At 53.9% G+C, this 281,957-nt stretch overlaps 7 protein-coding genes and 1 long non-coding RNA gene across 13 annotated transcripts; 5 read left to right on the plus strand and 3 right to left on the minus strand.

The window, feature by feature from the left end:
- Positions 1–13,021: 13,021 nt before the first annotated feature.
- Positions 13,022–16,641, minus strand: LOC103295572 (myotubularin-related protein 4-like). The gene is given in 5 exon segments (XM_054722249.1): positions 13,022–15,057; positions 15,059–15,304; positions 15,307–15,926; positions 15,929–16,623; positions 16,625–16,641. Coding segments are annotated over 5 exon segments (3,612 nt in total). The 3' UTR covers positions 13,022–13,023.
- Positions 16,642–20,748: 4,107 nt separating this feature from the next.
- CDKN1A (cyclin dependent kinase inhibitor 1A) lies at positions 20,749–28,550 on the plus strand. Its single transcript, XM_054721804.1, has 3 exons — positions 20,749–20,856; positions 25,462–25,911; positions 27,151–28,550. The coding sequence occupies exons 2-3, from the start codon at positions 25,467–25,469 to the stop codon at positions 27,198–27,200; spliced, it is 495 nt and encodes a 164-aa protein (XP_054577779.1). The 5' UTR covers positions 20,749–20,856; positions 25,462–25,466; the 3' UTR covers positions 27,201–28,550.
- A 16,938-nt stretch (positions 28,551–45,488) lies between these two features.
- RAB44 (RAB44, member RAS oncogene family) lies at positions 45,489–75,012 on the plus strand. Its single transcript, XM_054722248.1, has 14 exons — positions 45,489–45,689; positions 52,913–53,024; positions 54,732–54,906; positions 56,380–56,523; positions 58,326–58,416; positions 58,778–58,873; positions 61,052–61,236; positions 62,292–63,006; positions 66,010–66,787; positions 68,839–68,920; positions 69,917–70,031; positions 71,058–71,159; positions 73,015–73,091; positions 74,532–75,012. Exons 1-14 carry the CDS (start codon positions 45,489–45,491, stop codon positions 74,620–74,622), a joined length of 2,964 nt encoding a protein of 987 aa, XP_054578223.1. The 3' UTR covers positions 74,623–75,012.
- Positions 75,013–81,433: 6,421 nt separating this feature from the next.
- On the plus strand, positions 81,434–90,623 carry LOC129150576 (uncharacterized). 2 transcript variants are annotated; one of them, XR_008557286.1, is made up of 4 exons: positions 81,434–81,486; positions 89,504–89,729; positions 89,825–89,869; positions 90,329–90,623. It is a non-coding gene; the product is annotated as an uncharacterized LOC129150576 (long non-coding RNA). The 2 variants fall into 2 exon arrangements; XR_008557285.1 differs by lacking the exon at positions 81,434–81,486 and adding an exon at positions 86,832–86,876.
- CPNE5 (copine 5) lies at positions 81,473–164,030 on the minus strand. 3 transcript variants are annotated; one of them, XM_054722408.1, is made up of 22 exons: positions 163,936–164,030; positions 151,814–151,854; positions 151,057–151,103; positions 131,780–131,883; positions 131,255–131,294; positions 130,947–131,023; positions 129,185–129,244; positions 127,132–127,182; positions 126,792–126,855; positions 115,625–115,728; positions 111,278–111,382; positions 102,303–102,344; positions 100,469–100,544; positions 95,326–95,379; positions 91,786–91,847; positions 87,727–87,773; positions 85,936–86,117; positions 85,022–85,149; positions 84,726–84,828; positions 84,100–84,157; positions 83,629–83,702; positions 81,473–82,648 (listed from the first exon to the last, which is right to left on the minus strand). In XM_054722408.1, the coding sequence occupies exons 1-22, from the start codon at positions 164,028–164,030 to the stop codon at positions 82,430–82,432; spliced, it is 1,833 nt and encodes a 610-aa protein (XP_054578383.1). In that variant the 3' UTR covers positions 81,473–82,429. The 3 variants fall into 3 exon arrangements, with proteins under 3 accessions (XP_054578383.1, XP_054578384.1, XP_054578385.1); XM_054722409.1 differs by lacking the exons at positions 100,469–100,544; positions 102,303–102,344; positions 111,278–111,382; ... (8 more) ...; positions 151,814–151,854; positions 163,936–164,030 and adding an exon at positions 96,320–96,393; XM_054722410.1 differs by lacking the exons at positions 100,469–100,544; positions 102,303–102,344; positions 111,278–111,382; ... (8 more) ...; positions 151,814–151,854; positions 163,936–164,030 and adding an exon at positions 95,638–95,729.
- Positions 164,031–175,059: 11,029 nt separating this feature from the next.
- PPIL1 (peptidylprolyl isomerase like 1) lies at positions 175,060–198,299 on the minus strand. Its single transcript, XM_008151963.3, has 4 exons — positions 197,782–198,299; positions 194,459–194,613; positions 176,777–176,845; positions 175,060–176,230 (listed from the first exon to the last, which is right to left on the minus strand). Exons 1-4 carry the CDS (start codon positions 197,835–197,837, stop codon positions 176,010–176,012), a joined length of 501 nt encoding a protein of 166 aa, XP_008150185.1. The 5' UTR covers positions 197,838–198,299; the 3' UTR covers positions 175,060–176,009.
- Positions 198,300–205,344: 7,045 nt separating this feature from the next.
- C10H6orf89 (chromosome 10 C6orf89 homolog) lies at positions 205,345–238,171 on the plus strand. 2 transcript variants are annotated; one of them, XM_008151962.3, is made up of 8 exons: positions 205,345–205,492; positions 217,149–217,356; positions 217,786–217,999; positions 229,898–230,052; positions 230,177–230,316; positions 231,501–231,630; positions 234,297–234,420; positions 237,013–238,171. In XM_008151962.3, coding segments are annotated over exons 1-8 (1,068 nt in total). In that variant the 5' UTR covers positions 205,345–205,490; the 3' UTR covers positions 237,108–238,171. The 2 variants fall into 2 exon arrangements, with proteins under 2 accessions (XP_008150184.2, XP_054578070.1); XM_054722095.1 differs by lacking the exon at positions 205,345–205,492 and adding an exon at positions 210,475–210,493.
- A 27,788-nt stretch (positions 238,172–265,959) lies between these two features.
- PI16 (peptidase inhibitor 16) lies at positions 265,960–275,570 on the plus strand. 2 transcript variants are annotated; one of them, XM_008151961.3, is made up of 6 exons: positions 265,960–266,228; positions 271,364–271,585; positions 273,401–273,510; positions 273,788–273,876; positions 274,338–275,012; positions 275,180–275,570. In XM_008151961.3, the coding sequence occupies exons 1-6, from the start codon at positions 266,058–266,060 to the stop codon at positions 275,299–275,301; spliced, it is 1,389 nt and encodes a 462-aa protein (XP_008150183.1). In that variant the 5' UTR covers positions 265,960–266,057; the 3' UTR covers positions 275,302–275,570. The 2 variants fall into 2 exon arrangements, with proteins under 2 accessions (XP_008150183.1, XP_028017011.1); XM_028161210.2 differs by having other exon boundaries at positions 265,961–266,228; positions 274,335–275,012.
- Positions 275,571–281,957: the final 6,387 nt, after the last annotated feature.

The following is a 281,957-nucleotide window of genomic DNA, read 5'->3' on the forward strand; positions in this document are numbered from 1 at the left end:
AAAAATCAATAAAGTATATTTAAAAAAAAAGACATTAATCCTTCACTTCACAATGGGTGTTAAATGTAATGTTGGACAATTAGCTTCTTTATTATTCAACTACATACTCCCTGGAAAGTTTCCTATTATACGTACAAGCTTACCTAACGTCTTTATTCTCCCAGCCTTGTTTTCATGGCCCTTTCCTTCAGCGGCGAGGGAGTCAGAAAGGTCTTAGCGGAGATTTGGGCGAGCGCTTCGCACAGGTTTTGGGGAAACGCAGGGTCGGGCTATCCAGCGAGGTGGGTTTTCCTGTGGTTTTCCTCGCCGCGCGATCACTGGGGCACGGAGGGGCGTCAGGGACCCGCGCGGGCGGGCTTCCCCTCTCGGACGGCTCCCCGGAGGCGGGCTGTGGGGTCAGACGGGGAAACGCGCCGGGCGAGGCGCCCGGTCCACAGGCGCCCGGTCCACAGGCGCCGTTATTAAGGCAACTGAAGCGCCCGGCGCTCGCACAGAGCCCAGCCCCCCGCGGGCGAGGAGCGACGCCGCGGCCCCTCTCCCACCGCCGCAGCCCGCGCCGCTTCCCAGCGGCCCCTGCGGGGGGCGTGGCCCCGCTCCCCAGAATGCCCCGCGGCTCGGTCCGGGGCGGCGGCCGCGGCGGCCAGGGGTTCAGCCCGGGCATGTCCTGGCGGCCGGGACCGGCCCCACGGCGGATGGTGCCACCGCCCTCCTGCCACCCACCCCCTCCCCGGCGTATCCCACCCGAGTGTCATGCACGTGTGGGTCCGCACACCCGGCGCAGGTACATCAGCTCACACGACAGCACCCCGGGCTTTCGGCCCCGGATGACAGGCAGCTCCCCGCGCGGAACAAAGCCCACGCTCCCGGCACACGGAGCATGCGCAAAGCACAGCGCGCGTGCACCTACACGTGGCACATCTCGGCGCCACGCGGAACACAACACACACACACACACACACACACACACACACACACACACACACAGCCTTCGTGCTGCTCGCCGAAGACATGCGTACATCCCACAACACACCAAACAGCGCACACAGCGCACCGCTTACACATGCACGCACCACAAACGCCATGGATTTTGCCAAGAGACCACGAGTCACCCACACACGGAGTTAGACGTCACGCACACGGAGTTAGACGTCACACACGGAGTTAGACGTCACACACGGAGTTAGACGTCACGCACACGGAATCAGATGTCACACACACGGAGTTAGACGTCACACACGGAGTTAGAAGTCACACACGGAGTTAGACGTCACACACGGAATCAGACGTCACACACGGAGTTAGACGTCACGCACACGGAGTTAGACGTCACACACGGAGTTAGACGTCACACACGGAGTTAGACGTCACGCACGCACCACAACACACGGTCCCCTCCTTACATGATTGACGTGTACATTCCACAGCACACCAGACACAAAATATACACTTAGCTCCCCGCTGAAGAAAACACGTTCATTGCACACACACACGTCATGCATACATTACCACATCAAGCACGACATACCACACAAGCCCTAGCGCAGGGACGCAGCTTACAAACACAAACACATGCAGACATCACATCTTCACACACTCAGCGACATACACCCAGCACTCAAAAGCCATGAACCTGCGTATCCACACAGCACCACTGCTCGCAGACCTGAATCACACAATACTCACAGCACCCTGGACACAGACACCGCAGCAGACAAAGCCACCCGCAGCTCACCCGCACAGCCTCGGCCCAGCCCGGCGACCAGCCGTCTCCTGCGCCCAGGACTGGCCTGGGTTTAGCACTGACAGTCCTAGTCCTGGGGAGCCCCTCGGCCTCAGGCAGCCCAGGCCAGTAGTCACCCCACACATTATTCAGATGCATCTGGCCCGGACCCCTAATTAATTCCAGGAATGAAGCCTGAGCAGGTCTGGGGGCTGGGAGAGGGGGCCGCAGTGGCCCAGAACCTGGGAGCCCCAGGAGCATCACGTCCCCTCCCCCACTCCCCGCCGTCTGCAGGGGCAGAGGCAGGCAGGGAGGAAATGCCTTTAAAATGAAGTGCCATGGGGGACTTACCCATCCGATCCTCAGGAAACCGGCAAGGTAGGTGCGAGGTGCTGGTGTGACACTGATGCCAGAGAAGCACCGCACCTGCCCACGGTCACACAGCACAGGCCGCAGGCAGGGGAGTGTGGAAGAAATCCGGCTCTCTGTTCACCCCACCCAGGCTTTCCCCCTCCTGCCGGCTGTCTGCACAGACCCCTCCAGCCCCATCCTGGCTGAGACACCTTGGCTGGAGTCAAGAAGCCACCTGTCTTGAGCCACCACCTTCAAAAGCCTTTCATTCCACCCTAATGGGGCCAGGCGCCCGGGCTGCCCCACCCTCGGCGAGGATTAGGCCTCCACCTCCCTGTTGGGGTTTAAAGTACATCAAAAGAGTTCCCTTCACCGAAGCAGCTCTCACAGGTCCTGTCTGGTCGCTGGAAATCACACCAGGAGAGACAGACCCTTTCTGGTAAAGGCTTTGTGCCTTGGAGGCCCCTGCTCACAATTCACCTGTCTCCCCGGGAGGGACTCCCACACGGAAGCCGCCAGTGCCCTAGCTGGCATCGTCTCTCTGTGACTCTGCCCATTGCAACAGGCATTGCCTAATGCCCCTCCTGATGGAATCGGATGGTTGCAAGTCCCGTGAGAATGGGGAACCGGAGGGGGGTGGTGTGACTGAGCGAGGGTGTGAGAAGGGTGCAGGGTGATTTGGACAGGGGGAGACAGGATGGTAGAAGGATGGGGACACACCATTGGCAAGACTGGAGGAGACCCTTATCTCTAAGGAGGAAGGCCGAGGGAATGCCATGAACTTTCCAGAGATGCCAGGGAGCAGAGGGTCCAGTTATAGGGTGGGCATATGTGGGGGGTGGAGCGGCCAGTGGGAGGGGGCTGTTTGTGGGGGGCACTCTGGTTCATTGCTGGCAGCACCCTGGGCAGGACACGAGCAATCACAGATTATTCCTCTGTGAAAGTTGCCGAAGAAAATGTAAGAACATGGGAAAATGTTTGCGATGTGATGATAAGTGAGAAAAAGGTTACAAAACAGGACATAGAGTTCGATCCCTGTTTTGTAACACTGGCTGGAAAGACACCAACCGGCCGCTGTTGTTACCCCTGCCGCCTGAGGGTGCCTTGCATTTCTTCTTGGAGTTTGCCTGTATAGTCCAGATTTTCTGTAATGAACTTGGAATATGACTTTTGTACATATCAGAAAGCATTATTTTAGAAGAAAATTAATTGACTATTTAGAAGAAAATTTATTGAGCGCTTCTTTTTTCCCCAAATTTCATCTTTTTAAAAAAATATATATTTTATTGATTTTGTTTACAGAGTGGAAGGGAGAGGGATAGAGAGCTAGAAACATCAATGAGAGAGAAACATCGATCAGCTGCCTCTTGCACACCTCCTACTGAGTATGTGCCCGCAACCAAGGTACATGCCCTTGACCGGAATCGAACCTGGGACCTTTCAGTCCGCAGGCCAACGCTCTATCCACTGAGCCAAACCAGCCAGGGCTATTGAGCGCTTCTTAAGTTCTACAGTTTTGGCACCACACAAGGTGCAGAGAAATGTAAGCCATGGCCACTGCTCTCAGATATCCTTGAACCCCGCCCCGGCATTCTGTGCACAAGAATGGGCCTCTGCCTGGGTCAAGTCCCTGCTCGGCAGCTTCCTGGCTGTGTGACCTGGGCAAGTGCCTTGACATGTCTGTGTCTTGGTTGCCTCGTCTGTAAAAGGGGAAAAATACCAATAGCATCTGTAAGGGTTAGTGGAGCTGATACACGTGAACACTTAGAAGAGCACCTGGCACTGGATAATCATGACCACAGTGTTAGCTGTTACTTATTAGTGGTTAAGAGCTTTGCCTCTGGAGTCACCCTGTCTCGGTTCAAATCCATGTTCTGCCTCAGTCTGGCTTAGGCAAGGGATTTCATCTCTGTCTCTACCTCAGTCTCTTAATCTTTAAAATGGGGATGAGGCCCTGGCTGGGTAGCTCAGCTGGTTAGAGTGTCGTCCTGATATGCCAGGGGTTAGGGCACATACAAGAGGCTGGAAATGAATAGGCAGGCAATGAACGCATAAATAAGTAGAACAACAAATTGATGTCTCTCGCTTGCTCTCTCTTTCTCTCTATCCCTGTCTCTCAAATCAATCAATAAAAATAAATAAAATGGGGATGAAAGTAATGGTGCTTCATTCATAGAGTTGTTATAAAAATTAACCGAGATAAAGTATGTTACTTAGAAGAATGCCTGGCACATAAAAGTGCTCAATAAGTGAGAGCTGCTATAACACTAATTATTATTAATTATTACTATTAGTATTAATACATAATATATATGTATGTATATATACTGTTTCTCTGGAGAACCCTAATACAGTAGGTCTGAATGTAAATTGTTTTTTTTAAATATATTTTATTGATTTTTTACAGAGAGAAAGGGGGAGGGATAGAGAGTTAGAAACATCAATGAGAGAGAAACATTGATCAGCTGCCTCCTGCACCCCCCCCCCCCCCCACTGGGGATGTGCCTGCAACCAAGGTACATGCCTTGACCGGAATCGAACCTGGGACCTTTCAGTCCGCAGGCCGACGCTCTATCCACTGAGCCAAACTGGTTAGGGCTGTAAATTGTTTTCTTGCTTGGAAAAAATGTTCTTAATGTGAATGACTTTTCATGATGTTAAGTGGATGGACAGGTGTAGGCGATCCAGGGACCTCAGCAGCTCTTCTTAGGTCTTCTTGTCTCTCCCCACAACTTCTGAGCAGGCTGGGACTGCAACATTCCATCACAAATAAGCTTTAGAAATGCGCACCCATCCCTCCTGCGTGACCTCCCCTCTGTGGAGTCAGCTGGTCTACCACTACATGCGTGTGTAAAGCGAAGGGCTGGAGACAGCCTAGATGCGCATGCGCACGATGGAGGCCTGTGCCCCAGGGGGAAGGAACTGGGGCTTTCTCGGGGCTGGTGAGGAATGGCTTCAGCAGAATGCGAGGGGAAAAAGCTCGGTGCCTGACGCCGTGTTCCCATTGGGGCGGGTGGGAAGAATATGTGCATCTTTGCTTACAGTCCACGACCCCTCACCCACAATTCCCAAGGCCGAAATCTCTGAACGCCGTAAGGTTTCTCTTTGGCGTGTGGCAAATTTATGTGGTAGCAAAACGAGCTGAAAGGTTGTGCAGCCATTTGCAGTTCTTATGTATCCCCGTTAGTGTGAACACTCGCACCCCAGACCTAGGGTGACCAGTCGTCCTGTCCCCTGGGACCGGGGAGTCCTTGGATGAGGGGCTAACAGTGCTCAACCCCGGACGACGGGTCACTCTACACAGAGCCGCCTGGGGTTACACACTCGGGACATGCACCTTACTGCTGTCTGGAAGCTGACAGGTCGGGGTTCCGGAAGCCCTCTGCCCCAGGGCTTCGGTGAAGGAGTGTGGGCTCTCTGCGAGGAGCCAGCAGCCAGCCGTCTCTGGGAAGGAAGTGCATCTTTTGACGGTGAACCATGGGAATGTATTATCTCTTCAAAAAATAAATACAGGAAATAAAGGAAAAGCAGAACTCTGCACTTTTGACTGGACTACAAGTAGAATTTTAAAGATTTTTGGAAAAAGAAATCACTGTGCTGCTGTTATTGATGCTGTCAAAACAATATTGTCTTTGGGACTCTGCTGACTCTGGCGCATCCTGTCCTGGGGCCACTCCAGGCCCTGACTTGGGAGTCAGAGACTTGCTCTTGTTTTCTAAGCTCTTGTTTTCTAAGCTCTGAATGCGAGCAGGTCCTCCCCTCCCCGCCCCTACCCCCCCCAGCAGCAGGTGGATGGGCCCTGCCCCTGCTGCAGCCGCTGCCCCACGGCCTGGTGACTTTTTCCTGGTTGGTATTTTGAAAAGTCAAGAACAATCGTGCAAGACAGGCAGAGACAGGCTGGGTCAGCTGGCTCCCCGGCGATATAATTAGCTGGTTCTAGCCAGCGGTGAGTGGGAGGCTTGCTCCTCTGACACCCAGCACGGCCAGAGGCTGATGCAACCAGAGGCAAGCCCGGGCAAGGCCGCTGAGCTGGGCGGCCGAGCTGTGGCCGGAGATGCTGATGCAGGGCTTGTGGGGAGGGAGAGAGGGAGGGAGGGGCTGCTTCAGGATGCGGGGGTGAGGGGGTGGCGCAAAGCTGGCCTCCTGCTCACTCGGCCTTGAGCTCCCACCCCACCTATTCCCAAGGGTCTGCTGAGAGCTTCCAAAGGTGAGGAGGGCCCGAGCACAGATGGACTAAATCAGGGTTCCCATGGCTGAGAGGGTGGAGGGGGAGGAGGTTTCCATCACGGGGCCGATTTTTCAGTGTGGTACCCGTGCCCTTGTGTAGCCGGCCCTCACCCAGTTTTCCTTCAGGAGGTTCAGACAGAACCAGAACTTGGGGTATGTTTTTAAATTGTGTTAATTATTATTTAAAGTGATTTGACTATTTAAACAATATATATTATGAGAAATAAGCCTACCTTGTACCCCGAGACAGTCGGGTTTTGCACCACACAACTCAAGGGGGCACTGTCCACACCGGCTCAGCGGCGCTAACGGTCCCTGCCGGTGGCCCCACGGTGGCCCCGCTCCTCTCTTGGGAAGCAGCCCCTCACTGTTTGCTGTACCCCCTTCCAGAGGGGCCAGGTGCATGGAGGGCCAGAGCACTTTGCACAAGGTCCCTCTCCCCCGCCCCCCCCAACTCTTTAGGTTGAGAATCACTGCACGAGGGGAGGAGGGTCCAGTGGAGGGGGTTCAGGTATCTGTAAGGTGGCCCCGAAGGCCTGGCCTTCCCTGCAGTCTCCCACTCCTACCCCCCACAGGTCTAGGCTGGGTCCCCCCTCCCCCCGCCCCTTCCCTCCATCAAGAACCTGTCAGGGTCTGTGCACCTGCACTTGGGGCAGGACAGGCCCTCCCTTCGCAGTCCTCCTGGGCCCGGCAGGCGTGCTGGTGGGTGTGCGGAGGAAGGGGTTTCCTGCATTCAGCGCAGGGACTCCTCGGCGGGCTCTCGTGTTGACCTGTGCAAACAGAACCAGCCTGTACAGCCTGCAGTACCAGAGGGAGACGGGCCCTGCCGTGTGGCGTTAGAAGTCACACCGTCTCTCTGTGTCCCGGTTTCCTCCCTTGGAGCTGGGGGAGCTTCATTTTCTCCACCCTCTCAGGGAGGCTGTAAGGTCACGGATATGGAAGTGCCCATTTTATAGATAAGATACTGCGGTCGCGACACTAAAGAAACTGCATTTTCAGAGAGACACATCCGGCAGGCTTAAAAGTGGGCGCCACGGGATCCAGGAGAGTCCTGCCGAGGCAGCCCTCCGGGCCCAATGGGCAGAGGGGCCCCGGGACCCCCTGGCCTCCTCTTTGTCAACATGAGTGGTTACAGCATCGAGGAGTTACAAGACAAAGCTGATCACGGCGTTTCATCCCAGGTGTCAGTACCTCTGGTGAACGGAATGGCCCAGAGAATCCCCTTTTAACCACGTGGACGATTCCAGCACGAACAGAACCCAGCTGGTCCCACCACACGGAAGAAGCACCAAAAATGCACCTCATTCGCCTGGCCGGAATGGCCCAGTGGTTGAGCATTGACCTATGAAACAGGTGGTCACAGTTCGAGTCATGGTTCGATTCCTGGTTCGATTCCCGGTCAGGGCACATGCCTGGGTTGCCGGCTCGATCCCCAGTGTGGCGCGTACAGAGGGCAGCCAATCAATGATTCTCTCTCATCCTTGATGTTTCTCTCTCTCTCTCTCTCTCTCTCTCTCTCTCCCTCTCTCTCTCTCCCTCTCTGAAATCAATAAAATATACATTAAACACACACACACAACAACACACACACACACACACAAGACGCACCTATTCATGCATACTCAGCATGGCCCGCTGCGGGATCTATGCAGCTACACCACGTTTCCAAATAAAACTCTCCAGAAGGAACTTGCTGTGAAACTCAAGCCACTGGACTTAACAATCAAAACTCGGCTCAGGAACCCACGAGCCAAACTGAGGAAGCAGCAGCAGCAGCCACCACTGAGGCAACCAAGTCAGATTCCTCCAGCCCCGACTGTGCCCCTTGCCCCCGGCGGCAGCCAGTCCTTATTCTTTCCCCTGTAGTTTCAGATTCCGATAGCTGCCTTCCCCCGCAGCCCCAGGCCCTTCCAGGTGAGAGTCCCACCGAGCAAGCTCCTCACTTGGAGAGGCGCGGCCTCCGTCCCAGTCTGCACGTGGCTGCTCACGGCAGAGCGCATAGAACTGTGCCGTGTCCCTGAAGAGGGCGAACCTCCCGGCTCTGCGCCCCACTGTCTATCCGTATCGATCTCCACAGGCCGGGCCGGAGCAGGGCTCTTCTCTTCGCACCTTGGGGTGCAGCTTCAGGCCTGTCGCTTGGGCACACCTCATCCGGTCGATAAGCGGAGGCCATTCAGCCTACAGTTAGAAACGGCCTGAAACCCCAGGACCCCTCCAGGATGGTGGCCTTTGGGTTTCTCTGATCCAAGTCCTACTAAATACCAGATTGTACAGGAAAAAAGGACTTTGCCGCCCAAGAACGCCCAGCTTATGGTGGCACTGTTCCTGTGGGGGCCGTGTCCAGACACTCGGCGGGAAACGACTCACGCGGAAGGAGGAGGAGGACAGGGTCCTCCTCTGCCTCGCTGCCCTCTGAGGCACAGATGGCGGGCAAACCTGTGCCCATCACAAGCCTGTGCCCCACCCAGGGACTCCAGGGACCCTTGCCTCTGGGTGGGGCCACGTGACAAGTTCCTGGAGGGAAGGTGGGTGGGAGTTGGCCCAGCCCCTCTGCAGCTCCTGCACTTCCCCCTCCCTCCAGCTGGAGGCAGACGTCCTGGGACCCTCAGGACGTGGAGCCTCAGGATAGAAAGCCCCTCAGCGCACGGAGGTCAGCCCCTCGGCCGGCCGCCAGAGCAGCTCAACTGTCTTCACATGTGAGTAAGAAATAAACTCCTCGGGGTTATCGCTGACATTGGAGAGTTTACAGTGTTACCATAGCCAGTGTCATCCTAACACACAGCCCTGCTCTCTTCCCGAGTCTGGCCCTGAGCTGTGGGCTGGCGTTTACCCAAGAGGAGACTTTGGCAATTATTCCTCCCAGCAGGGGGCAAGGTTGTTGGAAACCACTGAGGGGTGCGGTGGGGGAGGGAATGTCATCTCTCCCCTGGCTCGGCTCCAGTGGGGCCACCAGCATTTGGGGCCTGGGGTTGCAGCTGTTGCATTTCACAGTGGCTCTGGTGGCATGATGACCACGTGTGTCACTCAGAGCTATCCTAGGGAAGCAAAGACAAGGGCAAGCAGCTGATGGGGGGCGGGGGAGCAGAGCGGGTGGGGCCACGGCCGAGCCCTGGGTCTGCGCTGACTCTGCCTGTGTCACCAGGGGGCCTCCATTTCCCCTGTAGCAGGAGTCTAACACACCTGTCCTGGATGGGGGCAGAGAGGGTGAGAGGTGAGGGGTGAGACCATGGATCTGAAATCCTGAAAGCACTTTGTAAGACCCCCCACACTGCCATGCGATCAGAAGATCCAAACCCAAGAGCCTCAGAACTTTGATGTATGTGGGGCTTTTTCTCAGGAGGGGCTTAAAAATCGTTAGGTAGGGAAGAAGACAAAAAGGAAGAATGCATAATTCCTACTCTGCTGGGATCATCCAGAAAGCTGTTCTGGCTCCTCGCCTGGGGAGGGGTGTCTTGGGGGCTCAGAAGACTGGGCAGTGTCTGTGGGCAGTTGCCCTTGCCAGCAAATGTCTGCTCCCAGGTGTCACCGTGTCTGAAATTCCACCATTAGTGCTTCATTCCTTTCTGTCCCTCCACAAAAATGCAAGCAATGATAATCCCTAACATGTGTTCATGCTTTAGACTTATCCCAACACCCCGAGAGAGACAGATAGACAGTGAGGCCCGAACACTGGGTGCCAGACTTCTCCAATCACTTTTCTCCGAACAGAAAGCTGGTGGGGCAGTTCTACTCCTAGGTGTACGTCCAAGAGGAACTCTTGCACATGTGCCCGAGACACATGGGTAAGAATAATCATGGCAGCCCTTTGTATAATAACGCAAAATTGGAAATAACCTAAGTGCCCACTGACAGGAGAAGGGATCACCGGATGCTAAATAACAGTGAAAATGATTGAACCTGTTTTCATAACATATGGCTGCATGACAAACCAAACTATAGTGGCAGACACAACCACTGGTTTGCTCACAGCTCTACAATCAGGCAGGGCTCATTGGGGACGGTTTGTCCCCACTTCATGTGGCTTCAACAGGGGCTGAAAGATCAACTTTCAAGACGGTCCCACTCACCAGCTGGCATGTTGATGCCAGCTGCCAGCTAGGAGATCAGCTGGGCCTCTTCCGGGGGAGGCCCGCCGGTGTCTGGCATGTGGCCTCTGCATGTGACTTCTCCCAGCATGGTGGGCTCAGAGCAGTCACACTTCTCACATGTAGCTCCAGGTCCTCAGGAATGCAGAAGCAGCAGTTGCTAGACCTTCTCGAGGCTTAGGCCTGGGATGGCCACAGGGTTACTTTTGTCCCATTCTGTTGGCTAAAAGAGGTACAAGCCAGACATATTCGGTGGAGGCGGGGGGGGGGGGGGGAAATTGGGGGGGAGTAAAGGCGGGGCACACAACTACAAAAGAGTGTGAATACCCAGAGATACACTGCATTGGGCGCCACAGACTTCCACAAACCACAACCACCCACAGCCACATGGCTAAATCTTAGGAAGGTTATGCCGCAGTAACAAACAACCTCCACATTTCAGTACCTTTCACACAACAGAGGGTTACTTCTTTCTCACACACATATCCCCAATTGAGCTGGTGGGGTGCTCTGTTCCACACAGTCACTCAGGACCCCAGGCTGATGGAGGCACCACCATGTTGAGATGAGACCTCACTTTTGCCATAGCCATGGAGGACAGGACTGGAGAATTTCACTGGTCTCAGCCCCAAAGAGACAATGTCACTTATGCTCACATTTCATTGTCTAGAATGAGTCACATGGCCCTGTCTAACCTGCAAGGGAGTGCTGGGAAATGTAGAAGATGAGCACGTAGACAAATGGGCGAGGATTACTGTGTTGGCCACATGTGATAAAACTACTGAAAACAAAGGGAAGTTCAACATAAAATTCAAGAGTGTTTACTTCGAGGCAGGGGAGGAAGGGGTCAGGAGAGGAGAGAAATTCACAGGGAGGTGTCAGTGATTTTTAAAGAGACGGAAGTCTAATCTCAGAGTGTAGGCTAAAAATGGCACTTCTGTTTATTCAGCTGAGGCTGCTAGGCATCAAAGGTACGGAGATGAATAAAATACGGGCTCATCCCCTGCAGGTTCCCAGCTCAGGTGATGCAGGGGGCACGTATACCAAGCAGGCAGCAAAGCACATTGGAGCGGATGGCTCGCGGGGAGCTCTAGGAGCCACGGGGCACTCTGAGAAGGCCTCCCGCCGAAGGGTCATGTAAGTTGGGCCCTGAAGGATCAATAGGAGTTCAGTCAGTGGAGAAAGGAGTGAAGGTGGCGTAGGCTGGTCAGGAACAGTCATTGGGGAAGAGGGAACAATATGTGCAGGCCCTTCACTCCTCGGGTGGCCCGTCTCCACTGCATTTCCGCACCACCTTCTAGTCCCTCAGTGATCTGATCAACTCATTCACACTGTGCTGTGCCCCCCAGAACCCTCCACAGGACCCCAACTCATTCTCTCCACGGGGAGTGTCGGCTGCTAATGCTTACAGTTGAGTCCTTTCTTAGGAATCGGACATAGATAAGGGTCATGTGCTCCCCTACTCCAGGGCTAGCCACATCCAAATGACGGGTGGGAGCAGGGGTATAAAGGCCCTGCCCCTCGCTTCAGGGAACTCTGCAGGACCAGCCTGGCTCCAGAGCTCCCTACGGGATCAACCTCCAGCCTCCATCACAACCCAATTCCTCTCTCTCAGCTCAATCCTGCTTTCTTTCTTTCTTCTTCTTCTTCTTCTTCTTCTTCTTCTTCTTCTTCTTCTTCTTCTTCTTCTTCTTCTTAAAAAAAAAAAACCAAACACCATGGTTTTATTTTCATGCCAGGAGAGGATCAAAGTGTAGCTCCTGTGTTAGCACCAGGACAACTAGGAAAAGTCAGGCGCGAAGGGTAGGGCACAATCAGCAAATATTTCACAAGGATAATTTCTGCGTTTCCCTTCTCATTCTTCACAGTGCATACCTCAAGAGCCATCACTGAATGACACAGATGACTTCCTTCAGAGCTCAAAATAACTGACTTTTGCCAGGACTGAACATCAGCAGAGTTTTCCTCTGCTCCCAAAAATGTCTCACTCCCTAGAACTGTCCCGCTAAACTGAATATTCACTGATGCTGGCCGATGAGCCAAGTGAAAAATACAGCAAAACCTCCGCTTGCTGAACCAGTCTTAAAACCAAACTCCACAGAAAGACAGAACTAATGCAACTAGAGGAAGTGCCTCTAAAGACTGAGCCTTCATGCACAGACACAGAGCACAGAGGTGCAGGGTATAGTTCGTTTCAAATAGGATAGGAATTCCTATGTTATCTACTATAATCTGCTTTATTTCAAGGTGGAGGAGAGATGGATCTGGTTATCACTTGGAGCTTGGTTATACATATGCCTTTCTATTGCTGTTTGGGGCACACATTACCAGGCAGTGTCAATGAAATCATTATCTTGTGACTCCCAGGAGAAAGAAGCTGGAGTCACCAACTCAACGTTAAGATTCCAGACTCTGGGTCTGGATCAGGACCATTACCCCACGGTGAGGGTCTCACCCGTAGTAGAGGACCTCCTGTCAAATTGGAATTCCTCTGCTCCAGTCTCATGACACCAAGGATTTCTCAAGATGGTATCTTTGAACTCTGTGATGTCATGAGCCACACCAAGGAACCTTCCAAACTACACCAGAAGCAGACCCTCCCTTCCAACCTGCTATAACTGGATAGGTCATCTCTGGCATTCAACTGGAAGCTGTAGCAATGGGTTTCCTCAGATGTTGGCTCATAAGTTCCCTGGCACGAGATACTTGGATATGTTCGTAACATGAGTTACAGACGAGAACTGGGTCATAAAGTTGCTAATCAGGACTGGGCAACTTCAGGCGGCAGCAGCCGGCACAAAACACATTCCCACAATTTCTGCCATGGTGTCTTCGTTTGGCCAACCAGAATTCACAGTCACAGTTACAGCAATGTGATGCCATATGGTCTGGAACCCAGCGAGTCACCTCCGTCTCTTTCTTCTCAACAGGTTCCCAGCTTGCTTCTGAAAGGCAGTCATCACTGTGATCAGAGCCGAAATCTTCTGTATCACTTCCATCCGACTCCTTCAAACATGTAAAATCATCTTCATAGTCCATGGGAGGTTCTGCTGGAGGGGCACAGCAGTGACGGATATCCAGTCTCAGTTGCAGTTCCCGCACCTGTCGACGACGTAGCCGCTCCACCTCTTGCTTGTACCCTGCTTCAATTTGCCGTAGTCTATGCTGGATCACCTCCGTGGGGAAGGGGAGTCCATCACCATCCCGGTAGAGAGGAGGCACTGGAGAAGGGCAGCTCAGTGGAACAGGCTTTGTGCTGGAGACCTGCTTTGGGTGACCCGACAACCATATCCGGTTTTTTCCTCCTGGACCAGTACAGTGTCCATTGGAATGACTAGAACAGGGAGGTGACTTCACCCCTTCTCTCTGAACCCATTGGCCCCCAAAGCAGGGCCCCATTGGCCGCATCTGCTTACTGCTCGACCTCTTGCTACAACAACCATAGGAAAGCAGCCGCCGAGGAGTGGTCTCCCCACTTGGGAAAGAAGTCACCATCCCTTGGAAACTGTCCCAGTTGGACCCTAAAAAGGAGAACTCACTGATCTGGCTCTGAGAAATTGGCTTTCGGGCCAAATCCAATGACATTTTCCCAAAGCGAGGATTTTCCAATAACTGCCCATTCCTATTATTCCCTCTTTTGTCAGCGTCTTCCTCCCCATCAATCAGATCTGGCCCAGAACTGGGCTGTTCCTGGTGGGAGATACTTGCCACAGACTCTGGGGGATCTTGGTTGACAAAGTCAGTGCTTGGGTCCGGAGGAGTTTGGCAGGTAGCACTCGGTGGGTTGCAAAGGGTGCCCAGGCTGTGCTCTGGAGCAGATCTGGAGGGTACACCTAGCACAGAGCCTAGCTGGGCTTGTTGGGGGGCACCTGTAAGGGAGTCCTGGGAAGACTCAGGAAAATCACAAATTCTGTCACACTTGTTGGAAATTACTTTAGAGAGTGCACTAACAGCTTCTTTCTCAGGGAAATGTTCAGGAGGCTCCTCTGTGCCATCTAAAGTCCTACACAGCTCCTCCTGGGCAGGGGGGTCTGGAGCTGATGCCTTGGTCTCTGCCAGGACTCTAATCTCAGGACCAGAGGAGTTGCTCTTCATTTCCTGGGGCACTGTGGCACCAAGCAGTTTGTAACTTGGAGAACAGCTTTTGTGACTCTTGAAAGGTTTATTGCTCAAGTAGTCTTTCTGGCTGCTGGGCAGAGGGGAGGGAAGACCCATTTCTCCTACAGTCTGCTGAGGACCTCCTACCCCAGATTCCACGAAGGCTGTCTCTGATCCCTCAGGATTGCTATGCCAGGGCTCCAGGCCTGCTCTGGTCTCCTGACAATGGTTATTCAGGTTAGGGTCACTGGATGTGCGTGTCAGAGGGCTGCTTGTGGCCCAGGCAGAAAGAAGATCATCCATAGATCTGGTTTTAGGTAATCTGTCCAGAGAGCGACCAGAGAACTCCTGGCTCTGAGCCACTGGAGAAAGGTAAAGATCCATGTTCTCCTCCTCGAAGGTGCGTGGAGATGATGCTGGCAAGTAAACAGCTGTCCAGAGGTGCAGGGCCCGGACGTGACACACGGGATGCAGGACCATGTCTGAGCCAGGTGTGTAGAGAAAGTTATGAAAGTTCTTATTGCCAGCTCGCAGGAGGGCCCACACAGAGCAGGTCCGCTTGTAGATGTTACGCTTTTTCTCGTTCACAGGGGTTGTTGGCCAGGAACGTGCCGTAGAGGCAGGAGTATGTGTGCTGCGCCAGTTTGGCCAGGAATGCTTCATTAAACTCACACAGGCAGGGGAACGGCTTGAGCAGCTGATGAACAGAATCAAGCCTCTGGAGGAACACAGGACACTGCTCGTTTTGGTCCTCTGCATTCTCCTGGTGGCCGCAGCCATCTCCAAACTTGTGTCCAAAATCCAGCCAGTCAGACTCTACTAAAATACTTGGAAGGCCTCCAATGTCCTGTAATGCGGGTCCAGTAGTATTTTAGCCGGGGCTACGATCTGTGGCGTCCGATCCCAGCCATCTGAGCAGTGCAGCAGCACAGGCCGGCCTTCCCGGTCTACTGTATTAGCCACAGGCACAGCTGCCTTTAGCATCATCGACAAGTGTTGCAGCCATTTGGTGCTCTCCAGTGCTGACAACCAGTTGCTGGGGTCTGGCACCTGGCTACACGCAGCGCGGAGGTACTGGAAGCTCTTCCGGATGGCATGGATGTTGGCCATTCCCACGAACACGACCTCACAGTTGGGGTAGTACTCTTCGCATCCGCAACCTCCACCCTTAGCCCGGTTAGCCACTGCCGCAGTGTAGGACCGAGCACCCAGGATCAGCAGCTTCTGGGGGGCCGCTGTGCTCTCCACTCCAGAGCATACAGTCAAGGAGGAATCGAAGTCAGTGTCACATGCCTCGCCGGCATCACTGTTCCCAGTGCCGAGGGAGCCCCCAGTGGCCCTTGTCCCTGGGTCGAGGGCACAGGCTTTAGCGATGGGTGTGACCAGGTACTCATCGTCAGCATTGCGCCAGCCCCACCAGCTGATCTCCGGCTGGCTGCAGCGGCGATGGCAGCCCCATTGCGTAGATGTCTATACACAACCACGGGGACCCGCTTCCTCGAGCGGAAGGAAGCCACCTTCTCCAGCTCTTTATCTGTGATCCACACAGGAACCAGCAGCTGCGGGGGATAACTTGGGCACAACTTGTAGTTGCTGTTGATGCGAGAGACTCTCCAGACATCCTGCAGGTCAAAGCCCATCCTCCCAAGCTCAGCCTCCTGCCGACATCGTCTGTGTTCTCCGGGCCGACACAAGTGGGTGTGCTGATCCTCCTCGGTCAGCCCCAGGCACCAGGCGTGGTAGGCAAAGGCAAAGAGGTCCTCAGGCTTGGCAGGTCTCGCTGTGGCCCGGCTCAGGCATGACAGCCACTCTTGGCACTGCTTGAAAGTGGAGAAGTGGCACCTCACCACTTCGGAGTCCTTGCAGGCAATGTGCAACTGGCTCTCCACACTGTCAATCATCCGGAGGGGGACATTGATGACAGAATCCTTGAACTTGATATGCAGCCGGTAGTTGGAGATGGCAATGAGGGCATCGGCTGCCCGGCCCAGAAACTCCACTCCCTCACCCTGCAGCACTGTGAAGGGCACCTGCAGATTCTCCTCCTCTTTCACTAGTTCCTTGGGGGGGAACAGATCCTTGGCTTGGATGTACTCCAGGCTGGGGGGCCCCTCCTCACCAAAGCAGCTAAGCATAGAGCAGGCGGGTGGTCAGGCTCATGGTCGCGGGAGGTCTGGGCAGCGTACATGTCCCCAGAGCCACTGCGCTGCCAGCCAGTCCAGGGCGCTCGCCGCATCCCAGCTGTGGGACCTGCCAGGTGCAGCCTTGGAGGCCAGGAGGCAAGCATGCTGGCGGCGGGGCTTCTTCCCTCATCTCCACCTCAATCCTGCTTTCTTTACACAGGTGTTGACTGCGCATGTAACTCCCCGAGAAATATCCTTCAAGCAAATCTCCACTTTAGAGTGTGTATTCTGGGAAACCTACCAAAGATACCACTAAAGTGCAAATGATTACTCAGTTTCAATGGATGCCTTCCTTGGAGGTGTTTGTATAGTAATAATAATAACTAATATTCATGTGCTAAGCACTTTGCCTATATGATCTTATATAATAACTAGATGCCCAATGCACGGATTTCATGCAAGGGGCTCCCCCGCCGTCACTGCCGCAGATGCCTCTGCTGCTTTTGCCTCGGCCCCCACAGCCGCAGCTTTGTCCCGAAGGTCGCCTGGAAGGATGTCTGGTCTAATTAGCATATTATGCTCTTATTATCTATACTAGAGGCCCGGTGCATGAAATTCATGCACAGGGGAGGGGAGGTCCCTCAGCCCAGCCTGCACACTCTCCAATCCGGGACCCCTCAGGGGATCAGGCCTAAACCGGCAGTTGGACATCCCTCTCGCAATCCAGGACCACTGGCTCCTAACCGCTCACCTGCCTGCCTGATCACCCCTAACCGCCTCTGCCTGCCGGGCTGATCGCCCCCTAACTGCTCCCCTGCTGGCCTGATGGTCCCTAACTGTCCTCCCTTGCCGGCCTGATCACCCCTAACTGCCTCTGCCTCAGCCCCAACCCCGTGGCTTTGTCCAGAAGGATGTCCAGAAGATGTCTGGTCTAATTAGCATATTATCCTTTTATTAGTATAGATATATAAACAGCCAGCGACCGTAACGACCTAATGACTGGTCACTATGACGCCCACTGTGGCCAGCAAACCCAGCCCGATCGGGGGGTGGGGCCAGTGGCCAACCTCCTGCGGCCCCTCCCCCAGACTGGCCCCACCCCCGATAGACCCGCCCCACCCCGATTGGCCTGCAGCCCCTCCCCTACACTGACCTTGCCCCTGATTGCCCCTCCACCCCAATAGGGGGCAGGGCCAGCTGGCCAACCACCCACAGTGCCTTCCCCCAGCTAGCTCTGCCTCTGATCACCCCCCCCCCCCCACACACACACACACCAATCTAGAGTGGGGCTGGCTGGCCCGCCACCCACAACTCCTCCCCATGGCCAGCCCTACCCCCAATCAGCCCCCCCCACCCCAATTGGGGGTGGGGCCCGCCAGCCAATCGCCCACAGCCACTTCCCCTAGCTGGCCCGGCCCCGATCCACCTCCATTGGGGCCGGGCCAGCAGGACCCATTCCCCCTGCTCATGCACGAATTTGTTATAGATAAACAGGATTCATGCCAAAGGAATGACTTTCTTATGGTGAAATTTCAGGCTTAGGCAAGGTGAAATCTCCAGCTTAGTGATGCCAGCTGGAAGTATTTGTGTAGCACAAATTCTGTCACAAAATTCTCTGCCTCACTGCATGGTCAGTCCTGATCTGTATACTGTCTGGGTAAGTCCCTCGTGGGGCGGGGGGTGGGGAGGGCGTGTCTCAATTTCATTCTTCCTTAACAACAGCAACAAAGCAGGGCTCTGCTTAGTAATGTAATATCTCTGTTCTGTCTCTTCTCTGGGGTCTCACTTCTTGGGAGCCAGTGTGGAGGTAAATTCCTCTGAAAGCAGACCGCCCGCCTTGGGGCTCCCCGGGCCTTTCTGAGAAATGGTGACATTGTTCCCAGCACTTCCTCTCCCTTCTTGGGAAGTTCCTGCACCACCACTGAGTCCTCCTCACATCCTCCTTTTTCGGGCTTGGGCTTTCCACTTTTCCTTTCCATCCTCACCTCCCTGCCAGGGGGTGGGGGGGTGGGGGCTGATCTGGGCCTTTTTGTTCCCCAGGTTGAGCCTTGCTCCATCACTAAGCCGTGGCTTTCTGAGAGCCTGCCCCCCGCCCTGCCTGCCCCCTGGCCCTCAGGAGCATGTCCCAGCAGGCTGAGACCTGGCATAGAAGAGGCTGATGGCTGTTTGTCCACGGGGCTGCCTGGTTTGGGTGGAAAGCGGGGAGGGGGGGGTAATAGGAGACACGAGAACCCCAGACCCCAGGGAGACCTTGGTCTGAGCTTTTCTGAACAGAATATGCAGTTTTCAGCATACTCCTTGGGGTTGGCCCGAGATCTGTTGTGTACACACACCTGTGTGTGTGGACGTGTGTGTGTGTGTGTGTGTGTGTGTGTGTGTGTGTGTGTGTGTGTTTTGGGAATCAGATCTCCTGTGTGACTTCTAACAACTTGCTCCTTTGCCCTCTCCAGGGAAGAAGTCCTCCTTTAAGAACATGCCTGGCTTGGAAGCAGTAGGGGCTTTGTAAATATTGGTTGAATTCTATTGTGGTGGTGGTGGTAGTGAGCTAGAAGTAAAACAACAACAACAACAAAAAAACCCACAAAAAAACTCCACCACCACAGCAAAAAAGACCTCATTTCCCAACAACAACAAAAAGAATTATTTCAATGTGAAGCTCCATGCCACAAAACTGTAAGTAGTGCAATACAAGCCTTCATTAAAATGTTTTTCCCCAAAGTAAACAGTCAGACAATGTCCAGTCTATTTGCAATGCCTGAAAGCCCAGGGGATTCAAGGCAGCAGGAGGATGTGCCGTCTTCTGTTGGGCTTCTGGCAACCAGCCTTCGGGGGGTGGGAGAGGGTGGGCGTGTGTGTGTGTGTGTGTGTGTGTGTGTGTGTGTGTGTTGGGGGAGCAAAGCGAGAAGAAGGAGTGTTGTTCTCCGTGAGGTCAGCTGTGTTAGAGGAAGAAGACTGGGCATGTCTGGGCAGAGATTTCCAGACACTGAACAGCCCTCGATGTCAATAATTGTAGCTGCTCTAAGCCTGGATTTAACTTTCCAGTGGGATTTCTGTTCAGATCTACACTGTTCCCTGCAATTTTTTTTTTAAAAAGCAGAAACTGCAAATGTCTTAGGTGAAGGAAGGGGCAAAGATGGGGCCCAAAGGGGGGCAGGGTGTGGAGGTTGGTGGGAACATAGGGGCACCTCACTTGCTCTGTATCTGTCAGAAGCACCAGGGACACTGGCAGAATTGCTCTTCATCCCCTGTAAGCTGTCTGGAAATGGGGGGGGGGGGGTCCCTGGGTGTTTCCCTTATTCTAGAGCCTCTGAAATAGGGCAACAAGCAGAGAACTCTGACGGGAGGCAAAGCGCCCGTGATCCACCTATGGCCATTTATTAGCTGCGTGATGTAAGATCACGGACCTTCTCTGCCTCAGTTTCCCCAGCAGTGTGTGGGCTGTGTGTGGAACATCCAGGAGATAACTCATTCACCAAGCCTTCTCCCCTGCCCGGCGTCAAGCCTGTGGCAATCACAGAGGTTTCTTCTGTTGAGGGGAGAGAGGTGGGTGTGGGGAGTGAGGATCCGGTTCAGGGAGGCTGTGCAATGCAGGACTTGCCCCGGAGACAGGATGCCCCTTTCTGAGAAGCGTCCCCAATTCCCTCCTGTTCTGAGGCATCGCCAAGCACCCCTCTGCATCCCTTTAGTTCTGTGGGCCTCATCTGTGGAATCAAGGGGACTGAACGTGCTTCAGGCCCTCAGGGGCCTTGTTGGGGTGTCTGGGTCCCCCTGGTGCTTGGGGAGAGGTGGTCTAGTGAGGGATGGTGGGAATAGTGGTGGTACCATGTGGGGCTTTTCTGGGAATTGCAAAGTGAGGTGCATTATTGTTATTATTTATGGATTTTTATTTATTATCAGGGTCAGAAAGGGGGCTTATCTTAACAGTGCCATCCCTCCTGGGGAGTGCCAACTCACTTCCCAACCAAAAAAACCCACATTGGTGGCTCAGTTCGTGGGGGAGTGGGGGAAATGGGCAAGGAGGGAACCTCCGTCCCAGGACACAAGGGAGGCATTAGTGCTCAGCCGGGTGCAGGGGGGCGGGTGTCCCGGGGGAGGGCGGTGCCGGCGCTGTGGCCCGAGCAGCCGGTCCCGCCCCGACAGCTTATAAGCCGGCTGAGCGCCGGGCGGCGGCAGCTGAGAGGTGAGCAGCTGCTCGGGTGGCAGCTCGGGATCCGGAGCCGGTTCCATTCGCGAGACGCAGACACCGTCGGAGGTGAGGGAGCCGCGGCCACTGGGACGGACCCGGGCTGGGCTGGGCGCGGAGCTGGGAGCCCGCGCGTGTGTCCACGGGTGTGTGCGGGCTGTGTCCACAGGTGAAGGACGTGCGTGGATCTTGGATTTGCGCGTGGGACGGGAATCGGGATGTGCCGGAGACCCCGGGCGGGGAGAGCGACGCGAGTACGAGGGACCCGTTGCCACGGCCCTTTCCCTGGAAAGTCGGGGCGCGGAGGGCGTGGACGGGCGCGGCGGGCTCGCGGAGTGGGGTGAAGCCGCTGTCCGCGCCGGGCCGCCGGGCGGGAGCGCCCAGCGCAGCAGGTTCTTCTGGGACCCGCTCCCGGGCGGCTCTCGGACCCATCCCCGCCCCGCCCCGCCCCGCCCCGCGCCGCCGCTGAGGTCGGGGTCCCGGACGCCGTGGGGTCCGCCGCCCGGCTGGGCAGTGAGGTCGCGCGGGCTGTGTCCCCAGCTCGTGGATATAAGTCGGGGCGTGTCCCTTAGGGATCCGCGAGGAGGTGACTCGCGGGGACCAGGAGGCTCCGGGATGGGCCGGCTGAGTACAGAACACCCCCAGGCTGCGGGGCAGGGCCGCCCCAGAAGTCCCCGGCCTCGCCCCTCGCAGGCCCGTCCCCCGTCAGCACAGTGACCCATTTGGCTGGCACTGTGTTCCCGGGGAGGCCGGGACGCCGGAGGTCCGGGACCGGGCGTCCGGTCCCCGCCCCGCGCCCCAGAGCCACGGCCCCGCGCGGGTGGGCTCGCTGCCGCCAGTCAATCGGGAAGCGCTGGGGCCCACGCACCTCTCCCACCGCCGCGCCGCCCCGCCCCGGCCCCGGGGGGCCGGGGACCCCGGCCCAGCCTGCCCTCCGGGGGCGACGGGGACCCCGGCCCAGCCTGCCCTCCGGGGGCGACGGGGACCCCGGCCCAGCCTGCCCTCCGGGGGCGACGGGGACCCCGGCCCAGCCTGCCCTCCGGGGGCGACGGGGACCCCGGCCCAGCCTGCCCTCCGGGGGGGGGGGCGGCGGGCTGCGGGGCGGAGTGGGTTCTGCACAGCGGAGCCCTGGGTGTGCGGTGTCGCCCGGTGGGACGCGGGGTGGGGTCGAAACTCGGAGGGCGAGGCTTTGCGGGGCGCTGAGTCAGGGGCTTGGGGGGGCCCCGGGCCAGCCCAGAACCCCCCTCCGAAGGCCACGGGCTGAGCCCAGCGGGAGGGACCTTCGGGTGCCGCCGCTCGCCCCGCGACCCGGCGGGGGGCACTCCGCCTCCTCCCGGGACAGAGTCTTGGAACGGGGTTTGGCCCTTCAGGGCTCCAGGCAGCGCCCGCCTCCCCGCCCTCCGTGTCGCGTTTCGCGTTTCGGGGAGGACTTTCGGGCTGTTTTGTTTTCTTTGCTCCCGTCTATTTTTATTTTCCAGGGATCTGACTCAGCCGGGCTTTGGGCGTGGAGATAAGGTGGAGGGACCAGATCCCTGCGTGCCTGTGCGCGCGCGCGAGTGTGTGTGTGAGTGCGTGCGTGGTGTGTGTGTGTGTGTGTGTGTATGTGAGTGCGTGTGTGGTGTGTGTGTGAGTGTGTGTGTATGTGAGTGCGTGTGTGGTGTGTGTGTGAATGTGTGTGTATGTGAGTGCGTGTGTGGTGTGTGTGTGAGTGTGTGTGTATGTGAGTGCGTGTGTGGTGTGTGTGTGTGTATGTGCGTGCGTGGTGTGTGTGTGAGTGTGTATGTGAGTGTGTGTGTGGTGTGTGTGTGTGTGAGTGCGTGCGTGGTGTGTGTGTGAGTGTGTGTGTATGTGAGTGCGTGTGTGTGTGCGCGCGGTGTGTGTGAGTGACAGATGGCGCCAGAGCGCGCGGTTTCCCCACAGCCGGCGGTTTCGGAAGCCCGGCTGGGTCAGCGTGACGTGTTCGCGCCCCCCCCCCCCCCCCCCCCCCCCCCCCCCCCCCCCCCCGGGCTGGGAGTGACGCGCAGCCGGAGTGGAAGCGGAGTTTTGGCGGGCAGGGAGCGCCGTGCAGGAAACTGACTCATCACAACTCCCTCCGCCGTCCAAGTCCAAGGCTCGGCCCACGCACCCCCCCCCCGCGTGATTTCCTGGAGGCGAGCGCCCCCTTCCGGCCCCGCCGCGAACAGCACACGCTTTCCCGCGGAAGGCGGCTTCGCCCGCCTTTCCTCCCGCGGCCCCTCCAGGGCTCATCACAGGGGGCCCCCCTCCGCGCCCTCCAACGGCCCCTAAAGAGAGCACCCCACTGGCTCCGCAGAGCTTACTGAGTGCTTCCTGTTTACTCGGGAGTTAAAATTGGTTGAAGTCTAAAGCACGAAGGCCAACGAAGAAGGCCATCTATTACCCGTTTCTGGTTTGTGAAACCAGGGTTTGTGTTTGTGAGTTTCTCCGAGCTGGGAGTTAGGATAATGGGGCCCCTAGCTGAGCCACAAGGGCAGGGGTGGCAGAAGGAGAGAGGGCGCTGCCTGGATTAGGTCCCGGCCTCGCTCCTAGAAGCCGAGTGTCCAGCTTCCTGACAGAGCCGGGCTCGTGCCCCGAGGCGCTGAGGCCGAGGATGTCCATTTCAGCGTCCCCGTGTGTCCCCTCCGTGTGCCCCTCTGGGACTGGCTAAGACTTGCTTAAATCCCCTTCACTTTGAATTAAGTTGGTCTGGGGAGGGAGGGGCATGGATCTACATGTTGATAAAGCTCCCCAAGTGATTCCAACCAGCCTTTCTGGTTAAGAAACTTTGAAATTAGTGAGGGAGTAGAGTTCAACACCAGAGCGCTGCACTCAGGGTAAACAGGCATGGGTTCAAATCCTGGCTGTGCTACCGGTGAGCTGTGTGACCTTGGGAAAGTTACTGAACTTCTCTGAGCCTTGGTTACCTCTTCTGTAAAAAAGAACTAATATACCCACATTTTAGGAAAGTTAATATTTGGAAACTTCTTAGAACAGCCCTGGCATGTAAAAATATACAAATAAATTTCAATCCTTGCCCTGAAGACAGCGGGCAAAGGTTATTGGAAGGCTCCGCACTGTGTGACTCCTCTTTGGGGCAGTGGCCTTTGACCATTTTTAGTTGTATGGTTTGGGGGCAAGTATCCTGTCTCTTCTGCCCTTTAAGCTTGGTCTGAGGTCGCCAAGTGCGCCCCTCCCCTATCAGCTGAGATGTGGGCTGCACTCATGAGAGGGGTGGAATGGGGAGCAGTAGGTGTGTCACGGGTCCAGGCTCCTGCCCCAGGAGATCCCTCAGCAAAGCGTTTGCCTTCAGAGCCTGCAAATCAGGACTTGTCCCCAGGAAAACCCGGTCCCTGCCAATTTCGTGCAGCCCTCAGCCCTGAAGTCAGGCCAGAGCAGGGCAGGCTGGGAGTGCCAGTGCTCCCTGAAGTGGGAGGAGCGGAACCGGGGAGACCGGCCGCCTCTAATTTTCTTTGCCTGCAGAACGGGTTCCTTGGATGCAGACAACATGGGGCAGGGGCTTCAAGGCAGTCTAGACTTCAGTCACCACGGGCCTGGCAGGATGTGGCTCAGCCTGGGAGAAATCGGCTCTGCCCTGCCCAGCCCAGCTCCTCCTCAGCCCCAGGCCACTCGCTGATGACATCCCTGTGACAGGCCCAGCCGACAGCACCTGTCAGCTGCTGTCTGGGTGGAGGCTCAGCCAGGACTGAAGGCAGGGAGAAACAATAATACTTTTGTTTTCCAAGCACTTCCATATCCCAGGTGCTGCTCTAAGCACATGCTCTCCTCAGTTCATCCTCACACCTGTCCTCGGAGATGGTTACTGTTATTGTCTCCATTTTACAGATGAGGAAAATAGAGCCCAGAGGAGTTAAGCCACTTGTCCAGGGTCAACCAGCAGAGCCTGGGTTCTCACCCAGGCAGTCCTGCGCCATAGCCCTCGCTCTTAACCACGAGCTACAGCCTGCCAACTCTGCCACCCGCCTTGCCTAGAAAGACTCCCTGGACATTTGCTTGGTCATGCTTCAACGGCCATCCTCTTTAAACTCCCATCGAGCCCATGTCACAGTTGAGGAAACTGAGGCCCAGAAACATTAAGTGGCTTTTTTTTAAAGCTTAGGTAGTAAGCAGCAAAGGTAGGCCTAGATCCCAGGCGTTTTTCTCCAAAAGTCCAGGGTCCCTTTAAGTGTTAGAGCAGGGTTATCCCACATGGGCCCCTGGGAAGGGATTCAGGAGGCCGGAGGGGCTGCGTCAGCCTGTCCATTCACTGGGGAACTGACCTCCTGGCCAAGGCTGGGAAACTGGACTCGAAATTCACACGTACATGGGGCATTCACACCCGCGAGGGACACCTCAGGGGGGAAAGTAAATTGATTTTAGCTGATAATACCGGGTGGCAAACAGGCCCTTGATCCCTGCCATTGCAATAGACTTTGTTGACATAAGCTTGCCCTTTAGCTGCCCGCTCTCCCAGCCCCCCTGGGGTGCCATGCTGGCTGAGCTCTGCCCCCACCCAGTGTCTGTTGGTAGGAGGTCGGGGTCCTGTGGGAAGGAGGTGGTGGGAAAGCAGACACCCTCCACCTCCTGTTCTGGTAGGAAGGCCTCCCCTGAGCACAGCACGGCCGGTACGGGAGGGCCCGTTTCCCGAGTGACCAGGGCGTTCCTTTGTCTCGGCTGCAGGCGCCATGTCAGAGCCGTCCCGGGATGCCCGCCCGGTCCCCCGAGGCAGCAGGGCCTGCCGCCGCCTGTTCGGCCCAGTGGACAGCGAGCAGCTTCAGCGAGACTGCGATGCTCTAATGGCCAGCTGCGTGCAGGAGGCCTGTGACCGATGGAACTTCGACTTTGTCACCGAGACACCGCTGGACGGCGACTTCGCCTGGGAGCGGGTGTGGAGCCTGGACCTGCCCAAGCTCTACCTGTCCTCGGCCCCGAGGAGGGCCCAGGACAGCCTGGGGAGAAGCAAGCGGTCCAGCAGCTCGCCGGCCCTGCTGCAGGGGACAGCTCAGGGGGACCACGTGGACCTGTCCCTGTCCTGCACCCTCGTGCCTCGCTCCCCTGAGCAGCCCGAGGGGTCCCCAGGTGGGCCCAGCACGTCTCAGGGTCGCAAACGCCGGCAGACCAGCATGACAGGTGAGGACAGATGCAGGGGATGACACTGCGAGGGACCACGACTTAGCATTCGTGGTGCCAGGGCTGACCTGTCTGGCCCAGCGTGCTCATTATGAGGGGAAACGGGCTCAGAGAGGGGAAGTACCTTGCCTGAGGTCACACAGCCAGGACCAGCTAGCTATCCCTTATTTATTGAATGCTAGCCCTTCACTGCATTTCTAAGGTGGATCTCATTTCGTCCTTGTGGCGATCCGTGTGACATTCTTGCCACCCTTCACAGGCGGGGAGACGGGTTCAGAGAGGTAGGTTTTCCTAAGGACCCACAGTGAATTTGCAATGAAGAGGAAGCTAATGATAGTAATTTCCTGGCTGCTCTGTCCAGACTAAACTCCCCTTCCCCCCATCACACACAGGCACTTCCTGTCCCGCTGCCCAGCCTTTTTTGTTCTTTTGGTACTTTTTACTGTCAACAGCCATTTCTTTATCTCGATATTGCCCGTCTCCCCGACTGGGATATTTTCTCCACGAGAAACGGATCTGTGTCTCTCTGGTTCATGGCTGGATCCCTAGCACCTAGAATGGTATCTGACACATAGTAGGTGCTTGGTAAAGAATGAATGAGCCATGTTGACATGAAGCACTTACTAGGCCAGGCGTGGACCAACGCCTTTATAGAGAGCATTTCATTTAGTCCTTAGAGCAGCATACCAGCGTTACCCACATTTACAGTGAGGACACTGAGGCTCAGTGGGATGCAGCCAAGAATCCCACAGCCAGTCTGCAGCTGGGTCGGAACTAACAGTAAGGACACTAGCAATAGCTAACGTTCCATGGCCAGGCGCTGGGCAGAGCCCCTCCTGGGTGACCTGAAGGTATATACGCGTAGAGCAGGCTGTCCCAGAGCTCGGATGCACCTGCAGCGCACCAGCCACCTAGCGCTGCGTGTGACTGAGGAAGGGAACTTTTCATTTTATTTTCTTTTAGTTCATTTAAATAACCACATAGGACCGGTGGCCACGGTTTTGGGCAGCTTGGGTTAGAGCAGGCCCAGGGATGCTGGCTCCATTGTCAGTCACGTCTGTGAAGCGGGCTGCTGGGTAAATGCCCTGGGTGGCGGGGGGGTGGGGGTGGGGGGAGTAGGAGTTCTTCCCTGTACTTGGCAGCGTGGGAGGGGTCGTGGCCCCCCTGCAGTTGGCCTGGTTGGTGGCTCTCGGTGGCCTCTCCCTCCTGGCCTGGCTGACCTCTGCTCTCTCCCCTTAGATTTTTATCACTCCAAACGCCGGCTGATCTTCTCCAAGAGGACGCCCTAACCCGCCCACGGGAAACCTCTCGCTCCTGGAACACGGCCTCCCGCAGGCCCGCTCTACACCTTGCGCCTTAGTCCTTCAGTGTGTGTGTCTTAATTATTATGTCTGTTTTAATTTAAACTCCTCCTCATGTACATAACCTGATCGCCACCACCCTCCCACCCCGCCCGCTGCTGGCATTAGAATTATTTAAAGAAAACAGACAGCGGAATGATAGGCCTATTCCATTGCCAGGTGTTTTTATTATGCAAACTATTATTTAAAACCTCCTCCTCCTACACTCACTATTTCTTCTCTCCCAGAGGTAAGGTGGGGCCGGCCTGACCCTCATCTGCTGGGTGGTGCTCGGGAGGGGCCTGGCTCTCTCCCTCTGTTCCCTGCATCTCGGATGGTATGAAATTCTCCTTCACTCTCAGACCCAGTTCCTGACCCGGGAGGAGTAGAGAGATCGCACTTTGAAGGGGCCCAGCAGCGTGGGGGCGTCATCCAAACTTTGGAGTCCCCTCGCCTCCTCTAAGGGTGGGCAGGGTGACCTTGAAGTGGGCACCGCTGGAACAGGGGTGGGGACTGGCACCCTCCTGGCCCTTGATACCCACTCTGTCCTGTGAGGGGGAGGCAGGATCCTGTAGCAAAGCACCAGCCTCCCTCATGCCCCTTCCTGCCCAGGTGCCCCTATTTTCCAGCCCAAGTCCCTCTCTACTTCTCTCCCCTCCCCCTCTAATCCTCTCCCAACCCTGGGCAGCTGCTCTGGGGTGCCTGTCCCCCCAACTCAATGGACTGAAGGGCAGGATCTACCTCAGGTAGCTGGAGCAGTGGGCGCCCCTCCTCTCAGCCCTGGGGGTAGGGTCCGGGGTGGTCAGCGGGCCTCTGCGGGTGGTGATCTCTCTCTGAGAGGGATGTGTGGGTGGGGGAAGCAGATATTTCTAGGAGGGAGTGCCACCAGCCCCTGGAACTCATCCAAGGGTCTTCCCCTCTGCCCCACCCGCTCCCATTCCCTGCACTTTGAATAGCAGCTGAGCAAGGAGCCAGGTGTTTGACATGGTGAGAGCGAGGCTGTGGACCGGGCTCACAGTGGGCTGACAACGGGCCTGGGAGTTGTGTTATCTTTCCTGGTGCTGAACACTGAGCCCCCAGCGGCACCGAAGCACTTAGTGGGTCTGCCCCGCCCCCTCCCAGCTCCTGTAACAGCTGTCCTGGACTGTGTTCTCCTGGTCCCCCTGTCTTTACCCGACTGTACACCTCTCCCGGGCCGGGGCCACATCCTATGTTGCTCTGTGTCCCTCACAGCCCCTCCCCCACCCCCCAGTGCTGGATATACAGCAGGTGCTCAATAAATATTTCTTGGAAACTTTACTTGTAAATATACCTTGTTATTTTTAAGAATAAGTAGGCGGAGGTGGTGTGGTGTTGTTGTTTTTTTTAATCTTTTGGTTGTTTTTATCATTTAAAAAATTAAGCACTTAAATTTTAAAAATGCGAAAAGCTTAGCAAAAGAAGGACTATCAGGCAGAAAACAGACAAACAAGAGCAAAATATAAAAAATAAATCCTCACACCTCTGCAAAGATCACCATTGTCAATATTTTGGTTTGCTGTGTGGTCTTTTTTAGTAAAGAACACATTGTAGCTTAGCATCATTACTCGTTGGGGAAATGCAAATAAAACCACAACAAGATACCGCTAGACGCCCACCGGAATGACTAAGATGAAAAAGGCTGACAATGCAACGTGCTGACAAGTGGCCTGGCCAGTGTGGCTCAGTGGTTGAGGGTCGACCATGAACCAGGAGGTTTGATTCCCAGTCAGGGTACATGCCTGGGTCATGGGCTTGATCCCCAGTAGGCGGAATGCAGGAGGCAGCCGATCAATGATTCTCATTATTTATGTCTCTCTCTCGCCCTCTCCCTCTCTGAAATCAATAAAACACATTTTTTTACAAGTACAATGTGTTGTTCGTATACCTTGCTGGTGGAAATATATTTCAACTACGTTGGGAAACTGGCAATATCTTCTACAGATGCCTTCCCTCCTGCCTGACCTCATGACCCAGGAATTGTAATCCTGTTTGTTCTCCAGAGAAATGAGTACAGATTTCCACCAAAAGGTATGGTCGTGGCAACATTATTCTTAACAGACCCCAACTGGAAACAACCTAAATGCTCATAACAGGAGAGTAGCTGTGTATCTTTGTGTATCTTTCTATAGTGGAATACTATACAACATTAAAAAAAAACAAAGTATTTTTACACATGTGCTCTGATTATCTATATACTAGTGACCTGGTGCATGGATTTGTGCACATTGAAAGGATATTAATTAGAAGGTGGCCTGCAGGGTGGGTCTGTGCAAGATGGGCTGGACACGCCCTGGATCCAACCTCCTGCAGTCCCTCCCTGGTGTCTTCGGAGTGAGCGGGGTCCCTCCGGCAGGTGGGGTCCCTTGGCCTGGCCTGTGGGGATCGGGCCAAAACCAGCTCTCCGACATCCCCCGAGGAGTCCCGGAATGAAGAGGGCACTCTGCAAAGTTGCTGTCGTACAGGGTGTGGAATGCAAAAGCAAGTGTGCAGTAAACCAGATTTGGGGCTGACAGTGCCCCAGCAACAACATAACACACGGCCGAAGGTGGAATCGTGCGGCCCCATGAGGAATCAGGCTCTCTCCTCTCTGGTTCCGGGGTGCGTCACCCGAGAACTGCCGCTGCCAAGTCACTGCAGCTCGGCAGCTCCTGCATCGAGCGTCTGCCTCCTGGTGGTCAGTGCGTGTCATAGAGACCGGTCGGATGGTAGGAGGGACACTTAGCATATATATAAAAGGCTAATATGCAAAATGTCTCCTCGGGAGTTCAACCAGGAGACCAGTTTGGTCGCTTGCTATGACGTGCGCTTACCACCAGGGGGTGGCGCGGAACGCAGGAAAGGCCTTGGCCGGCAGCCGAAAGGCCCTGATCGCTGGCCAGGCTTAGCGACCCTACCTGTGCAAGATTTCATGCACCGGGCCTCTAGTCTGTTCATAATTAACCACCCCAGGACTTAGTGGCTTAAAACAATAATCATTTATTTGCTCTTGAATTTGCAGTTTGGCCAAGAACTGCTCTTCAAATGTTGGGTCATTCTCTGCACGGCTTTGCTCTTGACCCCAGGGTCCGAGGTGAGGCTCTCCACTGGGCTTCCCAGAGACCCGGCACTGCTTACTTGTCTCCCATGGATATGCTGGGCCATACTTCCAAAGTGCTTGTCCCAGAACATGGACCCATCACAGAGTCCTCTTTCGCTCTGGGCTCCACTCAAACATGGCAGCTTCCCAAGCCACCCAATACACAGGCTGCAGCATTAATGCACGCCTCCCAATCCAAAATGGCCTCTTTGTAGTGGTAGGACGTCCCCAGTATAATAAGGTGTCCTTTCCCAAAGGAGGAACACCCCAGCATGCCCCAGTTTACTGACCACTTAAACCTTAACTAACATTAGATAGTCTTTCCTGATGTGGATTGAAAAGAATGCAATGGCCATATTATCAGCTTCTTATCATCAGGGGCTGGGTAGACTGTTCCAGTAAAGATATGGTATGTGACATATTGGCTGCAATTAGAGCTACCACGTGGTAGCCATCAATCACCACGTTTCATTTGGTTGTTACGGGAGCAGCACAGGGTGAGCTGAGTGGGGATATGCTGGGGCCACCCTGCACCTTTGAGAGTAGGACTGATGGCCGCAGCTCCACCTGGGATGTGTGGTGTTGCTTCTGATGTACTATCTTGACTAGTGGGATAATTTTAGAGACTCCTACTTGGTTCTTCTTTCCATAATGGCTCTTATTTTATAGACTAGAGGCCCGTTGCATGAAGATTTGTGCAATAGGTCTTTCTTCCCTGGCTGCTGGCACCAGTTTTCCTCTGTCACCTGGGACCCAGGCCTTCGCTCTGGCCGCTGCCTTCAGTCTTTGCTCTGGCTGGAGCGCCACTCCTATAGCTCCCTCCACCCCCCGCCCTCCCCCTCATAATAGGTGTCCCGCCCCAGCCGGCCACTCCACGCCTGCATGCATACTGCCCAGAGGCTCGGAGTGGCTGGGGGCAGGGCCACCGCCATTTTTCCTGGGTTAATTTGCACACTCACTCCTGATTGGCTGGTGGGTGTCACAAAGTGACAGTCAATTTGCATATTGCTCTTTTATTAGTGTAGATTAGGGAAGCAGTGTGAGGTTCTCCCAGCTGCTAACTCTATCCATCCCATTTTGCACTTAGGGGCTAGCAAGTAACCAAGACCCAGTGGGCTCTGAGGTGAACCCGGCAGGACCGTGTATGTCCCCTACTCTAAAAAGAGGGCCAAATGGTATTTTGGGCCAACCGGAACCAGTGTCAGCTCAGACTCTATCCCATAGACTCAAAAAATCTGGTCTCTCCCTTCCCACACTGTACAGCTATTCTGGTAAGTAGCCAGAGGGCACCTTGGGGGGAGAGCTGAGGAGATATTTATTTTATACACTTTCCGTGGCATCGTGGGTTTTTCTCTTTAAGCAGTGGGTCTGGTGAAAACCGGGTGAAAGGCGGCCACTTTCCATCGTAGCGGCTGGCGTCCGCCTCTGCTCCCCACCCCCTTGATCCGGTGTGGCTGAGTCAAGCAACATCCTCATTGAATGCTCATCTCCCTTACCCTGGGGACACCACCGCCACAGGGCCCTGCGTGCCATTCAGGCCTGTGCCCACCTTGCCTCTGGTGAGCCAGTGGCCCACGTGGCCTCTGCTCCTGCAGGATCATGGCGTCTCCGCCGACAGCATCTCCCCAGCCAGCACTGAGTCCTTCTCACCAGTGCAGCCTCTGCTGCTTCGGGAAGAGAGGGTCTTCTGGGCGGTAAGTGGGGGAGACAGTGAGCTGGTGGGTTCTCATGCAGGGAGTCCATTCTCTCTCCTTTCCTCTCTGAGCCTCCTAACCCCCCCGCCCCTGGTGTCTTCAAGGCAGTTTTGGCATTCCCCCCTCATTGGCTGTTGGCTGGTACTGCGCCTAAGCTTTAAGAACCAACTCAGCAGTGTGTTAGGACCAGCTCCAGGGGGGCTTGGCTGGGTGTTCAATCCTGAGTCAAGAGAGAGAGGCCTCCATAAAAACGGTCTCTATCCAGCCCTGTGTTCCTCCTCTCTCCTGCCCCGGTCCCACAACCCTAACATCACCTCCCATTTCTGCTTCCCCGTTCTTACCAATACACACCAGTTATTTTCTCCACACCAGGGACTGTACTTTCCTGCTTGGGCAATGCTGAGACCCGACCCTAATTATTGGCCTAGAGAAACGGCGGGCAAACCGGAGTTCGGAAGCTGGAGGCCTGTTTTTGTATCGAGTTTTACTGGAATGCAGACAGGCCCACCTGCTTATCTACTGCCGATGGCTGTCTTTGCACTATTATTTTACTTTAAATCTTATTGTTGGGGGTATTACAGATGTCCCCCTTTTTGCACTATTATTTTAAGTACAAAGCAGATGTGAGTAGTGGCCACAGAGGTCACATGGCCCCAAAGCCTAAAATGTTTACTCTATATTCAATAGACTCTGGTCTATAGGTAGTGAGGGGAGGTGGGATGGGTCTGATCTCTCATCAGAAACTCCACAGGTCAGAAGGGAATGGCATGAAGTACTCAAGGTGTTGGAAAGCAAGGATCTGAGACCAAGATTACTATGTCCAGCAAGGCTATCATTCAAAATAGACGGTCAAATAAAGAGCTTCCCGGACAAAAAAAGGCTTAAAGGAGTACATTACCACCAAGCCAGCATTACAAGAAATGCTAAAGGGACCACTGTAATGAGAAAAAGAAATAGAGAGAGAAACCTAGGCATACAGAATTAAAGTGGATCGGGGGCTACGGGGTTAGAGCTCAGATGGCAGACATCCCGGTTTCCTGTGCTGAGTCATTCCCTCCTGCTGCAGAGGTCATCTTTCTCACTCAGATATTTGCTGTACAGGTGACCTTGCCTGGGGGAAGACAGCTGATCCACCCAATTGGAAAACACCTTGCCCCAGGGTGCAGAGTTGCTCAGGCCCATTAAGAGAACTGAGAGTAACAATTAGCCTAAAAAAAAAAAAAGCCTCTAGGAAGAAGCAATTGCCCCACCCTGTAGAAAAAAAACTTTTGCCACATCTGTGGATGATTGCCTGAGGGCAATTCAAGACAATATCCTATCAGTCTAAAGACAGAGGTTGTCTCTGGAGGCTTTGAGTCTTTTGCCTGATCTGATTAGTCAGAAACAGTGTTTGACACTGTCCTGCACTAGAGATTGAGAGGCATAGCAGATCAACCTGATACATAGTCACAAACCCAAACAGGCAGTCAAAACGAGGAGACAAAGAAACAACCCCCAAATGAAAGAACAAGAGAATTCTCCAGAAGAAGAGATAAGTGAAATGGAGATAAGAAATTTATTTGATACAGAGTTCAGAATAATGATGGTAAAGATGCTCAACAGCATGAGAAAAGATATAGTAACTATGAAAACAGAAACAAAGAATGACATGGCACAAATAATGAACACATTGGAAGGAATACACTGCAGATTAGGGGAAGCTGAGGATCAAATCAGTGAGTTAGAAGACAGGGTTGAAAAAAAATCACTGAGAGAACCAAAAAGAAAAAACAATTAAAAAACAGGAGGGCAGCTTAAGGGAGCTGTGGGACAACATGTAATAATATTAGAATAGTAGGTGTGCCAGAAGAGGCAGAAAGGGAGACAGGGAAAGAGAACGTGGTTGAAGAAATAATGACAGAAAACTTCCCTAACCTGGTAAAGGAAAAAGTCACACAAGTCCAGGAGGCACAGAGAACCCCAAGCAAGAAGAACCCAAACAGGCCCAGACACGTCATAATTAAAATGCCAAAAATCAAAGACAATGAGAGAATCTTAAAGTCAGCAAGAGAAAAGCAAACTGTTACCTACAAGGAGTTCCTATAAGGCTAATAAATAAGTACCTATCTATATATATAAAAGCCAAGCGACCGGAAAGAAAGAACGACCAAAATGATTGGTTGCTATGATGCACACTGCAGCAACCAACCGGCCTGATCAGGGCCCTGATTGGCACTCCCCCACCAACCTCCCATGGCCCCTTCCCCCCGCTGGCCCCACCCCAGATCAGCTCCCCCACCCCAATTGGGGGCAGGGCTGGCCGGCCAATCACCCTCGGCCTCTGCCCCCTGCCAGCCTGGCTCCCAATCGGCCCCCCCCCACCCCGATCGGGGGCAGGGCCGGCCGGCCCCCACCCATGCATAAATTCGTGCACCAGGCCTCTAGTCAATAATAACCCTAAATGTAAATGGATTAAATGTTCTAGTCCAGCGGTCGCCAACCTTTCTGACCTCATGGACCACCAGTGTTCCGCAGACCACCGGTTGGTGACCACTGCTCTAGTCCAAAGGTAGCTGAATGGATATAGAAGCCCATCTGCCATTTCTGGTACCAACCATCCTAGATCTGCCCCCTCAAAAGCAACCTGAGACAAGGACTTGGGTGCAAGGTGTTTACCTGGGAGGGTCCTCGAAGCACCAGCTCACGCGTGGAGACTGTGAAGAAGGAAAGGAAAAGCCACCGCAGGGGCTGCTGAGGCTCTGTGTGTGCACCCAGGCCTGACCCTGCTTGGGGGCCTAACAGGACCAGGTGTGCAGGCCCTAGAATTGTCCATCATGGCTGAGGGCTGCGGCCAGGGTCAGGTTCAGGTTACTTCTCACAGGTGAAGCTAGTTCCCACTGTTATCCGTGGAAGTAGAGTTCTTGGGGTACGGAGAGGGCATGCATTTCCTGAGGCCCCCACGGGAGGATAGGGTTTTGTGGAAAGCTTTATTGATGATGTAAAATTGAGGGGGTTCCCTTCCAAGGTCCCATCTCCCTCCCTCTCTTGGTGGAAGAAGTCCAACCGTGTCGTCAGCAGGGCCAGGATCAAGGCCACTGCCAGAGTTTCTCTCCATATGCACGCAGAGCGCAGCATCCCGCGTGTGCAGTCTGCATGGCCGTGGGCCCTGCGGCTGCTGAGGCCACGTGACTATGGACAGAGAACATGCAAACGTTCGCACAGGCGAGTGTGGCTCCCAGAGCAAGAGAGAGCAGAGTGAGGGAACTCTGTCTGGGGATTTTAACCAGCAGCTTCTTCAGACTCACCAATCAACCTGCCAAGATTTCGTGAGCTTCTGATGGGGTCCACCTCCTAGCCAACCCACTGTTCCCCAGGCTAGACTGACAGGCAACACCTCCCCTGCGCCACCCTGACTTCTGTGCATGGCCTATGGCCCCCCCGCCCCCCCCCCCCCGCCCAGAAGCTTCCAGTACCGGAGGGGGGAAGGGAGGGTGTTGATCTCCTTGGAGGGATAAGCTGTGTGAAGCTGTAGCTTCCTGGTGGAGCTTCCCAGGTGACATCCCACCGTGCCTGACTCCCCTTTGCTTTCTTTCCTTTATCAATATTGACTAGCTAGGTACAGTAACACGGCGAAGGCGGAAGGAAACAGAAGGATGCAAGCATTGGAGGCGCGACGCTCTGTCCCTGCCGGGAACCATCTGCCAAAGCTTCAGGTGGACACAGATGTGGGCCTGGGGCCGAGCGGCTGCTGCAGCCGCCCTTCAGCTGGCCCAGTGCCCAGGCCGGCATGCGGGCAAACATCACGGTGGCTTTACCTCCCACCAGCCCACAGCAACAGAGCTCCCTGAGGGTGGGCCTTTGCCTGCTTTGTTTCCCAGCAGCTAGAAGGTGCCCAGCACGTAGTAGGTGCTCAATAAATATGTGTCCAGTGATTCACCATGGCTTGAATCTTCTTCCTGAGCTGAGCACTCATCTCCCAAACCCCACCCCAGCCCCTGTCCTCAGCCCCACCGCACCCACCCCAGCCCCCAGCCACTGGGCCCTGCTCCTCGCCGCTGGGCAATCAGGCTGGCACATGAACAAGGCCACCTGCAACGGCAGGGTCACAAAACAACAGCAGCCAACAGTGGTCATCATCTGCCTCACATGGTTGCCAATGTTCCATATGCATATGGTTTATAGCATTGAGTTCTTACCACATACCTACTAGGTGGGCGCTGCTATTGTCTCTGACCTACAGATGAGAAACTTCAGTCACTCGCCTGAGGTCACGCACCTAGGGAGTGGTGGGAGCAGGACATCCACCCTGACGACCTGGGTCATACTACCTGCTCCAGCCCCCAGGAAGGGGGAGTGCTCGCCCGGGGCCACACGCCGTGACAGTTCTAAGAGGAGGCTTTCGGGGACCTGTCTTCCCCTGCGGCCCTCCGTGGTTTTGGATGTAACTCAGGTTTTCTCGGTCTCATGTAAAGCGTGCTATATAAACGCAACTTCAAAATGGACTCCCCGGCCCGGGTTCCGCTGCATGGCCAGCCCTCCCAGCCTCCTCCTGTGTCTCAGAGCCAGCAGCTGGAGGCAGGGGACCCAGGTCTCCAGGTTTGCACCCAGCTTTTGCCACCAAACCCCAGAACAAGGAGTATCTTGATTCAGGCTTCACGAGAGTATGAAGTGAGTTCAAGCATCTTTAGGGACTTGAAAATTTGTGAGTGGGAAAACTTTTCCATTTATAAAACGGTCTCATTATTCGTTAATTCCGTTTTTGTAAAATGTAGTTTCTCAGCTCAGAGTTTTAGGTCCAGCGACACTGTATTTTAAAATTAGCTCCACGGTTTCCAAAAAGGCCTGGATCTTACTTTTTCTTGGTGCTTCCTTAGGTCCACCGGCCAGCTGGCTGAGGGGGTGGGGTGGGGTTCCCCTGGGGCTGGTGGAGCGGGTGAGGCCAGGCTGTGACATCAAAGAACGCTGGGACCCCCACCTTCTGCGAGCTGGCAGGGGTATGGGCAAGTACACTGGGGGCTGGGTCTTAAAAATCTGACCTCACTCTGTTCAGAGAGAAGCGAAGAGTCCCTCCCTGGAGAGAAAAAGTTCCGGCATTTGTTGCATTTGTCCAAATCCAGCGGCAAACTCTGTTGGCCCTACTTTCAGAACACGTCCAGAGTTCAGCCACCTCTCCTCACACACACCGCCCTCCCCACCCGCTGCCCGCCTGGTCCCGGCCATCACTTCCTGTCTGGGTCATTTGAACAGCCTCCTCGCTGGTCCCCCTCCTTCCGTCTCTGCCTGGGACAGTCTGTTCTCCACAGCGAAAGCAGCCAGAGGGCGTCTTTCAAAACATACATTGGACCATGTCATCCTCCAATGGCTTCCATCTCATTTAAAGTAAAACCAAGTCCTCACATGACCTACGTATAGGTCCTACTGTCTGCTCCCTGTGACCTGTCTCCACTCTTCCCTCTGCGACCTGCTCCAGCCACACTGGTGTCCTCACCGTTCCTCATCGGCACGAAGCAAGCTCCTGCCTCAGGGCCTTTGCACGCCCTGTTCCCTCTCCCTGAACACTCTGCTTCCAGGTGTTCTTCCTCACACACTCGATTCCAGGATCACCTCCTCAGACAGGCCCCCGGGCCCCCTCTAAAGCTCACCTCCCACCATTCCTTCCTCTACTCTGCGTTACTTTTCCTCATACACTTATTGCCACCAGGCAGTATATTACACGTGGGTATTTCTTTTCTGCTTTCTTTTCACTTTTGTATCCGCAGTGCCTAGCACTGGGTCTGGCACATATTAACTACTCAAAAATATTTACTTATTTTTAAAAAATTCCTTATTTACTTCAATAAAGCCACAGAAACTCTGAGTATCAATTTCCTCAATGGTAAAAAAGGGATAAAAGGATGGTTTTGAGAATACATATTTATTTAGAAGTTAAATCTATTAATTTTGAAAGCCTTTTGTTTTGAAATGATCTCAGACATACGGAAAAGCTTCAAAATAGAAAAACAATTCCCATATACTCTTCAATATTAACATTTACCACCGTTCGTTCATCACTCTCTCTGTTATCTGTAAAATTATTCTTAAATATGTTTTTGAATGTGTAATGTACAAAGATGATTCAAAGTAAACAATGAAACATAAATCTCCCTCCTTCATTCCAACACTTCTCTTCAGCCCAACTGCTACCAGTATATTCTTGTATATTCTGTCCGAAATATTCTTTTTTTTTAATTGAATTTTTTAGGGTGACATTGGTTAATAAAATTAGATGTTTCAGGTGTACAATTTTACAACACATCAGCTGTATGTTGCATTCTGTGTTCACCACCTCAAGTCAGGTCTCTTACCATCACCATTTATCTCTCCTTTTCCCTCTCCTACCACTCCCTGCCCCCGAGCCCCCTCGTAATCACCATACTGCTGTCTGTCCATGAGTCTGTTAGAAAGATTCGATGCATTTACAAACATATATGAATGCGTATGCATTTACACAGCATAAATTCTATCCCCACTCATGCACGTTTTTCATGCAAAGCATACTGTACTCACTGTTTCGCACCTTACTGTTTTCATTCGACAATATATTTTGAAGGTCATTCCATATGGGTCCACCTGGATCTTTCGCATTTTCTTCACAGCCAGACGGCGGACCGTTGTCTGGACGTATCCGAGCTTATCGAACCAGTTCCCAGTTCCCTGTTGGTGAACACGTAGGTGGTTTCCAGCCCTCTGCTACCACAGGCACGGAGGTAATGACTACCTTTCGTGGCGTCACGCGGACGGCACCTGTAGGACCAGTGACTAGGAGGGAAATTGCTGAGTAAAACGTTTTCTGCATTTTAAGTGTTGGCAGAGTTCACCACATTTCTTCTCATGAAAGACATACTAGTGTATGTTCTTCTTCTTTTTCTTTTTTTTTGAATGTTTAAAATACTCCCCTGAGGACATGCTTTTTATTGATTTTAGAGAGAGGAAGGGAGAGAGAAACCTCACGCGGTTGCCTTCCCCATGTGCCCTGACTGGGAAGTGACCTGCAACCTTCTGGTGTGTGAGACAGACGACGCTCCGATGGAGCCACCCAGCGGGGTTTATGTTCTCACCAAGGATGGGCAAGTGTTTCTCTTTACGCAGCATGTTATTTTTTTTAAGTTTACCAATTGGACAACTTAAACTATCTCATTGTAGTTTTATTTTTTAAAACATTTAAAAATTTTTTATTTTTACTGATGAGAGAGAGAGAGAGAGAGAGAGAGAGAGAGAGAGAGAGAGAGAGAGAGAGAGAGAGAGACTTCGGTGGGTTGCCTCCCATACGTGCCCTAACCGGGGATCAAACCCGAAACCTAGGTCTGTGCCCTGACCCGGAATTGAACCAGCAACCGTTTGGTGTATGGAACAACCCTCCAACCACCTGAGCCACCCGGCCAGGGCTGTAGATTTATTTTTATTTCTTTTATTACGAGTCAAGATAAACATTTTTTTCATGTGTTTAGAAAGCCAATTGATATCCCCCCCCATGAATTGCCTCTTCATACATGGTGCCAATTTCTCTAACGCATTACTCGTTTTTCACTGATCTGTAGGGACTCGTGCTCTAAGGAGGAAATCAGTTTATTTTCTGTGATGTGAGTTTTTATTTTACAGTTTGTTTGCCTTTTGAGTTGTCAGCGGTGACTTTTTTTGCTATCCAGTCACTTATTTTTAAAGTGTTTTCTTTCTTCAGGAGAGAACACTGTACCTCCTCGTGGTTGCAGGTGCTGGGACGTCCAGAGAAACTTCTGGATTGAGCATCAAAATGGTCGCTGAAAGTATGGTCTCAGTTGTGTTATTTTAAAATTTCTTTAGAGCTGAGTGTCTCAGTCTTTTCTTTTATGGCTTCTAATGCTTTGTGATGTGCCTGGAGAGGCTTTGCCTGCTCCCAGGTTATTGGAAAATCACCCCAGGGTTCCTGATGGCATTTGTTCAAAGGCGGAGAGAAGCACAGAGTGAGCCTGTGTTTCCACCAGCTTCAACGGTCACAGAGCAGGTCAGGGCCAGGGCCAGGGCCAGTGTTAGTTCATCTGTGCCCCACCATCCCCCCACCCCTTCATTATTTTGAGATAAATCCCAAACAACAGAATTGTATGATTTTTTAATGCTTAAACTTTTGACCCATATAAAATTATTTTGTTTAATGTATATATATTTTTAATTGATTTCAGAGAGGAAGGGAGAGGGAAAGGGAGAGGGAGAGGGAGAGAGAACCATCAATGATGAAAGAGAATCATTGATCAGCTGCCTCCTGCACGCCCCACACTGGGGGATTGAACCTGCAACCCGGGCATGGGAATCGAACTGTGACCCTCAACCACTGAGCCATGCTGGCCAAGCAACCCATATAAAATTATTTTAGAATTAGAGCTCCAACTTTGTCTTTTGCAAATACCTAAGCCAATCTTCCAATGGTTTATTGAATAAACCGTCTTCCTCACTGATTTGAAACATGCTCCTTTATTATACACTAAATTCCCATGTATATATTTGAGTTTATTCCTGTCTATTTTTTATTCTGTACCATTGATTCACCCTTTTATATTCATGCTCTGATACCACACTGTTCTGATAGTTGTAGCTCTACAATATATTTTGGCATTAGGTTAGACTATGATTTAAAACAGGAGAGGGGAACCTTTTATTTTTTGCCAAGGACCATTTGGATATTTATAGCATCATGCAGGCCATTTAAAATTATCAATTTAAAAATTAGCCTGCTGCCCGGGCGGCATGGCTTAGTGGTTGAGCATCGACCTATGAACCAGGGGGTCACGGTTCGATTCCTAGTCAGGGCACATGCCAGGTTGTGGGCTTGATTCCCAGTGTGGGGAGTGCAGGAGGCAGCTGATCAATGATTCTCTTTCATCATTGATGCTGCTCTCTTTCTCTCCCTCTCCCTTAAAAAAATAAAATAAAATAAATAGCCTGCTATATTTGGTCAAACATTTAATTAACTCACCCCTAATGCCTTGGTAGGGCCAGACCAAATGATTTCGCAGGCCTTATATGGCCCTCGGGCCGGACGCTGCCCACCCCTGCTCTAACAGGTGACTTAGCTGTAAGCTCCCCTGGGATTCCATGACACTGCCCGACAGTGAGGACCTGAGGTAAGGCACCGTGTGCAGCTTCACAGCCAGATGGCCATCACTGTGCCCATTCACACTCTGGCCGGGATAAGGCATGGCATCACCGTGGCAACCAGAGATAGGGTCCAATCTCTGGCTTTGCCATCTAGGGCTGGGTGACCGCGGGCCGTTCGGAGCCCCCACTTAGATGGACTTCCCTCCGGCGTTACCTGCTCCAAGTCCCGGGCTCTGGAGCACGGGGCCTCGGGAGAAGCAGCAGGATTGTGAAAGGACAGCAGCGGCCACTTCCACAGGAAGCCTCAGAGATCAGCACAGGAGATTCGCTCGCGGGGAGCGGAAGAGAGATGAAGCAAGAGGCAAGACTGTTAACAGTCCCGCGCTCGCTCACGGGCTCCTGGAGCAGGCCCAGGAGGCGCAGGAGGCACAGGTGGTGCGACAGGAGCCCAAGGTGGGAGCCGCCCCCGTGGCGATGCTTTTCTTTGGAGGGAGGAGGATGGCGGGGGGGGGGGGGGGGCAGCAGGGCCCCCAGCCAGCTCGATGACAAGGATGCAAAGGGCTGAGTCCTCTTTTCTTGTGAATTTGGGGCTCTCTCCCTGGTCTTATGGAGGGCACCTGGACAGGAGACTGGGGTACATTACCTGCCTTTAAATGTCATGTGACCTGGGGCAACTCACCTGGCTTCTCAGAGCCTCGGTTTCTCTATCAAGTTGGAGGGAGGAGGGGTGAGTGGACTAGAACAGGAGCGAGGTGGGCTCTCAGACCCATCAGCTGGACAGTGTGGGTCTGTGACTCACTGTCATTTGTAGTTACTGCGGTAAGTGGGGTGAGCGCGGGCCCAGCCCCTCACCCCTTTGCTGAGAGAGTGATGGGAACGGGGAGGCCCCGGGCACCTGCAGACACTGTATTGTGATTCCACGGCCGACTCCAAACTTCGCAAGATTTCTTGGGCGAGGAGTGTGGGGAGAGGGGTCGTGCTGCAGGGTCGCGCACGTGTGTTCCTGGTCACGAGGGGCTTCTGGCTGGTGAGGGCGTGAGGTAGCGATGATCCAGGAGGGGGAGGGGGTGCTTGGAGGGTGCCCCTGCTGCTGACGCCAGGGCCTGTCGTCCTGAGTGACCGAGTGGGCAGGGACCTTCGCCCGGGGCTGAGGGCTGGGGGGCTGAGGTGCCCACGAGGCTGGCTGGTGGGAGCGGCCGAGGAGGGAGTGGAGCGTGCGGTGGGATGGACTGAGGGTGACCCCCGCCTCCGGATGGCCATGCCTGGCCCTGAGGGGCACAGACTGCTCCTCGCGGGCCGGAGACCACCGGGAAGACACTGCTCTGCCGGCCACCGGTGCTCGGGGCAGTGCGGCTGCAGGGCACCTGCCGTGCTTCGGCCCAGGCTCCTGGCGGCCGGGAGCGGCGTGGCCTCGGGGAGGGAGGCGGCCGGCTCCCAGGGCGGGTGCTGAGGCGGCGAGCGGGCTGGCGCTGCTTTCACACCCCACGCTGCCGGGGGCGGCCGGCGCAGCTGGGGACCCCCCCCCCCCAAGGACGTTGAGAGCGTCCTGTGTCCTGCAATGTGGCCGCAGGGAAGGACTTCAGGGCCCTAACTTCCCTGACGTGTGGCCCCTCATCACAGGAGACTCTGCCCCCAACACTGCGGTTCTAGAAGCTTCCGCAATGGGAATGTTATCATCTGCCTGTTATCTCCTTCAGCGGAAGTGCGTGTGAAACTTGAGTTTCCAAATCCCACAACCGAGTAAAGCCGGCCCTCTGCCCGCCCCCGGGCTGTCCCACCCGCGGCTGCTCTGCCAGCGTCTGCGACTCACAGACGGGCCTCCTGCCACCAAGAAGGCATCCCCCAGGCAGCGGTCGGTCGTGGGGGAAGGCCGTCCATGGCCACCCAGGGGAGCGGGCCTGGCGCTGGTTCTGCTACTGACGGCATGGCTTGGGCCCGGCTCTGAGGCTTGGAGCCTCCCTCCCTCCCCCCCTCCCTCCCTCAGTTTCCTCATCTGTCAAGTGGGTATAAATTGCATCTGCACAGCACCCGGCTTTGTGAGGCTCAAATGGAAAGTCACCCTCCTCCGCGTGGTCAGCACCATGGCGTTGCCGCGCGGCCAGCCGTCTCTGTGGGCCGGGCCGCTTGGGCTCCGCCCGGGCACAGAGTCAGCAGCGTCACCGTCACCGAGGCTCGGCTCCAGGCGGCCGGGACAGCGGAGAACAGCAGGGTAGGCTTCCGGCTCACAGGAGGCCTGTATTTCCCCGAGAGGAGATGGAAGCGCCACAAAGTCGAATAAAAGACAATTCTGGGAAGGGGACAAGTGCTCAGAGAAAGTGAAGCCGGGGCGGGTGGCGCCTCGCCTTTAGGGATCTCATCTAAACCCCGTGGTGGGCAAGGCTCCTCTCACGGTCCCGTGGGGAAACTGAGGCACAGGACGGCACGCGGCTTGCCCAGGTCACACTGGCGAGCGGCAGGACAGAGAGCAGAGCCTGACTCCAGGGCACCGGCCTCCCCCCCTCCTCGCCGGGCCCCTTCTCCACATCTAGGGGCCGGAGGGGTGCTCTGCCAGCGGGAAGGGAGCCTGCTCCTCGCTCAGCGCTCGCCCAAGGGGACCCCCGTGCGCCTGCTCGCCACCTGCCGACCTTGTCCCCGAAGTGAAGTGCTGGCCCTGGGGAGGGCTGGGCGGGGCGGTCTCAGAAGAGGTGCCGGTCACTGCTCTGGGGGGTTTGTCCCGTCGGCCAGTTCGCATGGAGTCGATGCTCCCACGGTGGCCGATTCCCAGCCGCTGGGTCAGTGGAGGTGCCCCGATGGGCTCACAGCGCCCCCTGGCCCAGCACCGCTGCCGTTTGACATCTGTGATGGGAAACAGACTTTGCAGGCCCGAGGGTGGCAGGCAAAGAGACGGGGAGAGGAGCGACACAGGCGGAGACACACACAGACAGGAAGAGACCGAGACGACTTCACTAAAGTTTGGGGGCCTCCCGGGGTGAGGATTGCTTCAGCCACGTCCTTGCACCCCGTGTGAGGAAATTCGCCCAAGGGGCGCCGGGCCAGTGGCTCCCGTCCCAGCAAGGAGCCCATCTTCCCTGAGGCAGAGCTCCCTGACCTTCCAGCCTGTCTGTGACCTTTGGCCCCAACAGACAGAGCCCGGAGGGGTTGTTTCTTTGCACTGGCTGCTCCCTGCTCCTACACCCTACCCGCCTCCTCGGAGCTTGGCCAAGCCCCACGGCCCACAGGAAGCTGCCTGGCCATTTGCACCTCAACCCCTCTCACCCCATACAGTTTTATGTGCCCCGGACTTATTCCCTCCAGGGCAGGCCCCCGACTGCCCCTTCCACCTCCCAGCCTCCCTTTCTCCTGCCCTGGGCCTCACCTGGACAAAGCCTAATCCATCAAAATCCTTCTGAATTGACGGACTGACCTAAGACCTTCAATGACAGAAGAAAGGACCCTAATTAATGAATTGGACGACCCGTACTTGAGCACCTACTATGTGCTAAGGAGCTGAGGATAATGTGGAGCAAGGTGCACAGGGACATCCATAGGGGAGCCCAGGGCATCGTGGGGCCACAGACAGGGGCGTACTGTCTTGAAGCCTTTTCTGAGGTCAGAGTTCAGGTGAGGGAAAGGGAAAGAGGGGGCGAGCCTGAAGCTGCGGGTGGCTGCAGGGAAGGCTTCTTGGAGGAAGCAGAGGGAGGAAGAGGTGTCAGCTAGGTGAGGGGATACGAGAGTCTGGAGGTTGGGGCACAGGCACCAAGGGTGGGAGGGAACCTGGCCTCCTGGGAGTGGGGAGCGGTTCGGAGGGGTGCTGTGGACTGCGAGGGGTGAGGGTGGGGAGTGAAGGAGGGCACATTCTGACTCCTCGGTGGGCGTGTGGGGAGAGTAGAGAAATGGTGTGGAGGAGAAAACCAGGCTGGAGAGAGGGAGGAGGCAGCTGGGAGGGTCCCTCCCAGAGGGGACGGGGTGGGGGGGAGTGAGCTGGAGGAGCAGCGGGAGAGCCGGCTCACCAGGTGCTGCTGGCCCTTCAGACGTGGGACTCGGGGCGACCCTGTGTCACCACCCCAACACCTAAACCGGAACCTGTCCCGCACAGGGGCCTCCTTATTCAACAGCCGGGAAGACCCTGGACAGTTGAGCAGAGATCTGACGATGAGGGCGCGGGGCAGAGCCTTCCAGGCAGAGGGAGCGGGAAGGGCAGGGCCTGGGCAGCTGTGCTGGAGGCCACGAGGGCAGCGAGGCCAGCGGGGTCCCAGGCGGGCGGCATCCCCCGTGGTGGGGTCTCTCCAGGGCTAACGGGGAGCCGGGGGGTTGCAGCCGGCTGTGACGGTGCAGCGGGCAGTGATCCCTCACCATTCTCTGTCCCCAGGCCACAGCAGCATGGAGACTGGGCCGAGAGCCGCCCGAAAAGGCCGGAAACTGGGCTCCAGCCGGCGGCGGCAGATACGGGAGCCCGCTGCGGGCCAGGATGGCCCCGTGGCCCCAGAGCCCTGGTCCTCCCAGGCAGCGGAGGAGCTGCAGGGCTTCTTCCGGGCCTGTGGCGCCGCGGAGCGGGGCTTCGTCACCCGCGAGGACCTGGCGGTGAGTCAGAGGCCCGTCCCTCCCTCATCCCTGTTCGAGGCTCGCCACCCAGGACCGCGGGGCTCGCCCCCTCTTTCCCTTTCCCTCACCTGAACTCTGACCTCAGAAAAGGCCAGGCATTTGCTTATACTAATGTGCAAACGACTGACAAAGCTCTGTGTGCTACCCTCTTTGAGAAACATTGACATTTTGGCCAAGGGGAGGACTTTAAGCCAAAGAACTAACTTGCAAATGATACAACTTGAGGCCCACGGAGCAGGGAAGGCTGGCTTAGAGGCCTGGAAATCAAACCTTGTCCGTGATGGGAAACTTAATGAAACAGAAGCTCAGCCGTGGTCGTGTGTCCCGATAAGGAGTCTTGGGCTGTGGCCTAGATCAGACGGACAGATTTTTATTTGGATTTTCCTCACTCCCTGCAAAGGCGCCTCTGTGGGCTGCTCGGGTCTCGCTGGGCCTGTGTCTCCTCCCGACGCTGCTCCCGGCTCCAGACTCTGTCCTTCCCCCGGCAAAACTGCCCTTCCCATCCCTCACTCAGGGCCACAGCAACGTCTGAACGGCCGATGTGCAAATATAATTTTCAAAAGGGTAACAAAGAAGACTGAAGTAAATATAAAATCAGCACTTATCAAAGGTCTTAACCTAATTAATTATTGTTACTAATTAATAAGGGAACCAGCAAGAGGTTCCGGTGGGTTCAGAGAGCATTTGAGGAGCTGGGATATTTATAAGCAATTTGACAGAGGAGTGTTATGACAAAATTGCTGAGTTCAGTTTTAAAAACGACTCATGTCCAACAGCCATCAATCTTTGGGGACATCTGTTCTGCTAGGCAAAATTATTTTCATCTCTCCTGGACAACAACCTACAAGTTAACAAGTAACCAGAAGTCTGGGACTTTGAATTAAAGGTAAACAATGAGATGAACTAAGTGCATTCCTCTGGTCTGCCTGCCTTATTCCCAAGTTTCAGACTTTTACCATCTCTGTTCGTGGCTCTGCGATCGAGCGTGACCATCTGCCCCAGTTTGCCTGGGCTGGCGGGTACCAGGGATGTGGCCCTTTCTGGGCTGTAGCTGGCCACCCTACGTCTATCCTAAGGCCAAGAGACCAACCCAAGACTCTCTTTCCACCAGCTTTTGTCTGCAGGCTCTAGAAATGTGAGGGACTTTCTTCTTGGGGTCCCCCTCCTGCCCAGAACGGCCTTCCTTGTCACCTGGTTCCCAGGAGGGCTTGGCAGGCATTGGCTCCGTGTTCCTCACGGTGACTTGTCCCTCCTGATTGGATGCGAATCACCCTCCAATATGACACTACACTTACACAACCGATCTATCTCACCCCTCTCCGCAAAAGGAGGACAGGTTCTTACTGAACCTGCGTACAGGACGATGTTGCGTGGAAAGTAAAAGTACTGGTTTCTGAATCAGGAGGGGTCCGTGAGATTCAGATACCATTTAATATGTTTAATTTCCGTTTACAAAAGCCATAACCTACTCAACTGAAGGTTAGAGACAGCTCAAGAAGACAGAGGACTTTCTCATAGATCCATGAAAATCATACCAGCTATGTTCCCAACAAATATCACGACTAGATTTCCCTGGACCGTTCACTCGGTTCCATGGAACTAGTTCTTGTTCCGCGGGACCTGGGGAGGGCGGCTGCTGCCGGGCTCAGGCTGAAGGGCGGCCGGCGTCCTGCCCCCAGGGGAGTCCGGCAGCCGAAGAACTGGGTGCAGTCCCTCCCACAGCTTCGGGTCTGTCCTGCGGGAGCACGGACTGTGGCTGCAGCTGGTCACTGAGCCTTCGGGCAAAGCACAAGCGTCGTTAGGAGCCAGACTGAGCGCTGCAGTTGTCTGTTACGGTAACTAATAATATCAGGATGGAAAAGAGCCACGCTCTCTGCTGGGGACAGAACTCTTTGTGAGGGCTGAGCAGCGTTTCCCCGGAGGTAGCGACGGCATTGAACAATCCCCACGGCCTACGGCACAGCACGCAGCTTCTGAAATGGTTGTATTAGAGGTTTTACCGCCGCAAACAGCTCAGGAAAGGCCACCATCTCTTCGGAGTTGATGTTCTTCCTACAATGCTCTTCTGTTTTGCACCCAAACCACGTTTAGTATTAGATTTTGTTACAGGTTAAAGCCTCAGTTTTCATGTTCTTCTACAGGCAACAAAGATTACAATATTCTTTATTGATAATGATCAGCTTATCTTTTAGAAGCAGGTGTTAAACACAATTGTATTAATTAATCTTAATGAACTTAAAAATTAAAACAAAGATACAGTACATATATACAGTACACCACATCTTCTCTAGCCATTCGCCCATCGATGGGCGCCTGGGCTGTTCCCCTGTCTCGGCTGCTGTACACAACGCTGCAGTGAACCCAGGCAGCATTTATCTTTTCGAATTCGTGTTTTTGTTTTCTTCAGATAAATACCCAGAAGTGGAATGGCTGGATCATATGGTAGTTCTATTTTTTAAATTTTTGAATAGATTTTTGTTTTTAATCCTCACTCGAGGATATGTTTATTGATGAGAGAGAAGAGAGAGAGAGAGAGAGAGAGAGATAGAAACATTGATGTGAGAGAGAAACAGCAATGGGTTGCCTGCCACCTGCACCCTGACTGGGCATCGAACAAAAACCCAGGTATGTGCCCTGACCCGGAATCGAACCTGTACTCTTTTGATAAATGGGATGACACTCCAACCAACTGAGCCACCTGGCCGAGCTCTAGTTTTAATTTTTTGAGGGGCCTCTATATTGTTTCCCAAAGTGGCTGCACCAATTTATGTGCCCACCATGAGCGCACAAGGGTTTCCTTTTCTCCACAGCCTCACCGACACTTGTTATTTCTTGCCCATCATGCTCTTATAATAGAGGTGAAGTATTTAATAAATATATGGAAAGATAATCCTGAAGTTTCATTTTTTAATGTGGCCACTATTTAAGGCAGGCTCCTGGGAGCCTGAGAAATAGTGCAGCTTGGTTACCTGTTTAATCAAAGGGACAAGGAAATGCCATCTTTTGGAATAGGCATAGAGGAAGGGGCACAATTGCAAGGGTATTGAGCTCTTTCATAAGGGAGGTAACTTAGGTTCTTGTCTCTAAAAAATTAGAATATGGTAAAGCCAAACACAGCAGAGGGAATTTTCCTGCTGAGAAGTGGAATCAATTATCTGGGCAACTTACACAGAGGATGAATAGTAGCTTCTTTCTGACACTGGCTAAAGGCCCCTAAAACCAATCTATCATTTTAATAGAGATGGAGCCCAATTCTAGTTTTGCATTGATATAACACAAGGGAGTTTCACAAGTTTGTTATTTATTTATTTATAATATATTTTTATTGATTTCAGAGAGGAAGGGAGAGGGAGAGGGATAGAAACATCAATGATGAGAGAGAATCATCGATTGATTGCTTCCTGCGTGCTCCCTACTGGGGATTGAGCCCTCAAGAACATGTTCCCTTGACTGGAATCGAACCTGGCACCCTTCAGTCTGCAGGCCGATGCTCTATCCACTGAGCCAAACCAGCTAGGACTTAATTTATTTTAAAACTCATCAAGCCCTGACAGGTTTGGCTCACTGGATAGAGCGTCGGCCTGATGACTGAAGGGTCCCTCCCAGGTTCGATTCCGGTCAAGGGCATGTACCTTGGTTGTGGGCACATCCCCAACAGGGGGTGTGCAGGAGGCAGCTGATCGATGTTTCTCTCTCATCGATGTTTCTAACTCTCTATCCCTCTCCCTTCCTCTCTGTAAAAAAATCAATAAAATATAATTTAAAAAACTCATCAAAACTGAGGCAAATTTGGCAAAATGTTAACATATTTCATAGCTTATTTTCAGACTCAGGTATTATAAATCAAGGCAGAAAGACTCCTGTTCAGTAAACCTTCTACGACTCTATCCATTCAGGTTGTGGCCTTTATATTTTTTCATGTTCTGGAACAACCGGACACATTAAGACAAAAACCACTTCCTTTATCTCTTCAAGACAAAAACACACCCCATTTTCCTTGCAGACACATTTCTCTGTCACTAATGTTCCTAGTATAGTCTCAGACACCCGTAGTGACTACAACTTTTAACCAAAGTAATTAACCTCAGAGTGAACTGGGGGTAAGTAGTTGAGAACTGTCGGTCTTATACAAGCATTTCACAGACTAGCAGAGCTCACAAGGACACCTAACACGACTTTCTGCAGTCACACATGTCCCTTGCACAACTTTAAAAAAATTGTGATAAAATATACCTAACGTAAAACTTACCATCTCGGTGATATTAAGTAATTTGCATTGTTGTGCAATCGTCACCACCACCCATCCCCAGAAACGCTTCTTCTTCCCCCGTGGAAACTCTGGGCCCATTAAACACTGACTCCCATTCTCCTCTCTCCCCAATTCTACTTTCTCTCTCTGTGATCTGACTGCTGTAGGTCCCTCACATAAGTGGGCTCAGACAGTGTTTGTCCTCAAGGTTCATTCATGTTGTAGCACATTGCGGAATGTTCTTCCCTTTTAAGGCTGAATTATGTCCCATTGTATGTATCTACCACATTTCATGTAACCGTTTGCCCCTTGGTAGACATCTGAGTTGCTTCCGTCTTTAAGCTATTGTGAATACTGTTGCCCTGAATATAGATGTACAAATAGCTACCTGGTCCCTGCTTTCTCTTGCACAACTATCTGAAGTGTCAAAAATGAATTCACTCATTAACATGGCCCAAAGATACAGCTGCTCTCCAGCACATAAAAGGAAGAAGTAAAAAGACACAAACTTAAAATGATGCTTAGCAATTAAACTTTCAGTATTACATTTTCTTAATTAATTTAATATTAATTCAAGTTTTTCATGTTACTAAAAATCTTGGAAATTATGTTTAAAATGACATACTACAAAATATAAGTACTGCTGATATAAAATTTGTTAGAATAATTAATCAATTTAGTTGAACACAAATTTACATTGTTATAATTTTTTTCTTCAGATGTGCACAACTGGGTTTAATTTTTCTCTCTTTAATAGATTTCCTTTTTTATGTGCTTGTTTAATTTTTAAATGTATTTTTATTGATTTTAAAGAGAGAGGGGAGAGAGGGAGAGAGAGACATTGATTGGTTGCCTCCTGCATGCACCCCAGTCAGGGACCAAATGTACAACCTGGGCATGTTCCCTGACCCGGAATCAAACCGGTGACCTTTCAGTGCACGTGACGATGGTCAACCAACCAAGCCACACTGGCCAGGGCATGTACCTGTTTATTTTTATTTTTTATTGAACTTATTGGGTGACATTGGTTAATAAAATTATATGGGTTTCAGGTTACAATTCTAACATTTTTATAATCCTAAATGTTACGTACAGATAATGTTAGCTTATTTGGTCAGAAAGACAAAATAAGAAGTGCAGGACATCCAGATGAACTAGTTTCTTCACACACAAAAAGACATATCCAGGCCTTATAAAAATTAAAATGTATACTTGTATTATATTTAATATAAAGCAGAGAAAACACAGATAACTATTATCTGTGTCTTGTAACCCAGATTTTAAAACTAATCTCATTTGTCCAAAGATTCACCTTAATCATGGAACCTGGCTCCTTAGGAGTTTTCTGAGCTAACGACTTCTTGTACCCCCGGGGGGACTTAAACAAAAAGCTGAGCACCTCTAAAGCATGGAAATTTGGTTTCTTTATTTCCTCTGACTTCGGGAACGTCAGATTTATGTAGGCACTTAGCTGTCTCTCCAAACCAGTCCACACAGACGCCCGGCCTCGAAGCTGTTAATACCTCCAGAGGCAGGAGGTCATTTCACACCCACAGTGAGGGGTAAGGCCTCTCTGATTACAGACATGTAGGCACACACACAGAGGGACTCTGACTTTACTTTTACAACTCCAGCCACAGGTCAAAAGCCGGCACAGACAGGAAAACTACCAGCCCGGGTCTCAAAAAGCTGCTCTCCCTCCCAGTGGGAGCGCAACTCGTAACTAAGTGGCGGGCGGTCCCACGGAGAAAAGCAAACACTACCAACTCCAACAAAGATGAGCAAATCCGGCTTTCTGTGGTCTCCCCCGCCAAGGCTGCCACCAACATGAAAAACACACATTCAGCAAAGAGGACACTAGAGACACAGAGTCAGCGAACCTGGATTCCCTCCAAGCGCCCAGCAGTGCCTGCTCACTTCCCCAGCAAAGCAGTTTCCTTGGTTCTGACAGCCGAGTCCACTGGGCATCCTCATGGGACCTCCAAAACTGTCCAAACGTACCTTCCCAAAAGGTACACTCATGACCCTGAGGCAAAAATAAGATGAATCATCAAAGATTTTATTTAACTCATTAATTGAGAGAGGTTATGAATGGTTGAAAGAGCATTTAAAAAGCTACGTAATTTAACAAAGAAATGTTAGAAATGCTGAGTTAGAGCTTTAAAAGCTGGTTAATGTCCAATAGGCCATAAATCTTTGGGGTTACCCGTCCCTTTGGACAGAAATTACTTACGTCTCTCTCGGACGAAACCTACAAGTTAACCTTTTGCACTCGGTTGTCGAGTGTGACTAGACACGGTTAGCATCGGTAGCAGTAATTCAAAATGACTCTTTGAATGTATCAATAATTTGAAATATAAAAAAATCCAAATAAATAAGTTTGTATGAAAAGAAACTCCAGTTTTTTATTCTACTGCCTCGCTTTGTAAAATCTGGGGTATTTAAAAAATTAAATCCCGAGTAGAATAAAGGAATCGAGAAAAAATCAAGCGAGTGCAAAGGGTTAACCTGTGACTTTCTCTAGTCTGAGCCCTTTCATCAGCTCCATGAGACGAAGTCTGTACATCCCTCGTCTAGAAGATGCTCGGGGGCTTTTGCCCCCTGAGGAACATGCTGTCCACCTCTGGGACTTATTTTCAAGTTCCAGGTTAATTTTTGGACACTGATAAACACCATCTGGGGCGGATTCCCTACTGTCCTTTATTAGGGTCCTTAAGAGAGAGACTCAGGACAGGCAAAAGGGAGGATGGGGGAAGGTGTGGAGAAGTTAAGGCTCTGCAGAGGCTGTCTCGGACAGGGTCCGGGTCCGGGAGCCTCAGGGCAGGCTCTGGCTCAGGCAGGCCGTGGGACTCCAAACTGGGGAGAGGGAAGGTGGGGGTGGCTGAAGACAAACACCTCTCTTTTTTGAGGGGGGCCCAGTGGGAGCAGCACCCAATCTACCCCCTCTTTGCAGGTGGCCAAGTTCAGCTTCCTGGGCAGCGAGGAGGAGCCGGAGATGATCTTTGACTGGGTGGACGTGGAGCGGAAGGGACGCCTCCCCCTGGAAGAGTTCAGCTCTGGGCTGAGTATGTCTGTCCCGGGAGGAGGTGCTGGGAGGAGGTGCTGTGGGGCTGGCCGCACGGGCAGGCATCCCTGCAGTGAGCCCAGCACGGGGCCAGGCTGGGCTGACAGAAAGCAACAGTGACACCTTAGCAACCAGGGGCCCTCACAGCGCCCCCGAGAGAGCTCAGGGTGTGGAAGACCGTCCTGGGGACTGTGGAGATGAGGACACTCAGCCCCGTGGAAAGCCGGCGGTTTGAGCCTTAGGACTCTAGCCCCGGAGATCGGGTCGCTTCCTTTCCCACCTTCCCACCGGCCAGAGCTGGGGACCCCCTCAGCACCCCCTTCTCTAGAGAGGCTGCCAGGCCTGCTCTCTGATGCCTCCCTGTCTTCTCCCCAGCAAAAGGCTTCCCTTAGCGAGAAGGTAAGCGCCCCCCATTCCTGAGGCCACAGGCTGTATCCCTCTGAGGAAGTTCACAGCCGGGCTGGTTAGGGAATTTAGGGCCCAGGGAGCAGCACAGGGTGATATTTAGTGGGTGGGGCTTCCCGGGCCTTTAGTCCTCACTGAGCAGGGCTACTTCCACGCCTGCTTCTCAAGACAGGCCCCAAAGGACCTAAAGAGACAGAGACCGAGACCAGCAGGGAACGATGCTCCCCCTTCTCCAGGGCGGGGGCGGAGGGGGCGGGGAGAAGACCTGGCCCAGGAGTGGAGGTGTGATGTCCTTCCGGAGACCCTGCAGAGCCCAGTGGCCTTACATTAATGCAGAGCCATCTGGGGTTCTCAGCTTGCTAGTCTCCAAAAGTTTGGCGGGCAACAGAGAGGGCGGCCAGGATCTGCATTTATAGGTCGGGGCTGCCCAGGAGGTGGGTGCTCTGGTTCTGGTGATTGGGAAACTGGGAGTAGGGAGGGGGATTGGGGTCTGGAATCGGGGGTGGGGGCAGAGGGAACATTGTTGTCCATGCACCCTCCCCGCAAGGTCCATCTTCTTATCTAGTCCTGCCCAGCGCCCCAGGGACTGCCCCTGCCTGTGCAACACAATCTGCACCCTTCCCGGGCCCACAGGGCAGCACCAGCCAGATTCTGCCAACCTCTTGGCTCACTCAGTGCCACTCTCTGCTCCGGTGTGCCAGTCTGTTTCCTACCACAGGGCCTTTGCACGTGCTGTTCTCTCTGCCTGGAATACGCCTCCCCAGGAAGGCACATGACTTGCTCCTTCTTGCTGTTCTCATCTCGGTTCCAACGTCACGTCCTCAGGGCACGCCTAACCACTCGCTCTAAAGTAGCCCCCGTCTCTCAGTGGAAATTGTCCTGCTCATTCCTTTAGCTCACTTAGCAAATTTACTTTTTAAAAAATGTGTCCTTTTCAGCACTCACAATGTCAGTTCTACTGGGACAAGGATTTGGGCCATTTTTGGCCCCAGCACGTAAATATTCAGTGCTCAATAAATATTCTGGGTGAATGAAGAATGTGTTGGCCACCATGGAGCTGCTGTGTGACTTCCAGCAACTCATTAGGCCTCTCTGGGCCTCGCCTGTTCATCTGTAAAATGGGCACAGTGCTGCCGTCAGTAGCCTCCCAAGGCTGACATGCGGAATGCATGAACATGGGCCTGTATAAATGTGACCAGAACGGATATAATTATTTCCCCCAGGGCTGGAGCAGGGCAAGGTAAGGGGTCAGGGGCTGAGCCCAACCCACTCCCCCCCATTTCTGTCCCCTTCTGTCGCACAGAGAGTATCTTTGGCTCCAGCCCGAGCACCCAGAGGGTCCGCGGAAGGAGGCCACTGTCGTCCAAGCGAGGATCTGCGGCCACCAGCTTCCCCGTGCTGGAGGAGGCGGACGCGGAGGAGAAGGAGGCGTTTCTTGCCTTCATGGAGCAGCTGGGGGGTGGCCACTCACTTCCTGAGTAAGGCCAGCACAGTGTGTGGAGGGGGGGCGGGACGGGCACTGCCAGTCCATGTAGGCGAGGCCTCGCCTGGACACAGTGTGAAAGTGGGGCGCCGCCCGGTAGAGCTGGGTGCAAATTCTGGTTTGGCCACTTGTTAGCTGTGTGACTTGGGGCAAGTGGCCTAACCTCGGACCTCCTTTCCCTGGCTGCAGAGTGAGCGCAGAGCTGCTGGGGATAAATAAAGCCCAGGTGGAGATGCCTGCTCAGGAGGAGCCCCAGGCCCTGGCCCCGCCCCCTGCTCTGTCCTGCCCTAGAATCACTCCTCCGGAGGGTTACCGAGCTGGGGCAGCCCCCCAAGGGTACTCACATTTGAGGGTGCCTTTCTTAACCCCAAAAGAGGGTCCCCACTTGAGTGGACTTAGGACGGTGATGCCCTGGGTTGGGAGATTTGGAGACAGACAGCGTTTCCTCCAAACTGGCTCTGGTTCTGGGCTCTTGGGGTTTACTCGTGCTCAAAGAAGGGGGGCCCTGCCTAAAAGTGCCCCTCCCACGCACCCCATCTGCCACTGGGGCGTCAGAGCCAGCAGGGGGTCGCCGGCCCCACAGGGCTGTGGGAACGAGCTCTCAGAGGGCAGGCCCAGGGCTGTGGGGCAGGCCGGGTGGGGCGTAGGGTACAGGCTGCAGGGCCAGGCGTGGTGGGGAGCCATTCACCTCCTTGGCGCTTGGCCTGCTCTCAGCTCTCTGGCATCGGTCCTCACAACTTAATTAAGTCCATGTGAAGGCAGCATGTATGAGGTGCCAGCCCTGTGCCAGGCCCCAAGCGGGTGCCTTCACTGGGCGTGTCTCATTCTCTGGAGAACTTGCTGGGCAGGTATCAGCCTCCCTATTTTACGAATAAGCCCAGAGAGGGCATGGTACTTGCCCAAGATCACACAGCTAGGGAGTGGGAGAAGGGAGAAGGCAGCTGAGGCCCGGGGCCGGCAGGCTCCAGGTCCCCCTCCCCACAGTTCATCACCAAACCACAGAGAACCAAGGTCCTATGGGGGTTCAAGAAGGGAGAGGGCAGCCCTAACCAGTTTGGCTCAGTGGCTGGAGCGTCCACCCGCGGACTGAAGGGTCCCGGGTTCGATTCTGGCCAAGGGCACGTACCTCAGTTGCAGGCTTGATCCCAGCCCCAGGTTGGGGTGTGTGTGGGCGGCAACCAATCAAAGTATCTCTCTCACATTGATGTTTCTCTCGCTGTCTCTCCCTCTCCTTTCTCCTCCCTTCCACTCTGTCTAAAAATCAATGGGAAAATATCCTTGGGGGAGGATTAAAAACAAGAAGGGAGAGGGCACACCTGGGAGAGACCCCCGGAGGGCGTGGCATTTGGTTGCACCTGCAGAGGTCAATAGATTTTTGCAGCCCAGGCGCCCCAGTCTCTTGGAGTGTTGCCATTCATGTGGAGAACGGGGGCCCCCCCATGTCTCACCTCTGGCTCCCGCTTCCCAGGCAGGAGATCTGGCAGCTGTGGGGGAAGCTGAGGCAGGAGGAGCCCCAGCTGGCGGGCAACCTGGAGGGTTTCCTGGCGCAGATGAGCAGCCGCCTGCAGGAGGCCCGGGCCGACAAGGAGTCTCTGGAGCTGACCCTGAGGAAGTGAGTGGGTGGGGGTCGCGCCCACTTGGGAATGCATGCAGTGGGAGCTCTTCACATGTTAGCTGGATCTTACTGGGAGTCCCTCGGCTGCAGGATGGAGGCCAAGGCCACGCAGAGCCCGGAAGCTGGGTGGGCGGAGCGAGCTGGAGGAAGGGCAGGCTTAGGGGGTTGGGGAGGACAGAGTAGGCCTTTGTCGAGAGTGGGATGCCAAGTGCGTCTTGGTGCAGGGCCACGTGGCAGCCACTCACGTAGGTGGCACTGCGTGTGGCGGCTCTGGGGTTGGCATGGGCACAGCTCTGCGGGGGTCTGAGCGATGGAAGCAGGGGGATGGTGACAGAGGGATGTCGGGACAGAGGGATGTGGGGACAGAGGGATGAGGGGACAGAGGGATGTGGGGACAGAGGGATGTGGGGACAGAGGGATGAGGGGACAGAGGGATGAGGGGACAGAGGGATGAGGGGACAGAGGGATGTGGGGACAGAGGGATGAGGGGACAGAGGGATGTGGGGACAGAGGGATGAGGGGACAGAGGGATGTGGGGACAGAGGGATGTGGGGACAGAGGGATGAGGGGACAGAGGGATGAGGGGACAGAGGGATGTGGGGACAGAGGGATGAGGGGACAGAGGGATGAGGGGACAGAGGGATGAGGGGACGGAGGGATGTGGGGACGGAGGGATGAGGGGACGGAGGGATGTGGGGACGGAGGGATGAGGGGACGGAGGGATGAGGGGACGGAGGGATGAGGGGACGGAGGGATGTGGGGACGGAGGGATGAGGGGACGGAGGGATGAGGGGACGGAGGGATGTGGGGACGGAGGGATGAGGGGACGGAGGGATGAGGGGACGGAGGGATGTGGGGACGGAGGGATGAGGGGACGGAGGGATGAGGGGACGGAGGGATGTGGGGACGGAGGGATGAGGGGACGGAGGGATGTGGGGACGGAGGGATGAGGGGACGGAGGGATGAGGGGACAGAGGGATGTGGGGACGGAGGGATGTGGGGACGGAGGGATGAGGGGACGGAGGGATGTGGGGACGGAGGGATGTGGGGACAGAGGGATGTGGGGACGGAGGGATGAGGGGACGGAGGGATGAGGGGACGGAGGGATGTGGGGACGGAGGGATGAGGGGACGGAGGGATGTGGGGACGGAGGGATGAGGGGACGGAGGGATGTGGGGACGGAGGGATGTGGGGACGGAGGGATGTGGGGACGAAGGGATGAGGGGACGGAGGGATGTGGGGACGGAGGGATGTGGGGACGGAGGGATGAGGGGACGGAGGGATGTGGGGACGGAGGGATGTGGGGACGGAGGGATGAGGGGACGGAGGGATGAGGGGACGGAGGGATGAGGGGACGGAGGGATGTGGGGACGGAGGGATGAGGGGACGGAGGGATGTGGGGACGGAGGGATGTGGGGACGGAGGGATGAGGGGACGGAGGGATGTGGGGACGGAGGGATGTGGGGACGGAGGGATGTGGGGACGGAGGGATGAGGGGACGGAGGGATGTGGGGACGGAGGGATGTGGGGACGGAGGGATGTGGGGACGGAGGGATGAGGGGGATGTGGGTGTGAAGTGATGGGGACCCTGTGACAGGGCCAGGGGACCAATAGCTTGGCGATGGCTACAGGAGTCAGGTGATGGGATCAGCGTGACCAACGTCAGGGGTGCGTGGGTGAGGGGCTGCTATTGGGACAACTGTTCCCAGGGTAACGAGGGTCAGGGTCCCTGCCCAAGCCAGGTGAGCAGTAGGTGGACTCCAAACCAGGTCCTCCGGCGGCACCTCCCCCCGTTCCAGGCGGGACTCTGACCACCACCGCGAGGTCCAGCAGCTGTACGAGGAGATGGAGCAGCAGATCGGCCGGCAGAAGCAGCAGCTGCAGGCCAAGGTGGGCTCCCGGCTGCCTGCCCTCCCCGGCCCGGACCCCCCTGCTGGCCCAGAGGTGGGGCCGGCGCCCGGCCAGTGTGGGGTAGCAGGAGGTGGCTGGGAGTGGGTCCTCTCACACCCCTGACCAGGAGATGGGGTGAGGAGTGCCGAGCCCCATCCCCTCTCTGCGGGTCTCGCTCTGTCCCCTGGGGCCGGTCCCACTCTCTGGGCCTCGGTTTCCTTGTTGCCACAATCCAGGCCTGAGCCAGGGCAGTTGTCCCGAGACCCCTTCTGCTGGGACCCTGCGCCCCCGGCCCAGGTGGAGGTGGAGCCTGGCCGGGGCTTAGACGCTGCGCCAGGGCTTGAGGCTTCTCTCTCCTCAGAGTGACTCCCGGGACCTGGCCCGCAGCTCCCAGATGCAGGCGGTCCTGGAGGCCAAGGAGCGCGAGGCGCAGCAGCTGGCGGAGGGCCAGAGGGAGGTGAGTGCGGCCCGGCGCCCAGTCTCTGAGGACTCAGACTGGCACCCCTGCCTGAGGGTGCATAGAGAGTGGCCCCCTGGGAAAGGCATGGTGGGCCCTTTTCTGAGGTGAGGCCAGGTAGGGCAGCGGGAGCACCAGGACAGGAGCCAGAAGGGGTAGGTTCAAATCCCTGTGGTTCCAATGCAAATCTGAGGAAATAACTGCTTGCCCGGCCTTAGTTTCTCCACCTGTGAAATGGGACTGGCCACATCTATTGCATCTCCTAGGCTGGTTGTGTAACATCTATACTAATAAAAGAGTAATATGCTAATTAGACCAGGAGACCTTCCAGACGTCCTTCCAGACAAAGCCATGGTGGTGGGGCTGAGGCAGAGGCAGTTGGGGGTGATCAGGCTGGTTGGGGGGGGGCAGCTGGGGGCTATCAGGCCAGCAGGGGGGGGCAGTTGGGGGCAAGCAGGCTGGCAAGGGGGCAGTTGGGAGTGAACAGGCTGGCAGGGGGGCAGTTGGGGGTGAGCTGGCTGGAAGGAGGGGCAGTTGGGGGCAATCAGGTCGGCAGGGGCGGGCAGTTAGGGGTGATCAGGCCAGCAGGCAGAGTGGTTAGGGGTGATCAGGCATGCAGGCAGGTGAGCAGTTAGGAGCCAGCGGTCCCGGATTGTGAGAGGGATGTCCGACTGCTGGTTTAGGGTCAGACATCCCCCGAGGGGTCCCAGATTGGAGAGGGTGCAGGATGGGCTGAGGGACACCCCCCTGTGCATGAATTTCATGCACTGGGCCACTAGTGAGGCAATAAGTGGAAAGCGCTGTGGAGCAGGAAATGCAGGGCAAACCCAGGCCTCGCTGCTGGAGAGGCTGGGCCGCAGGTGGCGTCCAGCTCTCGTCTTCATGGGCAGCTGAGTGACCTTGGCAGGTTTCTAACCTCCCCGAGCCTTGGTTTCCTCAACAGAGAAGTGGGGTTCGGTTCTTGCCTTAGAAAACCGCTGTGATGTGCCGAGCTTTACCCATCATGGCTGTTCCTGTCTCTGAATCTGATCTGGCTCCGGGGCAGAGGACCTGCTGCCCTGACACCGGGCCCGGCAGCCGATGGCCACTTCCCGGTCTCCTTGTGGCTGAGCCTTTGGTCTGAGACCCTGCCCCACGGTCTCTTCCTTCAACTCCTAAACCGCCGCCCGCAGTAACTCACACCGGTGGTGACGGGACTCCCCATCCCTTCGGCAGCTCCCCCCGCGCTGCCTTGGCTGCCCCGCCACCCGCCTCGCCCTCCCGACACGGGCTGGTGCCCCAGGTGCCCCGAGGCAGCAGGCCCCTCCTGCCGAGGGAGAAGGTCGGACTTCCACGTGGGGCCATGGTGTCCTGTCCCCCCTGAAGCTCTGCCCAGGCCCTTCATCCCTGCCCCCAACAGCTAGTTAGGACGCACCTGCTACGTGCCAGGCAGTTCTAGGTTCTGAGGAACATGACAGACACAAGCCTCTGCCCACGGAGTTATTGTCTAGTCAGGGAGACGGAGGATAAAACAAGCAAGGAAAACCCATAACATATCAGATAACGAAAGTGCGGAGGAGGACAGTGTAAAGCAGGGCTGGGGGACAGAAGGGTTTTGATCGATGAAGACATTGGAGTAAAGACCTGAAGAAGGTGCGGGGTGGGCCATGCGATGACGGGGAAGAGCAGCCAGGCAGAGGGAAGGGTGAGTGCAAAGGCCCTGAGGTAGGCAGGCGCTGTGAGTGTTCAGGGAGACCCGTGGCTGGGACGGGGGGAGTGGCAGTGGGAGGGGAGGTCAGAGATGTAACAGGGTGGGTGGGGGGTCTGTGCAGGGCCCTGGGCCATTGGAGGGCTTTGCCTCCCACTGCGTGGACAAGCCGCTCTCCGTCTGAAGTCGCGGGACTTGCTGTCGGACCAGGAGCTCCCTGCAGACAGATGGAGGGTGTGGCCTCAGAGGCGGCCCTGCTGGCGATGGCAGTTTGTTTCTGCAGTTCCCTGTGCCCTCTCCAGCCAGCAATTCAAACGTCCCTCCCGCTGGGAGGTCATGGAGCCAGTTAGGAAGGAGTGGTCACCCCTCCAGTCCTGCTTTAAGCTGGGCCTTGGGGACCTGGAGCCTGTGCCCCACAATGGCCTTGGGGGGCTGTCGGTTGTCCTGGAGGGCAGCTGGCTTCTGTCCCCTCACCGCCCCCCCTCCTGCAGCTGGAGGCCGAGCTCCAGCGCCTCAGCAGCGCACACCGGGAGGCCGGCTCCGAGAAGCTGCAGCTTCGGGAGGCCCAGCGGGACCTGGCTGAGCGGCTGCAGCAGGTGCAGGAGCAGCTGCAGATGACCCGGGGGCACCTGAACTTCGCCAGGAGCCGCGTGTCCTGGCAGGTGGAGGAGCCGAGGCAAGTGGCTGCCGCCTGGGCTGGGGTGGGACCAGGGGCTTCCTGGAGGAGGGAGGGGCTGTTCTCTGGCTGTCAGCACCAGCACACACGGCCCCTCATGAAGCCCACCACACTGCCAGGCTGTCAGGTCCATTTTCCAGACAAGGAGACTGACGGGCAGAGGGAGAGTCATGTGCCCAAGGCCACACCTGGGATTCGGACACACACACACTCACTCACACATATACACACGCACTCACACACTCTCACTCACAAACACACACGCACTCACACACACTAACACAATTCATACACACTCATACACGCACACACACTCATACACACACTAACACATATTCACACACACTCACACACTAACACATATTCACACACTCACACACACTCACACATATACACACACACTCACACACTCTCACTCACTTACAAACACACACGCACTCACACATACTCACACACACTAACACACATTCATACACACTCATACACGCACACACACTCATACACACACTCACACACACTAACACGTATTCACATGCACTCACACACTAACACATATTCACACACACGCACACACAGACTCACTCTCACACTCACAAGCACACTAACACATATTCACACACTCACACATTCTCACACTCTCACTCACTTACAAACACACACGCACTCACACACACACTAACACATATTCACACACACTCATATACTCACACACACTCATACACACACTCACACACACATACTCACACACACTCTCACACACACTCTCACTCGCACACACACTAACATATTCACATACACTCACACATGCACTCATACACACTCACACACACACTCACACACACTCCCGCACACACACACTCACACTCACATTCTCACTTGCACACACACTCACACACTCACTTGCACACACACTCACACACGTACATACACACACGCACATTCACACCTACTCACAGGTCTTGTGTGCAACTGAGGTGTCAACTGACGTGAGGGCTGCAGGCGGGGCTGGTGTGCGTCTACCTGCCTCCCCTGACCTGAGCTCCACCCCTTTGCAGTGTGCCCAGAGCAGGTGAGGAGAAGGCTCCCGACCCTCAGGCAGTCTCCTCTGAGGAGGCGCCCCTGCCAGGACTGTTCGGGGACAATGATGACTGGGACCAGCTCCTGAGCAGCTTCAACAGCCCCTGGCACAGAACCCCACAGCTACTGTGGAGCCCGCCCGCCACCCCGACATCCCCCTCTGCCCCCCAGACACCCCGAGTGGTCAGGCAGATCTCCATCTCAGAGCAGCACGATCTGTTGTTTGGTCGGGAGCCATCTTCAGATCCCAATGCGGCCCCAGGGAGCCCCCCTGGGGTGACTGCCAGGCCCGAGGAAGGGAGAGGAGCAGACCCAGGTGGGCAGGACCTCAGTGCAGAGCGGCCCGCGGAGCCTCGCAGCGTGCACCCTCAGGGAGAGCCCGGGCCGGGCCCTGAGGGCCACTTCTTTGGGGAGCCTCTTCTCCCCACAACTCCAGCTGGGGGGTCAGGCGGCCTGGGGGCAGCTGCACTCAAAGTGCTTGATCCTCGGGGGGATGGCCCCCCTCCCCAGGGGGCTTCTCCTGCTGCCCAGGCCCCAGCTGGGCCCAGCACACACTTCCAGACGTCAGACCCAGATGATAGGGACTCCTGGACGGGGCCTGTCCCAGCCAAGCCACCCAGGCACAGGGAGGCCCTCCACCAGGGCCCTCATACTGCGGGCTCCGCCCCGGGACTGGAGCCCAGAGGGGCCAGAGTCCTCCTGGCAGGGCTGGCTGTGTCCTCCCCGGGTCTGGGGGGTGTGGCTGAGGCTCTGCTGTCTGAGTCCTCAGAGGGTCTGGGGGGTGAGGCTGAAGGTCCCCTGGCTGAGCCCTCAGAGGCTCTGGGGGGTGTGGCTGAGGCTCTGCTGGCTGAGCCCTCAGAGGGTCTGGGGGGTGTGGCTGAGGCTCCCCTGGCTGTGTCCTCCCCGGGTCTGGGGGGTGAGGCTGAGGCTGCCCAGGTTGAGCCCTCAGAGGGCTTGGGGGGTGTGGCTGAGGTTCCCCTGGCTGAGCCCTCAGAGGGTCTGGAGGGTGTGGCTGAGGTTCCCCTGGCTGAGCCCTCAGAGGGTCTGGGGGGTGTGGCTGATGCTCTGCTGTCTGAGCCCTCAGAGGGTCTGGAGGGTGAGGCTGAGGCTCTGCTGTCTGAGCCCTCAGAGGGTCTGGAGGGTGTGGCTGAGGCTCTGCTGTCTGAGCCCTCAGAGGGTCTGGAGGGTGAGGCTGAGGCTCTGCTGGCTGAGCCCTCAGAGGGTCTGGAGGGTGAGGCTGAGGCTCTGCTGTCTGAGCCCTCAGAGGGTCTGGGGGGTGTGGCTGAGGTTCCCCTGGCTGAGCCCTCAGAGAGTCTGGGGAGTGTGGCTGAGGTTCCCCTGGCTGAGCCCTCAGAGGGTCTGGAGGGTGAGGCTGATGCTCTGCTGGCTGAGCCCTCAGAGGGTCTGGAGGGTGAGGCTGAGGCTCTGCTGTCTGAGCCCTCAGAGGGTCTGGAGGGTGAGGCTGAGGCTCTGCTGTCTGAGCCCTCAGAGGGTCTGGAGGGTGTGGCTGAGGTTCCCCTGGCTGAGCCCTCACAGGGTCTGGAGGGTGTGGCTGAGGCTCTGCTGGCTGAGCCCTCAGAGGGTCTGTGGGGTGAGGCTGAGGCTCTGCTGTCTGAGCCCTCAGAGGGTCTGGAGGGTGAGGCTGAGGCTCTGCTGTCTGAGCCCTCAGAGGGTCTGGGGGGTGTGGCTGAGGGTCCCCTGGCTGAGCCCTCAGAGGGTCTGGAGGGTGTGGCTGAGGGTCCCCTGGCTGAGCCCTCAGAGGGTCTGGAGGGTGTGGCTGAGGCTCCCCTGGCTGAGCCCTCAGAGGGTCTGGAGGGTGTGGCTGAGGGTCCCCTGGCTGAGCCCTCAGAGGGTCTGGAGGGTGTGGCTGAGGCTCTGCTGTCTGAGCCCTCAGAGGGTCTGGAGGGTGAGGCTGAGGCTCTGCTGTCTGAGCCCTCAGAGGGTCTGGAGGGTGAGGCTGAGGCTCCCCTGGCTGAGCCCTCAGAGGGTCTGGAGGGTGAGGCTGAGGCTCTGCTGTCTGAGCCCTCAGAGGGTCTGGAGGGTGAGGCTGAGGCTCTGCTGTCTGAGCCCTCAGAGGGTCTGGAGGGTGAGGCTGAGGCTCTGCTGTCTGAGCCCTCAGAGGGTCTGGAGGGTGAGGCTGAGGGTCCCCTGGCTGAGCCCTCAGAGGGTCCGGAGGGTGAGGCTGAGGCTCTGCTGTCTGAGCCCTCAGAGGGTCTGGAGGGTGTGGCTGAGGCTCTGCTGTCTGAGCCCTTAGAGGGTCTGGAGGGTGTGGCTGAGGTTCCCCTGGCTGAGCCCTCAGAGAGTCTGGGGAGTGTGGCTGAGGGTCCCCTGGCTGAGCCCTCAGAGGGTCTGGAGGGTGAGGCTGAGGCTCCCCTGGCTGAGCCCTCAGAGGGTCTGGAGGGTGAGGCTGAGGCTCTGCTGGCTGAGCCCTCAGAGGGTCTGGAGGGTGAGGCTGAGGCTCTGCTGTCTGAGCCCTCAGAGGGTCTGGGGGGTGTGGCTGAGGGTCCCCTGGCTGAGCCCTCAGAGGGTCTGGAGGGTGTGGCTGAGGGTCCCCTGGCTGAGCCCTCAGAGGGTCTGGAGGGTGTGGCTGAGGCTCTGCTGTCTGAGCCCTTAGAGGGTCTGGGGGGTGTGGCTGAGGCTCTGCTGTCTGAGCCCTCAGAGAGTCTGGGGAGTGTGGCTGAGGGTCCCCTGGCTGAGCCCTCAGAGAGTCTGGGGAGTGTGGCTGAGGGTCCCCTGGCTGAGCCCTCAGAGGGTCTGGAGGGTGAGGCTGAGGCTCTGCTGTCTGAGCCCTCAGAGAGTCTGGGGAGTGTGGCTGAGGGTCCCCTGGCTGAGCCCTCAGAGAGTCTGGGGAGTGTGGCTGAGGGTCCCCTGGCTGAGCCCTCAGAGGGTCTGGAGGGTGAGGCTGAGGCTCTGCTGTCTGAGCCCTCAGAGGGTCTGGAGGGTGTGGCTGAGGTTCCCCTGGCTGAGCCCTCAGAGGGTCTGGAGGGTGAGGCTGAGGCTCTGCTGGCTGAGCCCTCAGAGGGTCTGGAGGGTGAGGCTGAGGGTCCCCTGGCTGAGCCCTCAGAGAGTCTGGGGAGTGTGGCTGAGGGTCCCCTGGCTGAGCCCTCAGAGGGTCTGGAGGGTGAGGCTGAGGCTCTGCTGTCTGAGCCCTCAGAGGGTCTGGAGGGTGAGGCTGAGGCTCTGCTGTCTGAGCCCTCAGAGGGTCTGGGGAGTGTGGCTGAGGCTCTGCTGGCTGAGCCCTCAGAGGGTCTGGAGGGTGTGGCTGAGGCTCTGCTGTCTGAGCCCTCAGAGGGTCTGGGGAGTGTGGCTGAGGCTCTGCTGGCTGAGCCCTCAGAGGGTCTGGAGGGTGTGGCTGAGGCTCTGCTGTCTGAGCCCTCAGAGGGTCTGGAGGGTGTGGCTGAGGTTCCCCTGGCTGAGCCCTCAGAGGGTCTGTGGGGTGAGGCTGAGGCTCTGCTGTCTGAGCCCTCAGAGGGTCTGGAGGGTGTGGCTGAGGGTCCCCTGGCTGAGCCCTTAGAGGGTCTGGAGGGTGTGGCTGAGGTTCCCCTGGCTGAGCCCTCAGAGAGTCTGGGGAGTGTGGCTGAGGGTCCCCTGGCTGAGCCCTCAGAGGGTCTGGAGGGTGTGGCTGAGGCTCTGCTGGCTGAGCCCTCAGAGGGTCTGGAGGGTGAGGCTGAGGCTCTGCTGTCTGAGCCCTCAGAGGGTCTGGGGGGTGTGGCTGAGGCTCCCCTGGCTGAGCCCTCAGAGGGCCTGGGGGGTGTGGCTGAGGCTCCCACAAAGGGAGTGCCGCAGGGTGAGCTGGGCCCGGATGGGCTGGAGGGCCGAACTGGGGGGCTAAGGGAAGATCCCGGCCAGGCCCAGCCCGGCGGGCTTCCTGCACTCCCACAGCAGAGTCTGGAGGAGGGGTCCCGGGAGGAGGAGAGGAAACAGGGGGGCCAAGGCCGACAAGGCCTCAGTTCAGAGCAGCTCGCTGAGGCTCGGGGCCTGAGGACGGGGCCCTCAGAACGCCCCCAGCGACGTTCCCCGCCCGCCCCTCTCCCACCTGACACAGCGCAGGCTCAGGCTGAGGCGGACGGCCCTGCTCCTGGAAGACCATCCCCTCCAAGGGACTCTCCCCCTCGGGCGGCTCAGCCCGGGGGTGAGGCAGGGCCCCAGCCGCCCACGAACACCCTGCCCATCATGGAGGCTGTGCTCAAAGCCCAACCCAGGCCGCCACCCACAGCCGCTCAGGCGGAGGGAGAACAAGGCCCCCCACAACCCCGTGCGCCTCGGGCAGAGAACAGGCCTGAAGACCCAGGAACAGGCTCTGGGGAGGCTGGGCTGACCCCCACCCCAGGGGACCCCACGGGCAACGAGTCTCCAGCCGACCCCGATCACATCTTCCACATCATCTTCCTGGGAGACTCGAACGTGGGCAAAACATCCTTCTTGCACCTGCTGCACCAGAACACCTTTGCCTCTGGGCTGACAGCCACTGTGGGTAAGCGCCCATCCTGGGGGGTGGCGGGGTGGGGAGGCCCAGGGCCCTGGCCAGCGAGCCCGAGCAGGCCGGAGCCAGCACCCCTGGGGAAGCTGCAGTCTGTCCTGGCCCAGGCCCTGCTCTAGACAGACTTTATATGGGATACTCGTACCATTTTACTAATCCTCCCTAATTACAGGTAATTTGCTTTTCCTGCATTGATCTGATTAGCTTATAATGCGCCACATCAACAAAGCACCCTGCAATTTAGGTGCCAGTGCTGATTGATGGTGAAAACAAGCGAGTCCCACCCACATGGCTGGGGGGAAGGCAGGGCTCTGCAGGGTCGCACTGGTTGCATGTGGTCAGGACCAGCCCCTGCCAGCCAGCCAGGCTCTGGGGGGAGTTGCCTTGGGCAAGTTGAATGTTTTACACAGAAGATGCTTGTGGCGTGTGGTACGCTAGGAAGCTGGGTGCCTGAGTTGTATATCTCCTCCTGCCACTTACTAGCCATATGAACTTGCACAAATGATTTAAGCCCCCTGAGCCCCCAAACCCTCATCTGCATAATGGGGACAACTGGGGTGCCGGCTTGCTAGAGTGGTTGTAAGGATTAGCTCGTTAGTAAGCATCAAGCTCTGAGAATAATACCGATTCCACCCCCATTATCATGTACTAAGAGGCTTCCAGAAAATTCGATTCTGGTCAAGGCACGTACCTCGGTAGCTGGCTTGATCCCCAACCCTGGTCGGGGTGCATGCGGGAGGCAGCTAGTCGATGTGTGTCTCTCACATTGATGTTTCTCTCTCTCTCTGTCTCTCCCCTTCCCTTCCACTCTCTCTAAAAATCAATGGAGAAAATATCCTCAGGTGAGGATTAACCAAAAAATAAGAATTAAAAAAAGAAGCCCTCTCCATCATCCCCCACCCCACCTGCTTTCCTTTGGGAAGTAGGGGTTGGCAGGAAGTTGTAGCCCAAAGATCCCAAACTTCCCCGAGGTTTCACTTACCTCCATATTTCCAGAAAGGGTCTGGAGCCATGACCTCAGGCAGGGCTGGGGTTCAGAGAGACGAGAATGAATAATGGTAACAATTACCGCCTCTCAAGCACCTCCCCCTCCCAGAAACTGGGCTAAACCTTGGACATACGTCATTTACTCTTCCCAGTCGCCCTGTACGGTGTGATGAGGAAGGGAGGCTCAGAGAGGTGAAGTGACTTGCTGAGGTCACACCGCAGATACAGCGGCAGAGGGCGGACAACTCATAGCCCACCAGTCACCTCTGAGGACAGCGCTCCTTCCACGCACACCCCTGGCTGTCTGGTAGAAGGGAGGATGCATGCCATAACTGGGATATGAAATGAGTATCCTATCTAATAAAGAGGGAATATGCTAATTGACCCTCACAAAGATGGTGGAGCCCACAGCCAATAAGGAGGGAATATGCTAATTGACCCTCACAAAGATGGTGGAGCCCACAGCCAATAAGGAGGGAATATGCTAATTGACTGCCACACCCTCAAAGATGGCGGCGCTCAGCCCCCCAGCTGCCCAGGGCCGCCCGAGGCTCAGGTAACCAGGGCCAGTCGTGGCTTGCACTGCCGGCAGTGGCAGCAGCAGAGGAGGTGTGATGGGGGCGTCGCCTTCCCCTGATTGCTGGGTCACCTCCAACCCTTGAGGGCTCCTGGACTGTGAGACGGGACAGGCAGGGCTGAGGGACCCCCCCCTCCAGTGCATTCACTGGGCCTCTAGTTATAAAATAAAACAATGAAACAGGTTTTCCTGAGTGGACTAAGGAGTACACATTGCTGTACTCATAGAGGTCAAAATATTTTGAGGTTCCCTACGTTGGCACGGAGAGCAGCGGGGCAGTGAGCCCCGTGGCTGGGGTGTCAGTGAAGGCTTCTTGAGAGACCTGGGCCCTTGAGTGTGGGTGGGATTTGGGGAGCAGAGGGAAGCCCAGCAGCCGCAGGTTCCCGTCCCCTGGGGCCGGGGTTGGGGCACTTGGGCCGGCCTTGGCTAGCCATCCTGGGTGGTGACTTAAGAGTAGCCTCACCCTCTCTGTGTGCCCTAGGAGTGGACTTTCGGGTCAAAAACCTGCTGGTGGACAACAAGTACTATGCGCTGCAGCTCTGGGACACGGCTGGCCAGGAGAGGTAGGCCCTGTCGCCACGGCGGCCTGCGCTGAGCCTGGGTGCCGGGTGGAGGCGCCCCGCCCTGAGGAGCCCAACGTGGGCAAAAGAGACATCACCCCGGGGGGGGAGGGGGTCAGGGGCCGGGGAGGAGAGTCAAGGCCCTGTGGAGAAGACGGGGCGGCCCCGAGGCCCCTGCTGGGCAGGGCTTCTGTGAGGATCACCCCAGCTGGGCCCTCGGGGCCGGCGCCCCATCGCTGTCCTGCAGACGCTGGCCGTCCGCTTGCCGGTTGGGCAGCAGTGATCAGACTTGAAAGCACTTCTCTACCCAGCGGTTTCGTGTCTAGAAACTCACGCTTCTGGTAACTCAGATGATGACATCGAAGGGCCCGAGGTGTTCACGGCAGTGTTTACATCGCAAAGACTGGCAACAGCCCACCGAGCATCGCATCGGTGGTGCCAGTGAGACAGGCCAGGGTCTGCCCACACAATAGAGTGTTATGAAGCCACAGAAAGACCGAGGCCCTCACTGTGGCCAACAGGGAAACTCCTCCAAGGCCTTCTCTTGGCTAGAAAAACATGGCCGGGGTTACTGAACCTGCATGTGAGGGCTTTACACTGTGCTGTGTGAACAAGGGCAAAGGGCAGGTGCGTGTACATGTGTACAGATATGTGTGTGCATGCACATTTATGAATATGCATGAAGCACCTCTGGGAAAATATTTAAGAAGCGGGTGGCCCTGGCTGCCGCTGGGGAGGGGGACCGGGCGGCTGCAGCGTGGCGGTGGGAGACTTTTCACGGGGTGCCCTTTGGTACCTTTTGAAATCTGAGCCATGAGACCTGTTACCTATTCGCCGATGACTACAGTGGGAGAAGGCGAGCACGTGCACACTCTCGTGGGAAGCAATGAGAAGCAGGAAACATCAATCCTCCCTCGTTGCCGATGGAGTGGCCGAGGCCTAGAGAGGCCGGGCCTGGGTCAGCCCAGCAGGCCCGGCCTCACGCAGACTCCCCGGCAGGTACCACAGCGTGACGCGGCAGCTGCTCCGGAAGGCTGATGGTGTGGTGCTCATGTATGACGTCACGTCCCCGGAGAGCTTTGCCCACGTGCGCTACTGGCTGGACTGTCTCCAGGTGAGCGGGTGGCGGCGGAGGCCCCGGTTTCCGGAGTCAGGAGGGAACCTGAATCCTGCCCACGCTGCCCTTCCCCCGGGATGGCAGACGTTACAACAGACATGCAGGGGCCACAGCTCCCTGCGGGCCTGTGACTGGACGGCCTGGGAGTGGTACCCGGGAGCCACAACCACACAGTACAGCCTCCAAAACAAACGTCTCCCTGGCCTACGAGCATTTCTTTCTTACATCCGGCAGCTCTGCGATGTCTTCTTAACCCCCGGGGATGATGCAATTCTAGTGCCACTTTAGGTGGTACTCCCTCTGCCCACACGTCTCTAGTTCCTTCCCCGTGTGCTTAACGGGTACATAGCTGCTGAGATTCTGCAGTATGTGCCAGCACAGCAGAGGGCTATGAAGTACGACATGGAGTCTTCTTTCTAGAAGTTTCTAGTGGAAGAGATGCAGAAGAAGTAAGATACGGTCATATACAAAGGCAGCTGGGCTCTGGGGTCAGACCAGACCCAACTATCCCACCCCAAGTCAGTGACAGCCTCTCCGAACTTGCCTTTCCCGGCTTCTCTCATAGACTCGTGAGGGTAACGGATATCATCGCTTTCAGCACAGCACCCGGTAGATAGCAAGCACTCAGTAAATAAAAGCTGTTATTATTATTCTTCATGAAAGAATTAGGAAAAGAACCAAGACACCCTGTGTCAGCAAGCACTGGGCTGTTGAGCACAGGCAGGAAGAGGAGGGGCCTGGGTAAGATCAATCCATGAAGGCTTCCTGGGGGAGGGAGCTTTGGGGTTGGCCCTGGAAAATGGGTGGCATGTTTGCAGGCAGGTAGGAGGGGCAGCCTCACTGCAGATGGAGGGGAGTTGTCCAGGTGGGGAGGTTGAGGAGGGAGGGTGACAGGAAAGGTGGGTGTATGTGGGGGGAGGAGGCACGCTGCCAGCTTCCTGGAGGTCAGGGCCAAGTCCACCCAGGCCTGGCACACAGCAGGCACTCAGCAGGTGTGGCTGAGGGAATGTGCTCTGTGTGCAGGACTCGGGGTCTGTTGGAGTGGTCGTTCTTCTCTTGGGAAACAAGATGGACTGTGACGAGCAGCGGCAGGTGTCCACCGAGGCTGGGCAGCAACTGGCCCAGGTGAGCACCTGCGTGTCGGTCTCCCCCAGGCTGGACCAGGCAGACCCCTCCCTGGAGGACAGTGAATAGGTCACCCTGGCCTGGGGGCATTGCTCGGCCGGCGTGGCTCAGTGGTTGATCATCTTGATTCCCAGTCAAGGCACATGCCCAGTTTGCAGGCTTGATCCCCAGTGTGGAGGGTGCAGGAGGCAGCCAGTCAATGATTCTCTCTCATCATTGATGTTTCTCTCTCTCTCTCTCTCTCTCTCTCTCTTTCTCTCTCCCTCCCTCCCTCTCCCTCTCCCTTCCTCTGAAATCAATTAAAAAAAAATTTTTTTTTAAAGAGAAGGACCCATTGGTCCTTTCTGCCCCTGCCCGGCCAAAGGCCAGGTCAGAGTGGACAGCAGCCTGGCCACCTCTGCCTCCCTCCCAGCCCAGCCTTAGACCCAAACATGAGTAATGGTGGCACGGCATGGAACCTCACTGCTGAATTAGCAGATCCACACCCAGTGTCCTGACCTACGTAAAAAATAGCTTCAGAGTAAAAAGGTTTTAAAAGCTTCACTTAAAATTCCCGATCGAGTCCTAATTTTATCTCTGGTCTCTAATTAACATAACATTCCTTCTAATTTAATCTATTTTAAGACTCAAATTCTTCCCCAGGAAGATTAACATCAAAAGCCCCACCACCAGACAGTGGTTACTATTTATTTATGAATAGAAGTTGACGAAAAATCTGGAGAATAATAACGAAAAAATAGAAAAATAAAAAGAAGCCACTCCTTGCCCCACCTCTGCCCCAGCCCTGCCCGCACTCCCGCTGCGTCTCCCGCCCGGCTCTCCTCTCCGCCTCCTGCCCGTGAGCTCATCAGGGTGGCGCCTGCGGGGCGGGAATGTTTTTCTCTAAAAGCAGTAGCTCATCTCTGTGACACAGTAATTCCTCCTCTAGCCATTTACCCTAAAAGCAGCAGAAATAACAACCCCCAGGGAAGAACAGGATGGACCCCGTGTGCAATGTGTAATCAGACATGTTTACGCGAGGACGGTCCTCACAGTGGTGTTTCTAAGGAAAGCACCGGACAGCGCCGGTAGCTGAGTCGTGGAGTTCCTGTGAGAGGCCAGCATTGGCCTGGGAACCTGCCCTGGGGAAACAGGGAGGGTGTGGAGGAAGTGCTTCCACCGTAATGTGAAGTCGGAAGAGCAGCTGCAAAGCTGGGCGCAGGTTGGGTCGACCCTCTGCGACTGCTGGTATCTGGCTGTTTGGAGCCCACAAGACAGCAGTTTCATTGGCTTATTTAATGGTATAATGGCATCTAGCCGCCTCTCCCCCCACAAAAGGGTTATATAAAACAATGGAAATATATATATGCCAACAGGAGTGGTTTATATTTTGTACTTCTTTTACGCTGTCTTTTCTAATATTTCCCCCAATTAAATGCTATTGAAATGAACAACATAACGAATGGTTTCAAAACATCACGGACATTTCTCCAAGTCAGGACACGGGCTTCCCACCGTCGCTCCGAAGGCTGTAGCCATTTCCAGGGTGTCACTGACACCCGCCCAGCCAGGGGGGAGGGGCAGCGGGCAGGGGGGCGAGGCTGGGGACCTTGGGCTACGCGGAGATGGGCTGCCTCACCCTCCGTGGTCGGCCTAGGGACCTACTGGCGGGACTCAGGGGCCAGGCCGTTGGTGGACAGCCGCCTGGCCACCTCTGCCTCCCTCCCAGCCCAGCCTTAGACCCAAACATGAGTAATGGTGGCACGGCATGGAACCTCACTGCTGAATTAGCAGATTCAGCAGTGAGGTTCAATGGGCTGCCTGCCGGACTCCAGTGGTCTCCCCAAGGCGCCCACCCCGTCTGTCTGGCCTGCAGGAGCTGGGGCTCTCCTTCGGAGAATGCAGCGCGGCCCTGGGTCACAACATCCTGGAGCCCATGGTGAGCCTGGCCAGGTGAGTGCCCCGCTCCCCACCCTGAGCCCTGGGCAGCCGGCAGCCAGCCTGGGTGGGAAGCACCTAGGAAACCACAGGGCTCCCCAGTGTGGAGAGCCTCCAGTTCTACCAGCCCATTCGCTGCTTCACCTCCCAAAGCCCCATCTGGTCTCTGAGCCTCAGTTTACTCATTGGCAAAGTGTTCCCAACCTTCTAGTGACTTCCACTGGATTTAGAACACGGTGCCAATGCCTCACAACATCCAGGGCCATCTCCCTGCACACACACACACATACACACACACACACACACACACACACACAGCTTCAGCCCCTCAGAGGGCCTCCCCTCCCCCCTCCCCCCACTAGGCGGGATCTCAGGTCTCTGTCCTTCAAAGCCCTGGGGTACAAATTATAATTACACGTGCATTTGTCTGTTTTCTTGTTGCCGGCTGCCTCCTCCCGGCCCCAGGCTATAAATCCTGGAGGGCAGGCTTTGTCTGTTTTGTTTAGCCCCTCCCCCTCCCCCTGGGACCGGCAAACACTAGGTGCTCAATAACTGAAGGAAGCGTCAGAGGCAGGAGTATCGGACCAGATGGCCTCAGGCTCCTCTCTGTGAAGTGACTGCAGTGGCTGGCCAGTCTGTAGCCTGGTCAGCCATGATGCCCTCGGGCCAGAAACTGCTCCCTGGCTCCCCTTTGCTTTAGGATGTAAGCCCGTTGCTCCCAGGCCCCCAGAACCTGAGCCCCCGCTGCCCCCAAGGCTTCCTCTGGCCATTCAGCCCTTCGCTCTGTGATTTAGCAAAGGGCCCAGCACATAGTAAATATATTGTGTGTTGTTTTTTAAATATATTTTTATTGATTTCAGAGAGGAAGGGAGAGAGATAGAAACATCAATGATAAGAGGGAATCATTGATCGGCTGCAAACATATTGTGAATGAATGAATGAATGAGTGAATGAACACGAATGGGCATCTTTTACCCTCCCAACCCCCAAGCTCTCTCTTCACACGGAGCCTCTGCCCTCTCCCCGGATCCTACCCCCTTTTCTGCTGGCAAACCTTTGTCCACCGCTGTGTCTCAGCCCGGACACTGCCTCCCTCCTCCCTCACCCCCAGGACCTGGTGTGAAGTCCCTCTGGGCGCTTCGCTATCCTGGGTCCTCATCCTCCTCTGCCTCCCTCACTGCCCAAGGCCAGGACACGCTGGCTTCACTGTCACATCGGAGTCCCTGGCACCGTGCCTGGCACGTAGCAGGCTGGAAAGAACGCCAGCAAAGAGACGGAACCCACCGTCTCCGAGGCCCCGTTTTCCTGGTGCCTGTGGAGTGTAGGGCGGGGCAGAGCAGGGAGGAGAGAGGCAGCTCAGGGCCCAGCTCTCCTGTCCCCCAGCTGCACCCCCCTGCCCCTCCCTGCTGCCCCGGGAGCTGAGAGCGAGGACTGATGCCGGGGGTGGTCGTGCAGGTCACTCAAGAGGCAGGAAGATCTCCTGAAGGGCTCCCTGGTGGAGGTGGCCCCTGAGAGGCCCCGGAAGAAAGCTGGCTGCTGCTCCTGACCAGCTGGCCTGGCTCGGGGGACGGCCTCCCTTGGGTTCCCTGTCTCGCCCGCCTGGACAGCAACGCCGGAGGCCCCGCTCGGAAGATCCGGAGAATCCTCCCGGGTCAGGGCTCGGATCCCAGGGCCGGGGCTGCGCTAACGCTGCCCTTCGCTCCCCGAAGAAGGACTTTGCTGAGCAAATAACCCTTGGGGTGGGGGACTCCTTAAAGAAGGAAAAGTCTCGAGAAACAACTTAAGGGAAACACACCACAATATTAGCCACCCATCTCTGGGCAGTGGAATTACAGGGTGAATGTGGGGGCGGTATTTCCCTCTTATACGCATTTGTCTTTTTGGATCTTCTGCGACGACTGGTGTTCCTATAGAGCCAGAAATAAAAATGCATGTTGAGGGGGAAGAAACTGTTCAAGGGTCTTGCTTTGGTGCTGATTCCTAACCGGCATCGCCTGTTAACGACAAAGTCCTCTGCTTGTTAAGGCCGCCCCACTGTTCCGCGCTGGGAAAGGCCGTGACCTTGCCGCACTCACGTAGCTGTTTGCGAGCTTGGCGTTTCCTCCGAGAAGCATGGGTTCCTGGGGAGAGCAATGTCCTCTGGTCCCTGATAGGCCCCTGACATTTCCTGAGCCCCTGCCCTTTCCACAAGATCTGCCTCTAAGGGGTCACGTTCGGGATCCCGCCCGTGCCCCAAGGCCAGGTGCCCCCTGGTGCAGCCCTCTGCCCCAAGGCGTCACTCTCTGGATGCCCCGGAGGCACAGCTGGGGCGTGGGGGGGGGGGGCAGGGAGCAGCTGGGGAGGCTGGGCTTGATTGGGTAGAGCTTCTGTGGGAGTTCCCAGAGTCTCACCACTGGCCGTCGGCGGGTCTCCGCCCGGGTTGGACGATCTCCTGCCATCTGTTTGCCGCCGATGTTCTGTCTCCGCCTGGTGACCACAGCCATGCTCACCGCGCTGCGGGCGGCGTGCAGGCACCCAGCTTGGTACTTTGCGATCAGTCGGGTGAATTCCTCAGCTGAATCAGAGGAAACCCCAGTTTCACAGCGAGACAAGCACAGACACTTCGAGAGACAGCGGCACAGAGAGAGGAGAAAGCGGGAGGGCGGGAGACAGCGGCCGGCGCCTTCCTGCTGTTTAATCACCGTCTCCGCCTGCCCCATCCTGCGGCTCCATTCTAAAAGGGAGGCCTCAGGTCAGTCACTAGAGGCACAGAAGCCGAAGCCAGGTGACACGTGGCAAGAGGCGAGGTGGAGAAGTTCAGGCATCAGAAGCCGCCAAGCTGGGACCCGATGCCCTTAATGGACCTCTTTCGACCTCTAGCCTGTATGCAGGCTGATTCCGCGGCCCAGCCTGTCCTGTCACCGGCCCTCGCTGATCCTGTCCCACCGCAGCGTCTCCTCCTCCCGCGTCCTCTGAGTCAGCCCGCCGGCCTGCCGCTCTGAGCAGTCTCTAGGCTGTGGTGCTCAGAGCAAGACACACAGAGAGCCGGGCTGTAGTGAGGGATGCCCGGCCCTGCACAGGGGTGGGGCAAGTCCTGCTCTTGCTAATGGCTCCTTCTCTGGGGTCCAGGGTGCTGGCAGGCAGCGACATCTGTCCTGGGGGTCAGTGAGTTAGGGAGGCAGGCAGGGTGTGACTCCTGAGGGGCCAGGAGCGCAGGCAGAGCCCTGTCCTTTGGGGGACCCAGTGCACAAGTGGCCCGGGCCTGCCCCTCCTCTCTCAGCTCTGCCCCGGCTCAGGCAGCTGCCTGAAGCTCCCTGGAGACGGTGCTGGAAGGGCCTGCACTTGTGCCTAGAACCCCCTTGGCTTCCTCTGCGGGGTCCAGCTTCTGTGCAGAGCACACTGTGGAGGGCCCGGCCCCCGGTGTCACAGGGTCCAAGTCAGCGGCAGAGCCCCCAGCCCCGGAGCAGCACGAGGCAGGCGGGGCAGCAGCAGGAGGGACTCCAGGTAGACTGCAGAGTGGACTCTCGGGCAAGCGGTGAGTTCTCAGCGCATGCCAGCCACGGGGCTCAGGTCACAGCTTGGCTTGAGGCCGATTGAGGAAAGAAGGGTGAGCCCCTGCGCGCGTGGCTCAGTTGGCTGAGCACCGTCCCATTCACCGAAGGGTTGCTGGTTCGATTCCCAGTCGGGGTGCATGTCTAGGTTTTGGGTTCAATCCCCAGTCGGGGTGCATGTGGAAGGCAACCAATCAATGTTTCTTTCTCACAATGTTTCTCTCTCTTTCTCCCTTCCCCTCTCTCTAAAACTCAACAAAATAAATTAAAAGAAAAGAAAGGAGGGTGGGACCAAGCAGGCTCTTCAGCAGGCTCTGCAGGGGCTCGGGGACCTGCAGCCCTGGCTCTGAGCCAGCTGGAGAGGGTCTCCTGCCCTGTCCCCACTGTAGGGGAAAAGGGGGCGGGAACTGGAATGAGGACCCCACTGCGCCGTCTTGTTTGTTGCTGGGTCCCCAGCACCTGGCCCAGGTTAACACTCAGGAAATATTCATTTGTTGAGATATGGGCCAGCCTCTCCCCACTACAGGTGGGAGGGCATCCATCCTGCCCTGCAAAGCAGCAGGAGGCGACATCAGCCGTGGGCTGACTCTGGGTCTGCACCCTATCTCCCAGGCTGAGTCCTCTCAATCAGGCCCCCTGCCCTCAGCATGTGGGTGGAGTGGGGGTGAGGAGGGAGATAAGAGCTGGGATGCAGCACTCCCCCCCCCACCCCCCCCCCCCCCCCCGCCAAACCGTAGAGGTTCTAAGTGGCCGCCAAAGCCCAGACCAATAAATCACGTCTCCGGGGGTAGGACCTGTGCATTAGTCTTTTCAAAACACCTAAGTGACTCCAAGATGCAGACAAATTTGGGAACCAGTGGTCGGGACTCGACACCTTCTCAAAGCCCTGGGCACCCACTTTCATACATGAACCTCAAGTTAAAATCTCCCTGTTTCAAGGTCAAGGTCTTTTTGTTCAAAGAAGAAAGCATAATCCTCTCTGTCTCCATCTCCATCTCCGTCTCCATCTCCATCTCCATCTCCATCTCCATCTCCATCCATGATATTTATTTATCAGATTCCATTTGTACTCAATGAAGAAATTTTAGAAATAAGAAATTAAAAAGAAAAAAATGAAAATTACCTGGATCTCGCTCTTTAGCGACAATGACTGTTGACATCGTTTTATTTTCTTTATTTCCTCACTTCTTACAGTTGAGGAAACCGAGGTAGAGAAACATTAGGTAACTTTCCCAAGGTCCTGGAACTACCAAGTAGTAGAGTTGGGATTTGAACCCAGGGCCTTGGCAGAGCCCGTCCCACCAGGTTGCTGTGAGGTCTAAAGGGGCTAATGCATGTCCAGGGCCTCTCCTGTACATAGGGGTCTGTGGAAAGAATGGGGCTCAACAGAGGAAAGAGGGAGGCGTCAAAAACACTGGGTTGAACCAAGTCAAACTGGTCTCGTTGCTGCAGGACTTATCAGAGCCTTGAATGCCCTAAAGGCCACTTGGATTTTCTGAGAGGTGCTCAGAGCTGGCAGTTTCCTAATGTTTCTCTACCTCGGTTTCCTCAACTGTAAGAAGTGAGGAAATAAAGAAAATAAAACGATGTCAACAGTCACTGTTGCTAAAGGGCGAGATCCAGGTAATTTCCGGGCTGCTTTCTATGCGTCCTTATATGTCTGGAGCGGAATAGAGACCAATGCCACGGTCACTGCCAGGCCCACAGCTACACCTGAGTGACTGCTTTGCCAGGCTCTTTGGCCTCAGCCTGCTGGTGGGGCTGCTGGCCAATGGGCTCATGCTGCTGGTGGTGGGCCAGGGCCCAGGTATGCCCACCAGACCCTGCCTGCTCCTCGCCCCGACTAACAGCCTCTCCCTCCTCTGCCTGCCCTCCCCCAGCTGTCACACACAAACCTCTCAGCCCAGTAAGGGAACACAAATAAAGTCAGCCATGGCGCCATGAGTCTGGGCTGTGAATTTCTGAGCACCCTGCTTTCTTCTCTGTGGTTCTCTTTCCCGCATGGCTGGGGTAGGGGCCCCTTTGAGGCCCTTCCTTCTCTCCAGAGCAAATAGAGGCCTCCATCTCTCCTCCCCCAAATCTACGCGCTCTCTCTGGCCTCCTGGGAGCAGGCTCGGGCTTGTGTGTTGGCCTGGGAACCAGGGATATTGTCTCCACTGAAATTCCCAGACAACTTGGTCTGCTTGGTAATAGTGCTACAGCGAAGCGCACACACACACACACACACACACACACACGTGTGTGTGTGCACACACGCGTGCACACTAACTCCACGGTCAAAAACACTGGGTTGAACCAAGTCAAACTGGTCTCGTTGCTGCAGGACTTATCAGAGCCTTGAATGCCCTAAAGGCCACTTGGATTTTCTAAGAGGTGCTCAGAGCTGGCAGTTTCCTAAAATCCATGCTAGGGAACCAGTGTCCCATGGAACACACCCTGGGAAAGAACCCAGGAGAGGAGTTACAGTGTTGAGCACAATAAAGAGGCTCTCGGCACCCCGAGGCCGTGGCTCCGAGCCTCAGTTCCCCTGCCAGGTGGGCATCTCCTCCAAAGCGCCCAAGGGGAGGTAAATGGGCCGCTGGTTATGGGAACACCCCTCTTCTCGAGCTGTGACCGTGCCGGTTCCCACTCAAGCATATAGGAATGCATGTCAGAGGAGCAGCTAATTACAGGGACAGCCAGGATGAGCTACTTCACTAAGAGATCCTAGGACGTAAACAAGTCCCAAACTTTGGTGGAATTAGTACCAAATTTCTTGTGATGTGCAGATCGGGATGGCTCTCTGGAGGCCTAATCTGAGAGCAGACTGGTCCCCGATGGCCTCAGTGATTTACACGTGGAGCGGGACAGGGAGGAAAGGGGTCTGTTTGTACCTACAGCGCAGCAGGCCCTGGGTCCGGCACACGCTCCACGTGTGCATATCTACATGTCCCTCGTCTGGCCACACCCTAACCCTGGGCGGGAGGAGTGATGGGAGGAGCAGAAACCGTCCTGGCACATGGCCTGTGAGTTGTCCTCCGGTGCCCACAGACCCTGGCCCCGCCCACTGGCTTGGCCACGGGACCCCAGGGAGTAGGAGGTCCTTGCCCACGGCTCCAGAGCAAGGGCAGGCCTTGAGGATGCAACTGTGAGTCAGGGTCTCCGCCCCTGAGTGGGGCCTGGCACTGACGCTCCATCAGAACTTGCTGAAAGATGAGTGAGTGAATGATCAAGTGCAATACAGTGACCCACTTGATCTACTTATTTATTTTTAAGGTAGATCTACCATTTGGGGGAAGGGGACATGTTAACGTCTAAATAAATTCCTTGTTGTTGTTTGTTTTTTTCCCCACTTGTTTTAGAGAACAATCTGATCATGTTACCTCGTTCACCTCCAGTGAGTCACGCTGAGGCCTTACCACGCGCCCTGGCTCTTCAGCTCCCTGACCTGACCTCCTGCGCTAGCCCTTCTTACTGCAGCTCCAACCACACGGGCCTCCTTGCTGTCCTCCGAACACACTGAGCAGGCTCCCACCTCAGCGCCTTTGCTCCTGCTGTTCCCTTTACTTGGAGCGCTCTTGCCTCGCTCTCTCATTTCTTTAGGACTCATTTCAACTGCACCTCCTCAGAGAGGCCCTCGCTGACTACTTCCTCTAAAACATCACCCTGGCCCTAGCTGGTGTGGCTCAGCGGATAGAGCATGTGGACTGAAGAGTCCCGGGTTCGATTCCGGTCAGGGGCATGTACCTAGGTTGCAGATTCGATCCCTGGCCCTGGTCAGGGCGCATGCAGGAGGTCCATGTGTCTCTCTCACATTGATGTTTCTGTCTGTCTCTCCCCCTCCCTTCCACTCGCTCTAAAAATCAATGGAAAAATATCCTCGGATGAGGATTAATAAAATAAAAGATCATCCTGTTACTCTCTCTCCTCTTATTCTCTCAAAATTTTGTTTGTAACTGATCGCCACCTGAAATTACGTTGTTTGCCTATGTGTTCCTGTGCTTACTGCATTTTCCTGTCCTGTCTGTGTCTGTTGTAAACTCCACGTGGAGACGGGGTGTGTGTTTGGTTCATTGCTGCATCCCAGTGCTCAGCACAGACCCTGGCACACACTTGTTGCTCAGTAAATCCTTGTTGAACAAAAGAACGAAAGAGCCGAAACCGGTTTGGCTCAGTGGATGGAGCGTTGGCCTGCGGACTCAAGGGTCCCAGGTTCGATTCCGGTCTGGTCAAGGGCATGTACGTTGGTTGCGGGCACGTCCCCGGTGGGGGGTGTGCAGGAGGCAGCTGATCGATGTTTCTAACTCTCTGTCCCTCTCTCTTCCTCTGTAGAAAATTGATAAAATATATTAAAAAAAAAAAACAAAAGAACGAAAGAAAGAGAGACGAGAACCTGGACTCTGTCAAACAGCAGCCTCTGTGCTATTTGTCTCGGGAGAAAGGAAAACAAGGAACTTTAGTAAAAGAACCAAATTTACTTCAGTTTAAGGCAAATTCCACAGAGACTCTCAGACACAGGCACAGGACCAGACAGTGTAGCAACTCCACCATCATGCATGACAGGGAGGGAGTGGTGTCGGGCACAGACAGGGTGGGGCCTGGTCTCGCCCAGGCACAGGACGTTCAGCGGGCTGAGGAGCCCCGTGCGGCAGGAGGGACTGGCATGCATGACCTGCTCCCAGGGGGGGAAAGGCTGGGCAGTGGGTGTGCCCAGGGGTGAGATCACCTTCCTCACCTTTCCCACGGCAGGGGCAGGGGCTCGGGCTCAGAGGGCAGAGCCCAAGGATGGAGCAGGGGGACCCTAGAGCCAAGACGGCCTGGAGGAGGAGGTCGCATGGGTGAGGGTGGGATGGGGAGGCTGGGCACGGGATGAATGGACTCTCAGGGCCTCGGAGCGGAAGGTAACCCCCAGACCATCTGGTCAACCCTCTAGCTTTATAGATGTGGATACCAAGGCTGCCACAGCAGGCAGGGGCTGCAGCGGGGCCTGAGCCCAGGACCCCTGGCTCCTGTCTGTGGGGTGACGGGGCCATGTGGGCGTGCGGGGCTGGGCTGCTGCTTGCCCGGGCCTCTAGGTGGGCAGCAGAGGAGTGGGCACCAAGGACCCTGGGCGGCCTCTGGGGGGAGGTAGGGGTGCCTGGAGCTCGGAGTCAACTGTGGTGCCCACAGGCCCACCGGCCAGGGAGAGGCCTGTGGCTCTGTCTAGAACCAGAGCCACGCTGGGCTGGAGGGGCATGGAAAAGACCTTGTGCCTGAAAAGCCTCCATGGCTGGCCCATCGGGCGGCCTACGGTCCACATCACAGCCGCCCCTTCATGGAGCTGCGGGGTCCCCACTGCAAGCAAGTGTCCCTGGGAGGGAGGGCCACGTGTCCAGGCCTCCTGCCAACCCGTCCGCCTCCTGGGGCTCCCTGGGAACAGGGACAGGGTAGGTGCTGGGGTGGGGGTCGGGGGCCAGGGAGCGGAGTGGACAGCACAGGCGGAGGGGAGGGCGAGGGGGCCTGGAGGAGGGAGGCCCAGCCCAGGCTTCAGCGCCCGAGCGGACGGGACTGTCCAGGGTGTGAGGGGGACCCCATCAGCCTGACTGCTAACACCTTCCTGGCTGGACTAGAACCAAGTGTCAGGGGAGGAGGAGAAGAGCAGGGGCCCAGAGCCCGCCTCTCCCGCCTGCACCCCAGCTCCCTGGGTTTGGGCCACAGGTGAGGCCAGGAAACGGGGAAGGCGTCTCCAGCGGCCCGTCTGCCACACGGGTTCCAAAGGCCGGGCCGGGCGGGCGGTGGGGCTCTCGGGACCCAGTGTACCCTTCTCCGGGCCTCCTCAGGCCCCAGCCACCGCCATGGGCAGGCTCAGATGTTCGTGTGCACGGGGGAGGCAGGGGGCGTGCGGGCTGGAGACTGGGAGGGTGAGCTGGCGGGGGCCTCAGGTGGGGGGTGCGGGCGGATGCCCTTTGCCTTCATGTAGGACACCAGCTGGTCCGGGATCTCGGCCAGCACGTCTCGGGCCAGGCGCGCCATGCTCAGCACGTGGTTGCCCGTGCGGTCCACGTAGTCCCTGAAGGGCACGAACTGGCCGGCGGGGAAGGCAGGGTCAGGCAAGGTCTCTGCCTGGACGCAGCCCCCGTCCCCATCTCCAGGCTGGAGATCCTGCCCCGCCCCCCCTCCATCCCCTCCCCCCGCCTCCCAACCTCTGCCCACTTTTCTCATCCCCTCCCCCATGGTGGACCCTCCGAGGAAGCTGTCATCACGTCATTGCTCTCTCTTCCACACAAACACCCCCTGAGCGCCAAGTCCTCGCCAGGATGCTCACCGCCACCCCTCAGCCCGAGGTCTGGGCACCAGGCACTTAGGGGGCACTTAGGAGATGCTGAATGGGTCCCTGGCTTCCGGGAGTTGGGCCCTCAGGTAGGCCCCCTCCCGGCAGAGCCCTTTCCTAAGCAGGCCCCTCTGCTTCCTCCCAGGGGTTTCCCAGGCCTCAGGTCACTCCTGCCCAGGACTTTGCATGCACGGTGCCACCCCCAGACTTGCTCTGGCTTCTAGCCCCCATCTGGTCTCCACGCCTGGAACGACCCCTCCCGCCCAGTCTTAAGTCCAGGGTATGGAGAGAGTGCTTTTTCTTCCGAATCTCCTAAGCAGGGGGCTCTGTCCGCAGGGGCTGCCAGGAGGGCTGCCTGCTGAGGTGCATGTGAGGCCTGCCTGCTCATGACACCTGCATCCTACACGGAGACTTGGGGCGCTGTCCCCTAGCCGTTCCCTCCAGGGGCTGCCAGCTGCGGGTGGGGGGTCAGGGGGGCGCCTGGCAGAACACAGAAGGTGCAATAACTGGGTGCCGTGCCCTGCAGGAGCCCACGGAGGCCTGGGGTGCAGGGAGGGCTGGGCAGGCGACACTAGGGGTGAGTCTCAGGCACGGCTGGGAGCTGAGACCCGAGGACCGACTCCCATTCCTTCTGGGGAGGCCAGGCCACCTGGGCTCCCAGCGCCTCCCTCTAGCCTTTCCGGAAAGGCCCTGGGGAGTGTGAGGTCAGCCGGCTGGGGCAGCAGGGCTTCACCTGGACAATGTCCCGCTCGGCCAGCTTCCCCCGGGAGGAGATCCGCACCTCGTCGCCGTCCAGCTCCACCATGGCTGTGGGGGAGGGGGGCAGGTGTGGGAGTGGGGGCAAGTCAGGGGCCAATCCCAGGCCCATCCGGGGCAGAGACCCATGGTAGAGATGGGGAAACTGAGGCCAGGGGACAGGGGAAGCCCACCCAGTGAGTCCTGAGTTCTAGCCCAGCCTCCAGCTCCCCGCTCCCAGGCTCCCAGGCTCCCAGGGTGGGAGGAGGGAGGAGTCATTCGGCTTCCTCTCTCCACAGCCTTGGGGTGTGGGTGCGGGGCGCACGCCCTGACACACAGGCCCCTGTGCAAACACCTGCGCCTGCCAGCTGACCCAGCTGAGCACACACGCCAGGTGTGCGCACTCCCTCTGTGGACAGGGCCGCGCCCAGGGCCTGGAGCCTCCGGAGCAGAGGGTGGGGGGACTCACCATCGAACTCCGCCTGGCCCACGCCGATGATGATGATGGACATGGGCAGTTTGGCAGCCTGTGAGACAGCAGGAGGTGGGGGTGTTTGGGGCCCGGCCGAGGGGCCAGTTAAAAGGAGGAGGAGATCATGTTTAGGGACAGAGGATAGATCAAAGAAGGAAGTCCGGAGGACAGGGGAGAAATGGAAGGGAGAAGGAGGGAGACACAGAAACACAGAAAAGCAGGGGAGAGGGAGAGGGCGCCAGGGCTACAGAGCCAGGGCCACAGGCCTGTTTCTGCCCGACCCCCACCCCTCCTGTGCCTCCGAGCCTCCATCCCGTGGGGCATCTTTTGTGTGGCCTGGACCTCCCCTGTTCTCTACCTGGCCAGGCGGAGGGCTTAGGGCAGCTAATGAGGGAGCCAGAGGTGGCCGGCGGGAGCAGACCACCCAGCGTGATAAGAGGTGGGTGGGGAGCTCACCGGTGGGGCCATTGGGACCGATGCCCCCACCCCAGGGCCGGGCCCTCCGGATGCTGCAGCCAGAAGCCAGCAGTGGTCCCACCCAGGGCGGGGAGAGGAGAAGCCAGGCCCACGCGTCTCCCCGAAGGAGGGGGAAGGTGCGCCCGCGGGTCCCGGCCCCAGCTCACGTTGACGATCGCCTCCTTGGTCTGTGCCATGTCCGAGATGACCCCGTCGGTGATGATGAGCAGCACGGAGTACTGGGAGCCATCCTGCACCTCGGCCGCGTTCCTGGGGTGGGGCGCGGTCTGTCTGGGAGGCTCTGGGCATGTCCCCCCACCCCCACAGGGTCCCTTAACACTTGGGTGGGGACAGTTCCTTGGCTGGAGGGGGTAGGTAGGGTCAGGGCTCCCTGAGAGGCAAGGGGACAGGTGTGGAGACCAAGGCCTGTGAGTTGCCGGATGGGGCCCAGGGGCCGGCTCACCTGGCCACGTGGGTGACGACGGGGGCGAAGTTGGTGGGGCCGTAGAGCTGCACGGTGCGCAGGCTCTGGTGGTAGGCCTCCAGGATGCCGTCGATGCCGCAGCACGACGGGTTGTCCTGGTTGCCGTTCTGGGGGCAGAGGAGGGAGGAGGGGTGGGAAGGCGGAGAGCCACAGGCGCAGGGGGCAGAGGCCAGCAGGCCTGGGCTCTCCTACTGGTTTCCCTGGGGGAGGGGCCGGGGGGAGGGCAGTGTGGGGGCCTGCCCTGAAGGGTAGCACGTGCTCCTCACCCCACGCCCTGCACCTGCCCAGATAAGCCCCCACCAGCCCGGCTGGAGAGTGGCTGCTGGGTCCAAGCAGCTCTGGAAGGGCCGGGCTGACGCCCCTCCTTCGTCCCGTGCCCAGCACAGTGCTGGCACTCCGCAGCCATGAGGGGCGTTTGCTGAGTGACCCAGGGACCGGCTCGGTGTCCCCAGCTCATGGCAGGGGGAGGGGGGAGGAGGTGGCCTGAGGAGTCGTCCCCACACGGCCCCCATCAGCACCAGCCCAGGGAGCTCCTGGAATTCCCCGCAGTTGCCTGTATACCCCCCCTCCCCCGGCCCCGCCTCATTTCTGGGGCCTTGGGGGAAAGAACAGCCACGCGCCCCCTCCACCTCCTGGTCTTGTCAGGAAAAGGAGGCCAGAGCCACTGTGGGTGGCTTCAGACATGATGGGAGTCTTTGTGACCAAGGAAGAGTGGGGGTTTCTGGAGGCCCAGCTACAAGACCCCCTGCACACAGCAGGCAGCACTCCCTCCCGCCGACACCTCCAAGGCTGGCCCTGAAGTCCCTAGCGGGTAAGAGGGGAGGTGCCCCAGCCCGGGCTTGTCACCACTACCCCCGTGATCAGCCCTCAGCCCCTTCTCTGGGACCTCCTACCAGCGGGAACTCGTGGGACACCCTGCCGTCGGGGGGCAGCTTGGCCCCGAAGCCGAGGGCGGGGAACATCTTGTCGCTGTCGTAGTGCTGGATGATCTCCCCGACGGCGGTCAGCGCCAGCGCGTAGGCGTTCAGCTGGTAGGGGCTCATGTAGTGCAGGGACGTGGACTGCGAGGGGTTCCCTGCGACACAGGACACGGAACGTGTGCCGGCGTGCACACGCCCAGCCTCCTTGGCTTCAGAGTCTGAAGGGGTGTCCAACGGCACCCCCGACTTTCGTCTATTTGTCCTGATGCCGCTCCGTCTTCCTGCACATCCCATCCTTTCGCCGAGCCTGGGTGCTAAGCCTTCAACCAATATCCCAGGCCCAGGATCCCACGGCGTCCTCGCCGGCAGGGAGCAGCGGCCTCCTGCCACCCTGCCTCCTCGCCTGTGCCCGCCGCCCACGCTCAGCACACCAGCCAGCGGCCCTCAATCCGCAGGCCCGGATGCCACTCTTCTCTGCTCAAATGGCTCTGAGGCTCCCACCTCACCCGGAGTTAAACCCAACTTCCTTACCCGGTCCCACACGACCAGCCTCCAGTTACTTCTGTCCTCACCGCCTACCCCTCCCTGTCACGCACTCAGTCCCCTCAGGGCCTGGGCAATGGCTGCTCCCTCTGCCCTGGGACACTACGCAGGGGTCCACAGGCTTTCTCCCCCCCACCCCCACCCAGCTCTTCAGGTTTCACCTTCTCGGTGTGGTCTTCCCAGCAGCCCGCCGAAAGTCACAGCCTCCCCCGTCCTCCCTCTCTCTCTCTCTTCCTCGCTTGATGCTTCTCCATCGCCTTTATCACCACTAAACACTGTCCTTATTTTACTTATTTATTAATGAGAGGCAGTACGCTCAGGCTGCAAAGGTACCAACCCCGTCCTACCTCCTACTAGCTGTGTGGTCTTGGGTAAGCTCCCTAACCCCTCAGCCTCAGTCTCCGTATCTGAGGAGATAACTCTCTCTCCTTCTCCCTTCCATTTCTCCCCTGTCCTCCTGACTTCCTTCTTTGATCTATCCTCTGTCCCTAAACACGATCTCCTCCTCCTTTTAACTGCAGAATGGGGATAACCGTCCCCACCTCGTAGGGTTGTTGTGAGGATTACAGAGGGTTATGGTAACTCACCTCATTGTTAGCACCACTGAGGCCCCTCCCAACTCTGACATCCTACCACCCTCCGTGGGGCCGGGGGTTTCTGACACACCTGTGCCGTGAGACCTGGGTATCTTCTGAGTGGCACCAAAATGAGCACTGAGCACCGCTAACGGGGCCCAGACCCCAAAGAAGGTGGTGATGTTTCTAACAGTGCAAGGCCTGGCCCTGACTGCTCCTGGAGGCTCGGTCCCAGCCGACACGGGAGACGGTCAGAGGCGGCGAGGAAGCGGGGCAGCCCCAACCCGGGAGAGGACCGGGGTTCCTGGGCTGCGTGTCTGCCCTCACGGAGGACCCCGCGCTCGGGCCTGACTCCAGTCTCCCCTCCAGCCCGGCGGCTGCACTGCTGAGGGTGTGGGCTCTCCAGGGCCCAGAGCAGCCCGTCCTGGTCCCCCAGGGAGACCGGGTGCCCTCAAGGGCAAGGCGGTGGTCAGGGCCCAGACCTGCTGTGACGTGGTTCCATCTTTGGCTCTTGGGGCCTAAGCACCTCTTCTTCAGTGAGGACGAGGCCAGAGAGTATGGACGGCCTGGCTGCCAGCGAGGGAACCACCACAGCCCCGAGCGTCCCCTCCCCTCCCCATCCAGGGCCTCTGCCATCCCCACTCACCGTTGGAGGCCGTGAAGTCGATGGCCACTGTGAAGTTGATCTGGGTCCTAGAGGAAGGAGAACAGCGGGGAGTTACCCGGACAGAGGGGGGCTGAGGCAGGGGGAGCAGGGCTGGAGGCTGGGAAGCCGGGCCCACAGCCCGCTGCTGGCCGGTGTGTGGTCTTTCCATCCGGAAAACTGGGAGGTGACACCAGCCCCCCCGCCCGCCCCCCCCCACCCCAGCCAAGGATTACTGTGAGCATCACAAGAGCCAGGCGGTGGAGCTCGTTGAAGACACAGATGCTCTGTGCGGGCAAGTGATTACGACCAGTTTGTTTGCGCCCCAAACCCTGCCCCTGGGCCGCCTGAGGCTGTGTAGCAGAGTCTCACTGTGTTTCTGGCTCGAACTTGGAGTCAGATTCAGGGTTAAAACTTATTTGACAAAAAAAAAAAAAGAGAGAGAGAGAGAAACAAATAGACATTGTCCATCTCCTGAGAGAAGCACAAACACCACCATGAAGCTGTCTTGCCCCCAATTGGACCTGAATCGGACTGAGCCTCCAGAGCATCTACCAGTTGCTCACAGGAAGCACGGGGTCGGAGGGCACCGCGGGTGGTGTGGTCAGTGAAAGCCAGTCTGGGGGGCTTTCTGGAACACCACGGCCTAGGGACCGGCAGGAGCGGGATCACCTGGGGACGTGGAGGACCCTAAGTCTCCTGCAGACCCACTGAATCAGAAGCTGTCTGCAGGTGTAGGAAGCTCTTAGCAAACCCCCCTCCAGGCGCGGGGATGCGGGGGCAGGGAACTGATAGAAGAAACGAGAATTAAGAGACAAATCAGCCAACCCCAATACAGGGATGGGCAAAAGTTGTGAGTATATGAAACACGGTTTATTCTTATATTATTGTTTATTAATTATTCTATTATTTATTTGTATTATAACTGTAAACCTACTTTTGCCCACCCCTGTATATGGATTTTGCCTGGATTTCGGCTTCAAAGAAGCCAATTAAAAAATTTATAACTCAACTGGGGAAATCTGAACGCTGACTAGATATTTCAGCTTCCAGGCGTGATTATGATACTTGGTTACATTTGACAGAGAGAGTCCTTAAATTGTAGAGACACATCCTGAAGTACTTGGGGAATGAACTACGGCTAGGATTTGCTTCAAAATAATTGCATGGAAGGGAGAGCGGGTGGAACAAGACTGGCCATGAGCTGGTAATTGTTGCATCTGGGCGAAGGGTACCTGGGGGCTCGTTATACCTCCCCTGCACTTTTGCATGTGTTTGGGATTTTTCCATAAGAAATTCAGATTCAGGGTTGAAATTGCCGAGGGTTTGGCTGTTCCAGGTTCCGTGCGGGGTGCTAACAGAACAAAGCTGGCAAGACATGAGCCCTGAGAGAGTCCAGCCTCATGGTTCACACGCTGGATGAACAGTCATCAGGAAGCTTATTTAAAAGGAAGGTCCCAGGGCACCTCTCCCAGGAATGCCAACCCAGTTGGTCTGAGATGGGCCCAGAATCTGCCTCTTTAATGAACATCCTCTGGCCTCATTCAGGATTCTGAGAAGTGCAAAGTTTGGCCCTGACTGGGATCACACTTGGGGAAACTCTCTTATGGGATCACACTTGGGGTAGCTGTTAAGGTGGTTCCAAGTTGGGGCCAGGGATGGTGTAAGATGAGGCAGGGCTCACCTCACCTGCATTTAGAAGATGGTCCCTATCAGAACCACAGCCCTCTCTCCACCTAATCACCGCTGAGCTATTGCTCATGGACCCTTTGTCCCCCAGGAAGCGTGAAGGACAGGGGTAGCAGGAGACCCAAGCCAGGATCTGCTGGCCAGAGACAGTTCTCCCCACACTACTTCCCCCTGGTCTGCTCCCTGGAGGCAGAGCATCTAATGGACTCTAAGCTCTGAGGGAGAAGGAGCCCCAAGATGGCAAGAGCCTGGGTCCCTGAGTGACTGGGTGGAGCATCTCCCCAGCCATCCCTGCCACCCCAAGAATGAAATTCTGTGTAAGTTTTATTTGTGCTAAGCCTTGAGGGTGGGGAGTTATTTGTTATAGCAGTTGCCCTACTCTATTCATCTGCTGTTCCTTGTCACCTCTCAGGTGGAATACAGAGACCGTGTCTTCATGAAGGGACACATTGGGCGGGTAAGAGCCTGGCTCCCTGGCCTGCAGGACCACAGCTGAGGGCACAGGAAGGCCTTGCTCCTTAAGCTGTTTTCCCTGCTCCGGGTTCTGCAATGACTCAGGGAAGGAAGGGACCAGAAAGCGGTATCTGTGGGAAAGGTCCTCCCTCAGGCTCACCTGCCTAAGGGCACAGCAGGGCAGAGCGCAGGCTGCTGAGCAACCAGCTCCATCTCTGACGTGGCGCAGAGGTGCCCATTCTCTGCCCCCACCCCTCCAGGTGGGCAAGGGAGGGAGGGAGGCCAGGGAGGAGAGGATCCCTAGACACATGTCGCCATCAGCTGCCTGCCTGGACACGCATGTGGGGCTCTCGCCGCCTGGAGCCAGCCTCTCAGGTTCTCCAGCGAGTGCAGAGAGGCGCGGGGTGGGTGCAGGAGGGGAGGGCCAGGGCGGCTCCGTGTTCTGACTTGCCCGGAACTCCAGGCGCCAGCTTTGCGCAGCAGCCGCCCACCGCTGAGGCTCCAGGAGACGTCACAGTGCCCAGCCCTTCAACTCGGCCGTCTCCACCTGCACCCACCCCACCTGCCCCCACCCCACCTGCACCCACCCCACCGGGGCGCCGGAGGCAGGCAGGGAGAGTCCCGACTGTGGAAGAAACGCAGCAGTCGTGACAGGAGGCACCCTGTTAGTAGGCCCGCGGCCTGGGGAAAGTTATATAAAGTGACGATCCACTGGAGGGTTCGATGGGGGAAAGGAAACACATGTAATAATTTCAACAATAAAGAGTAAATTAAATTAAAAAATAAAATGAAGATCCTCTTCGCCCTGCCCACTGTGTTCTGTACATTGGGGGTATTATGCAAATGAGAAGGAGAAACAGGACTGGAAATCACCAGGCGCTATGGAATGTAAGGGGTGGTTGCTTAATGGATGGGGAACAGAGCGGTTCTGATGAGGGACGGGAGCAAGGGCAGGTGGGGGGCAGGCTCAGGAGGGCAGGAGGCCTCCGGGTGACGGTGGGGAGGGTGTGTGCTCAGTGGGGAAAGGAGAGCTTTCACCTTGAGACTGTGGTGGCGGGGAGAGCGGGCCTTTGCCCTCTGCCCCGGAGAACCAGGCAGCCGAGTGCCCACTTGGCTGGGATGAGCCTTTGGCAGCTGCCCTGCCTGTCTCCTTTCCAAACAGGTGTAGTTACTCACCTGCCTGCACCTGTGGGCTCTTGGCTACCCACACCCTGACCTGGCACCTGTCCTTGGCAGGCGGGCTCCTTTCCCTGAGCTGCTGGCTGGAGCCTCCAGGCTGCCCTGGCTGCCTTGGCCCGGACCCTGAAACCTCTGTTCTCTCTGCTCCTTAAATTCGTGTTTGACCAACTGCTGGTCCTGGGACCACTCCCTGGCCCACCCCCCACTCTCTCCTGCCCCTTATATGTCCCCCAAGACACCAGGCAGGTTAATCGCTGCCGCGCAGACAGACCAGAGGTATCAGAAGCTCAGAGCAGGAAGGACTCTTAGAATTCACCAAACTCCAACCTCTTGTGTTCGCAGGAGGAAACCGATGCCCTGGGAGGGACAGTGACCTGCCAGAGGAACCCCGCAAATTCAGGGCAGAGAGGGGTCTGCAGCCTGGGCCTCATGACTCCCAGTCCAGGGCTCTTTCCACCTCCCCAAGCCCCTGGGACTCTTCGGCATGGAGTCCCCACCACCTCCGGGCTCATCAGGCACAGGGACCTGGCGTGCCCGCTGGCTCCATGGCCCAGGAACGCCCTCTGCAGCCGGGCCGCCTCCAGGGCAGGCAGAGCTCTGGAAGGCTGCTCGGAGCCCAGGATCACAGACTTGAGCCAGGGCCTCGCAGAGGCCAGGGTAGGGCCAGAGCTGCTCGTGCCCTTGTTTGAGGCCCCTTCCCTCTCCCTGAGGCCACGGAAACGGGGCTGCGTGTCTTCTCACCCTCCTTTGATGTAGTCGAGAAATGTGCACTCTGACTCCACAGCAAAGGACAGCAGCGTGACCTTGAAAACGAAAGGGAGCTCAGTCAGCGGGAGCCTCAGCATGTGCCATCCGCACACATGGCTGCATGTGGGGCTCACAGCAGCCCCAGGAAGGACTGTTATTATCCCCACTTTATCCCCAAGGAAACTGAGGCTCAACAAGGTGATGCAATGTGCCCAAGGACGCTGTCCACGTGGCCAGGTGAGATGGGAACCAGGTCTGTCTGAGCTTGCCCTCTTGACCTCAGTGCCAAACTGCAGACACCGTGTGGAGCGGAGCGTGGAGGGCAAGGGTCTTCCTGACACAGGCCTAACGCCCGCCACGCTGGCCAGCTCCACGCTCAGGACTAGTCCTCCGCAAACGTGCCTCTCTGGTCCACGCTTATCTTCAACCTTACTGTCCCCTCCCGCTGGCGTCTCTCAATCTCTACCCTCAGACCTGAGACCTCTCTCCCAAGCAGAGGCCTCTTGATCGACGCCCGCTGGTGGCTTTGGCATCAGCTTCGCCAAGACAGGCAGCCACTGGCCGCTGGTTATGATGCTGACTGGGGACCTGGGGGACCAGTGAAAGCCCGGCAGCTGAACCCGGTTAAATGAGGCAGGAGGGGGATAGAAACATCACTGGTGAGAGAGAATCATTGATCAGCTGCCTCCTGCATGCCCCCTGCTGGGGGTCAAGCCTGTAACCCAGGCATGTGTGCCCTTGACAGGAATCGAACCTGGGACCCTTCAGTCCACAGACCGACACTCTATCCACTGAGCCAAACCGGCTGGGGCCGTTTCTGCATTTCTTACTAGCAGCTCGGGAATTCTGACCATGCTGGGGCCATTTCCCGGCATCACAGACCTCCGCTCTCGGATCTGGGAGCTCCCTGTTCGTGCAGATTCAGCCATCTTCATCCACTCACCAGGTGGGCCCGTAGGGCCGCTGCCTGACAAAGCTGATGAGCCATTAGCCCCCAAAATGGGAGGGCCTGTGAGTGTGAGCTGGGCCTCAGAGACCCCCACCCACTGTGATTACGGCCGTAGGCACCTGTACAAAGCCTCCTTTCACTAAGAATGGACTATGGCAGTGGCCTTTTCGCTGACAGTTAGTAGACCCCTTGGGGAGCTTTTAAAACATAGTGTAGCCCGCGGGAGGCCCTCACACCAATGGCATCAGGGTTTCTGGGGGCAGGCTCTTTATTTAGCTCCTCAAAGGTCTAACCTGCAGCCAGAGTTGAACATCCGGGCCCAGGGATGAAGTAATTCCCTAACTTGCTTGCCCATGGATTCACCCAGAGACTTGCTACTCCAAGTGCGGTCCCTGGACCAGCATGCTCAGAATTACCGAGTTGCTAGTAAGAAATGCAGAAATGGCCCCAGCCGGTTTGGCTCAGTGGACAGAGTGTCGGCCTGTGGACTGAAGGGTCCCAGGTTCGGTTCCGGTCAAGGGCACACATGCCTGGGTTACAGGCTTGACCCCCAGTAGGGGGCATGCAGGAGGCAGCTGATCAATGATTCTCTCTCACCATTGATGTTTCTCTCTCTCTCTCCCTCTCCCTTCGGCTCTGAAATCAGAAATGCAGCTTCTTGGCATTTTAACAAGCCCCCAGGAGATTCTGCTCATGGTAAGTAAGGTCCGAGAAGCACTAAGCACAGGTGGCTGGGCCCCAGCCTGGAATCCGGGGAACTTGCCGGGACCTCTGCATTTTAGTAAGCGCACGGGGTGATTCCTTTTAAGATGCAGATTGGGAAATGCTGCAGCAAAGGAAAGTCAGGAGATCGGGGCCCAGCCCTGCGCTGCCCCCAACTCACTGTGTGACCTAAGACAAAGCACGTGCCCTCTCTGGGCCTCAGCTTCTTTATCTCTAAAGTAAGAAAGCTGGACGAGGCCAGTGGTTTTCAAGCCTTTTTAAAACTGTACATCCAATACTTCTCCGCGGCCTCCCATAGAGGCACCTGGGAAGGTGTGGGAGAATTCTGGGGGGTCTCACAATGACTGGGGCTCCATTAGTAGCTAGGGGCTGAGGCCTGGGGTGCACCCCACAATGCAGGGGAAGTCCTGTGAGACGAAGAATGGTCCCGCCTAAATCACCAACAGCAGCCCACTGAGAAACCCTGCGGCTTTGGACAAAGGAAATTCAGGGTGGGGCAGAAGCAGGTTTACAGTGGAGAGCATGTGAAACGGTTTATTCTTGTACTGTTATTTATGACTTATTGCATTGTTTTCCATACGAACAGCTGTAAACCTACTTTTGCCCCACCCTGTATTACTCCACGCCTGTCTGTGAAGGTTACAATCAGAGAAGTGGGGGGGTCGTTCCCCGTGGATAAGTAAACTGCTGTGACGTTTATAGGCCTGCACCTCCCATGTGTCTGTCATTGCCACGCTGTGCAATAAGCAGAGTAGGAATGATGTATCAGCCCCATTTACAGATGGAGAAAATGAGCGTCCTCAGAGGACTCCCAGAACCCCTGACTAGGGCCTCTTCTGGGTTTAAAGTTGCAGTCTGCCTGACTCAAATGACTAAGTTTCGCTGCATTCGCTGATGTATGGACCTCTGGGGTGGGGAGGGACATGAAGGGTAGAACTTGGGTATGTTTGCCCTGCAAAGATATTGGTTTATTCTGTAAATGTATTGTGGGCTCTACCCCAGGGCCTTTGCACATGCTGATTCCTACTAGAATTCTCTTTCCCCAAAATCCTCAATACTTGCTTCCTCACCTTCTTCGAATCTCGGCTCAAATGTCAGCTGAGAGAAGCTTTCCTTGACTACTTTATATTAAATAGTAGTCTGGTCTCTGGCATTCCCGACCCCTTTACTTTGCTTTTGTCCACAGCACTCATACCACCTGACACACACAGGCATATGCACGTATGTATAGTTACTTGTTTTCTGTTTCCTCCCACTGGAACGTAAATACCACTAGGGCAAGGACTTCCATTTGTTGATAAACGCATGAAGATCAGCCCCCAGAAGTCCCTGGGCCAGCGTGAGCCCAGGATGGTCGCCGGCAAGCAGTGGCCCAGCCCGTAGCAGCTGCAGGCTCTGGGTTTAACTGTGGTGCTGACTGCCACCCCTACCACGTTCCAGCCCTGTGACCTTAGTTGAGTCACTTCCCTGCCTGCAGCCTTGGTTTCCTCTGTCATGACCAGGGGATGATAACAACGGCCTCCCAAGGAAACAACCTGCGAAAAGCACCTAAATTGGGAATTTCCCGGAGTGAGGGCCCAACCACTGCTGCTCCTTTCCTCTTCCTGCCCGCAGGAAGTCCAGTCCCATGGGCGTTTCTCTCTGGGATTTCTCAGTCTGAATCACAGAGCCCGCTGTGCTACAACCTTAAACGCGCCTTCCCGCTGGGCGGTGGCTCCAGGGGCCCCACCCCTCTCCACCCCCAACTCTCCGGGTCTAGTTCCCACACCGCAGGAGCACACCAACACCCAGGACTGCCGGCACCAGACCCCGCTCCAGGCTGAGTGTCTACGCAGCTGCACGAGGGAGGGCTGGCTACTCACGGTGCCAGAATTCACGTATTTCTTTTTCTTCATTTTCTTTTTTGGGTTTACCACCTGCAGGAAAAAACAGTTACCAGGTAAGAAAGAGGCTTCCAAACTAGCAGGCTGGGCCCCCCGGGGCTTCCACAGGGGGGGCCCCCCGGATGTGGCCCAGACCCCAGAAGCAGAGTAGGCTGAGAAAATCAGCCATCGCGGGAGGAGGCCTCAGGCATTCCGATTTAGAGAGCCTGGCATCTAGACTTACGCAACTGGGCTCCCCCATTGGACACAGTGTCCCATAAGCAAACACACCAAGAATAATATTTACTTAACCTCCTTTCCCACTGTTTCCCAAACACACCCTCCTCCCTGCGCAGCCAGAGGAGGCTCGATGTTGCAAAGGGGCCCTGTCCATGCCTGCCCTGAGCCGGGGCAGGCTGTTGTCTCGGCGGAACCCGCCCCCCACAGCCCTCCCCGCTCCTCCTTGGAGATCCAGCCTTAGGGCTCCCTGGGGCCTGTGAGCCACCCCCGCCCTCACACTGCACTTAGAGCCTCCTTCACCGTTCTTCACGTGTGAGCTTTCATTCCAAACCCAACCTGTCATCAGGGAAGATAGCTCAGCCCTAGTTAGGCGTATAGTAGGTGCTAAACAAACACTCCCTGGTGGGTTAACTCGAAGGTCTTCACTGGGGGCCCAGCCCACCCCTGGAGAGATCTGGCAGCGTCTGGAAATGTTTGTGTTTGTCACAACTAGGGGAGTAGGCAGAGACAAAGGGTGCTGCCAAGCACCCTACACCCCGCGGGACGGCTCCCACAGCAAAGTCCCCGAGGGAGATGCCAGCAGTGCGAGGCGGAGACCCTGGCGCTGGGCGCCTTGCCTGGGAGCCCTCCGGGCCATCACATGCACACCTGGGACCTAATCTGAGCCTCGCCGGCCCTTTTGTTTTTTTCTGTGGAAGTCTAGGCCCAGCCCTCCCCTAACCTCCTACTGAACAAAGCAAGGCGATCTCCCCACCTGCCGTGCTTCCCTCTCCCCCAGCTCCTGTCCGTCCTTCTGCCTGGAGGATGCCGGTTGCCACTTAGAACCTCCTTAACTGTCCTTCACCTGTGAGCTTGGAGACAGGACACGAAGCCCAGAGACATCAAGTGCTTTGCCCAAGGGCACGGAGCTGGTCTGGTTGGTGACAGAATTAGGAACCAGGTTCCTGCCTCAGGCCGCCTCGATAAGAAATGCCAACACATTCCTTCACAAATGTCTGCCAGGTGGGTGGGGTGGGGGGGTGCCAGTTCCTCTCCTCTAGAAGCTTTACTCCAAGGGGAGGAAGACGCTATGTCCTCGGAGAGTGACAAGGGCCACCTCGACAGGGGAGTCAGAAACGTGAAGGCGTTGCTCGAAGGAAGGACCATTCCAGCGGAAGCACTGGAGGCACAGACTCGGAGGGACAGGAAGGATCTGAGCGTGGAGAGGTGGAGGGAGGCATCCCAGTCAGGAGATATTGGGGGGAAGGAGCGCAGGACTGGGGTCCCGCCGAGCTGCAGAGCCACAGGGTGGAAGAGGGTACAGTGGGCTGGATGGAAGCGAGCCTCCAATGCCGATTGAAATGGCGGGACACCACCCAGCAGCGAGCAGGGACTCTGACGGCCTCTAAGCTGATGGGGGACGAGGTCACAGCAGGCTCTGGGATGCCGGGACCGGGTGGAGGTGAGTGCGAGGGGAGGAGGAAGGACAGCCAGGGGGATGTCTGCAGATGTTTCCTCATCCGTACAATGGGGATAAAAGGCACCGACCTCATGGAAAGATGTAGGGGTTACATGGGTCAATACAAGTCAAGGACAGGGTCTGGAATGTAGGAAGTACTGTGGACGTGTAGGCTGCTATTATGTTTTATTACTTCGGCTTACTACCACCACCACCAGGCCAGGTGACTGGAGTGAGGGCTTGTGGGTACTGGAACAGGTAATGAGCTACGGCAAAACAGCACCATCAAGAAGTGACCACAGATCTTGGGCCCCGGGCATGGCGGTGGGGGAAGGAGAGAGGGAGGGGTCAGGGCCCCCAGGAAGACACAGAAGGAAGGAGGAGCTGGATTTGGGGCGCAGGAGGGACGTCCAGGTGGGAGGGCCCGCAGGCTGTGCAGGTGGCAAGTGCGAGTCAGGGAGAGAAGCCCAGAACCACCTCGAATCCTCCCCGGGCAGGAAAGCCAGGTAGAGGGCAGGCGCTCAGTCTTGGGAAGCAGCCTCGGTGTTGAGATGAGGGCACAGTCGCAGCTCCGATGCTGCACGTGCCTCAGTTTCCCTATCTGTCCCAGGAGGGTGTGGAAGTTTTAGAACTGAGTGTATCTCAAACTTTTACTCCAAAGTAGAGCCGCCCACCCCCCCTCCCCCAGCTGAAGAGCAGACATGGACTCCTGGGGATCTGGGCGTCACCCCAAGATCAGGCCACAAGCACATTTCTTTGAAGTCTTCTGTGTTGTCTTTAAATTAGCCACTATTCCACATTTCCACTCTCTAATTATAGCTGTTTTAATATTAAAGCAATGTTTTGTTCTCAGATCTTCATGCGAAATGGCACTGACTAGACGCCCTGTTTATCCTGAGGTTTCTTGCACTCACTTCCCAGCACACCCCCACCCATGTACCAGCCTCACCCGCCCTGAGGTTCCATGAGGGGGACCAGCGCCCCCTAGGGGTCAGGCCAGGAACCTCCCAACCCCTGGGCTGGAGTTCTAAGCTTGCCTATTCCTCTCCCTCTCTTCACAGGGCCTCCAGCGCCCATTTGGGGTCTGCCCTCCTGTACGAGGGGTCAGGGAGTGGCTCCCAGGAGCCAGGAGCCGCTCTGGCTCTGGGGATACGACAGTGAGTGAGACACTGCCCGGACCCAGAGGCAGTACCTGCGGGAATGAAGCCACGAGGCTGAGCCAGCAAGCAGGGTCAGAGAGCGACTGGGCTCACAGCGGGGGGGGGGGGGGGGGGGGGGGGGGGCAGAGGGAAGGGCGGGGGCCAGATCGTAGGGGCTTCGTGGGGGGTGACATGTGCGCCCACTGACACGGCCCCCAGGTGCACAGTTTGCAAGTCACTGCGGCAGGGCACTGTGTGGGGGAGCTCGGACTTCGCCCCATAGGCCTGGCCCTGTAGCATCTCGGCTGGGGTGAGCGTCTTTCCGAACCTCCTCCCCGTCCCCTGCGCCAGTGAACCAGGCTGAGGTGGGGGGTGGGACTCAGCCAGGTTTGAAGCGGGCAGCGGTGTGGTCAGGTGACCGTGCTGGAGGGGCACTCAGGTTACTGAGTGGACGAAGGAGGCGGGAAGGCCGTTAGGGGGCTGTTGCAAAACCTACTCAGGGGAGATGACAGCGGGGTGGACGGGAATGACGGGAACAAATGCCAGGATATCCCGTTGGTTAGAAGTAGGGGGCAGCCGTGGATGGCGAGGGGCCACAGTCGTCAAGGTGGCTCCCAGGGGCTGTGGCCCCCGTGGGGCGGCGCAGGCTGGCCAGGGGAGGGAGGGCTGCGGGGAGACTGTGGCCGGATGCGCTCAGTTTGGGAAGGCCGAGTCTGTGGAGTGGCCCGCAGACAGCTGGACGTACTGGTCGGACCGGGTCACGCTGGGGCCCAGACGACGGTCCCTCCCGAAGAAGCCTGTGCTGTCTCAGGACTGTGAGCAAGGCCTCCCAGGGACCCCGGGGTGCGAGGACCCTCCACGGCCGCCAGAGTGCATTCCTTTCTGCCTGGCGGCATTTCAACGTGAAGACAGCGCCCTGCTTCCCAGAGCGCAGGTCCTCTGGGCGATTCCAAGGGAGCAGGGGTCCGCAACCAAGGAAACAAGGCCTCCAGCCTTCCTGCTAACGGGGAGACGGTGCCTCTTCCGCTCTGTCAAGCTCCCTTAGAAGCCAGACTCCAATCTATCTGTCCTCTTCCCTTTCCTTCCCTAAAAATCTCCCTAGAGGGGGCCAGAGAAAGACGGAGCCTGCTTCTCTGCCTGGGTGGGAGATGGACAAAGACAGCCCTTCCCTTTGTCCATGCAGAAAACAAAGCATTCACTGTGAAGAATTCACAGAAATCCCCCGCCCCCCCACTCCATCTTCACAATGGCCTTGTTCAACTGAAGTCAGTGTGTGGATGTCTAAGAAGCACCTACTGTGTGCCCAGCAGTGGCCAGAGGACCGTGAAGAGAGGCAGCCAAGAGGGCTATCACCTGCCCTTGGGGGGCTTCGGTGTAGTTGGAACGCAAGACCTGCCCACTCAGAACAGAGATGCAGGGTGAGAGGGGAGGATGGAGGGCTCAGATTCAGTGACGGGAGTCAAAGCCAGCTCTTCAGCCTCACCAGCCGAGTGCTGCTAACGTGAGGCGAGAGCCCGCTCATGGGATGGTTGTGAGCTGTCTGGCACACGGGATGCTGGGAGACAGCGCTGACGTCATGCCCACTCGGCCAGGCCTTGTTCTGGCAGCTTATTTAATTCCCCGTGGCCTTGCAGAGCGCTCCAGGAACGTGGCCAAGCTCACAGGGCCAGTACGAGGCAGGGGCAGGCTATGAGCTCCAGCAGCAACGCCATGGGAAGCCAGCACTGGAGCAGGAGCTGAGCGAGACTGGAAGGTGGGAGGGCACCCCAGAGGGAGAGCACACACTGGCAAAGGTTCAGCCGCAGATACTGCCCTTTGAGGGCAAATGCGATTTTCTCCAGAGAGATGGGTGCCTCGCCCAAGGCTCTCCCGGCCCTGACAGGGCCTCCTGACTGCTGCTCCTCCGAGCCTCTCCCTCCAGAAAAGGCCTGGACCTGTCCTCATCGAAGGCAGAGGGCCATCTTGACCTGAGGACCTTGGGTCTCAGGCCTGGAACCTTCTCACACTGTCCCCCACCTTCTGCCTCACCCCCACTTCTACCCCCCACCTTGATGGAAGTACTCGTTTTGGGGGGCACTGTAGCTCAGTGATCTGAAGTCGGATCAGCCTAGGCTGTTGCCCCTTGATCCCGCCATTGACTGAATGTGTCTTGGGGCAAGTCCCCTAACTCCGCTGAGACTCAGTCTCCTTGACTGTGGGATGAGACAATAACCCCCACCCCACAGGAGAACCCGCAAAAGCCCCGCCCTGCACACGCTCCCTGTGGCCCCGATGGCTGGGAGCTATGCAGCACGGAGCACACCCAGACTTTGGGTGTCTGCCTCACCTCGTAGATGTTGAATTGGCTCTGCCCGCGGGCCAGCTCCCGGTAGCTGGTGGTGAACTCCCCGATGAAGTCATGGCTGCAAAGGAAGGCTCTGCTGAGGCCTGTGCCCACCCCACCTCTCCCGTGCCCCTGGCTCCCAATCCCGCCCAGGCCTCTTCTCCGGGCCCACGCCGGCTGGGAGGCTGGGGCCCTGGGAGCCTTGTGTCACCCACGGAGCAAACCCCCAATGGCCAAGGAGCAAAGGGCAGGGCCCCAGAGCACGGGACCCATTTCTGCTTGGATTCCTGTTAGAACGAACCGGCAACAAAAGGTGTTTGGGTGACAAGTAGGGGAATTTAAATACGAAGTGAATATTAGAAGGTATTGTTCCAAGTGTCAGGTGTGATAATGGCATTCATAGTTATGTAGGAAATGCCCTCATTTTCTAGACATTCCCAATGAGATATTTAGAGATAACAATGCCATGATGTCTATAATTTAAGTTACATCAACAAAACACAAATAAAGCAAATATGGCAACGTATAACACTTGTTAGATTCAGGCGATAGGCTTAAAGGTGTTCATTAAGCTCTTCTCTAGCTTTCTGTCTGTTTGTCATCTCTCCAGTAACACTTGCTGAAAAGACATTTAGCCCCGTGTCCATGGAGGCCCTGGCGGTGTTTCCTGCAGCGTCTGCACTTCGGGGGCCTGTGTGTGCGTTTATATGAAGCAAAACCTCGTACAACGCAGAACTGCCACCTCCGCCGTGGCTGGCTGCCTTTGACCTTCACGTGCTGGCCCGGGGTGCCTGCTGGAGCGTGATGCCGGCCAGGTGCCTGCCCCGCCCGGAGCCCACACCGTGTCTTTACTACAGATTACAGCTCTCCCCACGCAGACTGTGAGCTCCTTGGTGGGGGGAACCAGTTGCATCTGGTGGCTGTCCCCCGCTTTCTCAGTAAAAGAGAAGTGGGGAGAACTCCAGGGTAAGAGGAGATAAATCACGGGTGCCAATAGGAAGCCGACTGGCCTGTGATGTGGTCAGAGGACAGGCATGGGGCCACGGGAGCTCACTGGCCGGCTCTACAGGAAGGTCTCGGGGGAAGCTAAGCTCCTGGGAAGGGGCTTGGGCCTAACTTAGAGCTGCGATTGCACAGCCCTGTGCCACGTCCCTGTCCGCACCACAGACTTGAGGACCAGCGGAGATACGGGGTGTAAAGCCTCTCTGCCCCCTGCTCCTGTCCGAGAGTGGAGGGGCCACAAAGGTCAGGAGGGGGTGCCTGGATTTGGCTCAACAGAAAAGTAGGAGCCGGGGAAGGTTCTGGACGGAAGCCTTCTTGTCCTGTCTACGAATTCCCAGCGACGCTGCTCCTTGGGGACATTTAGAAGGGGAGGGGACCGCCCTCCCACTGGCCAGGCTCGGCCCTATGCAGGCACCGCCTCGGTGCTCCAGTCCCTCCCTGTGCGGCCAACTTCCCTTCCCGTTGCCCGAGCTCCCCTTCCACGCCTCGGTCCCCCGCAAGGCTGAGCTCACAGAGGATGAGTCCCCAGTGCTCGGGCATCACCACTCTCCTCACCTCACAACGGGCACGTTTCAGAAAAACCCAAGTCCTCCCACCGTGGGGAGGGGTTAGGCATGGCCGCTCGGCAGCTGTCTGAGGAAAAGAGGCCTCTCGTTGCCTTTGCGCCGTGCCCCGCGGGCCCGAGGTCCTCTGGGGCCGGGGGAGCCGGGCAGGGCCCGTCACGGGGCAGTGGGTGGCCCACAGGAAAGCCCAGGCCCCTCAGTCCCATGTGAGGGCGGGGCCACCCTCCCCCGGGGCTGCCATCCTTGTCCCCCGTGCCCTTCTGCCTGCTTACCTGCCATCGCGGTCCCAGTCGTACACCTCCACCTTGATGGTCCTGTGGGACAAAGGGTCCGTGTGGGATAGGCGTGAGCCAACATCCACGTCACCTGAGGATGGGGCCCTCCTCACACCCGGGCCAGAGAGGATGCGGGGACATCCACCAGGAGACGGGGACCTCCTCACACCCCGGGCCAGAGAGGATGCGGGGACATCCACCAGGAGACGGGGACCTCCTCACACCCCGGGCCAGAGAGGATGTGGGGACATCCACCAGAAGGCAGGGCCCTCCTCACACCCGGGCCAGAGAGGATGCGGGGACATCCACCAGGAGACGGGGACCTCCTCACACCCGGGCCAGAGAGGATGCGGGGACATCCACCAGGAGACGGGGCCCTCCTCACACCCCGGGCCAGAGAGGATGTGGGGACATCCACCAGAAGGCGGGGACCTCCTCACACCCCGGGCCAGAGAGGATGCGGGGACATCCACCAGGAGTCGGGGACCTCCTCACACCCGGGCCAGAGAGGATGCGGGGACATCCACCAGAAGGCGGGGACCTCCTCACACCCCGGGCCAGAGAGGATGCGGGGACATCCACCAGGAGACGGGGACCTCCTCACACCCCGGGCCAGAGAGGATGCGGGGACATCCACCAGGAGACGGGGACCTCCTCACACCCGGGCCAGAGAGGATGCGGGACATCCACCAGAAGGCGGGGACCTCCTCACACCCGGGCCAGAGAGGATGCGGGGACATCCACCAGAAGGCGGGGACCTCCTCACACCCGGGCCAGAGAGGATGCGGGGACATCCACCAGGAGACGGGGACCTCCTCACCCCCGGGCCAGAGAGGATGCGGGGACATCCACCAGGAGACGGGGACCTCCTCACACCCGGGCCAGAGAGGATGTGGGGACATCCACCAGGAGACGGGGACCTCCTCACACCCGGGCCAGAGAGGATGCGGGGACATCCACCAGAAGGCGGGGACCTCCTCACACCCCGGGCCAGAGAGGATGCGGGGACATCCACCAGGAGACGGGGACCTCCTCACACCCCGGGCCAGAGAGGATGCGGGGACATCCACCAGAAGGCGGGGACCTCCTCACACCCGGGCCAGAGAGGATGCGGGACATCCACCAGAAGGCGGGGACCTCCTCACACCCGGGCCAGAGAGGATGCGGGGACATCCACCAGAAGGCGGGGACCTCCTCACACCTGGGCCAGAGAGGATGCGGGGACATCCACCAGGAGATGGGGACCTCCTCACACCCGGGCCAGGAGGATGCGGGGACATCCACCAGAAGGCGGGGACCTCCTCACACCCGGGCCAGAGAGGATGCGGGGACATCCACCAGGAGACGGGGACCTCCTCACACCCGGGCCAGAGAGGATGTGGGGACATCCACCAGGAGACGGGGACCTCCTCACACCCGGGCCAGAGAGGATGCGGGGACATCCACCAGGAGACGGGGACCTCCTCACACCCCGGGCCAGAGAGGATGCGGGGACATCCACCAGAAGGCGGGGACCTCCTCACACCCGGGCCAGAGAGGATGCGGGGACATCCACCAGGAGACGGGGACCTCCTCACACCCCGGGCCAGAGAGGATGCGGGGACATCCACCAGGAGACGGGGACCTCCTCACACCCGGGCCAGAGAGGATGCGGGGACATCCACCAGGAGACGGGGACCTCCTCACACCCGGGCCAGAGAGGATGCGGGGACATCCACCAGAAGGCGGGGACCTCCTCACACCCGGGCCAGAGAGGATGCGGGGACATCCACCAGAAGGCAGGGACCTCCTCACACCCGGGCCAGGAGGATGCGGGGACATCCACCAGAAGGTAGGGTCCTCCTCACACCCGGGCCAGGAGGATGCGGGGACATCCACCAGAAGGTAGGGTCCTCCTCACACCCGGGCCAGGAGGATGCGGGGACATCCACCAGGAGGCGGGGACCTCCTCACACCCGGGCCCTCAGTGAGAGGCAGCAGCCCGAGACACAAAGGAACTCTCTTGAGGCCTTTTAGCAAGAGTCTTGGGGACAGGCGCAGCCCTAGAGCTGTGCAGGAACGTCCCCGAATTTCAGGGAGGATATGGAAAACAGCCTCAGACTTCAGTTCACCTTGCCTTCTGCTTGCCCACCCCAGATGGGGCACAAGTCCCAGCATGAACCGGCACAATGAATTTATCAGGGGTGGGGCCATCGGAGTGGGGTGTGCTGCTCCCCGATCTCAGGCCTATGCCGGGTGAGCTCTCCTGGGAAGGGTAGAGACAGCGGGGCGCGGGCCGTGGGGGCCGAGTGGTGGGAGGCAGCCCTGCGTGCCAGGGATGGCCCAGGGCCCCGCTCGCTCGGGATGGCCTGCTGAGCTGTTCCGTGCCACGACTGGCTCCTGAGTGAGGGTGTAATTATCGTCACATTCTCGCCCGGCTGCTTTAATTAGTTTGTTTTGACTTCTGTGCATGGGGCTGGGCTCTGGGAGCCCATTTTATTTTTAGCCTGTTTCCATGGCAACAGGTTAGCGGACCAGAGGCAGAGGAGGGAGGTGGAAGGCTGCAGGTTAACCCTTGGTGCCAGGGGTCCTCCAGGGATGCCCAGGGATGAGGGAGCTGCCGGGTCCCACTGCAGGGACAGGGTCTGGGGAGGTCTCCAGCCTTCCGTTCTAAGGGGGGCATGCAGAGGCGGCTGCCTGGCCTGTTTTCCATTAGCATCTCATCTCGCCACCCATGGCTGTGGTCCATCTCGGGTCTCTGAGGACTCGGCCTCGGGGCTCCGGAAGCCCAGGAGGAGGCGCTGTCTGCCTTCGGATGAGCCTCCGTGGGCGTGCCAGGGCAGGCTGCGGATTCCCTGCTCAGGGCAGAAACTGCTCGGGAATGAAGGCAGGCTCGTAGGTTGTGCATCAATTGGGTTTCTGTTACTAAGATGCAAAGTGAGGGCGGGGGGCATAGAAGCCCACCACTTAAAGGAACCTTGTAAATTCTTGTGAGAAGCAAAAAGCAATGTCTCTCTGAGGTGAATTACGGTGGAAAGAAAAATACCAAGCCCCTGAAGGTGGGCTGGTGAGCAGGGAAGAGTGGGAAGAGCTGGGGTGTGGACTTGGGTGTAGGCTGCTGGGGGCGGGGGGGGGGGGGTGAGGGCGCTGTCACTTAACCTCTGTGAGCCACAAGCCAGAGCTTTAAAGTAGGGATAATCATGTTCTTACAGAATAGCTGCAAAGACACGTTGGTAAAACCTGCCTGACACGCAGTGGGCTCCATAAAAATGCCCCTTCTCTCCACTGGAGCCTTCGGCCCATTTTCACATGAAATTAACTTAGATCAGGGACACCCACACGGGGTGCCTGACCCGCACCTTCTGATTCCTGGGATGACAAGGCTGGAAGGGACCTTAGTGGCACCCACGCCTGCCCGCCTGATAGATCACCAGGAGCTTATCAGACTCACAGACCCCAGGCCCCGGTCTCAGCAGCCCCGGGCAGGGCGCCGTGAGGGTCTGAGCCAGGACCCTGCCCCTGGTTTCCCAGTCCTTCCCCAGAGCCCTCCGGCTCTGCGGGGGGCGGGGGAGCTCAGGGACCCCAGGGAAGAGTGCCTCTCCTCGGACCACTGTCCCCAGCCTCTCAGGGACGGATCAGTGACAGCCACGTGCTCAGAGGCTGTAGGAGGGCCCCAGTCACGGCCACGGCTTGGACACCCACATACCACTGGGGAGATTTTTTAATAATCGCAGGGCCAGTGGGCCTGACTTAATTAGTCTAGATTGGACTGAGGCACGGGTAGCTTGAGAAGTTGGATGAATTCCCAAACAGTTCCCCTGGCTGAGGCTAATGTTCAGCCAGAGCCCCTGACCTCCCAGGTTTCAACCTGGATTGCACACTGGGTGCCCGAGAGCTTTAGCCACTCCATGCTGACGCCTCAGATGCCCATGCCTCCCCACAGAGACAGAATCAAAGGGTCTGGGTGCACCTGGCAGGGGACTTGCTTAAAGCTCCTCTGGGGATTTGCATTGCAGCTGAGGTGGAGACACTGAGTGTGAGATTCCTATGCAATCGAGGCTCCAGGGACGGCGCAGGCAGCCCAGAGTCCGATTATCTGGGAGGCTGCAAACTCCAGGCGTGGGGGAGAAGGAGGTGAGAGGAACGCTGCCCAGGGACAGGGAAGGCAGGCACAAGCAGGACACAGCTGTGACTACTCTGCCGACAGCTGGGCGCCCAAGTCACCTCACATGCCCGAGGGCTGCAGCCTTGGCTCCCAACCCCTTAGCTCAGGTCCAACAAAGGCTCGTGTTGGACCAACTGTGGCTTCTGGGGACAGCACCCAAGAGAAGGGGCCCTGGGTGTGGGACAAGGAAATGGGCCTCTGCTGCCCACACATGAACATCTGATTGAGCCCAAAGGCTCCGGACACAGAGCCCTGGTCTGGGAGAGGGAGCAGGTGCGCAGGGAGGACAGCTAAGAGCTGGGTGGCCCTGTGCACCTGGCTTCGCCTCGGAGACCCTGCTTACGCCTCTGTGACATGGTATCATCACAGCCCCTGGCAGTTGCTGGGAGAAGTCAGCTACATCCTCCTCGCGGCAGCATCGGACCCTGTGGTTCTGTTCTGTCTGCCACCCCCCAGCGCTTCCCCAGGCTCCTGTCTCCCAAACGGTCCCCATTCACACGAAGCCGCCAGCTCCACGGGCCAGGTCGGCTGCTGCACCTCCGCCTCGGGACCAGCGCCTCGCACATACGAGGTGATGTCAGTGGTCTGATTAAACGCCATACCCGCCGTCTGAGAACTTCTATCACAGGCTGAGGTGGGCCCTCCTTCCTCAGAACCGCAGGCAAGGCCGAGTGTGCGGCTTTCCCCACGGCACGCAGCCGGTCAGCAGCAGCGCCAGGCCCGGAGCCAGTGTCCTGTGGGCCCCGGACGCCTGGGGCCGGAGTGCCAGAGCCTCAGCAGGACAGGGGGTGAGGGACGCACAGAGACGCCCAGCTCACCCAGCAGCTCTAGCTATCTATCGTCTCCCAGGAGCCGCACAGACCTGCCTCCTAATGAGCCTCTCCGGCTCCAGGATGTACATCCTGCTGCTGCTACAAGGCCCCGGGCTGACAGGCCCTGAGGGGTTTGCCCTAAACTGACAATCAGGCCGACACTCAGAGAGGCTTCGGGACAGACAAGGGGGCGGGGTGCCCACGGGGCAGGCAGCCAGACCCATGGCGGGGGATGGCGGCGTGCAACCCGGGCTGCGGGCAGAGCCTCCCGGCCTCTGTCTGAGGTCAGCCTCTGCAGGTGTGAGCGGGGTGATGACACACGCCTAACGGAGGTCACCCGGCTGGCCTGGCCCCTCCTGGCGCTCAGCGGGCAGTGGGTTCAGAGGAGAAGCAGCTGGTTCTTCGGGGGGGCAGACGGAAGTGTGAGGCTTCCGAGATGTGAGCCCCCCCCCTCTGCCCTCTTCAGGTGAGGACCCAGCACCCTGACACCCTCTTAAAATCCACTCATTCAAATCAAGGTGTGAGTGAATGACAGCAGCCAACCAGGGAGTCTGGTTTAATGAGGACAAACGCTCAAGTCACAGAATGTTCTAGGAGAGAGGAGGGGGCTCCGGGAAGGCAGGGAAGTGCTTCCTGTCATCACCCACTTCTCCCACTGGAGGCCGGACTGGCCCTGATCCTAACGGCATGCCTCTGCCGCCAGCCCTCGTGTGGACTGGAGACAAGCAGAGGGGGGGCCCAAATCCCAGGGCCAGCCGGAGGTAACTCTGGAAAGGAGACATGTCCCTTCTCCTTGCCCTGCCAAGTTCCATAATCTCCGGTCCTCCCCTTCCCCATCTGTGAAAGCGGGGTCACCAGTACCCACCTTCCAGGGTTACTGTGAAATTTAACTCACAAATAATGTATTGCAACCAATGAGGACACAGTCTGGTCCATATCCTAAAGACTCCATAACAATATTAACTGTCTCCCCGCCCCCATCACTCCAAGGCAACGGCCCCTTCTCCAGGATCCTTGGGCCTCACCCTCCGGGCGCTCTTCTCACCACAGTCGCTGGCAATTCTGTCTGAACCCCCCTCTCAGCTCCCTGGCCACAGCCGCCCTCCTGCTGGTCCCTCCTGTGCCTCTGACCACGTCCTCTTCTTTCTCCTGCTCCTGACCTGCGGCGGCCCTGCCCCCAGGGCCTCGGGCACTGAGCCCGGCAGCCCCTCCAGGGGACTCCCAGACCTCGGTCCCCTCTCCTCAGCAGAGCACGCCGAGCCACGCAGCCACGACTCTGCTCCCTGCCACTTCCCATCTGTCCGTGATACCGGCGTCTCTCCCTCAAGCTCCAAACCCTCTTTCGGTCCCATCCCCAGGCGGGTGTCTTCTTCCACCTCCAGGCCCAGAGCAGACTGCCCCGCGCCCTGAGCACGGCTCCCACAGAGCCCCTCCAAACTCACCCTCACACCCGTTTGGCTACACAGTGCTGTGGTTAAGAACACAGACCGAGAGCCAGCCTCAGTTTCCTTACCTGTAAAGTGGGGATAGTGTTAATCCCTTCTGCAGAGGATTAAATGAACTCACATACACAAATTACCACGTAAGTGCTACAGGGGCCTTTGCTGTTGCTATTATTACCCGCCTGTCTCCTGCCCTGGCCCAGGAGCAACCTCAGAGGGAGGCGTGGGTCTGGCAGCTCTGAGCCCATGGCCCCCAGCACGGTGCTCTGTGCCTGGCTGGCACAGAAGGCGCAGCTGCTGGATTCTCCCGAATGCGTCTGCGAGGCTTTAGAGAGGTTCCCCCGCCCTGAGAGGGCCTCCCAGACGCCTGCGTGTCCCAGTGGCTGTTGGGTACATGGGTTATCCTAGGGCTCGGCCCAGCAGCCTGCTCCCTTTCGCCCAGCAGCGTGACATGCCTGGCCCCTCCATTAATACTGCTGTCAATCATGTCTCGGTCAACCTATTCCCGGCTGTGGAGCAGGGCCCCAGCTGCCCGCCACCCTGGGGGCAGAGTCTGGGGCTCAGCCAGGGAGGGAGATGGGAGCCTGCCTGCGTTTCCCCATGACCAGCACCCCCTCCCCCCGCCCCCCTGCACCCTCACCTCCTCCGACGGCTGGACGGCTGGACGCAGCGCCCAGGCCGATGAGCCTCCTCACCATCCCGACAAGCTGGGTTCTGAGACACTGGGAGTCCCTTCATAGGGATGCAGAAGTTGGGGGGGGGGGGGGGGGTGGTCAACTGGATCCCCAAAACCTCTGGGCAGAGGGCTAAGGACCCTAATTCCTTCCACCCCATGAGACTTGAATTGGCATGCTCTCCCATTCTCCAATTTTGAATTTCCCTTTGCTTCCCCTCCATCTCTCTCCATCCCAACCATTCTTCCCCCTGCCCACCCCCCATGACCTTGCACCTTCTCTGAGCCTCCTGTAGACCCCATGCTCCAACCACTGTCCTCCCATCCCCCCATTCCAGGAGCCCAGGACCTGCCCAGACACCTAATGGGTTTGCGTGGCTCGAAGGCCTACTTTGTCTCCGATCTCATTTTGCACAATTACTTCACTGACTGATACACTCGTGTGCACATCTGAGCTCCCTGTGGTCAGACTATAAGCTCCCTAAAGATGGAGATGAGGCTACATCCCCTTGAACGCTGCACAGCTGGAGGCATGATGAGCACATAGTAGGTGCTCATGACCACCTGTTGGACGAGATGGTGGCTTTTCTGTCCCAACCAAGAAGCAGGGAAAGGTGCCACCTCACCTCCTGGATCAGCAGCCTAACCTGGAAGGAGACGGGGTTCCTGGAGGCCCCTCTCACCCCCACACATAGCCAGTCAGTGTGGCCACTGTGAGCAGGGTCCCAGCGAGCCCATGCTAATGCCCCAGCCAGGACCCCGTGTTCCTGTCCGAGTGGCCGTGAACCCCTGCAGCTCGCCGCCAGCTCCCGCAATCACAGGAAACCGGGCCGGGTTCTCAGGACCCCCACACAGACCAGCTCCACCTTTCCGTCCCCGGCACGGAGCACAGTTGGAAAGTACAGGTTTCTCTGTGTGATCATTGGCTAATGTCTGCCGCCCCCACGAGAGGTAAACCCCCCGAGCCTGGGTGAAGGGTGAAGACTGTGTGTTTGTTCTGCTGACTGCCCAGCTTCCAGTGCAGGGCCCGGCTCCTGAAGGGGAGTCAGAAAACACTTGAGGACTAAATGCTGAATTTGGTATTTGATGCACACCAAAGCCTTTCTGTAAGGCTGTGTCACGTGAGCCTCAAAACAGTCCTATAAGGTAAGTAGACGTTTAAATACCCATTTTACAGATAAGGAAACTGAGGCTCAGAAAAGTCAAAGTTTAAGAAAGAAGAAGAAGAAGAAAAAAGAAAGGTCAGAGTTTGCCCAGATTGACAGTCCATTTTAGTCACAGAGCCGATTACAAACCAGGTATATCCACACTCAGCAATCTGCACGCCTGGGACGATGATGATGATGATGATGATGATGATGATGATGATGATAGCTAACATGTGATAGCAGCAGGCTGTGTTGCATCAGAAAGTTCCATGAGCTCTGTGTCCCATCCCTCACCCCCACTCATGGCAACTTGGCTGGCAGAGTATCTTGGGATCCTGACTCCCCAGAATCCACCTGCCAAGAGCTGGGGCTGCGGGGACCAGGCCTCCTCTGCATGTCTAGAGCCCTGTCTGGCCCCCACCTGCCCCTCCAGTGGGAACAATGAAAAGACAGGGGAGCTCCAGGCCAGGTCACCCCAACACCCATTGGGATTCCCTGGAATTCCAGGCACCTCCCATCCCCCCAGCCTGGGGTAGTTCCCACCAGTGGGGACCTCTGACAGGAGGATGCAGGGAGGGCAGTGAGGAGATGAAGACACTGCCCCAGGGAGGGGGGTGGAGGTGGCGAGGCTCAGGAGTCCCTCCCTGTGCAGGGCCATCTCCAGGAGTCTCTGCTCACATAGAGGGACCACCCACATCAGCGTGAACCAGGCCTCCTGCACCCGGGATGGGGAGGGACATTTTCCCAGCTCACCGATCATAGTCCCCGTTGCAGAGGGCTCTCACGGGAATGGAGAAAGTTTGCCACACTGGATTTAGGGTGTTCTTCATGACCTCAGTCTTGTGGCAGATGGTGAACCTGGCAAAGAAGAGAGGGAAGGTGTCAGACCCCAACCCAAGGAAGGCAGACTCCAGGTCAACTGAGGGACCAGCTGGCTAAGCTCTGCAGCTGCCCGCCAGTGAGGCTCTGTGAAGTGATGAGCTGACCGTCAGCAGCAGCATCCAGGTAGAAGCTAGATGGCGTGTCCTGGTGATGCTGCAGAGAGGGCTCCTGTGGGGATGCGGGCTCCGGCCCTGCTCTCTGCGTGACCTTGAGCATGCCCTTTCCTCTCTGGGCCTCTGTTTCCAGGGAGTCTTCAACTGAGATCCACGGAAGGATCTGCGCATGGGCTTTAGGGGTCTGTGAACCCTGAAACTGTCAGTGAAGCCGGGGTCTGGGCTCCGCATGCTTGCTGCTTTCCTGCCCCCCTGCCCCACCCCAATTCCCATGTTCATGGCTCACCTCCTCGCTTCCTTCAGGTCTACTCAAACCTCACCTCCTTGACACGAGTACCTGCATGAGCGCCGTATCTAAAATGTACACCCCCTGGCCCCTGGGTGACACCCCAGGCCCCGTCCACGCTGTTCTTCCATTCCGCCTGTCACCATTTCACATCCGACACCGTCTAATTGTCTGCTTATTCACTCTGAGGCCTATCACTAAAACGTCCGCTCGGTAAGAGCAAGGGTTTTGTCTTCTTTGACCACTGGCACAGCTCTAGTGCCCGCAAGCATTGCCTGGCACGTGGTAAATGTTCACCAAGTATTATTTGGAATTAATGAATGAATAAATGTGTTTCCTAGAGGAGAATTTCCATCGCTTTTGCTGGCCTTTAAGCCAGAGGATGAAAGCGCTGGCTGAGATGATCTCTAAGACCCTGTCAGCTCTGAACCCGTGAGCTTGCTTTGCAAACTAGAAATGCAGGACTGGCTTCTCCCATCTGGGTCCCAAAGCAGTGTCCCTGCCCACTCCCCACACACGCCTGCTGGCCCCCTCCTGGAAGCCTGCCCTGCCACTGGGGGCGGAGGGCAGGCGGGGGGCAGCCGAGAGCCAGTGGAGCTGGGCCAGGGGCGCCCCCCCGAGACTTCCCAGCATTCGTCCCAGCTACCTCCCGACTGGAGAGGTATCTCAGGAAGGTGCCTGGGCCCCACCCGTGCCCACACAGCCTGTGCCATTTCTTCTCTGGCAATTTTCAAGTCAAAATGTCATTTCTGTCACCAAGGCTCAGTGTTTCTCTTCTCCGCTCCTCTCGCCCACCCACTGGAGTGTAGAGATACACGTGGGAGACCTCCCCACACACCCAGAGCTGCTGATGACGGCAGGAATGGCACGGAGCAAGGGGGGGCCACAGCTGCCACGGCTGGGGCAGCAGGAAGAGGAGGCTGGCGGCGGGAGGGGGGTGGAGGAAGGGGCAGGGGCACAATGGGAGTGAAGGGAGGGAGGTTTGCGGTGCAGAAGCCCTGACTGCACTAACCTGCGTGGACCCTCCAGCCCCCCGTCCTTTGGAACCGCTGCCGCCCGTCGCCTCCCTTGCCAGCCAAACGTCCCGCCGGGCTCTGAGCGGTCGGCCCGATTCCCTCCCAGCTTGTTTTTCTCGAGCCCTGTGCAGTCTGGTTTCTGCTTCAGACTCTTGCCTGAATCCCCTCCCCCCACCAAACCCACAGGCCCCCGACTCCCTGCGGTCCCTGCAGTCATGTCACCACGCAATTCATTTTGACACACGCTCAGTGGGTGGTGTCGGAGAGCGCGTACCAACGAGCAGACCGTCCCAGGGCCACTACCACCGGCTGTGCAGCCCCAGGCAGACCACGCTCCCTCTCTGAGCTCCCCTCTCCCTGTAACACGGGACAGAACAGGAGCTGCCGGGCCCTGTTCTAATCACACGTTAACTCATCAGTCCTCACAGCAACCCTGCGTGCTGCTAGGATTCGCCCGTGGACCCACTGAGTCAGAGCTGCGCTGCCCAGCACGGCAGCCACAGCACATGTGACCACTTCCATTCATGTGAACTCAAGTGAAATGAATGTGAAACTCCACGTGCCAGTTCCGCCGCCGCATTAGCCCCATTTCAAGTGCTCGACAGCTCCATGTGCCTGATGGCGACCATGCTGGACAGCGAGGTACAGCACTTGTCCTGCTCCCAGGAAGTCCCAGTGGGCTAGACTTGCCCGAAGTCACACAGCTGACCACAGGCAGCGCCAGGCCGGAAGGCAGCCTGGCGGGGGCCCGTTCTCCTGGCCACATTCTTGCTCCCAGATGAGCAATGGGATGAGTAAGATGGCAGGTACAGGGCCAGGAGCACAGGGCGCTCGGCGGATGCCTCTTTCCCTGTCCCTCCTGGAGTAGCAGGCGTGACATCTCACTGCCCGGGCCCCTCACTGACCTTCCGCCCATCCTCCTAACTGGGGGTGTCTCCCAAGCCTTCCACTCTCTCCTCCTCAAACCGGTGGTGGGGGGGGGGGGGGGGGGGGGACCACCGTGCTCTCACCAGTTCAGCATCTTCGCAGATGCCTGCAGACTAGCCCAGCTCTCAGGGGCCTCTGGGCAGGTTTCTCCAGCTGCCCTGCGTGTCCCCGGGGACACATCCAGCCCTGCTTCAGCTGCATCTCACCCCCAAGAAGCTCCCCCCGCCCCCATCTGACCAGCTGCCACCTTCGGCCCTCCCTCCGCTCCCCGCAGCCACTGCCAGGGAGGGGCTGTGACTCCAGGCCCCGCCCAGTTTGCTGACAGGTGCCCGCTGTCCTTTTGCCCCGTCCTCCCGCCCCCGCCTCCCGGCACTTCCACAGCACAGCTTGCCAGATGCTCAGCACCTGTTCACGTGTCAGTCACGAGTCTCTTCCTCTTCCCGCCCTCCCCATCCATCCTACACATCTGCTCGGCTGGAACCATCTTTGGAAAACACTCTGCAACACACCCCTTTTCTGCTCCCAAACCCAAATCCCGCCCTCCTCCTGGCCAGCCGGCCCCACCTCTGAGACAGCCCAGTGTGACCGGGCCTTGCCTCTCTGCAGGGGACCTGGGTGGACATGCCTGTGGCCCTAAAACACCACTCGGCCTTTTCCTCCCTCCGTCAAGTCAAGTCAAAGTCAACAGAATTATTTAAAGAAATTCTACTGGGAGTCCTCCGGTGAAACAAAGAGTGCTTTTGTTATGCAAATGACACACCTAATTTCCCTTGTTTTGTACGTTCAGATTTAAAAATCCATTTTCCCTTGAACTGCAACACACCTCCTCCCTGCCACTTCCCTGCCCCCCAACACACACACACACACACACACACACACACACACACGCACACACACATGCACACACGCACACATGGGCACACTAAGCTTTTCAGAATCAAAGAAAACTTGGCGAGGCCTTTCTGCCTCTGCTCCGGGCACTTGCTCTGCGCACGCCTTTCCTCTGGCCTGTGCTTCCCGGCGCCTCCCCGTGGACCCATTTTCTTCCTCTTCTTCAAACCCCGCTTCCCTGCCCTGCTCCAGCGGCGCTTTTCTAATTAACCTTCCTGGCCCTTCGCTTCCTGGTTCCGCAGAACGCCAGCCTAAGTGGCCTCAGCCTCCCAGCCCTGTGCTGCTTAAAGGGGCCGCGGAGACCACCTGATCCAACGTGTTTCTTTCACTGATGAGAAAACAGGCCCAGAGAGGGGCCTGGCCTGCCTGGGGTGAGTTACCCAGCGGGTGGGGGGGAGGCCCTGGCCCCCAGAGCGCCCACCTGGGATCTGTCCCTCTGTGCGCCTAGCTGACCTACATTTGCCAATGTGTGTGTTTCTGTCTATTGTGGTGGCTTCTAGATCAGGGACAGGAGAGGAAGTGGGGCTTCAAAGACGTGTGGCGTTTTGAATGAAGCCTACGGTGAGGGGTGGGGCTGGGCGGGGAGAGGGCCCAGATGTGCCATCTGGGGGTGCAGCAGTGGGGGAGACATGGCAGTGGGGTGTTCAGAGGGCTGTGGGTGGAGAACTGGGCTTGGGTATATGGACTGATTGGTGTGCAAGAAGGAAGGGACTGTCAGAGGGGACCCTTATTCTCGCCCTCGCCCTGCTCTTACCCACTCCCCCACCTCCCACACATCTACCGCCCGCCGCCGCTGAGGCCCCCAGAGCAGCACGGCTGGCTTGGAGGCTGCCCCCAGCCCCACCAGCCCACCCACGTGGCCAGGCACCCCTGGACCCCTGACCTCCATCCTCTCTAGAGCAGGAGCCCAGCAGCACAGGGAGGAGGTGGACCCCAGCCCGCCCGCCCGACCCCAGGAAGGGGTGCCGTGTTGCCGGGGACTCACGTTCCGTCCTCGTTGCTTCTGTAGAACACCAGGAACGGGTCGGACTTCCCGAAGAAATCTTTCTTGTCCAGCTTGTTGGCACAGAACTGCATTGTGGCAACATCCTGAGGGGAGGGGAGCAGAGGTGTGAGGAGGAGAAGGCTGGAGGCGCCCCAATCCCTGTAGCAGGGAACGTAGCCCAGGCCCTGGAAGCAGGAGGACCCCAGGCACCAGCTGTTAGAAGGGGCAGCAGCTTACATTGGCGGCACCGACTAAGGGCCAGGCCCCGGGCTAACACTTCGAGGGTCTCATTTCATCTCCAAGCGACCCACCGTCAGGTCTAGCAGAGAGGGCAGTCTGCCCTGAAGCAGCCGGATTCTGGGGCGAGCGGCCCGGGGTGAATCCTGGCTCTGCCACTCTAGCTGGGAGACCTCAGGCAAGGGAGGTCCCTCTGGGAGCCTCAGTTTCCCCTCTCACAGGGGCCGACCACAGGACACACCCCCAAGGGCCGTTGTGAGGACCGATGAGGTGAGGGTGTGACGTGCTTGGCAGAGAGCAGGCCGTCACGCCCACACGGCCAGTGCTAGCACACAATCTCACTATTTCACTGAGTGGCTTCGAGAGGTGAGAGGACTAACCCAAGGCCACTCTGAACTGGGCCCGCCACCCCAACGCCCATGCTCCGTCCAGGCCTCGCTCCCTCACACGCCTGTGTGGCTCCTAGAAGACACGTCAGCTTAGGCATCTCTTTCACACCCACGGACTCACGAGGGGCACCCAACTCACTCTAAGGCAGATGCGGCCTGAGGCCCAGAGCAGGGAGGACCCCCCAAGTCCACCAGGCAGAGCCCTGGGTTTCTGACCCCCGTGGCCAGTTCACGTCCCCGTCAGACCCAACACTCAGCCCAAGAACAAAGACGGAACTCGGGCCCTGGTTGGCCCACAGGACCCTCCCCTCACATGGTGACCAGCCCTTTAGCTCACTGTGGCCGGCAGGGCACTGGGCAAAGATGCCGCCGACCTCCCCACCCATCCCCGTGTGGCCTCCCCAACCTAATCACCTGTCCAGTGGCCAGAGCTGGGGCCCTAGCCTATACCTGGGCCCTGGCCTGCCTCAAGGGCGGGGCCGGTAGGGAAGCCGCCCGGCTTTCTCACGCTGCCCCTCCTCTGAGTGAAAAGGAGGCCCCACCCTTGAAATCAGTGTCCTCAGCCAGCGAGGACCACACGGGCGGCAGAGGTGAAGGTGCAGTTTCCCACAGCTGGAAGGATATGGTCACAGCTGGGCTGGGTACGGAATAAAGGCAGGAACATGGTCACTGCAGCCAGGCTGCCCACTTCAACTCCATCCTTACCGGCTGTGTGACCTATGGCAAGTTACCCTCTCTGTGCTCCATTTCATCTATAAAATGGGGGTACTGACGGTCCTACCTCATATGCTTGTTGTTAATGTGAGTACAGTGCTGAGAACAGTGCATGGCGCATGCTAAGTGCTATGTGCCTGCAAGCGATTCTGATTATCTGAACACTTCTCCCCTCCCCGCAACACAGCGTGTGTGTGTGTGTGTGTGTGTGTGTGTGGCCTCTGTCCCTGCCCCACCTCCACTCCCACCATCTCACACGCCTTCCTTCCAGGACATCTGACAACAGCAAACACAGAGCATCCCTCCATTCACTCACTCTTTCGCTCACTCACTCATTCATTCCACAAACGTTCATCAGACACCGTCGTCGGTGTGGGCCAGCCACTGGGCTCGGTGCTTCACAGCTTTATCACATTTAGCCTCAAGACAACCCTTCGTCCCTTTTTACAGAGGAGGAAGCTGGGGGCCAGGGCCGCTGAGTAACCTGCCCAGGTCACCGGCTGACACTGCAGAGCAGAAGTTCCACGTGTCCGACTGATGCCAAGCCCAGGCCCCTTCCGGCACCCCCCACTCCCCGCCTCCAGAGAGCACATTACAGCTCACGCGGCGCTTCCCGGCCTGCCCTGGACTCGGGCAGCCGGGCAGCGAGGGCCGGGCGCGGGGCCCCTGGGTCAGAAGTGCCCCCTGAAGGGCGGAAACACGGCCAGCACGGAGGGGCCCGGGAATGACGGCTCTTTCATGACCCTCATACCGCCACCTGAGAGGGAGAAGAGGCTTGGCCAGGGCTCCCAAGCCCTAGACGCCCAAGGAGTCCCAGAGCCCCCCCAAGAAGTCTGGGCTCAGACCTGGCACAGGAGGGCGGCTGCCTCACTGAGCACTTACTAGCACAGCGCTAAGGACATCATTCTTCGTATGTTATTGCTGTACGTTCCTCACTGAGTCCTCATAACTGTACGGAGCAGTCCCTCTGCTCTCCTACTGATGAAGAAACAGGCTTTTCGGGCTGTCAAATGCCCAAGGCCACACGGGGTAGCCCAGGCGGCCGACTTCAGGACTTGCCCCCTCACCCCTGGAGATCCCGCTCCCTAAGCCCAGACCCAGCAGGCCCTGCCTCTCCCCAGGAGGAGGCTCCACTCCGCCCCCTGCAGGGCGGAGGCGGCCTGGTCAAGCCTCCCGGGAGCTCCGCCCCACGGCCCTTCCAGCACCAAGTGGATAAACTGTGGGGCCCCGTGGAAAGAGACATTGTTTGGTCCTTTGTTCAGGAAGTATTAAGAGATTTCAAGACAGTGACAACAGAGCATGAGACCAAGCGCAGGCCTCGGGTGCCTGCACAGGCCACACGGCCCTGGCTCCTCCCCTCGGAGTCACCTGGCGGTGGCATCAGAGACCAGCCCCGGCTGAGGAGAGGGGGGACAGTCCCACAGGGAACCAGGGTTCTGCATTCTAGGTGGTCCCAGCAGCCCCTCCAGCTCTCTGGGCCTCAGTTTCCTCATCTGTAAAGTGACGTGCTCAACAGGATGCCAGCCACTGTCCCTTCAAGCCGGGAGGTGCAGTGTCAGTGCCGATGCTGATGGCGTGGGGAGGGCGCTGGGACGAGCAGCAGCGGGGAGGGTGGCAGCTGGGAGGGCGGCAGCTGGAGGGCCAGCACTCAGGGGACAGCCTGGGGCCCCAGGCTCCTCCAGCCTCCCCAGGCCACAGCTCCGTGTGTCTAGACGCGACCCACCCATCTGGAGGTCACCTGTGCGACACCTGAACGCACATCGGCGAGCCACACACGCCGACCCGCTCTGTCACATAAATACGTATATTTGAAACAAATGCAACTGATGCCACAAAATCCAGAGGCAAGTGCTCTTATTTTTGATTCCTTGGAGAACCCTCGGGGCCTGCCAGCTCAGGAAGGGGAGTAGAATATTCGAGAAAAACTAATGCAGAACTTAGTACCAGGCTCCCAGGACCATTCAGTGCTCCCCTGGGAGCCACTGGCCCAGCCCGGCACCTGACGGAGAGAACAGAACCACGGCACCGAGGCCTCCTGCTTGGAACCCCAGCTCTGCACCTACCAGCCGAGCAGCTCGGGGCCAGCACCTTAGCCTAAGTCTTAATGTTCCCCTCTGACCAGTGGAGCCCTGAAGCCCCTGGGAGCCTGTGGAGAATAAAGGAGAGGGCACATGCCAAGTGCAAGAGCACCATGCCCAGCACAGACACCTACAGGAATAGGAGCCAGCCCGAGTGCCACTTTCCACCGGGCTGAGCCGCAGGAAGCCGCCATGTTCCACTGTCGTTCACCTGGAACGGCCACGTGGTACAGCTCTACCTCTTATGTGCGGGCACTACCTCTACATCTATTAGCTCATGCCATCCTCTCAACAACCCCACGAGGTGGGTGTAGTTATTATTCCCATTTCTTTTCTTTTTTCTTTTTTAATCCTTACCCAAGGATATTTTTCCATTGGTTTTTAGAGAGAGTGGAAGAGAGAGGGAAAGACAGAGAGAAATACCAACGTGAGAGAAACACATCAATTGGTTGCCTCCTGCACGCGCCCCAACTAGGGCCTGGCCCGGGGAGGAGCCTGCAACCGAGGTGCGTGCCCTTGACCAGAATCGAACCTGGGATCCTTAGGTCTGCAGGCCGATGCCCTATCCACTGAGCCAAACCCACGAGGACGATTCCCATTGCAAAGGTGAGGAAACTGAGGCAGGAAGCCACACGGAGAGGGAGAAGAGAAGCTGGGATTGGAACAAGACAGTCTGGCTCCAGAGATTAATAACAGATTCCAGATGATGGACCCGATTCACCAAGATACATTTAATTATGTTCTGTAGCCTCAGTTTGAGAAGTCAGAGAAGTGTGAAATCCATTTTAGAAAGGCCTCCTCCGTGCAGACTAGTTAAAATTAAAAAAAAAAAAAAAAAGACTGGCTCTGAGACTCAGCTAACTGGAAAAATCCACAGTGAGCCGCACCTCATCATTTCCCGCTGACGGCAAATCCGAGCGGCGTTGCCAGGGCCTTATTTTGTAGCCCAACCTGGTCTGCCCGCCCTAACCCAATCTCGGCCCGGAACAGTGGTCACATTCGCCAAAAGCCCACTATGCCCATCTGTATTGTTGCGCTATTGTCAACTCCATGGGGATATGGCAGCCTCTCCGAGATTTCTAGGCTGGAACCAAGGCAAGCTTCCCCCTAACGGGTGTGCACCCACAGGGAGTCCTCGAGGCTAGCACCCGGTTCGTTGTCTGGGGACTGTGCTCTGACTTATGTCAACAGTCATATGAACAAGGCCTCAACTGCTCCCCTTATGAGGGTGAGTGAACGGATCGACCCTTGATATATGTGTGAGCCCTGGAGGAGGCTGGGAAGGGGCAGTAAGGAGGCCTGGGCAGCAGGGTTAGGAGCTGGAAGCCTGGCTGAGGACCACAGTCCCTGCAAGAGCCTCGCTCTCGCCTCCACCCTGGCCCTGGCCCTGGCCCTGGCCCTCGCCCTGCGGGAGGGGCTCTCAGCACAGGAAATGCTGCTCCCAAAGCAGAAACCTCCTTGCAGTCGACAGTGGAGAAGATAAAGCAGCTCCTGCAATACATAATTTCCTGCAATTTCTGCCTTTTCACCCTATCTTTTTAAAAACCATATTAAGTTCTTCTTAAACAGCAGGATTGCCTCAATTTGCATCTTTCTGCATGTTAATGAAGCTGCTGGAGAGAGCAGAGCAAACAGCCTTTCTCTCCTGGGTGGCCTGGCCTACTCTAGCAGTTAGCCCTCCCTGAGCCCGAAGAGGGCTGTGGAGGGCAGAGGTCAGCACGTGGGCCGAAGGCTGGGAGCCGGGAGAAGAGAAGGCTGCTCTGGCCCGGGGCTTGCTGGCAGCCCCTAGGGCCAGAACAGGAATGAGGCCAGTGCAAAATTTAATTTAGGGTACCCAAAATCTCAGTAATCTAAACAAGATTTTAACGTGATAGATTAAAAAGTAAAATTCAATGCAGAAACCGATGATAAATAAAATATCAAACATGTAAATAAAGCCATTTTACAAGCGAAGAAACCGAGGCACAGAAAGCTCAAGCAACTTGCCCAGCCTCACACAGCCGGTGAGCAATGACATTCTGTCTGGGTCTGGAGCCCAGGTTCCTAACCATTTGGCCCTCTGCTCACACGCTACCCCGAGAAGCACTTCTGAATAGATGGCAGACCATGGTGACATTTGTCTTCTCTTTAGAATTTGATGGGTTTCCCTAAAATCAGTTCCTTGTCTTTTTTAGTCAGAAGAAAAGAAGACATCATTAAAAACGATACCTGAGCGAACATTAGCCACCACTCTGAAATGCGGGACTCCCGCAGGAGGAAGTACAACCCGGACCTGGGGCTGATGTGGGAGGGCTGCTGCGTTCCCAGAGGGCCCCAGACCCCCAACCTGCCAGGGTAAGGCTGCAGAAGCAGGACAGCAGGTGCAGGGCCATCAGCGAAGACCCATAGACCAGTCATTCGAACAGACGGTGGGTGACGTTGGTCAAGGAGCCTGGCCTGTCTTACGCTTCGACTGTAATAACCACTGAGGTCAGGCTGGCTTCTCTCCGCCATCTCAACCACCGGCTTTTCTAACAATTCAATCCGTTGCGCATCTGTTGATTAGATCATCCAGAGGCTGAAAACCTGGATTGACCATCTTCCTTCCCACTCATTGGGCTGTGTGTCTGGGACACGGACTGAAATCCAGCAATTAAAGTTCAAGAGAGAAAAGATTCGGCTGTGAGGATGTTCGCTGCAGTATTAATTATATTGTTGCCCGTGAGAGAATTATGACCCCTCTGTAGAGTAGAGGGATAATATGCAGCTAGCAAATGCACGTTCTCCAAGAATATCTAATGACAGGGGGCAATCTGGACACCACATTCTACTGACAAATCAAAGAAAACTGGATTCTACATTCTACTAATTATAAGGGAAAAGCCATCTACGTGAACGCCCAGAAGAAGCCTGGAGGCGATCGTCAAATGTCAGCCCTGATTATCGCTGGGTGATTTTCTCTTCTTTGTCTCTTCCAACTTGTCCATATGAACATGGTATTTTTTTAGCTTCAGGGAAAATATGTTCGTTTGGTTTGGTTTTCTTTCTTTCTTTCTTTCTTTCTTTCTTTCTTTCTTTCTTTCTTTCTTTCTAACTAGAGAAAGGATTTCTAAGACAAAAAAACATCACAAACCAACTTTTAAAAGGGTGATGGTTGAATGCTGGTCACTCACCTTGCAGAACACATAGCTGTGCTAGGACAGCCCACACGTTCCCTAAACATCAACCTGCAGACTTCCGAGGCTCAGGAAACCTGCCCCTCCTCCCCCCTCCTCCCTGACTTCCTCTTTCTTATCCTTCTCCCTTCCTCCCAGGCTCTTCCCACCAGGAGGCACTGGCTCCCTGAGGGCTGTCCTGAGAACAATGAGAGTTCTGACTTTTTCAGGATCCAGGGTTGCTAGGCTCCCCTGCGGCAGGTCCCGCACAATCTCCCACCTACACCCTCGCCTCTCTGACAGGGTCTCTCCCTGCCCCAGGGTCTTAGCACAGGCTGTTATTTTTGCCTGGACCCACCCATCTTCCCCCAGGTGGCTGCGAGGGCTCCTTCCCGCTTCTGTATGTACTAGTATGTTGGCATTACATAGTACTGTCCATGAACTTTCCTTCAGAATAATACAGAATGCTATAAACGACTGTGATAAAAAGAGGCCAGGGGCCTGGCAGGGTTGAGGACTGCTGTACTGTGATGGCTGGTTGGCATTTCTGTCTCTCACGCTAAATTGGAAACTCTGGGAGGGCGAGGACGGAGCCCGAGCACATCTGCTGAAATGGAATGAATGAGGACATGAGCGGGTCTGAGAGGTGAGTCACGCTTGCCCGTGTGTGTGGGGACCTGACTGGGAGGCAGCGAGGACACGCTCACTGGCCTGGAACTAAGATCTGGGTGCCCCGCAGGCCTACGGGAAGCTCAGGGTCCCGGAAGGTGAGACTGAGGAGCTGCCCGCTCCCTGGGCCGCAGCACCCCTGCCTCTCTGCAGAGGCCCACCACTCGCCAGGCTGCTAAAGGCCAGTGACCCCACAAAGCCCGTAGCTGTTCATGGACCGTGGAGGCCCATGGCTTCACTGTGGGGGAGGGGAAGACTCCCTGAGGATTCTGGGTAGAATCCTGCGATCTTAGGCAGGCCACTTCAACCTCTGTGTCTGTAAACTGGGGTCAGCACCCCTGTCCAGCCTGTGGGGGAATCAAACAGACTGTAAACGGGAGAGCCCCGGTCTTCTCGTGAGGACGATGCAATCTTGGTCCGTTTCACGGGATAATACCGGCTTTACTGCTGAGCATAATTAAACGGTGATTCAGGAGCTTAAGCTCATCATTGTCAACACCAAGTATCACTGACTATTTTAAAAATCAAATGCTGATTGTTGGAACTGTCTTGGTATTTTGATTCTAGATGAGCAAGGCTTTTCTGCAACCTACCGAAGCGTGCTGGTGAGCATGCTGGCCACCCCGGAGTCCACTCTAATCCTTTGCGGGCCCGGCCGCCCACGCATCCCTGGGAGAAGGAGGGTTTGTCTGCCTCGGCAGAATGTATTCACTGGAGCAGGAAGCTCTGCTCTGGTGGGAACCCATCTCTCCACTCCACCCTCTTCCTTTGATCCTCCCACGGAATCGGGAGCTGGAACAGCGGAGGCAAAGCCGCTCAGATGTAATTATTTTAATTCAGCCAGATGCTGGGAATTAGTCTCTTTTCCTCGCAAGTATTCTAGGGAAAGACAGAACTCAGCCAAAGATGGCCCAAAGAAAGGAGCTGATGGTTCCAGGGAGGGGGGGGGGCCCTGTGCTGGAACAGCTTAAATCCAGGAAGCCGCTGCCATCCCTGGATGCAGCCGGGAGGGGGAGGGGCAGAGGGGGGTGTCTAATAGGTATTTCATTCAGACTGTTCACCAATCCCAGAAAACTAGACCAAATAACAGCACCCAGCATTTTCTAGAGCTTTAGAATTTCTTTAGAAAGCACTTTCGCTTTTATGACCTTATTGAATTATAAACTAGGCAGGACGTCACTGGCTGAGCTAGAAGCTTGGGGGCAAACTGAGGGGAGGCCGAAAGGAATCCAGTCTTTCCCAGCCACCCTGTAGAAGCCAGGTAGGCACAGTCCATCTCTAACCTCCCAGCAGCCCTCTGAGCCCCGGCATACAGGTGGGAACCTGAGGCTCAGGGAGCTTGACCAGAAGCTATCCTCTGTGTCAGCTGGGTTCCTCCCACACACAGGTGGGGTCTCATCCTCACCGGCTGCTGTGCTTCCTGCTCATTCAGTCACACGTTGTGATAGGTCATTGTGAGCACCTACTGTGCGCCCAGTCCTCTGCTGGTGGAGACATGGGGGAGATTGAGGCCTCTGTCAAGCTCCTCCAGTCCCACTGAGAGACACAGACCAGTAGAGAGACCAGAGCCGGCAGTGGCATGTGAGTAGATGTGGTTCTTACTATAGTGCCCTGCTATCCATTGTACCTCATTCTCCAACTGGAAGCAGTTGGGGACCCCACAGCCTAGAGGTTAAAGACCTGGCTCTAGAACTGGACTGCCTGCGTTCAGTCTACTCAGTGGCCATGTGACCTTGGGCAGGCCACAAGTTCTCTGCAAAATGAGGACCATAATACATCAGACATTATAATATACTAGAGGCCCGGTGCATGAAAATTCATGCACTGGAGGGGTGGTCCCTCAGCCCGGCCTGCCCCCTCACAGTCCGGGAGCCCTCAGGGGTGGGAGGTGATCAGGGGAAGGTGACGCCTCATCACACCTCTGCTGCTGCCACTGCTGGCAGCGCAAGCCTCGGCCAGCCCTGGTTACCTGAGCCTCGGGCGGCCCTGGGCAGCTGGGCAGCTGCCATCTGAAGCTTGCCTGCACCTCAGGCCAGCCCTGGGTGGCTGGGGGGCTGAGGGGACTGGGGGACTCTGGAGGCAGGTGGGCCCAGCCTTGCCGCACACCTGCCACCCTGGGGGGGCTGAAGGGACTGGGCACTGCCATCTTGTGGCTGTGGGCACCGCCATCTTTTGGGGCGGGGCAGTCAATTAGCATATTCCCTGCTTGTTGGCTGTGGTGCCGCCATCTTTTGGGGCGGGGCAGTCAATTAGCATATTCCCTGCTTATTGGCTGTGGGTACCACCATCTTTGTGATGTGTGAGGGTCAATTAGCATATTCCTTCTTTATTAGATAGGATCATACTACACATTACATTACATATTATAACACATCAGATAAACAAGTAGATACATGTAACGATTTAGCACAGTGTGTGGTTCAGAATAATCACTCAATTAATGTTGGCTAACAATTTACACCTCCATACCAGGAGTTCTCAAAGTATGGACTAGGACATTCCCCCACCCTCCACCCCGGGAAGGGGGTCCATGAGGCAGAAACTATGTTCATAATAATGCTGATAAGACGTGGAATTTTCTAGAAGTCACCCGACGGTGGTGTCACACACCTGACTGCAGAGCAGTCTCGCATCGAGCGGACTAAAGAGATGTGCAGAAATTAAAACAAGGCCACTCTTCTCACTAGATGACTTTTGTTTTGGAAATACAGTTATTTTTCAAACAAGATGTTATTTATGTTAACCAGTAGCGGGGTAAACTATTGCTATTCTTAAATACATGAATTCATAATTTAAATTTTTTCTAATCTTAAATAAATATTAGGAGCCAACAGACACAGTAGTTGCACCCACTTTGCACGAGGTCAGGAAACTTGTCTCTCCGCATCCTTCCAGGCCCCTAACCTGAGCTGGACCTGCCCACGGGGGGCTGGCTCCCCAGGTTACCCCAGGCTGGGTCTTGTGCTCACGCTCTTGCTGCCTCCACCTTTCCTCCTGGGACCCAAGTTCCTACCCGGGGCTCCTAATGACCCTAAAGGCATGCCAGCCAGGGTGGTTTGGGGCAGTGAGCCCGGGTTTTAGAGTCAGGCTGACCTGGATATGAACCCTGACTCTACCACTTCTTGTCCTTCATGGGGTGACTTAGCCTTTCTGAGCCTCCACTTCCCCACCCATAGAATGGGAACAGCAGCAGTATCTAAAATGAGGAGTGTTCAGGATAGGATCATACTACATAGGAGCAGAGGTAACTTGTGTAAAATACCCATCACTTGGCAAATAAGTACTGTTTTATCATTGTCATCAGCCATCGGGTCCGAGCCCCTGCGGCTGTGTCCACCACTGCTTCTCACAGCCGCACAGAACAACACCAAGGCTTCCCGGGACTGAGACTCTGCTTCCCAGCACGTGCATGCGCGTGTACACACACACACACATACACACACACGTACACACCCACACACACGTACACATGCATGCACACACACACACACACGTACACATGCATGCACACCCACACACACGCACGCACTCTCACACATACACCCCTACCACATGCCCTCGCTCTCTCATCCCATGCAGGGTGTCCCTGCTCTAGAGCTAAAAGTGAAAAAGGACAATAAATGCCAAGCGCCCAGGCTCCGAGACGGAAAGGCCCCCCTGCTGCAGGGTTGGCGCCAAGGCAGCACTGGCTCAGGACAGCGAGTGGTGCCATGACAGGGAGTGGGGGAGGCCTGGCGGGAGCCGGGGGGCAGGGCTCTGCTGCTGACGGCCTCCGTGAGGTAAACACGGACAGGCGTTCGCCTTCCAGCTCGGTGTTAGGGAATTCTGGGAGAGGTACGACTGAGGAGCCCTGTCTTCCTGTTCCCTCCCAGGACCACAGGGTCCCCCCCATACCCCGCACCCCACCCCCCACCAGGGCCCGCCCTGCAGTCCCTCTGCCACTCACCCGACAGTTGCTGAGCTCCTCGGCGGACAGGATGATGGTGCCGCATTTCTTCCCTGGGACGCCGCTGGGAGAGAAGGTGAAAGGATGGAGAGCCAGACAAAGACAGAACCAAAGCCTGAACACGCCCTGAATCGCCCTCCTCATCCTCCCCCTCCCCCCCAGCAGATCTGCCAGAGCCCCCCACCCCCCAGAAGACAGAGTCTCCGGAAACACGGTGCCGGGTGGCCTGGGGCACTGCTTCCTGGGCCAGGCCCAGGCCGGGCGCTGCCGCCGCTGCTCCCACCAGGAAAGGCAGCGTCTACACCGCAAGTCCTAGAATCAGAAGAGCATCCCGACTCACCCGGAGGCTTCCAGGCCAGGGGTTCTCAAACTTTCCATCCAGAGACCACTTCTGTGGGCAAAAGACCTTGTGGGCAGCCATCCCGCCCTCCACACAGCTGACCCCAGAACCCCAGAACGTTCCGGCTCCGAGCCGCTCTGATTCATCTCAGAAGAGCAGCAACAGGGAGTGACGCCGAAGGGCTGGCCTGCCCTCGGGGGAGCATGCCCAGCCTTCCTCCCATGACCACCTCCCCTGGACCAACCTGGCTGGGGTCTCCCTCCCAGAGAAACCCCAGCCAACCACGAAGCTCCTCGGGGAGGTCGGCCCCCCAGGGAATCTCGTCCAGGAGAGCAAGTTCCCAGGGAACTTGGCCAGCACCGCCTCCTCGTATTCAGGAGGGACCCCTCCCACCAGCACCCGTCGATCCCACTCCAACGTTTGGGACTAACAGGGGTCCCAGTGCGGCCAGGAGCCCTTGGGAGGTAGAAGAAAATGTCACATTGCCCAGCAGCTGCGTGACTTTGGGCTCATGACTGTACCTCTCTGAGCCTCAGTTTGCTTACCCGTAAAACGGGTATGATTATAGCACCCATTTTACTAGCGATTATGCACACACAGGCCTGGCACAGAGAAGGACCTCAAGGAGCATCATTTCTCTCCCTGCCCCTCTTTCCTTTATATCAGTGGTTCTCAAAGTGTGTTCCACAGTCAGCATGCTGATCCCCACACTTCAGGCCAGCCTCAGGGCCACCAGCACGCTGACTGTGGAACACACTTTGAGAACCACGGATGGAGCTCTTCCTCGCACCAATTCTCGGAGGGAGGGGCCTTCACACAGAGGAGGCAGGGGAGGCAGGGGAGTGGGTCTGATCAGCCGGCCCAGATCTCTCTGTATCAGGGGAGCAGGGGCCACTCTGGAGGTCCCCCTGCCGCAAGCAGGTGGCAGTGCCTGCCAGCTTGTCCCCTTAGACAGGGCAGCTGAACTGGGTGCCCCCCTGTCTGGCCCTTCCTGGTAGTAGAGAGATGATTTGTGGACCAGGTGATAAAACCCTCACACCCTCCTCACCCAGCACCTCTCCATCTGTCCCTCTGCCTCTGAGCCCCTCTCCTATTTCCCATCTTCCCTTCTCCTCTCCAGCCCTGCTCCACCTGCTCGGCCTTCCTTCCTGTCTCTCCTCCCCCTCCTCCCTTCCCTCTGGTCTTTCTCACACACCCCCTCCCACCCTCCGTTTCTCTCTCTAACTCCGGCTCTCTTTCTAATTGCTGCTTCTCTGCTCCCATGTCAATCAGCATCCACACCCTCCTGGGCTGTGAGCCCCCCTGGGTCCCCTGGAAGCCCCTCTCCCACATCCAGCTGGTCTGGTGGTCAGTCAGCTGCTGGGATCCCAGCCCCTGGGAGCCCTCCGCAGGCTCTGCTCACTCAGCCTGGTGCTCATCCTCCGGACGCACCTCCAGGCTGGACCCCAAGCCCAGCTCCCTCCCCTGCCCCCGTGGGGTCAGGACCCTCCCTCCTACCAGGAGAGGAGAGGGGAGGAGTGGGGAGGGTCTGCGTGAGACCAGCCGAAAGCAGAGGCCAGAGCGGAGGCTGGAGGCTGGCCGCTGCAGCTGGTGAGCAAACGCAGACAGTGAGGATTCGCTGAAGTTACTGAGAGGAGCCTGAGATCCAGCAGTGGGAGCCGTGGAGGGGGAAGGGAGAGGGAAGGGGTGAGGGGAGGCAGAGGGGGACAGAGGAGGGTGTGTGGTGAGAGGAAACCAGGCCAGAGAGAGGAAGGGAAGGGAAAGTGCCCAGTCCCTCTGACTCCTGTTAACAGCCCCTACATCTAGGCCCCACGCTGCTCACAGAAGTCCCGTGAGCCACTGGGGCTCCAGCCGGGATGGGGGCAGGGCCAGCTGCAGAGTGGCCCAACGTGCCTGAGTCCTTGAGGAGGGATGGGGCCCTCTGCCCCCCGCCAGGCTGAATGCACGGTGGCGGTGGCGGTGGCGGGAGTGGGACAAGGCCAGGACTCGGAGGCCCCTCTGGAGAGCTGGCGGGAGGTCTGAGGACTCCGGCCAGAGATGCCTGGGGACCTACCCGCTGGACACAGCCGGCATGGGTTTGCCCGTCCTGGAGTTCAGGCTGAACGCTGCTATCCTGTGCGGAGAGGAAGAGAGAGCGGGTCGTGAGCCAAGCTCCCTGTCCTGAGAGGCCAGAGCACTTGGCATCTGGATTCTTGGAGACAGGTTTCTGTCCTGGGTCAATCATCAAAAGGCGCAGGTCTTCTTCCCAGACCTTGTTGTAAAGTCCTGGGTAACGCTACCTCAGGGGTTCTCAAAGTGGAGTTCCTGGCCGGCAGCATCAGCACCGCCTGGGAATGTGCTAGACATGCAGATGCTCAGGCCTCGCCGGCCCTGTGGATCTGAAGCTCTGTGGGGGGGAGCCCCGCAGTCTGTGTTTACCAAGCTCTCCAGGGGGTGCGAGGCCCCTGCAGCCTGAGAACCAGTGGGCACCTCCCTGAGCCTAGGGCACAGGCTGCGGAGCGGGCAAGTGCTGAGGGACCCCATAGGGTCACAGAAGCAAAGCTGTCTGGCCCAGAACAGAGGCCTGGTGATCGGGAGCTGCCCACAGGCCGGGCCAAGACAGCCACTGCCCTTAGGCACCGGACCCTTCAGCGGACAGAAGAGGTCCCCTCCTCCAGCGACACCAAACATCTCACAGCCCCCACGGTTTAGATCTGCTGCCCCTGGAGGCACAGCTCCAAGCCCCCTCCTACCCAGTCTCCCTCAGTCCCCCCACGGTGCGCCCTTCACCTGAGGTGGACCAGGTGACAGCGGATAGAAACCTGACACAAGTGACTCATGGGCTTTTGACCCAGGCCGTGGGGAGCTGAGGGGGGCAGACACACACTCCAGACACACACTCACTCCTGGGTTCCCACATTCTATAAGCTTCAGAGCCCCCCTAACCTGGGTTTGCTCCCTATTTTCAATAAATGATAGCTATTATCATTATTTTCTGTGAGCCCAGAGGAGGTGACCTTTCGGGGGACAGGGAGGCGTTTCTGGAGGCCCTGAAGTTACCACACAGTTACTGGGGCGTCAGAGACAAGGGCCTTGGAGAAAGACCCCCTGCACACACACACTCACAGGTTCTGCAATTACTGATCCTGTGAGGGGACCGCAGCCAGTGTGGACTTGGCAGAGGCAAGTTGGGGGCTGATGCCCCGTCCAGCCTCTTCCCCCTTTCCTGCCCACCCTGCCCATGACCTGGGTGCTTATACCAGTTTTCAGGCCTCTCTTGCCTGGGCTCTGCTCCTGGGGTTTCCTGAGAAATGGGGACAAGAGGGGTCACCCCCACCACCTGGCCACCCTCAGACTGCACCGTGAGAAGCCTTGGGACTCCATCTCAGAGCCTGCTCAGAATAATGGCTTCCCCCTGCAAGCACTTAAAACCCCTAATGCAGGCCGTCGGGGCAGCGTGAGGTGGGGAGGGCCTCACTGTGCCCAGCTCCGGCCCCCGCCAAGGGTGAACAATCTGAGGAGAACCCTCCATTCAAACAAGCCCCAGCTCTCCCCTTCCGAGCTGTGTGGCCTTGGACAAGTTACTCCCCCTCTCTGGCTTGGGTTTCTTCCCCTCTACAAGGGGACAGCACCTCAGGGCCATCCTAGCAATATGGGGCTCTAACGACCAGCTGGGGTCCCTCCAAGGTAACTGGCTAAAAGCCCTGCAAGGGGCGGGACCATGGGGTCTCTTACTCCTCGCCCCTCCTCGCAGCCTGCCCTGGGCAGGGCTGGGCAGGAAGTTGGCCCGTCACTGAAGAAGGAACCCAAACAGGCCCACTCTCCTCTACACTTACGTCAGGGGCTTCTCCAGGCGGCTCCCGGGGGACCCCACAATCTCTCCGAGGGTGCAGAAGGCCTGGCCCAGGAAATCCTGCACATCCGGGGTACAGAAAAGACCAGTGTCGCCCACTCTGCTCACAGCCATCCAGCAACTGCCCCCGCCAACCCTCGCGCCCCCCCCAAACCCCCGCCAGAGGTGCGATGGCTCTGAAACGACAGGGCCCGCACCAGACACACACTCTGTCACAGGGAAGCAGGGCTGGCTCAGACGTGGCATTTAAGAGACTTGCAGAATCGCTGGGCAGTGACAGGTGAGACTCACGTGTTTGGATAAGTCTGGGCTCTTCGAGTCAACGTCGTATCTGCAGAAAACACAGAGGTGGTGAAGGGGTCCTGCCCAACCCAGCCCCGGTCAGGACCCCTGCGCCCAAAACACGGGCTCTGACCCCAGGAAAGCTTGGACGGGGGAGAGGCCAATGGGGTCCCCCCTGTCACCTGGGGAGAAGGGGGCTGCCAGAGCTGGAGCTAGACTTGTCCCCAAGGTCTCTCCTCACCCCCACCCCCTCCCGCCGCCAGGTCAGGTGGCTGCTCAGTGCCTCCCACTTAACTGAGAACAATGGGGGTGCTTTGTCCCCTCCCCCCCCCCCCCCCCCCCCACCGCTTCCTCTCCCGATGAGGCTGGACTCCAGCTAATAGTCACTTTTATTCCAGGCCAACCTGGGCTTCCTCTAACACCGCTGTCCCCCTTCCCTGGAAAGGGGACCCCTACCCAACCATAGGTCCTGCGGCCCCACCTCCCATCACCGCTTCCTCCCCAGCTCCATCCTCAGCACCAGCTTGCACTTACAGGTCGAAACGGAGGTTCTGCTTCTCCTCGAAGAAGTAATCCACAATGAATTTGCGCACGAAGTCGGGGTTGAGAGTGTTGTCGATGACTTCGGTGCGTCCGAACTGCAAGAGGAGACGGGGCGTGGACCCCGGGTCCAGGCTGGCAGCGCAGGGAGCCCTGGGTTCGGAGCCTCGGACCTGGCCCCGTGCCTGCCCTGTGACTACCCTCCTTCCCTGACTGATTCCGGTTAGGTGTGCCCTCATTTGATGCCCCCATGTCAATTCCAGGGCAGAGACAGGGATGGTGGGATGAGATGCCCCCTCCTGGCATCCACGCCCTTGCGTAATCCCTCCCCTTGAATGTGGGCTGGACCGCGTGGCTCACTTCTAATGAACAGACTAGAGTACAAGTCACTTCCAAGATGACGTTATAAAGGGCTGTGACTTCCATCTTGGGCAGCCCCTCTTCTCTCCAGCTGGCTCGCCCTGAGGAAGGCAGCTGCCGAGGTGTGAGCTGCCCTAGGGAGAGGCCCATGTGATCAGGAACTAAGGACAGCCAACCCACCCCTAAGAATCGGAATCCTACCCACAACCACCGACAACTGAGAAGTGGACCCTGCCCCAGCTGAACTTGTGATGACTGAGGCTCTGGCCAACACCCCCGACGATGGCCTGGTGAGGTAGAGGATCCCACAAAGCGGCCCCCAGACTCATGACCCTATTGTTTCAGTGGCTAACCCCTGGGCTAGTTTGTTACGCAGCGGTAGGTAACTAATACACGGACTTGACTTTCTTGGTATCCCCTGCAGCATATACGCTAGAATTTTTCACACATTAGACACTCAATAATTGAATCCCCTTAAACTCCCCCAAATGACGTAGGGAATTCACTCCCCATTTCTGGGCATCTGAAACACTTGGAGGGTTTGTGAAAACAAGATTCAGGCCTCACTCCCAGAGGTTCCGACTCTCAATAGGTTTACGGTGATGCCTGAGAATCTGCATTTCTAAAAACCATGCAGGTGATGCTGCCACTGCTGGTGCAGGGACCGCCCTTTGAGAACCCCTGGGAGAGTGACACTGTGGTACACGGGGCCCTGAGCTCCCAGGAGTCTTCCAGGCCTGGGAGGAGGGCAGTGTGGGCTGAGCCCAGGCCATCAATTCCATCAAAGCTGCTGTCTTACATCTATCTGTTCAGTGCACTAGACATTTTTTGTGAGATTTTGTTTCAAAAAGGGACATGGATAAAGATAAAGCGCAGGAGCCCGTACTTTACCCCCCATGACGGGAGGGCACTCTCCTGGGCCGTGGCCTTGGCCAGGACTCGCCATTTTCTCATCTTGACCACTGCCTCCTAGTTGGTCACCATGTGGGCCAGTGGCTGATGTGTGAAGACTCAGCTCCCGGAAGGCCTGCTCTCCAACGTCCACCCCTCCCCTCTGCTCCCATAATCTTCCTCACGTCCCCATCGCTGCACTTACCACACCCCTGACAATAATCTACGGAGGCTCGTTCCACCCCTAGACTGAGCTGCTCTAGCAACAGAAGGACCCAGGTTCTCCTCATCTCTGCAGCCCAGGGCCCAACGCTGCTCGACAGTCACAAGCTCACAGCTGCAGATGATTGCAGCACCAGGAACCGTGTTAAACGTGATGGAATCGTCCTGTGGTAGACTTTCCCCATGTTATTGATGAGAAAACAAAAGCACAGAAAAGCTAAGTCATTTGTCCAGGGTCACACAGCGCATGATCGTTGACTTCAAGGCGCAAACCCAGGCCTTCCGGCCACGTTCTCTAAGCCACATTGCGCTGCAGGGGCAAGGGCAGCAGGAGGGCACTGCTCCGGCGGCTGGCACACAGTAGGCACTCAGGAATTGTTGAATGAAGTAAGGCTGAGTGAGGAAATGGATGAGTGGGTTTGAGTCCTGACTTCATCACAAGCTAATTGTGGACTTGATCAGAGCCTTTGAAAGCCTGTTTCCTCAGCAGAAGATGGAGAATACTACTTGTCTTGCCTACTTCTTAAAGTTATCCAATCAGTTCAGTCACTAACTGAATGAACAGCTGTGAAGCACTTATGGCCCAGGCAGTGTGCTGGGTGCGGAGCTACAAACATAAACGGGACGTGAACCCTGTACTTAGGGGCTTCTCTCTCATTGGTGGGACAGCTCATAGACAAAGACTGACAATACAGAGCTCTAACAGCTGCCTGCAGGGCCTATGGCAGGGTCCTCCCCTGTGGCTGCATGAGAACCACTGGGGAAGTGGGAGATACGGAAACGTGCAGAAAAGTAGGTGCCTGGGTGCTCCTCTCCACACACTAGTCCAGATGTCCGACTTCACAGAGGTCCGCACCTTCCGTCATCTATGAGATACCTTACAGCTCTGCAAATTGTGGGAGGCGCAGAGTAATGCAACTGATTCTTGTCCGAAGGAAAACAGATAAATTTAGTAAGGTGGTATGCAATTGCTTATTTGATTACTGCCCTCTGGCTCCTGACCAGCGTTGCATCTATTTATAAATTCTTTTCAGCATTCCTGATTGGCCATATGTGTGTGTTATTTGAATTACAGTAAGTCCTCACTTCACGTCATTGATGGGTCCTGTGACTTTAAGAGAAATGATGTATAATGAAAGTAATTCTACCACAGGCTAATAGGTGTAAACAAGAGTTAGGTTCCCATGGCACCTCATCAAAATTATCACAAAACGGCAGTGAAAAGGGACCCTGGTTGAGGACCTGCGGTTTTGAACCAGTTGTAACGCTTACTGGTTCCCTCATTAATTAACGAGTTAAATCGTTGCCATGTGTTCATTTTATATTTGTATGGGGTTAATGATTTTACTTTTTTAAAAAATGTATCCTTTAATAGGAGCTTTTTAAAAACACCCATCCTCAAGCCCCACCACAGACCAATTAAACCCAGATCTCCGTGGGTGGGGCCTGAATGACTTTTTTAAAGTTTCCTCGGTGGTTCTACTGTGCAGATGGAGCTGAGCACCAGTGCCGGAGGAAGGAAGAAAAGGAACATGTACTGAGCCCCCACCGAAGCTCCGTAGACAAGCAGGTCATTACCCTGTTTGATTCTCACAACAACCCTGTGAGTTTTTTATTGCCCATTGCACAAGTGAGGAGACGGAGACTCAGAGGTTTAGTGACCTGCCCAAGTCCACACAGGTAGGCAGAGCTGGGATCGAAACCCAGGCATGTCTAACTCCAAAGGCCATTATACAGGGGCAGGCAAAAGTAGGTTTACAGTTGTGAGTCCATGAAACAGTTTATTATTGTATGACTATTTATTAACTAGAGGCCCGGTGCATGAAAATTCATGCACTGGAGGGGGAGGAGTCACTCAGCCTGGTCTGCCCCCTCTCACAGTCCAGGAGCCCTCAGGAGTGGGAGGCAACCCGGAGATCAGGGGAAGGTGATGCCCCATCACACCTCGGCTGCTGCCACTGCCGGCAGTGCAAGCCTTGGCCGGGTCTGGTTACCTGAGCCTCGGACGGCCCTGGGCGGCTGGGCAGCCACCATATGAGGCTTGCCTGTGCCTCTGGCCGGCCCTGGGCAGCTGTGGGGCTGGGGGACTCCAGAGGCAGGTGTGCGGAGCGGCCGGGCCCACGTGGGGGCACACCGGCCATCCCAGTGGGGCTGAAGGGACTGGGCACCGCCATCTTGTGGTTATGGGTGCCACCATCTTTGAGGGCGTGACAGTCAATTAGCATATTCCCTCCTTATTGGCTGTGGGCGCCACCATCTTTGCGATGGTGTGAGGGTCAATTAGCATATTCCCCCTTTATTATATAGGACTAGAGGCCTGGTGCACAAAATTCGTGCACAGGGGTGTGTGTCCCTCAGCCCAGCCTGCACTCTCTCTAATCAGGACTGCTGGCTCCCAACTGCTCACCTGCCTGCCTTCCTGATTGCCCCTAACCACTCCCCTGCCAGCCTGATTGATGCCTAAATGCTCCCCTGCCAGCCTGTTTGCCCCTAACTTCCCTCCCCTGCAGGCCTGGTCATCCCTAACTGCCCTCCTCTGCAGTCCTGGTCACCCCTAACTGCCCTCCCCTGCAGGACTGGTCTCCCCCTCCCCAAACTGCTCTCCCCTGCAGGCATGGGTTCCCCCAAACTGCCCTTCCCTGCAGGCCCAGTCGCCCCCAACTTCCCTCCTCTGCCAGCCTGGTCACCCCTAACTGCCCTCCCCTGCAGGCTTGATCACCTCCAACAGCCCTCCCTTGCAGGCCTGGTCCCTCCCAACTGCCCTCCCCTGCTGGCCATCTTGTGGTGGCCATCTTGTGTCCACATGGGGGCAGCCATCTTGTGTCCACATGGTGGCAGTCATCTTGTGTGTTGGAGTGATGGTCAATTTGCATATTACTCTTTTATTAGATAGGATAGAGGCCTGGTGCACGGGTGGGAGCCAGCTGGTTTGCCCTGAAGGGTGGTGTCCCAGATCAGGGTGGGGGTTCCCTTGGGGTGTGGGGTGGCCTGGACGAGGGGCCTGTGGTGGTTTGCAGGCCAGCCATGCCCCACGGCGACCCAAGCGGAGGCCCTTGTATCTGGGATTTATTTATCTTCTATAATTGAAACTTTGTAGCCTTGAGCAGAGCCAAGCCTCCTGCTTGCTCCATGGCAGCAGCCATTTTTGTTGGGATTTATTTATCTTCTATAATTGAAACTTTGTAGCCTTGAGTGGAGGCCTGGGCTGGCCAGGGTGTGTGGAAAGCTTGGCTTCCTCCATTGCCAAGGAAACCCAAGCCTCCTGCTCACTCCATGGCCGCAGCCATCTTGGTTGGGTTAATTTGCATACTCGCTCCTGACTGGCTGGTGGGCATGGCTTGTGGGTGTAGCTGAGCGATGGTTAATTTGCATATTACTCTTTTATTAGATAGGATTATTGTATCATTTTCTATAGGAACAACTGTAAATCTACTTTTGCCCACCCCTGTATTCTTTTATTTCATCTAACTGGCAGGAGTCTTCAAGCATTATAAAAATCAAATAAAGATGAGTTTTACTTCACAGGCATTTACAGAAGCTCCACTGTGTGCAAGGCAACTGGGAGAACTTCGAGTTGAATAAGACTGGGTTCCTGCCCCATCGCCTAAATTCAATCTAAATCTTATAATGTCTAACCCTTGTTCTAAGAGTTCCTGCATTCGCCTCTCCTGCGCTTTCTAATTCTTAATACCTCCTGTCTTCAGACAAAAGAAAAATTTCTCCTAATGGCAGAATCTTTGGTAAACACCCGGATTCAAGAGAATCCTCGGTTAAACTGGGCCATTCCTCTCCCTCAGTGCATCGCCTCCTCCCTCAGACACCTGTAAACCCTCCCTCCCACCCCCCACCCCCGAGCAGGACTCTGGATAAACCCCCGTGCAGACGGAGCCCGCATTCTTTGTGCACCCCTGTCTCCGCCAGTAAGGAAAACACCCATTAGGGAAGATGACAGCTGCTTTTAAAATGGCACTTGAAGCTGCAATAGAGGGGAATTCCCTAGAGATGGATCTGCTGCTGGAGAAGAAAATGGAGTTCCCCTGGAAACAGGACAGGGAGGGGGACTCCAAGGGCCCCGATATCTCCTGGAGCGGGAAAGGGGGCGGTGAGCCAGGCTGGGCAGTGATGAATTACCAGGGCTCGGGGGTAATTAACATGGACCCTGGCACAGAGGCCTGTGCGAGCCACAGCCCAGGGACTTCCTAAGGATGGTTTACAGCTTTCATTACTGGAGCTCATAACAAAGGAAATACATGCGAAAACTTGGATTTTTAAAAATCCAGAAGCCACCAGGTCCCTGTCAGGCCCAATTTACACCCCTATTAATGCTGGTAGGAACACAACTGAACTGATGTTCAAAAGACTCAGTGTGGCTGCATGTCATCCTGCATAGGAGCCCTGAGTTTTCCAGCAGGAGGGCCTTAGAGCAAGGAGGTGTTAGAGGGAGAAGCACACAAAGGCATGTGGTCTGTGTACATGGAGGGGAGGGTGGGTTAACCCCTCACCACCTGTGCGCAGAGCCGAGCTCGCCCTGAACACTTCCGGCTCCTTGGAAACACCCGTCCCTCCTCCCGGTCCTTTCTGAGCCCCTCTGTCCACACTCCGGGGTCTGAGGATGTGAGGGGCCTCACACTGCTCACAGTCTGGGGGCACAGGCCACCAAACCCCGTAGCACAGGAACTCTCAGATCAACAAAGCCAAAGAGAAGCCCCAAATTTTTGTTTTACCAAGTGAGTCTGATGCCGAGGGCCCTAGGGTGTGTGTGTGTGATTGGGGAAGGGACTGTCAATCGAGGAGGTGTAGGGGCCTCCCTGACCTTGGGGGCCGGGGCGGGGGGGGGCAGTCCCCCAGGGGGAGAAAGAAAGAAAATACAAATGAGAAAAGAGCCTGGAAATCCAGGCATTCGCCCTCTGAGAAGCTCACGTCTGTCCCCAGCAACGAAACCCAGTGGGAGCCCTGTCGTGCCACTGAAGACGCTCTGCGGGCTCCCGGAACTCCTGGCTAAGCCTGGGGAGTAGCAGTTAAGCAGCATTAGTTACATGTCACCGGTCCAGCCAGACCCACACAGGGAGGCAGACCTGAAACTTCTCTGAGAACTAAATTAAATGGCTCCCGGGAGCTCCGCCTCACACAGGTGTTGGGATTTATGGGGGCAGGAGGGCAGCTGTCCTTCCGAATTGCCCTGGGACAAGGGCCAGTGCAGGGCTGAGAGAGAGGACCCAGGCCAGGCAAGTGAGACAAGCCACCACAAGGAAACCGGAGGTCTCCCAACATCCGCCTCAACGCCCGCCAATTCCCAGAGCCAGGGTGGTGCAGAGGGGTAGCCGGGCCAGGGCCCCAGGACCCCCACTGCCCACGGCCTGTTGCTTATTGTCTACGTGAGACAACGTGGAACTCCTGAGAGGCACATGTCCTCATCACAGAGCAAACCATCCCTGCTCCCGAGGGAGGGGGAAGGGAATGTGCTCAGACCCTGTGCCGCACCTGCTGCATAGTAGGCCTCCAGTACCTGTAATAACCTGTAATAGCCGCCCTACTGTGTGCCAGCTACCACGTGTTTCCCATATATTAACTCATTTAATCTTCATAACAACCTTATGAGGCTGTACTGTTATTATTCCATTTTACAGGCAAATTAACTAAGATAAAAGTCAGAGACACTGAGTGACTTGCCCAAGGTCACACAGCAAGTGAGTGGCAGGGAGAGAAGTGAACCCAGGCAGGTTTTGCTCCCACTCAATGAGGAGCTGAGGTGGTCACCAACCAAGAAGAGGCTGATACTGTGCCTGAGGCTGGAACTATGCCCCAGCCGGTCTCATGCACGTATGCGACTGCCCAGCCTCTGACCTTCTTTGGTGCCTACAGTGCCTTCCGCCTTGTTGACTCTTCCTGTGGGGTCTGGGTGGTTCTACAGGTCAGGTGGCACAGGGGCGTGTCCCTGACCTGTACCTCGGCTCACACTATCCACCTCCAGCCCCTACACACACACACACACACACACACACACACACACACACACACACACACGCACACAGTCCTGGCCCCTCCGGTGATTTCCATAAACATTCATTGATTAACAAGTTGACCCTTCAGCCTAGAGATCTCAGAGCCGAAGGAACCAAATCCTCTCAACCAATGAGAAAACAGAGGCAGGAAACGGAAACGGGGCCGGGGTTCTGACGGGGGTCACACTGCTAATTAGGAAACGGCTGTGACAGAGCCGAGGTGGCAGCAGCACCCTGCTCTCCCAGACGCCTGCCAACGCCGCCTCGGGTCCCTCCTTCCATCAAACCCTCCTCCTCCTGCTCCTGCGTTGTGTCGTGACTTCTCTTTGAAACACTTCACTCATCCGTGGTCTCATTTAATCCCCACTGACCGGTGCACTGATACTATTGCTAACGCCCTCCCCCGTTACAGACAAAGGAGCAGAGCTGCAGAGGGAGGACCTGCCAGCGGCCCCCCGGGATGGGGGCGGGGCCAGGCTGCCAGGAGTGACAGTCACCGGGTCCCCTGCTCAGTCAGGAGTGGTGGCTCTGCAAGCCTGAACGGTCCTAACGTGCCCTTTCGGTGTACGGGATGACGCTCTGCCTGTTTACCAATTCCAGCTGGGTGAAGCTCTGGAGACCCCCTCCCCTGCAAAGCGCCCGTGGCTGTGCCGGCCCAGCCGGTGGCGGCCGAGGACTGCTCTCCGCCGCACCGCTGCCACGCTTCCCGGCCCAGCGCCCCTCATATACTATTGACGGCTCCATCGCTGGGACGCTAAAGGCCCGGCCCAGCCCTTCATGAGTCATGTTCATCGAGATTAAAGACAGAGGCCGGAAAGCCACCAACTTAAACAGACATAGGAAGATGGAATGTGTTTGCTCTAGGAACAGGGCAGGTGGGTGCCCAGGGCGGGGAGGAGGAGGCCGAGGTCTGGGCACCTGGAAGGAGGGCCTGGGTCTCGGAGAGGGGCATAGAGGGCCGGCTTCCATGCCAGGGCCTGTGTGTTTCTGTGCCAGGGCTGCCACCATCTTGGGTCTAGAAAGTTCTCCCAGGATTCTGCAGCACCCCTTGTGGAGTGAGGGAAACCGGCGAGTGAGGAAGGGCTCGCCCGGAGTGGCACAGGGAGAGCAGGCTCGCTGGCCTGCGGCCTCCGGGTGAGGACGGGCAGCGGTGAGCGGAGACCTGCCCCGCGCCGGCCCTGGACAGAGGAGGTTCCCTCTGCCCGACGCCAGCAGCAGCCTGTGAAAATGTACCAAGCTCATAATGAAAGACTTCCGCCTAAAAGCCTGTTCCTAATTAGCCTTTGTTCCGGATAATCTGTCAAATCTCAGCTCCTGGGGAAAGAACCCTTTTACCCACGAGCCTGGCTGCCACGCTGCTGACGAACGCCCTCCACCAGCCCGTCCCCTGGTGGCTGCACCGCTGAGCCCTGGGTCTGGATGCAGATGTGGGGGGAGGGCCCTCAGCAAGCCCCTCCCTAAAGGCACCCCTAAAAGTCTCTAGCTCCTAACAACGACCCCAGGATGTCTGAAATACCATCAGTGGTTCCTTCCTCCTGGGAAAGCACTGGTTACTCACTCAGGGCTTCTTTTCTTTTCTTTTTCATCCTCACCCCGGGATACATTTTTAATAATTGTAGAGAGAGGACAGGAATGGGAGGGAGAGGGGGAGGAGGAAAGAAGAGGGGGAGAGGGAGGGGGAGAGGAAGAGCAATGTGAGGAACATCGATCAGTTGCCTCCCATACATGCTCCTACTGAGGATGTTCCCCGAAACCTAGATACACACGCTGACCAGGAATCAAACCCACACCTTTCGGTGTAGGGGACCTCGCTCCAGACAACTGAGCCACGGCCAGGGCTCGCTCGGGCTTCTTATACGAAGAGCCATTGTTGGACATTGTCTGCTCCGGGCACTGCTCATGAAGGAGCTCATCTCCTCCCGGCAGGTCCTAAGCCTGCGCACTTGCCCCAAAGCCCCAGCTGGGAAGGCGGCAGCTGGGTTTGGATCCAGTCACCTCGGCTTTGGAGCCCACACTCTCAGCAGCTCAGCCGCAACGATGAAGTGCCCTGGACGCTGACGCAAAAGAGGAAATAGATTGATCGGCCCCCGAGGGACCTGGCCTGGAACCTCAGGGTTACTAGGACAGCACGCTCCTTCCTCCAGATGGAGTCTCGGGCTCCTCTAATGCTTTACCCACAAGCAGCAAACGCCTCTGGCTGAACCGGGGGGGGGGGGGGGGGGGGTGGCGGCAGGGCAGCAGGAGTCACACACCCCCAGTTGGCCCTGAGGCACCACATCAAACTTGGAGCCAGAAAAGGCCACTCTGGAAGTGCAGGGGCCTGGGTGAGGGGAGGAGCCGGGAACCAGGCCACCTCACTCCCAGCTCTGCTGCTTTCCAGGCCGAGTCACTGGGCAAACAAAGCAAAGACCCCTTTGTGCCCCTGCTTCCTCTCCTAGGGTGTGGGGAGGCCCGGGGAGCCGGGGGTGCTGCCGATGTGGAGGGTGCACAGGGCGGTAGGAATGTCAGCTGTCTGGTGGCAGTACATAGTTACAATCCTTACAAGTACTGGGCACAGCCAGGCACTGTGCTGATTCTGTCATTTAGTCCCCCCACGGCCCAATGAGCAGGCATGGAAGCCCCGTTTTACTGATGAAAACGAAGGCTCAGCCTGGCTGGTGTGGTTCAGTGGCTGAGCGTCAACCCGTGAATCAAGAGGTCATGGTTCGATTCCCAGTCAGGCCACATGCCCAGGTTGCAGGCTCGATCCCCAATGGGAGGCGTGCAGGAGGCGGCCAATCGATGTTTCTCTCTCATCAATGTTTCTATCATCCCTTTCTCTTCCTTTTCCTAAAATCAATAAAAACATATTTTTCAAACAACAACAACAACAAAAACTAAGGCTCAGAGAGGTTAAGGGAAGGGGCAGAGTAAGGATCTGAAGGGGCACGGGACAGTGTGTCCTCACTGTGCCACAGCGGGTTCTAAAGCCCCAGCATTAAGAACAGGTGCCCAGGACCCATGTGCTCCCTAAGCCAGGCCTTGACTTCTGGCTCCTGACGACGGGGAGTCAGCGCCCTGAAAATTCAGCTGCATGATGGGAGCCAAGACCCCTAAAGGCTGCCCACGGGAGCCACGGCTCAAGAGGGGCCATTGGGCAGGGGGCAGACTCCTCCCCGCAGAAAGGGGGGAGTCCCGGAGCCGGCCGAGCTCTCCTCGGAGTGCGCCTGTCTCCTGCGTTGGGCTTTAGCACGAACAAGGGCCCAGGCGTTACCTAACCATTTTGGTAAAGGCCGATGTCGCACGGCTGGGCCCAGGTCCTGTGTTGTTCATCAGGGACCCTAAATCGGGCTCACGGCCTGGTGGGCAGAGGGTCATTTTGTTTCAAACTCGTGGCCATTGGACAAGCTGGATCCCCACTGCCCTTGCCCACCCGGGTCTCACGCCAGGATCTCCTCCACGAGACCGCACTGTCTTTCTGCTTCTGCCCTTCCCCTGCAACCCACTCCGCACACAGCGGCCGGAGGCTTCTTTCTGAGACACACACCAGGCTGCACCACTCTCCTGCTCAAAACCCTCAAGTCGCTTCCCGTCACACTGCGAGCAGCATGTGAGCTCCGACCTGGCCCGTGACGCCCTCAGGATCCGCCCCTGCCAACCCCTGTGACCACATCACCCACTGTCTTCACTCCTCACACCGCTCAACCTACATGGCCCTCCTGAGCTGACCTCCCACCTCCTGCCAGCGCTCTGGGCCACAGTCTCCCCTCTCACGGGCACACAGGGCGTTCTCACCTCTGGGCTTTGCTCATGCCAGGCCCCATTCCTGCAATGCCCTTTTTTTCTCCCACCGTCCTCAAGTGCCACCTCCTCCGGGGGGCCTCCCCAGCCCGCCTGGCCCTCTCCCTGCTGGGAAGCACTGAGAATCCGCCTCTGTACCAGGGTGGCTCCTGACCCAGTTGTGGTCTGAAACTCGGGGCTTCCCAGAGGATCTGTTCTAATACCCTTACCAAGATGAAGAAAGCGAGGCTTTCAAATCCTTCTGTGTCTGAGGGTGGCCTCCCAGCTCCCCGGACGGTCCTGGAGGGCGGGGAACTCCCTGCTTTACACCCTGGAGGGTAACAGTGTCTTATTCAAGTTACTTCTCTTCTCCTGGCCTCCATGCTCCTATCCATAGAATGGGTAAACTGCCTGGTGCATTGTCTGCGCCCAGGGCCCGTCAATGATACTACTAACAAGAGCTATCTTTTATCAAGTACCTGGCTCCTCCAGCTGATCCTGTGTTATCTCCAATCCTCAGACAACCCAGCAGGTAGATACTGCTCAGGGCCCACTTCACGTGAGGCTCAGAGAGGATACGTGTCTAGTACACGGCAACACAGCTCTAAGTACCAAGGTCCTGACCCAACCTCTGTAAGTCAGGTTTGTCTGACTCCCAAGAGCTGCCCAAGACACCACCACCCTCTGGCTAATGGGGAGAGAACCCCTGTTTCCCAGCCATGTGGCCCCAGGCCAGTTTCTTCACCTGTCTGGGTCTGGGGATGACCTGTACCTGGCCACAGAGCTGCCATAAGGATTAGGGACGATGGGTAAGATGCCGGGCGCATGGCAGGCACAAGTAAAAAATGCCTGTTGTTACAGAGCAGATGTTGTGAACATCTTGGTTGACTCTGACTCTTAAACAATCGGAGTCATTGAGAGCAATGTCGGCTGCTGGGGGAGGGTGTCCGGGGGCTCAGAGAGCTGGAGACCGCAGTCAGATGCAGGCTGGACGGGCCTGGGGGCTTCCCTCTGCAGGAACTGAGCGGCTGCCTGGACGCAGTGGAGGGACAGGGCGAGGGAAGAGGTGGGGGCAGGCCAGGAGGTAGGCGGGAAAAGCCTCGAGCCAAATAGCTTGGGTCTTGTTTTATTGTTTCTATTATTTTAAATTATTTTTTAAATGAGTTTCGTCCATCCTAGGCACGGGAGTTACATTGGAAAGACGCTAACTAGGAGGCCTCGCCTCAATACGTGACCTCATGGGCGCTGGAGAGTCCTGTTAACAGAGGGCAGTGAGCGATGGCTCTTCACAGCCAGCGGGAAGGGTGGAGAGACACGGGTGGTCAGAAGCGTGAACAAGCACTCAGCACTCGCACAGGGTGTGAGAACCTGCAGACACCACGGCCTCACACCTTGGGAGTGTGTGTGAGCTGTTGACGCCCTGGGTCTCTCTCCCCCGAGGCTGTGGTGGCCTGATCCTCACGGACGAGGGAGCATCGTCCCAGGCTGGCTCCAGCGAGCCGCTAGGCAAGGGGCAGGCGGGACCTCACTGAGCTTATGAGGACAGGGGTGTGACTGGGGGCCACTTGCTCAGATTGCATTAGAGTCTGACCTAACCATCAGACCATGTGAAATTGCCAACATTTTCAAACTGCAGGTCCGTGTGGTGGTTCCACCTGACCCGCCGGTGCTTGGGGCAGAAGTCGGCCCGGTGTCGAGGTTGTGCGAGGCAGAGCTGCGCCTGTGCCACCTCTGACCGCGGTGGCTGCTGGTATCGGCCCTGAAGGCCTGATCACTGTGGGCAGCTTCATAACCGGTGGGAATCCCAGCCCTCCCTGAGCTGCGCGGCCTCGCACAAGTCGCTTCAACTTTCCCAGCCTCAGTGTCCGTCTGTGACCCGGGCCAGCCACTTCTCCTCAGGCCACCGCATCGGCACGAGCCAGCAGAGCACGCAGCGTGGGGCCGAGTCGGGGGTCCCTTCCCATGGCCTCTGTGAGGGTACCCCCGTGGGAAGGGTTCTGACACCAGGCGAGGGAGGTGACTCATCTCGAGGTGAAGCCCTGCGCTGTGGTTCTGAGAGACACTGGAGCCAGGGAAAGCCTTCTGGGCAGGAGGAACTAGAGGGAGAGAAGGGACGCTGCCTGCCAGGGTGCGGGGGTGACCTTCAGAGCCAGAGCAGGGAGCACGTGGGGCCTGGAGAGGGCAGGAGCCAGAAAGGCCACCACCCAGAGGGGCAGGTCCCATGGGCAGGCTGACAGGAGATGCCCCACAGCTCACCAGCAGGGGACGGAGGCCCCGGAGAGGCAGGGGGTGGGATGCCGCACTATCGGCGGCCACCCCTCCTGGCAGCCAGGCGCCAAGGTGCGCGCTCTGTTGGGCAGGACAGCGATGGCAGTGTCCCTGGGTCCAGCCGGTCCTGCCAGAGCCCTGATGAGAGTCCCTTCCCACACAGGGTTGGGCTACGTCCCTGCAGCCCTTCTTTTCCTCTGGGCTGGACAAGTGGACGGCACAGGACACACAGCCGGGGTTTTACAGGAAGCCTGCGTATTAGGAGTGCCGCCTGGCGCTCTGAGCTCCCCCGAGGGCAGGCGTGGTGTCGGTCACAGGACCTCGAGTGTGGCCACTTGCGCCGTGACGGAGCGCCCACGTGCTCAGGCTGGGCAACACTGCATTGCCACGGACACTTCCAGGCGTTGTCAAAGCATTCTCTTCCCGAGGTCTCCGAACCCCGATTTACAGGTGAGAACACTGAGACCCAGGTCACAGTGAGTGTCAGAACTGGGAGGGGAACGGGTCTGGGACATCACATTCAGGGCTTCATCTGACAAGGCATCTGACGGTTATTCACGCCGTCCTAAGGGGCCAGGTGGAGAAAAGGGGATGGGTCGCAGGTTATGTAGATCCCAGTGGCTGAACAAAGGTCAACTAGAGAACTGAGGTCAATCTGGGGAGAGGCCTGCAGGGAAGACCACAGCACCCAGCCCACCCAGCCGCTCCTCATCCCGGATGGCCATGACCGCCACCCTGCACCAGGAGACAGAGCCAAGATGCCGGACGCACAGCTGAAACGCAACATGATCTTCACAGACCACACATAGACTGAATCTACCCAAGGACCCTTAAAAACTCAATTTCCAAGTCTGAGCTGAATCCTCTGTGAAGCAGCAGCTCATGTGAGAAAGACACAGCAGCCCCCAACTCCATATGAAGTTGGAAACATCTGTCACAGAGGCAGGTGGGCTACTAGACGGCACGGACAGTGCACGGCCTGAGGGAGCGGGAGACACCATCACAGAGGCAGGTGGGATATTAGACACACGGACAGTGCACGGCCTGAGGGAGGGGGAGACACCGTCACAGAGGCAGGTGGGATACTGGACGGCACGGACAGTGCACGGCCTGAGGGAGCGGGAGACACCGTCACAGAGGCAGGTGGGATATTAGACACACGGACAGTGCACGGCCTGAGGGAGCGGGAGACACAGTCACAGAGGCAGGTGGGATACTGGACGGCACGGACAGTGCACAGCCCTGAGGGAGGGGGAGACACTGTCACAGAGGCAGGTGGGATATTAGACACACGGACAGTGCACGGCCTGAGGGAGCGGGAGACACCGTCACACAGGCAGGTGGGATATTAGACACACGGACAGTGCACGGCCTGGGAAAGATGCAGAATGCGGAGACCTGGGGAGGAGGGTGACTGTCTAGCTCAAGCCCCTGAGGAGGGGCGGCCCATGACTGGGCTGGACAAGTGGACAGCACAGGCCACACACTTGGGGAAGGACAGTGGAGGATAAGCGGGTGTTCTGGGGGGAGGGGGTGCCCGGATTGGTAAAGGGCAAACGACAGTGGTATAAACAGGAACGACTGATAAAAAGAAAAGAAAAAAAGGCCCCACTCTACGTCTGCTGAAAAGCAGACTGGCGGGGCCCATGAGCATCTTCAGACGTGAGGGGAAGAACACGGGGGAGAGGAAACCACCTTGGCGGTGTGGGCCGAAGGAGGGCCGGATGCGGGACAAGCGGAACGGAGCCCTTTATAACTGTTACCGTTGTCACAACGTCGTGGTCTAGAACCTCTTTCTCACCAACCTCTCTGTGCTTGTTTCCTCCTCCAGGAAATGGGACCGAGCACCGTAATAAATAACAATAATAATACCTCCTTCCCAGGGTCGTCGCGAGGATTCAGGGAGAGGCTGGGGGCGTGCTCGGAGCAGAGCCTGGCACACACAGCTCCGGAAGCGTATGCTGTCCCCTCCACTGTTGCTGAGTGTTCCCCCGGATTGAGAGTGAGCCCTGCTGGCTGTGAACAGTGCCTGGTGCCCTCTGTGTAGCCAGCACTCGCCCTGCCACACAGCAGTGCCAGCACAGGCTCACGGAGTCACAGTTACGAGGAGATTATCCCAAATACTTAGCGATGAGCCGTCCTCCTCGCTGGTGTTAAATGTCCAGTGGGCTGAGGTCACTGCAAGTGGTAGGGGTCAATCAGCACCCCTCTCCTCCTTACCCAGGGGCCCTCGGCCAGGACAGCCACCGGGCAGGGGAGAGGCAAGGATCACCCCTGCGCACGCGCGCGCACATAGACACACACACACACACACACACACTTTTCAAATGGGGCCCTTCCCACCCTGCCTCCCCCGGACAGCGGAAGGCCCTTCAAGGCTTGATGCAAATAGTGCTCGACTTCCTGGGCTAAAATCTCATCTCGAGTCAATTTTCATAAAATGTGGTGACAGATTTAGGTGCTGGGAAGATGGAGCTTTCTCCGAAGGCATTAAAATGACCTAAATGGTTAAAATCAGCTGAAACCGGCAGCCAGGGGCTGCGAGAAGAGCTCTCATCCCTCTGCGGCCTGTGCGAGCCGAGCCGGGGCCAGGCCCTGCCTGGGGGGACCCGGGGCCGGCACTTGACCCCGCTGGTCATGGGATGCATCTCCCGGCCAAGATGCCGCTAGCAGACGCTTGCGATGCACCAGCGGTGGCAACTGCTTTCTGTTTACCCGCAAAGGCAGTCCTCCTTCCCAGGGCCGTTCCACAGGGAGGGGCCCAGATGGTTCCTTACGCTCTCCATTCCTGAGACTTGCCTCTGAGGCAAGAAGCAGGACCTCGATACGTGTGAGTGCATCTTCTCTTTGCCCAAACAGCTTGAAGCCTGCCTGCTGGGGGTACTGCCGCCACCCCTAACGCCCCACAATGGCATAGCGATGACTTGGAATTAAACTTACTTGACAAGCAGCCATTGTGGGCAAGAATTCTCTTCCATGAAAAGTGCCCCCTGGCTGCAGGGGGGCTGAGAGACATCCTTGTCACCAGGATTAAGGAATCCAGGGCCAAGAAGCTTGCCTAAGGAAGCTTGTGCTGCTTCACCAACCTACTCCCCAAGCCCACATATTGTTCAGATTCCTCGGGAATGAGCGCCCAGACCTAAATGTCTTTGTCCTGCCATGTCCTCACAAATGTATTGTTTCTGTGCCTAAAAAATGTAAAAAGATGGCTGGATCGTCATTTCAGAGAGCATCATCTTTTATGGTCTGCCATGCACACATATCAAGTCGGTCTTTCCCCTGTTAATCTGGTCTTGTGCCAATTTTATTGAGAGTCCAAGAACTCAAGAAGGGCGGGGCGGGGCGGGGGGGGTTCTCCCCTCCCCAACAGTACCTGTGGCTGAGCTCTGCCACTCACCCCTGGAGGCTGGACACGGTGCTGACTGCCTCTCGGACATGGGGTCAGTCTCCTTGACCTCTAGAGACCCTCCTGCTCTGAACTCTGACCCCAGGACCCCACCTTTTCCTGTATCGTTCAGCCCACACCCTGAATGCCAGCCTCGCTCATCTGCTCCATGTCGGCTCGGGCGTCTCCACTTGCCCCTCTGGATCCACCCCTGCCCTCTCCACCCTGACCTGTGCCCGGAGGCTGACCAGTGTAGACCGCATCAACGTTCCCACCCCCAGGCCTGCCTGTGGCTCCACCCATGGGCGCAGAGAGCGGAGGTGGGAAGAGAGCGAGGCTCCCTGGGCTGACCTTGTCCCTCACCGGGGGCTCCTGCTCCTGTCCTGAAGCCCCCTTACCCCTTAGGCTGTCCACTGCTGCGGCCTCGTGATTCCTCACCCCACTGGCCTCCCTAAATCCTGCCCACTGCTTTATCACATCCACCCCAGCTACCCCAAACCTGGACTGGCCTCTCACTGCGGCCACCCCCCTAAACTGTTGCTGCGGGGCCCCTGTGCTGTGCCCCCCCCGCCCCCCCCCATCCCCAGCTCCACTGAAGCCCAGCTCCCCGGGGACACGCCCACTGCAGTGGGGCCTAGCGCCCTGGCTCAGCCCCTGAGGCCCGTCCTGCCCCTCAGAGAATGGGGAGGTTGATCCCCGAAGTTCCCTCCACCCACATCCTCCCCTTCTCTACATCATGCGCCCCTTAGCCAGAGGGCTGTGTTCAATCAAATCCCATTTTACAAAATCCAGCGAGCTGTTAACACGGTTGTAACTCTCTCCTCCGAACTCCCGCTCTCCTCACCGGTGCCGCTCACGCTTCCCGGCAGGATTATTCACGCCGGTGACTACCCCCTGGTCCCGCTGCTCTCCTGCCGCTCCCTCTCCCCACCCGCACCTGGGCTGCTGCCCAGCACCCCATCAGTGCTTCCTGTTGCAAATATTGACTGGAACAGGGCTGTGCCCGGCGAGGCTCCGGACGATGCTGCTCGATGATATTTACCGAGCGGTGACTACGCCCCAGGCACTCGACGCCCATCTTGTTCCATTCCCACCACAGGCCTGCAGGCAGGTGCTATCCCCGTGTTACACATGCGGAAACTGAGGCACAGACAGGCTAAGCCACTTGCCTGAGGCCCCACCCCCAGGAAGGGCTGGAGCCAGGATCACAGCGCAGGTGCAGCTGACACCCCGCCACACACACCCCCACCCCCGTCTGCCCACTGCGGTGCCCCCGCCCCAGCCCCGAGTGGAGACTGGCCAGGCTGGAGGGGAGTGCCCTTCGGAAGCCCCCCCCCACCCTTTCCTGATGAATCACCCGCTTTCTGTGAAGCCTGGCCCAAAGGCCTCAGAAGTAATTAGTCCCTTTAAAGCAGCTAACGGCTTCCCCCGTGTCGGGTCCACGCTCTAATTGGCGCGTCTCGGAGAGAGTGAGAAAGTAAACGCAGCCCAGCCCCGTGCAGGCATTTCCCAGACAGTTTGTGGGTGAAGGTCAGCCCTTTGGCCACTTGCTCCCCCTACACTGGGGGGGGGGGACAGGGAGGAGGGGCCCTGGCCGCCCACCCACGAGGACGAGGGACAAGGCCTGAGGTCCTGACATTTCCTGGCTGCTCTCACCCTCACCGTGTCATCAGGGAGGGACCCCCCGGGTCTGGCAGGGCCTGGAAGCCAGGCTGAGGGGTGGGACTGATTCAGAGCAGGGGAGTCACTGAAGATTGGTGGGCAGGGGTTCACCTAACCAACCGCTCACAGTAGTCAGGACCTGGGGCGGCTGCCGGGGTGGGACATGGTCTGGAGGCCATGCCCACGGCTGTCAGGCCACGGAGATCACCTCTCTGTCCCCCTCAGATGGGGACTCCCTGAGGGCAGGGCCGTGTCCCCCTCAGATGGGGACTCCCTGAGGGCAGGGCCGTGTCCCCCTCAGACTGGGGCTCCCTGAGGACAGGGTTGTGTCTCCCCTCAGACAGGGGCTCCCTGAGGACAGGGCTGTGTCCCCCTCAGACTGGGGCTCCCCGAGGACAGGGCCGTGTCCCCCTCAGACTGGGGCTCCCTGAGGACAGGGTTGTGTCTCCCCTCAGACAGGGGCTCCCCGAGGACAGGGCCGTGTCCCCCTCAGACTGGGGCTCCCTGAGGACAGGAACTTTCCAGTCCTCCACTGGATTCTTCCTGCAGCAGCAGGGACGAGTCCCCCGTCTGCACACCTCTCTCCTTCCCCCGGGCTCAGAGGCTGCAGTTATGAACATGGGTGGGGGGGGCTGTCTCCAGAGTCAGGTGACCGCCATCAGGGGCCAGCAGACTCCCGCAGGGCCAGGCTGGTGTCTGGGTGGGGAAGGGGCTGGACCTACCTCCCTCCACTGCTTGTTCTCCATCCCTTGAGTATACATGACGCACACTGTGGGGAGAGGAGGGAAAGGGTTAGCATGCCACACAGGCAAGAGAAGGGGGGTCCCTGTGCAGCGGGCCCTGGAGGGGGGGGGCCTCGGGAGGGCGGGCCTGGGCGGCAGGGTGGGGCCTGGGGCATCCTCAGCTTGGAGAATGGAGCCTAGAACATCGGTGTGCCTGGGAGGAGTGCCCCCTGGGAGGGGGTTGGGCCGTTCGCATCTAGGCCTGAGCAAGTGTGAGGCAGGCAGACAGGTGGGCATGATGGGTGACTTGGTGGCAGGTGTGGTAGGAGAGCACCTGAAACTCCAGTCACCCCCAGGGCTCACGGCAGCCTCAGAGGCCTGTCACTGTCACCAGCCCCCGCACCGACGGGCCAGCTGAGGCTGGGAGGAGGCCAGTGGCCTGCTTGAGGTCACATACTTGAGTGGCGCTTCTCTGGGCTAGAACCCCGGACTCCAAAATCAGGGCTCGATCCCCTGGACCACAGCCAACTGGGGCCCCGAAATGTACTGGTTTCCCTGGTTCTGAAAACTCTGGGCCCTGAAACGCTGACCCGCCCCAACCCACTCAGTTGCGTTGAGGCTTCACAAGTGTGGGGGTTGGGAGGGCCAGCCGCCCAGTCCTCTTTCCAGTGTTCGTGAGAACAGCCTGGACGCTCAGTGAGGACTCCAGGGCTGGCCGCTGCAATCGGCACCGTTACCGTGTCAGAGCAGGACTTACGTGGGTCAGACTTGGAGAACATGTCCTTGTCCAAAAGGTTCCTGAAAGAAGGGGAGAGAGGAGGAGTTAGCAGAGCCCATGGTGCGGGGGGAGGGGGGGGTGGGGGGGGGGGCCCTCGGGGATCAGGGCCGTTCCTGAGGCCCGAATTGCCTCCGTTCGTTCGTTTGGCTCATTGCAGCCCACGGGGGGGAGTGGGGGGGACGGTGGGGGGGAGTCCTCGGCTCAGCTTTCTACGAATGTGGCTCCCCACCACCCACCCCGCCTTGCACACTTCACACAGCCCCTCGCTCTTGGGCCACATCTCTCTGTGCCCAAGGTCTTAGCCAGTTCTAGAAGCTCCTCTGTTTCTCAAAAAATAAAAGCAAGCTGTCAAAACGGATCCATCCAGGGTCCTGTTCTCTCAGGGCCCTACTTACAACCAGTTTATCCCGCCATCTCATCTGTGCTGATGGATAATGAACTCTGCCTCCCGGGGATGCAGACCCATCTGGGCAAGGCCACAGCTCACACCGGCCCTGCTAATCAGATTGAAGGCGTGCGGCCAGATGCCGGACCGCGCTGGGGGACTGAGAGGCCTTTGACAGGTGTGAGCCCTCCTGCCTGCCTCTGTGCACTCACAGCTCCGGCTCACGGAGCGCAGCGACGGGCCGGGCACTGCGCTAAGCGCTCTGCAGGTAGCAGCTGCCCCCGAGGTCAGTCCTGGGCAGGCATCCTCCCATCTTACAGATGTGGAAGTGGAGGCACAGGGAGATCAGGCAAGGCCTGTCCCGCACATCTGTGCACGCGTTCACGGTGACCTGCTGCTGGCAGGAAGCACCGCGGGACGTCCCTCGAGCCCTCTGAGCTGTTTCCTCATCGGTGCAATGCAGACAACAGCGCCAGCCTCCGAGGTGCTGGATGCCCTGGGCTGCCTCCTCAGCCCTCCCAGTCCGTCCCCACACATGGTTTCCTCCTGCCGCTCCCCCGGGCCTTTCTCTGGCTGGGGGGCTGCAAATACCAGGAAGTTTTCGCTCAGAGGGCAGCCCTCAACCAATGGTGGGCAGGAGTTGGGACATAAATACTGGCTTCCTCTCTCCCCTCCCCACACCCGCCCCTGAGGCATGCTCCAGTCTCCCAGAGGGGCCCAATGGGACGGAGCCCAGGAAACCTGCCCATTCAAGAGCCCCCACGCCCCATCCCTGAAGCCCCCTGCCTGCTGGAGCTATCCCCCCACCCCAACCTGCTTTTCACACTGCCCTAACCCGAGGCTCTGCCCCGCCAGCTGTCTCAGCCCGTCCCCCTCCCTCCCAGATGTCCCAGGGTCACCTCCCCTTTCACCTCTCCATTCCCACACTCCCCCAGGGCCTCTCTGCCCCCTTGAACCCCCTTCCCAAAGAGGAGAAACACTCAGCACGGTCTGTGTGGCTTCCTAACAGCCAACCCCAAATGTCAGAGCCGATGGACCCTGGGACCATGTGTCTCACCTTCTCCTGAGGAGGGAGCAGGGGCCCAGGGCGGGGAGTGGCCACTCCCCACAGCGAGCAGCGGTAGAGCCAGGGCCTAGCTCTGACCCTGCGTCCGCATCACCAGAACCATCAGGAGTGACAGCTTGTCTGGGCAACCTGACCCCACACTCAATTCAGTCGCCCTCGCTTGGGAGCCAAAGGCCTACTGACAGACAGACAGACAGACAGACAGACAGAGAGCTGCAGTAGCAACCTGGCAGGAGCACATGACATCCCCGCTGCCTGGGGAGGCCCCAGATTGTGCTCATGAATCACTCAGCTCCAGTCCTCACGCAGTCTCCCAGAGATGTCTCTGAGAGAGACCCCCAAATCCCCACCCTCTGCTCCAGTCTCTTCCTTCGGGGCCTCCCCCCCGTGGCACACAACCCCTCTGCTAGCCCCCATCACCCCCCACCACCCCTGCTCCCAGCCAGCTGTCACTCTGGAAACCATGACAAAGCCCCCAGCCCCCGCAGTGAGCAGCAGAGGAAGTGATACTCGGGGCAGCTCTGAAAGGCGGGGCGCAGGGGCTGCAGGTCAGACACCACTTACAGACGCTCAGCCCACCGAGGCGGGCGGGCCTGGACCTGGGTTGGCCTTGCCCTCCTGCAGTGTGCTGGGCTTGGAGGCAGGAGCGCCGTCTTGATTTAAACAGAGACACCAGGCCCCTCTGGGTCTGGCCTGGAACTCAGATTCGGGAAGAAGAAGAGGAGAAGCAGAGGGGCTCGCCCACCCTCCCCGACAAGCGCCAAGCACGCCGAACCACCAGGGCGCAGGCAGCCAGACCCCGAGTGCTTCTCCTCCACCTTCTGCCTTCGGGGAGCTCACAGAGACATTTCCCAACAGGCAATGTATCTCCCAAAAAGAACATAAAACCCTTCAGCTGTCCGCTCGGCAGCCTGGAAATCGGTTTCTTTTGTTCCTCAAATCAAGGCCAGAGAAGCAGACTGAGCCCTGCCTCTCTCTCCCCGGGAAGCCCTTCCAGGGCCTGGCAGCGAGGGCCTGGCTGCCTGCGAGGTCACAGGTTCCCCCCCCCCCCCGCCCCCCGCAAAGGGAGCCCCGGAGAGGCCGGAGCCAGGGAGGGAGCCTGCGGTGCCACCCTCCCTTCCGGGACATTAAAAATGTCTAGAGTAGGAGCTGTCGGAGAGGGGAGGCGAGTCCCGTCCTCAGGGAGCCCCTGTCTGAGGGGGACACGGCCCTGTCCTCAGGGAGCCCCTGTCTGAGGGGGACACGGCCCTGTCCTCAGGGAGCCCCAGTCTGAGGGGGACACAGCCCTGTCCTCAGGGAGCCCCAGTCTGAGGGGGACACAGCCCTGTCCTCAGGGAGCCCCAGTCTGAGGGGGGCCACAGCCCCAGTCTGAGGGGACACGGCCCTGTCCTCAGGGAGCCCCAGTCTGAGGGGACACAGCCCTGTCCTCAGGGAGCCCCCGACGGAGGGGGACACGGCCCTGTCCTCAGGGAGCCCCAGTCTGAGGGGACACAGCCCTGTCCTCAGGGAGCCCCCGACGGAGGGGGACACGGCCCTGTCCTCAGGGAGCCCCCGCCTGAGGAGACCCATTTGCTCCTGGGCAGAGCTGCCGGGTGAACCCATTGCACATCCCTGTTTGTGTCTGAGGCCCCTCGCAGGGATGCGCGGAGCAGGGGCCCTGGCTCCCACAGGAAGAGGCGCGGGGAGAGCCCCGCCCTCAGCTCTCCGGGCCACAGGCCGATCCCTAACAGGGTGCGTGGACCCCTGAAACTGTAGGACAATGTGGCAGGTTGGCACAGCTGGATGCGTTCTTTGGAGGGCTTTCATCGCATTCCCACAGAGGTTCGTCAGGCTACAGAATTAGGAAAACATGTTTATCTTCTTCCCAACAGCCCCTCCCTCCCCCCCCCCCCCCCCCCCGCACCCGCCAACCTCCGAGGAGAGTGGGACGCTCAGAGCGTAGACTTGCAGCTTCCCGCTGGTCCCAAACCCAGCGCTGCCCACTGGTAGCTGTACGGACCGCCCTAGCTCCTTTGTGCCTCGGTATCCCCATCTGTAAAGCGGGGGGGAATAACAGTCCTCTCCTAGGGGGTTCCTGAGAAGAGAGTTCGTATTTGCAAAAGAGCTCGGCAGTGTCCCGCTCACAGGAAGTGCTCGCTCAAGGCCCTCGGGGACCGAGCGGCGCCCGGAGATGCCCGTGTGCTCCCTGCTCGCCAGTGCCGCTGGCGCAGGTGCCCGCGCCCACAGGCCCGGCGGGCGGTGCGGCCCTCCTGCTGGCTGAGCGGACGGGACAGGTGAGCCCGGAGCCCCACAGAGACCCCTGAGCCTGAGGGGCCCGCAAGCAACACCCCATTTCTCTGTGGAGCCGTTCAACACCAAGCATCTGGCCAGCCCCCGCGGCAGGCAAAGAGGACGGCAGGGGCGTGATCTAACCCGCACCCAATCCTTTGTTGGGTACGTGATCTGGGGGACCCTATTCACCCTCCACACCGGTGCCAGGAGGTGGATGTCACCCCAGGCTACGGGCAAGACATCTGGCACTGAGTCGTGCCATTCACCCAGCTTGCCAGGCGGGCGGATGGAGCTCTGGAGCCCAAGGCCATTTGGGGAGCGTCCGCATTACCAAACCCAGGTCTCCACAGCCCTCTCCTGCCCCGGGCCTCCTCAGGGCTGCTCCCCAAGGAAAAGAACTGGGGGCTCTCCCCTCCTCCCGCCCCGGCTCCCCTCCTCGCAGGCAGGAGTCCAGGCGAGGCTCTGAGGGAGCAGGAGGAGAGGGCGCTTGGCAGCCAGCCCCGGCACTCCGTCTCCCCTCTCAGATCCCGCCTCACGTACGCTCTGTCTCCCTGCCAAGCCTCCGCGCCAAGGTCTAAAGAGCAATTTCCCCATGGCTTAGCGAGCGCTCCTTCCTGGGCTATCTGCATTCGGTAATTATTAATTATTGTAATAACTGTCCCTCCCGTGCTGCATGACCAAGGAGAGCGTGCGCTCCGGCTGGCCTGAGCCGCAGCCAAACGGCAGTCTCCCGGGCCACGGGGTAGTTCCGTGCCCCTGGACGAGCGGCTCGACCTCAGTTTCCTCACCCGTGCCGGGGTCACAGACCGCCTTGCGCAGTTGTTGGGAAGCCAAGCGTTTAAAACAGAAATACAGGAAGCGTGCGCGATCCGGTGCCCACGCCCTGTCCCATTCATCGCGTCTTCAAGGTTTCTAGCCCAGAAACACATCCCAAATCTGCCCGCTCCTCCTCACGCCACAGCGCCGTTAGCTCTCATTTGGACGCCGCAGAGGCTCCGGCCTGGCCTTGTGCTTCAATCCCTGCCCCTCTCCCCCTCCCCCAGTCAATTCCCTTAGGCTACCCAGAGGGCAATTTTAGAAGGCCAATCAGATCACATTCCTCCTGTTTAACCCCGCCCCAAACAGAATAATAACAATTATTCTATTACTATTAGAATAAGAAATCAAACTCCTTAGCATGGATCTGCACCCCCCATTTCCTCTCTGACCTCATCCTCTCCACTCCCCTCTGGGGAGTCACACTGCTCCAGCCACACTACCCTCCTGCAGTTTTGCAAGGACGCCAAGGTCTTTCCTGCCACGGGGCCTTTGTACTTGCTCTCTCTCTACCGGAATCACCCTCTCTCCAGACCCTCCTCCAGATGGCTTTCTCCCCCCTGGCTCTCAGCTCAGTGTCACCTGCCCATCCTGTCTAAAGCATCCCCAACAACCACACACTTACTTGCAGAGCACTTATCCCTATCAGACATTATTTCATAAGAAATGTATATATCCTGGCCCGTGTGGCCCAGAGGTTTGAGCATCAACCTATGAACCAGGAGGTCACAGTTCGATTCCTGTCAGGGCACATGCCCGGGTTGCAGGCTCGATCCCCAGTGTGGGGGGGGGGGGGGGGGAAGGTGCAGGCGTGCACGAGGCAGCCAATTACTGATTCTCTTTCATCATTGATCTCTCTCTCTTCTTCTCTGAAATCAATAAAACTATTTTTAAATGTGTGTATTTGTTTATATTCCCCCACCACCAACGCCAATGTGAGTTCTATGAGAGGAGAGAGCTTGTCTATCTTGTTCACACTATATCCTCAGCACTTCGAACTGTGCTCGGCACAGAGAAGCCTCAGTAGCAAATGAGGATTCGTATCAATTATCGAAAGAATGGATGTGTCCGTAGCGATCAATTATTGGTACCCATCATCAGTATTGAGTTTAGTTCTCACATTCCACTTTATACAGGACTTCACAAACATAATCTCTTTTGTCTTCATAACAATCCTACAGGAAGTTAACAGGACCAGTATTTCCCCCATTTTACAGATGGTGCGACTGAGGTAGAGAACTTAAATGACCAGGCCGAGGTTTCAGAGAAGGTAAATGAGGAACTGCACTGACTTTCAGTGTCCTGCCCAGAATTCTTCAGGACCGAACGGCATAAAGCTATCCCACTGGGACCTTCAGGCACTACGCTAGGCCAGCAGAGCTGAGTAACATTAGGGGACAGAGGCCCCTTGCAATGTTTTGAAATCCCACTAAGTCATTTTTTCTTGCCCAGGAGACCGGCAGGAAGAGAGGTAGTCAGGGTTCCAGCTAAGCTGTGCTTGGATCATCAGTCAGTCACCTAACACTGGCTTCCACTGACTGCAGGAAAATCCAGGGAGCCAGTCCTCAGAGGCCCCCCTAGACCCCTGCACCCCAGGAGCCCAAGCAGCCTGTGGGTCCCTTGGACCCCCTCCTTGTGGCAGAGTCCGTGGCTGTCAGCAGCAAGCATGCCTCTCTCCCTGCTGACAGAATCCACGTCGCTTCAAGTATTCTGTACCACCCCCCCCCCGCCCCAATTTATATATTAAAACACTAACCCCCATTGAGATGGTATTTGGAGATGAGCCTTTGGAAGGTAATTAGGGTTGAGGTGGTTGGGTGGGATTATGACGGGATTAGTGCCCTTAAAAATACACACCGGAGAGCGGAGAGCGTGAGAACACAGCAGGAAGGCGGCCACCTGAGGCCCGGAAGAGCGTCTTCCCCAGGACCCGAGCGTGCTGGCGACCAAGCCCACCGTCTTGGACGTCCGTTCTCGGGTCTGTGATAAATACATTTCTGTGGATTGAGCCACCCAATCGATGGCATTTTGTTATGGCGGCCCGAGCTGACTAATATACTCGTCTAGGGGTGTACATGAGACCCAGCTTGGGCCATGGAAATGGAAGGGGAAGTCTGCTGAGATGTTTTGGGAGGGATTGTGCTTCCCAGATCAAAAGAACTTTTCAAAGAGAGGCCTTTGGCCCTATGTCTTGCTTCCTATTTTTGGATGTGGCTGTGATGCCTGGAACAGGCAGCCTTTTTGCAATAACGAGGCCCAGCATTTGGATAATGGCCGAGTACAAAGACAGCTGGGTCCTTGATGGCAAAGTGAGCTGACAAACCATCAGATAACCTCCCTCCAGACTCACTGCGATCTGAGAAACATAAATGTACTCAGTTACTATTAAACTTCCGGTTACCTATAGCCTAAGTATTCCTAACTGCACCTGCCTCCTCTGTGCCCTACGGCTTTACAGCCTTCTTCTCCTCCGCTCCTCCCCGCCTCTCTTCCCAACGGTAGGTCATCTCCAGCGATGGCCGTGGTTCTGAGCAGGGAGATCTGCGGGCTGGGGGAGGAGAGACAGTCTGGGTGCATGGAGGGCAGGCTGCCATCCCGTGACTCTCTGGTCTCTGCTCCTTGGAGATTCCTCCAGTTCTAGGTTTGTATCCCAGAGCCAGAGGCATTCTTGAGCAAGAAAAAACTCTCCCATCCCTGGAAAGAAAACACCTAATTCTTGGTCACACGGTTGGGACCCAGGCCCCTACCGTGATCCTCTTAGAGACCCCATTCCAGCCTTGAAGCTTTGAGATTTGAGGAAAATGAATTTGAACACCCACCCCCCTTCCCAAAACATACTAAATGTGTAACCTTAGCAGGTGCCTTTATCCCCTCTAAGCCCTGATTTCCTTAAAAGGAACTGCTGTCTACCTCACAGGACTGCCGTCAGATTAGAAAGATACACAGTGAGGTAGGGAGAGGTCTGAGATGCACACGCCTGCACAGCCCCCTCCCGAGTGTGGGTGGGGCCTGGGCATAGGATGGGATCGGCACTCCTGTGACTGCTGTTACCTCATATAAGACTGCCCAGCGGACTGGGGAGGACTCTCTGCAGGCTTCGAAGAATAAGCTGTCCTGCTAGGAGCAGCGGGTGGCCCCCGGGAGCTAAGCGCCACCCGGGTCCAACAATCAGCAAAAAAAAAAGGACTTTTAATCTTCCGGCCGCAAGACACTGCATTCTGCCCACAACCTAAATGAGCGTGGCGTGGACGCCCAGCCTCGGAGGAGATCACAGCCCCTGCAGGTGCCTGGCCTTCCGCGGGGGGAGACCCTGAGCGAGGAGCAGTGAGGCCTGGGCTCTCCCCTAGAGGCACAGAGAGATCAGAGATGGCTGTTGCTTTAAGCCGCTAGGAATGTGGCGACGTGTTACACAGGAATTGAAAACCAGAAGAATAATCTCAGTTTGGACCAAACTGCTATTTGAGTAGGCCAAAACAGTTGAGCATGGGCAATTGCACATGGTCCCGCCTAATACAGATGTGAGGTGCCTGGCGCGTAGTAAGTGCTCAACAAACCCCACTGTCATTATTCCCTGGGCTCCACTGGAGAATGCTTGGCTATTCAATGGCTGACAACCTCTTTTTCCTAGCACTGGCTTTGACAGCTGCCCGCTGCCCCCAGGCCCTCCTTCCCGGGAGCCGCCTCCCCTGCCGGTCAGATGAGAGCCTTCCGAGCCCATTCCCGGGCCTTCTGAGAGGCCCAGGGACAGCTCCTGAGCAGGCTGCCTCAGGCAGCAGAACACCAGCCCGAACAGACAGCAGAAAACATCGCTGGGGCAGAGGCAGCCGCTGCCCACCAGCCCCGCGCCAGCTGGCGGGGAGGGCAGCTGCCTGAGGCTCCAGCAGGGCTCAGGGGCGCCAGCCTCTGGACTCCACCCCTGCCCTCCCCGGGGGCCTGGGAGCCCCGCCGCTGAAATGTGCTGTGCTTCTTGCACCCACCGGACCCTGCGGAAGTGCAAAGGTTTCCTGTTACATAAAAAATGCAAATCGCTCTTTTCTAACCAGCAGGCCGGTCCTGGTCCCTGCAGCAGATGACGCACAGAAACCAGAAAAGCAGTGCGGCCCTCGGGGACCGGGACACTGGACAGGTGAGTTTCGGCTGGGTCTGCAGGGAGGCTAACGGCGTCAGGAAAGGTCTGGAAAAGCCCACCAGAGGAGAGAGGAGCTGTGGCTCACACTTCCTACAACGCCTGCTGGTATCTGGTTCCATAACCATCTACCCTACTCACCCAGAATCCCTAACCGGCAAATAGATGTCAATAAAGCTGCGAGGGGGTAAGATCTCTGCGTGGATCAGATCCCCAGGATCCCCACAGACCCTGGGACTCAGCTAGAGAGACTGGATTTTATTTACTTTCAGGTGTCAAATAATAGGCAACACAAATTACTATTCCTGGGCTAATCCCCCTATGGTAAGGGTTACTGTACTTCCTTTATAGATAAGGACACGGGGGCTCAGTAGTTTACCCGATGTCACGGGGACGGGACTGGGATTTGAACCCAGGTGGACAGATCCCACAGCCCATGTTCTTAGCCACTGAGCCAAACAACCAGGCACTTTATAATCCTTGGTCCTAAGTTCACTGAAGCTGGTAAGAAACAATTATTTGGGAATGGCCGTGAATTCGCCTGAGAGATACCCTACCTACAGGAGGAGCCTGAACATCCATCCCACAGCGTGATCTGCCTTCCGCAGAGGCTCACTTGGGCCTCTGCTGTGGTCCTGGGCTGAGGCTCAGACGTGCCCCGGTACCAGGCAGCTTTGCTTGGCTGGCAGTGCCCAGGGGAGGCATGGCAGGGGTTTGGGTCCTATCCCGGGCAGGAACAGGAGCTCCTAGAACTGTGGGAGGTGGCAGGGACCTTCCTAAGAGCAGAGAGGGGAGGGAACTGGCCCCAGCTGCTCACTCTGAAGCTCCTGGAGTTCTCACCCCACCAACGCCTCTGCCTGCCCTACTGTTCCCTGCACACCAGCAGGTGCCACCTAGATGCCCAGGGCAGGGGTGCCCCATGGCCTCCTCCTGGGGCCCAGTCAGTGTGGACCTTGAGGTGCAGGGAGCAGGACTTGACCCTCATTCACTGGAGACTATGAAGTACAGAATATACTGGAGAGCCATTCTGTGCAGTGCTCCCTCCTCCTCCACTCCTCCTCCTCCTTTTCTCCCTGTCCCCCTCTCCTTCCACACCTCCTCTTTCTTCTAGAGCCTGGAGAGCTGGACCTGGTTGAGGGAAAGAGATGGATTTACAATTTCAAGCTCACCTATATTGTTTTCCTCCTCCCTCTGTTCAGACGACTCCCCCTCCTCACTCCTTCTTACCAAAACCCACTTCCCACCCTCTGGCGCTCAGGAAATCAGGAACAGGGCCTGGGCAGGCCCTCCTCAGGCCGGTAGACCATGTGTCCTGAGAGGGAATGGACACAAGGGTTGATCCCAGAACTACATCCACCAAGATCGCAAATGCATCCCTAGGTACCTTTCAGGCAAAAGGTCTGACACTTCTACTTCGAGAGAGCAAGCAGGAGGGACCAAGCACTGCTTCCTCGCTGAAATCATTGCAGCTACTTACTAAGCACCAACTGTGGGCCAAGTAAGTGCAAAGCAGTGTGTTGGGTCCTTCACAATCCCCTATTCCTGAAGTTAATTCCTCCAACAGTACTGGTCCAGGACCTGCTACGGCATGCCAGCCACTCTTCCAACCAAGCACGAGAGCTACCTCGGCAAAGGAGGCTTCTCATTGTTTGCACTTGACAAATGGAGGAAACCTCGGCTAAGTCAGATCTGGTGGAGCAGATTCCATTTCAAAGTGTCTGACTCCAAAGCCACGGTGCCCGCCGCCTCCTCTCCTCTCCACTGGAGTAGAGGGTCTGTGGGTCTGAGTCAGGGGTGGGGGGGTGGGGGGGATCGCTGCCCTCTAGGTACTCTGGGGCAGGAGGGATGAAGTACACACCTGAGATGTCTTCAGAGGCTGAGTGCTCAGTATGTGAGCGGCCCCGTGGCCCAGGCTGAGTGCCCAGGACCCAGGGGACACAGAAGACAGTGATGAGGGCTGCGTGTCTCATGGCTGAAGTGGAGGCGGGAGGCCAGGCTTTTCAGGATGCGGGGCCTGAACTGGCAGAGGTGAAGGAGGGGTGAGCTCTGGGTGGGGAATGGGTTGTTCCTGGGCTTGGAGGTGGGAGGATCCGGAGACAGCTCTGACACAGGCATGATTGACGGCTGGAGGGGAGTCGGGCACAGGGAGTGTGACCTGCGGGAAAGGGAGGGCGGGCTGTGGCAGCTGTCGTGGCTGAGGAGGTGAGGCTGGAGCTAATGGGCCATCAGGATTCTCCCAGAAGAGTAATGGCAAGATGCAAATGGCGCTGGGAGATGTTCTGACAGCACTGTGTGTGGGACCACCGGAGAGACATACGGGAGTTATCAGGGGAGCCTGGCACAGGGGGCAGCTGTGTTCCACATCAACCCTCGCTCACCACCCTCAATCCCCCCCCCCCAATCCTCCTCTCATCCCCCAGCCCAGGCCCTGTCTCTACCTCCCCACTGCCTGGAATACAGGGGTGGGGGCCATGAGGGTCTGACCTTAGAGGGGCCCTAAGAGGATGGGGTGGGGGATTTGGGACAGGGGAAAAGCCAGGACTCAAGTCATGAGGGGCAGGGAGAGTGGCATCTCGGGGGACCTCAAGGTGGGCTATGCCTGGGCCAGTGCCCCCCACAGTGGCAGCAAGACAGTGCCCGAGGCCAGCCACAGGGTGACGGCACTAGGAAGAAGCCCCCCATCTCCACTGCACCCCTCACTGCCTGGGGCCGCCTTCCCCTCACATGGGAGAACCTGGCAGAGACCAGCTCTGAGATGGAGAAGTTACCCCATAGCCTGTGTGAGGACTTGGGGGTAGACGCCCACAAAAACACCCCCCCTCCCCTGCTGGACTCTAAATTACACACTCAGTGTTATAGTCCTTTGGCCTAAGATTTTGTACCCAAATTATTGTTTTTTTCATGGTCCCACTTAAAACTGTCCGCAGCAGCCACACCTCTGTGACTGAGGGACCCACTGGGATTCTTCTCCAAGAGTCGGTTTGGTTGCTGGAGGTGAAGAAAGGTCCTAGCATCCTGGGTCTGGGGGGGGGGGGGGGTAGAGGGGGCAGAAGAGAGGACAGGAGGCCGGAGGCAGGGGCTGGGCAGCCTGGGAGGTTGGGCAGCTCTCTCACTTCTAGATTTGGGGAGGAGTTGCTCAGAAATAACCTGCTCGAAGACCCCGTATGGCCTGCCACTCCCTCCCTCTCCCCCTCCGGCCCGGACCCCTGTTCCTGCGTCTTCACGTCTCCTCGCAGCAACAGCCCAGAGCGCAAACTTTCAGAAATGCGACCCCAAGCCTGGCTTCCATTCCGCGTCGCCACCGCGGCTGGGCAGGGGCTCTCGCGGACGGGGTGGGGATGGGGGCCTGGGGAGGAGGGGGCATCCCCGAGGCGAGGCCACGGGCCACGGGCTCCGGGTCCAGGCGGGACAGGGGGACCGGCCGGCGGGAGGCTCACCTGCAGGACACGGTGATCTCCACCTTGGTGGCCGGGATGCTGCCCGCCAAGGAGTCGAACTCGCTCAGCGACGTCATGTCCTCGGGCTGCTCCATTGCCCACCGTGCCCGCCCCCCCGCCCCAAATTAGTCAGTCCCTGCGCGCTTCACGCTTCTCGGGAGCAACTGAAACCCCGGGCTCTCCCCAACTACGGAGCCGGAGCCGGAGCCGAGGCTGGCGGCAAAGGGAGGCGAAGAGAGGAGCGCGAAGAGGGGGCGTGGGAAGTGAGAGAGGGGAGGGGGCGGAGGGAGCGGGGGCCGCGGACCCGGGAGGGGTGAGGGGGCCGCGGCAAAGAGGCAGGGGGCACGGCGGGGAGGGGTGAGGTGCCCAGAGAACTGGGGCGCAGCAGGGCGAGGCGCAGGGGCGCGGGGCGAGGGCGCCGGGCGGGGCGCGTGCAGCTTGGGGCGGGGGCAGAAGGGGTGCAGGAGAGAGAGGGGCGTGGGGGCCGGTGGGGCGCGGGCGGGGGTGGCCGGCGCGGGCGGCGTGGAGCCCGGGAAGCCGGAGCTGACCGCCTCTGGCTGGGTCCGGCGCGGGCGGCGGCGGGGCTGGGGGACGCGGCTGCGAGCGCACCCCCTCGGCTCCAGCTCCGGCTGCGGGGCGCCCGGGCTGCGGGAAAATCAAATCTGCCCGAGCCGCCGCCTCCCGCCTCTCGCCGGGCTGCCGGGGCGGGGAGCGCCGGAGGGGGCTCCCGCAGGGGCCGGGGCGGGGCCGGGGCGGGGTCTGAGTGAGCGTGGCCGTGTGCGCGCGTGGCAGGCGTGGGGACGCGGCTCCAGATGCTGGGAGCCTGGGGGTGACAGCCTGAGAGGGTCCCGGCGGTGCGCGTCTCCATCTGCGCGGCCCCACTTCCACCCCTCGGGGGGCTCCACCCACGGGGCCGGGGGGAGGAGGGTGAACCAAGGGGCACCTGTTGGAGGAGGGTCTGCACGAGGCGCGCGGGGAGGGGGGTATGTGCAAAAGAGACCAGGGAGGTGGGGAGCGCTCTGCTGAGGGTGCCCTCACCGGGTGGGGCTGGTCTCCGTCCAAAAACGGACTCCACCTCTCCTGGTGCGGGTATAGGGGTGCCCCAGAGCCCAAGGAGCCGCCTCGATTTCTAGTGAGGGCGGGAGGCCTAGGAGGGGTCGGTGCCGGCTGTCCCCCCTCTCCCTCGCTCCCCACCCCCTCCACTAAGCCACGCGCCAGCGCCCTCCCCACCCCTGGCCCGCGGTGACCACAGGCTGAACCGCCGCGGGTCTAGAAGCTTCCTCGCCAGATTGAGGGTGGCCCGGGCTCCCAGGGCTCCCAGGCCACCAGCTCTGCGTAGGCGCCGCCTGTGGACCGGCTCTGACTCCTGCCCTGGGAGCCGGGGAACCGGAGGCTCCTCTCAGCGGGCCCCACCCTGCCCAGCTCCCCCTGCCCGGCCTGGGTCGCAGCGCTGAGGCCATGCCCCGGGCTGAGCTCCTGGACCGTCTCCAGAAAAAGCCCCCGCAGCCCCTCCTCAGCGGGGCCTGGGCTTTGCAGAGATGGAGCGGCCTCCTCCGCGCCCACCGTGGATGGAGCGCTTGGCCCTAAGCCCTCTGTGCCCGGCAGCCGCTGGGAGTCCAGGAGCCCAGGCTGGACCCGGAAAGGCCACGTCCTCTGGGCCTTGGCTTTGGCAGCAGAGCCTTAACTGGTTCCTGGAGATTCTGTTTGAAGTCAGTTCCCGGAACATCAGATACGAAGTCAATCGTACATATAAGAAGGCATTCCGCTGCCTAGGTTAAGTGTTGTCCTTGTCCCGTGGCCCGGTGTAGGCTGGACTCAGCTCAGCCACCTGGACCGACAGCAAGGGGCAGAGGCCTGGCATTCCCAGGGCAGTGGGCACAGCTGAGTAGGAAGGCCTGCTGCAGTTTGGGCCTGAGGCCCTCTCTACATGGGGAATAATTTGGGGCTCCTTTCCTGAGGGATACAAACTGGGCTTGGAACCTCTATGTCCACACCTTTCTCCCACCCACCCGTCCTAGACCAAACATGCTTGTGGAATGCGTCACGCATTCACCCACTAGTATTTACTGAGTATCTGCTGTGTTCCTGGCCTGTGCCAGGGCCCCCTGAGAAACTTCCTTGAGAGCAATGATAACCACTACTATACAGGGGTGGGCAAAAGTAGGTTTACAGTTGTAATACCAAAAAAGTGATAATTAATAAATAATACAAGAATAAACTCTGTGTTTCCATACTCACAACTGTAAACCTACTTTTGTCCACCCCTGTATTTTCAAAGAGCTTATCCTGGGCCAGATAAGAGTTCCCTGTGGAGGCCCAGGACACGCATGCAGGTCAGCCTCCGTGCGGCATGAGGAGTGCCGTTGAGGTGTTAAGGGCCCTCAGAATAGAGAAGCGTGACCAATGACTCTCCCAGGAGTGGGAACAGCGGGTGTCGGGGTAAACTACAAAAAGGAGGTGATATGGAGGAGGGCATTGAAGATGATGTCTCTTTGGTTCCCCGAGAAGCAGACCCTGAGAGAAAGATTTGAATGTGAGCAGTTTATTGGGGAGACTAAGGACATGCTATGTGGGGAATGGGGAGGTGAGACGGGGCAGGCAGCCAGTGAGGTGGTCTAACAGCCAGTTAGCGCTGTGGGCACCAGGGCTCATCCCCACGAGGATGAGAACTGTCTCAATCTTAGCCCGCCGGAGGGTGAGGGAGCAGGTGCTCATGCAGATTAGAACTAAGCAGGGCCTTGGCCCACCCCACCACGTGACCAGCACTGTCCCCCCTGATTAAGAACTGGGAGCACGGAATGGCCCATGCCCGGAAGATCTGGAATCATCAGCATCAGCGTTTTGCCTTTGCCTCCAAGACGCAAACACGTGCTCATCTGACCTGACCGCGGTGTTAATGACGGCAGAGCAATTTGCAGAGGCCGCTCTCCGCATTGCTAAGGAGAGGAAAAGCACCAGGGCTCCGGAGCAGCTGCTGCCTCCCGCCAGGGCGCCCTGTACGCCCGGCCCTCGGGTCCTGTTTGAGGCTGGGGACGGCAGGTGAGAGGGGACACAGAAGAGAGGAAGGAATGTGGATGGGACGGGGGCGTGGGGGCTGCCCAAAATGCACCCTAGAACAAACTAGAAGAAGGTGTTGTTTACTCTGGGTAAATGCAACTTGTGGGGCAGAGAGCGGGCTGGAATGGAGCTCCCCTGGCTCCCTGGGCAGGTGTCCTTGTGCTGTGAGACCCTGCAGCACCATACATGGCAGCCCTGGAGAGAAGGCAAGACAGAGGGCATGGCGGAACCTGAAACCACCACGACAGTGAGGAGTGGTGAGATGCAGTGTCTGATTCCACCCATTAACAGAAACGCTAGAAGGGGCTTGGTTGGGGGCCATCTAGGTTAACCCCGTTCTTTTACTAAAAAGCTTCGAGTAATGCACTCAAGATCACCTGACTCTTCCCTTGATAAGAAGCTCTGCTAATAGCAGCAGGTCAGGTACCCAGTGAGGACTGACAGGTGTGGGAGAAGCCATGTGCTGTTGGGTAGAGGAAGAGCCAATGGCCAACCCCAGGGCTCTCCACACACCCGGGGCCCCATTCCTCCGGGAGGGGCAGTCTCGCCGCCAGGTGCCCCACCACCCACGGGAACCCCACACTTTCCTCCCTTCCTCTTCTTCCAGATCACAGCACCAGCCAGCTCGGCCCACGTCTCACCTGGACAGAGGGAAGCCCTTCCTACTTCTGGTATCTGCCTCTCCCTCCCTCGCCCGCTCTCGCATCTGTCTGAGGCCCAATGGCCCCTGCTTCCTCTCTCACCTCTCATGCCCTCCTTTTCCTTCCAGCAACTCATGTTTTTCTAAGAGGGCGAGGCCTCCCTGCCCTTACATCCAGCTGCTGGAGTCTTCACACCAACCGGGCAGGTGGTGGCACTCCTCTGCTCGGGACCGTTGCTGGCTGCCGTCTCGCTCTTTCCCTGACCCCTCTCCCTTAATCCCTCGCTCTTTCCCTGACCCCTCTCCCTTAATCCCTCGCTCTTTCCCTGACCCCTCTCCCTTAATCCCTCGCTCTTTCCCTGACCTCTCACTTAATCCCGTCTTTCTCGGTCCCTCACTGCCCATCGGAAGGGGAACACTGGCTTTGTTTATCTTCTAGGAATGTGTAGACAACGGGTATTATCTGCTCCATCTTAAACGTGGGGAGTAGTTCAGTACCTTAACTTGCCCGGGTGTGTACAGGTGAGTGGCAGTGATGGGATGCGAACCAGGACTCTGCGGGTCCAAGGCCGCTGGCGGTGCCTGGTACCTCGCTGCTCCTTCCAGTCCTCACTCGGGGCCTGTCCAGGAGCCTCAGTGTCCGCCTCACAAGTCCACAGGGCCCAGGCCAGCACCCTGGGATCAGTGCTCAGTGCCTTGACCTTACACTTGGCACTGTGTCCCACACAGAGGTCACAGTCTGTCACTCCCCACACACACACCCCACCCCGAATTTCACCCAGCATTTACCAGGGCGTTGTTAGCTGTGGGATTAGAAATCTCAGTGCTGCTGAGGACTTTAAAGATAATCAACTCACCTAGATTTTATAGATCTGGAGACTGAGTCCTAAAGAGGGAAAGAAATTTGCCCAGTTACTTTGCTAAGAAGCAGCAACTACAGATAAAAACAAACAGGAGCTCTGATTAAATCAGCCTCTGGATCCTTTTTTCTCTGCAGCTCTTTCAAGGGATGGGTCCCCTTAAATTTCTGCCGGGCCATCTCTGGGCCTTCCAGTCAGCGCCGAGGTGCCTACACAGCTCCCCACCCCCACCACCGGCTTCTCACCAACGGGCCCAGCCACGCTGGTTGCCTGGCCTTTCCTCCTGCCACTCCTCACTGCCAGGCCCAATCCCACCCACCTCCCAGGTACCGTCTCTACCAAGAAGCTAATCTAATTCTCCCAACTGACTTCGTTTCTCCCTCCACTGAACCCCCAAAACACTTCCCTTAGGTAGATTTCTCCTCTTCCCCCCAGCAGGCGTGTCCCCTGAAGACCTTGGTCCTGCAAAGCCTGGCCCTTCCCAGGCCTCAGCCCCCCTCTCTCCTGTAGCCAGATTTCATTACACCTGAATAATTACCCCCAGTCTGCTCTTGGGCCTCCTGAACTCTCTCTCTCCACTTGATACAAACCCATTTCCTCTTGTTTGGGCATCTTGGGAAATAGAGGTAAGTCCTCAGATTTCTTTAGGAGCGTCAAAGCAGTGTCCCTCCCTGAAGGCCCAGCCTCCCACAACACACTTGCCGCCTTCCTGATTGGCCTGCTCAGGCCTGGGTGCGTGGAGAGCTGACTTCACCTGGGAGGCCCTGACCAATTCTAGTCTCAGAAGCCCCTCCATTTCCTCCCCTGACACAGTGGCTGGGAGGCCTAGGTCTCCGGACTCCCTGCCCCTCCCCACCTGGGCTGATGGGTGGGAGTCGGGGGTCACCCCGGCCCTCAGATTCTGTCACTGCTGCTCCTTAGCATCTCTCCTGGCTGTACCTGCACTGGGGCAGCCCCAAAAGCCATTGTGGGTGAAACACTTGTTTTTCCTAATCCTCACCCAAGGACATGCTTTTATTGGTTTATTTAGAGATAGGAAGTGGGGAGGGGGGGGGTGAGAGAGAAACATTGATCAGTTGGCTCCTGCATGCACCCCGACCGGGGCTCAAAGCTGCAACCTAGGTATGTACCTTGACCAGGAATCAAACCCGCAACCTGTTGGTGTTGGGAACAATGCCCAACCATCTGAGCCACCCGGCCAGGGCTGAAACACTTGTTTTAAGCTCTAACATCATGTTCACGCCCAGCTGCCTGCACTCGCCTGCCCAGCTGCTGAAGAAAACAGAAACGCGCACAGAACGCCACCAGCCAGGCTGTGTGCAGAGGCCGGAGTCCGGTGACTGCCCCGGAGCGCCTGCGTCTCAGCCGGCCGTGACTTCCTGGGCTTTCTTAACTCTGGGCCCGCACTGGAATGGGAGCTCATCAGACACACTTCACATATGGCCTCCTCCACCCCTGGCTAAGAAAAGTTGCCCTGATTACGGAAGTATGTGTCCCCAGTTCTCTGATAATCTATCAGGAGCCAGGGCGAGGTCAGGGTCGGGCTGTGGGAGCTGCTGCTGACAGCCTCCGAGGCCGCCTGCCCGCCTGCCTGGGGGCACGAGGCAGAGTGCGGCTGTCTTTCCACTCATGTTGTGACCTTGAACCCTCATTGTATCTCGGCTCCTCAGGTTCCCCCAGCTTTAAAAATGGGGATAATAATACCCATACCACCATCCCCTCCAAGTGGTATGAGATGAAATGTGCTAGGCGTTACCTGGAAGGAAAATACCATCAGGAAATTGCCCAAGTTTAAATATACATATTTTTAAAATATATTTTTATTGCTTTCAGAGAGGAAGGGAGAGGGAGAGAGAGATAGGACCATCAACAATGAGAGAGAACCATTGGTCGGCTGCCTCCCGCACAGTTGGGACCAAGCCCACAACCCGGGAACATGCCCTGATCCGGGAATTGAACTGTGATCTCCTGGTTCATAGGTCGACCACTGCGCCATACCGGCCGGGCAGGAAATCCTCCAAGTTTAGACCAGAGGGATCCCTCTTGTCTGGGCCCCTCATCCTACAGATGGAAGAAGGGAGACTTGGGAAAGGTTGTGAAGGTCAAACAGGGATCTGGCTTGACAACCAGCTTCCATATTTTCTGGGCCGGAGCGGGGAGCAAAGAAAGGTGAGGAAGCCCCTCCTGTGGGAGTTTAGGGAGTGACAGAGGGTGACAGCCGGCCGGGAGCTCACGCTCAGCCCTGCCCCGTGGAGCCCTCATGGAACGGACACCGTGCGGCCCGGTCACAGGCCTTCCGAGAGGACTAAGTGGAATACACGGAACAGCCTGGCACCTCGTATGTTCCCCAGTCTCCAGTTCCTTCCCTTTTCTTGTTTTATCTTTAATAGCATCACAAATGCTTTCAAAAAGGGAGTCACAAAGAAAACCATTTTCTCTTAGAGCTGAATGTTGCCAAAAGACAATTGTGAGCCTCGGATTCCCTTTCCCCTGGGGGCTTTTCTTATACGGTGAATGTGAAATGGCCATTTTCCCCGTCAGCGTAATGAGGAAGCAGAAATATTGCTTCTCCCTCCCGAACTGTCTCTGCTGTGCAGCTTCCTCGCAGGTACCGGCTTTTAATGGAGCTGCGGCCAGATCCTCCCGGAGAGGAAAGTGATTTCTATGCGATTAGCTGAGTGGTGAGGCTAATAGTTATGATCCAATAAACACACTGATTGGGGTCATTTGTGCTCCTTCCCTCCCCCCTCCCTCCTGCGGGGCCAAGGCAGGCCTGGTGCAGGCTCTGCTTGGAACAGCCGAGGCTGGGGCCTCCCAGCGGCTTGGCCTGGGGACCCCCTGGGACAGAGCAGTTGGTCTGCCAGCCCAGCCTTCGAGGCAGGAGATTCCGTTCTAACCCCGGCCCTGCCACCAGATCATTTTTCCTCTGCACATTTTCCTCCCTATATCAAAGGAGGAGATACAGGGGCTGAACTTGGGCTGCCTTTACTAGCTAAGCAGCCCTGGCCCGGGATTCCACCCATTCATCACTCTGTACAAGGCTCTCTGCTATTTGCTTTTGGTCCTCAGTTTGCTCACCTACCAACCTCAGAGGGAGGTTTGGAAGATTAAGAGAAAAAAAAAATATAACAAGGTTCCATGAACCATGGGACAGAGAATGGGCAACAATAACTTGTTTTCTTATAAGTTTTCTTCTGGCTAACTTTCTCTGATTCCATGAAATCGTGGGCTGTTGCTGGGCACAAAAGAGGGGCTCCAGAGTTATCTATAATAATAAAAGCGTAATATGCTAATTAGACCTGATGAAGCCGGGGCTGCGAGGGAAGCTAGTGCTGGCATCCGGGGGAAGGACGGCCTACTCTTGCATGAATTTCGCGCATCAGGCCTCTAGTTGTTGAATAAAGGAATTCAACTGTGAAGTGGAATATGAAGCAGTTGAAGGGAATTGTCCCTTTACGATGAGGCATGCTAGAGAATCAGGCTCACCCCACCCCGCCATGAACGAGGCTTCTCCTCCACCCGATCCAGTACCCAGGAAGGGGCGCTGGCCGGCCTCCTGACAGAGGGCACCTCATCCGCCTGCTCAGTGGCGGGCGGACATCTCAATTCTGGCCCCGCAGTCCGAGTGGCTGGTTTTCTGCCTCCCGGGTCGGCAGGCCTGGCTTAGCATCATGGAAGGCAAGGGTAGACTTCTGCCTTTTGAAGAAGCTGTAAGGCCAGACTGTATTCACAGTGGCCTCTAGTGGTGAATTTCCAAAATACCATCCTAAATGGAAACTTGGCAGCTGAAGGAATCTTCTCAGAATGACCTAGATTTAGAAATTTAGGGTTAAAAAGGACCTAGTTCTGATCTTTGCTTGATGAACGAGTTCCAGAGGTAAAGTGATGTGCCCAAGATCACACAAAAGCCTCACATCTCTGTCCACAAGCCTTGCCCCAAACTGGCCATCTGTGTTTCAGACGCAGTTAGAGATCACGAATTACCCGTTTGGAAGAACAAAGGAGGGCCCAGCTCCTAAGTCAGACCAAGCCAGCCTGGAGTGACACCCTAACTCGTTCTCTTCCCCTGCACGTTGCTTCTCTCTTATCTGTCAAAGAATGTTGCTAGAAGGCACCCTGTCCCGATATTTACCTGAAGAATTATAATCTGCTCTACAGCAACAGGGCTCTGAGGCCACGGAGTGATTCGGAGGCAGTGAACTCCGCCACTTCAAAAAATGTGCTTTTCATTGCTTCTTCCTCCACGCGTGACAAGAATGTAGTGCCAGAAGGGGCCACGGTGACGGCTGATTGGCTTGAGGATCTGGGGATAGGAATCCTTCCACGTGTTCAGGGGGAGCTATTTTGACATATTCTGGAGACATAATCCAAAAATAAATCAGACTGAGGACTTCCAGAGGGCTAAAGCCTGGGTTTGGAGACGGGGTGAAGCTATTTCTGCAGGTGGATCGCAATCTTTTCCTGCCAAAGAACAATTTTTCATTTGATTCATTCAGCAGTAACTTCGAACAATTGTGTGATGTGCTAAGAGGACTCAGAGGGGAGTGAGGCAGGTCTTAGCTCTGAGAGGCGGGCCCAGAGGGAGGGAGAGGTGTGCAAGGTCAGGCTGCTAATGTTGGGATGAAGAGGTGGGTCAGGTGCATGGTGTATTGTAGTAACAGGAGCTGTTTCCTAATGCTGGTCCCTGTTCTAGCTCCTAGATGAGGTTAGTACCATTACCCCCATTTTATGGGTGAGGAAACTAAGGAACAGTGGCATCTGAACCCTGGAAGGGTCCTTCAACGGCGTAATTGCTGATACCTGCCCTGCATTTTCTATAACGTCCACTAACCGTGCCACCTTACCCCCTGCGGCACCCACACAGGATGTGGTGTCCACGGTGTACCACCGTGGGAACGACAGCAGGCCCCTGTTCCTTAGAGTTCCACTGTAGCAGCCAAAGCCAAAAAAGCACATCCTGGCTTTGAAGCTCTACATTCTTCCAAGACCACCCCTCGTCTAGGAGGATCAGGTTATGGTCCCAATTGCCCCATGCTCTTAGGAACCACCCCCCAATTTCATGTTGGACCTAGGCTCTCACCACTCAAAGTGTGGTGTCTGAACCAGCAGTCACCACCTCCCGGGAGCTGCTAGGAATGCAGGATCTCTGGGTAGGTGCTGAAGCCAGGGCTGCTTTCTCGCAGGCTCCCCAGTGGTTCTTGTGTGGGGGACGGTGTGAGAAGCCCTGGGCCAGGGCTCTGCCTTTATAGTCTGGGGGCCAGACTTCTTACCCACCCACAGACACGTGTTGGAAGGCTTCTTTCATTGGCTTGTTTACTCACAACTTCAAGCCTTCTCCAAATCTCCGAAGTCTAGAGTCTCCTACCCTTCCCAGCAGAGCTGTATTTCTCCCATCCCCGATTACCTCCGGCAGGCCCACAACCTATCTTCATTCATCTCCATCAAAGCTAGAAACTTCTCATAAGCTACCTCGCCTCGATCTGAGATGGGACTGAAACGGGCTACCTCCCAGCACACCCACTTTTATGAGACTTCTCCTAACTGTACTTATCCTAAGAGGGTGTGGACACTCACAGGACAAAGGGATTAATCAGGATTCCCTCAAACAAGCTCCCTTTACACAGAAATAGAAATTTCTACATCTCTGGCTACTGGCAGAATCTCAGAAATTGTGAAACAATTCCAGTTTCTCTTTGAGGTCACCTCCTCATGAAGACTGGTTCACACTCATGCAAGAGCACCTCACGTGCTTGGCGCACCCCGGAAACAGGAGCTGTGCCTGTGCCCCTGTCTTCCCAGGTGTGCCCCCAACCCTCTCTCCTTCTCAAAGCAGCGGTAATGGGTTTCCGCCGCTCCCTGACCTGGCGGGAGCGGGCGTTTCAGGACTGTAATTCTGGGAGGTAACTGGACGAATGTCTTATTCCTTGCTCCTAGAGGTGGACCCAATTATGTCTGCCCAGTTCAGGCTGAAAGAAATGTATTTTTAACTTCCCAAAACAGTACTTTGCACCCAAAAACCATCTCTGGGAAGGTACAAAGTCAATTACATAGCTTGTGATTGGGTGTTCCTTTTTTTTGTTGAGAGAGGAGGACAGGGAAAGGTCGAATAGGGGAACCATTGGGGACTAGAACCTTGTTTGGTCATTCCAGAGAGTAAGTCACCATCTCCAAAATTCAGAGAGAAGGAAACATACTGAAGCTACAAGCCCCTCTTCAAGCAAGGAGCTACCAGTTTAAGAGCGTCAACACCACAACACGCACCACCTCTGACAGGCAGGTGCATCTCCTGTCAGTCTGAGGGACAGTCAGGTCTCTTAGCTCATCCTCTGGTAATCTCCAGGGAATCCCCCTCACTCAGACATGCTCATCGAGATCACCTAACTCTCTCTTCGGTTCTGCCCTTTTAAGTCAGACCTGCTCTTGAACCGGAGAAGTCCCCTGGAGATCACAAACCTGCAATGATGTGAAATCTTGAAGATGAGCCCTAAAATACTACTTGAGATCGTTCAGAGGTTAAAATGGTTCATAGAACCTCATACAATATTTAAAATCAGACCACAGCAAAAATTTCAAACATCAATGGCATTTTATTTAGGAAGTTTCTATGTATCACACAGGTATTAACTTCCTTTTTCTCATAACCCCCTAAAAAATACAGAAAGATTAAAAAACACACAAAAAAAGCCCTTAACATATAAAATCTCAGTTTCTCTAAAGCCTTAGGTTTAAAAAAAAAAAAAAAAAAAAAAAGGTAGTGGCGCTTCTCCTTTATGAGAAGAATTTAGTCTTTTCTTAGGCTCACTACAGATTTCTACTCCTTCCTGGGCAAAAAATGGTCAACGCTTCTGCTTCCTTTTAGTAAATTCATTTCTTGGTTATTACACATTAGCATTCCCCACTTGACACCTTCTTAGACACTTGATTGTTGGATGCATTTCTCATTTGGCAAACATCCAATGTGGCTTTGCGTGGGAAGTCTAAGTGTCAGGAACAGCAGTGTTGATATTCTGCTTTTGAGGGGAAATATATATAGCGATGCAGACATTCCCAGGAAGAACACATGCAGGAGCCTGAGAGGCTGCGCAGAGTGCGGAGGGCTGACAGGCACTGCTTGGTTTGAATTCTGCGGCCATCAGCCACCCAAGACTGCAGAGTAGGCCAGAATATAAATCTTCGCAGAAGGAAGTTTGGCTGGACACTGAAATGGCACAGCTGGCTTCGTTTCGTTCCAAGGGTATCGAGCAGATGCACACAAGACGCAGTGTGGGTCGTCTGCAGTGAGCAGTAGCCTGCGTGTGATCATGTATGGGCAGTTCTGCAAATGCTCTGTCAACCTAGGCTCAGGGAGGAGCGACAAGAAGCATCCTATTAAAATACACCTCCACCTCTCACTCACCCAAGATCCCAGGCCTCCGTGGCTGCATGATCACAAGGCCAGAATGAAGTTCAGAGACGTGTCATTCAGGTCACCGGGAAACCGGTCCAGCGGGCCATTTCAGACCCGGAGAGCGGCACGGCTACCCAGAAGGGTACGCCTTGATGATCTTCACATCGTCCACAGGGCGGTCCTGGGAGTTTGTTTCCACCATTCCTACTCGGTTCACCATTCCTATACCCTGGCACACGCGGCCAAAAATGGTGTGTTTGCCATCAAGCCACTGGGTGGGAGCCAGGGTCACAAAGAACTGGCTGCCATTGGTGTCTGGCCCTGCATTGGCCATTGCAAGAATTCCAGCCCCTGGTGGGAAAAGGGAGAGAGGAGAGAGTATGAATAACCCCCACGGCTCCAACCTGGAGCTACTACACCATCGCAGGGATGAAAAGAAGCCAGACTTTGCTCTGGCCTCTCTCATCAACCCCCCTTCCCCGGGGCAGGCTCTCTGCCCTTGCACAGAGGCCATCAACTGCACCACCCCAGCCTCTTCTCCTGCTCCCCAGCCTCTGTCCATGGTGATTCTCACTAACCACTGGGCTATGTTGCCATTCCCCTAAAAATCCAGCAAGGTCTCCTGCTTCTCTGAGGAAGCTTTTGTGTTTCTATAGTGTATAAGAGCAACATTCAGCAAGCAGAGTCTAGAACACTCAGACCAGCACTCTGAGTCGCTCAGGATGCTGAGAGGCGCCACTCTCTCTAATCCTCCAGGGCTCTCCCTGGCGCCGCGGCTGGGCAGCGACGTGGCACCATGCCACCATGTCAGACTTTCACCTTGAATCACAGCCAAAAGAACAAACCTTTAAAATCCACCCTCCCTTCTCACCCAGTCCAGCCAGATTACATACTTACCCGTGAATTTCAAGTCTGGATGAAGTTCATCTTCAAACTGCTTGCCATAGATAGACGCACCACCTCGGCCTGCCACATTGGAAGACAAGAAGCCAATCAGCCAGTCTCACATCCCCCCTCGAAGCAAGAACTATGCCCGGGGTCAAAGGATTTCTTGCAGTACAGGAAAGGAAAAGGCACGGAGCACTGAGCCCCTGCTCGTGTGCTGCAGCCACACAGCCCGGCAGCAGAACCAAGCACCACACAGCACGTCCCAATCACTGGTTTCATTCAGGTAAGACATTTCTTTTCAAAATAACAGCAAGAGTGTTTTTCTCACTTATTAAAGTTTGCTGTCAAAAATGTAGAAAACATAGAACACTATCAAAAGAACATTGAAGTGCCCTGTAATCTAACCATCTACAGATAACCACCATTCATAGTTTGATGTATTAAGACATTTGTTAATTTCTTAACATTTTGATGAGTATTTCAGACAGGAGTGCCGCAAGCCCTAACCCTGTTGCTAATCAATCAGCACTCTCCTGCTGAGCTCAGATTTGCCCCTGAATCGCTATGGACCCAGAACCTCGAGCAGCCATTTGTAATGGATCAGAGACGGCACAAGAATTGAAAGCTATTTTCCTTAATCTAGATGAAGGAAAGTAAGTCACTGAACTCAAAGACATCGAGCTTAAGGAGGAACAGGAACGGCGGGCGGTAAGTGGTGATATGGCAGGAAGGAGAGGCAGTGTGTTGGAGGAGATATGAAGAAACATGGGGCTGGGAATGATTGGCTAGTGACCTCCCCACCACAGGGTAGTTACACTGTCTACAGAGCGTGGTGCTGGGCTGGACACCCAGGTTTTGTTGTTAGAACACAGTGATATGTTCAGCCATATGCCTTAGTGAAGTACTTTGGTTTCTCCGAGTTGACCAGCCAAGACAAACCGTGAACACTGGGTTTGCCAGCTTACTCTGCTTGCCTGGCAGCCAGAACAGCCTGGACCCAGGGAGGCCTCCCCCCCACACCCCCCGACTTTCAGCCAGCCTGCTGAGAAAGTAGCATGTGAAAGCACCATGCCCACCCCGCAGGCCCCTGGGCCTGGGCCATGGTGTTTCCATGGTAAAAATCCTTTTAGGATGTTCCACCACAGGGAGCCTGTCACAGCCCCCGGTTCTTTGCAAAGAGGAATGGGGGTGAGTTCTAACAGAGGAAACCTCCCACCTGGCCCAGGCTACCTATGCTTCTGGACTAAACTATGTAAAAATTCATTCCAAAAATTCTAATCTGCAATGGACACAGACAAGAGGGGGGTGAGGGCATGAGGGAGGGGGAGGGGATGGGGGGGTAATGGGGGAATAAGGACACCTATGTAACACGGTCATCAATAAAGAAATTAAAAAAAAAAACAAAAAAAAACTCTAACCTGCCAGTGTACCTCCAAACAGCTATTATGTAGCCAATAGGTTCTGACTACAGAGGCCTGGCTTCCGTCTGAGGTTTGGGGGGAGGGGTGGTTAGTGGAAATGCTAGGGCTGAAGATGAGAGGGGAGAGGGCTGTGGCAGCACACGGTCCAGCTCACACCCAGGCCTGACAGGCGAGCTGGGGATAATGCTCAGGAGCGCACTGTCCACCGGCGGCTGAGCCTTGCAAGTGTGACCCCTGCAAGCCGGGGCTGCAAGAATGAAACATCAAGGCCACTGAAACCCACCACATAAATGGCACCACCAGCAAGAGGGGATTTCAGGAGTCACAGAAGAAGCCTGGCTGCAAAGTCATCCGAAGGAGATCCAAGGGCACTGAGGCCCCTTTTTACTCTCTAGGCATAGTCTGACCGACTGCAACGAGTCGGGGCCTCTGCAGCACATTTACCCATAATATGCTATCTTCATAACCTAAATTGACTCAGTAGGGTTTGTAACAAAATGTCATCGAGACAAATAATTCAAATCAAAACATTCCTTTGGGCATGTGGAATGGGGGCGCCCTGGTGGAGGGCAGAGTGATGAAAGCACTCTCTGGTGCAGAGCAGGATGCACAGATGTCAAGGATCACTTACAAAGCCGACTATGTTGCTGTCAAAAATGTGCTATGTGCCTGGCCTGGTATAGATACAGCAGAGACAGGCACAGACCTGCTTTCTAAACTCTCTACTCTCCAAGTCCTTTTATTCTTCTGTCTTCTCCTCTAAACATGTATTCAATACTAGAGGCCCGGTGCATGAAATTCATGCCGGGGCGGGGGAGGGGGAGTGGGCGAGGGGCGGGGAGGGAGGGTCCCTCAGCCTGGCCTGCGCCCTCCCGCAGTCCAGGACCCTCGGGGGATGTCTGCCTGTGGGCCTAAGCTGGCAGTCAGACATCTCTCTCGCAGTCCAGGACCCCTTGCTCCTTACTGCCCGCCTGCTCCTTACGGGTCGGCTCACTGCTCCTTAGTGCTGTGGTGGAGGTGGGAGAGGCTCCCGCCACCACCGCTGCGCTAACAAGCTGTGAGCTGGCTTCTGGCTGAGTGGCGCTCCCCCTGTGGGAGCACACTGACCACCAGGGAGCAGCTCCTGCGTTGAGCATCTGGCCCCTGCTGGTCAGTGCGCATCATAGCGACCAGTTGTTCCGTCGTTCGGTCGATTTGCATATTAGGCTTTTATTATATAGGACTAGGGGCTCGGTGCACGAAATTCATGCACTGGGGGTGGGGGCTACCTCAGCCCAACCTGCCCCCTCTCACATACTGGGAGCCCTCAGGGGCTGTCCTACTGATGGCTTAGGCCGCAGTCTGGCCTCCCTTTGTGGGAGGTGACCGGGCTGATCAGGGGAAGGCACCAGCCCCATCACCCCGCTACTGCAGCCACTGCCAGTCACCGCAGCCACCAAGGTGTTTTCATCAACATGGACTCCAGTCCCTTCACCATTAAAAAATGACAACTTTCTTTCTTTAGGCATTTTCATGATGTGTATTTCATAGGATATGACATTTCTTTCTTTCTTTCTTTCTTTCTTTCTTTCTTTCTTTCTTTCTTTCTTTCTTTCTTTTCCTCGTCTAAGGATATGTTTCTATTGACTTTTAGAGAATGTGGAAGAGAAAGGGAAAGACAGACAGCAACATCAAAGTGAGAGGAACACTTTGATTGGTTGCCTCCTGCATGAACCCTGACCTGGGCCCCAGCCAGGGAGGAGCCTGCAACCTAGGTACATGCCCTTGATCAGAATTGAACCCAGACCCTGCGGTCGGCAGCTGAGGCTCTATCCACTGAGCCAAACCGGCTAGGGCAGGATATAACATTTCTTAGCCCTCCAGCAGCGGACCTTCATTTTTTTCTCCAAAAGTGTGGTGGAAAAACCCTAGATCACCTTTTTGGATTCTTATTACCCAAGTTACTAAGAATATTACCAGTGTCACTCAGGAAGCTTAGCCAATGAGCAGTCAGAAAAGGTGTTTCCTCTGTAGTTCACACCAATCGCCGGCTGGGCCCTGCCCAGGCCTAAAGCCTCTGGCTGAAGCTTTAGGCCTGGGCAGGGGGCCCCCCAGCTCCCTCCGATCGCTGGCTCCACCCCTTCCCCCTTGGCTCTGATCGCAGGCTTGGCCCTGCCCAGGAGCCCCCTGGCTCCGGCCCTTCCCAGGCTGCTCAGGGCCCACGCGGGGCCTGCCTCAGAGTGACCTGGGTGCCAGGATGTTCCCAGGACCCAGGCGCTGGGCGCGTATGTATGCAAATTAACTGCCATCTTTGTTGGGTTAATTTGCATACTCACTCTGATTGGCTATGGGCATAGGGGAGGTATGGTCAATTTACATGTTTGTCTATTATTAGGTAAGATACTTAATATTTCAGCGATAGCAAATAATATGACAAAAATTGTACATCTTACCCTTAAGAAACAAAATGTGGCAAATCAGTTAGACCCCATGCATACACACCCTGCCTCCCTCCCACCCCCACTCTCCCAGGGAACCACTATTCTGACCAGGAGTTTGTCATGTCCATGCATTTTATTTTTTACTACATATATATGCAGCCCTTAAAAATGTGCTGTTCTGCATGGTTTTAGGTTTAGGGAAGTGTATTATAATGTATTCTTCTGCAATTAGCTTTTTTCTGTTCACCATTGTCACCGTCATGCACTTTGCTCCATGCAGCTCTCTGGAATATTCGTTGCACTGTATGATTACACCAATCTTATCTTTTCTCATGTTGATGGCTTTGTAGGGTCTTCCAATGTTTTGCTATTATAAAACACACTGCAATCACCACTCTCTTATGGTCCACAAACAAGTGCAGAAGCTCTCAGAGACCACACCTCGCCGGGGATAGACATGCAGGGTCACAATCTGACTATTTCACCGTTACTCCATGTGGGAACCACGCCAGGTCCCCGGATAGTCAAGGCCAATGGGAGCACAGAGGCCTTGTTATCAATACACCAGAATGGCCAAAGGCCGCTCTGGGCATGAGCCTAATTGGAAAGTCCAAGGACTCAGAGCCTGGGAATCCTAATCAGGCCAAGATACCCTGAGTGGGTGCAAGGACACACGGTACACTGTGCCCTTCAGTAGCCAATATGATTGATGTAACTACTGGCACGAAGCCTTCTTTGTCTAAATAGTGTAAAAGTAGGTTACTGACCAGCTAGTCTGCTGGAGTATGGAGAGAGAGAGCAGCTAAGATGAAGTGTGAGAAGAAGTCTGTTAGAGAGAGCAGCGGGGCAGGGGAGACAGGAGAAGCTGCTGAGCCGAGAGCTCAGGTACCGCTACCATGTGAGGCAGTGAGTCTAGGAGGCAGCGTGCGGCTGCTCAGATAATGACTGTGGGTACAGAGATGGATGCTGCTTCATGGGAAAGATATGTGTTCACCAGCCAGTGTCCGGCTGCCTGCTTGCCTGGACCTTGCTGTGCGGACTGTTCTTGTCTGATGGCTATGTGGCCACTGGCTTCTGCAATAAAGACTCATTCTTATACACCCACAACCTCTCATGGCTTCTCCGTCTGCCCTGCCACCGAGAATTGACCTGAGGAACTTGGACTAAGTTCCCAACAGTTAGTAGAGTGGGCAGGGTTCGAGGAAGAACCAGCCCTGGTGTAATCAGATAGGATAATTTATTTATTATTTATTTTAAAAATGTTGTTATTGATTTCAGAGAGGGAGAGATAGAAACATCAATGATAAGAGAGAATCATTGATCGGCTGCCTCCTGCATGCCCCCTACTGAGAGGGTTGAGCCTGCAACCTGGGCATGTACCCTTGATTGGAATCGAACCTGGGACCCTTCAGTCAGCAGGCTGACGCTCTATCCGCTGAGCCACACCGACCAGGGCCAGAGCGGAGAATTCAGAAGAATACATGGGCTCACAGCCACTCGGAGCACCAGCGCTCGTGCAGGGCTCTGGCTGGGCTCTGACACTCCATTTCCCACATGTGCTGCCCGAAGAGCCCGATGTGCGCCCCGCCCACGGTGCTCGTCCTCTCTCTCCGCTCTAGGTTCTCTGGCAGCTTCCCAACACTGGTCAGTCTAGCAGGCGTCTGATCGCCTGAGGGGTTTTAACCTGCGTTTCTCTGACAGAGGAAATGTGCATAATTTCAGTTTATTGGCCACTTAGCTTTCCTTCTCTGTGAACAGCCACTTTTCTAGTGAGTGGCTTGACATTTTAGAATTTATATGTATATTATATTATTAGGATTAGTATTCTGGATAGAATCCTTTTTCAGTTAATGCTTTGCAAATATCCTCTTCCAGTTGACTTTTTTCACTTTTTTATGCGGCCTTCTGATGCACATAAGTTTTTGCAGTTGAAATGCCTTAATCTTTTTCTTTATGACCTGTGCTTTTTGCTTCTTAAAAAAACATTTATCCTCAAGATTCCCGATGTCTTTTCTTCCTCCTCCTGCTCACTGACTGTGAAAACCTCTTCAGACGAACTGGAGTGGCATCGAAGACACAGAGAATGGCCTCTAACCTTGGTGCTTGCTACCTGTCCCCACGACTCCCATGCCACAGCTGCTGAGGCCAGAGGTTAACACCCAGCCCCAAAGCAGCCGCAGGTAGGCCAGTCAGTGACCCCTAAGGGGCCCACGTGACAGCTCTGCCTGGGGACTGCACACTGGAAGGTGACTGACCACGCCAACCAAAGCCTTTCTTCCGGGAAGGGGAGCTCTCAGACACTGCAGGCTGGCGGCCCTCTGAGCACCCCATCGCCTTCACAGCCTGCCTCAACCTCAGAGACAAGGAAGGCGGCTTTCACCCAGATGCCTCTGCAGCAAGGGGGGCCGGATGACCCAGTTCTGACCTCTAACACAGACAGGAGCCTGCTGAGTGGTAGACTCCTGGGAAAACAACAGCTTTCCTGCTAAAAAGGGACAAACACACTCCTTAGTCTTTCACCCACAGCTCTTTCCCCGTCTTCCTTCTCTGAAAGCAGATGTTAGGAGGAGTAGCAACCGTCTTGCAAACAGAAGACAAGTTTGAGATCAAAAGTCAAGACGCTAAGAATGGTGGAGTGGAAACACACAGGCCTGGGTCTCTGTGGGCAGCTGTACCAATGGCTGCAACTGCTTCCTCCGCACACCCCCTCACTGAGAAGAACAAAAGCTCTCTGTTTAAGCCATCAGGGCTGAGTTTTCTGTTACTTGTAGCCAATGGCATCCCAAGTTGATACAACCATGCAGTTAGTAACAGGAGGAAGGGGGAACTGACTGGTGCGGCTGCTGTTAGGAAAAGGCGGGAAATGCCCAACACCAGATCTAACGTGGGAATCCGCGGTGCAGCTCTCCCTGCAGCTCTCCCTGCAGCTCTCCCAGAGGAGCTGCAATTCTTAAGATGCTCTCTCTTCCTCACTTGCCTTTGGGGTTAAGAGATCCAGATTTTGGTTCCAATTCCACCATTTACTAGCTGGGTAACTTTAAGCAAAATATCCTCTCTAAGCCTCCGTTTCCTTGAATGCAAACAAGAAGAGTAGTACTTATGTCTCATATGATTGTTATGAGAATTAAATGAGATAAAGCAGAAAGCCCCGTGATGGGCTCCCTTTAACTGAGAGAACCTGAGCATTTTCCGTGAGAGGCAAAAGCATGTCGTGATTCTGGGTTTATTCCAGTTCCTCTGTCCTTGCTCTTTGTAACTTTCCTTCTTATTTCACTGAGAAAAAGGCAAAAGAGACCTTTCACATGCTCACACACCAAATCCACTTCCCTTCCTACATCTTACCGTTTCTTCCTACAACTTTCTCCCTCCGTTACTAATACAGTATGAATAAATTGTTCATATAACTATCTCACCACCACAAACCATTTCCCTGCAATGAACTTTGCAGCTACAATTACCCCCTCTCCTGTATCAATTTTTCTTTCTAGTGGATCATTCCATCAGCATAAAAACACGGTATGAATATTTCCCATATTAAAAACAAGCAAAACAAAGAAGTCCATCTCCTAGTATCTCCTCATTGCTTTGCATATCGCAGAACAATCTCCTCAAAAAAGCCATCGTCACTTGGTGTCTCCACTTCCCCTCCTGCCTCTTGAATGCTCTCCATTCAGACTTTTGCCTTTACCACTCCAACGAAACTGCTTTTGTCAAGGTCATCAGTGACTGCCATGCCCTTGAACCCAATGGCCAACCCTCAGGCCTCACCTTGCTTGATCCATAAGCAGGATCTGACAGTTGATGTCACCCTTCTTGAAACCCCACCTTACCGGCAGCTCCTCCTATTTTCCTGCTGGCACGTTCTCCTCTTCCTGCTCTCCTTTCACAGGTGTTGGGCCTGCACTGATGTGAGAAAAACTCCCCTCCAAGGCCTTACTCCCTCACCCCTTTCTTTCACAGGTGGTACCCCAATAAAGCTCTTCCATGCCTAACTCTGTTTTGGCATCTGCTTCCCAGACGACTAGGACCCACAGAACCACGATCACTCTGGTCCAAACTACAAGTTCTAGCTTTGACAACGAAAGCTTCCAATGGGTCGCCTTGCCTCTCCCTTTCCACACCAGTCGATTCTCCACCTGAAGGCCAGAGGGATCCCTTTAAAACAAATCACAGTGTGGCAGTCCTCTGCTCAAAATCCTCCGGTGACATTTCAACACTTAGGACAAAATCAAAGTCTTCAGCACAACTTACAAGACACTCCATGATCGGGGACTCAGCTAACCTTCAAAGTCACCTCCCGCCACTCTCTCCTCACTCACCTGCCCCAGGTACTGTCCTCTGTGCTGTTTCTTGCCAAGCACGCCCTGGTCTAAGGCCTCTGACGGCTGCTCCCTCTGAGTGTCCTGCCCCTGAGTCTCAGGGCTCACACTTCCCTGTATTTAGAACTCTGCTCCAATGCATTTTATCCGACCGAGAGGTCTTCCCTAATCACACTCTCCACAACAGCACCTCCCTCACCCTCTATCCCAGTGGTTCTAACCAGGGATGACTTTGCCCCCTAGGGAACTGGGCAATATATGGGGACATTTTTAGTTGTCGCACTGAGGGGTTCTACTGGCATCTAGCAGGTAGAGGTCAGGGACTTAGCTAAACATCCTACAATGCACAGGAGAGCCCCCACCCCCACAACAAAGAACTATCTAGCCCAAGATGTCAGTAGTGCCAAGGTTGTGAATACCTGCTCTACCCTTGTATACGTTATTTCTTCCATATCGTCTGTTATGACCTGACAGTATTTTACGTACTTATCTGCTCATTGCCTGTCTCTCACACCGCAGTGAGAGCTCCACACGGCTTTCTTATTCACTATTGTGTCCCCAGCTCTTAGAATGAAGCCTGGACCACAGTCCGAGTCTAACAAACATTTGTTAAATGAATTAGCAACCAAAATGAATAATACCGAAACTTTTTTTGCGCTCCTGTTTGTGCAAACCATTTTATGAAAATCAGCTCATTTACTACTCACAACAACCTCATGAGGTGCATATGACCACACTCCCCATTCATAGACAAGAAGGCTCAGCAAGGTCACATAACTAGTCTACATTTATTAAGTGTTCCTGAGAAGCCAAGGCTCAACCCCAAGCCTACCGGGCCACAACCTGCTGTTCACCCCACGCTGAACTACTCGCCACATCCCATGGTTGGATTACATTTCCTCACATCGATTTTTTATTCCAGACTTTAGAGTTCCAAACGGTCCCTGAATGGTGCTAGGTCAAATCTGAACTCCCATCCGGAGGGTCTCCGTGCACTGGCCCTCTTACCCCCCTGCTATCTCCTCCTCTGCCCGACACTGCTCCTTTACCGTCCCCTCAGCATGCAGCCCAGGCGCCTTAGACAGCACATCGTATCCGTTCTGGGTGTGGAGAGGGGGCTGGGTTGTGTACAGAGCCAGTCCAACGGGTGAGGCCACCTGGGGTGGCCGGCTCTCCTTCACACCCTACATGCTGCTGTTACTTGCGTGCCCATTCTGTACTGGTTCTTCTTCCAAAATCCAAAATATCCTTCCCTGTCCTCCCAAGAGTTAAAATTCTACATTCCTTCAAGGCCCACCTCAAAATGTGCCCCCTACCCATTCTAATCCCACTCTACTGCACTTTTCTCTTATTACTAATTACTCCAAACTATGTTATATAATCTACAGCACACCAGCATACATTTGCATATCCTATACAATAAAAGCCTAATATGCTAAATGTCCAGTCGTCCACTCAACCAATCAAAGCATAATATGCTAATGATATGCTAAGACCACTCAACCGTTCACTATGACGTGCACTGACCACCAGGGGGCAGACTCTCCGACCGGTAGGTTAGCTTGCTGCTGGGGTCTGGTCGATCAGGACTGAGCAAGACGGGCCGAACACGCCCTGGAGCCCTCCCACGTCCCTCCCCAGCCCCGACAGTGCACCAGTAGGGTCCCTCAGCCTGGCCTGTGCCCTCTCGCAATCCAGGACCCCTCAGGGGATGTCGGAGAGCCGGTTATGGCGGAATGACTGGTCGCTATGACACGCAATGACCACCAGGGGGCAAACACTCAATGCAGGAGTTGCCCTGTGGTGGTCAGTGCACTCCCACAGGGGTAGCGCCGCTCAGCCAGAATCCGGGCTCACGGCTGGCGAGCGCAGTGGCAGTGGCGGGAGCCTCTTCCACCTAAGCAAGCAGTTGGACATCCCCCGAGGGCTCCTGGACTGTGAGGGAACAAGCCAGGCTGAGGGACACAACCACCCACCCCCCGAAGTGCACGAATTTCGTGCACCCAGCCTCTAGTTGACTATGTTGTTACTTTCTAGATATTTCTCATAATGAATATCTTATCTTCCTGGACAAAGAGCTCTGCAAGGAAAAGAACAATGCCTTGACTTCTCTCCTGGCCGGGTGGCTAAGTTGGTTGGAGCGTCGTTCGTACACCAAAAGGTGGTGGGCCCGATTCTGGTCAGGGCACATATGATCAATGTTTCTCTCTCTCTCCCTTCTTCGTTCTCTAAAATCAATAAAAACATATCCTCATGTGAGGATTAAAAAAAAAAGGGGGGGGGGATATGCCTTGGCTTCTAATGCTTGTGTACCCCTCACAGGCCTTAGAATAGCACAAGATACCTAGCAGCCTCTTAGCAAATATTCCTCAAATGAATAAAATTAATAATGAGTTTGCTGTCAACATGTTATACTTCAGGTGTTCCTGGAGCAAGTGGAGAGATGAACTCAGAGTGAGGGCGACGCACAGCATAATCAGCACATAATTAATCACTATAATCACAGCAGCCAGTGAGCCCTGTGAGGCTAAGCACAGAGCAATAGAAGCAAAAGGAAGCGCTGGATAGGGTGCCACGTCTTACAGGGAGGAGAGGAACAGCAGTTAGTAGAAACAGGTAAAAGACATTCAGAGCCCTGGACGGTGTGGCTCAGTTGGTTGAGAATCATCCCATGCACCGAAAGGTTGCCGATTCAAGGTCATCGGTTCATTTTCCGATCAGGGCACATGCCCGGACTGCGTGCTCCATCCCTGGTCAGGGTGTGTGTGGGAAGCAGCCAGTTGATGTTTCTCACAACGATGTTTCTCTCTCTCTCTCTCTTCCACTCCCGTCCTTTCTAAAATAAAATAAACATATAAAAAAATAAGACATTCAGAGGGCTAAAGAGCTAGCATAAAGTTATTACAATAAAGGAAATGTAAAGGAAGAAAAACGGTTTAAAATGAAGCAGGACGTCAAAGGGCATTTGAATTGAGAAAGCATCTGGAAAAGGTGTATCAGAAAGACGCTGGTAAGAGTATGTTCATCAGCGTGAGGGACAGTAGGGGATGGAAGAGGTATTTCAACTTGCTGCAGAGTCCATGATGCCTGAGAGGTTTAGTAAAAACCTGTTACCGAATCAGCTAGCAGTTCAAACTGGTGACCGAGCTCGTGTTTGCCCTCAACCAGAGACCTGCCAGCAGGCTGAGCTCAGTCATTTGTTATACTTGAGGTTGGATGCAATTATTTGGAAATCTTTTGAGTGGTTTAATTTCATTAAAGTTACAACATGGAAATGTGACACTATGAAGGACTGAGAACTACAGAAATATAGGGAAGCTCTGGCATGAGTAACTCACATCTGAGTCACTTCCAATTCTTTTACCCTAATCATTGGCTCTCTCAGTTCACTGCTGACATGAATTAAAATTTTATCTCATAACACCCTGGCTGGTGTTGCTTAGTGATTAGAGCACACAGATGGGTGGAGGGTTCAATTCCTGGTCAAGGGCACATACCTGGGTTGCAGGTTCAATTCCTAGCCCCGATTGGTGTGTCTCTCTCACAACCATGTTTCTCTCCCCCTCTTTCCCCTCCACTCTCTCTAAAATCAATGGAAAATTTTCCTTGGGCAAGGATTATCTAAATGATTTTTTAAAAATCTCATAACAACAATGAAAGAGAGGAAAATGACAGGAAAGAAGTGCATCAAAGTGTTGGCAGGACACTTTTAAATAAAGAATGTGGACTCTTTCTCCCCCCCCCCCCCCCCCCCCCCAATACCTGATGAAGCAAACACACACAAAAATCAAAAAGGCAAAAATTTCAACCAAATAAGAAAAAAAACAACAAATTTACTCCAAAAATTTTGAAGAGTTAGCCAAGGAAAAAAACAGACTTGTCTGCTTGCACTCCCTAATCAAGAAAGGAGTGTCACCCAGAGAAGCCTCCAATTCCAATTTTGAGAGGAAGTAAGTGAGTAGCCCTGAAAAAGCTAAGGAATGGGCTGCCGCACACACAAGTGCTCAGGAGTGGCGGGAGGGCTACCAGCACTGGCCACCGTGGGGGGTGGGGAACCCCGAGTTCCTGGGCCACCTCAGGAACTCAGTCTGTGAGAAAACATAATCCAAGAAGGGCTTCTCCGCGGCTGTCTCAGGCGACTGAGGCGTCAATGAAAATAAGAATCCAATAAAACGAGTTCAAAGACAAGATAATAAATCAATAGAAAAGGTTGCAGAACTAAGGAAACAGATTTAGAATGAAATGACACCAATACAGCACTGATAAATAAATCAGAGCAGGAAAGAACAAAATAGACATGACTAAAAATTGAATAAGGGACAGAATAAAGGTGTGAGATTATTTCAGTGGATGCAAGAAAATATGGAAAAACATCATCTCAGACTCTCAAAAGAAATGTGATATAGAAGGCAAAGGTGATGAAACAAAGAATTAGTTTCCTGAAATAGAAGATCCAATAAGTATAACAGAAAAAAATTCATAAACATAAATCAAAAAAATTTCCCTGAATTGAAGGAAGAAGTAAATCTGATCTCAGTATTCTTCAAAGCCATGTTCAAAATCAGAAGGTGCTGGAACAGAATGTCTATTTCCCTCAGAAAAAGATCTGAGGGAATGAATGTAGCCCAAGAAGAGCTCACCCAGTCACAGTCTTTTTCAAGTATAAGGGCAACAGGCAGAAACGCTCAGCCATGACCTCGTTAAAAGTGTAACAGCCTCCGGGCCTTGCAGTAAAACTGCTCGAGGAGAAATCCTACCTGCTAGCCCTTGTGAGCCCAGTGGTGAGCCCCGAACCCTCTGGAATGCAGAACCCAAGAGGGTGTAGAATAGAAAATGCATAAACTCTGACCAAAAATAAAACAAAAACGGGGAGTGAGGAAGGGAGGATAGGTCGGAGATCACTGGAAATATACTGTACACGCTGGTCTCTGTTCCCAATTCCTGGCACAGGGCTCCTAAAACCCTTCCGAAGGGGTCAGAGCACTAGGAGCATCTTTAGTTCTAACAATGTGACTCTGGGTGGGCTCCTGAGGGGTCACCGGAAAGACCAAGCCATGATTAGAAGCTTGGCATCCTAAGTACAGGGTTCGAAGAGCTGCCAGGTGGGCGAACACATCTACACCAGGAAGGTGGCACACTCCACCTCCACAGGGACGGAAGCCCTGGCACTCGGGACCTCCCAGACCTCGCCCTAAGCATCCTTCATCTGGCTGTTCATCTGTATCCTTTACCATTATCCTTCAACAATGGGTAAACATAAGTGTTTCCCCGAGTTCTATACGCCACTGGGGCAAAGCAATCAAGCTGCAGGAGGGTGCCGCTGGAATCTCCCATCTATAGCCAGTTGGTCTTTAGTAGATACTTGTACCTGGGCTTGTGGTCTGAAGTGTGTGTGTGTGTGGGTGTGGGTGGGGTTGGGGAGGGAGACAGTGTGTGTGTGGGGAGGGGGGGGTGGGGTTGGGCAGAGAGACAGTGTGTGTGTGTGGGGTGGGGGTGGGGGTGGGGAGGGAGACAGTGTGTGTGTGTGGGGTGTGGGTGGGGTTGGGGAGAGAGACAGTGTGTGTGTGGGGAGCGGGGGGTGGGGTTGGGCAGAGAGACAGTGTGTGTGTGGGGTGGGGAGAGAGACAGTGTGTGTGTGGGGTGGGGGTGGGGTTGGGGAGAGAGACAGTGTGTGTGGGGGGTGGGGGTGGGGTTGGGGAGAGAGACAGTGTGTGTGGGGGGTGGGGGTGGGGTTGGGGAGAGAGACAGTGTGTGTGTGGGGTGGGGGTGGGGAGGGAGACAGTGTGTGTGTGTGGGGTGGGGGTGGGGTTGGGCAGAGAGACAGTGTGTGTGTGTGGGGTGGGGGTGGGGGTGGGGAGGGAGACAGTGTGTGTGTGTGGGGTGGGGGTGGGGTTGGGGAGAGAGACAGTGTGTGTGTGGGGTGGGGGTGGGGTTGGGGAGAGAGACAGTGTGTGTGGGGGGTGGGGGTGGGGTTGGGGAGAGAGACAGTGTGTGTGTGGGGTGGGGGTGGGGTTGGGGAGAGAGACAGTGTGTGTGTGTGGGGTGGGGGTGGGGTTGGGGAGAGAGACAGTGTGTGTGTGGGGTGGGGGTGGGGTTGGGGAGAGAGACAGTGTGTGTGGGGGGTGGGGGTGGGGTTGGGGAGAGAGACAGTGTGTGTGTGGGGTGGGGGTGGGGTTGGGGAGGGAGACAGTGTGTGTGGGGGGGGGGGGTGGGGGTGGGGTTGGGGAGGGAGACAGTGTGTGTGGGGGGTGGGGGTGGGGGTGGGGTTGGGGAGAGAGACAGTGTGTGTGTGTGGGGTGGGGGTGGGGTTGGGGAGGGAGACAGTGTGTGTGTGGGGGGGTGTGGAGGTGGGGAGAGAGACAGTGTGTGTGTGGGGTGGGGGTGGGGGTGGGGAGAGAGACAGTGTGTGTGGGGGGTGGGGGTGGGGTTGGGGAGAGAGACAGTGTGTGTGGGGGGTGGGGGTGGGGTTGGGGAGAGAGACAGTGTGTGTGGGGGGTGGGGTGGGGTTGGGGAGAGAGACAGTGTGTGTGTGGGGTGGGGGTGGGGTTGGGGAGGGAGACAGTGTGTGTGTGGGGTGGGGGTGGGGTTGGGGAGAGAGACAGTATGTGTGGGGGGTGGGGGTGGGGGTGGGGTTGGGGAGAGAGACAGTGTGGGGGTGGGGTGGGGGTGGGGGTGGGGAGGGAGACAGTGTGTGTGTGGGGTGGGGGTGGGGTTGGGGAGAGAGACAGTGTGGGGGGGGTGGGGGTGGGGTTGGGGAGAGAGACAGTATGTGTGGGGGGTGGGGGTGGGGTTGGGGAGAGAGACAGTGTGTGTGTGGGGGGGGGCGTTGGGGAGAGAGACAGTGTGTGTGTGGGTGGGGGTGGGGTTGGGGAGAGAGACAGTATGTGTGGGGGGTGGGGTGGGGGTGGGGGTGGGAAGAGAGACGTCTTGTGGGACTGCGTCCTTAACCTGTGGGATATGACATGGTCTCCAGGTAGATAGTGTCAGAGTTAAGTTAGATGGTAGGACACCTAGCTGGTGCCGCAGAGAACGACTTGTCGTGAGGAAAATTACCACATATTTGGTGACACAAGTGAAGGGTTCTGTGTAAATACATAAAAGCAAAGGAGAAACAGGAGGGAAGGATTGGGTTTTTCCCAACACAGGAGGATGCATATGCAAAACTGAGTTTTTACTAAACAACAGGGATGAGTAGAAATTTAAGTACTAATTGCTTCTTCTCTCATAGCAGAATGTCAATTTTTCTGTTAAATGTATACAAAATTAAATACAATACCTTTTGTGTAAAAAACAATAGCATGCAGGACACAGCCTATTCTCTAAATCATTGCCATTTAGCTAGTTATTCACCCATTCATCCTTTTAACTAGGAATCTGAAAAGAAAGATGTCTAGAATGGCCACCGAAAGTGAACACTGATGATTCCTGAGAGGTGAGATGTTGGGGAAACAGTTAATGGTTAGGAATCTTTAGGAGGTATACTTCAGAGTAATTTTTGTTCTTTTTTTCTACTTTCCTATATATTCTATATATTTTTAAAATATTTTTTTATTGATTTTGAGAGAGAGAGGAAGGGAGAGGGATAGAGAGATAGAAACATCAATTGGCTGCCTCCTGCACGCCCCCTACCAGAGATCAAGCTCTCAACCCAGGCATGTGCCCTGATTGGGAACCAAACCATGGCCTCCTGGTTCATGGGTTGATATTCAATCCCTGAGCCACACCAGCCATACATATATATACACACACACACATATATATATAAACATACATATTTATTTTATATGTATACATATGTAATGTATATATATGTGTGTGGTTTTATATCGAACCGCAACATCCGAGATCATAGGTTGGCGCTAATAAATCCCATTTAAATGATGGTAACTCTCAAATTCATACCTCAATCCCAGAACTTTCCATGAAATCCCAAACTCATATCCTATTACTTATTCAACACCTCTCTTAATGTGTCCAAAACCAAAACCAAAACCAAATTCTTAATCTTCCCCACTCCAAACACGCTTCTCTCTTAGCCTTCCCCACTTTACTAAATTCTAGTAAAAAACTTTGAAGTCATCCTTCATCTCTTTCTCTCACACACACACCCACCCCCTAATCCAACCTCAGTCAATATCATTGGCTCTATTTCCATGGAAACATAACCTCAATCCAGTCACTTCTCACCACCTTCTCGACTACCGGCCTCGTCCAACCGCATACTTCTAGACTGGATGACTACAGCAGCCCTCTAACAGGTTCCCAGCTCTCACAATGGCCCCTTTATCTCTTCTCCAAACAGCAGCCAGAGTGAGCGTTTTAAAGCATACGTCAGATCATGTCATTCCTTTGCTCAAAGCTTTCCAATGGCTCCCATCTTATCTATAATAATAAAAGCGTAATATGCTAATTAGACCGAACAGCAGAACAACTGGGGCTGTGAGAGCCAAGGCAAGCCGCCGCTGCTGTGAGGGCAGAGCCCCTTCCTAGAATTTCATGCATCGGGCCTCTAGTCCTATATAATAAAAGGCTAATATGCAAATCGACTGAATGGTGGAACCCGGTTGCTATGACACGCACTGACCACCAGAGGGCAGACGCTCAACTCAGGAGCTGCCCCCTAGTGGTCAGTGCGCTCCCACAGGGGGAGTGCCGCTCAGCCAGAAGCTGAGCTCACGGCTGGCGAGCGCAGCGGTGGTGGCAGGAGCCTCCCTGGTCTCTGTGGCAGTGCTAAGGATGCCCGACTACCGGCCCAGGGAGGGGGCTTAAGCCGTCAGTCAGACATCCCCCAAGGGCTCCCAGACTGTGAGAGGGTGCAAGCTGGGCTGAGGGACGCCCCCCACCACCACCTCAAGTGCATGAATTTCATACACCGGGCCTCTAGTTCAGAATAAAATCCAGTCTCTACCATGTCCTACAAAATCCTATATGATATACTACATGGACTCCTGCCTCAAAGCATCTGGGCCTCCTCTTCCCTCCAGTGATAAAGTTCACTCCCTCAGTTCATTCAGTTCTCTGCTCCATTAATAGCATCTACTCAGAGAGGACTTCCCTGGCCTTGCTATTAAAATCACATCCCCACATCCTTTTCCTGCTTTATTGAGAGCAAGTTTTTTTCTTTGTTCATGGCTACGCAAGAGCTTAGAAAAGTACCTGGCACAAAGCAGGTGGTCAATATTTATTAAATGAACAAATTAATCAAACAACCCAGTATTCTATTTTTCTCACAACACTGAAAATGTCTTCCTTTACTTCTGATTAGTAGATTATACTATACATTACTATAATAATATCTGCTCTTAGTAAGCAATACATGGAAGTTATGAGAAACTCTATAAAGCCCAAGAGTCCAGATTAGTTTCTGGTCGATTCCCCATGTGTGTATTTGGGGGAGGGTGTGTGCTAGGGAGGAAAGCAATAGTCACCCGAATCACTAACCAGTCCCTGGCACGTGGAAGAGAGCCCTGGCTGCCTTGCATCAGTTACAACAGAATGAAACTTGAGAAACTAATGCTGGCTTAACTGTACCTGTCCCTGTGGGGTCACCTCCCTGGACCATGAAGTCTTTGATGATTCTGTGGAATTTGGTGCCATTGTAGTAACCTCGACGAGCCAGCTCAGCGAAGTTCTTGCAGGTCTTTGGAGCATGCTTCCAGTACAGCTCCAGCACGATGGTCCCCATGCTGCAGACGGAAGGGGGTGGGAGAGCTCCAGTCAAGAACGAGGTCACGGCAGATAGGAATGACATGGACTGCTCCAGGACGCTTCATTTTCAAACTTGGATGTGAGTCATGAAATTGTAAACATCAGACTCCATGCTCACCAAGGAAAACAACGCAAGGCAAATAACATGAACACAACCATGGACAACTAAAATGTTAACACCTTATATATTAAAAATTACCGATTACCAGAAATTAATACAACCAACCCCCAAATTAGAAAAAAAAAATCTTACACTTAATTTATAATTTTTTTAAAGGAAGACATTAAAGTATCAGGAACTCGTATTTATTTATACATGCATAAGTTTCTGGGTGGGGTGGAAACTGGGTAAATTGGAGACAGGAAGGTTTTCAATGAATATATTTTTTAGACTTTATATATTTGAACCATGTAAATATAGTATCTATTCATAAATATTTTAACGGGGGGAAAAGGTATAGTTTGTGTGTATTTAGGAGGGGCTGCGACCAAGGCAAAACCTGATTACTTCAAACCTTTATACCTAACCAACGTGATGAGCACTCCCCTGCTGAAGGACTGCCAAGGAAAAGGAAGAAGGAAAAGATGGAGGCCAGGTGCCTTCCCCTCTCCATCTCTCACCTATGCTTTTAACTCCAGGAATGTGAGAACGGGGTCAACTCTGTATAGACTGAATACCCAGTGCCAAGCACACTGCAAGTAAACACTCTATATTGTAGGAAGGTTCTTCGAAACTGACTTTTAGGGAAAGAATGTATAATGAAATCAATTTTACCAGAGCCTAGCTGATACAAGTAAGAGGTAAGTCCCTGTGGCATACTTCTGATCATAAGAACATCACCAAATTTCTAAAAAAAAGACCCAAACACTTCTAATACTTTACATTGAAATAAATGTGAGCTATACATTCACATAAGAAAGATTAATAAAAACAAGTTAAAATAATTGCTTTCCAACCTGCTTATTCCAGTTCAGGGTCTAGGGTGGCTGGAGCCTTATCCCAGAAGCTCAGGGCACAAGGTGGGAACCAAACTGGACAGACACCCTTCCATCCAGGACACACTTGTGCACACACATACACTCATTCAGACTAGGACCACTGAGACATGCTAATTCACCTAATGTGCACATCTTTGGGGTGTGAGCACCTGGAAAAAAACCCACACAGACATGAGGAGCACATGTAAACTCCAGAGACAGTGGCCTTGGATAGCAATCTTTCTTTTTCCCTCATCGTTATAACGGAAGGACACTGAAAGGAACCTTTATTCGAGGACCTGCTGTGTATGTGCTAAGTGCCAGAACATAGCTTTCTGCTGGCAATTCATTCTTCACATTGCTAATATTCAACAGATTAACAATTACCCTGGGCAGGGCACGGATCTAGGTGCCTTCCCCTTCGTGGAGCTTACATTCTGGTGGGTATTTTTTTAAATACAAACAATGACTTTAGAATGGCAATCAGGAAGTACCTATACAATACTGAAATGTGCCTGCTTCTTGACAGCAATTTCAGCTAACTATCTACTCTATAGAAAAAAACTACTAAAGTGCTTAAGGATACAATTGTGCAAGGATGTTCATTCCAATATTTGTTATAACAAAAACAAGAAGCAATTTGGATGACCTTCAAAAAGAGGGAATGACTAAAATATGAGACATTCATACCATGGAAGACTGTATATGTTAGCGAGTGAAAGAAAAGCAAATTGCAGGAAAAGAAACATACACACAGTATGATCATATGATCCTACTTTTGTTAAAAAAAAAATAGAACATAAAAGAGAGATGTTTATGTGAAAAAGTCTGGAAGACCATTCAACAAACTATTAAAAATGTTTTTAGCCTGGCCAGTGTTGCCCAATGGTTGAGTGTCAACCCATGAACCAAGAAGTCACAGGTTTGATTCCTGGTCAGGGCACATGCCCGGGTTTCGAGCCCAGTAGGGGGTGTGCAGAAGGTAGCGGATTGATGATGTTTCTCTTTGATTAATGTTTCTCTCTATCCCTCTCCCTTCTTCTTTCTAAAAATCAATAAAAATATTTTTTAAAGTGTTTTTACATGAGAGGTGGCTTTCACTGCTTTTTCTATATACTTCTACACTGCTTGGATTGAAATTTAGATTTATCTTATAGTTTAAAAAAATGTTAACAGGTCAGTTCAAAAATTACTTTCAAGTTGGTATCTGAAGTAGAATTTTGCCAGACAAGAAGGTGGGGGAAATGGCCTGGGAGCAAAAGCAGCATCTGACAGAGCTGTGCTCTGGTGGAGAGCAGCACAGACAAGAAGAGAAGGAAGGCAGAGGGATGATGGCAGGACCCTGGCTACTGATGGGGGAATGGTAAGTGTAGCCAGAGGTAGGAAAAGGCCAGATGAAAAAAATCACCTTGAATGTCAGGCCACAACGTTTTACTATTACGGTGTTGTAGCATAGGAAGTCACGTCAGGTAATTCGTGCTACTTTGGAAAGATCGCTCTGGGCTTTTCCAAAGAGGCAATGGAACCTAGCATGTGAGGCGGACATACCAGGCTCCAAATGAGGCTCCCGGCTTACTAGCTGTGTGGCTTTGGCCAAGCCATTTAGTCTGTAAGCTTTGGCATTTCCCTGCTGGCACCGGAGGAGAGAAGGTGGAGTAAAACCTACAGGGCATGAGCTGCCAGGAGGATTAAACTAACTGGGATGCTCTATCTGCACCTGGGGCAGGGCACTAGCTGGCTGGGGCTCAGTTGTATCACATTTGATGGTGGGGCAACTGTGCTTCTTCCTGTGTTTAACACTCGCTTATACCACCGTAGACTCGTGGCGTTACCAGTGCGCTGCTCATCCCCTTCATATTTATATGCCAGGAGCTGTCTCCTTCACTAGACTGTCACCCCGAAAGGCACGGCTGTGTGTTTTATCCACCGCTGTGTCCCCAGGTGCCAGATCCCACGTCCCGGGCCTGAATGAAGGGATGAATGAACGGAGGGCTGGGAGGAGGGAATCAGGCACCCGCACGGCCGCCGCTCCACGAGGAGGACAGCGACGGTCCACACCCGCCCTCGCCGCTCCACGAGGAGGGAGAGCCCGCCGGGAAGCGAGCCCCGCGGACAAGCCCGGGCTCCGAGTCGCCTCCGCCAGCCCCGCCCCGAGGCGACCCCCTCACCTGGTCTCCAAGTAGACGTTGGGCGGCTGCCAGGAGTCGGGGGGGATGGCCGCCATAGCGGAGCCGGCGGAATCTTTCCCCAGCAATTGCCACTTCCGGCGTCGATTCGCGGGGGACCCGCCGGTGCAGGGCACACTTCCGGTCCCCGCGGTTCAACCCTGCGAGGCCAAGATGTGAAGAGTTGAGAAAAGGAAGAGGAAGGACCCCACTTCCGAAGCCCGGAGTCTGGGGTGCGAGGCGAAAGCAGGCCTGCGGCCGCAGCCCGGAGGAAAGGGAGCGCTCCCGCGGAGGTGGCCTCGCGCCACTCTTCGGACGCTCTGATTGGTTCGTGTAGGCGTGGAAGGCGGGAACAACCAGCAAATATTCACTCCGATTGGAGCTTGTCCTAACTTTCCATTCCAAGAATTTCCTGGTCCCACAATAAGGCAGGGACCGAAAGAAGAGGAAGAGAATGAAAGGGGGTAGAGGTGAGAGATGCCAGAACCAGCTTTGATAAGGCTCTGTACAATTTACATGGCAATCACACTTTATTATCCTATCTGCTGTGAGGTAGGTACTGTTATTCTCATTTTTCAGATGTGAAAACTGAGATTCAGCAGTTAGATGACTTTCTTACTTGTCCAAAGACAGAGAGCAAATCCGAGCCTCCAAACTACAAAGGCGGAGAGTCTGGAGAGAGAGGGAAGGGCCTGGAAGAAAATGAGAGATAAGGAAAGGGAGAGAGCCCAATGAAGATCAAAGAGATCTGGGCTAGAGCAAGGCCTAGAGTGGCCTGCTGGGATAGATGGTGCCCCAAAGTTGTTAGGAGGGTTTGCTCAGGGACAAAGGTTGGAGAAGCAAAGCAGAGGCACTTGGAGGAAGTTTGGATAGAGGACAAGAAATAAATGGGGTAAATAAACATACGGTAAATGCTATGCACAGCCCTTAATAATCATGGCTAAATGCATGCTTACTTTGTGCCAGCCTGGGGCTAAGCACTTTTGGGTACTTTAACATTGTTAAAATCCGACACAGATGGAGACCAGACTTGAAAATTCCCTGAGCAGACAAACCAGTTCAGTCATACAAGCAAAACTTAGGCCAGTTCTTGTTAATGCCTCTGAAAATCATAAACAGAACTTAAACTGTTCCCCGAAATTGATGTGAGCTAACCACTTTTAACCCATTCTCTATCACTAGGAAAACTCTAATTTTATAACCAATCACTGTGAAGAATAAACAGCCATTGCCTCCTCAATATGTAAGCTGCTTTATTACTTTTTTAATCTTTATTGTTGCAAGTATTACGTATGTCTCCTATTTTTCCCCATTGACCCCTTCTAGCCCGCCCCTACCCTCCAGGCCTTCACCACACTATAGTCTGTGTCCATAGGTTGTGCATATATGCATACAAGTTCTTTGATTGCTCTCTCCCCACGCACCCCTGCCTTCCCTTTGAGATTCGACAGTCTGTTCCATGCCTCCATGTCTCTGGATCTATTTGTAAGCTGCTTTGTAACAACATACTTCTGAGCCTCATTCTGTGTTTGATTGAGTGCTCCCAGTTTGCCAATGTTTTTTTGTGTGTGCACAATAAATTTTTGCTAATTATTATTTGATTGATCCAGTGGTTTTATTTCCACTATTTCAGAACTTTTGACAATATTTAATATTGAAAACCCTCTGAGGTATGCCCAGCTGGCGTGGCTCAGTGGTTGAGCATCAGTCACATGCCCAGGTTGCGGGCTTGATCACCGGTGTGGGGTGTGTAGGGGGCAGCTGATCAATGATTCTCTTTTATCATTGATGTTTCTCTCTCTCTCCCTCTCCCTTCCTCTCTGAAATCAATAAAAATATTTTTTTAAACCTTATGAGGTAGATATTACTATTCCCTTTTTACTTTGAGAAAACACATTAATAACTTGCTCCAAGTACCACAGCTGTGAGCCTGTGCTCCTAACCACAGTTCAATCCTAGTTTCCGTAATTGGCAAGTAGGAATAAGGTTATACAGGTTGTAAAGATCAAACTAGAAATTGAGTTCCGTGAGAGAGGAACTGGCCCTCCTGCATCTCTATGCCCTCCTCACAGACTACTGAGCATAGGGTGCTCAGGTGTCACTGAATGAATAATGGCCAGAAACCGCTGTTTTAGCCCTGGCCGGTGTAGCTCAGTTGGTTGGGTGTCCCCAGAGCACCATTCCCATCAGGGCCCATTCCCGGGTTTTGGGCTCAATCCCTAGTAGGGGACATGCAGAAGGCAACCAATTATGAATAGCTGGTTTTTTGTTTTTTTTTTCTCCTTCCTCTTTCTTTAAAAATCAATAAAAATACTAAAACAAAAAACAAAATATCAAAACAAAACCAAAAACAATGCTAATGTCAGGTATAATTAGTTTTGCACCTCCTGTGGTCTTGTGTTCATGCGTTCTTTGTGACCCTTGAGCTGGAAGGAAGAAGCTTTATTATTTGTCCATTCTGTCTGTTGTTATCTGAGTTGCTTTTTCCTGGATCTTTTGTAGTTTCTTCCTATATATTTTGGGAGGCTTAGGTCACAGTGAAGATGCTTTGGAGTTTTACAAAAGAATAAGACAGTGTCTTGCTGTCTCATTCCAAAATCCTTCTTTAAGAGCCTCAATATTTGTTGATCTTTTTGTCCCCAAGAGAAGATTGGGTGCCAGTGACTTCAGGAAGGAGTCGACAAAGAGTTATAACTAATAGTTCACGTTAAATTAGTCAGAGTAGCTTGTATTTACTTCATTTATTCTGTATCTAATGTTTACTGCATCTTTTGAATAAATGTTCTTTGTTTTAAAAATGATACATTGTTACAGAAGCCTCATTTTTCAGGCTGGAAACCTTAAGATCATCCTTTCTTTCTGATTTCTCTAAGGGACATATCATCAAGACCTGTCAATTCTTTTTCCAAAGATCCCCAAATTGTATCCCTTCCTTCCCACTCTCAGACCTTTAATACCAGGATTGTTTCAGAAGCCCCCTGGCTGGGTTCCCTGCCTCTGGATTTCCCCCACTAATCCATCCTACACACATACCACAACCAAAGCCTTCCTCTGAAATGTCTTGTAGTTTGCCACTTTGGCACCAAATGTTAAGTAGTTTTCCTTTGCCTATTAAAGTCCCATACCACTTGGCCTGGGCTTGAAGGCCCTTCACCATTGCCCTCCTCACTGACTTCTCCAGCCTGATTTCCTGCTATTTTATCCCGACTTAAATGTGCCACCAACATTCCCACTCCCAGGCCTTTGTCCAGGCTGTTCTCCTTCCTTGCAATGCTTCCCAAACCTCGCCCATGCCATTGTCCCAGCTCCTTCAGGAAACCTCTCTACTCTTCCTGTCTACAGTATGCTCTCTCCCCTCTCCCTTCTTGGTCTTTAATTCTCTGGTGCCTTCCATCGTTGTCTAACTGCTTGTGTGAGATTCTCTCCTCTCCAAGTAGACTGTTAAGAGCCCATGTTAGGGCCCATGTCCTAGTTCACTTCAGTTGAACTCTCACACAGGGCCTGTCCAGACCAGAACCTGAACAGGGGGAGTCTCCATTTGCTGAGCAGAGAGCTAAGGCACCAACCCACAAATAAGCAATTCTGTCTCATTGGGTGCTATTACCTGGCAACCTTGTCAAGGGTTTTGCTGGATCTCAACAGAGAGAATCCAACACTAAAGAAATGGGATTTACCCATCATTTCCCTCCTTACCCTCTGCCCCCAAACCAGTTCCTCCTCCCATCGCTCCAATCACTATTGTCCTAGTCAGCAGACATATCTTCGACTCCTCACACTCCCTCAGCTGCATCCCCACACACATGACAGATTTCCAACCACTTCCACACTCATGACCTTTTCTCAGGCTACAGGGACCAGGCATTAGAGTGGAAGGCTCTGAGTGACTAAGGAGGAAGCAATCAGCTTAGGGCCCACCAGGATTTACTGTTTCCTGGAACCCAAGCTTCTCCCCTGCTGTCTTCTGAGCCTTTTCTACAACCTGGCAGCCTTTCTGATCTGTTTTACCTGGGAAATGTTTCTTAAGTGGGTTCTCATTTACTCATTCCTTTTTCCTAGACTGTCAAAGTTGTTTTTCCCTTGTACTTTCAAATATATTTTTATTGATTTCAGAGAGGAAGGGAGAGGGAGAGAGAGACAGAAACATCAATGATGAGAGGGAATTATTGATTGGCTGCCTCCTGCATGCCCCACACTGGGATCAAGCCCACAACCTGAGCATGTGCCCTGACCAGGAATCAAACCGTGACCTCCTGGTTCAGAGGTCCATGCTCAACCACTGAGCCACACCAGCTGGGCTCCCTTGAACTTTCCAAAGTTAATTTTTCCTTTTCCAATGTAGCCTTCATCCTCCACTGGATGTACATATATGTCCATAGCAGAGTTCTGATCATGTCACACCCTTCCTCAAAAACCTTCAGTGGCTTCCCATTGCCCACAGATCAGAGTCCTAGCATTCAAGGCTTTCCCGGCTATGCCAAAGTGATATTTAAAGATTGGTTTTTCCTCTATAAGTACTTTGGCCTCATCCAGGTTGACATTCCAGGATCTAAGAATGTGCTCATGTCTTCCCTCCTGAATCTTCTCACTCCTATATCTTGTGCCTAAAATGTTCATTCTCAGGCTCCAGTCTGAATCCTTACAGGCCAGCCCAAAGCTCACTTTCCCCTAAATCTTTTCCTGGTACATCTACCAGCCACTGGGCACTGAGAAAGATAACGATGGGTCACATGCACTGTGCCCAGCCCCAAAGGAACTCACATTCTAGGAGAGACAAACACATGGCTACCGGGGAGGAGGAAGGCTGTGGTAAGGAAGCGTGTGTGCTTCCTGAGCTCTGGTTGTTCCAGAGCTGGCTTTGGGTAGGCAGAGATTTCTCTGGGAATGATAACCTGAGCTGAGATCTGGAAAATGTTGCAGCCAGGAGAAGTTTCTTTGAAGATCGGGAGGGTGATAATGAGCTTGGGAAGAAAGAGATTGTTTCTGGGGCCTGTGCTTGAGCTGAGTAGGATCTTGGAACTTGATTCTGAGAGCAACAGGGACCTGTGAAATGACAGAGTCAGGTTTGCACATTGGAAGTGTCACTTGGGCTGTGGTGTAGAGAATGACAGGAAGGCCCAGAAAGACATGGGATTTTTAGGACATCTGGAATCCCCAGAGCACTTTTTTTTTTAAGTGAAAATTTAAATTGAAGTATAATATACATCCAGAAAAATGGACAGATACTAAGTGTGACAGTTCAATTAAATATCACAAAACAAACTCACCTGTATAACCACCATCAAATCAAGAAAAGAAAAACTATTTCCAGCTCCACAGAAGCACTCCCATCAATCAGTGCCCCTCCCCACTCCCCAAAGGTAATTAACCACTTTCTGACTTCTAAATTCATAGATTAGTTTTCCCTGTTTTTGAAATTTATATAAATGGAGTCATAAAGTATTTCTATATCTGGCTTCTTTTGTTTAACATGTTTGTGAGATTTATCCATGTTGTTGTACATAGTGGTTCATTTTCAGTGCTGTGTAGTGTTCTATTGGAGGAATATACTACAACCTACAAAGTATTTATTCTATTGGTAATGGGCATTTGGGATGTTTCCATATTGTGGCTGTTACAAATAATGATGCTGTTAATATACTTTTAAAATTTTTTTGTTGATTGATTGATTTTAGAGAGAGAAAGGGAGAGAGAAACATTGATTTGTGCTTCCATTTATTTATGCATTCATTGGTTGATACTTTTTTGTTGTTGTTCAAAAAACATCACCTGAGGATATTTTTTCCATTACTTTTCCAGAGAGTGGAAGGGAGGGAGAAAGGGGAAGAGAGAGAGAGACACATAGACTGGTTGCTACTGGCTGCCTTCCGAACCTGAAACCTTAGCATATGGGGACAATGCTCTGAAAACGAAGCTGCCGGGCAGGGCCAATATTCTTGTGTACAACTTTGTACACTTGTACATGAATTTTGGAGGGATATACCTAGAATTAGAATTGCTGGATAATAGGTTATGTTTATATTGTAATTTATTAACACCAATTTGTTTTCCAAGGTGGCTGAAGCAATTTACATTCCTACCACAGTGTATGAGTTGCTGTTGCATTGCTTCCTTGTCAACACTTAATGTTGCCAGTCTTTTTCACTTAAGCAGTTCTGGAGCTTGTATATCTCAGTAATCATTTGCCTAACCATTAATGATTAAGGAAGTTGAACATGTTTTCATATGTGTATTTGTCATTTAGATATCCTCTTTTGTGATACCTTTTTGTGTTCAAATCTTCTGTCCATTTTTCTATTTGGCTCTTCTTTTCTTTCTTTCTTTTTTTTTTTTTTTTTGAGTACTTTATATATCCTGGACACAAGCTTGTTTCTTTTACTCTACAGCTTGTTTTTCATTCTCTTCATTATGTCTTTGGATGATCAGAGGTTTCTAATCTTAATGCAGTCCAATGTATCAATTTTATCTCTTATAGAACATCTCAATTCTGACTAGCCACATGTTAGGTATTCAGTAGTCACTTGCACAGTGACAGTATTGGATGGAGCATCTTTAAAGTTTTATTGTTTTGCCTTACATAGATCTACAATGCACATAGATTTATTTTGCTGTATTATGTAAAGTAGGATTCAAGTTTCATTTTTTCCTACATGGATATACAGCTGACCCAGTAGTATTTATTGAAAGCATTATCCTTTCCTCACTCCTCTCTTACACCTCTTTGTCATAAAGTAAGTCTGTATATGAGTGGTTTTGGTTTCCCTGTTCTGTTTAATTGGTTCGCCTATTCCTGCATCAATATCACACAGCCTTGGCATCTGTGGCTTCGTTAGTTGCCACGGTAGCATTTTGTTGGCAGATCTCCTGTAGAAAGCAGTTAAGCTCTTTAGCACTAAAAACAGGGCAGGATAAAGAGCCTGGGTTCAAATCACGACCCCACCAGTTTTTATATAGGTAATCTCAGCAGGTTAACCTTTTCATAAACGTGAACTTGGTTGGGATGAGGATAAATGTTGTGGGGCTATTTGTGTCATAGGGTTGTTGAGGCGGCTTCCCGAATGTAAAGTGCTTAGAAATGTCTGGCAGAGGAGACTCAAAAGTATTGAGCCTTGGAGGGTGTGTTTCAGTCGGTGGCGGTTCGAGCCCGATCAGGACGCGTGCAGCAGGCAACCAATTGATGTTTCTCTCTCACATCAGGTGTTTCTCTGGCTCTTTCCCTTCCTCTCTCTAAAATAATTTTTTTAAACTTGAGTCGGCCAGGTGTAAATTTGAGTTACCTGTTTGTCCTCTTTTTTAGACAAGAAGCTCCGGAGGTAAGGGCCTGCCCTCCATTTACTTATCCCTTAGTGCCTATCACACTGCCTGGCGTGCAGTAGGGGGCTCACAAACGCTTGTTGAATGAACCCGGGTTAGCGCAGGTGAGGAAGACCCTGCGCGAGCCGGAAAGCATTGAGGAGGAAGAACTGAACGCCAGGGGGAGCGAGAACCCCGCTCTCCAGATCTCGCGAGAGAAACCGCGAGCATCTGACGTCGTGCGTTCTGGGTTTGGCGAAGCCGGGCCGTGGAGAAAGAGCTACTCTAGGCGTGCGGCCGCGCCTGTAGCTTGGGAGTCGCTTCCGGGTTGCGCGCCGGAAGCAGGAAGTTATCGGTTTCCCTTTCTCGCCCGGCGGCTGCTGTCCCCGAGGCGGGAGGAGCCCGAGAGGCGCGGGCCACGCATGTGAGTGACTGGGGCCCAAGGCCGGGTGGGGAAGGTCGCTCCGTGACCTGTCGCTGCCGCGCCGTCTGTGACATCCTCGCGCAGCCCCTCCCCTGCCGCTACCGCCCCCTCTTGCCCCTTCGCTGGTTTCTTTTTTGAGCCTCTGGAGTTTTGCAGACCGACAGCATCCCCTGGCAACCCCCCCCCCCCCAGACCCCCCGGGCTGACTCCCTTAAGACGTCGCCCGCTTCCCTTGGTTCTGCCGGAGCGAGCAAAGCGAGGTCGCCCGGCTTGGGCTTGTCTCACAGGAATGTCCAACACAGGAGAGGTGCTAGCGAAGTCGAGGTTTCCCTGCCCTTTAACAGATTTCTAATTTTTTTTCCTTGTATGTTGAGATTAGATTTTCAGCCCCCCTCAGAACCATCTTTCTAGTTGTTAAAGAGGACACTTTTTGGTATGTGATAAACATGGCATCTCGGATTTCAGAAAGGAATATGTATGACTTGGTTCATTGACCTGAGTAAAGGAGCTGTTTGTAACCGCCTTCCAGTCCAGGGGAGTTGGCCTTCTTCGTGTTCCATAGTATTCTGGAGGCCAATCACCCTACAAGCCACACCTTTTCTGGTCTAGTAAGAGCCCACATAGCTTTGTCATCACCTTATAATAGAACTACTCCAAGATGTGATTAAGACTTTATCTGGTTGCTCATGTGGTTGTTCCCATGGTGGAATTGTCTATGAACATGTCTCCCTTAATAAATTTACTTGCATTTAAGTTATCACAATTTCTCTCTAAGGAACAACATGGCTTAACCTCAATTCAACTTTAAAATTGTGGGGGCTATAATATAAACTATAAAATAATATTTTCCCTCCCATCTTCTAAATTTTCCCATCTGAATCAGGAGAAAATAAACATTTTTTAAATTGATTTCAGAGAGAGGAAGGGAGAGGGAGAGAAGAAACATCAATGATAAGAGATAATCATTGATCCCCTGCCTCCTGCACACACCCCCCCCCCCCCCTGGGGATCCAGCCCAAAACCCTGGCATGTGTCCTGACTGGGAATTGAACCCTGACCTCCTGGTTCATGGGTCGATGCTCAACCACTGAACAACACTGGCTGAGCAGAAAATAAACATGTTAGTGCATGTGAACAGGGAATTTACATAAGCATGAAATTCTCAAAGACAGTGAGACAGTGGTATATTTGTTATTTTGGACAAGGCGAGGGGGAGGGGTGGAATCTTAGATTTCAAAAGTGAGAATGAGCAATTTGCAGGTAATTAAGGAAGAACACAACATATGTAAATTTTTGCTAGGCAGCCCAGAAAACAATGGAGTCTTCCTGAAGCAAGCTTTTCCATCTCAATCTCTTATAGGGCCGGAAAGCCAGGGAGGGTCAAAGATGCTTTGCTCTTTTCTTCATGACCAACTTAAAGTTAATATCCCAAAAGGCAGCTTAGGGTGGCAAAACGTGGTCTCCTTCACTACATGGAAGTTTTGACTGAAGTTCACCTAGCCCAACTTGCATTTCAGAGAGAGGCCCTTTCAGCTTTGGGCCGAAACAATTTTCAAGACCCAGTTTGAATCCCTTATTCCTCCACAGCTACTTTACAACACCACAGAGAGTGTTCAAATATAAGGTTCTTGAACTGCTCATGTAAATTTTCATTGGGCTAATGTATTTTTTCTTTTTTGAAGAATAGTTTATTTATTTTTAGAGAGAGAGGAAGGGAGAAGAGAGAAACATCGATGTGAGAGCAAAAGGAAACATAGATTGGCTGCCTCCTGCATGCCCCCTACCTGGGATCCAGTGCAAAACCCAGGCATGTGTCCTGACTGGGAATCGAACCAGCAACCTTTCGGTGCACAGGACGCCATCCAACCAACTGAGCCACACCAGCCAGGGCTAACGTGTTGTTTTTTTTAAAGTAGAAGAATAAAAAATAAAATGAATAAACCATTATTGCATTCAATTAGTTTGGGCACAAAATGATCATTTTTAGGTCCTTTCTATAAATTTGTTCCATAGACACTGATCCGGTTTCTTGTCTCTTAGGTAAATTTGCATATCTGTTGTTAGTTTCATGTGTTGTTATTGTCTTTATATCTGCTTTCAAGAAACAATTCAGTGTAAGAGGAAGATAAAAAAAGGGATGTAAAACAAAGTGGTAGTTGTGTTTAAGGTTCAGAATTTAAAAGGTTTAAAAATCAGGGTTGGGAGAGTGTTCAGTCATTGGACAAAGCACTGGGGGCTAGGCTTTGTGGGCAGAGGGAATTATGTGTACAAAAGCAAAAAGATATGAAACGTGTTAGTGAAGAATGTGAGGAAGGAATGGGAAATGAGACTGAATAGGTAGAATGACCAGATCATAAAGAGCCATGCTAAGTAATTGGGACTTTATCTTATGATAATTATTAAGTATTTGATTTGAGTATTAGGACAAATGTTTTACATACCTCATTTTATAATCCCTTAACACTGTTGGAAAGACAGTTATTCCCATTTTATAAATGAAAACTCTGGGGCTTAGAGAGGTTAAGTACTGTCTGCTGGCCTATACACAGTATATGGAGACTCTATTCACTCGGCTTTTTCTAATTCCAGTGCCTGTATATTTTTTTATATTTTTTATTGATTTCAGAGAGGAAAGGAGCAAGAGAGAGAGAGAGAGATAGAAACATTGATGAGAGAGAAACTTCATCAATCGGCTGCTTCCTGCATGCCTTCTACAAGGAATTGAGTCTGAAACCTGGACATGTGCCCTGACTGGGAATCCAACTCTGACCTCCTGGTTCATAGGTTGTCGCTCAAACACTGACCCACACCAGCCAGGCCAGTACCTGTATTCTTAATCACCATGCTGAATTGTTCCCCAGCAGGGCATGGGGAATCAAGGAAGGAATTTTAAATAGATGAGTAATGTGAGCCAATTTGTGTTTCAGAAAAATAACTTGTGGAGAGAATCAGGGATGGATCAGTAAAGAGGAGGTGAGCTGAAAGTGTAGAGATTAAATATATCTTTGTGATAGTCCATGGGAGAGACATTTAGGGCCTTAACTACCATTAGTGTAGAGCTAAAGAGGAGGTGATGAATGGGAGAACTATACAGGATGTAGAATTGAGGATTTAGTGATTGATTCATTGGTGGAGATGAGGAAGGAGGAGGAGAGGTTTTAAATTTGGAGAACTGGTGTTTCCATGATAAGAAATGGAATGTAGTAGGAGAAATCAGTTACCAGGGGAAAATAACAAGTCAGTTATGGACACATTACATATAGGGGACTGTAGGAAATTGGGTCTTGAGTTCAGGAGAGAGTTCTAGACTGGAGAAGAGATTTGGGACTCATTAATAGCTAGCTGGTTGTTAAAGCCAGGGAGGGATGAGAAGGTCAAGGACAATTGTGATGAATACCAACGTTCAGGGACATAGACTCTGGGGTGAGAACCAGAGAATCATGCCAGAGTTTGAGAGCACTTGATGGAGAGATAATGGGTAGCCACGGCAGCCGCTGCAGAGAGGTCAGGGAAGTTGGTAATCGAAAAAACATCCTTTGGACTTGGCATGTAGAAACTATTGGGACCTTAGTGAAAGCAGTGGGACAGAAATATGATTTCAACCAGCTAATAAGTGAATGGAGACCTGAGACAGGAAGTTGGAGTGACGGTCTTTTTTTTTTTTAGGAGCTTGGTTCCAAAGGGAGGGAGAGTGCATGCATTGGAAATCTGGAGAGGAAGGATTATTATTTCTTAAATAGTAGAAATTGGAAAAGGTGAGGATAGAAACAGGTAGAGATAAATTTGAAAATGTGGAGGCATCCTGCTTTAAATATGTCAGTGTCATAAAAGAAAGAAAAAAGCCAGAATCTGTTCTAGGTTTAAGTAGACCAAAGAGACACAACTGATATGTGTCACGTTGGTTGGCTCCTAGGTTTTCTAAAAAAGCAATATGACCTTTTGGGGGGACAGTTAGGGAAATTTGACTATGGACTGGATATCCTATATAATAAAGAGGTAATATGCAAATTGACCCTCATGCCCTCGCACAAGATGGCTGCCCCCATGTGGTCAAAGATGGCTGGCAGGGGAGGATAGTTGTGGGTGATCAGGCCAACAGAGGAGGGCAGTTGGGGGCATCCAGGCCTACAGGGGAGGGCAGTTGGCGGGTGGTGGGGGGAACCAGGTCTGCAGGGGAGGGCAGTTGGAGAGGACCAGGCCTGGCAATTGGGCTGGTAAAGGAGGGAAGTTAGGGGTGACCAGGCCAACAGGGGAGGGCAGTTGCGGGGGGACCTGGCTGGCAGGGGAGGGCAGTTGGGGGGGACCAGGCCAGCAGGGGAGGGCAGTTAGGGGTGACCAGCCTGCAGGGGAGGACAGTTGGGGGCGACCACGCTGGCAGGGGAGGGCATTTAGGGGCAATTGGGCTGACAGGGGAGCAGTTAGGCGTCGATCAGGCTGGCAGGGGAGTGGTTAGGGGGTGATCAGGCTGGCAGGCAGAAGCGGTTAGGGGCAATCAGGCAGGCAGGCACGCAAGCAGTTGGGAGCCAGCAGTCCTGGATTGTGAGAGGGATGCCAGATTTGAGAGGGTGCAGGATGGGCTGAGGGACACACACCCCCATGCACGAATTTCGTGCACCAGGCCTCTAGTTAGATAATATTAGAAAATTATCAATTTTAATAGGTGTGATAATGATGCTTAATGTACTATATAATAATGTTCTTATTCTTAGGAGATGCATACTGAAACATTTAGAAGTGATTTTGTGATGTGTCACAACTAACTTTCAAATGGTTCTGGTAAAAACAAAGACAGACAGAAAACAAATATGGCCAAGTGTTAACAAATGGTGAATCTAAGGACATACAGATGTTCATTGTACTATTTCAGTTTTTCTGGAGGCTTGGAATGTTCAACATAAAAAGTTGGGAGAATAATGGAAAGGCTTATTTTCAGAGAGTGAAGAAAGTACCGGACTCTTCAAATCTCATTGGGAAGAGATGGCCAGAAAGGGACCATTAGAGGCAAGTGATGATAAGAATGTGAAAAAGTAGAATTCTTTCAACTATAAATTTTAAGTACTTATTGCAGCTTTAAATTGCTACTCTTTTAAGTTATGTTTTATAATTATTTTTCTTTAAAGATATTTGCTATTTTTTTAGTGTTTTTTTTTATTGTCTAAAGTTTTACATTTGTCTTCTTTTTCCCCAATTGACTGCCCCCCCCCAAGCCATTCCCACCCCAGGCAAGCCCCCACCGTCTCAGTGCCTGTGTCCATTGGATATGCTAATGTGCATGCATACAAGTCCTTTGGTTGCTCTCTAACCCCCCTCCCCTACCATTTGTCTCTGGATCTATCAAATTATGTTGATCATTATACCCCACATATGAGTGAGATCATGTGATATTTATCTTTCTCCAACTGGCTTGTTTCGCTTAGCATAATGCTCTCCAGTTTCATCCATGCTGTTGCAAATGGTAAAAGTTCCTTCTTTTTTATAGCGGCATAGTATTCCATTGTGTAGATGTATATTTTTTAGTGGTTTTTATTATAATTCAAAGGCCCCATTTATTCCCCTATAGTAGAGGGAAAATTAATGGGAATCATTGGACAAAATATAATAGAATATATTCATAATACTAAAGAATGGATTAGCATACTATGTAGCTAGCATAATACTAAAAAACCTAGTAGGGGAAAAACAAAATGTAATATTACGCTGGATATTGCTCAAGATTGGGACATATTTAGGTGGGTTTTTGAAACTTTATTTCTCAACTCTAGTGTTTCCCCTTTTGTGCTAGATGAATCATAATTGCCTCTTAGAGTTGCCTAGCTGTCATATCTGTTTAGTTTACCAAGCTGAGAACCTCCAGGCTGATGTCATATCAGTATTTAGGACATATTTATATCACTCTATTAAACAGGGCAAAGGAGAGGTTCACATTAGTCTGACCTTTTAACCTGTTTTCTGCTTTAAACAAACATTTTTATTGATACCCTCCATCAGTCATTCTGTTACGCCTCTGCCCTGTGTTTTCCTAGACTGAGACCCAGAGGGAATTGTGGGGAACATTTCGTCAGAGCTGTCATTTTCTTCCTCCTGTTCTTGAAGTGCTCCTTCAGAAGTGGACAGCTCCCTGGCTTCCCTCCCCCAGGCCTCTCTTGAAAGCAGGATTTTGCAACCTCAGTACTCTTAATGTTTTGAGCAGGACAGTTCCTTGTTGGTAGTTTGTCCTGTGCATTGTAGGATGTTTAGTCTTTACCCACTGGATGTCATAGTACCTCCTCAGTTTTGACCAAAAAAAATCCTCAGACATCACCAAATGTCCCTGGGGAGTAGAATCACCCGTAGGTGAGAACTGCTTCAAAGCAGTGTCTCCTAGTTGGGGGTGTATCTCTGGTCAGCAGGGAAGCGGTTTGAAAACTTCTGCCCCTGCGTCCCTCTCCCAGAGGTGCTGACAACTCAGCATGTCCAGGGTGTGCATGCATTTGTGTAACGCTGCTAGTGTTCCTGCCTGTGCCCTTGCAGGTGTAGGGCACTGTTAAGAGTCAGTCATTCTTCGGAACTTCCCTCTCTGGCAGATCTCATTTCTGCTAGAATTGGACCTTCTTTCTGCCCTCAAGCCTTCAGCTGATTTCACTCAGTCCCCTTATACTTGATGCATAGCCAAGACTTTGTGTTTGATTTTTTTTGAAGGGATATTATTTTATTTTCATACAAACTCTGTTTATCCTCATCCAAGGATACTTTTCCATTGATTTTTAGAGAGAGTGGAAGGGAGGTGGATAGACAGAGAGAGAAACATCAATGTGAGAGAGACACATTGATTGGTTACCTCCCACACACACCCTGACCATGGCTAGGGATTGAACCTACAACCAAGGTACGTGCCCTTGACCGGAATCGAACCCTTCAGTCCTCAGGCCCACGCTCTATCCACTGAGCTGCAGGGCCAAACTCTTTTGTTTGAAGGCTGACTTTCACTAGATCACAGGGAGGGAGCTGCTCTGATAGTATGAAACCCTGACCTAGAGACAAGGTTTTTGTTGTTTAACATCATATCCACTAGATGCCAGTAGTATCCCTCAAGTGTAACAATTACAAATGTCTCCAAACTTTCCAAAGGCCCCCCAGGGGCAGAATTGCACCTAGTTGAGAACCACTGACCTAATGGAAGGCAAAAGGAGGGCTTATTAAGATAATTTAGTGAAGACATTTCACTAAATTATAAGTAACTACTTTTCTGATAACTTTGGAACTAGTGTTAGACTATCAGGGAAGAAGGCCTGGCTGGTGTTGCTCAGTGGTTGAGCATTGACCCATGAACCAGGAGGTCATGGTTCCATTCATGGTCAGGGCACATGCCCGGGTTGCAGGCTCCATCCCCAGTAGGGGGCATGCGGGAGGCAGCCTATCAATGATTCTTTCTCATCATTGATGTTTCTCTCCCTCTCCATTGCTCTCAGAAATCAATGAAAACATATTTTTATAAAAGAATATCAGGGAAGGATTAGCAGATTGCAGAAATATGTTCAATATCGTAACATCATTGTATATTTGAATTACAAAAAAGAAACTTGCTTTTGCAGTTTAAACTGGGAGTTTATGTGTATCAAAAATGGGCAGAGGTTTACAAAAGCTGTAAAACAGCCATAAAAAATGATGATAATTGGTCCTCCTTTTAGCCTCACCAGCACTCTGTCCTAAGGGTACACTAATATGATGTTCTCTTCTGCCTGGGAGATACCTACATGTGCCCCATCTCCCAACACTTTAAAAAGTTTTACTGGATTTTTTTTTCTAGAATTCCCTCTGCTCTCTCTTCTGGTCTAATGAGCTTTAATGGATTTTGACTAGGTATTGTTGGGTAATTTATTGTAGTGTATTTAAATGAACATTATTCCTGCTTACTTGAGGCACTGCCAAACTGTTTTTCCAAAGCAACTGGATCATTTTACATTCCCAGCAGTGTACAAGGGTTCCAGTTGTTCAACATCTTTGCCAACACTTATTGTTATCTGACTTTTTTAATGTAGCCATTCCAGTAGGTGAGGAGTGGTATCTTATTGTGCTTTTGATTTGTATTTCACTGATGGCTAATGATGCTGAACATCTTTTATGATATCTTTGGAGAAATGTCTATTCAAATCCCTTGTTTATTGTCTAATTAGGTTATTCATATTTTTATTATAAGAATTATTTATGTACTTAAATACAGTCCCTTATCAGATATATTATTTGCAAATATTTTTCCCATTCTGTGGGTGTTTCACTTTCTTGATAGTATCACTTGCAGCACAAAAATTGTTAATTGTGACATAGTCCAGTTTATCTTTTCTTTTGCTGCTCATGCTTTTGATGCCATATCTAAGAAGCTATTGTCTAATCCAGTGTCAAGAGTATTTCCCTCTAAGAATTTTATAGTTGTAGCTCAAGTTTAGGCTTTTGATCCATTTTAGAAGGAAGGGTCCAACTTTATTCTTTTGCATGTGGATATCCAATTGTCCCAGCACCATTTGTTTAAAGTACACATTTAAATGTGTGTGTGTGTGTGTGTGTGTGTGTGTGTGTGTATACTAGAGGCCCGATGCACGAAATTGGTGCAAGAGTAGGCCTTCCCCCGGCTGCCGACACCGGCTTCCCTCTGGCACCCAGGACCCAGGCTTCCCTTGCAGCCCCGGCTTCGTCTGGAAGGTCATCCGGGAGGACGTCTGGTCTAATTAGCATATTATGCTTTTATTATTATAGATGTGTGTGTGTGTGTGTGTGTGTGTGTGTGTGTGTATGTTTCTATTGATTTTAGAGAGAGGGGAAAGGAGAGAGAAGCATCTATCAGTTGCCTCCCAGATGCACCCTGACCAGGGACTGAACCCACAACCTAGGCATGTGCCCTGACCAGGAATTGAACTGGTGACCTTTCAGTGTACGGACAACACTAAAGCAACTGAGCCACATGGCCAGGGCAAAAATACACATTTTTAAATTGAGTTTATACCATGCTTTTATATAAACCTTGAAATGGAAATCTTAAAAAAAACAAAGAATACTTGGAACAAAAGCAGAGAGTTTGGCCCTAGGCAGTTGCTCAGTGGTTAGAGCATCACCCCTCGGACTGAAGGGTGGTGCATTAGATTCTGGTCAAGGGCACGTACCTCAGTTGCAGGCTTGATCCCTAACCCCAGTTGGGGCGTGTGTGGGAGGTAACCAATTGATGTGTCTCTCTCACATCGATGTTTCTCTCTCTCTGTCTCTTCCCATCCCTTCTACTCTCTCTAAAAATCAATGGGGAAAATATCCTCAAGTGAGGATTAACAAAAAAAAGAGCAGAGAGTTTGGGGAAAGAATGTATCCCCTGTAGTGTGTAGGGTTACTCCTCCCTCCCCCAGTTCCTCAAAGTCTAGATGACCTGCCATCAGAAAAGTCTAAGTCTGATTTAATTGATTTGGGTTGGAGCCCTGATACGAGCATTCATTAAAAGCTCTCCGGGTGATTCTAATGAGCAGGCATATGTCAGCTCTAGTGAGCTTAAAGGTTTATAGTCACAAAGAAACCAAACAGGAGTCATTAGGAGGCGCTGCTGGAAGAGAGATATACTGAGGTGTGCTGGCTGTGGCATTTCAGCCTCCTTGTCTCAGCTGGACATTCATGACTATTGTCCTCTGCTCTACCGGTGGTGGCACCTCCTTACTGAAAAACTAGAGTGTACCCTGTCAGTGGTTTTTGAGATTAGAAACACTTGGGGATGAAGTATGTGAAATAAGAGGACCTTTTGCATTAAAAAAAAAAAAATAGATGAGAGCATAAATCCCTAGCACTGTTTTTCCCCTTTATAAATGAAGAAAAATATTAATGTTCTGTAACAAAAGCACTTTTTTAAGAGAACTAAACTGATTTTTTAAAAATATATTTTTATTGATTTCAGAAAGGAAGGGAGAGGGAGAGAGAGATAGAAACATCAATGATGAGAATCACTGATTGGCTGCCTCCTGCACGCTCCCTACATGCCCACAACCCAGGCATGTGCCCTTGACTGGAATCGAACCCAGGATCTTTCAGTCTGCAGGCCAACGCTCTATCCACTGAGCCAAACCAGCTAGAGCTAAACTAATTTTATTTTACAAGTGATAGCAGAGAGAATTGTACTTGCCATTTTACCTTTTTAAAAATATATATATTTTATTAATTTTTTACAGAAAGAAAGGGAGAGGGATAGAGAGTTAGAAACATCGATGAGAGAGAAACATCGATCAGCTGCCTTCTGCACACTCCCTACTGGGTATGTGCCCGCAACCAAGGTACATGCCCTTGACCAGAATGGAACCTGGGACCCTTGAGTCCGCAGGCCGATGCTCTATCCACTGAGCCAAACCGGTTAGGGCACCATTTTACCTTTGATTCTATAGCCACTGTGAAACGACTTGTCTTTAACTATGAGAACAAATTGGATCTTGAAATTGTTATAGATCTTAGGTCTTTTAAGTACATAAAGTACAAATGAAATGCCCTGTATTTTCTAAAATTGTATTTGTGGAAAAGCATGAGAACTGTACCTGCAAGGTCTGAAGAGCTCCCATGCCGTGGTTTTTGTGTTGCCTGAAATCCTTGCTCTGCCAGGAACAAAGCAAATCAGCATATTCCTCACAGTACATCTTGCCTTCAGTGATCAGTTCCTCATCTTGTGTTGCTAAAGGGTCTGATAAGGAGAAAATTCTGAGATATCCTACATTAAATTACAGGGGCAGGCCAGCCGGAGAGTGGAAGAGACAGAATTGTTGTTGCCTGAGGGCCAGCTAACAAAGACTGCTCACATTCCTTCCATTGCCTGAGGGATTGTTTTCCAGGTGGCTGTTTGCACAGATTACTTTAGCCAGGCAACCCTGACAGTCCAGGAGCCTCGCTTGTTGTTTTCGGATTGCTGCCCAGCCAGTCTGCAGGAGGGCACGCTTCTGTATGTGGACTCTGCACTGTCCCAGAGCGGGCCCCTCCCCCTCTCCCACCCCTTTGCTCATAGTTAATGTAAGCTTCTTCCAGACCCCCTCTTTCTTCTTCCTGTCCCCCTGCTTGATGTATAAAAACGATTGCAAAACTCTGGGACAAGGGGTGTGCTGTCTCTTCTACCCAGTTATGCTGCTGGGGGTTTAAACTCCATGCCCCAAGACTGGTCTTCCTTTTAGCTGGTATTTTTGTCTTAATAAAAGTTACTTACAAAAAGACTTTCAGCCTTGGAAGTTAATTTTTTTTGTTTGTTTCACTGGTCTATCTGGTATAAATGGAAAGAAATAATTGATCAACAACATTCTCCATATTCCATTTCTTTTTATTTTAGTAAATTACCAGCAGCAGATCTTTTGTGAAGGGTTTCAGAAGTCATTTTGGATGGCACTGGTGTTTCAGAGTCCGCCTTGGGATTTATTGTGCTCTAGGCCAGTGCTCCTCGAAGTGTTTTGTTACCAGCCTACATCTGAGCCACACTTAAAAACTTACGTAGCAACTTGACCTTGTCTCATATAGTCATTGTACTTTACAAAAGTATTGGCCTGAAGTGGACTGGGAAAAGCACCAAACCGGTTCTTTCCCACGGACAGTCAAAAAACAGTTCTAAAGCAAGCAGCTTTGAGGAGGAAGAACTTTAAAGAAACCATCTTTCTCTTTACATTTATTTTCTCTCCCTCAGGGATTTTGCATTGGAAGACATGGATCTTGCTGCCAACGAGATCAGCATTTATGACAAACTTTCAGAGACTGTTGATTTGGTGAGACAGACGGGCCATCAATGCGGCATGTCAGAGAAGGCAATTGAAAAATTTATCAGACAGCTGCTGGAAAAGAATGAACCTCAGAGGGGGCCCCCCCAGTATCCTCTCCTTATAGCTGTGTATAAGGTAAAAATGGGTTCTGACTTGGCAAAACTTAGATGGAGCACAAAGCCTTCAACTTTCTCCCCAAATACTACTATGGCTGATTCCACTGTTGAACCTTGGCCTTCGCTCTTGTTAACATGTGTTACGAGGAAATTTGACTATTTTGTTAACTGTCTTAAATGAAAGCTGTGTATTTATATTTAAATTATATTTGTGTGTATTTTTAGTGGTGGACATACCCCCCAGTTATATGATAGCAGCTTGGTGAGCCTTTCAGTCCTCTTGGTTCTCAAACTTTAAGTGCTTTCAAAAGTGAATATAAATGGCTTATTTATGAAAACGGATTAGTCCTTAAAGCACTAATAGTAGATGAGGCTTGTTATTTTCTTGGCATTGAAGTATTTTATTTGCTGGGATAAGTACTAATAATTTCCCTGTCTTTCCTTGTAGGTCCTCGCAACCCTGGGATTAATCTTGCTCACTGCCTACTTTGTGATTCAACCTTTCAGCCCATTACAACCTGAACCAGTGCTTTCTGGAGCGCACACCTGGCGCTCACTCATCCATCACATCCGGCTGATGTCCTTGCCCATTACCAAGAAATATATGCCAGAAAATAAGGGAGTTCCTCTGCATGGGGGTGATGAAGACAGATCCTTTCCAGGTAGATGCTGCGTTTACTATGTATGAGATACAGCCTTCTTGACGATATATGTTAGGAAAGGAAATAGCATTTGTTAACATCTCATGAGGGACACTTTTCCTGTATTGTCTCATTTAATTCAATCCCCACTAAAATTCTGTGGGATAGATTTTATTTTCTCCATTTTGCAGATTGAGAAACTAAGGCTCAGAGAGATTAAGAAACTTGCCTGGGCCCTGGCTGGTTCCTCAGTGGTTAGAGCGTTGGCCCATGGACCGAAGGGTCACGGGTTCCATTCCTGGTCAAGGGCCCATACCTCGGTTGCAGGTTTGATCCCCAGCTCCTGTTGGGGTGTGTGTGGGAGGTAACCAATTGATGTTTCTCTCTCTTCCTCCCTCCCTCCCTCCCTCCCTTTCACTCTCCCTAAAAGTCAATGGGAAAATATATACTCAGGTGAGGATTAAAAAAAAAGAAAGAAACTTATCCGAAAAACACATCTGATGGAGCCAAATTCAAACTCTGATTCCAAAACACGTGGTAGGGATGAGTGTTTTTATTCATAGGAAGGATTTGAATGTATCTTTTCTACCTTTTTCTCTCCTGTGATCCCAAACCATAATAGATATTTTAATAAATAGCTGTTGACTTTTTTTTTTTAAATATATTTTATTGATTTTTTTTACAGAGAGGAACGGAGAGGGATAGAGAGTTAGAAACATCGATGAGAGAGAGAAACATCGATCAGCTGCCTCCTGCACACTCCCCCTGGGGATGTGCCCGCAACCAAGTTACATGCCCTTGACCGGAATCAAACCTGGGACCCTTCAGTCCGCAGACCGACGTTCTATCCACTGAGCCAAACCGGTTTCGGCAGCTGTTGACTTTTTGAAAGCATCAGGAGTTCAGCTTGCTTTTAACCAGATCGTCTAGCCCCCTTAGCCTGTTGGCTAGGTTTTCGTCTTAAGTATCTCTCGCTCTTCCAGTTTGGTCTTTTCTCTCTGTCTCACAGTGAACTTACTTAGTGTACAATTTTGCCAATAAATTGAATTTAAGAAACATTTAAATTTGGTAACAGTGCATCAGTGGTAGCATAGGAATTCCTAGTCTGATGGACCATTTGAGGAGTTTCCTTTGAGAATAGTGAAACATGTGGTAAGACTTGAAATTTACTTTTTGAGAAAGACTAGAAGGATAACATTTGGGGATTTTACTTTTTTTGGTAGTGTTAATCTTATTTGCCCATATGAAGGAATGTATAAATTAATATCACAAATGGATTATAGATCTTTTATGTAACTGAGTTCTGAAACCTTTAGAGCCCAGAGAGAGAGGAAGGGAGAGGGAGAAAAAGGGAGGGAGGGAGAGAGAGGATGAGAGAAAAAGAGAGAGAAACATCAATCAGTTGCCTCCTGCACACACCCCCACCAGGGATCGAACCCACAACCTGGGCATGTGCCCTGATCGGGAATCAAACCCACAACCCTTCAGTGCATGGGACAACGCCCAACTAACTCACACTGGCCAGGGCAATAGTCATAATACCAGTCTTTAAGCAAGACCTAATCAGTCATAAAAATCATCCCTTGGCTTGGTCTCCTTTGAAATCTTTTGTTGTACACTTGAGGAAATCACGGAAAGATTTCCAAAATTATATCAAAATCAGAGGAAGGGAACATCATAAATCAAAACCTTGGGCTTGTGAGTTATTGTTTTTTTTTAATTAGCTCATATGTTTAGAGTTTTAAGTTTTAAATATAACTGTATTTATTGGGAAGGTTGTTTTTGAAAAGTCATCAACAAAGCTCAAAAAATATGAAGTTTTTAACTCTGATCAGGAAAGTCCAGAGCACATGGGGCAAAGGACCAGAGGATTTCTTCAGTCAGGCCGAGCTGTGCTGGTCCTCAGACGCCCAGCTCCTTTCTTTCTTCCCCTCCCCGGCTCCTGAAACGCATCTTCTGCTCATTGGCACAGGAGACGAAGTCAGTGGTTTTTAGGGCAAGGGTGATGGCAGTTACGGTCTTTCTCTCTGTCCTTAAAGTAAATCTCCATAGACTGTTGAGTTAAGAATAATAGTCAATGGACAATGATTGCTCATTTTCTAAATCAGAGTTTTAAAATTCAAAAAATGTTAGAGTCTTGTCAACAAGCCTGATTTTTTGGTCTACTCCAAATAAATATTTTGCCTTGCAGATGGAAATAAAATGAGTCCTTGGAGCTCCGTTATGAAAAGAGAGCATTGGAAGGGTGTGGCTAGGTCTTAAAATGTTGTTGATTCTGTTCAAGGGCTGCTTTCACTTGTAACGTGGATATTGACGCACCGTATTTTCCCATGTGTGATGATTCTGGGAAGCTGTAGACATGTAAACTAACAGCGTTTGCTGAGCATTTGGAAGGAAACTTAAGAACGTGACATTATATAAGGGGCAAATAGAAATATATTGGGGAGAACTAATTTGAGAGGGCCCAAAGAGTAAAAAAGTTAAATTGTCATTTGTGATGTCGTGCTACCAAAACACACTGCTTTTCAGTTTGGATTACTTAGGAGTCCCTTTAAAGTAAATGTGGAGGGAGAGTGCTGTGGAAAGTCCTAGAGAGTATTGCTTCCTTAAGGGCTGGCCGGTGTAGCTTTCCCAGGGTCATCCGATGCTCCTGGTGAATGATGGAGGGCAGCAGGAGCTGTGACGAAAGTGGTCAGTGGTCAGTTTCCTCCTGACACTGGTAGTTTTTCGTCTCGACTCCTCCCAGGAAATAGAAGGCAACAGAAACGAGGTTCTTTTTCTAGGTTTCAGCTTTGGGCAGGAAAGCCTGCCCCTAAATCCTCTTGAGGAGCATGCAGTAGTGAGCCATGTAAACATGGCTGTAGTGAGCCATGTAAACATCCCTTGTTGCAGCAGGAAATAAACAAGCTGGCCAGATGCCAGGCCCTGTTCAAAGGGCTTTCTATATATTGGTTCATCTTTATAATATTCCTATGAGATAGGTTCTGGTTTTATGCCTATTTTACTGATGAAGACACTGAGGTACAGTGAAATTAGGTCACTTGCCCAAGGTCCCAAGCTAGTTAAGTAATGGAACCATAATTTGAATGCAGGCAGCCCATCTTCAGTTTGAGCTCTTAACATCTGGTATGATAGTTTGTAGCTACACAGTACCCGAAGAATAAGAGTTTGATTTGGGAGTTCTACACTCTCTCTCTCAGGTCACCAGATGCTTTCTTTCAGCTCCCAAGTCCCTAAAGAAAAGGCTCTTTCTCACTGGTACTACAAGTCCAAAGATAAGCAGTCCTCCAAGTTATTGGTCCTTTAGAATTTGTCTGAACCACGCTTTTCCTGGGCATTCAACCCAGCTCGTCCTCCTCCCTGTCTGCGCCATCATAGGTACTGCTTGACTTATTGTTTGACTTAATCCTTTCACTTACTAACCCATAGTTTTCCCTTCCATTCTTAGTCCCCTTTATGTCCACTTTGACCCTGCCAACAGCCATTCTCTTGGCTATAACCCTCCCATGGAATCATTGTCTTAGAGCTAAAAAGGAACTTTTAAAAAAGGAACTGATCTGGTACATATCCCCATTTTATAAAGAGGACATGGAGGCCAGGAGAGGTGAAGTAACTTGTTACCCAGCTAAAAGTGGCAAACTGGCACTTGAACTCCGGTGTAGCATTCTTCCCATCACACCACACTTACTGCCAGTTGTATCTGCCCAGTCAAGCCAGATGCCAGCATGTTAGGCTCAGTGATTTTGTTTATGTTGGGCATTTACAGTCTTTAATTATAAACACCTGTTTATGCTGAGGAGGCCTGGGATCCTTCTCACATACAAGGAGAAAGTGCATCTCAGTATCTGCACTGCATCCCTGGAGCTTGATGCGCCCGTGAGCTGTCAGGGGAGGCTGAAACACCCAGGAGTGCTGGGAATAGCAGATCATGCATTCACTCAGGACTGAGGACCTGATCAGACTGAGTCCAGGCCAGTGCCCACGATGAAATGCTGGACCTCAGGCAACACCTTACTCTTTTATTTTCAAATAAAAGAATAAAGCATTCCTTGAGGTGATCCTACCAGCTCCATCAAGCATTCCTGTGTATCAGGCACTGTGCCATGTATTTTCTCCGTCTTCACAACAGTCACAAAGAGTAGTTATTGTTTCTCTGTACTTCAAAGACGAGGAAACTGATGTGCCAATGGGATTGACTAACTTACCTAAAATCTCACATTTAGAGACATTTTTATACAAGGAGAACCCATGAAAACAGAGGAACTCTGTGGTTTGGAATGGTTCAAATGCATTGCTTTCTGAAGGCAAGGCTATTGGCAAAATGATTCATTTGGTTCCTTCCATCCCTACCGTGATGGAAATGGCTCTGGGTTCACTGCCACTCGTGCAGGGGACCTGGCCCAGGGCGCCTTCACCATCAGGTCTTCATCCTGCCTCATGCCCAGGGCTGCAGAAGAGGTGCTGAGAAAAGGAGCTGCTGGAGAGTAGCCTGATTAAATACTGCGCATGCACCAGTGAAAGTCACAGAAACTTGGTTGTGGACTTTGCAAGCTTTTCTTGGGTGCATTTGTAATATAAGAAATCTAGAAGTTATATTTATTTAATATTTATTTTGGGTTTTTCCAAATTCAGACTGCTCATTTGATTTTTCTCCCCATGGACTTAATTGTGAAAGCTTCTGAAAGTCAAGGTTTCATTCATTCATTCATTCATTCATTCATTCATTCAATGAATGTGTATTGAGACCTCACTGTATGCCAGGCACTGTTCTCAGCAGAGCAGTGAAGAAAACAAGACAGTCCTCCTGCTCTCGTGGAGCTGGTCTTGGCTTTGTGCCTTTCTTTCCTGTCCTTTTTACCCAGAGGGAGGTTTTTGTCCTGGAAAGACGTCTCCCCTCCCCGCCCCCATCCCACACACACACTTTTCTCAGGTTAATAATCCGTGTAAAAGGACTCTCTCCACTCCGAATTCCAGGGCATGTTATGGTTGTCCACAGCGAGCCAGCCTAAGTGTGTTTTCTTTATAAACAGCTCTCAGGCACCAGGACTCCTGGCCGGCCTTGGCCACCAGTTTCCACACAATGCCCAACTTGCACAGAAGGCTGGGAGGTTACTGTTTCTGCCTTTCTCAACTCTGGGGCCATGTTTTGTCTCAGAGACTGTTTCTGATATCTCAAACTGAAATGATTCCAACTCATGATGTGAAGTTGGAATACAGGTCATGAGTTTTATTGAACTCTTATATGGGCATTTCACTTGTCTGTCATACCTTTATAAAATATAAAATAGCTAGTATAAGGAGGCTATCTGCAGTAAAGAAGCCTTGGAAATTAAAAGGAAGTTAGGAAGTTGCTGTCCCACTTCCACTGGCTTTTGTGTCTTGTGTTGCAAGAAGAGTGAGTGGAAACGGGGCTGGTGAGAAGTGAGAGGCGGCATGGCATTGCTGGGCTGGTGCGATGGTCTGCTGTGTGCTGTTGGCTGCTGTCCAGGGTGGGCCTTGCTTACTCTTTGGTGTGATGGCGCCAGCCAGTTGTGTAGAGATCAGATAAAACCTTTTCAGATAGATGGAGGCCAAGTTGGAGTCTGGGCACTTCTGTCTTTCCTATTGAGGGGGGTCTATGGCAAGGGAAGGAAGAACCCCAATTGTCCCCAGCAGCCAGACATTTCACTGCCTGGCCGTTCCTCAGTCCCTTACCACCCAATATAAGCACATTCTTTATCCACCTTGGTGATCTCAAGGTTGCAGAGAAATCAAAAGTAGCTCTTCTTCTTCTTTAGAGAGATTGAGAGGTAGGGAGAGAGAGAGAAACATTGATTTGTTGTTCCACTTATTTATGCGTTCATTAGTTGATTCTTGTGTGTGCCCTGACCAGAGATTGAACCTGCAACCTTGGTGTATGAGGAAGATGCTCTAACCAAAGGAACTACCCGGCCAGGGAAGTGGCTCTTCTTGAAGTTTGGGCTCCTCTAATTCATATGGGTGGCATAAGCTACCCCCTTTCAGGATCCTTTTCCCCTCCTCCTTTGCTGGCCACCAGCCTGGCCACACACAGTTCTCCGTTCTTGCCTCTGAGGTGACTGAACTCTACATTTCAAAGTTGACACTCAGCTTAAGTTTTCAGTCTCCGAAGACATTTTTATTTAAAAAACACATAAAACACTTACATACAAATAAAGAGGTGTAAGATTTTCATTTTTTAAAATATACTTTTAATAAAGTAAAATTCCTTGCCTCTATTGCTCTAACTCCTCCACTCAAACAACCCTGGTAATAATTTCTTTCTTTTCCACTGGTAATAATTTTATATACATCTTGAGTTTTTCCATGGCTTGTACAGATAGATACACTTAACATACATAAATATAAAATACTTTTTTGGTTCGTACACACAGAAAAAGGCTTATGTACCTATTTTTGGCTAGACACATTATGTTAGTTTCTAAGGCTGCCATAACACAGTGCCACAGGCTGGTGACTAAAACAACAGAAATTCCTTTTCTCACAGTCCTGAAGGCTGGTAGTCCAAAATCAAGGTATTGTGAGAGCCATGCTCCCTCTTGAAGTCTCTGGGGAGGAATCTTTCTTCTAGCGTCTGGTGATTGCCAGCAATCCTTGGCATTCCTTCGCTGTGGTGGCTCTGCCTCTTCCCTCTGCATGTCCTCTCTTCTTACAAGGACACCATTTAGATTGGATTTAGGGCCCATCCAACTTCACTATGACCTTGTCTTAATTAATTACATCTGCAAAGCCCTTATTCCCAAATATGGTTACATTCTGAGGTTCCAGAGGACATGAATTTGGGGGGCACTGTTCAACCCAGTATATACATTTTTCAAGATTTCATTATTATTTCATTCTGTGAATATTCCATAATTAAACAGTTACTAGTGGGTGTGTTTTTTGGCTATTATAAAAAATGGGACGTTCATATACACTTACCTTTATACACATACACTGTTATTGCTATAAGAGCGATTCTTGGAAGTAGAATGGCTGGATCAAAGGGCATGCACAGTTTACATTTAATAAATACTAACTACCAAATTGTCTTCATAAACTTGCATGTGTTGATCATCAACACTGAATATTGCCATTATTTTGCCAGTTAGAAAACTGAAGAATTGTATCTCATTTTAAGTTGCATTTCTTTAATAATGGTGTTGGATGTCTTTTCATATGTTTTATAGGTCATTTATATTTATTTTTCTGTGGATTATGTGTTCATATTCTTTGCCCATTTAAACTTTTTTTTATCAAATAGGAGTTCATTATGTATTAAAGATATTAATTTTTCACCTCTTATATTTCTTATATGCAAATACTGATTAAATCTTGCATCTTGACTTATGCCTTGCATGAGAAGCCTTTTTGGCTCCCCAAATTATAAAAATCATCTCATATTTTCCTCTAATTATTTTATTATTTTTAAAATTTTGTTTTCTCCATTTATATATTTAGTTTATATAGAATTTATTTCAGTGTATAATGAAAGGTAAGAATTAAACTTTATTTTCTTCCAAATAGGTAGCCGCTTGTCCCAGTATAACTTACTGAATCCATCCTTTATTCAGTGAATTAAGATTGACCTTGATCATGAATTAAATATTCTGGATCTCTTGCCACATTCTTTATTCTATTTTATTAAGTTTTTTGTCTGTTCCTTTATGGGATCATACAGTCGGTTCTCACTGTGTGCTGTAGTTATGTTCTGTAAAATCCCTGCAAACACTGAATCAGTGAATACTGACCCACACCCCCAGGGGAAATAGAGGCAGGTTCCTGAAGCCTCTGGCCACATCATCAGCTGATCAATACAGACCTTGTTTTCTGTATGTTTCTGTTTAAAGACACCTCATTTTATAGTGTTGATTCATTAACATTGAACTCGGTCAACAGCGCTATAACTCTTGCCTGAACAAAGTTGATCTAACACATGTATTTTCTCTGGAAGGCACATCACAGCCTGTACTTGGGGACACTAGACAGCACTTTAGCACTTGGCTCAGGGACATTTTTTTATTATTCTTACAAACTATTTTTTTAGAGCAGTATTAGGTTCATAGCAAAATTGAGCAGAAAGTACAGAGAGTTCCCCTACTCCTCCACTCCCCCACAGCCTTGGGGCCATTTTAAACAGTAAAATCACAAAACTGCAGAAAATGTGGCACTAAGTAAATGGTGAAAAGGACATTTGTTTATAGTGGGAGAGGTGAAACAGAAAGGGTGGGTCCTGTCCCCCCTCGGCTGGGATTGCTGCTCTGCACGTGTGTGGGTGACTCACAAGCCCTGGAGTATCGATTGGGTTACACATACGTCTCAGGGAGTAGGCGACAGGAGCCTGTGGGTACTGAGGGTAGACTTGACTACTTTACTTATACTAGCTTTATAGAATGCCACTGTGTTTTTACATCTGGTAAAGCCATTTCCTCATAATTTTTTCTTTTTCAAGAATTTATTCTGTACAACTCTTATGATTCAATAATAGAAAGGCAAATAATCCAATTAAAAATGGGCAGAAGATTTGAATAGGCATTTCTCCAAAAAAGATATACAGATAACGAATATGCATCTGAAAAGATGCTCAACATCAGTAGCCATCATGGAAATGCAAACCAAAACCAGTGAGAAGGTACTTCATGCACACGAGGATGGCTGTAACAAAAAGATAGACAATAAGAAGTGTTGGCAAGGATGTGGAGGAATTGGAACCCTCATCCATTCCTGATGGGAACGTAAAATAGCACAGCTGCTTTGGAACACAGTTTGGCAGTTGCTCAAAAAGTTAAAACACAGAGTAAGCAAATGACCTAGTAATTCCACTCCTAGGTATGTACACAAGAGAACTGAAAACATTTGCCCACCCAAAAATTTGCACGCAAATATTTATAAGAGCATTATTCATAATAGCCCCGAAGTAGAAATGTCCAGCAACTTATGGATGAATAAACGAAATATAGTCTATCCATATAAGGAGTGCCGCTCGGCAATAGACAGGAATGAAGAACTGATACGGGCTATCACATGGATGAACCTTGAAAACATTACACTAAGTTGAAGGAGTCAGACACAAAATGTAGATTCCATTTCTATGAAATACCAGAACAGGCAAACCCATGCTCAGGGCTAGCAGGAGGGGTTGGAATGGGAAAGGACTACTAATAGCAGCAGCGTTTCTTTTTAGGGTGTTGGATGATGGTGCTGGTTACATACTCTGAATATACTAAAAACCACTGGATTGTATCTCAGTAAAGCGGTTGTTGTTTTGATATGGTATCTCCACAGAGAAAGCAAAATAGTGCCCTTTCCCTCCACTCCTGCCTCCTCATGCCCCCAGTGTGAAGAGAAACCTTCAGGTCTCTGCCTTCTGTGTCGCTGCTCCCTCAGGGCGGAGCTCGTGGGCAGAGCCAGCCGCACAGACATGCTGGAGTGCTGCTTAGATCTACAGATGGGTCATCCCTGCCCAGGAGGCCCCTCTTCCTCCCAAGCCTGCTGCCTCCGTTTAGACTCAGTATATCTCACCTCTCATCACAGTACACCCCTCGCCTAAAGGGACAAAACCAGAGGACAGCCCCATCTTCCTCTTCCCAGCCCCCTCCCTAGGACAGCCCAGTCACAACCAGAATAGCCTCCTGGAGCACCAGGAAGCCGCTCCTCACAGGCCTGTGATGGTTCCTTGTTTTGCTTTCACTACAGTCACAAGTGCTTCAAGCTCTCCAAGCCCTCGGACCCTCATTACAGCCGCCTCAGAGCCACTGTCCTCTTATCCCCCACCACCACCACCACCCGCATCCTCTGTGCTCTCCCCACCACACTCTGCCTCACTCTCGGTGTGCTCATCTCCTCAGTAATCACAGGGTAAAAGTAACCCCACAGCGCGTGAAAGTGACTGCCGTAGGGCCTGGCACTTCGCACATTAGTTCCCCTTCTCCTCCCCCCCTCCCTCGCTCACAAGTACTCTGGAAACTGAAATGCTATATAATTATGACCTGTTGTCATTATGTATGCCTCACGTATGACCATTACCCAGAGTTCTTGTATGTTGGCAAGAATCCATCATATTGCCCTAGCTGGTTTAGTTCAGTGGATAGAGCGTCGGCCTGTGGACTGAAGGGTCCCAGGTTTGATTCCGGTCAAGGGCACATGCCCAGATTGCAGGAGCGATCCCCAGTAGGGGGCATGCAGGAAGCAGCCAATCAATGATTCTCTCTCATCATAGATGTTTCTAGCTCTCTCCCCCTTCCTTTCTGAAATCAACAAAAAACATAAAAATATTAATAATGTGAAGTTGTTTTTTAAAAAAGAATCCATCCTATTTGGCCTCTGATAAGGAATATTTAAAAGTATTCCTGAAGGAAAAAAAAACTATAACTTTGCAGCCTTAGGTGCCACCAAAGGGTTTCAGCTGCCCCGAGGCTCCCGGCGACCGGTGAGGGACAGAGGCCCCTCGGGTAAGGGGGCGGTAGGCCTCTGGCTGGTGATCTCCCATGGGTGAGACGGGAGAGGGGGATTTGGCAGCTGCCTCGGGGAAACGCAGGTTCTGTCTGCCAGAGTGGAGGGTGCCCGGGAGCACTGAGAACACAGGCAGGCTTCCCCGACGGGTGTCCTCCACGCTGCTCCTGCCGCTGGAAGGAAACAAGGACAGAGCACTGCTGGGCGGCGACATGCTGTGTGCTCAGCAGTCAGTCTCCAGGTGTGCTTGTCGGTGTGAAGAGCTGACGGCACAGTTCAGCCACGTTGGCTTGTCTGCTGTCTTTGTTCTAGGCTCTCTCCTCAGTTGGTTTCCATTGGGTTTTAATCAGAAACCATCTGGTGAAACATTTTGGATTCAAATTAGAGTTTATCACAAACACATATCTCAGAGAACACACGTAAAGGCCAGAATGGAACAAAAAGCAAACAAGAAGTAGTACAGTGAGGTTGTAAACAGGCGTGCTGGAGGGAAGGAACCGAGGGAAACTGAGAAGCGCTGTGTAGCAGCAGAGCCAGCCCCTCAGGCAGGGGCCACCCAGCACCGCATCAGGGCCCGGGAGGGCACTCTTCCTTTACCCACCTGCAGTCCTGGGGGCAGAAACCATGGTTAGTCCCCCCTACCCGCTTCTGAGCCGGGCTAGTCAATTCACTTTACTCCAGAGATGGGCCCAGGAATGTCTGATCTCCCCTCCATGCCTTCTCTCTGCACCCTTTTCTCACTCCTCCTTCCTGGAGCCAGCCTGGCCTCCATTTGGGCTTGCGAACCAAGGGTCTAGGCACACACCCAGAGTGCTGGAGAGGACACGCAGCGGGACTCATCACTGATGGTGGGACCCTCTCTGCCAGCCCCTCCCCCGTGTGCTGTAGACGGGTCACACGTGTGGGCCCCAGGTTAGAAAATGGTGGAGGAGCTCTGGCCGGTGGTGCTCCGGGGGTAGAGCCTTGGCCTGTGGACTAAAGGGTCCCGGGTTCGATTCCCGGTCAGGGCACATGCCTGGGTTGCAGGCTCGACCCCCAGTGTGGGGCATGCAGGAGGCAGCCCATTGATGATTCTCTCTTCATTGATCTTTCTCTCTTTCCCTTTCTCTCTGAAATAAATAAAAACATATTTTTAAGAAGGTGGAGGAACTACATCTCCACCCCATGCCACTGAGTGTCTTCTTGTTCGGCTTCATTTGTTGGTTTGGCTTAGGAGATACGTGTACACGTTAAAAAAAAATTTCCCATAAAGTGTAGAAGAGTCTGCAGGGAAAAGTACCTCTCCTTCCCGCGCTGTCTCCACAATTCCTTCCCCTCCTCCCCCCCACACTCTGCTCCTTTTCAGAGGTTGCCATTGTCAGCTTTAAAAATTCTTAGTATATCTTTCCTTCCTACTTCATGGCTGGCCTATTGGATTTACCTGCTGTGTTCTTCCTGTATCTGCCTCCTCCATCTCTCTTCCTCACTCAGATTTTGACCCCTGGTGGACAAACGACCGTGAGCAGAATGAGTCAGACCTCATCCCTGCCAACTGCACTGGTTGTGCCCAGAAATTACCCCTCAAGGTAATGCTCCTGGCAGATGCCCCAAAGGAATTTGAGAGACTTCATCCTCTGGTGATCAAGGTGAGCAAGAGGCTGATTCTCCCACTGACTGACTACCCTTTTAATGGCCAGAAACCGTCAAGCTCTGTGACATTCCTGGGAAGTAATTCTGTTCTGCTTTGCTTTTGTTTTTGGCCTTGCCCAGACGGAACGGCCCCTGTTGTCGGAGGACATTCAGCATTTTCTGTGCCAGTACCCAGAGGTGACAGAAGGCTTCGAGGAAGGGTTTTTCACCAAGTGGTGGCGCTGCTTTCCTCACCGGTGGTTCCCATTTTCTTATCCGTGGTGAGTGTCAAAAGGGCGCTTGGCCTGTGTGTGTGGGAAGCGGGCAGCCCAAGTGTCAACACTGCAGGTACCGTGCAAGTCAAAGAACACGCAGGAGCTCACAGTGGACAAACCGGTGATGAGAGAGAAAGGGACGAGTGAAGAGACGTGTCCAGAGGAGTGACAGCCTGGGTGGACACCAGGGCTGCCTAATAGAGTCGTAGTTTATTTCTAAGTATGTGTTTAGCGTTGTGTTTCTGCAGCGTGGGTCCTGAGCGTTGAGGGCTGAAGAGAGAGCACGAAGAATGGAAGGGAGGCTGCATTCCCTGGCACGCTCTGTGCCAGGCAGCGTGCCTTGGTGTGCGTAGTGTCTGTTGCTCAGTGGTGATGCTCAGAATAGCTCTGGGAAGTAGGAATTGTCATTGTCACCTTTCAGATCAGAAAAGTGGCAATCAGAGAGGTTAAGTACCTTGCTTAAGGTCACTCAGTTGGGACTGAAACTCAGATCTGCCCCCTGTTCCTCCCTGTGTCCTACAGAAGACACGGTCCATTTCTTGGGGTGCTGTCTAGAAAGAAAAGGAAAGCCAGTTTCCATCTAGAACAGCGATCGCCACCCAATGGTCTGAGGACCACGGTGGTCCCTGAGGTCCGAAAGGTTGGCAGCCGCTGATCTAGAACCTTCCACAGGGAAGGAAAATTGCTTTCAGGCTTTCTGTTGGATAATGTCTCGGTGCTTCTGCTTTTCGTTAAATTTGCTGTTTCTTTCATGATCAGTGACTCAGTTTAACAAGCCAGTCAGGCTTCCCAGTGCACGGCGCTCCACCTCCGGAGAAGGCTCTCCATGTTTGCTGCTTCCTCCTCCCCTGGTCTCTTCTCCCACTTGGCCTGTTAGTACTTCAGTCTCGTTTCCAAGATAGAATGAATGGATTGTTTCTTTCCTTCCTCTATATGTTGTTTTAGCTGGATTTTATAAACACCCACCCACATGGACAAATCGTGGCTGTGGAGTTTATGTGTGTGCGTGTACATGTTACAGTTAATTGATTTGGCATGACTGTTCTTCATGGACCTAATACTTAAGATATTATCCTGATATTTTTCCTCTTTGCCCACCACCCACAGTTTTCCCACTCTGCTCAGCTCTATGTTAGTCGGAGGCTGGCTTGCCCAGTTTAATAACTTTTTTCTCTTCCAAACTTTTATAGGAGAAGACCTCTGAACAGATCACACATTTTACGTGAGCTCTTTCCTGTTTTCACCCACCTCCCATTTCCAAAAGATGCCTCCTTGAAAAAGTGCTTCTTTCTTCAACCAGAACCTATTGTGGGGAGTAAGGTAGGAAATTTTGAGAGCACTTAGATCCAGAACTTTCCTCCTTGGGGACCTGGGCCGATGACATAATCAAGGCCTTCCCTGCACATCAACTTGGGGGCGGATTGCAGGGACACCCTCCCTGGTAGCCAGGATACCGGGCAGCCAGCTCCTTTAGGAAGACATGCTGTGGAGAGTCTGCCTCCTGCAAGTCTACCTCCCGGAAGCCACGCTTCTGCGTTCAAGTACGTAGAACCCTAAGTTAGTCTGACTTCTCTACCTCAAAGTAGAAAGCAGGCAACTATAAGAGAGCAGTTTGTAAATTCATAGTCCAGGTCACTCATTTTGTAGTTAAGGAAACTGAGCCCTAGCGAGAGTAAATGATTTGCCCAAGGACACAGCAAGTTAATAGGAGGCTCTCCCCCACCCACGCTCCCAGGTTGGCTTGCCCCAGAAATGGAGGAGGAACCTCAGGTAGAGAACTGGAGAAGCAAAAAGCTTGGGAGCATGGAGAGGTTTGGGGACTAAATGGTGGACGGGCATGTGCCCGAGGCAGGCAGCCCAGCTTAGGGGCCGCGCCTTTCACCTCAGCCCAGGGCCAACCCGGCCCCTCACTTCCCCTTCCACTGGCCTCGGCAGAGCTGTGCTGTGTCTATGTCGGCTTACTTGTCTCTGAATTGCTCTTTTGTTGAGTCTCATTCCTGAGGAAGGTTTTTGAGCCTGGATTGGTTTGAAAGAATTAAAATCATGAAATTTTACTCGGTAAAAAAATTAAATTTTCCAAACTGTGACCCCTACCAACTCTGGGTTGTGTCTTCAACCTCCTGATACTATTGGCTCCCAATTTGCTGAATCGTGTTAAAGGAATTTCAAAGCCTAGAAAAACAATCATTGTGTCTAGAAGTAAGCTCTTCTGTCTGCCAGCAGTAGGGTGGAGGTGCTGGGCTCTTCCTTGATTTTAAAGAAGTTTATCCTGTCGCTGGCTGGACTCGGGGCCCTCGTATGATTTCATCTTCATAATTAGGATATCATTCTGGGCGAGGGCCTTTATCTTTATCTTGCTTTTCCCACTTGAATCTAGTTAATTTCATTAGCCTGCTTAACAGGAACCCAAGGAGCCCAGCCAAAGTGGTAAATACAGAGTTACTCAGCCGCCTATCAGAGTCATCTTGTTATGGTTCTCAAGATGTTTTGGGAAGGGGAGTGGCCCAAACAGGCAAAAATCCTGAGTCTGGTTTCTTGGAGCATCTGTTCCCCACCCTGGCCCAGGCTCGAGACGGCCTTGCGACTCCACCCTGTTGTCCATGTCCCTGGGCCCTGGGCCTGGAAGCCCCATGTCTGCAGGAGCCTTGGGATACGGAAGTGGAGATTTGATTGCACTGGGGGGAGACGTGAGGAGCTCCAGGTCCCTGCACCCCTTCCACATTGTTGCCCACAGCGGGCCTGCTCCACCCTGGTGTCCGCTTCTTCCCATCCTGGGTGTGGAAGAGCATGGTCCCACCCCCTCGGCTTATATGAAAAGAAATACTAGTACATCCACCTGGTGTTGGTCTTCAGGGATTTTTCAAGAGTGCAGGTGCCAGGGCTTCTGCTGGGACCAGTCGGTTGCAGGCAGCTCCAGACACCAGACCTCCCTAGTCCTCCTCCTGTCACTGCAGCAACAGTTGGAATGGCTCTCGTGTAGCCATGGAACCAGTCATGGCCAGGGCCTGTGGGAGCAACAGGGAGACCAGGGTTGGGGACAAGAGAAGATGGGCCAAAATCTAAGACTCTGGAGGCCCTGCGTGGTGAAGAGGAAAGTCAGGCTTCGGGTCCCTGCTTTATGTGGGCACCTGGAGGGTTTCCCAGATGGGCAGGGCTGGGAGGGGAGGCGAGGGGTTCTCTCTCACCTGGGTGAGCCAGATCAGCCTCTCCCTTTGTCCTACTTAGGTGGCCCAGGGTTTGCAACTGTGCCTGGCACCCAGCAGGGTGCATGCCATGCCTGTGGGTGGCAGTAGTGCTCCCTCAGAAGTGTAGCCATTGCCTCTGCAGGTGCATAACCTGGTGGCCTCCTTGGTTTTCAAAATCAGAGGCCAATCTTACTGTCATTAGCTTTCAGTCAGTAGCATGACATATCTGCTCACCTGGGTCTTGCCAGAAAGTGTAAACTTGAACTTGCCACTCTTTGATTCTCATCAAAACATTGGCAGTAAGAAGGAATAGTCCATTGCCCAAAGGATATATAGACATCTGTCAGTTTAAAAGTCTGGATCAAACTAGTCCCTCAGAAGACTGCATTCTTAGACCAACATGTGTTGGCCTTTGCTAGACTTTCGTGAAATTGCAGTTTAATGTTTTGCCTTTGACCTGCTTTGAAGTTGTGACTAGAAATAGTTGTAAATTATGAAGCTTGTGCCATTTCTACTGTAGGGCGATTGTTGAGGTCCCACTTAATTCAGTGTCTCTATAGAAGCTATTAGCGATTTTTACCCTGGTCTCAATACTGAGAGATGCCATGCTTTGGAGAAACTAGTTTGTTTTTGTCTTTTGGACGTGATTGTGAATTGTGTTACTGGTTCTGTTTTCCTTTTAACTAAGGCTGCTAGGGAACTCAGAGCCATGTGTGTATGGATGTTTGTTATTAATCTCCCACACCCCTGGGTTTTACTGTGTTTTCTTTTCCTTCCTTTTCTGCCCTGTGTTTCCTCCAGATGCATAGGATGCATGACCTGTTCACCCTTGGCAGCGGAGAGGCCATGCTGCAGCTCATCCCGCCCTTCCAGTGCCGGAGACACTGCCACTCCATGGCCATGCCGCTGGAGCCCGGCGATATCGGTAGGCGGGGCCCCAGGAGGGCAAGGTCGACCCCAGGATCTTTTTAGTTTTTAACTCAAAAAATAGTGTAAGAATTAAATATTGCCTTCACTAAGATCAATTAAGTAGAGTCAAGACTAGCATTTTTTACTAATAGGTCAATATTTATGCTTAAATGGAACAACTAATGAGAAAACGTGGCAGAAGGGAAGGTCTTGTATATGCATGTAGAATATACGTGTCCAAGTTAGGAAGGGTTATGCAGATATCGAGAGCAGGCCTTTATTTTACAGCTGAGGGGAGTGAGACCCAAAGAGGAGAGGTGACACGCCAGGGCCTCACCGTCAGTTAAGCAAAGAAAGCCACTAGTCTTAGTGTCTCGTTTAGCAGTCAGGTCAGGGGAGGTTCAGTTCCAGATTCGAGGAAAGCCCTTGCGGTGCCATTTTGCTAATGTAACAATGCAGTGCAAGCAGCATGTAAGGGCAGCAGCTGCACAGGCGTCTCACCTCCCGGGTGGGTCCCACAGGCCGGTCACAGCCTCACAGCCATGACTCACCCTCGGCTCCATGATTTCCCAACTGTGACTTGTTCTGTGCATTATATTCTAGAAGTTGGTTCCAGGGAAACAGGTTTAAGTCAATTGCTGTCAGTAGCAATCAGTGTGACTGTAGAGTTTTCTTGGCAGAAGCAAATAAATCAGCAAGGATCCCATTGCCCTCCTGTCTTTCCTGCCTCACAAAGCCTAGGGAGGCCTGGAGACCCTGGCAGAGCCCAGCCTGGTTTCCCAGTTGATTTCTCTAATTTACCTTTTCAGAAAACCTGGGTCCCTAGAAACCTCACCGCCTTTGGAGGACGGGTGCACACTGTGAAGTGTGCCAAGTTTTAATCCAAGTTACATAGCTTTGATTTCAGTTTAGAAATAGAAAAATGAAGATGCACCAATTAACCATTGACTGATGATGGAGCGCAGCTGGCCTGGCCCCTGGGAATTCTGCAGAAAGGAAGATTCTTGTGTGGAAAGTGTTCTGGACCTATCTTCCTGTGGTGGAGTGACGCTCCCATAAGGCGTGACGGCTGCACAACCCGCACGCATGGCGCTGGGAGTGTGTAGTTGTGCATTCAAAGTCGTCTTACGCTCTACAAATCCTGACAGTTCAGACAACTGCAGAAACACCTTAGTTATCCAAATTCCAGGCCTCCGGCTCCCACTAGCATCTAGAATGCCAGCTATAGAATGAGGGAGAAGAAGGAGTGGGTGCCTGGCAGAGGTCAGAGAAGCTTTGAGCGGCAGGTCCAGTGGGCATAGTCCAGACTAGCCTGAAATCCAGGGCCTGATGCCTGCCAAGCTGTGACTGGCCGGCCACAGACCAGGCGGAACGGAGCCCTGAGGTTGGCAGTGCCCACGAAAGGCCAGCCACGTGACAGGGATGTGGAGAAGGGCCAGGAGACAGAAGAGAACAAGAAGAGGACGTGCATGCCTGGGAGAAGGCAGGGAGGACAGTGGGCACCTGAGCAGTGGCAGCAACAGACGCCTGGCTGCGGCCGCCTCAGTTACAAGTGAGGACCCAAGAGCAGGCCCTACAGTGGAGGGTTGAGGACAGGTGGCATCTTGAGCAGCTCAGGGACCCTTAGGAATGGCAGCGTGACAAGCAGCTTCTGTGCTTTTGACATGACGACATGATAAGCATTGTCCTGTGAGGGTTGAGGGGAAGGGGACAAGGGTACAGACCACCAGAAACCTGTGAGAGGGGCCAGGGTGACGTAGGGGTCAGGCGCCGTGAGCCTGCACCCGCCCGATTGTGCAGTCACTGCGCACAGGGAGCTTTCCTGACGCCCCAGGCAGAGGCTCGGGTCTGCTCGGGGCTCTCGTTTACAGATGAGTAGGGCACATCAGCCGCTAGGAAATTTCCATCAAGAGTGTACTGACGTGGTAAAGCATTTAAGTCACCTTTCCGCCCACTCAGATGATTCTGATGAGTGTTTCCTAAGGAGTTCTTCAGGTCACTCAGGACCGGCAGGAGCAGGCGCCCCCCGGAAAGGCCCTTGGCAAATGGGGTCCTTTGGTCAGTAGACTTCGGGAAATGCCTGTCTTGGCAATACATAGTGCACATTATGTACAAAAGGCTCCAAAAAGCCCTGGAGGAATCTAGTGTTTCTCAAACTTACTTGGCCACAGAACCCATCTTCCTTGGACTTCTTACAGGAGGACACACTTTAGGAAATGCTGGGTTGGGTCAATCTGGGTGTTCTGTAATGAGGCCATGTTGTAGATATCTCAGGAAAACCGAGTAGGGGACCCCTCCCCCTCAGCCCATCCTGTCTTCTCGCTGAAAATGATGAGGTCAGTACGCAGGAATTGGTGCCCAGCACCAGCCCGTCAGAGCACCTGCCGATGTGAACCTGTGGGATTGGCGTTCCGTCCCCAGGTGAGGGCAGCAATGGAGCTGGTTCAGAGTGGCTCCTGCTGGGTGTCAGGCTACAGAGAAGACTGGAGGTACCCGGGCATATTTATGCCAGGAGGGCCTGAAAGACCTTCAGAGCGAGATGCGCCTGGCTTTGCAGGCGTGCCCAGGCCCTGACGTTCACACGCTTCCGTTGCTGCTTCCCTTGCAGGCTACGCTGGTGCCGCCCACTGGAAGGTCTACATTGTAGCCCGAGGGGTCCAGCCGTTGGTCCTCTGCGATGCAACTACCCTCGCAGAACCATAGGAAACGGCTGTGCGGAGGAACGGTTTTGAGGTGAAGACCAGATTGAAAGGAGGAAATAATTTTTTTAAAAAAAACACTGAAACCACTTTCCAGGGGTTGGTTACTTGGTTCCCTGCCCTGTGCATGCGTGTGTGAGCCAGCTGAGGGCCAGCTGAGGGCCGGCGCCCGGCGCTCCAGCTGCTGGGCCAGCACTCTGCCGGTACCTGTCTGGGAGAGACTGGGCTCCGCCAGGTCTTTTGGCCCCGCAGCCTCAAGGCCACGCTCCCAGCGAGGAACGGATGGTGCCTCCCCCACGTGCACAGCGATCCCCTCTGCTGGCCCAACTTCAGAGCCATCCTTCTGCGGCTGGGCCCGCGTGTCTGTCTTCCCGGCCACACCACCCTGTGCTGTCTTAGGAAAACCATGGCTGATGAAAGAAGTCATTGCCGTTTCCCGAACAGAACGACTCGAGAACCACTGAGAAAAGATCAAATAACCTCAAATCACACTCAAGAAGTGAACTTTCCCAGCGTCCGTGGCTCTCGGTGTCTCGGCGATGCCAGGCTGGAGTTGACTATAATTGAAACGGTTACCCCTAAAGTCATACTTTCTCCGTTTTCTCTGTGGCTCTCCCCCTGCTCCTTCCCTCTCCCTCGGCTGCCTGGCTGAGTTCTCAGCACTTAGGCTCCTGGTCCCCTCCCTTGACAGGCGAGAGCCCTTCCTGCTGAGGCAGCGCCATCGCTGTGGGCTGTGCTGCTCTTACCAGTGTCTTCAGAGGGGGATGAGCTAGATGCTGGCCGGGTGGAGGGCGCCTCCCGGGCCTGATCCTGAGGGTCTGACTACAGGGAAGATGTTTTACAGATGTGTCAAGCTGATGTAATGTGGTTGGGGAAGGAATTCCAGACCCAGTGTTTGCCAGCTGGGTGTGCAACTGTGGTCCTGTGTTACAATGATCTGTCTCTGTACTGGAAACAAGGTGAGGTTTTTATTTTTTGTAACAATATAAAGCTGTATCCTTTTGATTGGATAATTCACTATGCTCATTGTTTCCCTTAAGTGCTGTATTAATCAAATGATGTAAATTAGGATGGCTCTTTTCTTGTTTCCTTTGACACCTCTGGGTATCTGGTCACGCCAACACCACCGCGAAGAAAAACAAAACATACTGTGACCCCTCGTCCTGAAAGGCAGGAAGCGAATGGACACAGGAGTGTCTGTCAGTTACGGGCCGGGCGGACAGCGGTGCGGGGTGCGGGTCCTCTGCATCCTGTGCCGCCGCCCCCGCCCCAGGCCCTCTCTCTGTGTCTCAGAACCACGTGTCTGCGGGCTTGTCAAGGACAAGCAGGGTTCGCGGAGCTCAGGGTGGAGACACCGCCTCCTCCTCGGGCTTCGGCGAAACTGGGATGAGCTGTACCTGAGGGAGTTTTCTCTGAAGGAGTCGGCGCCTTGTGTTGATTAACGCAGGAAAAACAAAACTTTCCGTCCATGTGAAAGTCACGCTTGCTAAGCAGTGGTTTGAAGAGGTTTGCAATCAGGGGCACTAGAGCCAGCTTTGTGCAGCCTTTCGAGCCTTTGCACGGCCTTATCTGCCCACATGGGAAGGAAGCATTGGGCGTAAACAAGCTCTTAAGAAGCCGCTCAGTTTCCTTAAATGAGGCCCTTCGGGCTAAGGAAAGGGAGGCTTCCTAAGCGCAAAGCAGCTGTTTTAATGGTTGAGATTTGTTTCATTTTTATGAATTACCCTGTGTTCCTTCCCATTTTACTCCTGCTCTTCATACCTTAAATGTTCAGAAAATTCTCACTTCAGCTCAGAACTCTGAAAGCTAAGAAACCCTTGCCCGTGACGGTGCTCCGCGGCACCCCTGGGAAGTCCTCTCAGCCCTGAGCTGGCTACAGTTCAACCTAGTGTATGGCTCTGCTAAGTGAGGATGGGTGCATATGCTACTCATTTTATTAAAATCGGTCCCGTTCAGAATTGAATGTAAATTTCAGTTAGAGGAGAAATTCTCAGGACGGTTTCTGCTCTTAATTGCTGAATACATACAAACTAGAGGCCCAGTGCACAAAATTCGTACACGGGTAGGGTCCCTAGGCCTGGCTGGCGATCAGGTTCCCCACCTCCCCACCTCCTCCTTCCCTTGCCACCCACGCACACGCCACTGCAGGGCTCCCCTCCTCCTCCTTCCCTCGCTCCCTCAGCGCCCCACCGCCAGTTGCCCACCGTGTTCCATGCTGCCCCCTGGTGGTCAGCACATCATAGTGAGTGATCAAACTCCTGGTCGAACTCCTGAGGGGACACTTTGCATATTAGCCTTTATATATATATATATACACTGAGTGGCCAGATTATTATGATCTCTGAACACATAATAATCTGGCCACTCAGTGTATATCTGAGATAATAAAAGGCTAATATGCAAATTGTCCCCTCGGCCAGGAGTTCGACCAGCAGGCAGGCTGGCAAACCGCCCATGTCCCCTCCCCCTGGCCAGGCCGGCCGGACCCCACCCATGTACAAATTCATGCACGAGGCCTCTAATCCTATATAATAAAAAAGAAACATGTAAATTGACCATACCTCCGCTACGCTCACCAGCCAATCAGGAGTATGCAAATTAACCCGACAAAGATGGAGGGTTAATTTGCATACACAGGTTCTGAGAGGCCTGGGTCCCGGGAACATGCTCGGTACCCAGGCCGCTCCTAGCCTATAGGCCTGCGCATAGGCCCTGAGCAGCCGGGGTCCCAGAATGCCTCTGGCCACTCCGGGCCTACGGACACAGGTGCCAAGAGGCAGCCCGGGTCCACGCCCCCTAGCCCAGCGCCCACAATGCGGGGCTGGTTGCCGGCCTCTGGGGCGTGCCCCCCCTAGCCCAGTGGACACAACAAAGGGGGTCCTCTGTGCATGAGCTGCAGAGGAAACACCTTTTCTTTTTTAAAAATATATTTTATTGATTTTTTTACAGGAAAGAGGGGAGAAAATCAGACAGTCGGAAACATTGATGAGAGAGAAACATCAGCTGCCTCCTGCACAATCCCCACTGGGGATGTGCCCCCAACCAAGGTACATGCCCTTAACAGGAATCAAACCTGGGACCCTTCAGTCTGCAGGCCGAAGCTCTATCCACTGAGCCAAAGCAGTTCGAGCGTAAACACCTTTTCTGACCGCTCATTGGCTAAGCTCCCTGTCCGCCGCCACTTGCAGTGTTCTTGGTAACTTGGGTTATAAGAATCCAAGACGGTGATCTAGGGTTTTTCCACCTCACTCCTGGAGGAAAAAATTAAGGTCTGCTGCTGGAGGGGCTAAGAAATGTCATATCCTGCCCTAGCCGGTTTGGCTCAGTGGATAGAGCCTCAGCCTGCTGACCACAGGGTCCGGGTTCAATTCTGATCAAGGGCATGTACCTAGGTTACAGGCTCCTCCCTGGCCAGGGCCCAGGTCAGGGCTCATGCAGGAGGCAAAAACTCACATTGATGTTTCTCTCTGTCTCTCCCTCTCTGTTCCACACTCTCTAAAAATCAAGGGAAACATATCCTCAGGTGAGGATAAAAAGAAAGAAAGAAATGTCATATCCTATGAAAGACACATCTTTAAAATGCCTAAAGAAAGTTGTCATTTTTTCATGGTGAAGGGACTGGAGTCTGTGTTGATGAAAACACCTTGGCCACTGCGGTGGCTGGCAGTGGCTGCAGCAGCAGGGTGATGGGGCTGGCGCCTTCCCCGATCAGCCTGGTCGCCTCCCATAAGCTGTCAGTAGGACATACCCTGAGGGCTCCCAGTCTGTGAGAGGGGTGCACCGGGGCCCCTAGTATGTATGTGTATGTGTGTATATATATATATATGTATTATATGTATATGTATATGTATATGTATATGTATATGTATATGTATATGTATACACACACACACACACACACACACAAAAACTGAGTGGCCAGATTATTATGCGTTCAGAGATCATAATAATCTGGCCACTCAGTGTAGACTAGAGGCCTAATGCATGAAATCTGTGCAAGGGCCTTGGCCCAGGCCCCCACCCACCATGCCAGGGGCCTCTGCTGCCTCTGCCACAGCCCCCGACCACTGCAGCTTTGTCTGGAAGGAAGGACGTACGGAAGGATGTCCGGTCTAATTAGCATATTAGGCTTTTATTATATAGACTAGAGGCCCGGTGCACAAAATTTGTGCACTCGGGGGCGGTCCCTCAGCCCGGCGTGCGCCCTCTCGCAGTCCAGAAGCCCTTGGGGGATGTCCGACTGACAGCTTAGGCCCGCTTCCTGCAGGAGTGGGCCTAAGCCGTCAGACATCCTTAGTGCTGTCGCAGAGGTGGGTGAGGCTCCTGACACCACCGCTGTGCTCGCCAGCTGTGAGCCCAGCTTCTGGCTGAGCGGTGCTCCCCCTGTGGGAGTGCACTGACCACTAGGGGGCAGCTCCTGCATTGAGCATCTGCCCCCTGGTGGTCAGTGTGCATCATAGCAACAGGCTGTTCCACGGTTCAGTCTATTTGCATATTAGCCTTTTATTATATAGGATAATTTGCCTTCTTCTCAAGGTAAATTGAGAAGGTAGCTCTGCTAAGCCAGACCTACCACTGACCAGTCCTACAGGAATGGCCGGGAGGGCGGGGGTGCCAGCCTGCCCTTACTGGTTCTCCGAGGCTTGTGTGAGGTGCTGCAGGCCTTCCCTGCTCACCTCGCTCTCAGCTCCTCCCAGGAAGCATCCAAAGGCCCCCAGGTGACCCGGTGTGGGGAAGGGTCATCTAATGAGGAAGCAGGGTCAGGGGAGCCACCTCACCAGCTCCACCTCCACCGAATGAGAGCAGCCACAGGCTCCCAGAAGCGGGACTTGCTCGTAAGTGTGTTGGGTGCTTACTCAGAGGTGACGTGACCTCCACACATGGGTTAGGTTCACTTTTTATAGGTCCCGGAGCACAGACTAGGGAGGAAGGCGCTCCGACACCAGATGGCCTGAGGTCAAGTACTGAACAGACTGCACCTCTCCTTCCCCTGCTCCCTTTTCCTCGTGGGGAAGGGGGAGAGTCAGCGAACAACGGTTTATGAAAACAGTGTCTACCTGTCCAAATGGCCTATTAAATAGGCAGACTTGGGCTCATTTTTAAGAAAGGAGCCAGTAACATTGGTGTAGTCCATGGTCTCTCTTAATCTTGTCTCAGTCAGTAAAGTGAGTATTAGATCCTCATTTTACAGGTAAAGAAGCCGGGGCTTAGAGCAGTTACGTGCTGCTGGGTGGGCAGTGGGCTCCGCAGCATCTTCTCCCTCCTCAGCGCAGCGCGGTGCCGGAGGAAGCCGAGCTGGACCCCTGTGGACCCCCACGGGGGAGGAGGGCTCGGGACGGGGTCCACCAGCCGGAGGGGGACTCTTCGGCGTTGGTTTTTTTAAAACTGGAGGAGAGAGTCTAACCAGATGACTTTTATAAAAAAGTCTTTAACTTTTCCCTCCCCATTTGAAAACTCTTTCCGAGTGTCCAGCCATTTTCCGTCACTCCTCATTTCCAGATGTGTGACCAGAAGAGGGACTCTGCCCAATTCCAGTTGTGGGTCCCCTTGGAGCTTACATCACTTGTTTTTCAGTTCTGTTTCCTATTCCTTTCTCCCCAAATCCAGCATCGGCCAGTGTAGGAGCAGCCGTCTTAACAAAACCTCGGTCCTTAGCTGCAGGTGCTGGCCTGTCCTTTCACTGCCGCCTGGATGACTTTGCTCACTCACCGGGGGCTTCCACGGTGAGCACTGAAGACCCAGAGCAGAGGTTCGCTCTCCTCTGTTCCTCTCCAGCAGGAGAGCCAAGCGTCGGGGGAGGGGAAGCAGAGGCCATCTTGTCTGCCTCTGTGAACCCGTCAGGGAACAGAGGGGTCTTCGGGCGATTGAGTTCTCCTGACCACGGAGGAGGAATTCTCCTGAGTTCACAAGTCCCACACGTTCACTCCGTGGCGCCCGTCACCCACTAATCCATGACGGAGGGCGGGCGGAGATGGGCTCTGCCGGAGTGAGAGGTGAGGTCCTTTCCGCGTGGGCCCTGCGCATCTGTGTACAGAGTGGACGTGCGTCAGGCCCAGGCGGCTGGGAGGGTGCCCGTAGCACTTGGAAAATGGGAGGCTCTGGGAATGTGCTGTGTCACCGTCGGCATGCGAATTCCTGGCCCCCTCACCCCCTGCACCCCCCGCCCCCTATCAGCAGCGTCTCCCACAAAAGCATCTCAGACAAGACAGGTGCTCCCCCCTCGCCCCATGTGCAACCCCACCCCCGGCACAGCGTGACTTGAAGTGCTGGCCTTGGTGGGAAGCCTCCAGCCGCTGTCCGCTGCCAGGCCCCGAGCCTCTGGTTTCCCTGCCGCATAATTTAAGCATTAGAGCTCAATGCATCTGTCATCTTCCTTTCTCTGGAGACGTGGGGAGTCCAGACCTTTAGGAGGGTGGAGAGAAGAAACGTTACACAAGTCCGGGCCGAGGCCTGGCCTGCCGGACACGTGGGGCTGGCGGGGACTGCTCCCCGCGCCGGTGCTGCGGGCGTCCATCCAGGAGGAGCCCACCGCGTGCCCGGCGAGAAGAGGGAAACCGGTTTAGTTTTCCGTTTCAAACAGAAACTGGGGAGTGGGATCACCTACTTATTTTACGTCATCCCCCCTCACCACTCGGGGGTAGATGAGGCCGCCCTGTGAAGCCACCGTAACTCACACTCAGCAGTGTCCCAGCCCTCGAACTCCAGCGACCTCTTCAGAACCAGTCCATCCATTTGGCTATGAGAATGGAGGACAGGATCTGACACAGGGCATTCCCAGGGGGGACCCCCAGTCTCCCCTCAGGCAACTTTCCCTCCCAACTTCTTTCTGTGGTTCCGCCCTCAGAAAACGCTCCCTCCTGCGGGAAGGCCAGTAACAGGCCTGGGGCGGGGAGACTGGGGGGCAGAGGTAAGCCTGAGCTCTGCTCAGCCTCCTCCTGCCGTCATCACACCGTCACCTCACCATGTCACACGTCACCACGGACAGAAGCCGGCAGCGCCGGGACGGCGGGCCTGGGAGCAGAAGAGCGCGGGCACCAGCCCCAACCGCTCGTGCTCGGGGCGGTCTAAGCTGTTACTCTGCTCAGTACAGAATGCCGACTGTAACCTAATGTACTGCGAGCTCGGAAGACTTCCACCGTGTGGAGAATGTATGTAACAAAAGTGTTCACTTCTTGCAATTAAAAGTGTGGATGTGGGTTGATAGTTTTCCTGTGCTTGTTGTCATTCTTTAACTTTCAGTTTGCTCTTTTCCCATAACTCGGGAGACTTCCAGCCATAGCCTACTCCTGAGCAGGCCTCGGGGCTGCTCTGTGGGCCCGGCCCCCGGCCCACCTGGCCTGGTCCCCTGACATGCTCACCCAGCTTGTACTCGTATCCACAGGCCTTTTTTTTATCCCTGTTCCAGGCCTCTGTCCCCCAGGCCTGGCGATCTGCTGTTCCCAGGAATCCCCAGGCCTGCAATACCTTCCCGTGCCCCTGCACTTCACCCAGAACTCACAGGAGCCCCCGGTGCCTTTTTCCTTCTCACCTGCTGGCTGCACGTATCCCAGGTCCCTCATGTGTCGCCTCCCTGGACGTGCTGGGCCCTCGCAGGAGGACAGCCAGGCCCCTGGATGGTTCACCCAGCTCCCAGCAGATTAGGGCCACTCTCAACACTCAGGGAAGATTGATTAAGTCATCTTTGCATGTGCATGCTTTTTAGTAGTTTTCTACATAGTTTTACATAGATGCATGAATATAACCACTTCTTATATAGTGTTTAGTGTCCTGATTTATGTTCCTCCCTTACTTGCTGGACCTTTCTCCCCCCAGTCTCCCCCTCCCCTGGTTAGGTAAATGTCATGTCTGCACTGCCATGCTCTGCCTGTATCTTCCAGGCCCTTGTAATCATACATCATCAGGCATTTGTCATGGCTTTACCAAAATGGGATCATATTACAGGCACTTGATGTTTTATGCTTTTCTTTTTTTTGGTTAATCCTCACCCGAGGATATTTTTCCATTGATTTTTAGAGAGAGTGGAAGGGAGGGGGAGAGACAGAAACATGGATGTGAGAAAGACACATTGATTGGTTGCCTCCCCCATGCACCCCAATTGGGCCGGTTGACCTGAATCAAACCAGGGCCCCTTCAGTCTGGGGCCGACACTCAATCCACTGAGCAAACCGGCCAGGGCGCTCACTGCTTTTCTTACAGTTCTCTCAAGCCAGGGGGCATAGCTCTTATCCGTTCATCTTAATGACTGATATTACATGGTGTGGCTATACCATTATTTATTCAACTGTTACTGATAAATCACACCCTGTTAAATGATTGTTTGGATTATAAGTCAAGAAGTCTGGACTTAATTTTAAAAACACTTGTCCATGTAAAAGCGGCCAAGTCACCTGCTTCAGCCCCCGCCTTCCTCAGCCCCTATAGCACTTGACATTGACTGTGGAAAACCTCTCCTCTCGTGGCTTCTGAGACTCACTGCTCCTTCCTGAGCCTCCCTTTTCCGCTTCTGCCTCCCTTGTAGGACCCCTGGTCGCCCTCGGGCCTCCTCTTTTCTCTCTGGGAGTCTTCCCTCTGAGCTTTACCTTCCACCTATGGCAAGCCACCCAGCCTGCGTGCCTGGCCCACACTCCTCGCCTGAAACCTCGTCCTGCAGCTGCAGGTGCCAGGAGCCCATGTCCACCGTCCTCTCCTAAAGCACCTCTAACTCACTGTCCAACAGCCTCGGGGCTCCTGTCTCGGCTCGGCCTCTGCTTCTGATCTGGACTGAGCTCTGGAGAATCCCTGTTGCCGCTCCAGTCCCACCACTGCCGTCCCAGTTAGAACCTCACTGCTTCACTCCTGGACGGCCAGTGGCTGCACCTCCCACCAACCCACTTCATGCCCCCGTAGCTGCCAGTGACCCTCCTACAGCATCACCCCTCCCCTGCTCGCAGGAGGAGAAGCCCTGGCGCCCTCCAGCCTCACTCCACTCCCTTCCTTTGCTTCCTCCCTCACCCGCTGTGCCTGCCTCTGCTGGAATTCCTGGGGACAACCCGGCTGGTCTTCCTTTTGCTTCTTTTTAAGAAAACCTTACTTTTTAAAGCAGTATTAGGTTCACAACAAAATTAAGCAGAAAGCACCAAGTTCCCATATTCCCCAATGCACACAACTCCCCCTATTGCTGCCTGCACCGAGGGGCACCCTTGCTACCACTGAACCTACATCGACACCTCCGAGGCCACAGTGTGCATTAGGTCCACTCTCGGTGCCCATTCTGTGGGTCCAGACAAACGCAGACGGGCATGCTCCCGCCTCTGGAGTACCAGACGGGAACTTCACTGCCCTGAGAGTCCTCCGGGCTCTGCCTATCCACCCTCCCTCCACCCCTGGCCATGGCTGATTTTTTTTTTCTAGTTTCTCCATAATTTTGTTTTTCCAGAAGGTCATATGGTTGCTAGGTAGGCTTTTCAGGTTAGCTTTTTCACTTAGTGGCACGTATTTAAGGTTCCTTCGTGTCTTTTCATGGCTTGATAGCGCATTTCTTTTTAGCACTGAATGGTAGTCCATTGTCTGGATGTACCACAGTTAATCCATTCACCTACTGAAGGCATCTTGGTGTTTCTAATTTTTGGCAATTATGAATAAAGCTTCTGCAAACATCCATGTGAAGTTCCTTGTGTGGATATTGTTTTCCACTCCTTTGGGTAAGTACCCAAATACGTGTGGTTGCTGGAGTGTATGGCAAGAATATGTTTAGTTTCGTAAGAAATCATCAAACCCTCCCAATGGCTGCCCCCCTTGGCATTCCATCGGGAATGAATGTGAGCTCCTGCCGCTCCACGCCCGCCCCAGCATTTGGTATGGTCCGTGTTCTCGGTTTGGGCCACTCTGATAGGTGTGCATCCCGGTGTTTTCACCTGCAGTGGGTTCCCTATGACATATGATGTTGAACATCCTTTCCTACGCCTACTTGCCACCTGTGTACCCTCAGTGAGGTGTCAGATCTCTGGCCCATTTTGTAATTAGGTTGTTTTCTTATTGTTGAGTTTTAAGAGTTCTTTGTATATTTTGGATACCAGTCCTTTCTTGGATGTATATGGTAAATGTTTCTCCCAGTTGGTGGCTTGTCTTTGTATACATACAGAAGTTTAAACTTTAATCAGTTTACCAACTGCTGGTTATTCGAGGTCCTTTGCCTCTCCATATAAACTTTAGAATGTTTGTCTCTATTCACAAAATAACTTGCTGGATTTTTATTGGGATTGGCTAAATCTATAGATCAAGTTGCATCCAGGTTGTTTTTAATTAGAAATTATAATTCCTATCCCATGATAATACTTGGGGACTTTAATATGTCCTTTTTGCTCAGTTTGATTTCCAGTTTACTAGTGCACATTCCTCCACATGGCATGTGTCCTTTACTCTTTCTTTTTTCTTTTTTAACTAGAGGCCCGGTGCATGAAATTCGTGCATGGGTAGGGTTCGTAGGCCTGGCTGGCAATCAGGGCCGATTGGGGCCTTCCGATTGCCAGCCGGGGCCTCCCTTCCCTGGCTGCCAGCTGCTGGCCAGGGCCTTCCTTTGTTCTGCACCGTCCCCTGGTGGTCAGCACATGTCATAGTGAGCGATTGAACTCCCGGTCTCCTGGTCGAACTCCTGAGGGGACTCTTTGCATATTAGCCTGTTATATATAGAAATAGTTTACTGGTTTTTAGAGAGAAAGGAAAGGAGAGGGAGAGAAGGAGAGAAACACTGATGTGAGAGCACAACATTGATTGGCTGCCTCCTATACGGTCCCCTGCTGGGATCGAGCCCACCACTCAGGCATGTGCCCTTAACAGGGAATTGAACCAGCAACCTTTGGTGCACGGGACGACACCGAACCAACTGAGCCACACGGGCCAGGGCTACTCTTTCTTAACAAATCAAACTGACAAGCCCCTAGATACCATGTTGAGGACAGATGTTTCACCAATCTTTCTTTTTTCAGAATAATGACTTATTTTTATAAAAATGATACATTCTTCTTATAAGAATTGAGGATAGTTTGGGTGATCTTATGAAAACCTCCGCTCAGAAATAACTACTAACATTAGGTGAACGGCATTTTAGGCATCTCTAGGATCTTTCTAGCTAGAAGGCAGAAAGCACCAAGTTCCCATATTCCCCGATGCACACTACGCCCCCCCCTATTGCTGCCTGCACCGAGGGGCACCCTTGCTACCACTGATGAACCTACATCGACACCTCCGAGGCCACAGTGTGCATTAGGTCCACTCTCGGTGCCCGTTCTGTGGGTCCAGACAAACGCAGACGGGCGTGCTCCCGCCTCTGGACTCAGAGACCTAAAGTAACCACAAAGGATGGTCTGAAATTAAACTTTAACGCAGTTATGGTGGGTAGTCACATCCTAGGCTCGTATCTTCCCTGACAAGGTCAACCTTTACCTTAACTGAGCCTATCTGTCTTTTTGCATCTATGATAACACATCCTTGAAATGTCAGGGTAACTTGTAGCTTCCCTTTGTCCGGACCCCTTGGGGCACAACCTAAAGTGCTCAGCGCCAGGACAGATACCACAGATTCCTTCATTGTTATCATGTTAATTGTTCCTGCACCCACCTAAGTATGTGTATGTCATTTTACTTTTTATCCAATTCCAGAGGTTTCCCTGCTTTGCTTTCTCCCGCCTCTCTAATCTAGCACCAATGGATTTCATGTAACCCACCTACGTCCCTCCTTTGATTGCAACGTATAAAAATAGAGGAAAACCCGCCATTCTCTGGAGCACTATCCCAATCCCTTGAGATACTGCTTCCTGGCAATTGTTGACAGTTTGGCTCAAATAAACACAAAAATTCTTTACAGGTTTAAATGTTTTTTATGTTAACCATTCTCAAAAAAGATTCTTGTATTGCTATATATATATATATATATATATATATATATATATATATATATATATAATTAATATTTTACAGAGAGGAAGGGAGAGGGATAGAGAGCCAGAAACATCGATGAGAGAGAAACATTGATCAGCTGCCTCCTGCACACCCCCTACGGGGGATGTGCCCGCAACCAAGGTACATGCCCTTGACCGAACCTGGGACCTTTCAGTCTGCAGGCAGACGATCTTCCACTGAGACAAACCGGTTAGGGCTTGTGTTGCTTTTTGAATACTTTCTTTTTTCTCCTTTTGTTGAGTTCTGTTTCAGATTTTTTATTTCTTTTATTGTTTTGATCTTTTATGACTTTTGTCTTCTCTCTCTTTAATACTTGCCTTTTATTTCATTTACCATGATTATCTGAAAGGTTTCCTCTGTTCATTTACTTTTCAGCCATATTTATTGTTTCTTGTTTCGGATGTGTTAGCTGTATAAGGATCCCTCAATTTGTTCCCTTTTTATCTCATTCTGTCATTTCATCTTTGCTTACTTTTTTGAATTCATGTCGTTAAATTTTTCTGTAGTTCAAAATGCTACAGGGAATTTTTCTGTTCCTTGGATTAGATTTTCTTTTATACCTGGGTTTTCATTAATCACACGCATGCTCCTTTCTTTATTGTTTTTCTCACGTTCGTGTAGCTCTCACACCACTTCATTTCAATGTCTCGGGCTTAATGTGACATCTCTGGTCAGACCTTTTGTTTGCTTCTGAATAGTGTGGGTATATTCTCAATTCTAACAGTATCTGTACCCACCACTAGGATTTAACAAATGTTAACATTTTTCCAAATTAACGAAGTATTGATTTATGAAACCCATTTAGTACAGGCATGCCTCGGAGATATCGCAGGTCTGGTTCCAGAACTCTGAAATAAAGTGAGTGTTGGCCGGGCCGGCGTGGCTCAGTGGTTGAACATTGACCTATGAACCAGGAGGTCACAGTTCAATTCCTGGTCAGGGCACATGCCCAGGTTACTGGCTTGATCCCCAATGTGGGGCATGCAGGAGGCAGCCGGTAGTGATTCTCTCTCATCATTGATGACTATCTCTCCCTTCCTCTCTGAAATCAATAAAAAATAAATAAGTGAAGCGAGTGTCGCACGCAGTAAAGCGAATGGCAATGTTTTTGTTGGTGGAGGGTCTTGCCTTGCGTTGGTGAAGCTCAGCGGGATGAAAGGCCTGCGTCCTTCCACCGAGGCCATTGCTCTCTCACACCTGAGGCCTCCCTCAGCTGAGGCTCCTTCCCTTCCCGCCCTGAGTCAGGCGGGCCGTGGGAGGGTGCGATAACCCGGGCTCAGGGCCACTGGGCATGAGAAGTTAGGAAAGACAGGCAGAGAGGTGCACAGAAAGGACGGTCCAGCGTCACTTGTATTAGCAAATGTCCTGAGCGGGAGATGAGGAAGCGGGAGGCTGTGCGGTGTATTTGCAGTCGAACATTGCTCAGCAGGGAAATGAGCGGTGGGGATCCAGGGGCCTCCGTGTAAGAAATCCTAGAAAGAAGGCACGCAGGGAGGGAGGCAGGAAGGAAAAGCCAGTGTCAGAGGCAGCAGGCTCGTGCTGTCCCGTGCAGTAACCTCTAGCCGCAGGCGGCGATTTAAACGCTAATTAAAATAGAAAGCGCGGCGCCTCAGTCACACTCGCCACATTCAAGGCTGGATAACGGGTGCGGCTGGCGGCTGGTGGCTGGGCGGCACCGAGGAGCACCGCACCATCACCGGGGCCTCCGGCCGCTGGGGTTTTGAGACAGACAGACAGGAGGTGGCACTGCGCCGGACACAGGGCAGCGAGAGTAGATGGACACCATGCAGATGTCAGACGGACAGACAGACGGACAGACAGACAGACAGGAGGTGGCACTGCGCCGGATACAGGGTAGCGAGAGCAGATGGACACCATGCAGATGTCAGACAGACGGACAGACAGACAGACGGCGGTGTGTCGGGGACGCAGGCGTCCGGGATCAGAGAGGGGCCCGGGGCCGCCATGCTCTGTCCCCGATGGCGCCCACCTGAGTGCTCGTCCTGTTACCGGCGCTGCCGTTCTCGGCGGGAAGAGTCGGTCAGGACCCGCTCCGAGAAGACGGGCTGGGATAAGGGACCCTGAGGTGGGGACAGGGAGACACGCGTCCGTCCTTGTGCCCACGCAGCCCACGTGCGCCACTCAGCCGCTCCCTTGTCGCCGTCACCATCCTACATCCTCACGACACTCTTGGCTGGCCTCACTGCCATGGCGACCTGGCCGTCACCAGCTCGGGAGGGGCCGGCACAAACCTGCACAGGCTGGCCTCCACTGGCACACACACCTCTTGGGTGTCCCTCTCGCTTGCCCCGCCACGGCCCCCACATTCTGCCCCCACGGCCCTTCCCACAGGCCCCCCGACAGCAGCTCCCTAACCAAGCCTGGCCCCACACTCCTGACGAGGGCCTGTGTCTCTGGGCACCCCAGCCCGGACCGGCCGCCGTGCTCTGCAGGAATCTGTCTGCACCAGGGAGCAGCGGCCGGGGAGGTCCGGGCCTGGCGCCAGCCCGCCGAGGCCAAGGCTCCTGGCCGCAGCTCTGGGCTGTGGCTGAGTTTGGCACTCAGAGGCAGAGGGAGCCCTGGTTACAATTTGGGGCTTGCCGAGTGGCCAGGCCCTTCTCTCTGGGGCAATGCATTGCGGTCCCCCTGCCCGTGGGGCGGATGCCCTCTCCACAGAGCCCCTCAGTGCCAATCGCGGAGCCATGACCCCAGACCAGGAGCTGAGGGGTCCCGTCAGCCCTGCTGAGGCCCGGACCCTGCCCCTCTCCTCCTGTGCGGAGCAGCTGCCGCCCGTGTCCGTGCTTTATCCATTAATGGCTTTCACTCGTTTTACAGACTCGCCCAGCCATTCTCTGAGGCAGATGGCATTACCCCATTTTACATATGAACACAGTGAGGTTTGAGGGGCGAGGCTTTGTTCAGCGAGCGAGTGACAGGATTAGAGTCTGCATGGGGCGCACCTGCCGCCTCCTCGGAGCTCTGACCTGCCTCCTCTCCCTTCCTCTGGCTCTCCTCCGGCCTCTGGCCTCTGTCTCATCCTCCAGCCTCTCCCTGCACCTCCATCTGGGTGCCCCCACCTCTGTTCTCCCCCCTTGCTCCCTCTCCCCCCACCCCCAGAAGCACAAAGGTGGGCTTGGGGTGCAGCTCTGTGGCTTGCGGCTGAGTGAGTTCCGTGCCCCAGAAAGGCAGGCTGCCCGAGCTCAGGAGCCCGTGCCCCGTCCAGCGGCTCCCTTCCCCACCGCCACCCTCGGGGAGACTGTGTGCAGAGGGTCCTAGAAACCGCTCCAGGGAGAGAGAACTCGGAAGGGCTCCCAGACTTTCCAGGACTAGGTGCCACTTTAGTTCGAGGCGGGAGTGAGGAAGCAGGGCTGGGTGGTAGGGCGACAGGGTAAAGGGAGGCAGAGGCAGGGGACACCTCCCCACGCAGGACGGTGTGAGGCACGTGGGGAAGGAGCGATGCCTCCAGTGTCCGCGGCCCCTCGCACACGCACACGCACACGCACACGCCGCCTGCGGACAGCAATGCCTGGCCGTGGGGCCCGTCCCAGGTGGCGCCCCTCTCCTTCTCCCCAACAGCGGGGAAGTAGCGGCCGGGGAGGGGCAGGCCTGCGCTCCAGGAGGAACCTGCCCGAAACCCGGGTCTGAAAACCAGGAGCGCGCCTGGCCTGCCGGTGAGGGCGGTGAGGGCGGCGCCGGGCGGGAAGGGGCACCGGCAGGGCATGGGCCGCGGGGCACGGGCAGGAGGCCTGGCGCGTTCCTCTCCATCGCCCGGCAGAACCGCCGTCCTCAGCACCGGGCCTGGATCCCGTGCCCGCGGAGCCCTGGTCCGGCCTGGGAAAGGATCTGGCAGGTCCTCACTGCCGCCGCCCAGGTTTGGGGCTCACTGTGGTGGAACTGAAGACCCCCCATTGTCACACCCTCCAGGGGTTTGGACTCTGGTTCCCATGAGAACGGAATGTGGCCACCAGCGGCCGGCCTGCCCCACGCGTTCCTAACGAGGACAAGCTGAGCCCACGGGGGGCGCGGGCGAAGGAGAACAGCCTCATCTCGGACAAAGCCGCGTCTCTGACCGAGCGTGACCGCTGTCTGACCTGGGCGGCTGCGAGAATGACAGCACGGGGCTCCCGGGAACCATTGAAAGTGGTGGCTGTAACGATACGGAGCGAGTTGGAGAAATTACTTATGACAAATGGTCAGAGAAAAAAGCCAGAACCAACATCTCCAGGCGCTGCTGTTCCATTCAGGACAGAAAGAGAGGAGACGAGGACAGTTTTATTTTTGTAAGGACCGGTTTGTTTCTGTAAGTCGTCCATTACAAACCAATAGTTTTGTAAAATACCGTAAAAATAAAAGACAAGCATATATCCATCAAAGGACTATTATGCAAAATATCTTAAAAACTCAAAACTCAATACTAAAAAAAAACAAACCACAACAACTCGGTCAGCACATCGACCCAGGAACCAAGAGGTCGCGGGTTCGATTCCCAGTCAGGGCACATGCCCGGGTTGTGGGCTCGATCCCCAGTGGGGGGCGTGCAGGAGGCAGCCAATCGATGATGTTCCTCTCTCATTGGTGTTTCTATGTCTCTATCCCTCTCCCTTCCTCTCTCTCTCTAAAAAAAAAAATCAATAAAAACATATTTTTAAAAAACAACAAAGCGCCGAAACCGGTTTGGCTCAGTGGATAGAGCATCAGCCTTCGGACTCAAGGGTCCCAGGTTCGATTCTGGTCGAGGGCATGTACCTTGGTTGCGGGCACATCCCCAGTAGGGGGTGTGCAAGAGGCAGCTGATCGATGTTTCTCTCTCATCGATGTTTCTAACTATCCCTCTCTCTTCCTCTCTGTAAAAAATCAATAAAATATATTTAAAAAAAACAACAACAACAACAACAACAACAAAGCAATCCAGTGAGAAATGGATGAGTCATGAGCAGACACTTCACCACAGAGGATGGCAAGAAGGGGATGAAAAGATGTTCGTTGTCCTGGTCCCTGGGGAATGTGACTTAGGCCACAGGGAGCGCTCACGCACACCTATTGCAATGGCTGCGCCAGTTTCCGAGCGCTGCCTCCCAGCTCCCCACAAACTGAGTGGCTTCAGCATCATTCTCCCCAGTTCTGGGGCCCGAAGTCTGAAATCCGGGTGTTGGCAGGGCACGCCCCCTGAGGCTCCAGGGAAGAATCCTTCCTGCCTCTTCCAGCTCCTTGAGCTGCTTGCGATCCCGGTGAATCTCGGCTTGTAGCTGTATCAGCCCAGCTCTGCTCCGCTGTCCCCCGCCTTCTTCCTGTGTCTGGGCCTTCTTCTTCTTCTTCTTTTTCTTTTTTAAATATATTTTATTGATTTTTTACAGAGAGGAAAAGACAGGGATAGAGAGAAACATCGATCAGCTGCCTCTTACACACCTCCTACTGGGGATGTGCCCGCAACCAATGTACATGCCCTTGACCGGAATCGAACCTGGGACCTTTCAGTCCGCAGGCCAACGCTCTATCCACTGAGCCAAACCAGTTAGGGCATCACAGGGCCTTCTTATACAGACACCAGTCATTGGATTTAAGGCCCGCCCTAAACCCTGTGTGACTTAACTTGATCATATCTGTAAAAACCCTTTTTCCAAGTAGGATCACATTCATGGGTCCTGAGGGTTAGGATTAAACATATCTTTACGGGGGACATAATTCAACCCACAGCGATGGCTAAAATAAAAACTAGGGCTAAGCACAAGTGCTGACAAGCCTGTGAAGGAGCTAGACCCTCCTCCATGGCAGCTGGGAAGCCGTCTGCAGTTTACCAGGGGGCCCCACATCGAGTTCTCAGCACTTGTCTCAGAGGAAGAAAAACTCGTGTTCACACAAAAATCCATACACAACGTTCACAGCAGCTCTATCATCACAACACAAACTGGAAACAACCAAATGTCTTTCAACCGGTGAGTGTTGAACAAGCTGTGGTACACGTCTATACCATGGAGTGCTATTCAGCCACATAAACGAGTGAGGTATTGATACACGCAGTGACCTGGATGGATCCAAGGGCATTCATGCTTAGTGAGGAAGCCAGTCTCCAAAGGGGGCATGCTCTGTGCTTCCATTCATCTACCGTAACAATCTTTTCTTTTTTGTAAATCTTCACCTGAGAATACGTTTTCATTGATTTTAGAGAGAGAGGAAGGGGGGAGAGAGAGAAGAGAGAGACATCGATGTGAGAGAGAAATATTGATCGGTTGCCTCTGTATGCTCCCCGGCCGGGGATCAAACCTACAACCTAGGTATGTGCCCTTTGGTGAACGGGACAATACTCCACCGGCTCAGCCGCCTGTCGGGGTCATTTATCCACTGTCTCTGAAATGATAAACCTACAGCTATGCAGAACAGAGCAGTGGTTGCGGGGACAGGGTTAGGGGTGGGGTCTGACGATAAAGGGGTAGCAGGAGGGAGTTTCTCTAAGTTCTGGATCTTAGTTGTCATGATGACAACACAAATCTGAGATCAGGTTGCTCAGAACTACACACACACATACACATACATGCACACACGTACATGTATGTGCACACAGGTGAGTAGAATCTGAATGAGGTCTGATATCAGTGAACAGAAAACAATGTCAGTTTTCCTGTTTGATATTGTGCCAGAGTTACATTAGGTGTCACCACTGCGGGGAAGCTGGGTAAAGGGTTCCTTGGACTCTATGTATTATTTTTGTGACTTTTTGTGAGTCTAGTTATTTCAAAATAAATTGGTTCTTAGAAAATGAAATAGAAAGCAGATTTTAAAAGGCCCAGTTTTTTAAAAAATATATATTTTTATTGATTTCAGAGAGGAAGGGAGAGGGAGAGAGAGATAGAAACATCAATGATGACAGAGAATCATTGACCGGCTGTCTCCTGCACGCCCCCTACTGGGGACCAAGCCCGAAACCCAGGCATGTGCCCTTGACCGGAATCGAACCCAGGACCCTTCAGTCGCAGGCCGATGCTCTATCCACTGAGCCAAACCGGCTAGGGCCGTGGTCGGCAAACTGCAGCCCACGAGCCACATGCGGCTCTTTGGCCCCTTGAGTGTGGCTCTTCCACAAAACACCACGGCCTGGGCAAGTCTATTTTGAAGAAGTGGCGTTAGAAGAAGTTTAAGTTTAAAAAATTTGGCTCTCAAAAGAAATGTCAATCGTTGTGCTGTTGATATTTGGCTCTGCTGACTAGTGAGTTTGCCGACCACTGGGCTAGGGCAAAAAGGCCCAGCCTTTATTTTATTTTATTTTATTTTTCAATTTTTTTAATTAAGGTATTATACGTGTACATATCTTACCATTGCCACCCCCCACCCCACTCCCATATATGCCCTCACCCCCCCCAAGTTTTGCATCCGTTGGTTATGCTTATATGCATGCATACAAGTCCTTTGATTGATCTCTTATCTCCCCCACCTCTCCCTAACTTTCCCCCTGTAATTTGACAGTCTGTTTGATGCTTTACTGTCTCTGTATCTGTCTTTTTGTTCAAGTTTATAATGTTCTTTATTATCCATAAATGAGTGAGATCATGTGGTATTTTTCTTTCATTGACTGGCTTATTTCACTTAACATAATGTTCTCCAATTCCATCCAGGTTGCTGCAAATGATGAGAATTCCTTCTTTTTTATGGCAGCATAGTATTCCATTGTGTAGATGTACCACAGTTTTCTGATCCAGTCATCTGCTGACGGGCACCTAGGCTGTTTCCAAATCTTAGCTATGGTGAATTGTGCTGCTATGAACATAGGGGTGCATATATCCTTTCTGATTGGTGTTTCTAGTTTCTTCGGATATATTCCCAGGAGTGGGATTACTGGGTCAAATGGGAGTTCCATTTTCAGTTTTTTGAGGAAACTCCATACTGTTCTCCACAGTGGCTGCACCAGTCTGCATTCCCACCAGCAGTGCACGAGGGTTCCTTTTTCTCCGCATCCTCGCCAACACTTGTCGTTTGTTGATTTGTTGATGATAGCCATTCTGACAGGTGTGAGATGGTACCGCATTGTTGTTTTGATTTGCATCTCTCGGATAATTAGTGATGTTGAGCATGTTTTCATGTGTCTCTTGGCCTTCCTTCTGTCTTCTTTTGAAAATATTCTATTTAGGTCTGTTGCCCATTTTTTTATTGGATCATTTATTTTCCTTTTATTAAGTTGTATAAGCTGCCTGTAGATGTTGGAGATTAAACCTTTATCAGTGATGCCATTTGCAAATATGTTCTCCCATGCAGTAGGCCTTCTTGTTGTTTTGTTGATGGTTTCTTTTGCTGTGAAAAAGCTTTTTATTTTGATGTAGTCCCATTTGTTAATTTTCTCTTTAGCTTCCATTGCCCTAGGGGCAGTGTCAGTGAAGAATTTCTTTTGGCATATGTCTGAGATTTTGCTGCCTGTGGATTGCTCTAGTATTTTTATGGTTTCCCGTCTTATGTTTAAGTCCTGTATCCATTTTGAGTTTATTTTTGTGTATGGCGTAAGTTGGTGATCAAGCTTCATTTTTTTGCATGTATCTGTCCAATTTTCCCAACACCATTTATTGAAGAGACTGTCTTGACTCCATTGTATGTTCATGCCTCCTTTGTCAAATATTAATTGAGCATAGTGGTTTGGGTTGATATCTGGATTCTCTATTCTGTTCCATTGATCTATATCTCTGTTCTTGTGCCAGTACCAGGCTGTTTTGAGAACAGTGGCTTTGTAATACAGCTTGAAATCTGGTATTGAGATCCCGCCTACTTTATTCTTCTTTCTCAGGATTGCTGTGGCTATTCGGGGTCTTTTTTTATTCCAGATGAATTTTTGGAGAGTTCTTTCAAGGTCTGTGAAATATGCCATTGGTATTTTAATGGGGAGTGCATTGAATCTATACCCATTGCTTTGGGTAGTATGGACATTTTAATGATGTTGATTCTACCAATCCATGAACATGGTATGTTCTTCCATCTGTTTACGTCTTCCTCTATCTCTTTTTTCAGTGTCCTGTAGTTTTCTGCGTATAGGTCTTTTACCTCCTTAGTTAAGTTTATTCCTAGGTATCTTAATTTTTTTGGTGCAATGGTAAATGGGATTGCCTTTTTAGTCTCTCTGTCTGTAAGTTCACTATTGGTGTATAGAAAGGCCATAGATTTCTTGGCGTTAATTTTGTGTCCTGCTACATTGCCGAATTCATTTATTAAGTCTATTAGTTTTTTGACGGAGTCTTTCGGATTTTTTATGTACAATATCATGTCGTCTGCAAATAAAGACAGCTTTACTTGTTCTTTTCCAATTTGGATGCCTTTTATTTCTTCTTCTTGTCTAATTGCAATGGCTAATACTTCCAGTACTATGTCAAACAGGAGTGGTGAGAGTGGGCATCCCTGTCTTGTTCCTGTTCTTAGGGGAAATGTTTTTAGTTTTTGTACATTGAGTATGATGTTTGCTGTGGGTTTATCATATATAGCTTTTATTATGTTGAGGTATGAGCCTTCTATTCCCACCTTGTTGAGAGTTTTTATCAAGAAAGGGTGTTGGATTTTGTCAAATGCTTTTTCTGCATCAATTGATATGACTATGTGATTTTTATCTCGCAGTTTGTTTATGTGATGTATCACGTTTATTGATTTGCGGATATTGTACCATCCTTGCATTCCTGGGATAAATCCTACTTGGTCATGGTGTATGATCTTTCTGATGTACTGCTGGAGCCGATTTGCTAGAATTTTGTTGAGGATTTTGGCATCTATGTTCATGAGGGATATTGGTCTGTAATTCTCTTTCATTGTGTTGTCTTTATCTGGTTTTGGTATTAGGGTGATGCTGGCTTCATAGAAGGAGCTTGGAAGTGTTCCTTCTTCTTGAATTTTTTGGAATAGTCTGAGGAGGATAGGTTTTAGTTCTTCCTTGAATGTTTGGTAAAACTCTCCTGTGAAGCCATCAGGCCCCGGGCTTTTGTTTGCCGGAAGCTTTTTGATGACTGCTTCAATTTCGTCCATAGTTATTGGCCTATTGAGCTCTTTAGATTCTTCTTGATTGATTTTTGGAAGGTTATATTTTTCTAGGAATATGTCCATTTCCTCCAGGTTGTCTAGTTTGTTGGAATAGAGTTGTTCGTAGTATTTTGTAACAATCCTTTGTATCTTAGCGGGGTCTGTTGTTATTTCACCTCTTTCATTTCTGATTTTGTTTATTTGGGTCCTCTCTCTTTGCTTCTTGGTGAGCCTGGCTAGAGGTCCATCAATCTTGTTTATCCTTTCAAAGAACCAGCTCTTGGTTTTGTTGATCTTTTGTATTGTTTCTTTGGTCTCTATGTCATTTATCTCCGCTCCGATCTTTGTTATTTCCTTCCTTCTGGTTACAGTGGGCTTTTCTTGCTGCTCTTTTTCTAGCTCTTTGAGTTGTAGGGTTAAGTAATTTATTACCATTGCTTCTTGTTTTTTGCAATAGGCTTGTAGAGCTATGAACTTCCCTCTCAAGACTGCTTTCGCTGTGTCCCATAGATTTTGGATTGTTGTGTTTTCATTGTCATTCGTTGCCATGATGTTTTTTATTTCTTCCTTGATCTCTCTGGTGACCCAGTCATGGTTTAATAGCATGCTGTTTAGTCTCCATGTGTTTGATTTCTTTGGATTGTATTTATTGTAGTTGATTTCCAGTTTTATGCCACTGTGATCTGAGAAGATGCTTGATATAATTTCTATCTTCTTGAATTTGAAGAGACTTTGCCTGTGACCCAGCATATGGTCTATCTTTGAAAATGACCCATGTGCACTTGAGAAGAATGTATATTCTGTGGCTTTGGGGTGAAATGTTCTGAAGATGTCAATTAATTCCATCTGGTCTAGTGATTCATTTAGGATTGCTGTTTCTTTGCTGATTTTTTTGTTTAGAGGATTTGTCCAGTGGTGATAGTGGGGTATTAAAATCTCCTACTATGATTGTATTGCTATTAATCTCTCCCTTGAAATCCTCCAGGAGTTTTTTTATGTATTTGGGTGCTCCTATATTGGGAGCGTATATGTTTACCAGAATTATTTCTTCTTGTTGGATTTCTCCCTTTAGTATTATGAAGTGGCCTTCCTTATCTCTTGTTATGGCATTTACTTTAAGGTCTATTTTGTCAGATATAAGTATTGCTACCCCAGCTTTTTTTTCATTTCCATTTGCCTGAAAGATATTTTTCCATCCCTTCACTTTCAATCTGTGTGAGTCTCTTGTTCTGAGGTGGGTCTCTTGTAGACAGCATATATATGGGTCGTGTTTTTTTATCCATTCAGCTACTTGATATCTTTTGATTGGAGCATTTAGTCCGTTTACATTTAAAATTATTACTGAAAGGTATTTTTTTTTAGTCATACCTATTTTTGTGTCTGTATTCCTTCTTACCTGTTTATTACGTCTTTTTACAGTATTCCCTTTAGCAATTCTTGCATTGCTGGTTTGGTGGTGATAAACTCCTTAAGCCTTTTTTTGTCGGCAAAGCTCCTGATTTCCCCTTCAATTTTGATTGATAGTCTTGCTGGATATAGTATTCTTGGATTCAGTCCTTTGCTTTGCAACACTTTGTATACCTCCTTCCATTCACTTCTAGCTTGTTGTGTTTCTGTTGAGTAATCATTTGACAATCTGATGGGTGTTCCTTTGTAGGTAACTCTCTGTCTCTCTCTTGACGCCTTTAAGATTCTCTCTTTATCATTCATATTTGCCATTGAAATTATGACATGTCTTGGTGTGGGTCTTTTGGGGTTGATCCTGCTTGGGACTCTCTGTACTTGCGTAACTTTTATCTTTCCCATATCCGGGAAGTTTTCTGTCATTATTTCTTCAAATAGATTTTCTAATCCCTGCTGCTCTTCTTGTCCTTCCGGCAGCCCTATTACACGTATGTTACTTCGTTTCATGTTGTCCCGAAGCTCCCTTAGGCTTTCCTCCTGCTTTTTAATTCTTTTCTCCAATTGCTGTTCAGATTGAGCTTGTTTCTGTACCTGATCTTCTAAGTCACTAATTCGGTCCTCTGCTTCTTGTAGTCTACTGCTGAAACTTTCCATGGTGTTTTTGATTGTAGCTATATCACTTTTCATTTCTTCCTGATTCTTGCATAAGTTGTTGATTTTCTCATCCATCCGATGTATAAATTCCACGACCATTACTCTAAACTCCTTTTCGGTCATGTTGCAAGCTTCAGTTTCACTGATTTCCTTTCTTGGCGACTCCACATTTTCTTTCCTCTGTGAGTTATTTCGTTTCTCCATTCTGGCTGTCACCAGAAAGCTCAAGCTTCCGTTTGCGTGGTCCTGGGCCGTGTGCTGTGGTGACTTCGCTCCACCCGAGTTTCACTGAAGTGCTCTGACACTAGGACGTGTGGCTGCCTTTGGTTGGTGGGAACCAGACTTGCCCAGGGTCAGTGTCCCCAGTGTTCCGTGTGGTCTCGTGTGCACACTTAGAATCAGAGGCCCTGTCTGCACCACACTGTTGGTATGTGCCGAAAATGAGATCCTTAGCATGTGCCAGGAGTCAGAGTTTCCTTGTTTCTGCACCAAGACTCGAGTGTCAGAGTCTCTGTTGCCTTGTGCGGTTTCTCGTTGAGAATCAGGGTCCCTGTGTGTGCATGCACCAACAATTGGGGTCGCTGGCTCTTAGTGTGAATGCGCTGTGAGTCAGGGATCCCAGGCAGCTGTGTCCGGCGTGCCAAATTCCCTGAAGTGGAGCTGTGTCCTGTGTGTGCTCTCTCTACTGAGCCAAACCGGCTAGGGCGCACACTCTTAATTTCCTGAAGGTGAGCTGGCTCCGTGCACTCTACCGGAGTCCCGGAAGGGGGGCGGAGTCTGTCCTGCGCGCCAAATTCCCCAAAGGGGAAGCCCCTCTGTGCAAGCACTAAGATTCCCCGAAGGGGGAGCTGCGACCCGCAAGCCAAATTCCCCCAAATTCTCCGAAGGGGAGCCCTCTGTGCACACTGACAGATTTCCCCAACAGGGAGCTGCTTCTGTCCCCCCCGCGCGCCAAATTCCCTGAGGGGGAGCGAGTCCCTGCGCAAAGTTCTGCGGCTTGGGCGAGGGGCGGGTCTTTCAGTTAAAATGGCGCTGTCTGCGCGCCTGCGGGAAGGGGGATAGGCTCTTTGACTCACGGAATTCTGCCAGGAAGTCTGGATTCTTGTTGTCTGTTGGTCTGAAGCTGTGATAGCAGTTCTCTGTCCCCAGTGGCTGCAGGGTCCTGGTTTGTGTCAGAAGCCAGGATCCGAGTCTCAGGCAGCTCTGTTTCTCAAGATGGCGTGGTCTCCGCGTCCGCAACAGCCGCGGAGATGTGTCCGCTTTGTGCGCGGGGCTCCGCCGTCTAGGACTGCCCGGTTAGGCAGCCCCTTGGAAGACCTGCAGAATCTAACTGACCCTAGCTCACACACACACACACACACACACACACACACACCACACGTCTACACTCTCCTCTATGGGTTCCTCACTCACACTCTCTCTCTCCCTACCTTCCTGCCGGTCGCCATCTTCAAAGGCCCAGCCTTTAAATCACAGATTGAGCAGACATCAAACAACCATGTCAGGTTGCTGAGGGGTTTCTCTCTGCTATTTCCCGCACCTGTGTGCTGAGGGCAGTGATGGACATCTGGCAGAAGAGAGAAGCACCCGCTCAAAGACTGGAAGCCAACAGCAGAGGTGGAATTCCCGCTTTGCCTTCAGTGTTTGTGTGGAGTTCCGCTGCTCAGATGGAACTTGGTCTAAAATGCATAGACAATATTCAAAAGAAAATACACGTTCCTTTGAGCCAGAAAATGTGCGTGTCAGCTGGTGTCAACCACAGCCAGTCCCCCGTGTGCCCGACTTTGTCGTGTCTTGCTCCCTCTCCCCTCCCCTAACTGCCTTTCTTCCATTCCCCTCTCGCTGTCGGCTTGCCTTCCACCTCCCTCTCTGCAGGGGCAGGTCCAGGCTCTGGTCCCACCACGGTCACTGCTCCCCTCACCCTCTCTCGTGGGTGGTGATTGTAAGGCCCACCTCAGGCTGTCATGAGGCGTAGCCCACGGGGCGAGGGAAGGTGTCCGGGCCGAGCGGGGCTCTCTGGCTGCACACCCGTGGCCCCCAAACACTTTCGCAGGCCCTGGTCTTAACTAGTCTTTGTTCCCAACTCACCTTCCCTGTCAGGCAAACCAGGCTCCTCCTTCCCTGCCTCCCCAGTCCACAGCATGTGCCCCCACACCAGCATCCTGCCCCCCAGAGGCGTGTCCTCCCCTCCAGCTTCAGCCTCTGCTACAACTTGGGGCCCTGTAAGCTCTTCCATTCTATGGGTTGCCTTTTCGCTCTGTTAATTGCATCCTTGGAGACACAAAAGTTTTTAGTTTTAATTAAATCCAATTTATCTAGGTTTTCTTTTGTTGTCTATGCTTTTGGTGTCATATCCAAGAAATGTTTGCCAAATCCAATGTTATAAAGTTGTCCCTGTGTTTTCTTCTAAGAGTTTTGTAGACTTAACTCTTATGTGTAGGTCTTTGATCCATTTTTAGTTAATTTTTATAGATGGTATAAAGAACGAGTGCAACTTCATTCTTTTGTATTTAGATATCCAATTTGCATAACATAATTTGTTGGAAAGACTGTCCTTAAATGGCCTTGGCCAATACCATACTGTTTTTATTACTGTAGCTTTGTAGTAGCTTTTGAAATCAGGAAGTGTAAGACATCCAACTTTGCCTTTCTTTCTCAAGATTGTTTTTGGCTATTTGAGATGCCATGTGATTTTGGGGGGGTGGATATTTTTATTTCTGCAAAAAATCATCATTGGGATTTTAATAGGGATTCCATTAAATCTATATTGCTTTGGGCAGTATTTAGACTTCTAATCCATAAATGTAAGATAGATGTCTTTCCACTTATTTGTGACTCTTAATTTCTTTCAGCAGTTTTGTAGTTTTTAAAAAATATATGTTTTGCCCTAACTGGTTTGGCTCAGTGGATAGAGCGTCGGCCTTCGGACTGAAGGGTCCCAGGTTCGATTCCGGTCAAGGGCATGTACCTTGGTTGCGGGCACATCCCCAGTAGGGGGTGTGCAGGAGGCAGCTGATCAATGTGTCTCTCTCATCGATGTTTCTAACTCTCTATCCCTCTCCCTTCCGCTCTGTAAAAAATCAATAAAATATATTTAAAATATATATATATATGTTTTTATTGATTTTAGAGAGAGAGAAAGGGAGAGGGATAGAGATAGAAACATCAACGAGAGAGAACCATCACCAGTCGGCTGCCTCCTACACGCCCACTACTGTGGATAAAGCTGCAACCCAGGCATGTGCCTGACCGGGAATCGAACCAGCGACCTCTTGGTTCATAGGCTGATGCTCAACTGCTGAGCCACACCAGTCGGTCACGTTTTTGTAGTTTTTAATGTATAAGTCTTTTGCCTCCTTAGTTCAGTTTATGCCTAAGTATTTTATTCTTTTTATTGCTATTGTAAATGGAATTATTTTCTTTAAAAAAAAATAATATATTTCTTCAAACTTCCAATTGCTTTCTTAATTGATTTTTAGAGAGAGGGAAAAAGAGAGAGAGAAACATTGATTTGTTGTTTCACTTATTTATGTGTTCGTTAGTTGTGCCCTGACCGGGGATCAAACCCACAAACTTGGTGTATCAGGACGACGTTCTAACCCACTGAGCTGTCCGGCCAGGGCTGGAACTGTTTCCTTAATTTTCTTTTTGGATTGTTCATTGTTGTGTGTAGAAACACAGCTTCCTTTGTGGGTTGGTTTTGTATTGTGAGACTTCGCTGAATGTTTAAATGAGTGCTAACAGTTTTTTTGTGGTTGAATCATATTATTTTGTTTCTGCTTTTGTATTTACTCAGAGACCTGAGCAGTGACCGGTTTTATTGCATCTTCCAAAGCCAGTAAGCAGACTTCTTCCAGGTCCCCATTCACTGAGAGTGCAGGCTGCGAGGATCCCAGCCGAACTCGCCAGGCCTGGTTCCAGCTGCCTGCCTCACGAAGGCCAAGGCCTCAGTCCCGCCCTGCATGGCCGCTCCAGTCCAAGTGCTTGCCCCCTGGGCCTTCTTCCCTCCAATCCCCTCCCCTCGGAGCCCCTGCTCATCAGCTCATCACCCCTCTGCGTTTCTGCTCTCTTGATTTGAAAAATGAATATATTCTATTTTCTACATATTCCGAGCAGGAGTGATCCCAGCACCCCACTTCCCAATGCGCACCTCAAGCACCTGTGTTCACAGAGAGCACGTGGGAACCGACATTTTATCCATGGAAAGCCCTGCGACAGGACACAGCTGGCGAGGGAAACAGCCAGTCCCTCCTCCAGTAAGCAAGCATCTGCCTCCCCACGGGGCTGGGCGCCGGCCAAGCTCATGCCGTGTGGGTGGTTGTTGTCTACTGTTACTGAGGGCCTACTGTGTGCAGGATACTGTGCTGGGTGCTTTACGTACATTCGGTCTCACTTAACCCTCCTGCCAGCCCTGGGAGGCAGGTATGGTTACTGTCACTGATTCAGTTCAGGAAATGGCCCAAAACACAGCCAGCAAAGTTGCAGAACCAAGATTCAGACTTAGTTTGGCCCAGCCTTTACCAAATGCACCTCGTCTTCCTCCATCCTTCCCAAGCTATCTGTACCTTCCTCCTCTCGTCCAGTCCCCTGGGGCTGGGGCTGTGCGGTTCCCCTGCCTCTGCTCTGTCCTCAGCGCCCAGTGGGTGTGACCTCGGCAGAGGTTGCTGTGCTCTGGGCCCTGGAGGACCTGTCCACCAGGAGGGACCGGACTGGGGCGCTCGCTCACAGGGCTCTTGGCCTGAGCCCCCGTTACTGAGAGAAAGGAGGCTTTTGCCAAGGACTCTGAGGGGAGCTCAATACTGGGAGTGAACCCAGCCCTGGTCGGGACCCAAGCACCCAGCCCTCCCGGAGACATTGTGTGAGCCGGCGGGGCCTCCAGACAGCCCCTCCCGCCGCCCCAGCCAGGGTGGTGCTTGTGTGGGAGGGACTTTAAATCCAGCTGCCAGACCCCTGGACGGCAGAGGCAGAGAGGGCTGGCCACCATGCACAGCTCCCGCAGCCTCCTGGCGCTTCTGCTCCCGCCACTGCTCTTGCTGGGGGCCGCCCCGGGTCCCGCCAGGGCCCTCAGTGATGAGGAGAGACGCGTGATGGTGGACCTGCACAACCTCTACCGGGCCCAGGCGGCCCCAGCCGCCGCCAACATGCTGCAAATGGTGAGTGTGGGACTGAAGGGGTGCTGGGCCGGGCCCCCCACCACCCGCTCCCATCCCTTAGCCAACGCTGTCTCAGGGGCTCACCTCTCCAGCCAGTGACAGAGTCGCTGAAATTATGTGACTCCCAGGTCCCCATAGCAGCCCCACTATACGACGAGGAAGCAGGCTTAGGGGGACAGGGGGCCCCCAGGGGCTGACAGGGCCAGGCCTGGGTGCCCCAGCTCCCCTCCAGTGGCCCTTTCCCAGCACTTCCTAAAATGCATGTGCCGCTGGGAGGGGGACACCTGCCTTCCAAGGAGGGGAGGAGAGGAAACGGCAGCAGGACGGGCCGGGCGCCTGAGCAGGAGGGGAAGCAGGCAGGGAGCACTCTGTCCGGCACCTGCGAGACCCGTGACTCTGGGTGAGTCCCTTAACCCCGGAAGGACCCTCAGTTTCTCGTCTGTAAAGCGAGGTCATAACCGGAGTCACACGTGTATCAACATGGGCTGAGTCTCGTAGATGTAATTTTGAGTTGGGGTAAAAATGAAACCTCAGCCCTAGCCAGTTTGCTCAGTGGTTAGAGTGTGGGCCCACAGACTGAAGGGTCTCGGGTTGATTCCGGTCCAGGGCACCTACCTGAGTTGCAGGCTTGATCCCCGGCCCCAGTCGGGACGCGTGCGGGAGGCAACCAGTCGGTATGTCTCTCTCACATCGATGTTTCTCTCTCCCTGTCTCTCCCCCTCCCTTCCACTCTCCTTAAAAATCAATGGAAAAATATCCTCCGGTGAGGATTAACAAAAAAAAGAAAGAAATCTCAAACACATATATAGTAGGATATATTTACAGGAAGTTTAAAAATGTGAAAAATACTGTTATATACGGGTGGCAACACGTGCTGATCTGGTAAACAGACATGGACAGCCCGCGGACGGCAGAGCCATTCAGGGTGGTGAATAACGGTCCCAGCGGGCGGGTTATCTGACGGCAGAGTTAGGGCCGGGTGCTCACCGTCAGGATTAGAAGAGATGACGTGAGAATTTCACCCCCTCCTGCTCTCCCTGAGGACGAGCCTGGCCATTCCCTCCCGCCACCCTCAGGCGGCCTGGAGGGCTGAGGAGCAGTGTCCAGGGAGCCATCACGGGTGCCCGAGAGCAAGGTCACCCCGGGGACCACAGCAGCAAGCCTGGAGGTCCGAGACCGGAGTGTTAACAGTCGAGTCCAATCTGCGAAGTGACTCCATCAAAGGCCTGTTTCCTGATCTGTCACGAGGGGCTGGCAACCCTGCCCAGAGGGCCGACAGGGTGGCACAGGAGAAGGATCTGGAGGGGCTCTACAGACACACACAGCACCGCCGTTCCAGCCCCGTCGCCGGGCAGCCAGGGACTGAGGCACAAACCAGGGGCCGGTACCACTCTGCCAACGACTCTGACTGAGCCCCGGAATCCATCGCTGGGCCTCAGTTTCCCCATCTGTAGAGCCTGAGTGCCCCACAGCCTTGCTGGCTGAGGCTGGGCTATGCCGGCTGGGAGCTGCTTTGCCTACAGAGGTGGGCCTTGGGGGGGGGGGGGCAACATTCCTGCACGCAGTTTGGGCATTGCCGGGGCACAAGGCTCAGGCGCAGCCTCTGCAGCGGTAAATGCAGAGACTCTGGAGCCAGAAGGCCTGGGTTCAAATCTTTTTTTTTTTTTTTGTAATATATTTTTATTGATTTTAGAGAAGAAGGGAAGGGAGAGAGAGAGAGGGAGAGAGGAAGGGAGAAAGAGAGAGAAACATCAATGATTAGAGAGAATTATTGATCGGCTGCCTCCTGCACGCCCCACAATGAAAGATGGAGCCTGCTACCCAGGCATGAGCCCCGACCAGGAATTGAATGATGTCCTCCTGGTTCACAGGTCGATGCTCAGCCACTGAGCCACGCCAGCCAGGCTCAAATTTTAACTTTGTCGTTTATTAGCTGTGTGACCTCAGCCAAGTTACTTAGCCTCTCTGTGCTCAAACCTCCTCATCTGTAAATTGGGGATGAGAATATAACAATTCCCTTGTAGAGTGGTTGTAAGGACTAAATGAGTAAGCATGTGGAAAGCACTTAGAAGAGCGCCTGACAATTAGTAAGTTCTCAGCAAGTGTTTGATTAACAAAAGGGAATGGCCGTGGGTGAGGCAGGTGGGGGTTATTGTGGACTCTTCTCTCTCCCTCAGCCTCCACATCTAATCACCACCATCTTTACCACCCAGAAGGTTCCGTTTTCCTTGAATCCTACCTCCTCCCCCAGTCTCTTTGGCACAACCTGATTCAGTCTCCATTTCTTCTCCCAGGACTCCTAGAACAGCCGCTCCTGCTTCCCCAGGCCCTGGCTGCACTGCCAGCCTGAACGGCCCCACACAGGCCTGGCCCCCTCCAAGCCCCACTGGCTCCTAGTGCCCAGGACAGAGCTCCAGCCCCGAGGAGACTCTCTGTGTCTGCCCCTGTCTACCCACTAGCCTCCGCTCCTGCCCACTTTCTCCTTCCGTAACCGCACTGCTTGTCTCTCCCCAGCCAAAACACTGCCCCCACCTCCCTGCCTCTGCCCTCACCTCCCTGCCTCTGCCCCTCACCTCCCTGCCTCTGCCCCTCACCTCCCTGCCTCTGCCCTCACCTCCCTGCCTCTGCCCCTCACCTCCCTGCCTCTGCGCTCACCTCCCTGCCTCTGCCCCTCACCTCCCTGCCTCTGCCCCTCACCTCCCTGCCTCTGCCCCTCACCTCCCTGCCTCTGCCCTCACCTCCCTGCCTCTGCCCCTCACCTCCCTGCCTCTGCCCTCACCTCCATACCTCTGTCCCTCACCTCCCTGCCTCTGCCCCTCACCTCCCTGCCTCTGCCCCTCACCTCCATACCTCTGCCCCTCACCTCCCTGCCTCTGCCCCTCACCTCCCTGCCTCTGCGCTCACCTCCCTGCCTCTGCCCTCACCTCCCTGCCTCTGCCCCTCACCTCCCTGCCTCTGCACTCACCTCCCTGTCTCTGCCCCTCACCTCCCTGCCTCTGCGCTCACCTCCCTGCCTCTGCCCTCACCTCCCTGCCTCTGCCCTCACCTCCCTGCCTCTGCCCCTCACCTCCATACCTCTGCCCCTCACCTCCCTGCCTCTGCCCTCACCTCCCTGCCTCTGCCCTCACCTCCCTGCCTCTGCCCCTCACCTCCCTGCCTCTGCCCCTCACCTCCCTGCCTCTGCCCCTCACCTCCATACCTCTGCCCCTCACCTCCCTGCCTCTGCCCCTCACCTCCATACCTCTGCCCCTCACCTCCCTGCCTCTGCCCTCACCTCCCTGCCTCTGCCCTCACCTCCCTGCCTCTGCCCCTCACCTCCCTGCCTCTGCCCTCACCTCCCTGCCTCTGCCCCTCACCTCCATAACTCTGCCCCTCACCTCCCTGCCTCTGCCCTCACCTCCATACCTCTGCCCCTCACCTCCCTGCCTCTGCCCCTCACCTCCCTGCCTCTGCCCCTCACCTCCATACCTCTGCCCCTCACCTCCCTGCCTCTGCCCCTCACCTCCCTGCCTCTGCCCTCACCTCCCTGCCTCTGCCCTCACCTTCCTGCCTCTGCTCATGCCCCGCCTTCCTCTCGGGATGCTCTTCCCTCTCCACAGGCCAAGGCCTCATCTTGGGTTGGGCTAAATGGCCCTCTGTGTATCTGTCATTTACCACGTGGCGGCCATTAGTGGCTTATGACGATGTGAATTTGGGCTTCTTGGTCCTTGTTGTTGCCTCGGGGCCGGCACGGTGCCCAAGACTGTTGAATGAGTGAGTGAGTGAATGGACTGGTTTTCACATGATGACCATGTGGCCAGTGGGGGTGGGTGCTGTGACTCCCGAAACTCCCAGGGGTCTCTGGTCCACTGAGAAGCCTTAGGACCCAGAGCAGTGACTCTCCATGGTGGGACTCCAGGCCTCTGGTGAGAATGGAAACGAGTGGGCTCTGCAGCAGACACTGCTTTAAGCAGGGCCCTGTCTCAGTCATCCCCAGCTGACAGACACCTGCTGTGCCAGCCCTGAGCCAGCCCTGAGCCAGACGTGGGGACGCGTCACTGCCCACCTGAAGGAGCTCACAGTCTAGTCTGCAGTCCAGCCGGCCATCCCAGGCGCCCTGGTCCTTGTCCCCAGCACCCTGCCCCTTCTCCACTCCCTACCTCCCACTCCTGCCAGAGTCTGAGAGGACCTCAGGGACCAGGGATCTGAGACAAAAAGTCCCAGAGAGGGAAGGGACTCACCCAGTCACGCGGCCGGGCTGTCCCAGCCCAGTGCTCCCATCCACCCCACCCCCCACCCCCCGCTTCCCAGTGGCGGCTACGGAGAACCGTGTGAGCCTGGGGGTGGGGGTGGACACACAGCCCCCTCTCCTTAGAGCCGCCGAGCTCTTGGTGCTTTATGGGCTGCCTGGCTCCCACAGCTGGAGGGTCCCCGGAGGGTGGGGCAAGAGTTTGGGCCAGGCAATGGTTTCCAGGAGAAGCCAGAGGGAAGTTTAATGGGATCCAGGCCTCCCTCCTCAACCCTTTGGTCAGATGCCTCGTTAATCCCTCTTCCCCCCCGCTCTGCGCCTGTGCCCCCAGCAAGGGACACGGAACCTCAGAGGCCCCTAACCCAACTGCTCTCCTCCCGCTGTCACCCGAGGGCCCCATGGGGAGCCCTGCCTTCGGGAGGGGACATCCTTTGGGCGACCAGGGCTCTGAAAGAGGCCCCCCGGTGAGAGCCACTCCACACGGGGCACCCTGTGGTCTTCCGAGCAGTTCAGGCAGCCTGGGAGGTAGGCAGGGGCATTAATATTAATTAATAAGAGCACGGTCCCAAACATGACCGCATTTCCTTGCCCAACACCCTATGACATTCAGAAAGACTAGGCGATGGGCCCAAATCGCACAGCTGGTGAGTGGTCCCAAGCTGAGCCAACCCACCCCCTGTGGTGGCACTCACCGCCCACAGGAGCCACAGGAGCCACAGGAGCCACAGGAGCCAGACCTGGGCCCGATCCCGGCCAAGAGTCACCCAGCAGGAGGGGCGGGTCTCCGGTCTCCAGGGGCCCCAGGGAACCCCAGCCTTCCGCTTCTCCGGAATCGTGGGCCCCTCCCCTCGCTCTCCGGCCCCTTCCGCCTCCGCTGAGCCGAGGCGGCCTCGCCTTCCTCCCGCAGAGGTGGGACGCGGAGCTGGCCGCCTTCGCCAAGGCCTACGCCCAGCAGTGCGTGTGGGGCCACAACAAGGAGCGCGGGCGGCGCGGGGAGAACCTGTTCGCCATCATGGACGAGGGCGTGGACGTGCCGCTGGCCGTGAAGGAGTGGCACGTGGAGCGCGAGCACTACAACTTCAGCGCCGCCACCTGCGCGCGGGGCCAGATGTGCGGCCACTACACGCAGGTGCGAGGCCGGAGGGCGGGCCGGGCTGCAGGGCGGCGGGCGGGCGGTGGGCGGGGCCTCACGGACGTGGGCGGGGCCTCGTGGGCAGTGGGCGGGGCGGGACCACCTGTCCCATCACCCCCGCCCCCCCCAAGTGCCTTAGTCCACACTCCAAGCCCCCGGAGAGCCTTCATAAAAGTCGTCCTTCCACAGTTACTGATGACTGTCCAGACCTGATGAAGTCTGCTTCTCACACTGACTAAACCATTTTCCTTTACAAAAACCACAATCTGAACACCGAGGCCGCCCCTCTGCCCCCGGTGCTGAACGGACCGAGTTCGGTGTCTCGGAGCCCGTTTCTGCCCGGTAGTGACTGCACAGGCGATCCCGGCCAAGCTGCAAACAGCCAGGCCTCGGCCTCGGCCACAGAGCTGTGCCCCAGCAGCAGGGACCCCCACTTCTGTCTTCCCGCTCACCGTCCCTCTTTGGTCATTTCTCATGGTGTCTAAGTTGCTGCTTCTAATCTGCCAAAGACAAAAAAAAAAAACAAAACAAAACAAAACAAATACATAATTTTGTTGTTTAAATTTTCTTTTGCTTTTAAAAACTACGCAAATAAGAGCAAATTGTCATGGAGGGAAGGTTTCGGGAGCCTCTGAGAGCTTGTCCCTGCCTCTCACAGTCACTTTTTGCTTATGGATTCTCACTGCATTTTGAAAGTTTGAGTTTGCAGATAAGAGGCATAAGGGTGTGTGTTGGGGGGAGTAACATTAGGTTCCTGAATTCTCTTTTTCCTCCTCCCAATGCTTATTTGTTGTTCAACAATAACACAAAGACAAGTTTTTTTTAAAAAGACAAAAATAAACCAACCATCTTCCCACCCATATCCACCAATTCCATTTTCCAGTGCCTCATTTGAGTGGTATTTTTAGTGCTAATCTTTAGGGCAGGAAATCCCAACATCACCCACCTAGATCAGGAAGTTATGAGGGTGCAGCAGCCCTCCCTCTGTACCCTACCACCCCCGCCCCCCATCCTCCACAGGGATTGCTGTCGGTGCCCAGCACAAGTGGGTCCGCCCCACCTCCACCCCAGCGTTCTCTAGGGCTGAGTGCACGTGCACTTGCTCATTTCTGCCTGGGAGATGCTCAGCAGTGGTACCTGGCGGACCTTCAGCTGATTTAAGCAGAGACCCCAGTCCTGGGAGGGTGTGCAGAATCAACAGTCAGAGCCAGAACTCACAGCAAAAACCGGCCTGTTTGAGTGGCTCCTGGGCAGACGAGGCCTAGAAATAGCCGGTCTCCGCCCAAAGACGTTTTGACTTCTTAAATTTTATACTCGAGGCAGAACTCCTAGCAGCCAGGAGACCCCTACTTAGAGATGGCAGGTCCCTGCTTCCTTGTGATTTGGGGCAAGTCCCACTTCCCAGATGGCTTCTCCTGTTTCTTTCCTTGGAGTTTGCTTGTTGCTGAGTTTAAGATTCTCCCATTTGAAATCAATTCCTTTGGATAGACCCCTTGTTTAAAAAGCAAGAGCCTCTGGGAACAGCCCACAGGAAGAATGCATGAGGGTATATCAAAAGGGATGGTTTTCAGAGGGAGAGAGGCCTGGTGAAATAGTGGTTGGCAGGGGAGAGTAGGGTGCTCAGGACAAATCCAGCACCCCACCCTTCCCTATCCCCCTGTTCAGAGTTTTGTCCTTAAGCTGCATGTCATCAGGGGCTTGGGTCTTACAGGCTGCAAGGATGGCTCCTCTCCCCACCTGCAGAGGCTGGTCAGAGAGACTCCAGCCAGGGCCCGTCCCATCCACGCTAAACTTGGTTTTGCCCTCCTTCAGGTGGTCTGGGCCAAGACAGAGAGGATTGGCTGTGGCTCCCACTTCTGTGAGAAGCTCCAGGGCGTTGAGGAGACCAATATCCATTTACTGGTTTGCAACTATGAGCCCCCGTGAGTCCGAGGGAGCCGTTCGGGCGGGCAGAGCCCAGAGGACTGGGTTGGACGCAGTCTAAGGAGGTGGGAGGGGGTGATCTGGAGCCCAGGCCCTATATGCCCCTGGGGGCGCTGTGAGGGCACCTAAAAGTCTGCTCTCATTGATCCAGCCAATTAGTTGGGGCAAGTAAGAAGAGCCTGGGGCACTTCCGGTCTAGGTGTGTGTGTATATAAGGGCTAGGGTCAGGGGTTGCCAGGGACCCCCGACCCCCAGCATCCTCCTCGCCTCCTGCAGGGGGAACGTGAAGGGGCACAGGCCCTACCAGGAGGGGACTCCGTGTTCCCAATGTCCCTCCGGGTACCGCTGTGAAAATTCCCTCTGTGGTGAGTCTGGGATGGGGTCGGGAGGGAGAGGAAGGAGAGGGAAGGGACGCCCCTGAGCAGTGCGTGGACTGGGGAGGGGCCCAGCGGGACGCGACCTCCAGGGGCCTTCGGCAGTCCCACCCCATCCGGGTTCCCAAGCCCGTTTTGCCCTCCTTGCGCAGCCACTTGGGCGCCCTCTCATTCCAAGTGACCGGATTTCAACCCTCGCAGCAGAGGGTAGCGCCCATAAGGGGAAAGGGGGAGGGGGCAGATGGGAAAAGCCAGGTGGGCAGGCCGGTCGGTGGGCGTGTTAGGAACTGGGATCCAGCTGAAAACTGGAAATGCGAGCTCAGAGAGAGGAAGACTTGGACAAGGAGGTGGTGGAGGAGCAGCCGTGTCAATCACAAGAAGTAACATTTATTATCAAAGGGATATGGGGTCCTGCTTGGAGCACTAATGCCAGGCCTTGTCTCTCTTAGCAGAACCCATGAGCAGCCCAGAGGAGTCTCAGGAGTTGCCTCACCTGGTAACTGAGACCTCATCTTCCCTGGCAACTGAAGCCTCAGGCTCTAGGAAAGGGGGCATCGCCTCTTCCCTAGCAACAGAAACTTCATCCTTCTTGGTAACAGAGGTCTCAGGGCCCCTGGCAACCAAGGCTCTTCCTACTATAGAGACCAAGGCCCCATCTTCCTTAGCAACGGAAGGCCCATCCTCCATGGCAACTGAGGCTCCACCTTCCTTAACAACTGAGTTCCTTTCGATTTTGGAAACTCACAGCCCGCTCTCCTTGGATGAGGGAACAGCTACCTCCCCCCAATCGACCCATGATCCCACCTCAAAAGGGGTGGACCAAGAGGCCAGCAAGACAGGAATGCCCTCCAAGAGCCCAGAGAACTCTCTGCACCTCCAGGTGTCCCCGACAGGGACACAAGGGCTGCTACCCCACTCCCAGGAGGAGGGCAAGGCTGAGGCCAAGTTGCCTTCGTCCAGTGAGGTCTCGGCCTCAGTTTCTCCAGCCCAGGAGGAGCCAGATAAGCTGCCGGCCACGCTGGACCACACGGACCGCATCTTCAAGTCCCTGCCCAACTTTCCCAATACAGCTGCCACCGCTAATGCCATGGGCGGGCGAACCCTGGCCCTGCAGTCATCCTTGCCAGGTAAGGCCTGTAGTGTCCGTCCTACCTTCCTTCCTGAGTCCAGATTGCCACCATGAGGGACATGTACCCTCTGAGTAGGAGCTGCCTCCTGGCTGCTGCGCCCCCACCTGGAGACAGTTCAGGCAGAGTTGTCTCCAGGCCGAGGCAAACCTTTTCCCTTCCTATAGGTGCAGAGGACCCTGAACGGCCTGAAGTCTATTCAGAGCTGGCCTCCAGCTCTGGTCACATCTGGGGCCCTCTTCTGGCTCTGCTGCTACTGCCTCCCCTGGTGTTGGCTGGAATCTTCTGAGGGGTCACTACTCAAAGGCAAGGCCTGGTGCGGGGACCCTGGCCTCATGCCTACTCCGGATCCTCCTCCTCCAAGAGGCCACATCTTCCCAGGCAGGTCCTGCTCTGTGGCCCAGCAGCCGCCTCCAACCCAGCTTCTGGCACTGTCCCGGGAGCGCCTCTGCCTCGGGTGGTCCGCCCCTCAGCTAGCTGCAGACTGAGCAGTCTTCCCGCGGCTGTGGCCCTGCTGTTCTAGGGACAGATCTCGGGGCTCTCCAGGAACCCCTTGGCCCCTCCTGGAGACATCCGAGGCCCAGGCTATTCCCAGGGGTGCCTCCTGCCTTCCCAGAGTGAGGAGGTCAGCTGCCCTTCTGCCGTCTCCCCCACCCTGTCCCCAGCCCCCCAAATAAAATGCTTCTTGGCTGAAGGCCCTCTGGAAGGGAAGGCTGCAGGGCATGCGCCTCACTCAGACATCTTACCTGGCTGGCGGTGAGCTCAGGTTGCCGCCTGATGACTGCATATCTGACCTGGACCCCTCCTATGTCAGTCCAGGGGTGAGGGGGGATTCTGGGGAGATCCCTGCCTGCCTGGCCTCGGTTGACTGCCTCTGCCAGGAAGGCGTTCTCCCGGAGAGCCTTCCTCTTCCTACTTGCCAAGTAGCTGGTGGGGGTGGGGTGGGTGTGAGGGGCAAATGGACAAGCCCCACCTGGTGGGGTGTTATGGGTGGGGCAGGCAGAGACCAGGAGAGGGAAACAGCGCCTGACTCGTGAATAAAAGCCTGTGTAAGAGTACCCGGTCTCCATGCTTGCGAGGACAGGTGGCACTGAAGAGGCTCAACACCTCCCCTACCAACCTATGGCACCTGTTCTCGTTTCACACCCCTCTACCCCCAAATACTCCATTTAGTTCTTTGGGGCACCCTTCCTTTCCTTCATATCAGCACCCCCCTCACATCTTCAGGTTGCTGGCAGGAGGGTAAAGGGCCAAGGGCACTGGGCTGACTCTCCCAGCTCCAGGACTCCCCAGTCAGGCCAAGTTGGGTTCGGTGCCCAGGGTCAAGGAGTGGCATGCACCCTCTTCTCAGGGTGCTGCTACCCAGGGCCATCTGGGACAAAGGCCAGAAATGGAGCCAAGCCCTGGTGACTGGAGGAGTCCTGAGAAAGGCCGAGTCCCAGACACTGCCCCAGGGGGCACAACAGGGTTGTGCAGAAGTGCAGCGGGCAGAAAAGCACAAGTGTGTGTGCAGGGCCGGCAACAGCAGGTGGCTGAGGGCGACTTGGTGCCAAGCTGGTGTTGGTGTTGGTGAGGGGCAGAGCGACCGTCTCCAGGCCAAAGCCAGCGTCAGCAGTTAAACAGGAAGCATTCAAGTCAGGCCAGGGATGCCTGCCTTTCATATATGTATAAAAATATGATATCATATATCTCTATTAAGATATAACTCACATAACATGAAATTCACTCATTTAAATTGTGACACTCAATGGTTTTAAGTGTCTTCACAGGGTTGTGCAGCCATCAATCACCAAGGTCAACTTTAGAATATTTTTATTCTAAACCCCACACCCCTTAGCAGTCACGTCCCCTTTCCCTCCAACGCCCCTCCCCCCAGTCCTAATCCACCACTAATCTATTTTTTTCATTTTTTTTTATTAAGGTATTATATGTATACATATCTTACCATTGCCACCCCCCACCCCACTCCCATATATGCCCTCACCCCCCAGAGTTTTGCATCCGTTGGTTATGCTTATATGATAATCCACCACTAATCTATTGAGTCTATGGACTTGCCTATTCTGGACATTTTGTATAAATAGAATCATACACTATGTGGCCTTTTGATCTGGCCTTTTCACGTAGCATAATGTTTTCAAGGTTCCTCCATGTTGTAGAATAGAGCAGTACAGCACTCCATTCTTTTTTATTATCAAGTAATATTCCATTGTATGAAATACATCTTACTTACCCACCCATCAGGCGGTGGGCACTTCAGTTGCTTCCATTTTGGGGCCAGTATAATAATCCTGCTAGAAACACTCCTGGCCGTTTTCATTTCCCTGGGATAGATACCTAAAGGTGGTATCCTATGTTAACTCTGGATCATGTGGTCACTCATGTTTAACTTTCCCCCCCATTTTACTGAGAAATAACTGACATACATCTCTGTATAAATTTAAAGCATACAGCACGATGGTTTGATTTACATATATGGTGAAGTGATCACCACGATAGGTTTAGCTAACATCCCTCTTCTCATAATAGGAAAGAAAAAAATTTTCTTCTTGTGACAATTCTTACAGTTCACTCTCTAATAATTTTCCTATATGCCTACCTACAGCAGTGTTAGCTATAGTCATCATGTTGCACATTACATCCCTGGTACTTATCTTAAAACTGGAAGTTTGTACCTTTTGATCACCTTCCTCCAATTTCTCTCTCCCCACCCTCTGCCTGGTAACTACAAGCCTCATCTCTTTCTGTTTGGGTTTTTTAAAGATTCCACATATAAGTAAGATCATACAGTATTTGTCTTTCCCTGACTTATTTCACTTAGCTTTCAAGGCCCATCTATGTTGTTGCAAATGGTAGGATTTCCTCATGTTTATGGCTGAATAATATTCCATTGTATAGATATACCACATCTCCCTTATCCATTCATCCATAGGTGTACACTCAGGTTGATTCCATGTGTTGGCTATCTATATATATAAAAGCCTAAGTGACCATTCACTATGACATGCACTGACCACCAGGGGGCAGATGCTCAACGCTCAGGCATGGAAACATGGAACAGACTGATGAATCTCAGAGGGAAGGGGGGAGGGCAGAAAGAGATTAACCAAAGATCTTATATGCATACTAGAGGCCCCGTGCATGGATTCATGCACCAGTGGGGTCCCTTGGCCTGGCCTGTGGGGACCAGGCTAAAACTGGCTCTCCGACATCCCCCCGAGGGGTCCTGGATTGTGCGAGGGCACAGGCCAGGCTGAGGGACCCCACCAGTGTATGAATCTATGCACCAGGCCTCTAGTTGTGAAATAATGCTGCTATGTACATGGGGGTGCAAATATCTTTTCAAGTTAGTGTTTTCATTTCCTTTGGATACATTCCCAGAAGTGGAATTGCTGGGTCACATGGCAGTTCTACATTTAATATTTTGAGGATATGTTTTATATTATTGTTATTAACTTTTAATCCTAACTCGAGGATATTTTTTCCATTGATTTTTAGAAAGAGTGAAAGGGAAAAAGGAAGGGGAGGGAAACATTGACGTGAGAGACACATTGATTGGTTGCCTTCTACACAGCCCTGACCAGGGGTGGGGAGCAAACTGCAATCTAGGATGTGCCCTTGACCAGGAATAAAACCCGAGACCCTTCGGTTCTAGGGCCAACATTCTAACCACTGAACCAAACCAGCCAGGGTGAGGATATGTTTAACCTTTTGAGGAACTGCCAGACTTTTTTCCAAAGTAGCTGCACAATTTTACATTTGTACCAGCAGTGTATTAGAGTTTGAATTTCTCTACATCTTAACCCACACTTGTTAATATCTGTCTTTTTTATTATAGCATCCTAATGTGTGTAGTAGTATCTCATTGTGGTTTTGGTTTTCATTTCCTCGATGACTAATGATGCTGGGCATCTTTCCATGTGCTTATTGGAAAGTCTATTCAATCTTTTGTCCATTTTTTAAAATTGGGGTATTTTTTTCACTATTGAGTTGTAGGAATTCTTTCCATGTTCTAGCTGTGTCACTTATCAGATACATGATTTGTAAACACTTTCTCTCATTCTGTGGGTTGGCTTTTCAATTTTTGTTGATGATACCCGTTGAACACAAAATTTTAAAATTTTGACAATATCCGATTTATCACTTTATTTTGTTGTTTGTGCTTTTTAATGTTATAGCTAAGAACACAGTGCCTAATTCTAGGTCACAAAGACGAATACCTATGTTTTCTTCTAAGAGTTTTATATATTTAAATATTTTATACATTTGTAGTTAAACTTTGTATGTGGTATGAAATGGGAATCCAACATTCTTATGCATGTACATGTCCAGTTGTTCCAGCATCTTTTGTTGAAGATTATTCTCCCCCATCTAATTACTCTATCAAAAATCAGTTGGTCATAAAATTGAATGTTTATTTCTCGATCCTTAATCCTCTTCCATTGGTCTGTATGTCTTTCTTTATGCCAGTACCACACATTGACTACTATAGCGATGGAGTCAGTTTTGAAATCAGGAAGTCCTCCAACTTTGTTCTTTTTCAAGACTGTTTAGGCTAGTCTAGGCCCCTTTAATTTTAGGACCAGCTTCTCAAATTTCTGCAAAAAGTCAGCTGAGATGTTAACAGGGTGTGTGTAATCTGCCCTCTTAACAATGTTGTCTTCCAATCCATGAGCATGGGATGTGTTTCCATTCATTTAGGTCTTTAATTTCTTTCAACAATGTTTTATAGTTTTCAAAGTGTAAGTTTTTCAATTCTTTTGTTAAATTTGTTCATAAGTACTTTGTTACTTTTGATGCTATTTTAAGTAAAATTCTTAATTTCATTTCTACTTTGTTCAATTGCAAGTGTATAGAAATACAATTGATCTTGAATCCTATGACTTTGCTGAATTCACTTATTATAGAAGCATTTTTAGTGGATTCCTTAGTATTTAAAAAAATATGTTTTTATTGATTTCAGAGAGGGAAGGAGAGGGAGATAGAAACATCAATGAGAGAGAAACATTGATTGGTTGCTTCTTGCACGTCCCTTACTGGGGATCAAGCTCACAACCAGGGCATGTGCCCTGACTGGAAATCCAACCAGGGCCTTAGGAATTTTTATATACAAGATCATGTCATCTACAGTTTTACTTCTTCCTTTCCGATCCTTTTTTCCCTTGCCCTATTGCCCTGGATAGTCCCTCCAGTGCACTGAGCAGTGGCAAAAGCAGACATCCCTTTCTTCTTCCTGATCTTTGGAGAAAAACATTAGGTCTCTCCCCATTCAGTGTTCTTTGTGGGGTTTTCATACTTACCAGGGTATATCACTGACTAGGTTGAGGAAGTTCTCCTCTGTCCCCAGGTTTTTGCATGTTTTTATCATGAAGGTGCTGAATTCTGCCACATCCTTTTTCTGTGTCTACTGAAACGATCCTTCGGCTTTTGTCCCTTGTTTTGTGGGTAAGAGTGTATTACATTGATTTTCAGATGTTGATCCAACTTGCCCCAGAGGGCCTGTTTTCTAATGCTGCCTCCTGGGTCCCATGAGGTGCTCACTGTGGGAGCCTCTGGGCAGAGCAGAACTATGGCAACCCAAACCCATCTTTCCTAGGTTTTGAATGGGCTGTGCCTGCCTCCTGCGAAGAACACCCTCAGGAACAGTGTCACATGAGAGAACCCACCCCAGGCCAGGAGCAGGGGCCTCTGGGAACTCGTGCGGAGAGGGCATGTGCAGAGGGTGGGGGGGCCGGCTCCCAGCACGGGCGGCCACTGCCACCTCAGGCTTTATCACAGGGGGTCCCTGTCACAGGCTTTCCCAGCTTTGTCCATCAGAATTAAGTGTCCCTGGAGGGGGATGGTGACTGTCTTCCACAGCATTCCCGATCCCGTCACCCCTCCTTCTGCGACAGCTCAGCTTCCCTCCTGCCCCAATACAACCCACCTCCTCTGTCAGATTGGGACCTTGCCACTCTATTTCCTGGACTGCCAGGGAACATGCCAGGTGCTCAGAGGGCGCAGGGAACAAAGGGAGCATTTAATACACACACACATATGCACCTGAATATTGAACTGAAAACTTGCTTTTCAGTTCAGAGGTAAAACCTGGACTCTGCTCAACTATAAATAGAGTATCAAAAGGTGTTTTCTAGGCATTTCTGGGTGTGGAAGACAGCCTGGGAAATGTCGAGACCCCGAAATTCAGGAATCCCGGGTTGTTACCTGGAACAGCGGGCTCTCCTCAAGGTACCGCCCCAGCCCACCAGGGCCCGCTCCTGCTCCAGGCGGCCTCTCCACGGCAGGGAGGAAGGGGCCCTCAGGGCCAGCGCAGCACAGGATTCCAGGCGCAAGTGGCACTAAAGCTGGGGACCGTGAGAAGTAATCAGTGCAAAACAGGACTTGGACGTGGGAGACAGGAAGAAAAGTTACCCAAACCGGGGTCAGTGCTGTGGAAACCACGCTGGGCTGGAGAATGGCACAGGCCTCGAGGCAGACTCCCCCTGAAGGACCTGCCTTCTCTAAAGAAATGATGCCGGAGCGGGGAGGGGGCCCTCACCTAGGCGCACGTTCCCCTTCCCTGCTACCGTTAGGTCCGAAGTGAGTCAGGACACCCACTGAGGCATGTCTTCTTGGGGAACAAGGATCCATAATAAACTGCTCTCCAGTCAACCGTTACTAGGCCACTGGGGAACACCAGTCCTGCAAGAGCACCCCAGGGCCTTCCCTGGGGGTGAGCCGCCTGCACCTGTGAGGACATGACAAAGTCACCAGACCACAGGCTAGAGCAAGGGCAAGAAACAGGGAGGAAGCAGGCAGACCGCCACTGGCATTCAAACCCACCAGTCTCCAGGCCAGGACCACCCACTGGTAAGTTCTGCCTGTCTCCAGACGCCGGCGTTGGGCAGAAGTGAACGGAAGAGACAGGGCTTGTGCTTCAGTGGGGCCCACGTCGGCCCCTTCTGC

Source organism: Eptesicus fuscus, chromosome 10, assembly GCF_027574615.1.
Source record: "Eptesicus fuscus isolate TK198812 chromosome 10, DD_ASM_mEF_20220401, whole genome shotgun sequence".
NCBI lineage: Eukaryota > Metazoa > Chordata > Mammalia > Chiroptera > Vespertilionidae > Eptesicus > Eptesicus fuscus.

Coding starts and splice junctions, on each gene's coding strand:
- CDKN1A (XM_054721804.1), top strand. CDS start 25,467: ATGTCAGAGCCGTCCCGGGATGCCCGCCCGGTCCCCCGAGGCAGCAGG. Junction 25,912..27,150: donor CCGGCAGACCAGCATGACAG/GTGAGGACAGAT, acceptor CTCTCCCCTTAG/ATTTTTATCACTCCAAACGC.
- RAB44 (XM_054722248.1), top strand. CDS start 45,489: ATGGAGACTGGGCCGAGAGCCGCCCGAAAAGGCCGGAAACTGGGCTCC. Junction 53,025..54,731: donor AGAGTTCAGCTCTGGGCTGA/GTATGTCTGTCC, acceptor TCTGTCGCACAG/AGAGTATCTTTGGCTCCAGC. Junction 63,007..66,009: donor TGGAGCCCAGAGGGGCCAGA/GTCCTCCTGGCA, acceptor GAGCCCTCAGAG/GGTCTGGGGGGTGTGGCTGA.
- CPNE5 (XM_054722408.1), bottom strand. CDS start 164,030: ATGGAGCAGCCCGAGGACATGACGTCGCTGAGCGAGTTCGACTCCTTG. Junction 151,855..163,935: donor GAGATCACCGTGTCCTGCAG/GTGAGCCTCCCG, acceptor CCCTTCTTTCAG/GAACCTTTTGGACAAGGACA. Junction 95,380..100,468: donor GCCAATTCAACATCTACGAG/GTGAGGCAGACA, acceptor TTTTTCCTGCAG/GTGGTAAACCCAAAAAAGAA.
- PPIL1 (XM_008151963.3), bottom strand. CDS start 197,837: ATGGCGGCCATCCCCCCCGACTCCTGGCAGCCGCCCAACGTCTACTTG. Junction 194,614..197,781: donor AACGTCTACTTGGAGACCAG/GTGAGGGGGTCG, acceptor TTCCGTCTGCAG/CATGGGGACCATCGTGCTGG. Junction 176,846..194,458: donor AGGTGACCCCACAGGGACAG/GTACAGTTAAGC, acceptor CCAATGTGGCAG/GCCGAGGTGGTGCGTCTATC.
- C10H6orf89 (XM_008151962.3), top strand. Junction 230,317..231,500: donor TTCCCATTTTCTTATCCGTG/GTGAGTGTCAAA, acceptor AAACTTTTATAG/GAGAAGACCTCTGAACAGAT. Junction 231,631..234,296: donor AACCTATTGTGGGGAGTAAG/GTAGGAAATTTT, acceptor TGTTTCCTCCAG/ATGCATAGGATGCATGACCT.
- PI16 (XM_028161210.2), top strand. CDS start 266,058: ATGCACAGCTCCCGCAGCCTCCTGGCGCTTCTGCTCCCGCCACTGCTC. Junction 273,511..273,787: donor GTTTGCAACTATGAGCCCCC/GTGAGTCCGAGG, acceptor CGCCTCCTGCAG/GGGGAACGTGAAGGGGCACA. Junction 273,877..274,334: donor CTGTGAAAATTCCCTCTGTG/GTGAGTCTGGGA, acceptor TGTCTCTCTTAG/CAGAACCCATGAGCAGCCCA.